The sequence below is a fragment of the Electrona antarctica genome (genome assembly GCF_951216825.1).
Source record: "Electrona antarctica genome assembly, chromosome: 3".
Classification (NCBI taxonomy): Eukaryota; Metazoa; Chordata; class Actinopteri; order Myctophiformes; family Myctophidae; genus Electrona; species Electrona antarctica.
This window is the reverse complement of record NC_136808.1, coordinates 17,506,155-17,794,512: the sequence shown is the minus strand read 5'-3', so window position 1 is coordinate 17,794,512 and position 288,358 is coordinate 17,506,155. Positions and strand designations below refer to the sequence as shown.

Sequence of the window (288,358 nt, the reverse complement as noted above, 5' to 3'; positions counted from 1 at the left end):
ATCAGGCAAGGGGAAGCCATTTTCTGTGGCTCTATAGGCCTCATCATACTCATCACTGTCAGGTTCCTCTTCAGCCACGGGGAAGACTTTGTCTGGGAACACCTCTTTCAACTTGGAGTTGAAGAAAGCCTCCAGGCTATGACCAGCCTGGGCCACCTCAGAGTCAGGCTAGTGGAGTGAGGAACATAGTACACGCAGATCAGTGTTATTCCACTGGTTCTGGCTCTATGTAATGGGACATGATAATGGTTTTAATTGTAAGCCCAGTTGTTGAAGAGACTTACATAATTGAACTTTGCGCAATTCCGAAACATGAGATATACATCAGCGACATACTCCTCAGTTGAGTAATAACGGCGTGTGCTCCTCTTGTTGAGTTTGGCCCTGATCACTGACAGGTCCATGGGCCTCTTGATGATCTGGTAGTAATGTTGAGCCTGTGTGCAAAAGTGGTATTAACAATTTATGATTTAAAGGGCCATGCTGGATTCAATTTATCCATTTTGTTCATTTTTTACAAAGTCATAAAAATCATGTGGTTGAAGTCATGAAATGTTGAAATATGTTCATAATCCAAACTTTTGTCCAGGGACTATTTTTGGTTAGTCTTTTCAAATCAATCTGCCGTATATTCAAATACGTATTTCAAGCTAGTTTTTATGCACTTTAGGTACTGTACCATAATGGAGTCAAGGGGTGCTGCAGAATAAACATACAGTAGCCCAAAACAAAATCACTGACTTTATTTGTTGGGACCCCCTGGAAAACGAGATGATACATCTCAAGGGGATATCCTTTCATTAAAGGTTCATATATGTAAGTAACCATTTATACACCTTGATGTTGTAATGAAAAATAAATGAGAGTGCAGAAGACTGCAGCTAGCTTTTAGCTGAGCACTAAAGAAAAAGATGTTTAGCCTACTCACAAGTGGACTGACAGGCTCATGGAAGGGGGCACTTAGGATGTTACTGAAGATCAAAAGCGTCAATCGTTCACATTTCTACCAAAAAAGAAAGTTAGACCAAAACACAGACGGCAGCGTCACTGACTATACTAACTGTATATCCAGAAAACAAATACAGTATATTACAATTATTTGTAATATCATTTCAAACCGTTTTGATGTACAGCAAAATTGGAGTGTTAAATTAAACCAGCTGGGATTTTACTGTTACTGTTTTTTCAAAAAGGACTCACTCTCTGGTCACATGTGGACAGTCCACGGGCTGATGATGCGTGGTGCCCAGATGTTCGTTCATTATCACAGTCGTACTCCACCTCTGGCCGCATGGCATCCCTACACAGCGTGCAGATCCAGTCACCCCTGTGCACGGTCAACAGCAGTGTATTCAAAACAACAGGTCAACATGGGTGCTTTAACCACTTTCATTTTGGGCATGCATTATAGGCGAACATTTTAAATAAATGAAAAATAATTAAAATAAATAAATACAAATACGACGTAGATTTACAAGCGTGAGCTTGCCAATTGGCTATTTTCTATGTGTTTTATTTTTATATTATGACAAAGCATTATAAGGATAACGTGGTTAAGAATTAGAAAGAGAATACAATGGAAGCCGTCAGATACGTGTTTTATGATGGTCTGATGAGATGAGGTGCTTACGTGGGGAAGCATCGTAGAGGAGGGATATGGCAGGACAGGTGGAAGACTTTGGGACAGCGGTCACAGCACAGCAGGTCCCCACCAATAAGACACACAGCACAATAGTCCTCACTTTCCATCTCTGTTTTGTCCTGCTGGGGTTGAGCATCCACCGGCCTGTCAGAAACCCTCGGAGGGCAAGAGTTTGCAATTAGAAGGGGTCTCTGACCAGGACCAATGGGGGGCCCCTCCTGCTCGTCACAACGTAGTGGTTGTGGATCATCGGTGTCGCTAGTGGTTGAACGGAGTGGTTGTGGTTCGTCAGTGGTTAACTCTGGCTCTGATTCTATATCCGGCTCAGATCCCACGGAGCCCTGGGAATCTGCGGCCTGATCAAACAGAATATCAGAATCGGCTTCTAAACTAGGATCAGAGTCGGGCTGGATGTCCGACTCTGCTTCCGCATCGCCTGATTCCACGTCAGCGTCCTGTTCATCACCGTCTGAATACATTCCTGTATCTGACTCAGGGTCAGGTTCATATTCTGCCCTTGGCTCCGACAACCGCAAAATGTCAGCTGTCCCACAGAGCCCCATCTCAGCCACAGATTCTCCCTTAGTCATCGACTCGCCTTCAGTCTCGGATGAAGACTCCTGGTGATGGTCGGATTCTGGCGGCGTGTCTGATTCCAGCTGTGGTTCAGAATCCAGATCAGGTTCAGAAAATTCTTCTGAGCCTGACCTGGGTTCTGAGTCGGAGTCAAGCTCAGGTGCTGCAGAGTAGCGCTGCGGCTCATGTTTTGGGTCAGTGGCTGCAGCTGACTGAGCAAGGTCTTTAAGAGAACTGCCGTTTCCTTGGCTGTGCAACTCACAGATGACCGGGGGTGTGGTAGATTGCCTGGGGCTCCGTTGCTCAGATGTATACGGTGGCGTTATGTGCGACAAGATGGGCCTCATGGTATCAGAGCCATCAGCCATTCCCTACACATGCAAGTGCAACACAGAAGAAGACAGTAGAACATACAGCATGTATTATGCATTCATGTCTCCAGACATCTTCAAATGACAGGTCTGACAGTCATAATACACAGTAGAATAATTTCATTCAGAGAGTGTACAGATGGAAAATGCATACGTATTATATGCATACATAGGACCGCTTCCTTAGTCGCTTTGTATACATTCAAAATTCACATGATGGCTGGAGTTCTTCTTGGTCACCTCTGGGAATATAACCTGCTCATGAATGACCAACGCGTGTGTCATTCCGACATTTGTGTTTATCCATCAACAAAATGGACAGAAAGAAACAGGCAGAACTACTTTGTGTATGTCAAACTGTATATTTGGATTACATACTTTGGGGCATGTAAAAACATATCACTATTATTTAGTGTACATGTAAACACATTTCTGATCAGAATTATTGTCCATGTAAACGCAGTGCACCGTGCACTATAGATTGGATGGACAGTTACAATTGAGCAAATAAAAAAAGTGTTTCCTCTGTAAGTGCACACAGAACGTTAAATACCAGTAGTCACACATGCCATGTCACATCCTGTAAGTTTATTTCCCATACATGTAGTGTGATGCTTTTCCTGTGTGACATTTATGTGCTGTTTTTGTGTTCGCACCTTGGTCCGTGAAGAACGACATTTCTCTCATCCATATACCTGTGTTTGGATGAATGACAATAAACTTACTTGAATGTGAAAGTATAGAAATCATTGGGAAGTATCAGAGCTAAGCCTTTCCTACAACTGTATAACCTTTTTTTTGCAATAAATTGGTGTAAAATCCTTTGATGCAAGTGTCTCTGTCTGAAGCTCTCGTCATGCTGTGTTCTGTGACTGCAATTCATTATGTTTACCTCATGGCTCCTAGGGGGCTAGATTAGAAGAGCGTCCATGTGTGTGTCTGTGGTTGTGCCCATCTATCCATGGCTAATCTCTCAACCACTTGACCGATCAGCGCCAAATGTCTTGTGGGCCAAGGAAGTCGATCACATAACATTGTGAATTCTTTTTTGGGATGGATATTTTTCCACATCCTTCTATAAATTCACAAAATCTCTGCAGGTGTAAGTGAATACGTGTCACCAGTGTATCTTGGGGACCGCCCTACCGATCGACTTCAAACTCAGCATAGTGCATCGCCAATACCCGAGATTCATAGTCTCAGAAGCACTTGAATGTTTGCGCCACAATTCGGACGCTAGGTTTAATGTGGTTAAAGGAAACAGGACCAACCTCTGTCATCCCATTTCTCCAGGTTCTGTGCCGTAGGACAGCACCACTCGTCTCCAATCCACTGGCTGGTAGCGGGTCACTCTGTCGCCTTCCGTGTGGAGGGAGGCGAGACACCAGGACTTTGAGCCTCTCTAAGCACACCATTGGAACCCTGGGGCTTCGCGCTTCCTTTTGAACCTCCCTGGTGTTTAAAAGAACAGGAGATGGTTGACATAGGTTTCACTTAGTTCTAATACTTATTTATCGCTCCTTTTCATGGAGCATAGGCCGTAGACTACATTCCACCAGTTATCTATCCTGTCCCTTCTTTTCCAGCTTGTCAGCTTGGTGTCAGTCTCAAGGTCCCTGCGCCAGGTGTTCTTTGGCCTGCCTCTCTTTATGGGCCTTGAGGGTTCCACTAAGGGCTTGTCGCGTGATGCTGGTAATGGTATTGGGCTTTCGGAGCATGTGGCCAATCCATCCCCACCTCCTCCTCTTAACCCTTTCCGTGCTTTTCTCGAGATATCTCGTGGAAAGTTATTAATTCCATCTGAGCCATCCACGAGATACACAAGATTTGATTAAATCTTTTTAACATTTAGCCTCCGTTAGCTTCCAGCACGAGCATTGTAGAAACAGCGTACATGATAATCAGTGGTACACGTGCACGCGCACAGGGTTATTAGTCTTATTTGTGCTCAGAATGCCATGTTTATAGCCTATTAAAACATGAATCCGAGCCGTGCTGATCACCATGGCTGCTCTGGAGGCCTCGTCCCTCCATTTCCTACATCTACACAACATATACAGATTTGTCTGCCACTGGCACCACACTCTGGCCTGGAGGGCTGGGCAGTATTGTGTTAATCTTAGTTCTAATGTGTTATAATAAATTCATGCCAGGCAGTGTACACTGTACCTGTTTTTCTGGATGTTCCTCTGTGCTCTGTACTTCTCTTTAGTGACCTCTTCATTTGTAAAGCCATAAGCATTATCTGGCAATGAAAAAGATTACAAAGATGTATACAGAAAGGTTTGCATTTAGTTTATTTGAGCATTTGAGTAGAAGAGTTAAATCATTTGTCCAGTACCTGATTCAGTTTTATAGGTCAACATGGGTGGGTGAAGGTGCATGGTGGACTGGCCTCTCGTAGGCGGAACAGCAGTGGAGGTTTCCCTGGCAGCACATTGGATCACCCCATCTGAAGCTCTCCTCTGTCTAGCATCCACAACGTCATACTGAGAAGATAAGCACACCATTCAGATCACATGAAAAGAAACATGTCATATTTCAGTTGAAGACACTATGTGAAAAGCATACAGCTGCAAACACACATGTTCCACTAAAATGCACTGTTTTGTTCTGCATGCCACTTGTGGGAAGTAGCCAAATAGACAGTATCATATTGACATCATCCACCACTCATCTAAGCTTAGAAAACTCAGACCCATCCAGATTGTTCCAGTCCCAGTCATTAGACAGGCTCTGTATCCACCATTGGTACAATGTAGGGCTGCATGATATAGGAAAACATGCGATATGTGATAAGGTTCAACGTTCAAGCCATTCAAACAACAATATTGTGCAGCTCTAATGTCCAAGTAGGGACATTGCCCCAGGTGAAGGAGTTTAAGTATCTCGGGGTCTTGTTCACGAGTGAGGGGAGGAGGGAGAAGGAGATCAGCCAGAGAATCGGAGAAGCAGCGGCAGTATTGCAGTCACTGTACTGCTGTCTGTCTATTGAGCAATCTTTGTTCCTACTCTCACCTATGGTCATGAAGTGTGGGCCATGACCGAAAGAATAAGGTTGCGGATACAAGTGGCCGAAATGAGTTTTCTCAGACGGGTGGCTGGCATCTCCCTTAGAGATAGGTGAGAAGTTCAGTCACATGAGAGAGACTCGGAGTAGACCCGCTGCTTCTTCGCTTGGAAAGCGACCAGCTTTGGTGGTTCAGGTATCTAGTAAGGATGCCTCCCGAACGTCTCCCTAGGGAGGTCCTCGATGCACGTCCCACTGGAAGGAGACCTCCGGGCAGACCAAGGATCAGATGGAGGGATTATATCTCCAAAATGGCCTTGGATCGCCTCGGGATCGTCCAGAATGAAGAACACTTATGTTGCTCAGGGATATCTGGAGCTCTCTGCTGGAGCTGTTGCTTCCACGACCCGGCTACGGATAAGCGGTTGAAGATGGATGCAGAGTACAAAGTAAAATCTTGATTGTTAAACTCAGAGACTGTACAAATAAAACCAAATGGAACCGTATTTGGTTCCATTTGTACACTCTCAGTTACAGAACAGTAAGGGTCCATTTGGTTCCGCACTGTATGTACACTCCAAATCCTATGAACACTCAGGAGTTTACAGTTTAACAACAGTTTTGTTTGAGCCAGCTTAGTTGTGAATTTGTGACTGTTCACGGCAGGGACATATATTTGTGCTGCCCCCCCCCCCCCCCCCCCCCCCCCCCCCCCCCCCTCCCGACGAGAGCGATGATGCGTTCCTCATAGCCGGGGAGCCACAGGCCTAAAAGCTCGAGATTAACCTGACATGACATACTTTCTATTTGTGTTTTTTCTATACACTTGGTCATTAAGGTCCACAGAATGACAATGTTTCCGGCAGAGCAAACCTCTCATTCTGTGGACCTTAATGACCAAATGAATAGAAAAAACACAAGCTCCCCGGCTATCATGCAGATCAGCTAGTTTTGCCGTTTGCGAGGACGCTAACACGTTCGTTATTACGCAGCGGAGCCACGGAGACATTTTTTATTATGAGGGTCGGCTTGGCACTTTTTGGCACATTTTGTTGCCCCTCTCGACGTGTTGCCCCACGCGCATAGTTTTAGTCATCATAGCTTAGTTTTCTTCTTTTTTTTTCGTAAGTGAAAAAAGGTAGTCAACGAAATTTTTCGTCATAGTTTCAGTCGACAAAATGAACGTTCATGGTGGTATGGGCACCTGATCCAGGCTGTATGTGTATGCGGACCCAGCGGGCCTCTCAGTGGCGGGGGGGCTGGTGGACGGGGCTGCCAGTTCTGCTGGGATGCTCTGGGAACGGTGCTTCCTCCTCCCACACACTGAGCTGCTGCCACTCTGAACGTCATGGGCTGACACCTCCAACGAAGTGGATCGAGTCTGTCACAAACACACATGTACAGTACAGTATGCCATCGGTACACACAGGTGCTCCTATTCATACCTTAGCCACTTTCAACTTATTTTTGGGCATGCCATTGGGAGACATTTTTCAAATTCTCTCAAAAACTGTCTATTATTATTATCAAAAATCTTCAAAAATATACAAAAATGTATAAACATAACAGATATACAAGCTTACAACGCATCGCCCCATGGACTTGTAGATTCTTCGTCGTATGACAAAATACACAACAGATGATAATTTGGGAATGTGACGAGTGACATGAGTTGTGCATGTGCATGCACGTGCACACACGCACGCACGCACACAGTATATGTGTGCACGTACCATGCAAGTACACGTAGGCTACTGATAAAAACATGTCAAAGTCTACTCTGGGTCTGTTTGACAAACATGAAGCAAAGCTCATACAACTGCAAGGATCACAGTTATTCTCAGGATAATGAAGGGATTAGTTACAACATCAATTATCTTATGTAAATCCACCAGCAGGCTTGCGGTGAGCTCATTTGAATAAGCGGCACTTGCAAAGCACTGATTAATCTCTACCTTTCTTCTTAAATAAAAACTTGAACATGTTTTTCCACACAGATCACAGATCACACAGATATCAAATGTACAATGCCTGCCTGAAAAATAACTTGTTTTTAGGTTGTTTTCATTCTACACGCTCTTCATTCTCTCCACCTCCCTGCTTTTTCTCAAATGTATACAGATTTAGGCCAAGGGAGAATAAGCATGTCCTTATAATTACCATGTGATTAAAACATTTACCTGTTCCATGCCCCGAAGGGGAGATGTGAAGGAGTGTAATGCAGAGGTAGAAAGAGAGGGATTATCCAGCCTCTCCATCATGAAGGGTAGGAATTTATCTTAGCGTGGTAACCAGCGCTTAAATCACACTGTCAGCTTCCACTATTCCCTTAGTGATTTATTAAAGACAGGTTAAGTACACGTATGGCTGCACCCAAGTGTTTTTTGTTTCGTTTTTTCTCATTTTCAGATGCTATGAATTGAATGTGCAAATAATTTGTCTTTGTGTTTGTGATCATGCAACTGCAACATTTTTGACAGGTGATCATGTGGTTGTTCAAGCCCCTGACATAAAGAGAACTAATGATAACAGTGGTATTATTATTTAAAAACAAATTGTGTAGGTTTTTAATTAGTCAGTGAAGCACTTTGTTTACCATCAGTGTTCCTTCCTAAGAGAAGAGGCAGCATTCTGTCATACCATCTGGTTTCAGTATGATGACGGCTCATTCTGTTCATCAAAACAAAGCCTTCCATATCGGCTGTGTGCCAATAGTGAAACAAGATTCACTATTGCTGTCTTGTACGTACTGCTTCCAATTGCCTGTTCAAACGTCACACTGTTAGAATGTGCATTGCAAACTTGAAAAAGTGCCCCTCGGGGCACAGGTCTCCACCATGAGACGGTACGTCCGAAATGGTAGAGAAATGAGTTACCATGTGGGGGTCTCTGGGGGTCCCCGGGTGGGTCCCCGGAACATCCAGACCCCCATAAACGCGCCCAGGGGGCCGGGCCGATTCCGGCGAACCACCCCACGTCCAAAACGGTTGAGAAATGACAGAGTTACCGTGTGGGGGTCCCTCTACTGTACCCTCTACTGTACTGTACTGTATCGTCACTGTACTGTACTGTACTGGCACACCCGAAATCATCATACATACAGTTAATATGTGCGTGTGTGTTTGTGTGTGTGTTAGGTTGCGCACAGGTGGTGAAAAACAACCATAATGTTTTCGTGCTCATACCCAGCCACGCACCCAGGCACCCAGCCAGCCACACACATAGCTCCGTAAGGAAATGTAAGTGTCATTTCGTCCTCGGCCTAGAATGTGCGTGTATAATGACTGAAATCGCATGCTGTGTTCATGATTTGTGGCATTTTGTTCGACAAGCAAGCTTCCAAAGCTTTGGAAGGCAATCTTAGCCAATCAGGATGGAATATGGGAAATGGGACAGATCCGTGTTGATCACATGACTATAGAGATAGTGTATACCGATTTGTGTGATGTATGGTTATAATGTGTACGAGTAATGTAATGAAATGTGTTTAGCAAAAATCGGCCTCATGGTGGCGCTATAACAGGCCGTTCTGAAGAATTTGGGGCAGAGGTTAGTCATTGGCATCCAGGGAGTGTGTGTGCAGTGTTTGGCATCGGTCGGGCCAACGGTGCTGAAGATTAGCTGTACACGGACGGACGGACGGACACACACACGGACACACACACGGACGGACGGAGTGCAAAACAACCTCTCTCCCCATGCCTTCGGCCTGGTGGAGACAATGAAGGGCTTCAGTCCAATCTAATTTCGAGGACATTTTATATTTAAATTTCACCCCAGAATTGATGGATTAACTGGGAGTCTTAATCAGTTCCGACTTTGTCTCTATTTAGCTCATATTACAGGTGAATATTTTCGCACTGTTTATAGTTATTTTATTTTATTGTAATGTGTTTTTTCTTTTCCTTTTTACAGTTGAAATAGCTAAACTAGTTCACAACACATCATGATGCGATTATATATTGTAATGGCAGTTTTAGAATGCCAATTCTACTATTCAATAAGAACTATAATTGTATTCCATTCGGTCAAATAGGATGAGACAATCATTCACTACGCAGTCAAACCAACCAACAGCTGTCAATCTGACAGCTGTCACTATTACCTCTACCTACTTGGGTGTGTTCTCAAATTAGTTTGTTTCCTGCTTACCTCCAACTATCTCCCATTTAGAGCAGTCTTCCTGTCAATCTAACAGCTGACTTGACTCCTCCATACTGTCAGCAAAGGTATACTTATTTGTGTGTCACCCTTATCTTTAGCGCAGATCCTTATATGAACATTTTGTATAGCATCTCTGTTATCCCATTTAGAGTAGTTTCCTGTCTGTCAGCAAACACCATGAACAACACCATGAACGGAGATGTTGTAACACCACCTGTTATTATCTGTCCATGTCCTGTTGTATTTGAATAAAACACCTGTCACTGACTGTCAATTTGGGGGTGTGTGGTTGGGAAATAAAGGGGAGGGAAAGGGACAACTTGGAGAGGGACGGGGTGATGCTTCACTCTTGACTGTACGACGATGAGCAACCATGCTACGATTCTGCTGTACTGAGATGATAGGAACGAATAAAGAACGATGCTGACCATATGCCGGACTCCTTGTGTCGTGCCTTCGCCTCTGCTGGTTGCCAATGATGGGACCTCATAATTTCATTAACAAATGGTGTGTGAGCAGGGTATTGGCCAGACGGGTCATTAACAAATGACGCAGTGACGCAGGGCCGATATTTCGTCTTCACCATAGATGAGTACTTGGAAAAAAACCCGACGATTTTAAAGATGGGGGCAAAGCAGAGCCGAAAGAAACTTCGACAAGAAATGAGCGACGCACAGCAAAGGGAGGCGATACTTCGACTCCAACTAGAAGACCAGAAAAAGCTAATCGACCAGGCAGAATCACGTGTGACACTCCTGGAACAAGAACTTCAAACTGCGGCGTTACTACTACACGCCAAAACAACCAACCACCCGGACCAAGCCAACTACGCCGAAACAACCATTCCTGTCAACGATGAAGATGATAGCTACTACAACGACCAAGGAAGGGACACACAACTCCACGTGTCCCTACCAAACAACAACTATTATGCCGACCGCAACCACAACAGAGACCAGCCAGAACCAGACTTTCAAATGACCAAACACAGAGGAAAATAAATGACCAATCAACTGAGCGGCTTCCAGCTAGACCACATCAGCAAGCCTACCCCAAGACCAAGACAACACCCACCGCCGTGGGAAGCCTGGCGTAACCAGCCTGGCAACCCAGGACCATACCACAGCCGACCAGTGAGAGGACAAGTACAAACCCGAGCCAGGGTTGATGCTGTACTCCAGGAAAGGAAGGACAGAAGAAGACGGCAACTAAACCACGCACGCCACATGGGAGAGGATGAAGCCAGCGCAGCCAACACCATTCCTGTCAACGACTTGTGCTATTACTGCGGCCAGACAGGTCATATGAAACGTTGGTGTCCACTGAACCATGCTGCTGTATTACGGCGCACAGCAACGACGGGCCAGCAAATCAATTTTGGCTAAAAAAAACAAACTACGAAAGGGTAAATACAATTGAAAATAACTAGATCTTTAGTTTGTAATTGGTAAATACAATTGAAAATAACTAGATCTTTAGTTTGTAATTTACCCTATGTGATTCAATCTATTTAGTCTTACATGTGCAAGTAGTGAACTACAAAAGTTTTGATAAACTACTAAAAATCTAATCTAAATTTTAATCTAACTAGACTCCAATCTAAAATTTGTAAAAGTGTAGGCAAAAACAACAATGTTAGAAAATCCTAAAATAGGATGATAAGATATTGGAATTCATTTCCACGCACATATACTGTACTAAAGGGACTCCTCATTTAACACCCCGTCCCTAGAATGGCAAGAGGGGGAGGGGTCATTGGTACAGCCTATGTGTGGGTTAGTTAAAAGGAATACATTTATAGTTTTGCAAATAAATTAATATGGATCTAAGTAATTATTCAAAAGTGAGTGTTTCAAGGTGTTAAATCAATAGTGTGAAATCACTCATTTATGATGGTTTAACAAGGTTAAACGTCTAATATTATTTTATCTCTTGTCAATTATTCTGGTATTTACTAGGTAGCACTAGGCCTTTAGTATAGAAAACAGAGGGAAAGGATTTATTTTCGGGGTGAGATCTGCAAAAAATCGAATCTAGTGAGCTTACGAAAGTTAAATAGTTCCTTTCTCTTCAAGGTTGAACGTCCTTTATCAGTATAGTAATACATGATATAAAGCAGTTTCGGGTTGAACGTCCCTTATCAGAAAGTCACTGGTATAAATATGAAATATTCTTTAGTTGAACGCTAACTTAAGTAATATAATACAGAAAATGTTGAACGAATGGAGATAATATTTAGACAGAGAAAACCTCACCTTGTTCACATTAGCAGTTTAATTTGAATTAATTCGATATTGGAAAAAACAAATGTCTGATTTACAGCTTCCTTTCTCTCTCTTTCTCTGTCCAGCTGGCAGAATGGGGGGGGGGAGGAAAGGTATTTGTGTGTTTGTGGGTAACTGAGTTAAAAGTAGCAGAGAGCCTAAACTACAGGATTTGGTCACGGTCAGTCTATTTATTTATTTATTTTCGGGTGTGAAAACAGCCTGAGAGGTGAACTAAACGTGGCCATATTCAATTATTTTATTGTTGAAGTGTTTACATTCTATCCTAATAGAATCCATTTTAATTCTTTCCATTTGAATGTAGATCCTACCCTAATTGTAAGTTTAATCATTTCAGTTAATTTTGTCTTTAACTAAACTATTATAGGTACGTGTAGTGTGGAATTACACTTTACCAACAAATAGTATTGGAAACGGAGCAAAGAATAACTACCTTTTCGAAAATTAGCAGATCTACAAGATCTTCTAGATGTGCCTATCTTCCTAAATTTAACTAGATGTGTTCACTATCTCCTAATTTAACTATAGATGTGTTTTTTTATTGATTCTAGATGTGTCCAGTAATTTTTAAATTTCTTAATAGCGAAACCTTCTTTATCTGACCACTGTCATCAAACATGAATCTAGCCATACAGTTTTAATCATCAATATTTGTCATTCTAAAAATCTCCTGGGCCATGTAAATTAATAAGGTATCAATTTTCATATATAAAGCGGTGGATTGTAATGGCAGTTTTAGAATGCCAATTCTACTATTCAATAAGAACTATAATTGTATTCCATTCGGTCAAATAGGATGAGACAATCATTCACTACGCAGTCAAACCAACCAACAGCTGTCAATCTGACAGCTGTCACTATTACCTCTACCTACTTGGGTGTGTTCTCAAATTAGTTTGTTTCCTGCTTACCTCCAACTATCTCCCATTTAGAGCAGTCTTCCTGTCAATCTAACAGCTGACTTGACTCCTCCATACTGTCAGCAAAGGTATACTTATTTGTGTGTCACCCTTATCTTTAGCGCAGATCCTTATATGAACATTTTGTATAGCATCTCTGTTATCCCATTTAGAGTAGTTTCCTGTCTGTCAGCAAACACCATGAACAACACCATGAACGGAGATGTTGTAACACCACCTGTTATTATCTGTCCATGTCCTGTTGTATTTGAATAAAACACCTGTCACTGACTGTCAATTTGGGGGTGTGTGGTTGGGAAATAAAGGGGAGGGAAAGGGACAACTTGGAGAGGGACGGGGTGATGCTTCACTCTTGACTGTACGACGATGAGCAACCATGCTACGATTCTGCTGTACTGAGATGATAGGAACGAATAAAGAACGATGCTGACCATATGCCGGACTCCTTGTGTCGTGCCTTCGCCTCTGCTGGTTGCCAATGATGGGACCTCATAATTTCCATAACAATATCGGCTGGTATTAGTGGTTAAAAATATTCCTAACATGAATAATAATGTGATGTGTGATGAGCTTTACCCTTCTATTTCTGTAGTCTGTATGTGGCAGTGAAAGTCTGTTTCCCTGCTGTTCTCTTCTCAGCTCTGCTGCTGGGGAAATGTAGAACATCTGCTGCTGTTCAAGGGAGATGTACTCCCTCCTTCCTTGTTGCGACACCCTACCAACAGCATCTCTGCTCTCAACCAGCGGCATGTGCCCAAGGCTCTGCTCGCCTCTCCATCTCGGCTCCCAGCTATCTTCAGTCGTTATCTCTCGGTCAGTGGCCGTCTGGTCAAGGCGCTGTGCTTGTGACGTTTTGCAGGCCAGCACTTTTCCTTGACACTGACCCTGGCCTGCCCTTTCGCTGTCTGCAGTAGGCTGAGCCTGGCAGTCGGAATACTGTTCCATGCGACATTGGCGATGGTGAGGCTTTGGTTGCGGCTGAGGCGTAGCAGGTCGTGACTGGGATCCGTGACTGGAACCAAGCTGGGTGGGTGCCATGGCTGGGGAGTAGCAAGGTTATTATAGTTAACTGTCTAAAACTAATGAAATAATGAAAACTAGAACTGGCAAAACATTTTCTTTAAACTGTACTAACCTGGGGAAGCGGGACACTGTATGGCCGAGTGCATGAGGGTGGGACTGGCTGGACCACAGCACCTCTGGATCTGCTGGCTCTGGAGCAGAGCAGGTTGAGCACAGCTTGAGCTGTAAGGGACGGCTTCCAGCTGGCTCTGCTCCAGGTTAGCCATGTCGGTCTGAGAGGAAATCAGGGTTACCGACCGTATTATAGAAACGAAAACTAACAAAATAACTCCAGCTAACAAATTTACTAAAACTAGAATTGGAAAGAAAATATTAAATAAAAAAATAAAAACATTTGAGTACAAAAAAAGAACGTAACCAACTTTACAAAACGAACTTAAATGAACTAAAATCATAGAGATTTGAAATGTCGCGACACGTTCTGAGCTGGTAAAACAGCTATTTTAACTATGTCTGTGAACATTTCACCCCTGACAAATATTACAAAAATTATAATAATAAAATAATAAAATAATAAAATAATAAAATAATAAAATAATAAAATAATAAAATAATAAAATAATAAAATAATAAAATAATAAAATAATAAAATAATGTAAATTAGAACAACCTTGGAGGGAATGCAGTGCATGCAGCATATCTGGGGATGACAGCAGGCCTGGTAGCCACAGCCCTGGCCTGATGCTCTGTGACACACGGAGGGCAGGGACAGGCAGGCGATGGGCTGAGGCTTCAGGATGTCTGGACAGGCAAGGCCCTCAGGGTAACTGCAGTCTCCTCCTTCTACAGCCAGCTCACCTACACATAAACATGTAGAGAGATGGGTTAGTACAGCAGTAATCTCTCATGACCGGTTCAGAGCTCCGCAGCCGATGCCGAATCTGTCGGCATCCTCGTTTACAACGTGTAGATTTGTTGTTAGTAGAACTGTAATCAAAGACGCACCACCGGAAGAGGAGGGCTGAGGGCGGACCAAACGGGCCAACATCCTGTCATCCACATTTTATTGGGCGGTGCCCCCATAGTTATAAAAGGATAGAGAGCGGACCGGGAGCGACAGACCCGCCCCCGCTATTCATTTCAATGGAAGTTGCTCAGTGGTGTTTTGAAGCACCCAGAAGAACGCTAATTCCGCATTTGGACACTAAAATTTGATGTCCAAAATGCGGAAGTGCAAACGAGTGCACAAAGCCAGGGTTTCCTCGTGCTATATGCACGGGCCCGCCTGCAGTTCCAGTTTTGACCAGTAGGCTCGGCGGCTTCAACATTGGCCAGCTGTTCTGGGGGCTTGGGTGCCCCCAGAGGCAAATTCAAAGGAAACACAGCAGGGGGCGCTGTTTTCCACCCTTTTGCCGATGGGTTACCGATTGTTTCAGTGGTTCTCAACCTTTTCTGGATCAGGGCCCACTTGGAACTCATTGATTCTGGTGACTCATACTGCCCCCCTAATACGTGAGGGGACGTGGTTTTTTTAATTACTTTTTTCATTTATTTTTAATAATGTTTCATTTCAATTTTTTTCATTTTCCTAAATAAATATTAAAAATAAATTAAAAAAGTAATTGAAAAAACATGCCCCGCTCACATATTAGGAGGGCAGTATGAGTCACCATATAACCATTTCCACTGTATCTATCATGGTTAAAATTTAGTTTTTGTTTTGTATAGGAAGGGGGCGTGTTCGATAAAATAAATATCAAATATCTAAATACTGAAACAAGCAAATTAATAACTGTCCAGGGTAGGGTGTTCACAAAAGCCTGAGTAGACGATAAAATACTGAAATGTCCATTTAACCCCTTATACTTTGTACGACAAATAACAAAAGTCATCACATCACATTGCAATGTGAGCTTGCCTTGTACATCTGCAATTTATTTTTAAATATTTAACGTTTTTTTAAATATTCACCTATAATGACATGCCCAGTGGTCATAAAGGATGAAACTTTAACAGATGTATATTATTATGTTATGGGCGGAAGGATTATTTGCTCATTGTAGATCATTACTCAGACTTTTGGGAAATTGAACTCCTCCCTGATCTAGCCGCAGAGGCTTTCATCAGATGTTGCAAGGTGCAGTTCTAACGTCAGGGCCAGCCAGACAAGGTCTTCACAATTTGCATGTTTCGCCTCTGAATGTGAGTTTAAGCATGTGACCTCCTCCCCGAGGTACCCCAGGGCGAACGGCAAGGCCGAGTCGGCCGTTAAGATACATTGGTTAGACATACCAACAGTCCTACAGTCATTAGTCAGACAAACCCGTGCTGCGTGTTAAAAATCACCCATGGCTCCCGACATGCGTGGCGGGTAACACGAATCTGTGCTGCAAGTTAAAAATCACCCATGGAGTTTAAGCATATGACCTCCTCCCAGTGGTACCCCAGGGCGAACGGCAAGGCCGAGTCGGCCGTTAAGACTGCTGACTAAGAAGTAATAACAACGACCCTTGGAAGGCAATACTACACTGGAGGAATACTATGACTGAGTACATGACATTGTGTACACAGCCCGGCACAAAGGCTCAAGTCTCGCCGACTGAAGACATCCATTCCTGTGACCAAGAGTAAAAGCGGCCATGTCTTTCCGGCACCCCAGAGCTCCTATTTTGGAGGAATCCCGGGAATGATTGTGTTAAACAACATTAAACAATGTTAAACTCACTTTGCATGTTGCTTTGCCGCTCGATTTGCCACTCGATGTGCCATTCACTTTAAGCATGCGCATACCCTCTATACTTCCTTCCACGGTTGTGGAAAGCTGGGAACTGTCTCTGAAAAGTTGCGCCTATAGATCATACCTGGTGCGACGTCGATGGCTCTATCTATTGAGTATTGACGCAACCGGGTGGACCTACAGTATACGTTCAAACAGAACATTAACAACTCATTAAAAATATATATTGTGTTTAATATACAAACCGATGTAAAATCAGCTTGTGTCAAATTAAATTCACCTAATGTGGAAATTTGCTTAGTCCAGTAGCTAGCATCCCAGTTGAACTTGATCTTGACAGGAACCCAAGAGTCTTGGTGGAACGATGATTCAAACAGCTGCTGCATTTGAAGTGAAATCTGACAGGTGAAGCAGAATGGAAAGAATCATATCATAATTCATAATGTTATAGGGTTAGTTATTGGTAAATGGTGCTTTTATACAGTATAGCACCTTATGATCAATCAATTGATTGTGTTCAACAGATCTAGTATACTAGTTCTGTAACATAGTATACCATTGGTATCACTATGAAAACAACATTTTCAAGGTTTTAAAGAAATTATTTATATTAAACATTAATGTTATATTTAACATACAAATCGTAGTGTTTTGCCAAATATTTGGGTGCCCACTTGCAATACCCTCGTGGGCCACAGTGGTATTTTGGTGAGCCCTTCTCTCAGCTTACCAGCTCCTTGCTGAAGAGCACTGGGCTCGTGCCATGCTGGGTTGTTGCCCAAGTGATGAACCTCTGCACATGATCTAGCTGTCCACACGTCTCTATCGCCCCCTGCAACTGGTCCTCTAGACTCTGTTGAAAGTCCTCTGTGATCTTCTAAACACAGAGACAAAACCGCCGCCAATAGTAATTACAGTACTTGCACACCATGTCATGGATGGATTGCGGACTCATCAATGGCTCATTTTTCTTTTGGACAGAATTAGTTCTCAAAATGCTGGTCTAAGCTGGTCCGACTATATCATTATTTGCCCTGTCCTTTGCTCACTTTCAGGACGGATTAGGTCATGTTGGTTACTGATTCCTTGCATGTAGATTCATGGTCAACTGAATCATGGAGGGAATGAGAGAGAGAAAGTAATTACCTCCAGTTGCTCTATTAATAGGTGGGCCCGTTTGTTAAGCTCGTTCATCATAATCATCTTTGCCATTTTAATCTGGTTCTCAGCCTTCCTGTGCATGATCTTTATTCCATGGAGCCTGAGATGGGAGGACAGAAAATGATACTCTGATTGCTGACAAAAATCACAATAACGGCTTGAATGCATTGCTGTTTTGTTTCAACTGATACCTTAAGGAAGTAATTTTGCAATGCCAGAAAAGCTGAACAAGTGTTCAATTATGATTTCGAAGATGAATTTATGTAACAGTTGTCAAGATAACTCTCGCCAAATTCAAATCCTGAATGTGTTTGCTGAGGAAGATTTGGTGATTGTATACAGTATGTGTGGAGTGTAAACGGACCTGTCCTCTATCTGTTTGGCTGTGTTCTCAACAGCAGACCTCCTTTCATCCACCTGGGCCACCAGGCTCTCAAATAGCCACTGCTGGTCCTGTAGGGCCTTCCCAATATGCACTAACCTGGGGGAAACGTACAGTACAGTACACAGAGTACACCACAGGGTTAGCTCCAAAGTAAGTGCATTATTTTACTATACTACTGCTCCAGTCCTCTAGTAAAACTAAGAAAGTGAATCAGTTCTCATAACATTACACCAGCTCGTTGTCTGAAAAATAACTGATTGAAATACTACTGTTGTTTTATGAACTTTTGCTACATTATGATTTATGAACCATCCAGACCTCTCAGGTGGTCTGACACAGGTCAGATTTCTGTCCCTAGAGTCAAAACTAAATGTGGAGAAGTAGCTTTCAGTTTTTATGCACCACATACTGTATCTGGAACAAACTTCTAGAAAACTGCAGGTCTGCTACAACTCTCGTTCTTTTAAATCAAAGCTGAAGACATTTTAATGAGGTTTTACTGAGATTGATTTCTTGTCATATTTCTCTCATATTTATCTGTATAATTTGAGCTTATTCTTATTTTCTATTAATTTAACTATTTAAGAACTAGTGTTAATTGTATACAAAATACCTGTTTTGTGTCTAAAATGCTCTTAATGTTTTGTTGAAAACACTTTTCTTTACACAATAAACAAATAAACTTTCTTTGCTTTGCCTTTGAACATACAAAGTGGCGTAATTAAATTCACTTCTCTAGGGAGAAGATATTATGCAAGTGACCTTAGGAGGCAACAACTGTACTATAACACCATAGAGCACAACATTGCATGAATACTGAATAAGAATTAGACAGGCCAAGGATACTGTATGCAGATCAAGTTGGTACAAGTGACAAGACATTAGGAGAGTGTTGTTGTTCCCTGCAGGAAGTTTTGAACCCATATTTAGCCCCTCTCTGCACTGTCCTTGTGCACCGTGTCTGCGGACTGACCTGTGGTTCTTGTGGGTGGACAGGTGACAGCTGTTACAGCACAGAAGGTCACAGGACTCACAGATCAGCTCCAAGGGCTCCTGTCTGTGTGAGTGGCACGTGAGGACGGAGCGAGGATGCAGCCCTGGACCTGAAAGACGGTGGAGGGGAGGCTGTAAACACGGAAAGACGCTAACGAACCAATTCACAATACAGCTTAACGTGTGACACAAATACATCACTGAAGCATAACATATTTTGACAGAACAGAAGCTTGTACTGATATAATACATTAAAACAAAACAACATGTATAGTATTTAAAACCATGAAATGATCAAGGCTGTTTAGGTCAATAAGTAATAACCACTTAAGCTTAATTTTCCAAGGTTTCCAAAAAGATCCATGTTTACAAAATCTGTATTTCTGAAAATCTGATTGTAATTTAGACTCATTTAAAGAAGTTTAACACCCAAATGTTGACAATGTGTAAACAAATGTACATTTCTTTCCAAACATAAATTCTTAATTAAGGGAAAAAAAAACTATGGAAGAAGAGATGTTTGTTCAGTGACTGAGAAAGCACAAGTGTGTGTGTGTGTGTGTGTGTGTGTGTGTGTGTGTGTGTGTGTGTGTGTGTGTGTGTGTGTGTGTGTGTGTGTGTGTGTGTGTGTGTGTGTGTGTGTGTGTGTGTGTGTCCGTCCTTCCGTCTGTGAACAGCTAATCTCTGGCACTGTTAACCCGGTCGATGCCACATTTTGCACACACACTCCCTGGATGTCAACGATGAACCTCTGCCCCAAAATTTCCAGAACGGCCTGTTATAGCGCCACCAGGAGGCAAGTTCTTGGACCGTACACCTACAGATTTTGTCCAAACATCACGCAAATTGGTACACAGTCTCTCTAGAGCCATTCAACGAAACGGGTCTTTCAGATTTCTCAGACTCCATCCTGATTGGCTAAGATATGCTTCCAAAGTTCGCAGGAGTGCTCAATTTCAAACAAAATGCTGCAAATCATGAACACATTGTGTGATTTCCGTGAAATTGTGCACACACATTCCCACTAGGCCGAGGAAGAAATGCCACATGAACATTTTCAACTCAGCTTCATGGTGGCGCTATAACTAGCTGAAAAGTGTTTTTACCTCTAACTGCACGGATCTGTGGATAACTTTGTATGCCAACTCGCTAGAGGCCAAGGAAAAACCTTTGCCTGGAGTTTTTCACATATGCTCTTTATAGCGCCACCAGGAGGCCGACATATGTAAAACACATTTTCTAATATTACTCCTTCAGATTTTATCCAAATTTCACACAAATCGGTACACATGCTCTCCATAGTCATGTGATCAAGACGGGTTTGTTTGATTTCTCATAATCCACCCTCATTGTATGGCTTCTAAACTTTTCAGGAGTAGCCCGCTTTGTACCCGTTTTGTACAAATCGCCACAACTACTCAACGCAGCGTCCGATTGTGGTGAAACTGTGCATGCATATTCCCACTATAGGCTTTGGAAGAAATGCCACTTGACAGTTTTCAAATCAGCCTCATGGTGGCGCTACAACAGGCCAAGCCGCATCACACACACACACACGTTTATATTGCTCCTAAACATTTTGCCAAACATCACACACACACTCCTATCCTCCTGGTGGAGACCTGTGCCCAGAAGAGCACTTTTTCTAGTTTACCACTGTTTTTCCATGCAAATATATAATATAATTCAGTGGTGTTCTTCTGCATTCAATTAAACGGACGGATATAGAGCACCTGGCCCTTTTATCGTGTTTTATCTTTGGATTCTTTGATACAGTAAGGATGATCTCATTTTGAGAGCAACAAAGGAATCATGCTTTATTCTAATGTTGCTGTGCAGTATCTCTCCGAGATATTAAATAGATGTCCAATTGTCCATAGAGAATATGAAAGCACTTTGATGGACAAATTTCACATTAATAAAAAATGTAAAAGGAAAGAATGTTGAAGTTGTAGTGAGGTAACGCAAAAACCAGATGAACAATCCTCTTCCTCTCTCTTTCTCTCTCCCAAGCACGCACGCACGCATCACATGCACACAGTCCCCAAAATAACTGTCACAAATATCAAAATGGGTCATATGTGCACTCTGAACAATTATATGAAGCCTAATTTAAATAATCTATTTAGCTAAAACAACAGATTTCCGGCGAATAAGCACATAATAAGTTAGGCCGCAGGCGCACACACACACACACACACACACACACACACACACACACACACACACACACACACACACACACACACACACACACACACACACACACACACACACACACACACACACACACAGTCACGCACGTGTGTGTGTGTGTGTGTGTGTGTGTGTGTGTGTGTGTGTGTGTGTGTGTGTGTGTGTGTGTGTGTGTGTGTGTGTGTGTGTGTGTGTGTGTGTGTGTGTGTGTGTGTGTGTGTGTGTGTGCGTGTGTGTGTGTGTGTTTAGAAGCTGATGACTGCGGCAGAGAGCACACAGCATCAGCCTTGGTGCATCAACTTTAGCTGAGTGCCCACATCCTGCCTGTGTAACCTAGAGCTTCATAACCACATGGCCACTTTCACAAGGCTGTTCTCACGGATTTAATCAAAGAAAACATAAATGAAAATACCAGCTTTTTAAATATATACTGAACATCTTGAAAAAGAAAAGACAACATTTTGTGAGATGTTTGAGCACTTGAGAATCTGGGCCACACATTAAGGGGAAGTAAGTCTACTGTATTCACTGTATAAGTAATAATGACTTCTCCAGAGCCATGTTGAAGTCATGCATAATAAATTGCAATGTTCTTAATGAGACGTGATGAACAAATAAAAGGTAAGCATTAAGCAAGGCAAACAATGAAACCCAAATAGGAAAAGTGAAGAAAGCATAAAAGGGCTGCAAAATTAATTGAAAATAATCAGAATTGTGCACAGATAAACATTAAGGTAAAAAAAACATTCACATTCAGTCCTATACATACGGCTTGTACAGTATTAGATAATAATGCTTGCCTGATTCAATTGTGGTCAGGGAGCCGGTGCCTCTCTGGTGCATGTCAGGACATTGGGTGGAGGTGGGCCTTGCCTGTTGATGCAAATCTGTGTACTGGGTGGAGGAGGTGTTGGTGGTGGTTGTGGTGATGGCTTTCTGGTGCTGATGCATATCTGTGCACTGGTAACACAACCACTTGTTGCAGAATGTACAGAGGCTCTGCGCGCCCCTCGGCTCTGAGCACTCGGAGCAGCTCTGAAACACACATGACATAATGCTGCTACGATCTCATGAATGCACGCACGCACGCACGCACGCACGCACGCACGCACGCACGCACGCACGCCAGGGACGGATTAACCCCCATGAAGGCCCCTGGGCCGGTAATATTTGAAGCATAGCATTTCCGTGTTTTTCTGTGTTTTTATCATCTTTTTAACCTAAATTTAACAAAATCAACAACCAATGAAGGGCCCCAGGAGCCCTTTTCAAGGCGTCTTACGGTCTAATTTCCCCGAAGGGCCCCTGAGAGCCAAGGGCCCCTGGGCCACGGCCCCACTGGCCCAATGGCTAATTTGTCCCTGACGCGTGCACGCGCGCACGCACGCACGCACGCACGCACGCACGCACGCACGCACACACACACACAGACAGACATGCCACAGCTCACATGCATAAAGATGGGGTGAGATTGTGGCAAGCAAGTTTAAGTTTCTGTTACATCTTAAGTTTGGGATAAAATCACACACTCCTCCAGTACGTATATTCAACAACCAGATGAATATAAACATCCATATTCAATTGTCGAAAACAATTCATAAATAAATAATTATGAAAATAATTATCACAACATAGCGCTGCATATTTTCAATGCTAGAATAAAGACTTGCATGTTTTAACATCATAATTGGTTAGGGGAAAACTGCCTTTATATGATCAAATAACTAATATTTGTTTTGTCGCAAACCTAGGAAGAGCTACAGTATAAAGGAGCTAAGATTCTCTGCACAGCTACTAGCTAAATGAATCTGATAATAAAATGCACAGACAAAATGACAATATCCACATAATTACCCCAGCCATACTGCTGCATACACACCACATTAACCTCAACATTTTGCACTGTGATTTGTTTGTGTGCAGAAAATCATTTAATGACATTCTGGTGAACTAAGTGACATGCTATTCTTTTCTCTTTTCCTATTTAGAAAGACAGGAACGGTTGGGGGGGGGGGGGGGGGGGGGGGGGGTTATACAGTAAGGAATACTGCAAGAAATGTCTTACCTTCTCCATTTCAATGCCAGCTAGAGTACCGGTACGTCCTCTGGTGAGCACTGGAAGTGGGGGCCAGCAGAGTTGTTGCTCTTTGTGGGAGGGAGAGGACAGCATGCAGCCTGCAGGAGCCTCAGCGACACTAGCAAAACACAGACACTTCTACCTGCAGCAGGAAACAGCTAGTGCACACCGAGAGGTGGCCCCAGAGGAGATGGCTTACATGACAGTCTTGCTCTGATCCCTCCTACCCTGTTCATCCATGTGTAGGACTTCTCATGGCAGGAGAAACGAATGTCACATTCAAATTCATCCTCTGCTGCTCTCTGGTAAAACTGCCACACAAAAAAGAAAGAGAGAGAGGGAGAGAGAGAGAGAGATAGAGAGAGAGAGAACCTAATCCTTTTTTCTTAAATAAGCCTGTGCATAATAATTGGGAATTAGGGAGATAAGATAATTATTATTTTTTTCTAGGGCAAAATATCCCCGGAAGCCCTTCTCAAAATGGAGGGATCGACCATAAATGACCTACAATGTTGAAGGCAAGGAAGTGAGAGTGAGCACTGTTTTGGGCACTGGTCCAGGGCAGGACTGGTCTAAGTTTGGTTGGGCTGTCGCGCTGGGGACATTCTAGGATGGGTTGGGTTGGGCTGGGCTATGATGGGACTGGCTGTGCCCTTTTTCGACATCCCTGTGTCAGCACAAGGAGGGGACAGGTCCCTGTGGAACCACATGCTAACGTAGCACACCGAAACCGGGTCAGGCTCTGATGAGCTGCAGATGGGATTGGATACAGTGCTGATATTCCCTCTAACACTGTGAAATCAATTAAGATCTTATCACAGCACTTCAGAGAGAAGGAATAGCACACACTAAAGGAGAATAAAATGAGCTATCTTAAAAGCTGGAAAAGGAAACTCAAATACAGATGGTATTGTATTACAATACAGTTTAACTAAATTATCAAAAAGTAGAATACACTTATGGGAGATATGGAACATGTAAAATGAACGGTGTGGAGTATAGTCCTTCAATAACAGTCAGAGCAACAGAAACTTGGACCCCCTAGCTGAGGGACAGATGAAGCAGGGACCCCCACATATCTAGAGCTGTGAGCAAGTCTGCCTAACAACAACCCCTGCAGCCTGACCTACAAATCTGACAACTTTCTTATCCTTGGGTGCTTCACAGGGGAGCTCAGAGCCATCCCATTTCCCATTGTGTCCTGAAAGACCCAGTTTAAAACACAATTAGTCAATCACAGTGCATTCTGCCTGCTTCTCTCTGTCACTCCACTCTCTGGCATTTTTAAAACCTTTATTTTTTTCAGTGCACATCATAGCCATTTATCTCTCATATACCACTCCTAGATGTTCTACCCTGCTAAGTGAAGGTTGATAAAACACAGCCTTAGAGCACACCATCTCAGGAGATGTCACAATAATAGAACCCTGCGCAGTGATCTGTCCCTTGAAAGCACACCTTTGTAACACCCATTAACTATGGGGTGAAAATACCCTTTACATCTGTCAAAAGACGGATTATCTTCCATTACAGTGACAAATTAACTTAAGTTATTATACAGCAGAGGATACGTCCTACGGGTGCAGACCTTGACTCCATCCATACTCCATAGTAGGGTGCTTCAGCTAACATCCCCTATATTTCAGAGCAGATTCAAATTGACCATTTTGTTGAAGAAGCAATACAAACAAACAATGCATAATTTAAGGTAGACTTGAGGTTTTCAGCCACTTTGGTTTAATATTGCATTGATTCGGCTATGAAATTGCTTTGGCATACTGGCCCCATAGCCCCATTTTCAAACCAGGGAGTGGCTCCTGACAGTTGATCAGGAAATTACCTCCTGATGTATCCTGTCAAGGGGTAATCAAAATTGTTTCTGTATCACATATTCTAAATTCTTTTAACTGTTTCCTAAAATGAGTAGGCCTAACATTAGCTTCTTGGTGTTTTCCCAGAAAGCCATTATTTTAACTGCTATGATCATCAATGCCAAAACACTTTGTTGAACTTTAATTTGATTGAATATATTTTACATGTTCGTTTGGTACTGTGGTGGTCTGAATTAATACAATGACAATCAGTGACAATTATGCAATGTTGAAAAAGTTGAGGTGTGTCAATCACTAATACCCTGATCAGAGAAATACATTTTTTCTTTACCCCATTCCCAAATCCCCATACATTAAACTTTATGTCTACATTCCATCCAGGTCATATAGATTTTTTTTATTAATCTGCCATTACATTGACACACAGGCCTATGTGGTTGGAAACTGAGAGAATACCATAACATAAGGCAAGACGTCAATGTTTCATGTAAGTGTCAATCAGTATTCAGTATTGTAGGCTACACCCTACCCTGGTACTGCAAGCTACAGCATCTGTTTTCCTCGTAGACTACATTTGATCTGCTTAGCCTATTGGGTATTATGTGATAAGCCAGTCTTTTTTCTATATTTGTGTTTTGTTTTTTTGCTTTTTTTGTTTTAAGACATGACGCCCAAAACAGCATCTGATCATCACAGTAGCCTACAACCCACAAGAGAAACAAATACCACAAATACACCATAACACAATCAATAAACACATCGTTAAACGATCGTTTCAATTCAGAGCAGCATTACGAACACCAATAAACTATCTATTGTGCCATTGAACAAAATTTATTCCCTTCGCACACTCACACAGTCACAACCATGCAAAACATCCAACAAGGGATAAAAGCCTACTATTATGCGCGATTTTCATCATGTTCATTCATATCGAACAATTAAATATAATGAATATTAAACTGTGTTACGCTGTCGGACAGTTGCTGGGCCGGCTATCAGTCACGTCAAGAAGTCTGTCAACAGTAGGCTACGTTCTTTACCTTGACCTGAGCATCACTGGAGGAATCTCCCCATCGGATGTCGCTCTTTGGTCGCTCTTCTTTGGTCCAGAAAGGTTTGTCAAGTAAGCCAGAATGAAAGATAAAGCATCCCGTTACATATTTCAAAATAAAACCCAAATCGGCATATAAAAAAAGAAAACGTGCACTGCTGTGGAAATGATTCGTTTATTCTCCAGCTCTTATTATTAAACACAAAAAGAAATGTCAGGGCTCAAGGATGCCAATTTTATCCAATCAGGAGAAATAACTCACACCCGATATTAATCAAATGAAACTTTACACAAAGAAATGAGCAGACAAAATTGGAATTGGTATACTATCAATTTAAACTGCGTCAAACTCACTTTGCTACTCACTTTGCCATTAACTTTATGCAAGCGCATAGCATACCCTCTATTTCTGGGCACCTTTTAATGTTTATTCGGTTTTATTTTTTGTTTTTTATTTTATAAATGAACAATATGACAATGTTGAGGTGGAAATTTATATGATCTCTTCTATACACTTAAAACGTAATGCCACGACTCGTGAAAAACGCTTTTGTTTTGAAGGTAAAAATATTCTTATTCTGCTTAACTCTAAGTAGGCTAGGCCTAACTTTGCGATGCCCACATTTTTGGAGCTGCGTAGTCTCGCCTTTAATCGTGTGATTTACTCGTCAAGGCTTTATTTTTCAGGGGTGATAATTGAGTATAATAATATCAAGTTATGTGGGCTACTGTCTGTACAACTGGCAAGATCAGTCTGAGACCGTTATAAGCCGGGACGGATCTCTCATTAAGAAGCTGATAGTCACAGTGACACAGTCACACTGTCACACCACCATCCAGACCCATTAGCAGAAACGGGAGTGCCTACGCACTTTGAATTATCTATTTGACTGCCTGGTGCAGTGGTGCTAGGCTACCTGCTGTGATATATTTCCTCCGAGGTGGAAAGCCTGGTGACGCGAGGTTAGCTGTGATCAGTGCTGGAACTTAAGAATTGTATTATTATCCGGTGTCCCTATTTCGTGCATGTCATTCCCCCAATATATTTATATTTTTATTATTATTATTATTATTATTATTATACTGTAATATTATTATTATTATTATTGTTATTGTTATTATTACATATACAACACATATTTTTGAGTATAGTAAAAGTGCAATATTTACCTCTGTGATGCAGTGGGTAGATGCATAAAATGTAAAGAAATGGAACTACTCAAGTAAAGTAAAAGTAGGCTACCTCAAAATTCTTTGATTAAAAATACATTGTGATATAGTACTCATTGCTAGAGTGTTTGTTCAGTAACAGGAGTCTCCATGTCTCTCCAGCTTTTTATTGAACAGAAAATGTATTTTCAGAAAATGTATTTTCAGAAACTGAACGCGAAACTGGGATACCTATTTTATCCCATCGGGATAGAGAACGCAGTCAGGATACAGATTAAACAAGTGGAATTGTAAGTGATGACACAAATAAATGAGCAGATAAAATTGGAACTGGACATTATGAAAATTAAGCTCACTCTACTCTCTCCTGAGTCCTGATTGGCTGAAATGTATTTTCTGACTGTTTATTAAAGAGCTTGAGAGCCAGGGAAACTCCTGTTACTGAACAAACACTCTCTAGCAATGACTATCACAATATAGTGATTTAACCTTTTAACAAAAAACGTTTTAACCAAAGAATATCATCTTTAAGTAGGCTACAGTACATGAGTTAATGTACTTGTTTCCTTTCCACCACTGCCTGTGATGTTATGAATGACGGGTACATTAAGAAACTGACATGGTGTCAGTTTGGTGCAGTTCAACACGGTGAGCCTCCCAGTTGAGTGTTATAACAGCATGACAATGACAACCACTAGACTGGAGTGATATGCAAGGACATAATTAGGTTACCCGCAGCATGTAGTAACGTCTGCTAGACTGCCTCATGGGACCGTCCCAGCTTCACACAAGCTGCCATAAAGATGTCATAGCCCACTGATTCTCAACGTTGGGTACAGGGACCACCAGGGGCCCAAACGGACCCTTACGGATCTGTAACACTTGAATGTAGATTGGGGTCCCATCGTCGAATAGGGGTCCTCGTGGCCTAATGAATATAAAACTGAGGGTCCTTGAAATTAAAAAGGTTGAGAATCACCTAACTTGTTAGTTAACTAAACTCAACTTAGAGTGTACAAATGGAACCTTTTGGACACTCAAGAGTAAAACAAAACGCCTGCGGTCTCTAAGGCTACTCTCAGAGTTACAGTTACATTTAAGGGTCAATTTGGAACCCGAGTCCTCCCAGATTCAATGTGGCAAAGCTACTGTAATAACAGACATACTGTAGGCTACTGTAAATATTATTACATGAAAAAATCAGATTCCAAAAACATCATAGAAACATTTTGTTGTGAGTCAAATGTATGTGGAGTTGGCAGTGTACTTTATATTTATAAACAAGACTGTGGCATACACCAAGTAAGGCAAGTATTCTTGTCCATAAGACAGTGGCCTTGTGGTTAGAGTGTCCGCCCTGAAACTGGGAGGTCGGGGTTCGATCCCCGGCTGGGTCATACCAAAGACGGGGACCCAGATGCCTCCCTGCTTGGCACTCAGCATCAAAGGGTTGGATTGGGGGTCAAATCTACTAATCAAATGATTCCCGAGCGAGGCGCACGCTGCAGCTCACCGCTCCTTGGCTGTGGCTCAACCGCTCCAAGAGATGGGTCAAATGCGGAGAACAAATTTCACTGCGGTAACGTGTGTGACAAATCGTATGACTTTGACTTTGAGTAGGAGAAGTAGCCTATTTAAACATTATGTTCTAGTTATCACAAAGTGCTGCATCAATGCATTCTGTCCACAATGACACTGGTAGCAAAGAGCACACTCCTTTACAAGAGGCGGAGAAGAAACTAGACAGGTATAGGCTATGCTGGCTGTTGAGGTTGATTATGAAGGACAACACATTTAGTCATTTTGAGTATTTTGTGTCTTTAATTATTGCTTTGTATTGAGTTTTTTTGTTTGTTTGTTTTGTTTTGTTTGTTTTTTTACAAAAGGAAGTATGTTTAAACTTTTAATACATTTACAATCATTTTCTTCATTCTGTTAATGCATGTACAAATAACGCCAAACAGACAAATTTGCAGCTCATAAACAACGCTGTTGTGAAAATAATACAAAACCAAAATATTATATCAACTGTACATTTACCCCCCATGTTAACTCATTCACTCAGAAGTTCTGATCCCATTCTTCACAAGCACACTTGGTCAATCAGTGGTTACTCTTTGTACCGTCCCTAATCGTTAGCCTCATACGGTACCATACAACTAACAATACATCTACACTGGAGAGTATCACAGCCAGTTTACAGTAAAGTATGTACATACATTTCAACTACGACTTCTAACAGGCAGACACATTAGAATCATGGTGATACAGGGACTTGTTGCCATCATCTATTCAGTTTCTAATAATGTTGCACATGTGAAACTCTGGTATATTAATGGTTAAGCACATAGTAGCAAGTTTCCTTCAGTTCTTTTTATGAAGAAACTTCATTTTGTTTCCTGAAAGAAAAGATTAAAAACAAAAATGTAACATTAGAAAACAAACCCGATCCAAAGATTACATTTGTGGCATGTTACCCACACAGTTAAATCCTCACTGTAAATCTAACTCTTGAGTGTACAAATGGAGCCAAGTGGACCCATTTGGCTCCATGGATCCATTTGGCTCCATTTGTACACTCTCTGTGTTAATGAACACTCATTTTACAATGCAGTATGGAGTAATATTGCACTGTATGTGGGATGATTTGTGTGGTGACAAAACATACCGAGGCCTTTGAGGAATTTGTTAACACCACTCTGCTCTGTGTCTGGTAGCTCCTCCAGATACTGCTCCACCCTCTGCTCAAACAGTCCTGTCAAACACAAGATGTAAAAACATCAAATGTTTGATCAAAACATCAAACGTTTACGTGATATTCTGGAAAAATTACAGTCACTGCTGTGAATATGTCAAGGACAAACAGTCTTCAGCTAATTAATACAGAAAAGAAACATGCAGTACAACTGCCACCCACTAGAGGCCAGTACTAGTAAGGGTTTTCCTGTCCTGTGTGGACAGCAAAGGGGAGGGAGAGCATTTAAAATAAGTTAGTTTAATAACCAACAAGTAGGACACAGAGACAACAGCCTACCTTTTGCCCTACACTTCCGAAGCTCTCGATCTTGGATGAACCCTGTAAACATCTGAGACTCCATAAAGACACCCAGAAAGCGCCGGATGCTTTTAGATGCGACAGACTTCCGGAAGGCTTCCCTCTGGAAAATACGTTCTCCTCTCTCATTCTGAGTTAAGAACAGGGTATAATGGCCGATGGTCTCCAGGAAGAAGCGGATAAAGGCCTCTGACACAAGGCTGTTTAATGTATTGCATTCTGAGGACACAAAGGAGGAGAGATTATTTCACGTTATTATTCAAATTGTAATTGAAAATATTCATCTTACTAGATGTACACAGTATGTCCCACCGTTTCAACGCCTGATATAAGGTTATTTTGGTTTGACATTATTCAAATAATCTGTACATAAATAAATAAAAGTACACCAATAACAAGAAATGTACAGAATATTCTTGGTTGACCTACCCTGGATCAGCTTATGTTACCAATAAAACTTTAACTTTCCATTTGAAATGTGTTATTGTGCTCTATCACGACATCCATTCATTTCATATTTGGCTAAGTTTGTTTGATTTTTTTTAATGGTTATAATTATGCCTGAAACCACTGTGGACTTAAATTACTCTTGGAACTAGGAACCATAGGTGTAGGTCCAGGATAAAACTAGTACTAGAGAAAAAGATTGGATATCTGCAAGATTGGATATCTGTATGTGTTCATCATCATACATCATTAATACATACAGATATGTTTTACGTGTAACCTCTATTAATCTAACTCTAATATATTAAAGTCTAACTCCTGTTCTGCCATTCATTGTCAATGGCATTCAATGTTTGTGTTTACACACACCCTCAAAGCTGGACATAGGAGGGGCTAAAATGCCTATACTGACAGACAGTGATGCCAGGTTGAAAGTGGTTAAAGTAGCTTCAACACTGTGTGCATGCTTTATCACAGGCACTGTGTCCAGACTAAGACCCCCTTTACATGAGAACACTGCCCATAGAAAGTATAACTTGCTGGGGTCCCTTACTCCCTTTAGACGAGAACGCCGTCTTCGGGGGTTGAAAACGCAACAAAGTGAAAACACCTTCCAGGGTGGAAATCTTTGAAAACGCTGTTTCCTCCCGTCTCACGTGGGCTAACAACGCATGTGTTTATTTCATTGATGCACAGTGGTAGCCTAGGTGATATTTGGAGTTCCTAGAACGAGCAAGCACTCCCTCGCCCCGCTCATCCTATACAAATACAAATATACCGACTAGCGATGGTGAATGTAAACGAGGCAGTGTTCTTTTGGCAGATATTAGCTAGCAGATATAAGACTTACGGTGGACGATCTCTTCAAAATAAGTGTACCCTCTAGAGTAAACCGAATCCATTGAGAAACACATTTGCACATTAACACCTGGTCTATCTAGCAGTCTGTCACCACCATCTAGTGACCTGGCATGGCATGGCATGGCATGGCATACACACTACAGAGTATTCAGTAATTGTGCGTCTCGTGTAAAAGCTGAATAAAAAATTAGAACGCAACGGGACTTTGCCATTTTATCTGGAGACCGTTGCCGTCTAAAAGTGGCCTAAATCTCTGTTGATCTAATTAGTAGGAATAACATCTGCTTTGGTAGGAAGGTGATCTTATTCACCTTCATCTGACTCGCTGTCAGAGTCCTGATTGATGATGTCACTCCTCTGTTCCAGCGCTTGCTCAAGAGCTGACTGAAGTTTCCGGGGTAACAGCGAGGCCTCATCGTCCATCTATGAACACACAAAAAAAACATTGTGGTTAGCAGCCATAAACAACAATGTTTGTAAAAGAAATTGTCAAAGGCATCCAGACATATACACAGAGAACAGAGAAACTTGGTTTACAATAGGTTTGATGAATATTTTTGACAAACCTGTCTGATGAAACGGTCAGTTCCCAGGTCTACCATTAAAGCCTGAGAGAAATGAAGACAGAGTGTTACATTAAGTTAGTGCAAACACGTACCTGTTCTCATAGTGTGTAGAACACAAGAGCCACACTAGAAGAAATGAAGTCACTTAAAAGGATTGTTTAGGAATGTTATGTGAGTCAATCAGTACATAAAGAAAGATGTAAACAGACAACAGATGTTGGTGACAGTCCATTAACAGCACTGTGTTAAGCATGATCTGACACGCTGAGATGGTCTTTTCACACGCACGCACGCACGCACGCACACACGCACACACGCACACACACACACACACTCAATGATGTGCCTAGAGAGGCCTGCTGCACTTCCCCAGCCAACACTGTTGAGAGTGGGCCAAAACCCAGTGTGGACAGAACCCTGGAGCAGTGGCCGTCCTGGCACCAGCTTTACACCAGCTGCCCAAACCAGAATGACTTGGAACCGGTGTGTGCGTGTGCGTGTGTGTGTGCGCGCGCACGTGCGTGCGTGCGTGCGTGCGTGCGTGCGTGCGTGCGTGCGTGCGTGCGTGCGTGTGTGCGTGCGTGCGTGCGTGCGTGCGTGCGTGCGTGTGTGTGTGTGTGTGTGTGACTGTGTGTGTTCCAGCAGCACGGATGGACAACAGTAGAGACCAGGTGCAAGACCAAGGTCAACCCTGAGAGGATCATGTCATGGATTATATAGTGGATATCCAGAGAGTTAAGTTAGCAAACATACCAATTTGCACTTTCACACAGGATGTAGGTTTCAGTCAGCCATTCATAGAGCAAAAGCCAAAAATGTCGAAAATTGTAAGGATTTTCAAGAATGGAGCTACGCTACCCAATGGAACAGCATGGAAACTTCAGTCAAATTGACATAGAATTTGAGGACATTTTAGTGTTTAACAAGGACCTGGTTACTGGAAAAGGTTCCAGTATAATATAGGTACGTAGTATATTTTATTTAGAGTGGGCTATTTTGAGTTTCTGTATTAAGTGTATTGTCTTGAAAATGTGTTTCTTTATTGTACATGACTGTCACTCATCAGGACCACAATGGAAATAAGTCCCACTGTATTGTGCAATTCTCTGTTGAGAACTAACTGAACTAAACCAAGTTAAATTTATACCGTGACCTATTGTTAGAAGGAACTGCACCACTTATAACTACTTCCTCTCTATCCGTCTTCCTGTGCTTTGATGATGTTGAATTCACAATTACATTGTTACAATGAGAGTCAACGGGAGTGTCATTACTCTCTTTTATACTACTCTGGTCCAAACCACAAAAGGTTTGATGAGAATAAGGAAAGTGAATTGTCACTGTCAACCTGGCATCACTATTTTTGGTCATGTCAGACAAAGGCAAAGATAAATCTATCTTTGCCTTCAAATCTGCAAAGCTCAAAACATGGAATGCGTTTTTGCTGAGTTGTTATATAAATATTACACTGGAAAAGTGTAGAGCATGATATACGCTTTGGCAACAAAGTGCTGAGAATACAAGAAACAAACTGAATTGGTGTGATTCTGAATTACAGCAAAACACACACATTAAATCCATTAAAACATAGAGACACACCAGACAAAGAAAGATAAGCAGAGTACCCACCTCCTCCACAGGCAACTCTTTGAGTTTGGGCATTGAGCTGGACAAGAGACCCACCAGGAAGGGTGTGGGGCAGCAGACAATGTCTACCATGGAGGCTGGCAGCACGGGGATGAAGGTATGCTGCCAGGAGAATGGGTAGAGTAGTGCCACTACTGCATGGATGCAGTTCGACAGGGTGCTGAGGGGACAGAAGGACAAACATATACACCATCAGTCACCATCACACTCACGCAACTCAGGCCTGCCACTGAGGCCACACCAGATCAAACCTAACAGAGTCATGGAACAAACTGTTTTGCAGATGTTTCACAAAGATAATGGGAAAAACATTTTTATCCGGGCTGGAAGGGGAGTGGTGGGTGAAGTGAAGCAACATCCTCCAAAAACAGCAGCCCAAAGCAATTATAGAACTGAAGTAAACAAAAAATAATCTGTTAATGTGTTCAAAATGCTAAAATATTTGATCATTTACGGGGCTTCCTGTGATCGAGAGGGGAGCAGAGCATTGCTTTTGCAAAGAATATTCCATTTCACCGGGATCTTCCAAACCAAATAACGACATGATCCTCTTTGCCTTGAAACCATTCCTTTTGTTATGAGGTGAAACCTTACTGCACTGTACCCTAACTCAGACACCCTTCTCTCCCTGCAGCTTGTGTGAGGAACAGGCTCAACCTGCATCAGACTATTGCCTGACAAAAGACGCTAAAGCACAGGAAGGGAATATAAATCACTCTTGACACTCCTTGCCTTGGAGATTTCTATCCAGAACTCAACCCAAGAGCAGTGAACTGACGGTGAGCCTCACCCATGAAAGCATGGATTAAAATCTTAAAGGACCACTTCACCACTTTTCAACATCTCTTCATATAATTGGTCCTCACTAATGTTCATGATAAAACACCACCATTTTTTCCTACTCAGTCTGTGTCTCATAGGAGGGCTTTGGGCAGTTCGGACACCCGTCCACCAGTGACATCATCATTAGGCAGTTTTTTTAAAAAAAACAAGATTTGTTGTAAAATATATTTAGATTTTTACTATCGTGAGAACGATGGCTTCAACTTTTGCATTGCAACTTTTCAGGAAAAGAAAGCCTGCCGTTTCTATTAGCTTGGATTCACCATCGATGATGTCACTGGTGGACGGGTTTCTGAACTGCCCACAGCCCTCCTATGAGACACAGAGTAGGAAAAAATTGTGGTATTTTATCATGAACATTAGTTAGGACCAATTATAGGAAGAGAAGTTGAAAAGTGGTGAAGTGGTCCTTTAACTATCTATTCCTTCCAACTCTCTCATTTACACAGTTAACACCATTCTCTCCAAAGTGCTTATAGCAGTGGGCTGACTCTAGGGAACATACAGTATGCTAATACAAAGTAGGTTGATATGACATTTGAAATGTGATATGATGACACAGTATGAGCCTCCAGTCATGTATGGTTGGCCTGACAATGACGTGCTGCTATGGTTGAGCTCGAGCCTTGTTGATGCAATACAAAAAGTACCAATACCGTTTGACTTCAACAGCTGTGGCATTACACAAAGATCACAAATAGCAAGCCGTCTTTCTCACGGTCTCTAGATTGTTGACAGTGACTGACCCTTCTGTCCCCTACATACTGTACAGTCCATGCACTGTACACAGAGAGAGTGAAAATAAACCATGGGGCCAATCAGAATTACAGATAGTGGAGCACTAACCAATATGGAAGAGCGAGACTAAAGATCAAACATGGCATGCAAACACACTCTCCCACTTGAGACGTACTGTATGCACTTTTAACAAGGAATGTTGTACTAAACTACTCAACAACAGCACAGCCATCAGAACCTACACCCTTGTGTTTGTCTGTACTAAAACACTGTCACTTTGAACCTTGCATCCCTATTTTGGGCATGTCATTATGAACACATTGAAAGACAAAAGAGAAAGTCACACATTTTAAAAGAAAATAAATGTAATAATGATAAATGCAATGCATTGAAGATCGTCTATTTTCCCTATTCATCGACCATCATATGACAAAGTATATAGGCGCTAGAGCTTAGTGGTTAAAGCGAGAGTAAAGAGTGGATCTAAGAAGAAGAACCACTATCAATACCATTTATTTAAGGCTGTGTATGTTTTACCCATTTGCATGTAACTTCATGCACATCAGGAGGATTCACTGTGTTAACTTGACAGAGTGAAATTGCCCTGAGTCAGCAAAAAACCCACAAGCCATAATAATCACAACCCCTTGCTCTCTTTAGGGCCAATTCCTAATCGCTCATAACATAAAGCAGGGGCGAGTCTCCCTGCCTGTCTGATTTCCATTTGCCAGTGCAGCACTAGATAATTCCTAAAAGATCCTGTCTCCTGGGCATGACATGTTCCAACAGTATGTGATGGGACACAGTTTTCAAAAACCCTCGCCACAGGCTACGTATGGTGCTGCACAGCACTGTTAACAGGAGATCACTTACACCCTTTCCCCAGGATACATACTCCTGGGAAAGACAATCTGCAATAAAAATACTACGCTCTAAAGTCTACACAGAGTTGCCAGTCAGCCCTAGAAAGACAGAGGATTTTACAGCATGCAGTAAAATCCAAAGCTCCCTCTTTTCTCATTACTACAACACTGTTTTGAATTATTTTCTTTCAGAAACATTTCTATAAATCAAAATAAATCAATTGACCCATAAAAGGGTTAATTAACATTTTATTAGACCTTGCTTCAGATCTGAAGTCACTCCAAACTAAGCTACAGTAGATTCTCGCATACCTGTGAGCTAATGGATGGAGATCCTTAATTAAAGCAAAACTATGAAAGTACACGTACAGGGATAAGGTTTGAGAATGCCTAATACTGTACATGCTGAGGCTGTGGAGCTAAGTGACTGTACTATTTTGAATTGATGGCCCAGCCTGGGTGAGTGCAGTACATGTGGCTGGGTAACTCCAGGAAACATGGGATTGTAGAGGCTTCAGTCTGTCAAGCCCAGAGGAGACGGGAGAATATAAGTCCCCCAGAGGAGTGAGGGAGACAATAGCATGCATTGCCACATCATCTACTATAATGCTGCAGCCCCAACGCACAGCACATACTTGTATGAGTGAGTGACAAAGACATCCTCTTGAATCTTGCCCACTGCCTAGTCTCCTATGGTCTGTGTTCTGAATCTAAAGGGAGGACAGACTAGAGCTAGACCAAGAGCAAATTGAGAGCAAAGTTTGAACCATAGCTGTCAGAACCAGCTCAGCTAAGAAAAACCTTCACAAAACCATAGTTCACTATATAACATTGTTAAAAGTATGCTTTAATACAGGCTAATAAGATGTATATGAAACGGCATGTTGCATATTTTCAATACCCTGGTACAATGTTCTGTAGCACGCATGCACGTGCACGCGCACACGCACGCGCACACGCACACGCACACACACACACACACACACACACACACACACACACACACACACACACACACACACACACACACACACACACACAATCAGCTGTTCTGGCAATGGCTGTGCTTTCCTCTTCTTTCTTAAGCACTAAACATTTCACGTGTGTTTACAGTGTGTGGGGTTCATCCCAGCTCTGGTCTATATACTGTGGAGAACCTGCCAACATAGTGAAGCCTAGTTTGGCATTCTGCCAGCACTGCAGCACGCCACAGACAGTGCTCAAGAGTATACAGGATGAAATCAATGGAACAGGCTGCTTGTTGATTAGTGCTATACATTGTTAGACACAGTAGTGGCAGAGCAGAGCGGTTATTATCAGCCTGAGGCTTATGAGGCTTATTACTGCTACTGAAGTAAGTGACCGCACCTCAGTCTGCATTGAATTTGGATTGAACTTTATTGGCCATTTAAGAAAGGCCATTTTTTAAATTGTTCTTTTAGAAGTAGGCTCGGCCAAGTTCCCAATTGAACTAGTTTAATAAGAGTGTTGGTGGTGTTACGAGAATTCCTTTTCCTCTCACACAGTGAAAATCAGTAAAAAGGGGGAGATTGTAATATGTAGCTATTTGAGGCCATATTCAATCAATTAATAATCCAATTCATTAATACTGCCTTACAAAGCCAAAGTGCAGTAACTACGCATTTGGACACACCGACTTATTTGTGTATCCCAAAACTCAAATTAGCCTTCGTGTTTTGGGGGATAAACAATTAACTCACGAACAGATATACAATTTGTGTAATATTACTTGCATGTTGATATTGTATTTGGCTGACCAGTTGAAACATAACAGACACAACAGACATTTTTGTTTGTAGTTAGTCTAGTTATGGCACTTATTTGTCTTTGTAGGGCAGAATATAGCCCAGAAGTGCAAAATCCATTATTGTTACTTTGTTGCACTTCCTGTTGATATTGTCATGATCTGGCCCTCTGCCTGTCTATTCCCCTCTTTCTGTATCTCTCCCTCTGCCCAGTTGTCTGTCTTTCCACCTCGGCCACTCCCACTTCCCTTTGCAGCCCTCAGTCCTACACACCTGGTTCCACTCTAATCAACCCACCACCTTTAAATACTGGACTCATTGCACTAACAAACTGTCAGAACATAAACCTTTGTCCGGTGGTCTACTTTGCTGTCCCTGAGCTCTGCCTTGAAGATCCTGGTTCCTTGTGTTGCTCTTCAGTTTTTGGGACTTCACTACTTTATGCCTTGTGTAAGGTTTGCCTTTTTGGTCTGTTTATGGCATTCTACTTTTGTAATGTTTTGCATTTTGCATTCCAAGTTGTTTTTTTTTACATGACAAATTGCTTTATTACAAAACACGTTTAAAACCAACAATTTACAATTACAATTTAGGCATTTAGCAGACGCTCTTAATCCAGAGCGACTTACATTAGGCAAGAACAAAAGTATGGGAATACATCACATATATAAAATGCATTTATCAAGAAACATGCGTAAGCTAAGAACGTAACTAGAACATATCTATATAATGACACTATACATATTAACTATACATATATACTATACTATGCTATACATATGTTCTATGATGTGCTATGACTACATACAATGCAATTATTGTGCTGTCTACATGACATGCTATAAGTCTGTTTCAAATGCTATCTAAGTCTAAAAAGTGCTATCTAAGGGGGTAGGATAAGTGCTATGGGCCATGATGGAGTCTGAAAAGGTGGGTCTTCAGACTACGGCGGAACTTAAAACGGAATGAACATTTAAATCAATAACAGTACAGGCGTTCTCCAGGGCTGCTCAGCGGCGGGAGCCTGATGCTTTAGGCAGACGTGACGCTCGCTCCTCCTCCACAGCAGCCTGCAGAGCCTCCACAGCAGCTTGCAGACTGCTGGAATATTCCTGCACACATCTCGAGTAGTCCAGCAGATCAGGGAGGGCAACCGCCACGTCATACGAGATGTGCCTCATTGGTTCAAGAACCTCACTGGCTCTCTGAGACACTTCACTGAATCTCTGTATCTCGCCCTGGACCTTGTCCTCTAGCTCAGTCACCAGGGCGTTGAGGGGAGGGTACTGTCATGATCTGGCCCTCTGCCTGTCTATTCCCCTCTTTCTGTATCTCTCCCTCTGCCCAGTTGTCTGTCTTTCCACCTCGGCCACTCCCACTTCCCTTTGCAGCCCTCAGTCCTACACACCTGGTTCCACTCTAATCAACCCACCACCTTTAAATACTGGACTCATTGCACTAACAAACTGTCAGAACATAAACCTTTGTCCGGTGGTCTACTTTGCTGTCCCTGAGCTCTGCCTTGAAGATCCTGGTTCCTTGTGTTGCTCTTCAGTTTTTGGGACTTCACTACTTTATGCCTTGTGTAAGGTTTGCCTTTTTGGTCTGTTTATGGCATTCTACTTTTGTAATGTTTTGCATTCCAAGTTTTTGCTGTAAGCAGCTACGGCTAACATTTTGTAAGCTGGTTCCTCGTTTGCTTTAATAAATCACTATTTGAACGTTCCTCTGCATTTGGGTTCAGTCATTCTGCAAACCGTGACAGTATGTTCTGACCCCAAAATGAACCCAGCAGAGCGAAAACTTTTTCACCAAAAGGTGGAGGACTTTGAAAATGTGGTTGCTCGTTTTATGGCCTCACCCCCTATATTGCATGCTGCACTCCAAGAGGAGATTTCTATCCAGCAGCAGTGGTTTAAGGAGAGGCCGTGGGTAAGCCATTTTGTCCCCCACCTGAATGTGGTCCGTGAAAGGCTTAAGGATTTTGAAACCACCCATGCTTCCCAGTCTACTACCCAATTGATTAGAGTTGGAGTAGTGAGCCTTTCATCTGCCTGTCCTGTCCCAGACCAACAGAAGAAACGGCCTTTGGATTTATTTTCTTATTTTTGCAAAAATGCTGAAATTCCAGTGTACTATGAGCCAGTACAAGCCCAGGACCCTTATGAAGGGTCTCGCTTGGCCCTCTGTGTGGGGAACCGTGGGCCTGCCAGGAGAAGGCATGGTCGCCATGGCTCCTTACACCCCCAGCGGTCTTCACTACCCAGCACCCCGCTGCCTGGTGTCCAGACCGCCCTACGGCCCAGCTCTCTGCCGCCCAGCCTGCCTGGCTCTCCGCTGCCCGGCTCTCCGCCGCCCAGCCTGCCTGGCCTTCCGCTGCCCGGCTCTCCGCCGCCCAGCCTGCCTGGCCTTCCGCTGCCCGGCTCTCCGCCGCCCAGCCTGCCTGGCTCTCCGCTGCCCGGCTCTCCGCCGCCCAGCCTGCCTGGCCTTCCGCTGCCCGGCTCTCCGCCGCCCAGCCTGCCTGGCTCTCCGCTGCCCGGCTCTACGCCCCCCTCGCCTCTTGGGTGTGCAGTTGCAGCGCCCTCCTCGCCTCCTGGGTGTGCAGTTGCAGCACCCTACTCGTCTCCTGGGTGTGCAGTTGCAGCACCCTACTCTCCTCCCGAGCCTGCAGCACCTCCGGCGTCGCCTCCCGAGCCTGCAGCACCTCCGGTGTCGCCTGCAGCACCTCCAGAGTCTCCAGCGTCTGCAGCTTCCTCGTCTCCTGCAGCCTCCTCGTCTCCTGCAGCATCCTCGTCTTCTGCAGCCCCGTCTCCTGAGCCACCAGATGACACCACCGCTCCTTCGTCTCAGCCTCCAGGATGTCCGCCGGATGACATCGCTCCTTCGTCTCAGCCTCCAGGATGTCCGCCGGATGACATCGCTCCTTCGTCGCAGCCTCCAGGCCGTCCGCCGGATGACATCACTCCTTCATCTCAGCCTCCAGGCCGTCCGCCGGATGACATCACTCCTTCATCTCAGCCTCCAGGCCGTCCGCCGGATGACATCGCTCCTTCGTCTCAGCCTCCAGGCTGTCCGCCGGATGACATCGCTCCTTCGTCGCAGCCTCCAGGCCGTCCGCCGGATGACATCACTCTTTCTTCTCAGCCTCCAGGCCGTCCGCCGGATGACATCACTCTTTCTTCTCAGCCTCCAGGCCGTCCGCCGGATGACATCACTCTTTCGTCGCAGCCTCCAGGCCGTCCGCCGGATGACATCGCTCCTTCGTCGCGGCCTCCAGGTCGGCCACCCGATGACGTCTTGTCTGCCTCGTCTCGGCCCCCAGGCCGTCCTCCTGTTGGCGCCTGTTCTGCCACCTCCCAGCCTCCTGGACGTTCCCCGGAAGTCACCAGCATTGCCTCTGGCCATCGTCCAGGCCGTCCGCCTGAGGGTCCCCTTAGCCCTTGTCCTTTGCCTCAGGTTCCCTCCTCCGGGCCCCCTCCACCCTCCCTGCTCGTTCCTGGTCAGAGTTGTTGGTCGTCTGGTATCCGCCCCTTGAGGGGAGGGTACTGTCATGATCTGGCCCTCTGCCTGTCTATTCCCCTCTTTCTGTATCTCTCCCTCTGCCCAGTTGTCTGTCTTTCCACCTCGGCCACTCCCACTTCCCTTTGCAGCCCTCAGTCCTACACACCTGGTTCCACTCTAATCAACCCACCACCTTTAAATACTGGACTCATTGCACTAACAAACTGTCAGAACATAAACCTTTGTCCGGTGGTCTACTTTGCTGTCCCTGAGCTCTGCCTTGAAGATCCTGGTTCCTTGTGTTGCTCTTCAGTTTTTGGGACTTCACTACTTTATGCCTTGTGTAAGGTTTGCCTTTTTGGTCTGTTTATGGCAGTCTACTTTTGTAATGTTTTGCATTTTGCATTCCAAGTTTTTGCTGTAAGCAGCTACGGCTAACATTTTGTAAGCTGGTTCCTCGTTTGCTTTAATAAATCACTATTTGAACGTTCCTCTGCATTTGGGTTCAGTCATTCTGCAAACCGTGACAGATATCTTCAATTTACAACTCGACAGACCAATCAGTATATGTTGGAGGGACATTCAGAAGAGACGAGGGACGTAGAGAATGAATGGACTGTATTTGGAGAAAACAGGTACTGTCTATGCAGAGGCCCAAGCAGGCCTTTGCCCCACAGAATAGTGAGCTTGATGAATTCACCATGGCCGTAAGAAAGGCTTTCAGAGGCCTTTGTTTAGTTTCCCCCTCCATAGTCCCCTCACATTCTCTCCCTCTCTCTTTTTTTTTTCTCAAGCAGTTTTTTCTTTTTCCATTCAAAGTCAAACATGCATTTCTATTATCTTTCATCATAGCACTTTACTGCTCTACATATCCTTTACTTATTTACTTTTTCAAACCAACTAAACAAAATCACTTCACTTCAGCTATGCATCTCTGTGATCAAATGCGTATTTTATTTTTGCAGATTGAGCAAACACGAGAACAGTGTTTGAAGTAGGGGATGAGTTGATCAAGGGGTTAACCACTTAACTATACTTAGTAAAACAGATTTGAGATGCAACTGTGCTTGGTGCATTACACTCTACAGTCTACACCAAATCGCTTTCAATACAATTCTAGATCTACAAGCTCACAATGCATTACGTTGTGACGTGTTGTAAGCTAGTAGATCGGCTATTTTTGGCCAACATTCCTCCCAGAATAGGGATGCTGGGGGTTAAGCATGAATACCCTTGACAATGGAGCCACATGATGGAAAGTCATTGAGAGCCAAACGCTTGTCAGACCCCTATTTTGCATGCACACACACTCGCACACGCATGCACACTTCCATGCACCCACACACGTACATGCACACACACTCGCACAAATGCACTCGCACAAATGCACTCACGCACACGCACACACGCACACACGCACACACGCACACGCACACGCACACGCGCGCACACACACACACATGCGCACACACTCTCTCTATGGAATCCTTACTCAGCTCCAGTCTGTGGGCAGACAAAGTTTATTTACATAAGACTATACGCTGGTGAAAAAAACATGTTTAGGTCTAATAGGTAAATTATGTTGAGCAAAAGACATGGTCCATGATTAATCTGTCAAATTAGGCATCAACGTTATTACAATCCAGTGAATCATCATTTAACTAATTGTCGAGCAGGCAAGAATATGGTCGATAAACCAAGTGTTTTGGTATGGCAGTCCCAGATAAAAGGTGAACAAGCAATCCACCAAATCACACAAACATGTCAAACTAAATAAAATCAACATAGTAAAATCCTCAGTAGCATTCAGGATCTTACAGTGCATTATGTTACGTAGTACTAGAAGCTCAACCGGCCTTTGCCTTCTAGACGCTAGCGCCCTCCCTTTAGAGCTTCTAGCGCCGCGCCGCGCCGCGCCGCGCCAGGCCACGCCACACCACACCACACATCTGTTCAAAAACAGTCGATCTGTACGTGCAAAAACATAGGAGGAAATAGCAGGAAATTTGGAGCATGGCTCCACTTCAGCGAACTTTGTTGTAAGATAGGATAGCTTAACAAACCCACAAACACACATGCCCTAACATGGCTATTTGATATGGTCTTTCTTTACATCTACACTCAGTCAGCAGCATATCGTTGCATAATTGTCTATTTCACTATTTTAAAGTGTTTTGAAAAGGTTTACATAAAAAGGGAATGGTTTTGGACATACAAGGTTTTCACCAGACCGACAACAATATTATAGTACTGGATCATGTTCTGCTGTCCAGATATTTTAGGATTGGACTCCCATGGGACCCGTCTTTTTATCAGAGAAATAACAAATACTGGCCAGAGAGCGAGGCCCTATCAATGTCAACCCAAAGCCGTGTGTGTGTGTGTGTGTGTGTGTGTGTGTGTGTGTGTGTGTGTGTGTGTGTGTGTGTGTGTGTGTGTGTGTGTGTGTGTGTGTGTGTGTGTGTGTGAGAGAGAGAGAGAGAGAGAGCGAGTGGTGTGTGTGTGTGTGTGTGTGTGTGCACGCGTGCACGCATTGTGGTTCTGGGTGGGGTAACTTTAGAGTTTGTTTATTTAAACACACAAAGGCTATGACAGAACCCTCCTTTGTAAGTCTAATACAGAAGCAAACAGTTTATGCAAAATGCAAAAATATGTCTTTGTCCAGTGGGAGTTTTGTACAACAACAATAAAGCCATAAAAACACTGAAATGGCACGATAAAGATGACCAACTAAAGACAAAGAAGATAACTAGATGTGCAAGCCTGTAAATTCCTTCTGTGACTAGCGTTCAGAGAACAATGACACATCCACAGCAACTCTTTGAAATGAGACACTGGTCAACACTCTGTGGGTTGCCATGTCTTAGCCAGAAGTTATCACCTTAGGATCACTTTAGACCTATTCTCTCCAGGAACAGAGAAGAGGCAGTTGTAAACAAGGAGTTAACGTGGTGCCAATAAGTCAAATGGTGACAGTCCAACCACAGATCACAGAGGGCAGAGCCGCACACACAGGAAGTGCATTCCTTCCCCTCACAGTCACTGCCCCCAGTGATGTTTGTTTAAACTGTCCTCCGATATGTGGAGAGATTAGCGCTGCGCTCAAATCTTCTCTCTCCCTCCACCCTGGCTTCCAGTACTCCAAAAAGTACCTCTCTCCATCCATCGGGTGTTCTGTAGATCTACTGTACAAGAACACTCAGTCCTTAGCCTCCATTTCCTGGTAGTGACATCCCAACAGATTTATGATCCCATCAGGAACTGGCTGGTGGGCTCGCTACCTGACTGACTGTCTGTCTGTCTGTCTGTCTGTCTGTCTGTCTGTCTGTCTGACTGACTGACTGCCAGATGATGTGAGACTGATACTGTACTGTAGAATGTGTTTTGCAATAGCTTTGCTAAAGTGCAACTTTTTATATAGTTTATTTGCACTATTTTGTACCTTTTGGCAATATCAAGCTTCAGTATTGCAGCTATTTAATTTAGTTAACGTATTTTCCAATCTATTTTGTACCTTTTGGCAATATCAAGCTTCAGTATTGCAGCTATTTAATTTAGTTAACGTATTTTCCAATCAACCGCAATATATGATGGCAGGTCGAGGAAAATACAACACTTTGTACAAGGCCGCAACCAGCCCCAGCTGTCTCCTGGGCCAGAACCCCAACGGCAGCTAGATGCTAACCAGACCCTGCTGCAGAACCTGAGGCATGATGGATGAAATGTGCTCTGATATTATCAGCCTATTTGCTTCCATCATCTCGGAGGATGTCGAAAGCGAGATGACAGCGGCTATAAAGTCTTTTGATGTCCTGAGTCCTGAGACAGCAGCATCATTATGCTGGGTGTGATCCTAAATGGCTCTACCAATTCATATAACAGCTCCCCACATGCTAAATCTGTTGAGCGCCATTCAACAAAACCACAGTGTAAGGCTGCCATTTGGTCTGTGTGTGTGTGTCTGTGCTCACGTCGGTGTCTGGTGACTGGCAAGCAACTCCAGGCACTAATTAAATTCCACCACCGTCAATTATGGTGAGCCTAAGCGCACGGGCTGAGTGGTGGCGGAACTACCACGCTGTAACTCGTCCATTTTTACACTTTCAGAGTTAAATTAGCACTCAGGACTCAGAAGATGTTAGCTACAGAGATAGAAATATCACTCACTTCACAGTAAATCCTCAGGCCTCATTCACACGTACCAAACACCAATCAAACAAATGTTTGGTCGTTTTTTTGGGCCACCACAATGCACCACAATGCACAATGTCACATGGTTTGACCAAACATTTTTGTTTGATGAGGGGGGGGGGGGGCAGAACACCACCAGCAATCAGCAATCAAACACAAATGTTTGATCAAACCATGTGACTCCCATTGGAAAAGCATTGTGGTGGCCCAAAAAAACGACCAAACATTTGCTTGATTGGTGTTTGGTATGTGTGAATTTATCCATTTCTAACTCAGAGAGTCACTCTCAGAGTTGAATTAGCGCTGTGGATTTTGCTGTCTACTCATTTGAAAAGTAACTACAGCTGATTCTTTCCTTTGCCTCTTTATTCCAGTCTCAGACAATGAGTAATGATTAACCACTTAAACCCTATATGTGGTTGACCTCACAGCTCTATACTAGTTTTCTGTTTTCGCTCTACATTAAATACCTTCGCTGAAAATAGCCTACAAGCTCACAATGCGGTGCAATCAGTTATCTAATGCGGGTTAATCAGTTAACATCCCCCACAATACTGATGCCGTGGCTTTAAGTGGTTAACTGATGTGGGACTGTTTAAAGACTCACCTGAGTTTGTCAGCCACAAAGATGACCCTGCGCTCCAGTAATAGGGAGGCGAAAACTCGTACGACCTGCCGCACGCTCAGGCAACTGAATAGACTGTCAAAGTCCACATGTTCCAGTCTGGAATCCATGGGTCGCCTCAGCTCTATGACCTAGTCAGAGAAGGGGCATTCAAAACAAATGAAATGACTGATATGAAATGCTGCACCGTATTCGTACAGTGACATCCCCATTGAATGAAGGCCAGTAAAACTCAAAGTATAGCTTTATAGATATATAGCTATACTGTATAGAAACTTTACCAAGTACATTTTAATATCAATGAATTGCTGTATTGATATTTATATTTAAAAAAAAAAAAAGGCAAAACAAGCTTAACAAATATTCAAAAACAGTGAAAATAGCAGATCTAGTTTCTAGTTGTTCAAAAGATGTAACATGAGGTCATCAAAGTGGAGTATGTCAGCAGCTCCTCTGACCTCATTTCCTGCTCCAGGCAGGAAGGTCTTCACTTTGATGATCTTCCCTGGTGCAGGGAAGGGTGACTCCATTAGACTGCGCATGAACGGGTAGACCAGGGCAGCAGAGACTCCTCTCCTCCTCTCCACCTCGTCCAAGATCTGAGCACACAAGGACATAAAACATGAACGGGTAGACCAGGGCAGCGGAGACTCCTCTTCTCCTCTCCACCTCGTCCAAGATCTGAGCACACAAGGACATAAAACATGAACGGGTAGACCAGGGCAGCGGAGACTCCTCTTCTCCTCTCCACCTCGTCCAAGATCTGAGCACACAAGGACATAAAACATGAACGGGTAGACCAGGGCAGCGGAGACTCCTCTTCTCCTCTCCACCTCATCCAAGATCTGAGCACACAAGGACCTCAGACTTAGACCAGCTTCTTTCACGTGACGATTTTTTAACAGTGAACTAGACCAGACCATCACAGGAGAATGTCTACTGAATTTGTTTAATGGTTCTCAAACATTTTCATGGCACGGACCCCCAAATCGATATTTTGTATTTGGCCACGGACCCCCTGAAAAGATTTTGTGCCAGAATTTAAAAATTCTTCAATATAAAAAAAAAAAAAGCTGTAGATTGGCTATTTTCAGAACTATACCATAGTGTGAAATATATAAAGTGGTTAAACTGTTCTTTTCCTTTTGCTGGGGACCCCTGCTACCCTTTCAAGCACTCCTGGGTTCTTTCTTTCTTTCTTTCTTTCAAATGAATGAACCAGCAAAGGAAAACTGTACAGAGCTTTAAATCCTTGCTATGTCTATCCTTGCTCTAAAGTGAATGGAAATGTAATATATTTTCATGCATCCGAGCACTGGAAATTGTCTGAAACACTGTGTACTTTTTGTATTTTGGAAATGTCTTTCCATGTGTGTGTGTGTGTGTGTGTGTGTGTGTGTGTGTGTGTGTGTGTGTGTGTGTGTGTGTGTGTGTGTGTGTGTGTGTGTGTGTGTGTGTGTGTGTGTGTGTGTGTGTGTGTGTGTGTGTGTGTGTGTGTGTGTGTGTGTGTGTGTGTGTGTGTGTGTGTGTGTGTGTGTGTGTGTGTGTGAATCTCAGCCAATCTGCCTGTTTTGGTCCAAGCAGCCTCCAGTCTGCAAAGCTGATTGGAGAATCGCTCACTTTCAAGGTCATATGATATCACCTCACTCTCCTGCACTCTTATGCATACACACCACTCATGCACACACGCTCACACAGACGCACGCACTTCCCTGTGAAATTGAACACTGCCGTGCTCTTACATTTACTAAGGAGAACATTTTTCTTTGCAGTTACAGAGCTTAGTGGTCCACCAAATGGAGGCTGTTGAAGTGTACTGTATACAAGGACTATCTAGTCCTTTGTGTTGAAGGTCCTCACATAACAGATATGGTCCAAAACTGTGCAAACTCCTGTAGTTGTAAAGAATTTCTTTCATCAATAAAATGTTGAAAGAGAAGGCCATTGATATAATCAGTCTTTAGATGTTTAATTAGGGAGCAGTTAACATTTTTTCCTTATCTCTGTCAAATAACACCATAATATTTCACTGTCTGAAACAACGTTTTATTGCACACTGTCCTTGAAACAAACTATTTAAATAAATCCACTGTCATGTCACATAGCATACAGCAACATCTCTGTTTCAACAGTCTGGACTTGCTCACTTTGAGTAAACGTTCTATAGGGAAAATAGATTAATGAATAATTAGATAAGGCCAGAGAAGTCAAACACAGTGACTGTTCTGTTTAGTGTTACCACAACTGAGGCAGAAGTGCCGTGAGGCGATTTAAATCAGGCTTTGGTTTACTGGTGAACAGACAAAATGCTGGCAGGCCTTCAACAGAAAGTCTAACTGAGACTCATCAATGCCTTCAAGGCTTCAACTGAGACACAGGTTTGCTCATCTCAACCATAGTAGTCACGCAACTATGATGTATTTTCTGAGGTGTGTGCAAAGGATGTGTGAAGGGTGTGTGTGTGTGTGTGTGCGTGCGTGCGTGCGTGCGTGCGTGCGTGCGTGCGTGCGTGCGTGCGTGCGTGCGTGCGTTCTAGATTCTTGTATGTCAAAGGGACAAAGCTGAACTCACCTTAGAGAACAAGTCAAAACAGCCTAGCCGACTAATGACACAGTACACCTCTGGAAGGCGAGGTCCTTTCCCACTTGGCTGGAAGAGTGTAACAGAACATCATTAGACACTGACAACCAGTGGCTCATCACGTCATAAACATATACTGTAACACTGAGTGTACAAATGTAAACAAAAAGCTTTGGTTACATTTGTACACTCTCAGAGTTACGAATGGATAAACCGACACTGATGATTTCACGGTGTACATATGGAAAACCATAGTCCAGAGTAGTTCATTGAGACACTTCAGCTCAGATTGACCATTAAACCATTTATTGCAAAGCTATTGCATGTTAGTATGGCGGTGTGGCTCTGCTCATGTGATATCAGATAATCTGCGTACCGAGACACAGGTCTGATATCACATTTGATATCTCCGATTATCTGTGCACCAAGACACAGCTCTGATATCAACGACCCCCCAGAGCAGAGCCAAAGATACAAAAATCCATGAACAACAATACACAGTGATAACACAACAATACATGATTCAACACAATTAATCTACGCAATCGCAAACAATACAATAATATCCCATAACCCCTGGACTAAGAACTACATGGGGAGGAGGCCGGGGAGGTGGGGGAACTTTTCACGCAGACACTGCACGAGCTGCTTTGACAGCTCAGCATGAAGAATGAGTAGTGAGCTGAGGCTGCTTAAGAAGGCCGCCTGAATTGCAAAGGGGTAATGAGGGCGTGGATGAGATAGCTCGTAGCGAATTAGTGAGAAGGTAGATGACCTGGAGAGGCAGCTGATTTAAAGAAGCAGAATGAATTTGACTCATAATCTGAGGACCAGGTGGAGCTATTTGAAAAACTTTGGGAAAAATGGCATTTATACAAAAATGTATACATTTTTTGTTTTGCTTTTTGTCCTTGTTTTTTGTACTTGTTTGTCTTGTTTTTCTTGAATGTATCTATGTTTCGATTGTTGTTTGGAAAATAAAAACAAAGTTTCCAAAGAAATAAGCATGAATTACTAGGGGGAATGAATGAGGTGAACACATATATACACATATACACATATATAATAACCTTCTGCCTTCCGTGCATCAATGAACTATCGCTTACGCTTGATTTCTGTGACAAATCGTGCTTCAAGTGAAACAAAACGATGGCATGCAGGAGCACAACAATAAATGTTTATAAGATGTGGCGGTAATTACATGTATTTAAACAAATCAAAAGCATACTAAAAATAACAACATACAGATAAATCATATAACTACTGTGACCTTTAAATGCTGGTTACCATTCTGAGCTGAAAATGTTTCGTGTGATCATGAGCTTCCTACAGGTGTTTAGCTAATTAGCTAATTATCATCTCTATAACAATTTCCACTTTCTAACGCGCGCGCACGCACGCACGCACGCACGCACGCACGCACACACACACACACACACACACACACACACAATGCACGATCACACACAAAATGCACGATCACACACTCATGCACACACACAAACACTCTAAAATGCCAATCCATTTGTCCATATTAGGTATGCAATTTTCTCTTCTACTTTGCTCCAAATGGATGATTAAATCAAGTATTCAGATCTTGATTCAAGTCTTCAGGAATGCTTGGTGATTGCCAGCCACTGGACAGGCACCAGGAAAGGAGCAAAAAGTTGCAGAAGGAAAGGAAGCTCACCATTCAGTCTCGAGTCTCATCACATAACCAAGCATATCAGGGGTCTTCAACATTTTCCAGGCTAAAGACCCCTTAGCTGAGAGAGAGATGAAGCAGGGACCCCCCCACTACATATTGTAATTAATTGTGTCACAGATTAAACTTTTTCATAGATTTCATAGATATTTCACAGATATCTACTTTTGGTGAAATGCATAGATTTCACTTGACGTAGCCTTAACGACCTTGCAGGCTTATGCAAAGGTTAAAATGTAATTTAGATAGCATGTTGCCGGTTCAATTTGTTGACCTGGCATCCTATAGTTTGTATATATTCAATGTGCAGATGATTTATTTGGGGATATTATACTGTTTCCTACAAGTTCACAAGCAGCGTAATGCATTGTTTGTGAGCTTGTAGATTGGCTATTTTCGCTGAATGCTCCCCCCAGAATAGGGATGCTAGGGTTGAAGTGGTTAACGTTAACGTTCCTATCACACAGAGATTTGGCACCCCCCCTGTAGTAACTCTGAGGACCCCCCAGGGGTCCCGGACCCCCTGCTGAAGAAGTAGATGACGAGCTACTTCTCTCAGCAAGTACTCTGCTCAACAAAAGAGAGTCAAGAATAACCCCCACAACAGTGCAATTTAGAAATGCTCCTTACATGGCCTGCGCAGCGGATGCAAACATCTGTGAATAACGATCATATAGAACATACAAATACAGCGTTAAAACACACGCACACGCCAAACCTCTGAGAACATACACACTGCAGTAGTGTAAACATCCTTCGGCATTCCAATGGCAAACAGAACTCACCGCCACATACACACAAATTCACATACAACCATGCTTTCTGACCACAAGCCAAATATGGGGCCCGGCATAAAACTTCAAAGGGCGCCCAAGCGTCACTGTGGGGGAGACACTCTGCAATGACAAAGTAAAGACTTTTCATGGTTTTCTCTACTTGTCTTTCCTTTCCTGAGAAACTCTCATTAAATGCGAGCGAGTCCATTTTAACTGTGGTTCATCCAGTTGGCTGTGAGAGACGAGACAGGCTCAGCTTTATCACATCTAGCCATTAACCACTTAAGCCCTATATACTTACGTCGCACGCCGAATAGCAAAGATAGCCGATCTAAAAGCTCACGACACGACACGTTGTGAGCTTGCAGATCAGCTATATAATGTTTGAACAAATAATAATAATAATAATAATAATGTTTTTAAATTAAAAGTTTTGCCTGTAACCACATCCACATCCCCAACAATTGGGATGGCAGAAATCCTATTTTGTACACTTCACTTGTCTACTTCCATTCTGGGGTTGTTAACGCAACATGTCAGCAGTCCATCCCACCGGGAAAACCCACGTCACGTGTTCAAACAGAGAGCCTGTCATAACAAACAGGGCTCAGCGGGGTGCCAACAGGGAGCTGTGAACCCATGAACAAGTGAATGAATAGAGGCTCACCAGCAGGCGCCTGCAGTAACCAAACCTCCTGCTGCCGTCCTCTCCTGTCAGCATGAACGAGAAGGTCTCGCTGCAGTGAAGAGCAAAAGCATACACATGAGGATCAGCCCAAATACACACGTAGTACATACGTACGCACACAGCACGCACACAGCACGCACACAGTACGCACGCACGCACGCACGCACGCACGCACGCACGCACGCACGCACGCACGCACGCACGCACGCACGCACGCACGCACGCACGCACGCACGCACGCACGCACGCACGCACGCACGCACGCACGCACGCACGCACGCACACACACACACACACACACGCCCCCACACCCTCAAAATACAAAAGCCTACATACACCCATAAACACACAGAAAGAGATTTAAAAGGCAGGGACTCTTTTGCTTTGAAAACCAGTATATATGTGACAAAAGACAGCCTTTATTCCGGTCTTAACTATTCCAGTAGAGAAAGAGTCACAGAGGTCTCTGCGGTACAGATTTACACAGTACACAGTAAGATTTAATCGTGGTCCCGGGTACGGGCATCACAGGTGGGAAGTGCTCACAAGATTAGATAACAGATCCTATTGTTATAGCAACTCCTCACATTACTTCTTTTGGGACAGTGAATATATTGTAACAACAGTCTATTAATTAATGAATGATGACGTGGACACAATGGACGCGATGTACCTGTTGTACTCAGATACAGGGCTCCAGTCCTTTGCATCCGGGAAACAGAACTGAGGGATGGCTTTGAGTCGCTGCTCTGCCTCCCTCATCTGCTTTGTGGGCCTTTCTAGCTGTGAGAGGAGAGGAGAGGAGAGGAGAGGAGAGGAGAGGAGAGGAGAGGAGAGGAGAGGAGAGGAGGGGAGGGGAGGGGAGGGGAGAGGAGAGGAGAGGAGAGGAGAGGAGAGGAGAGGAGAGGAGAGGAGAGGAGAGGAGAGGAGAGGAGAGGAGAGGAGAGGAGTTTCAGTCAGGGCATTTTCATTCAAATGACATTCTTTTAAAATGACCACAGCCAGATTTCTCCCATACAGAGTTATCCCACTCCACCCCTTCTAGGCCTCAACAATGCTAACCCTGCCCCCCTTTCTTCCTTCAACAAGGCCCTGGCGTCACTGACGTTACACTTTTCCCCTGGCTGAGACATACCTCCATCTCCGGAGGAGTACGACTGCTGAGCCAAATCTAAAAGAACTTCTTGAAATATTGTTGAATAACTATAAACACTTGGCTGCCATAGAAACGGATCCCTCATTATACTAGTTGTAGTCAAAAGGCTCCCAAGGGTCCTCTGAGCTCGATACTGTATAATAAATGGTAAAGGCCCCTTTTTTCTACCCTTACACTCCTCCTCCGCAGCAATCCCTGAATATCTGCTGTGGATAAAGGCAGCCCCAATGGCCACAAGAAAAGTAAAACATAAAAAGTAAAACAAACGTAAAAAGAACATATTTCACCTCACAAATAAGCATGGTTCTGAATGAAAACGTGATATGATACGTACTGTAGCTTGCAGAGTTAGTTCAGTCAGATATACTCGAGGGGTTTCATGCTGTGCTCAAGGGCGCATACATATACTCAAGGGGTTAATATGCTGCATTACTATGTGGGTGTATAAGTGTGTGCAAGACCCACATGTCATTCGCTGATGTGGCAGTCAGCTGACCAATTGGGCGGGGTATTTAAGCCCAAGAGGAAAATTAGCAAGAGAGGCCAACTTTGCTTTACTTCCCGTATCTGCGTGAGGTGGGCGGTAACATTATTAGGAGACGGGAAGAATGTTGGAGTCTATTCATTTCCAATGGGAGAATGAACGTGACCACAGCTTCTGAACCATTCCTTAACTCCATGGTCACTGAACTAAATACTGGACCCAATCATCACAAGGCACACAATATTTACAAGATATTCATAGTAAAATGGCTTCTTTTAGCGAGACAAATCAGGAGAAAATCTACTTTGTTAATAACATTTCTTTATCCCAGCAACAAACTCTCGCGAGATTTGAGATGAGTCCGGAAGCCTCTCTCTGTCCATCTGCAATTTGACGGACAACACATAGGGGGCTCTGGCCCCATATTTAAGATGACAATATGTGAATATTATAACGTGAAATGAATGGACATATTAAAAGTGAAATAAAATGTGTGTTCCAATGCTTAATAATATAATTTTCCATAATTGTCTTAGATGGGGGCTGATTTTGACATTTGCCATATAATGCTCTCAATGCTCATCCACATGACGTTGTAGGCCTGGGAGAGGGGAGGGGGGTGGGGAGGTCGGGGAGAAGCAAACCACGCCTACTATATTTAGGAGACAATTTGTAGGCTTTGTGTACCATTTCGCCTATAGTGGCTCCAATGAAGTTGGCCCATCTTCATAAATAGACCATCTTTGTTTAAGCTCACTAGACTGTTTGCTTCTTCCTGCCTTCCTTCTAGGTGCTGCCAGACTTACTAAAGAGCCGCGGACGTTCTCGGCTGTCCGCAGCTTCTTTTTCCGGGTTTTTAGACAGCTGGTGGATGGAAATTAAGCTCCACCTCCGCGGACGACTTGCGCGACGGCCAGATTCCCGGAAACGCTCTCCTCCACGGCAGTCGTCCGTGGAGGTGGAGCTTCTTTTCCATCCACCAGCTGTCTAAAAACCCGGAAAAAGAAGCTGTGGACAGCTTCTTCTGTCCGCAGCTGTCGGCCGTTTTGGTGTGGAAACACTGTCTGCATATGGTTCCTGGTTGTTATGTGATTTTTGCTGCACCACCACCCCAGCAGCACCGTTGGGCTCTGTTATTTCTGTTCCCCATGGGGGGTTGTTATTGTATATCTATCTCCCCAGCTGCTCTTAATGTTTAATGATGGTGTTTAATTGTGCCGAGCAGGGAGAAAAATGTAGCAGAGCCGAACGCCAAGATAAAATATTATATGCACACTTGTATTCTCATTCTATAATAAATATTGGTTAAATCTATCCGTGAGTTATCTGACTGAAATGTAATTAAAAGTTAAAATATGGGCATGAGATGGGCTCCATATGTCATAGTTATTTTCTTCAGCATACACAGCATTTCTATATCCATTGTAAAATCTTGAATATTAATCCCCAGTATCCATATTCTGGGGGGAACATTAGCTAAAAATAGCCAATCAACAAGCTCAGTTGTGATGCATTGTGAGCCTGAGGATCAGCAATTTCTAGTGAAGAGCCAACTCGGGTCCAGTTTACCAAGTCTAGAGGGTAGATAATTTAACACTGGGAGGGAGTGTGCAACGGGTCCATTTGGTACCTATACTTTAAACAAAGTCTCACAGGGGACAGCAGTATAGGAACCCCCTTATATAATTTCGTTCTTTCTGTAAAACAATATTATTGAATGAAAGAAATGGCCTGCTGGATCCCGTTAGTATTGCGCCTTTACCTTGGGAAATTGATAGGTGACTTCTGGGGAGTAGGAGTTTTTGCTGGGTTTCTTCTTTAAGGCGACCACCACAAAGTACTCGAAGAGCTCCCTCTCTTGCCACTCAATGAGCTGCAGCTCCAGTGTTCGGTAGCTAGGGGCCCGTCGCAGAATAGACTGTAGCTTCTGCAACCTCTGGGTGTGGGCTGGGACACACACACACACACACCAGTATTAATGCAAGACAGACACTGTCCACAAACCAGCGGTGGACTATTTTCTTTACTTAAGTAAAAGTAGTAGCAATACCACACTGTAGAAAGACTTGTTACGAGTAAAAGTCATATATTCAAAATGTTACTTGAGTAAAAGTACAATGTAGTTACTTTCCACAAACTATTCACACTAAAACCTAATGCACAAACAGGAAATGCATACCCAAACCCAAATTTAAAGTGCAACTAAGGTTAGGGAATACATGTAAAAATGTGTTTGTTTCTGAAAAATAAAGAAATATGCTGTTTACGCACAGTCAATACACACCATATAATTTACTTTTAATGACTACGCCGATTGATGTGTTTCAAACAGAGAAAAACAACTAGCAAATGTCACCAGTATACACGATATATCCACTAAAGACTAGATGAATGCTAGACAGATGTTTGTGTAGTCTACTGCTAATCCATCCATATTGCAATCCTTTCAGTTACAATCTGTGGTGAGCAGTGACAAAAGTACATTTACTTGGGTACTGTAGTTAAGTGATCTGTACTTTACTTGAGTAGTTGTATTTTTTGGATACTCACAAATATTGTAATTTTGACTCCACTACATTTCTAGGATATATTTTAATACAGAAATGCATATATATATATATATATATATATATATATATATATATATATATATTAAAAAATATATACTTAAAGTATTTATAAAAACTACTTTGAATACTTTGAATACAAAGTACAAATTTGACAAACTTTCGCTTGTAGTTGAGTAATAATTGACCAGGTGTATATTTTACTCAACTAACTGAGGTTAAGTACTTTGTCCACCACTGTTTACAATCCTGCGGTCTCTTTGGTCAAACGGGGTCACTTTTACCGGTACTTATCAAAACCAAAAGAGGCTTGAGTAGCTGTTGCAAGAGTGGTGAGAAAAAATACTATGCACGAGGAAAGACAGAGAGCTATTAGTCCAATACACATCACCACTGCAGGAAATGGGGTTCAAACGCATGCTGTCACCTCTCACCTTTGAACCTGTCATCTGAATCACTCTCACTCTCGCTGTTGTCATCTGGGGATGGGCAGAACAAAAAAATCATTGGGTGAAAGGGCAATATGGCATACGTTTGTTTATGTCAGGAAAAGGACACTGCCATAGCTCTATGTGGGTGGCAGCTGAGACACAAATATTTACTAGCAAAAGCTTAATTTATAATCTTTCGTATGACAGTGTTGGTAGCTTAAAATAGCCCATTTAGAAGCTCACAATGTGTCGCAATGCGACGCGCTGTGAGCTTGTAGATCGGCTATTTTCGACAAGCGAAGATGAGGCCGAATATAGTCCTTCCTTACCTCTGAGAGATGTCGTCTCAAGATTGGACATGGACAACTTCTTCAGCCGCTTCTTCCCTCGTTTAGTGCAGTAGATGGCATTGATTCTCTGGACCATCTGTAAACATTAAGAGGAAACTGTGTTTTGGTTATCTCAAGTGATTTCACAGTAATGAGGGGATGAGTCAGAGACTTCTCTTTAGAAAGAGTAGGTTACATTTCCTTCTTTCCTTTGACGGACTGTTTTTCCTATGTTGGATTACTACCTTCCGTGTGGATTGTTCGGCTATCAGACCTGCTTTTCCTTTGTGGATGATGTGGATTGATACCTTTTGCCTTATATGTGATCATTATACGTGGACCTGGCGTTGTGAAGCTACCTTTTGCACATTATGTCTAACCATGTACATACTTTACATGTTGTTTATTATACTATAGGTTATATGTAGATGTCATTAAATGTCATAAAAAAATTCTCCTTTCTCTCTCTCTTTGCCCAAACCCCCCACTCCTTTGCTTTCCTGGAAAACAACAAAATAATGGAGTTTGCACAAATCAAATTTCACCTACTGATTTACTGCTGTAAACCTGTGATGTAACAAGTAAATCTGAAGTAACTGTGCAACCGATCATGTGCAAAACATGTACTGTACAACTAAAGGGCCCCCTCTCCAGAATACATAAGAACTGAGACTTACTGTAACTACTGTAAGCAGTAGTTACATTACCCTACTAGAGTATTGTGTTCGAGAAAGGTTGACATGTGAAAAGAATAAGACCCTCCCCGGCCCCCCCAGATGGAGTGCTGTGATTTTTCTACCTTTTCTGTTTCGTATGTTTCTATGGAGTAACTTTACTCTAATAGACCCCCAGGTGTTGCTAGAATATTGAAATATGTCTTCCCTGTGTATTTTTGAGGGGCGCTAGCCCCTCCTATATACAGCTTTAATGTGTGTCTTTGAACGATGCTTGTTTAAGAAAACACCATAGACAATAAAGAGAAATGTAATGTTTGTTTTGAGGACTAAAACAAACATTAGCACCCGTTGGTTAAACGTTCAATGTTGTAATTGATGTTGATAATGATAAGAGCGCCCCTCACTTCACACGGGTGTGATTTTTGGTTTCTCAAAAGACCCAATCGAGGCCCAGGTCAAAATGACAGAGATAATGTGACATCACAATCTCATCCCCTCCCCTAACCCCTCTCCCTTTATCATACAACAACAGCTGTGGGTGCAGCTTCAGTTCAGGTGGATCACTGCCCATCACCACCCACCAGGCAAACCATGCAGGCATACTTCATGAACTGGTGGGTGTGGCCACATAAAAACATAATTTTAACACTTTCTGTACTCTTTTTTTGAAAAAATATTTCTCCTAGTATAATCATAGTACCTGATGATCATGTTTTAGGGGCGACAACATCACGGCAATCTTTAATACAGGAACAACCAGCATTTACCTTTGGAATCCTACAGTGCCGATGGGAGGCCAAGGTGTCACTGGTGCTACAAAGGCGGTCTTCCAGCAGGCCACAAGAAGAGGGGGAGAGACCCAACTGGGGTAGCAGCAGCATGTTGTCATGGCTGTGGCGCTTGGAAAGCTGCAATGACCGATGGCTCTTCCTGTCACTGGGACCGGAGAGGCACAAGGACTGGCTACTGGGTTTGGAGGGCAGCTAGTGACGGGAAAAGATACAAATAATGGAAAGTGTGAATCACAAAAGTAGTATAAGAACAACAAAACACTATTTATCCCAATCCCATTTTAAAGGTAATTTTCCTATTGGATTAGGTGAAAAGGGCTCTCTTTTTTCAAAGAAAGTTGATTCCTCTTTCCTACAGTGAGATAGTGTGTCTGCACTAAAGCAAAAGAAGCCAAGTTTCCAGACTAACCTTTCTTTGGACTCTCCCCAAGTATAAACACATCAAACAGCTTCCTGCAGTGCACCAAATGAGAAATCTTGCTGTGCAACAAGACTTTTCCAAGATTCAAAACCACACCCCAATTTCAGAGGTTAATTTGACCACAGGAAAACACACCAGAGTTCAGTTCAGTCCCTACAGCTGGTATTACCTGAGGAGGGGAACTCAGCTTCCTGTCCATGGAGGTCCAGGACCTGTTGCTTTCTGGTAACAGACAAGACTTCCGACCCAAACCCAAACTCCTGCGCTTCAGGTCCACATCCTCATATGGGTTCTCCTTCTCTGTGGGGGAGCAAATAAGCATTCAATTAAACTTGCATGCCAGCTATGAAACTATTCACAAACACAAGCTGTTTTATCCCCTTTTATTCGTCCAGAAAACAGGGGGTGGCTGCAGGGCAACAGAGGCCAATTAGGGGTCAGTAAGGGGTGTCGGGGGCATGAGAGATGCTCCCTGCGGTTAAGTAGGGCAAGCCAAAGGTCACTCTCAGCTGGCTGAAGTGAGCTGCTTCTTTTCAAAACAGTTACTGTTGGCTGCAGGCCCTGCAGCCCCCTTTAGGCCTTCTGGCTGGGCTCATGCTAAAACTCCTGGACACTGGGCTGCTGGTGAGTCACCGTCCAAGCATGCAAACTGTCTGCTCTGAGAGATGGACGAGACAGCAGAAGAGGGTCATCTGTTCGTCTCTGGTTCTCAACCAGGAAATCACATGATGGATTTTTGAGTGGTGCAGCCATGTGTGTCACTGGCTGGCTGGGTCCCTGGCTGGGTCCGTCCGAGCACGGAAATAGCGTTTTTTCAAGACCAAGTGTCACTGTTGCACAGTCTCACAAGTGCTTGAAATGTAAACAATAAACATGCTTGCCTAGAATGAATGTGATGTGGAATCAGATGCCTTTTAGAGCTAATGGATATCCTAATCTTTGAGAGAAAGAGAAAAAATAATTTGCTGATTTTGGTCTTCCTGTTCTACAAAATATCGCAATCTTTATTGGCTTTGAAAAATCCATATCAGCAACCTTTACTCCAGTTCCACTATAGGTCTCATTCTTGCCTCACAACAAGAAGATGTAACATGTGAACTACAACATTTTACAACGTTGTGTGGATTTTCCCACTGCGTTGAAGATGTATTTTCAGTCAATAACTGATAACAGAGATGAGAAGTGCAAGAATGTTACAGACCAGTGCACAACTCATACTGATGTCACTTGGAAGAGCGCCAACTTCAATACCAAAAAGGCTTGTGTAACACCATAGTCCATGTCCATTCAGACAGACTGAGAATAGCTTCTTGGCAAGGTCCAAAAAGGTTGTGAGAAAGTGAAGGAACCACACTGGAGAATAAAAACAGAGCCAGATGGCGTTGAGACTGAAGCAGAGGGGAACTTTTTAAAAGAAAGAAAAGTATTATCTGTCAAAGGAAACCAAGAAACCAAGAAACTACATGCTAGCTAGTGCCTTATATCCTCCTGAACATTTTAGGGGAAAACCCAGTGAACTTGAGAAATACGAACAATGACAGTCTGTGTTAAAAGACGCCGTAAAGCACATGCAGGTAGCGGTTTGTTGTTCAAAGAACTGTTTAAGGTTAATTTTACAACCTGTTTGAGGTTGAAAGACACACACACACACACACACGCACATGTGCAAATGCACATGCCCACGCAAATGCACACACACACACGCACATGCATGCGTGTTAACAAGGATCTTTAAAACATTGTGTTGTGTCACATGAAATGAGATTCCTGGGTGATTGTCTGTGTCATTAAAGTTAGAGAGCAGAAATAGTTTGTGACCCCTTGGTGATTCCATTTAACTAAAGCAATTCTGTAATGAAAGCCTGCTGGGAAAATGATACGTCTCTGCGGCTGCTTGATGTACTAGAGGGTACTAATCAACTCCTCTGATTACAAACATCCAAATCTCACACACACACATTAGTTGGAGGGAAGGGACACACCTCAGCAACACACTGTGATTGTACCTCTCCGTTTACACAATAGATGCTCTGGGCAGAGCGAGACAGAGGACAAACTATACTATTCCCTATAAAAATGACCTTGGACAAAACATCCCCCTCAATGGACTAGCTCCAGTGGCACCGCTCACCCATTCATGTGGTAAACAAGAATGTGCAATGGACGAAAAAATGAGCTCCAGTTCTGTATAAACATTTGGCGGCACCACAAACCATAGAGTGCATCCACCCTGAAGACGGTCTGCTCGTGACCACATGGGAGAAATTATGCCGGGGGATGCACAGTATTTTTGGAGTTTAAATTCTTTAGCACTAGAAATAACAAAAACATGGGACCATATTTTCAACTATGACTGCAACAGTGTGCGCTTGGAAGAAAATTCACATTTTTGAGGGGCGATAGATGTCCAGCTTTTGTTGGACACAAACATTAAATGCCATTGACAATGAATGGACAATTTTGAGTGTTTGTGTAAACACAAACATTGCGAAACACAAACATTGAAGACGAAGGTGAGGACGCAAATTCTGATTGGCCGGAATGAAATGATGTTTGATGATGTACAATGATAAGAGCGCCCCTCACTTCACACAGGTGTGATTTTTAATTAGAAACAGGAGCTGGGCCTGGGCCATGGCTCAGTGGTCCAGGCACCTTGGCTGGTAATCCAGTCTGGCAGTGTGCCGCGGATTCGACTCCCGATCCCAACGGCCTTTACTGCATGTCTTCCCCCCCATCTCTCTCCCCATTTCCTGTCAGCCTACTGTCTGTCCCTCCATAAAATATATAAAATAAAGGCGAAAGCCACAAAAAAAAAAACATTAAAAAAAGAAAAAAGAAACAGGAGCTGATTACTACATCATGTGATAATCACCTTTCTCACATACCCAGCCTTGGCTGATTGATCAGCTGTTGTATTTCCCCTATAGGGAAAATATGGAAGCTGACCCATTAGACAAGGCGAGAGCATTCTAGAGTGCCACCACACACTGAGCTGTCACGGCAAGTGACCTCACTACTGAAGAAACTCTAAGTTCATTGCTGAGAAGGCACTGAAGTTTCTAGGCTCATGAACCAAAACACAGAGTGAAAAACGCAATGACCATGTTGGCTGTATTTTTGCCAGCTCCCTCCATGTGCTCTTGGGAAATCCCAGCAGGACTGCCTACCATTTTGTGTGCCAGGACAGTAATGTCTAATCTATGCATTAAATCAAATAGTTGATAAAATGCAATTTTATCGTTGTCTTTGTGTGTATAAATAAGGCTGTGGATGTAAGATAAACAAAATATGCCTGGGTATATTTATTCTCTCTCAACAGCTCTGTCTGGCAACAATGCTAGTTATGGTCACGTACAGACCCCTAGCATTACAATCTATCATTGCAAAAAACATTTTTGAGCACAGGTAAGAGAATATTATCGTTATCATGGAAAACATGTTGCTCTATGTTGAAAAACATCCAGAGTACAACCACTGAGACATCTTTTCATAAAGAATGATGTACAGTATGTACCTGGAAATAATCAGCCATCACAAACATTCTTGACTGAATTGTGGATACCCCACTCAAGGTGGTTTTTAGGGAACAATAGAGGCTATGTTAGAGCGTACATCAAAGACAACCAGGTCCCCTGCATATGAATTCCTGCTCTGGCTGAGTTGACTGTCGGAATACAAAGCCAGGTCAGAAATAAAGTCTGTATCATAATATGAATTCCATTGATTGATTGGCAGTATTTGCAAAAACAGGAAGACATGGGCTGCTCATTGCTGTGCCTACATTCTGATATAAAATATAAATACTTTTCAATGCTGACTTTCTACTGTATCTCACGTCCAAGCCTCATTAGCAAAGACAGGATTTATGATGGTCAGGCCAGACTATTCTCATACTGACACACATTTCTACCATGTGAAATATGCACTGGGAGAACTGGCACTTTCACTGGGCAGCAGGCCTCGGGTCATTTCCTAGCGGAAAGGAATTTGGCTCTTGAGCGTATCCAGCCCTTCAAACAAGCACTTTTGCTGTAAAATCCTGAGTGTACATTTAACACACAGAGTTTACGAATGCGACCGAATGGACCCGTGAGTGACCATTTAGTTTCATTCGTACATTCTCAGATCTAAATGAATACTCAGGAATTTACTGTGTTGTCTCTCTTTGTGCACTGAAATCTGTGCAACTCACGGTTACACACACCATGTCCCTTAAGCAATTGAAATGTGAGGAGCTGCTGCTAGAGAGAACACATCTAAAAGAAAATATAGAGTATAAAGTATTCCAACATTGTCAGTTTCATTGTCACATTGTTCAATCTTGTTCCATACTAAATTAATTGGGTGTAAAATGAGGACATCTATTATTAAGATAAAAGTAAAGTAAATAGGTTAATATACTGTAAGCGTGTTTACAGTGCCTTTGTACACGGTCTCTGGCTGCAGTTGAAGTATTACAAATTTAAGAAACAATATAAATGAAGCCCTCAGGCCTAGTGTGGCTAGAGGATTCAATTACATGACAACACACAGAGAAAAACACATCTCTGTGGACTGTTTCTATACCTCACACTGCTATACAAGAGATAAGGAGAGGAATCTGCCCTGATAATGTCACTGCCCATTTGTGTGCCCTTATCATTAAAACACAGCTAAATCATTTTCAAACACCCTTTAAACTAAGGTTACTGTTATAATGAGCATAACTTAGATTTACAGCACAACCGAAACCTGAGTCACCTCTGAGTGACCCTCATTGTTGTAGTGTATAAAGTAACATTTACATTCACGTACATTTACTCAATTACACTTTTACTTTACTCTTTTACTTTACTCTATATGGTTCTACTTTGTAGATTTAGATTATGAATACAAAACATACATTAACCCTATTTTATTCTTTGTCTATTAAAGAAAAATCACACCCGTGTGAACTGAGTGGTGTAAGGTCTGTCTGATGTAATGAAATCATGTCTGACGTAATGAAATCACACCCGGGTGTGATTTCATTACCTGGCTTTGTTTGTGCAGAAAAAATGAGCATGGTTGCTATGTTCACCCTGTTCACCCGGGTGTGATTTCATTACGTCATTACAACAGGGTGAACATAGCAACCATGCTCATTTTTTCTGCACAAAAAAGCCAGTTGTAGGAGTGGTTTACACCACTCAAAAATAGGCGATCGCGATGCAACAAGATGTGAGCTTGTAAGTGTAGCCTTAGGAACAAACAGGGACCATGCGGGCCATAGGTCAGGTGTCTATCTCCTGTTTCTGTAGCATAAGTACACCCCCTAGACATGATATTAGTTTGTCACAGGGACTTACCCACAATCCAACCATTAATGCTTAGTGCCAAGCAGGAAGGCACTGGGTACCATTTTTACAGTCTTTGGTAAGCCAGGGATTGAACCATGACCTCCCAGTCTCAGGTTGGACACTCTACAACCCATGGCTGAGTAGACTACCAGCTCAGTGGCCATGGGTTAGATCAGCTATTTTTGAAAGATTTTGACCATTTTTAAATCTTTTGAAAAAATGTTTTAATTTTGGTACTTTTTTTTGTGTGGCTTTTGCCTTTATTTTGTATATTTTATGGAGGGACAGACAGTAGGCTGATAGGAAATGGGGAGAGAGATGGGGGGAAGATATGCAGTAAAGGCCGTCGGGATCGGGAGTCGAACCCGCGGAACACTGCCAGACTGGATTACCAGCCAAGGTGCCTGGACCGCTGAGCCACGGCCCAGGCCTAATTTTGGTACTTTAAGTTACCAATTTGATACCAATACTCAAGTAAAATGTTGAAAACCTGCGCAAAAAAATTATACAGGGTTTAAGTGGTTATAGGCCAGATTGTGGTCATGTCTACTGGATCCAAGAGTGCTGTGATGCTGTGCTTACCTACTATGTCCTCATAGGCATTCTCCTCTTTTAAAGTGCTTTTGCCACTGGGCCGACTGCGGGTCTCTGTGCTTCCAGTGCCATTCTCTGAAGGTGAGGATGGGTGGGAGGAAGGTAGGCTTGCAGCATCTTCTGACTCACATGACTCCCTGGAAAGGAATGAAAATTAATGTCAAAGGACACAAAAGACACATTCGAATTTCACAGAGTACCGGGAAAGACAGAAAGGTTAAGAGTAAGACAGACAACGAAATAGAAAGAGTCATGGTGTTGAGATAATAGTAAAGAAGGTCTGGCTCTCTCCTGACATCCTCCACTGGCCAATTACTGTAGAACCAAGACAAGGCCACGAGTGATTTGAATGAGTTTAGCTGTCTCTCAAAAGTGTTAAACCCGTAGCTGACATTTTTCAGAGACAGAGGGGAAAATGCTAATGAGCACAGGCTATTAAGGGAAATTGAGGCCAATGCATTACAATGGTGGCAGTGCTGCGCATCGCGCGCATTCCTTCTCCGCTCGGTTGTTGGGATCACCACTTTGGAATATTTTAACACTACGACAAGCGATTACACCGTTTTAAAGTGGATTTTCATGACAAGCAACTCGGCGATCGGCGCAGTGGCTCTTAGTGAAAACACGGCAGGGAGATCTGGAAAACGATTGTTTAATCACGGCATTAAAACTGTTAAAAAAGCAGACAGCATTATGCACTCTATACCGTGCACAACCTAGCACATGATCTCTCAACGCTGAAGTGGTGCAGTTGTACAGCTTATACAGTATTAGTGCAGAAATGTCCGCCCTGTCGCTCCAATGATGGCTTGTGGTTTTAAAGGATGGTCAGAACTTCCTCGGCCACAGGAATGTTAAACACAGCCTAAGTCAGCCTTAGTCAGGGATGTTAAAGGATTTCCTCTTAATCGCACAACAGGAAGACGTAGTAAGGCGCTGTCCACGCTCATTGGACTGAAGGCATCATATCTGAGGATTGCTGGAGGAACATACAGAGTGAGGACTCCTAGCTACACCTACACCTATATATACAGTACATATATGTTTTAGTCTTTGTGGAAATTCCTATTGTGCCTGCATGTTGTTTGAACCTGCTGTTTAATTTTAACCGTGTCTTTTTTTAGCACCGCTACCAACGCCTCTCCCTCAAGAGGCCATGACTTTGTATTGTATTAGTAGTATTTGTTCTTAATGACATGCCTGTTTACATGAAAGTTAAAAAGCAGTGCACTATAGTAATAAGAATAAGTATGTTTATATTGTTAGACAAGAAGGGTCATTAGTCCATTTTAAGTACACAATAACATCTTCATTGTCAGTGGTCTTTTATTCACGTGTTGAGAGTGTACAAATGTAACCAAATAGACCCATTAAGGGTTAGAAATTTATAAAATACCACTGAGGATTTGACTTTACCGTACTTTTACTACTGGAAAAGAATACGTTATCTAGTTTAATCTTGATTGGCTATTTGAACCCTTAAAACTACAAAGCTTTAATATTAAAATATAGCGTTAAAATGAACAGGAATCAATAGTAGGCTAGCTATCACCAATCAATCTCAATGTAACATATTAATAACAATATTACCATTCATAGAAAGAACAAATAACTCATACATATATACAGTTAGCCTGGCTAATAAGCCAGACTCAACGGCTGATTCGGTCTGGCTTATTAGCCAGGCTAATATACAGTAGCCTACATGCTCACAGGGAGCATAATGTTCTGTGCACTGGCTGAGACACTATACTGTTTATTATTATTTATTACAAATGCAGATGTTTTTATTGTTTGAGAATGTAGGACCAGAGGACCAGAGGTAGACAACCATACTGGGACTGATTTGAGACAGACAATTCTAAAGCATTCAAACCGTGAAATACTGTAACTGTATGATTCATTTTTCATGAATAACCAAAGACATACTGTAAGCACACTGATTCTCTTGTCTCACCTCTTGGGGGAGCATCCCTTGGCCTTCTGCATCTGTGTTACGCTGGGCGCAGGCGTTGAAGGCAGTGGTGGGGGGGACTCAGAAGGCCTGCTAGGAGGTAGTCCATTGGCTGACAACGTGCTCTTCTGGCTTCGGTTGGCATCATACTCAAAAGTGCGTTTAGGTTTCGGCAGGGGGTTGACTGGTGCACCCCCAGTGGTCTGAGGGCCGGCTGGCTCAGGACTCTCAGACCTTACTGAGCTCACACTGAACCTCTGTCTGAGTTTAGAGAGCTTATCGCATACCAGTAGAGTGTCCGGTTCCGTGGTCACAGAGCAAATACTACTGCGCTTACTAGTGCATGTACTGTCTAAGTCCTCTGGCCCGCCTATCGTGAAGGACTTTTGTCTTGTCTTGTCTGGAGCATAGCAGTTGTTCAGATACTGTGGAGGGGCCAGGCTGGGGCTCTCCTTCAGGGCCTGCTCTATCTTCTGTATCCTGTTGAGGACTGCCGATGTCTCCTTCCGAGCAGACAGGGAACGCAGGAATGTTCCTGAGGCCTCTGTCTTGCCAAGCCTTTTCTGGAAGCGGCCCAGAACCTCTTTGTCTGCAACAGCCTTCTCTTCCTCCGTCTCTGTGTAGGAGCACTCCGAGAAGGCCGTGCTCATTCTCCGCACCCCCTTGAAGTCAAACGTCTTCTCACTGCAGGGAGAAGAGAGAAGGCTAGGGCAGCCCTCACTGCCCCCCACGCGTTCTGCTCCTGGTCTTTTATCCAGACACAAGCTCATCCTAGGCAGAGCCACCCTCTTGCACTCCCATTCTGAGATCTTCTTACGGATAGTAGTGGAAGCAACACCCTGAGACAGGGTCCGCTTGTGGCCTTGGTTATAGGACGGCCCCAGTGAGAATGTGCTCCAGCTCAGGGGTCCACCTTTAAGTCCATCTCCCCCTGGGAGTTCCCCTAGTGCCTGGGTCTGCTTCTGCTCCTGTGTACTCTGGCTTTCCTGACACACCTGGCCTGCAGCTGGGGGCTTGTATATAGAGAGCCTGTTGTCCAGGCACCCGATGCTCTGAGACTTGGTGAGTCGGTTATGGGAGTCAAAGTCGGCAGAAAGCGAGGAACCACCGCGTAGGCTAGCAGTCTTGCTACTCCAGCCGGCACGCCCCAGGAGCCTGCCGTCAGTTTTCACGTACTTGCTCTGCTTGGCGGAGCTCTCACCGTCGTCAAGGACAGTCTGCTGGCACCGCGCCTGGTTTGCAGAGAGGATGGGTGGTGGGGATGTACTAGACTGGCACCTGAAACAACAGAGGTGTGTGTTTAAAGGGGTGCCAGATCTCATTCAAAAGCATTTCCTTTCTTAGAACATCCACGTTTTAAATTGTATAGCAAACTTTAAAACAACAACAACAACAAAAAACTTTAAATATTAACTTGAGAAAGTTATAATTGCTCTATGTAGAATTAGAGTCTTAAATACATGAGAAACGTCATTAGTCACCTCAGGTGAGTTGCAGCATTGGATGAACATTTTGTCAAATCTACAACCTCAAATGTAAAAAAAAAAAGAATCACACCCGTGTGAACTGAGTGGTGCAAGGTCTTATATAGCCTGATCAGCTGTGGTCTGACGTAATGTCAGTGACCATAGTAACCATGCTCATTTTTTTGGGTCCCACGTACAGGTACACACACGTACAGGTACACACATACATAGACACATACAGACAAAGCTGGTTGTTGGAGTGGTTTGCACCACTCAAAAAACCATTCTTGAGGAAATAGAAGAAGAAAACTTACAGTATGTATGACCATAAACCTTTAAATATTTCTGACGTACTGTAATAGAAAGTATGAACTTTCCGCACTCATTCAATAACTAATGGAAAGTACTGTGTATTTTGACATAACTTTGGCAGTATGAGATCCAAATTAAAGCCAAATCAAATACAGATCTAGAATGAAAAAGGCCTCTATAGATTTTTCCACGTAATTAAAATGATTTAGGGAAAATTAAAGCGGACCCCACACACAAAGAATTATCATACCACAAACCAAGACATGACATACGACAGCCTTACCTCTAAAAAGCCTTTCTGCTCTTCTCCTAATCCTTGTGTTACGAACCCAAAGGCTAACTGATATGTGCAGGCAGGCTGATAGTCCCATGGCCAATGCTGACTACATCATTGTTCACCACCACTAGACACACACTCTTACGTAGTTTGCTACAGAGGTTCCCAGAGAGAGAACACAGCTTTCCTCATAATCCTCGCAGGTCCCTGACACCTAAAACACTCATCGACTTTCAGGAACTCTGTCACAACTTGGCAACAAGCTGACTCTTGCGAAAGTGAGGCGTTGGGAGATCTGATGTCACAGCCTTGGTTAAAATAACAAGCATTGAACTGGAAGGATGAAGCTGAGGGCTGTGGACTATGATCCAGGCAGGGATGCAGGTTGGGACAGATCTGGCTTCACACCTCTCCACCCTGCCCTTCTTGCTTCTCACATGCTCTAGGGTGGGGATATTGTTAATAACACCTGGGAACCTGTAGGCACTACCCAGGAGTTTCCGTGTATGTCACTTGACTCACTTCCCATAAATTCAACCCCTATGGGTAACAGGTCATAATGGACTTTGATCAGTAGCCTAATATTTACTTTTCAGTTACTACTGATAATTACATATTTGTGTATGACGATTATTCAGATTACGATCATAGCTTAAGCATTCAAATCGATAGTTTAGTCAGTAGTGTGGATTTAAAGAACAACTTTGTTTTCATGGAATCATTTTATATTGGGGATGGTTAATATAACCGAGATGTGATTCAAATAAAAAATGACAAACATTGGAAATCCTCATTCTACTACTCTGCCACCACAATGTGGAATTAAGGATGTTAATCACTTGTTTCTTTAAAATAAGCCCTGAAAAAAACATATATCAGAAAGCTACAAGAGGAGTTACATATGAATTCCCATTGAAATGAGGGGTCATACACTGCTGCTGTCTTCCCTCTTTCTCATCTGTAAATATAGCTATTTTTATTTATTGATGACATGTATTCATGTGTTAATTGCGACGGTAGGTCGCAGTTTACTATGAAAACATGCATCTCGCGTCCGTCACACACTCCATATATGGCCAATACAGAATTCTTTCCATGTTGATCTGACCTCATCAAACCCTGTACACTCACTCAAGACACGCTCCATATATGGCAATATATGGAGCGTGTCTTGCTTCTCGCCCTCAGGGCGTCTTACTGGTATTCTATGCTCTGAATTGAATACATAGGAGGACCACAATGGTCCCCAGGATTTGTTTTTTGTGTTATCCTTTTAGCCTAAATGTTTTATTGTACCCAATGTACTATAATTCAGTTGAGATGTGAAACAAATAGGTCAAATAAAATGTTATATACAAAAATGTATTTTAATTCAAATATTCAGGTCCATTTATTATCTAGCTGCTCTCTTCCCTTGCCTCGTTGATGGGCTGGCAAAGCCACCGCTGAGTAAGTGTAAACACCTACCATTGTCTCAATCAGGCCGAATCAGGGATCTTGCAGGATATTTTTTACAGTCAACTACAAGAAGTGAAGTCATTCATTCAGAGAGAATAATACCTTGGTCACTACCCAAATATAATACTGGACAAACAGTCATTCATTGCCTTCTCTATAATCACTGAAATGACTCAGACTCAGACTTTATTTGAGTGCTGATTCATCTGCATCGAATTAGACGTTTTATTAGGTTATTGCGACCGCAGGTCACATTTACTATGTAATCGTGCATTTCCCGTCAGTCAGTTAGTCAGTTGTTTGGTTGGTGACCCCCTCGTGACATCACGTGACATCATCAGGGATGATGATCCATCCATCCTGCCTCTTCGATGTCTCCCTTTTGACTGATACCTGTCCATTTAAACTCTAGACGGGCCTGCCCCAAAGTTATTAGTGCAGCCGCGCCCGGCAGCCGGTGAAAACTAGAGTTCTCAACAGGCCAGAAAATTAAGGCCCAGCCCTACCTGGGCCCTCATCAAACCCTGTACACTCAAGACACTGCCCCCGCTGCCACCCTTAGATCTCCATATATGGAGCTGACCTGTTCTGACATTCCATATGTTGATCTGACCTCATCAAACCCTGTATAGTGTACACTCAAGACATGCTCCATATATGGCCAGTACAGAATTCATTCCATATGTTGATCTGACCCCCCATGCCAAAGCGCCAGCGCTCGCCCAGCAGTCTGCTGTCACCCATGTGGATGCGTGCAGTGCCGTGCACGCATCTCGCCCTCAGGTCTCGCTTCTCGCCCTCGGGCGTCTTACTGGTTATTAATCCAGAATCGCCAGTCTTATATTTACCAGTTCTTGGCGTCTCTGTCGCCTGGCAACGCTTTGCTTCTGCGTTGTGACATCGTTGAAAGAATAATAATTACTGAAGAGCTTGGCGTGACAGACCTAACCTTGAATTTAACCTGGGCAGAGGTTGAAATATGTGTGTTTGTGTGGGAATTAATTAAGCTGACGTCGCTTAATGAGCGTCACGCCTGTCACAGACATGTGCAGAGCAAGTTCAGTCAGGAAACTCAGTGCAGTTGCTGGCGGCCGTCCATTGGGCCTCAACTCCACGTCCACATCTTAGAGTATATATGAATAGAGACGGCACCCGAGTTCTCCTTCCATCCACTTGCATTAAGTTGCTCAGAAGCGCATGAGGCGATTTCACTCCTCCGGTTAGGAACAGAGTGCATTCTGGGATTGATTGGGCCAAAGACATGAACGCGCTGCCATTGCACTGAAACCGCGTTCACGTGTCATCATGAACGTGCGCAATGATAGTCAACGGACCAGCGCGTTCATGTTCTTGGCCCAGCGTTGCAATACCAAATTCGGCCACTATGTCCATTGCGCCTCAGGGTTTCCTCCGGGTGCCGTCTCTATTCATATATACTCTAAGGTCCACATCCATTCATCCAATCACACACTCATTTCATTCTCAGACCGCTCTATTTAATCTGGAAGTTTGCACTGCTCATTCCTGCTTGCTTTGCTGCTGTCATGCTGCTGCTGCAGTGCTGCTGCACTCACCACTGCCGTGTTGCTCAAACACTGCTGCACACCCACCACCACCCCAGCTACCACCTGTTGTTTTGGATCTGCTGTTATGTACGGGGGATTCAGAGTCCCTATGGTTGGGACTGATGCACATTATCAGAGTACATAAAAGATGATCCAATTCATTGCCAAACCATAATAAATATATTGCTCATTTTATAAAATTAAGGTTTCATGACATTTTAGGTTTTATGACCTCAATTACACCCAAACAACTTGAACTTTGAACATTCAGTGGATTTTCTGTGGTCTGGGATTTTCTCTATGTCTGTGAAGCCTTTTGAGCTGCAATGAAAACCGCAAAACAGTGAAAACAGTGACATCTGCTGGCAAATCCCATTGTCATATATGGGATTTGCTGGCTCTTACATCACACTCCACAGGAAAATCAGAGCACTTGAATGTTCAGGTTTTTTGGGTGCAATTGAGCTCAGAAAACCTAAAAGAAATATATAGCCTATATATACAAAAACTTTTTTTTATGTCACCATCCCTTTAAATAAAAATATATTCTATCCATTCATGAGTTGTCCTTACTGAACTGTGGTGTAAATGGTAAATGGTGCATTTATATAGCGCCTTTATCCAAGGCGCTTTACATAGATTGTGCATTACATTCACCCATTCACACACACATTCATACACTGATGGCGGCGGAAACCATGCAAGGTACCAACCAGCACATCAGGAGCAATTAGGGGTTCAGTGTCTTGCTCAAGGACACTTCGACACTAACTCTGGGGGAGCCCGGGTTCGAACTGGCGACCTTGCGGTTACCATCTGGAAACTCTACCACTGAGCCACCGCCGCCTCTAGTCACCATCCCTTTAAATAAAAATATATTCTATCCATTCATGAGTTGTCCTGACTGAACTGTGGTGTTGTTATGACAACTGGATTTCCCTCGTGGGATGAATCTATCAATCTATCTACCGAGTGCCAAGACTCATATTAACAACAAAATGATTATTATAACCATATTAACACACTGCTATGCAGACACCCGTTTCGTCATAGAAAAAGAACAGTGTGTACCATCATGCACAATAAAGTCTGTTGGATGCTTGGACACTGCTGGAGAAAAGCTGCTTTATACCTGACAGTATGAAAGTATGAAATGCTAAAATATGTAGCATAAGAATGATAATCCATTATGTTTTGTGTTGTGTTAACTGTCTTGTGTATGACAGCATCCATGCATTTTAGCATAACCCAATGTAACAAATGTAACCAAATAGACCAATAATGGTTGGATACATTTGTACATTTTCAAAGTTAGGATTTTACAGTAGAATCTGATTCTGTTGGTCTGGATCTGACAAGCATTTTTAAGTCCAGTTTTGGCAGTGGACAGAGAGCTTCAGCTGGGTCGACCACACATATACAGAGCTTCAGCTGGGTCGACCACACATATACAGAGCTTCAGCTGGGTCGACCACACATATACAGAGCTTCAGCTGGGTCGACCACACATATACAGAGCTTCAGCTGGGTCGACCACACATATACAGAGCTTCAGCTGGGTCGACCACACATATACAGAGCTTCAGCTGGGTCGACCACACATATACAGAGCTTCAGCTGGGTCGACCACACATATAGAGAGCTTCAGCTGGGTCGACCACACATATACAGAGCTTCAGCTGGGTCGACCACACATATACAGAGCTTCAGCTGGGTCGACCACACATATACAGAGCTTCAGCTGGGTCGACCACACATATACAGAGCTTCAGTGCCAGTGACAACTTGGCTGCTGGCTCCTCCCACTAAGGCTTCCAGGGCATACCGGCCACAAACCACTTCCTGTTTGCTGACCAGGATGGAGAGAGCCGGTCACGCACTATTACTTTTCATCACTGATTGATGACATCTGCAAGTCTATCATCCCTTACTGAGAATCCACGCACGCACGCACACGCACGCACGCACGCACGCACGCACGCGAACGCACGCACGCGAACGCACGCACGCACGCACACACACACACACACACACACACACACACACACACACACACACACACACACACACACACACACACACACACACACACACACACACACACACACACACACACACCTAACAAGGTTTTGTTATGTGCTCTGCTGCTGAAACACTGCATACATTTCTTTTGGGGATTTTGTATTAGCATTAACATACGGTAACATAACACTACCAACACTACCCACGAGTTCACATACTTGGATAACTACAAGTCTATTCATTAACTACAACCACCTCATCTATTTTGTAAGTGAGTATTTCAACTAAGCTTACATTGAAACTACATAGAGAACAGCTTATATCCTCATTCAGACAGGTAGTTATATGAACATAGAGTAAGTACAGTAGAAGTGCAATAGTTAACTAAGCGATTTAACCAATATTCTTTCTGCAACAGGGGTTTCAATATTTTTCAGCCCAAGGACTCCTTAGCTGAGAGAGAGATGAAGCAGGGACCCCCACTACATAATTGGATACACGTTTGACAGCACTATCAGTGTTGGATTCATGTATTTTCAGACATGGAACCTCTTAAACCGTCAATACTTAGTAAACCTGATCTTTCACTCTGTAATAGGGATGCTAGGGAAGTGATTAATGTTTAAAAATATATCCTATCACACAAACGTTTTGGCGGCCCGGGTCCGGGACCTGTTGAAGACCCCTGTTCCGCAACACTGTTTTACAATGAAGTATAGGTATAATACGTATAATAGGAATGAATTGGCAAAACATGGAAATTGATTTGTGTGGATTTGTTATGTAAAAAAAGGGTTATTATGATGTCACTCAAGTGGTGTATTTGGATTGGGCCTTTTGGCTCAAAGGCTTTCAGCTTTCAAGAATAAACCAAAAATACACAGGGAAGACACATTGGTATATGCACACCTAGGTGTCTATTAGAGTAATGTTAACTCCATAGACACATACTGTATGTCTACAATACTATATGTGACCTTCTTTACAATTAAAAACATGATGACTTGAATGATGTGCACTTTTGTGAAAAGGAGATGCTTTATAATAGCTATATAATAGCTTTATAATACAGAAAATATTCAAATGACAAATCAAGTGTCACCGAGTGTGAGATAGAATAGGTAGTTGTGAAGGTGCGCTCACTGCGCTGTATAGCCAAGTTTACCATAATTATCCATGTTGGAGTTGCTTTCTATAATTCAATGGTGAGCGCTGTTTACTAAGTGAGCAGCTTGTTACCATTTAAACCATTCCTTACTACCCTGTTAACATATTGTAAGCATCACAACTATATTACTCATCCATTCCAAATCAGATGACAAATGATCTACAAATTATGAAATCCATAAAATACAGAATCTTGTTTTCCTATATATCAATCATTCAGCAAGGAATTGATTTGAGTAAGGTCACTGATGATAATAATGTTATTAAGGTTTGTTTGTTTCTTCTCTTCTATAGCAGAAGGACTTTGCCTCTCAATATGTTAACAAAAACATGCTTCAGCTCATTATTAACAGTTCAGATTCGTCAATGGGGCCATATTCCAGAATATCAAATCCTCCTTACAGGATCAGGGAAAGTCCTATCACAGAATTGTTGAAGAATCAAACAGCTGTACTTTCCCATGAATGGAGAAAAAAAGAAAGGGGAAAACAGCTGTGAATTGATCCCTCTCGGAAAGAAATTCTTCAACGTTGGCATATTTCTCAAATGTCTCACTTCACTTCTCTTCTCAGAACAAAAGCACACACAAAAAGGATCTAATTTGGGACTATGACAGACATAGAACATCTGATGACATGTCATGTGGCATCAATCATCAACCTCACCAACAACCAACCTTCCCCATCCTAGATGTAGGCCTGTCACAATTAAATAGCAGATCTACAAGCTCACAATGCATCACAAGCTAGTGAGCTTGTATATTGCCTACTTTCACAATTCTTTTAATAATTTGTACGAAATGTTTAAAGTGTCAAATTATTCAACATATTATGGCCTTTTTTGGCCATGGTACATTATTTATTGGGGTTATTGGTACTGGTCATTGTCAGCAATTTCTTTGTATTTTTAAGGTATTCGTCATGTGCAACCTAAAAGCCTACTTTTTGAGTGGTGTAAACCACTCCTACGACTGGCTTTGTTAGTTTACGTGTCTGTCTGTCTGTCTGTCTGTCTGTTCGTACCAAATGAGCATGGTTGCTACGGTCACCCAGTTCACACGGGTGTGATTTCATTACGTCAGACATTACGTCAGACCACAGCTGATCAGGCTATATAAGACCTTACACCACTCAGTTCACACGGGTGTGATTTTTTTTATATACGTTGAATGTTCAATCCCCAAAATACAATTAACCCATTTAGGCCTGACCTCGAAATTTAAAAAAAAATCTTCTAAATCCTCCAGTTTTCTGAAATAAATATTTTCACGATTTTTTAAAAATAGCAGACCTACAAGCTCGTAGCGCGCCACTCGGTGGCGCGCTATGAGCTTGTAGATCTGCTATTTTTCAATAGCTAAATTATAACATAATGTTTAAAACACCAAAAGGGTTCCCACCCAAAATGGGTTAAATCATTAATCACAATGATCTGTATGCCAATGAATCATCAACTAAAATGCCATGATTGTGACAGCACTACCTAGATGCTGATCAGTCACTGACCTGTCTGGGGTGTCTCGTTGAGGTTTAGCCTCCCCTGCACGAGGCGCAGCCTTGGAACTCTTGTTGGCAGTCATGGTTTCCTGCAAACCGCCCACTCATCTGATGAAGGGACACAATGGCATAAGGGATGGTGTTTAACACTGGTACACATAACCAGACATACATACATGGCCATTGTTTAACTTAACCTTGAGCTGACTTGAGCAAACCATAGCTCCTCTGAGGTTGTTTTGACTCAATCAGAAGATTAAGTTGTGGTGGGAATTAAGTGTGACTGAAAATATCCTTGAAATAGGAAAGTATAGACAATGAAAGAAATCTGTAGCTAATAGAATATTAGGCCATAACCATGACAAATACAGTATGACCCCTAATCCAGAGCCATATCAAATATCAATTGAGTGACTTCACTAAATTCCTAACAGTTTGAGTAAACACAGTACAGCACACAGCAGAGGGGCAAAGTACTGTCATACAATCACTGTTGCCCAGAATTTTTAGTCCGATCTCAATTTTGGACAGTCCTAGACCAAAAGTGCAACATTTTCTAATCAATGTATACAACAAAATAGACAAAGAGTTTCTACTTCAGAACAATGAACTTGAATACATTTAATTTAAACGCAAGTGAGCCCTATTCAAAAGATTTAGCCAATCAGGATGGAGTCTGAAAGACCCGTTTCATTGAATGGCTCTAGAGAGACTGTGTACCAATTTGTGTGATGTTTGGACAAAATCTGCAGGTGCACTGACAGTGGCGCTATAAGAGGCCAATGTGAAAACCTTGGGGCAGAGGTTCAGCTGTGGCATTCAGGGGGTGTGTGTGCAGAGTATGGCTGCGATCAAGCCAACGGTGCCGGAGATTAGCTGTCCACAGACACACAGACACACGGACGGACACACACACACACACACACACACACGGACGGACGGACGGAGTGCAAAACATACTCTCTCCCCGCATGCCTCCGGCCTGGTGGAGACAATAATCAATCAAATAATGACTGATATATCAACCAGACCGATATCGGTAGTGCTCAGCTCTGGACACAACTAATCCTCAACCTAGCTTCTGTCCATTCTGATGGGCATACTGTCATCAAAGAAAAAATCACACCCGTGTGAACTGAGTGGTGCAACTCCCCTCTCCCATCTCCATCCATCCCATCTCTCTCTCTCTCTCTCTCTCTCTCACTCTCTCTCATTAGTAGGCAACAGTGCAGCACTATCTCTCTCTCTCTGTTTCTGGCACAACAGCGCCCCTACTGGTACTCATTGGTACTCGTGCTCATAGTCACATAGTCACATAGTCACACACAAACATAGGTTAACACGGACATTGCTGTTCCTTGGAGTGGTTGCACCACTCAAAAATCACTCAGGAGCAGGTTCCACAGGTATACTGGAAGTGTACTTAAAATTGAGAATGATGCAAAGGGAAGAACACCTCTGCCAATATGAGGCCGAAGATGCGTGCGTGCGTGCGTGCGTGCGTGCGTGCGTGCGTGCGTGCGTGCGTGCGTGCGTGCGTGCGTGCGTGACTATGTGTGCATGCACGGGTGCGTGACTATGTGTGCATGCACGGGTGCGTGTGTGTGCATGTTTTTAATAAGGCAGCCAACATTAACAGACTAGACTCCTCTACTGGCTCATGACATGTTGTCTGTCTTTTCCCATGAATGTGTTGAGCTAGAGAACCGCTGGAACTAAAACAGTGTTTCTATTACAGACATGAGTTTTATCATCTGTATAGGAAAGTTGTGGTTTCGGTACAACAGACTCTCGTGGACACACAGTCTCTCTGCACAGGAAAACCCTAGGTGTTCATTTAACTCAGAGAGTGTACGAATGTTACCTTTGCACAATCTTTAAGTTACAAATGGATACATGAACACTCAGGATTTTACTGTCTGTCTAATGTTAAGCAAATGCTTTTCTTTTGCTGTATAAGATTTACAATACTGTACCTACCTACATACGTACACAAATTATATTGTAGATCAGCTGCATGTCAGTTAAACACCATGAAAAGGAAACCCCAAGACAGCGGAGCGGCATTACTATGTTATAACACTTTCCTGGACAATTACAAAGACCTGCAATCAACAATTCCCTCTCCCTTCAATCCAAAGGCCATTGGCCTAGAAAGAAAATCACTTCTATCTCAATTCTCCATCTCTAAAAGGTTATGGCTTAGAAGGAGGTCAAATGAGATCTGTCTCTAGAGACCAGAGGTGATGGATGGGACAGTCCTTGTCCGAGCTTTGCTCAGGAGCAACTTGTTTACAGGAAGTTGTTGTATGGACTATGGAGAAGGCAGCCAACCAGCAGTGGGTCTGTGTCCTATAGAGACAGATGAGAAGCCAATGCATGCAGCCAACCAGCAGTGGGACTGTGTCCTATAGAGACAGATGAGAAGGCAGCCAACCAGCAGTGGGACTGTGTCCTATAGAGACAGATGAGAAGCCAATGCATGCAGCCAACCAGCAGTGGGACTGTGTCCTATAGAGACAGATGAGAAGGCAGCCAACCAGCAGTGGGACTGTGTCCTATAGAGACAGATGAGAAGGCATGCAGCCAACCAGCAGTGGGACTGTGTCCTATAGAGACAGATGAGAAGGCAGCCAACCAGCAGTGGGTCTGTGTCCTATAGAGACAGATGAGAAGGCAGCCAACCAGCAGTGGGTCTGTGTCCTATAGAGACAGATGAGAAGGCAGCCAACCAGCAGTGGGTCTGTGTCCTATAGAGACAGATGAGAAGGCAGCCAACCAGCAGTGGGTCTGTGTCCTATAGAGACAGATGAGAAGGCAGCCAACCAGCAGTGTGTCTGTGTCCTATAGAGACAGATGAGAAGGCAGCCAACCAGCAGTGGGACTGTGTCCTATAGACAGATGAGAAGGCATGCAGCCAACCAGCAGTGGGACTGTGTCCTATAGAGACAGATGAGAAGGCATGCAGCCAACCAGCAGTGGGACTGTGTCCTATAGAGACAGATGAGAAGGCATGCAGCCAACCAGCAGTGGGACTGTGTCCTATAGAGACAGATGAGAAGGCAGCCAACCAGCAGTGGGTCTGTGTCCTATAGAGACAGATGGGAAGGCAGCCAACCAGCAGTGGGTCTGTGTCCTATAGACAGATGAGAAGGCATGCAGCCAACCAGCAGTGGGACTGTGTCCTATAGAGACAGATGAGAAGGCAGCCAACCAGCAGTGGGCCTGTGTCCTATAGAGACAGATGAGAAGGCATGCAGCCAACCAGCAGTGGGACTGTGTCCTATAGAGACAGATGAGAAGGCATGCAGCCAACCAGCAGTGGGACTGTGTCCTATAGAGACAGATGAGAAGGCAGCCAACCAGCAGTGGGACTGTGTCCTATAGAGACAGATGAAAAGGCATGTAGCCAACCAGCAGTGGGTCTGTGTCCTATAGAGACAGATGAGGAGAGATGCAGCCAACCAGCAGTGGGACTGTGTCCTATAGAGAGAGATGAGGAGAGACACAGCGTTCCTGTAACAGTGACTGTTGCTGAGGGGACAGGGGGGAATGCATCTTAATTATGATCGCAATCAGAAAAGGGTCTGGTCCTGTTCTATGTTCATATTACCTGCTTTGAGCCACTGCGGAAATGGCGCAGTATTAAAAGCACAGTAGCACCTAATCCCACAGAAACGTACTGTACTGTACTGTACTGTACTGTACTGTACTGTACTGTACTGTACTGTACTGTACTGTACTGTACTGTACTGTACTGTACTGTACTGTACTGTAGCCAAATCAGGTGTGCTTTGTCTGGGCTTTTTTCCCTACCTTCACGGCCATATCCTAGTTACTTTGTAGCACTAGCTAAACTTGCACTCTACTTATGTTACCATTCAACCGGGCATTTGTTGAATAGGGTTCATGCCATTTACACTTGGAACGCTTGGAATTGGATTGAAGCAACTTGCTAAATATGCCAAATTTGTAAATTGAAATTGTATTTGTTACCTCTGATATCTACCAGCTGCCGCTTGGTCAAATTGAAAAAGAGAGGGAAAAAAACTATATATACGTATATATGGCTATACATTTTGTATTTACTCATTCAAAAGGTATTGGAAAATAGCAACAAGCTTTTAACAGTTTGGCAGCTCTCACACACTCTTACTACATCACATTTGAGATGAAATCAATTGTTATTTCATGTAGCTTTTAACTGCTTCGCAACAATGTGACAAACAGGCCACAAAGGTCCAAAATGGAGTTTGGTGCATAAACACCAAGGCGTTAGCCAACTAACTTCCTGACGTCTGATAGCATCTCCTTACACTAAATAACAAGCTATAAATACGAATTTTCAAAACAAAATCTAGAGGACCTTTGAAGCACAATCAAAGGTCCTCAACTACGGACATAAGACACATTTTCTCTTGAGATCGGTCAAAACTCAATGCAGTAAAACTCCAGAAGAGTTGTTCAGTATTAATTAAGCATCTGTTGTGTGCAAATCTTCACTGTTACTTTATGTACACTCTCAGAGTTACACTGTGGAGTTTAGTGCCAACGAGGGTGATTGCTCATGTTACTCATGTTGCTCATGCTCATGATGGATGTTGCCATCATTAGTATGTATTAGACATTAGACAGTGATTGATTGGTAATAATAACACTAATACAAGTGAGTTCAAGTCTAAGACACATGCCTAAATGCTTTACCTCCGGCTTACGATGTACTGCTCAATAATAAGAAGAGAGTCTTATGTCTAGTTGTCTACTGTTTCATCCAGTCCGCTGTCTAAATGCACGTAAAGTGTTGGTTGGTGACCAACTTGGTGTACGTTGTTTCACACAGTGTGTTAACAGTGTGTCAACTCTGTATGTACAAATGAAATGCTTGGGGTCCATTTGGTTTCATTTATACAGTCTCAGAGCTACAAATTGATAAATTGACACTGAGGATTTTACTTTGTATGTGGCAATGTCAAGGGATGAATAAAACTGGCTTATAACCAACCATAGAGTTAAAAAGCAGTGAGGGGCACTCTTATCATCATACATCAGCCAATCAAATCATCCCATTCCATGCTACAAACACATTCTGTGCTCCAAACCCATTCCGTGCTCAAACAGACATACTGTACACACAAAGCTGTCCATAGGAGGGGCTAGCGCCCCTTAAAAATAATAGAGAGGGAACCGGAAATCTTCGCCCATTCACCTTTTCACCCATTCTTCCGGGTTGGAAAAGTATGACGGGCATGGACTATTTGGGGCCTCTGCGAGTCGTATTGCATGTGCAGTAGTGTACCTCAGTGCACAACCCTGTGCACAAGCTCTTGCACACAGGACCTATAGAGGGTATGCGCTAGCTCTGGTCCATAGCTCTGGTCCATAGCCCTAATGCCAAAATCCCCTTTTGGCCAAAAAGTACCATTTATACATGTAGGCTTTCTAATGACACAACCCGCCTTTGTTTTGATGACTAGCAAAAACGTTCTTTTTATTTACGCTAAAGACGAGAGGCTGGTCTGCATTCATGCGAGCCCCGGAAGTCGAGAGTAACATAGCTCTAAATGCAACGCATTAGAGCTATGGACCAGAGCTAGGTATGCGCATGCATGAAGTGAATGGCAAATTGAGTGGCAAATTGAGTGGCAACGTGAGTGGCAAAGTGAGTTTAACATTGTTTAATGTCGTTTAATGCAATCAGATAAGGATAAGACATTTCTGTTTGGAAGTTTTTTGCCACTCAGTTGCGTTCCCACATAACAGGGCATGCAAACCTCACACCTTTGGGGGGGGGGGGGGGGGGGGGGGGAGAGTGCCATTTTGAAGGTGATAAGTCACTATACCTGGCCAATGGATAGGCATATATATAGCAGAACAACAACAGTGCATCAAAGGTTAAGCGACGCGTTGTTAGCTTGTAGATCAGCTATTTTCAGCACGGAACACTTTGTACGACGAAGAATAAATCATGCATTACTGCACTTCACTAGTCTGTAGGAGCCGGAGGGAGATGTATTTTGTTGGCCGTTCAAGGCGATATAGACACATACCTCCTCGACGCAAAAATAACAAGCTATTGGAAGCTATTTTTCGTGGCACATTATGTTTAATCAAACAACAAGTTTCATCAGTGTTTGGGTCGGGAGTCGGGATGTTCTGTGTCTGCTGCCTGTCTGCCTGCATGACAGGATCATCATGCAGTTGCATGATGGGGATTTCTTTAGTTTCGCTCTAGACGCAAAGAGAATCGATTCTGTTTTCCCGAGATGTAGTAGACAGGATATTGTCTACTAGCCAGGAACTGATCTTGAGCAGCTCTGAACTCAGTAATCTTTCTACCTCCAATTTGTCTTGGTGTGAGACAAGAAGAGCAGCATCATCAGCAAAAAGATACAGATTGCAGCCACAGGCTGACTGCATATCATTTATGTATACTAAGAAGAAGAGTGGACCTAGAATGCTCCCCTGGGGGACTCCGCTTGTTAGAGGAAGAGGTGAAGATATTGTGCCATTAACCTCCACCACTTGTTCTCTGCTTCCTAAATAAGAGCGCACCCACTGTAGTGACATATTGTCAAACCCTAGAGCCTTAAGCTTCATTAAAAGAATGTTATAATTTACTGTGTCAAAGGCCTTTTGGAGGTCCATCATGACCATGCCACAATACTTTCCCCCATCAATTTCAGTCCTGATCTGATCTGTCAAATATAGCAGACAGGTATCGGTGGAGTGGGATTTTCTGAAACCTGATTGAAACTCAAATATAAGGTTCTGAGATGTTTATTTGATCATAAATGATTCTTTCTATGATCTTCGATATAGAGCTCAATATTGACACTGGTCGGTAGTTCCCAGGATCCAGTTTGGATGGATGGATGGATGGAAATATGGCGGGGTAAGAATGGTGGTTCCTTATTGGCTGTTGATGGTGGTGACGTAACTAAGGTACGTTTCAAGGTTGGTATAAGGTCAATAACGGGTCTAAAGGATTTAGAACAGCAGTTGTAATAGACATTAGTATGTAGCAGTACTTGCGCGCTCTGCTTGCGCACAAGTAGGCCATGTATGGCCTACTTGTGTGCAAGGCACAAGTTGGCACCTCGACAGAGTGCATTTCTAGTGTTACTATTTTGAAAGTAGATCGGCTATTGAACTATTTTTAAAGGTTTTTCAAAATAGTAAAAAAATGCCAAATACGTTTAGGGATAAGGGGTAAGAGGTGGCGCAACATATAGCCCATAATGTCAAATTATTTCTGTTTCTGTTTGGTCTTTTGCACATTTGTCTTGTAACAAAGAGGGTTTTTTTTCATCAGCACATTTTTACTCAAAGCAAATATCACTTGCAATAGTACAATAGTACTTGCAATTACAACCTTGACCAATTACAATGATATTTCAATGAGATGTTTTTGTACTAAATACTGGGACACACACACACACATTTGACAAACCTGGAATGTGGAATCGAAGCCAATGACACTAAGCCTGATTTAGACGATTGACGTTGACGACATTCAACATGACTTTATGAAAGATGGGAGGACACAACCCTTTTACATTTTAGTGCAGTCTCACAGCGTTTACATGTCTGACAACAGGATTTATACACACAAGTCCCTCAACAAGTGGTTTCCAAGCAACAGGATCAAGTGGCCGCATCATGGTTAAATCTGACCCAGCAATACTGAGGCAATGTTTTGCATCACTCCAAGTGATTCCGTCTGTTTAATAAATAAATGCAAAAAGTGCTTTCCATATCGTCACTGTGTGCGTTTACATACGGTTGAGGTGAAACTGAAGTAAGCCCTGGTCCAGTGCGTCACGCTGACGCACTGGACCAGGGCTAGGCATAAGTAGTCCTTTACATACATTAGCCAATTAAAGCCCAATATACCATAATTTTCCCCATCATTCACCAAATATCCAAGCCTATCACCATAAATGCCCCTGTACTGTTTACTGTGTTTACCTTTGATTAGTACTCGAGAGTCGATTATACAGTGTGATGTATATTTGTCTGTCACTAAATGTTTCATTGAATTGAATACACAGGACCCCAATGGAAATAAACAAGATTTAGTGCTTTCTTGGGTTCAATCCTTTTAGCATTGTATTTGTATTAAACTGTACTCTTCTGTGACTTTTTTGCAAACTGTTAATAAAGTATTCAATCAGTCAATCAATCAATAAAAAAAAACATCTAACAGCAATATTGACCAATATCAAATTCATGAAGCTATTATTTAGTACAAAAACATCTCATTGAAATCTCATTGTAATTGGCTTGAATTCAAATACCAATACCAGTGAACAGTGCATTAATTGCCTGAAGAGAGAAGCTAACAGAAGGAGCAAAGACTACAAAATGATGAAAAGAAGAAGAAGAAGAAATATAAACGTGTTAACATGTTAGTTAATAATGGGTGAATTAAAAAGCTATTTACATCTACTTTTGCTAATACAGATTTAAGGGATTTATGACTGTGTCATGTCCATTTCCCAAAGGACTAACAGGTAGTCTTTTCTTAGTTAGAGCAGCATATTCAGCATGTGAGATTGAAAGAGTGTCTCTAGGGAGATTTGGGGTCTGGAATAGAAGGCCTCTTTGTGTACAATGTGTCCTTGAGAGGGAGACATCTAGTTAAAAAGTAAACCTTTTATCAGTTGAGTGAAACTCCCAAATATTATGCAATGCCTTTGTGTGTACGTAACCACCCATAAGCAAAATTTCAACAAAAAGTGAATCTACATGTCCTTGGCCCTATCAGATCAACAGACACAACGATCTATCCTTCACATGCAGGCATGCACTAATATTTGCTCTATCCATCAGAGCTCAGCTGCATTCAACTCATTAAGGAATGCTTTCAAAGAGTGAAAGAAAAGGAGAGGGGTGGGAACACCTGGACATAACAAAGACGTTTCTCATTCAATAAGACTGCACACTTTGCATACTCTCAAAGTCCAGCAGCTGGCACCTCTTTATTTATTTATTTTTTAATAAATGCAAAACTGGATAATGGTGTAGGTAGGCTGTTATTTCATTATGTTAGACTTTGTCACCGCAATGGACAAACGTCCATTAACCTCCTGGGAAAGCTAGCTGGTTCTGCTTCTAATTTGATTTCCATAACACACTTCATCCTGTCTGAAAAGCCAGTAGTGGCAGACACAATGAATGCCTTCCAGAAGTAGAGTCTAATGTTCTAATTCTGGTTCTCCAGTCTGCTACACCTCAGCTCTCCAGGCAGACAGGTCCTCCATCTCTGCTGATCAGCCGGCTGTTACCAAGGTCTTTAAACCACCATGGTACTTGCCTTCAGCCAAGAAGGAGTGAGTAAAGAAAGAGTGGTATATTCTGCAAATTCTCAACTTTTTCCAGTCGTCACTCACAATTCACTGGCGGACATGAGCCTACACACCAGCCCACAGATCTAGGCCATTGTTTCGTTCTCTCCAGAAAGACATTTTTGTGCACTACAGACAAAAAGGGGTTTGAGCTCTCTGAATCCAACATGTTAACCGAGCTTGTGAGTGTGGGAGTTGAGTTACTGCATAAATATCCTGGTGGAGGGACTGAGGTTCAGTTCCAGACACACAACGTTCCCAGCATAATATATGTGGTCCATATAAAAGCATTTACAATAACAGATACATGGGCTGCGCACGTGAGATGTACAGAGTACAGACATAGATTCTTCCATAATGGGATGTTTGTATTGTAGAGAACATACTGTATGATTATTTTTTGTTGACACTGAAAGTTTAATAACACAGGCCGTGTATCTGGATGTATGGCCTAGCAGCCTGTCACAGGCACACAAACTACACATGACACAAGACTGAGCACTTTTCTCCCTTGTACTGCTGTTTCCCTTGTACTGCTGTTTCAGCATGAGGGAAGAGGACGGCTTAACAGAATCCTGCTGGAATATGGCTGTTGTGTGGGGGGACTGGTACACCCAGTAGTCCTTAAAGTATTTTGGGGATAGGGACGCCACAGTGCTTGTGTGATTGAAAGCTGAACGTCATCGCCATATACCTGACTAATTGCTACATAGACAGATAAGTTTGTATTTTTTCAGCCATTTCCTCATGGCCATAGTGGCATATTTTCAGCTTGTGCCTGTGTAGTCTGCCTGGGTATGGGCATGAACAGCTGTGGAGGCCGGCATGTGGAAAACAGGCTTATGTCCATCTGAGCTGCAGCAGGGGGGCTAGGAAGCAGGGGCTAGGCTCTGTGTCACTGCAGCTGACTTCTGACACAGGATTTGACTTTACAAGGAGATAAACTAGACAAGATGTACTCTTGTACCAAACCAAATTTTTTGTAGCTCAGTAAGTGGCTTGGTTATGTCAAATCTCCTGTATTATAAACACATTTTGAAATGTGATTCTAGCACTATAGAATGTACCCATGTGTTTTAAGCCTTTCATTGCTCCGATTAGCATAGCAGATGTTAAGCTGTATTACTCAAGGGAAAAGTTGAGCGATCTCAACCTTCACAATGCTGAAAATGAAAAAGATAAACTATACATCAGTCTCTTTAATGTCTGCTTTTTTAATGTTTGAATAGGGCTTACGTCGTTAAAAAACAAGAAAGGAAAAGGATAATACAGAAAACTGGGGAATAGGTAAGGTTAGACACCTGATTCCCACAATCTAAGAATAGGCTAATTTTAATACAGAAAAAATAGTTAATTTTCTAAGAACTAATTTTGCTATGGCTATAGCCATAGTGATCACAGATTGACTATGGCTATAGCCATAGTCAATCTGAGGATCACAAATCAGCAAGCTAAAAGAAGCACTAAGCTACTTCTGTTGTGGTTCTCTTGAGCAAGGCATTCAACAAATTACTCTAAATATTCTGTGGACCAGTGCTTCTCAAACTTGTTCATGTCAAGGACCCCCAAATTGACATGTATTTGGCCGTGGACCCCCATCTGGAAAAGGTTCTGTGCAAGCTAGGGATCCCCAGAAGTGAATGTATTTATGTTAAAAGCATGTACTGTACAAGCTCGCAGCGCAGCACAAAGTGAGCTTGTCCACCTGCTAGTTTTGAATAGCCAACATATAGTGGATAAAGTAGTTAAATTAAGTGAATATGAAATAATTAAGTACTTTATATTAACTACTTTTGCTGGTGACCAAGTGGCAGAGAGAGAGGGAGGGGAGCGAGAGAGTGAGAAAGAGAGAGAGACAGAGAGAGAGAGAGAGAGAGAGAGAGAGAGAGGGGGGGGGGAGAGGGGAGAGAGAGATGTGAGGGTGCTATGTGATAGCATGGATGTGCAGGCCTAGGTTGCTAGATGTAACCTCTAGTGAACAATATGAGACTTTGATTATGCAAGAAAGAGATGTTTATGAAAATCAAGGTGTTTAACATTACAGTATTATCCAACTTGTTTAAAAAGCATCCACATTGCACTGTAATTTATCCAGTCTCAATATGTGGCCTCCAAAATTATCTGATATCACAGAAAGTGGTTCTCAAGCTGCCACAGTTCATATATTTTAAACAACTATCAAAGGAGATGTTTAGGAGCTATAGCCTAGGCCTACATGTAAATATGGAACAGCATAGCTTAGCCATGTAATGTAGCCATTATTCCACCACTGTAAGGACTATATATCATTATTAAAATTAGGCTACCACATGATTTCTCCACAACTCAAATACCAGTGAGCAACTATTTCCTTAAAAAGAACTTCCTCAGAATATATAATAACATAATTATATGTTAATGCCAAAATGTTTTATGCAAGATGAAAAGCTTGTGTGTGCGTGGTTCCATTGAATATGAACAGCTGTTTAGACTCTTTACTGTATAATTCAACCGCTCATTGGGTATTAATCACATTTTCTATTAACATTTTTGAATGGGGAACTATTGAGGGGCCACAAGCTGGGTGCTGTACTGACCAGTGAGACTGTGAGAGGGAAAGGTCATTGTTAGATCTGGACAATGGATAGTCTTTTAGGAAGCACAAAACTGAAGGAAAGAGAAAAGTAAAACTATTAGATAGCCTAAGCCTACTGGTGTGTGGCTGTGTTGATTCATTGTGACTTTGATTTTTACACTTTGTAGAAGTTATAGAGCTGGTACAATTAAATATTCTCTAATATCCTAGATGAGGAGAAAAAAAGGAAAGTGGAATCCAAAAGAATGGTTCTTCTCAATCTCAGCCCGACTGTTCTTTGCACTCTATTCAGCTCACTTCGTTTGTGGCAATTAAGTGCTAAATAGGCTATTAACGCTCTCTTTTGGACATAGGCTAGCTCTGGTCCATAGCTCTAATGCCGTCGCAACGGCAACAAGAGCAGTAAGGCTATGGACCAGAGCTAGACATAGGCTATAGCCTATTTTGTTTATCATTCGAATGAATTGAGTAGGCCTACCTCAATGTAACCCAATGGAAACAAGCCAAATAAATCCTCTTAGCAGAACTGTAGCCTACTTAATTCCCTCTTCTCTGTGCTTCTTTTTGCAAACTCAACTGATAATAAAGTAATTAATCAATCAATCAAAAAGAATCAAACATCGCATACGCCGTAAAAATGTGAATGACCAAATATGGGCACGTTGACCGGGTCTATAGGCTTACGTTACGTTTTACACGATAGACGATACCAACAGATTGCATCGATCTTTCTTTTAGGGCATTACACCGATTGGAATAGGCTGCTACATTCTAAATAAAAGTTGCTGCTGAAGATCTTCTCTTCAACATGTTAAGTGTGTTAAAGGCAAGCAATCGGCTTTTACCTCAAAGCTGCGTCTCACATCCATGGCCATTTTCAGGATTTGATTAATTCCCTGCGATGTACAATCCCGATGGCCTATCAATTTAAAAACTTTGGCAAGTTTGCCGGATACCTGCCTTTGTCAATAAACTGCGAGTCATGTCTTTCCAACAAACAAAAAAAACTGCCTCCTTCCTCGAGCTTGCTGGAGAGCCGAGGGCAGGACTTGTTGCCATGGAAATGGGTTGTTTGCCCCCCACTCTACAGAGGATTTGGCCCCATGCCCCCCCTCTCAACATTCTGGCTCCCTTGTTTATTGTCAGGCTGGTCCAATGTCTGTGAGACACAATTATGCATATGAGGAGTTGAATACTGCTGGATTTAAGATGATGCCATTACCAGCCCAACAATATTCACACACGCTATAAACGTATAAAATCATTTCAAATTATAATGTTGACAGGGACAAGACAAGACAATAATGTGGCCTAATTATACCAGTTGAAAACATTTCTTTGAATTAAAGGTGTTTCTTGTTTTTAACGTTTGCGATGGTTCTGTAACTTCTGTTGCAATTAACGCTTGTAAACCATGTATTTCAATATGTAGCCTACTTTCTTAAAGCCAGATATCAACTCAAGTTTTTTGACAATTCTGTGTCAGTCACTTCAAAAATCATAGGCCTACTGTATAATCTACTCTAGTAGGCCTAGTTCAAAAAGCCAATAGCAAATTACGTATGGTATTTTGTTTTCGGTAACAAATTACGAACCAGTGCCTCTCAAAGTGAAAGCCTCAAAGATAGTTTATCCGTAACCAATTGTAAGGATTGTACTGTGTAGCAAAGGATACAACAACCTTATCTTTCATCAGCTCCAGGATACATGTAATCAAAAACAAACATGGCATCCAGTTGACGCCCCAGCACACTCACTCATGTGTTATCTCTCTGCCTAAATCATAATTAACCCTATTTTAAGTGGGAACTTGTTCAATTTAAAGAGTAGCTCTAGTTGAAATTGGAAGCATTCCCCTGATTCTCTTGATTTACAGCATAATGTAGCATGCAATTACTATGCATACATGGCACAACACACCTAAATGACATCTACACAACACAACGTGCATCAGCCATGACATCTACACTGTCACGACTCACAACACGACACACTCACACATGATAAACATACATATAACATACATAAATTACATTTACACAACACAACACACACATGTCCACAAAATACATCTACACATTCCCTTCCCATAGCTCACATTGTGTCCTGGTTAATTCATTCTCTTGGGACCTCTTATCAATCTACAGACTTGGGAACAGGGGAAGTCACAAAATACAGACATCCGTCATCACAGCCCAGAACATCAAGTCAGGAGGATGTTTCTAGCGTTGCCACTGTATACTTTTGAGCTATCAGCATTTCAAAGTCTTTCATAAGGAATCCCCTTCCCAAGAAGAAAAGATTCCTCACAGAACATGCACAGTAAAATCCAAAGTGTTAAGTTATTAATTAAGAGCTAATAATTTTACTCAGTGTATAAATGAATACTAAGCCTTTTACTGTGAGAAACATAGGTATTAGGTACCATTTCTTTTTTTTACCTAAACTTAACCTGATACTCATGGAATTCATTCTCTTCCAGCAATGCCATCTGGATTTCTCATACAAGTCATTTTGTTTTCTTATATGACATCAGACAGGAAAACAAAGAGCAAGCCAACATAAGCATTAGTACTATATCTATCTACCTAGCACTGATAACATAGAACACACTTACATTCAATACCTAGAATTAATCAAGTAATTTTGACCTCAGAGCTTAGATGTTACAAATCTGTTTGAAAATCACCTGTGGAGGTCTTCACCTGTTCCTCTCATTCACCTGCTGAAGCCATTCTCACAAAACGGGAAGAACATGCCATTTCCTTAGCACACAGTATACTGGACCCAGGAAAATGACTATCACATGTATTGTGTACCGTATTGTTAAAGATATCCATTGATCATCTTCTGTAAAGCCCTGACCTAAGAAACCTGAGAGGATCCCCCGGCAGTGCTATATATTGCTTTCATTGTAGCATTATATTACAAAATACATTCATTTTTCTTTAGCATCTGGATATCTAAAATAGCCAGAGTCTCTGCGGTCAGAGGTCAGGTCAAGTGGGCTGATGGAGCAATGGAAATGAGAATGGCCTGTACTGAAGAATGAAAGCCTTTCAGTAGAGTAGAAACAGCAAAGGATTGAGTTCACTTTCTAGTTATCTGCAGAATTCTATTGATTATGTTCAGTTCAATATACAGCCTATTTATTCTAAAAGTAATCCCGAAGCAACACTTTAAACTCCAGTATTAAATTGTCTCACGTTGTCAGGCCTCATCAACACTCCTCCCTCTGGTAAGCCAATACAGAGAGAGAAGATGCAATTTACCCAATGCAAACTTCCTACCTCTCCTTGGAAGAGTAATATGACACAGATATTTGTGTGTAAGGTTATGGTATCCCAAATATGACCACTGGCTGTTTATCTATTAAGAGTATCTTATAGTACACTATGTTCAATATTTTCCTGATAAGACGTTGCTATTATGCCATTGGGAGACAAAAACAAGGCCTCTGTGAGTTTGGTTATACATAATTCTAATAACGTAAGTGCCATAGCCCCAGGCACCATTAACAACTATTTTTGCTGTGCTTTTCATATGGACTCCATTTGCATGGAGACGCAGTTGGAATATCTATGACTTCTACATCTACCTTGTTATTACTTTGTGTTAAGAATTATTGGTAGTTAGTGAAGATACAGCTGTCTACCCTAGACAGTTGGCCTCGATCTGCAAATGTATGCTGTATGGATGAAAACCTGGTAAGTGATTATATTCAAATTTTAGCTGGCAGCTTTTGAAACATGGGAATTAACAGCCTGAAGATTCATGAGTAGCCTAAGCTATAATTGAACACAAACCTACTGTAAAGTCTGATTTAGCTATCGATTGTTGTATGAGGTCACTCCAATCTACAAGCTCACAACTGCAGTACAACTTTCCATTTCCAGCATTGTAACATTTCAGCAGAAGGTCTTGCCCAGTGCAAGGACACATAGTTCGCATTCCATGAGGCCAACTGGCCAACAATTTCATGGCATTAACTTTTCACCAGACACAGCAGCAGCCATAACATAAGTCCAACTATTGTCACAGACCTTGAGAATCACTGTGGCATAACGCATTTTACTCAACTGTCAGCAAACATCTAAAACTTAAACCAAGTGGAGAGGATAAATAGGGTCCAATGGAGTGGTCAAATATTTTCATGTCAAGGACCCACAAATTGATATAGGACTCACAGAAGTGTTAAAAATCTTTTTTTCTTACAATCTTTGTGATGCTATATTATATTAACTAATTTTGTTGGGAACCTCCAAGGACACTTTGAAAACCACAATGTGTTCCCTTTCTTGGTGACTTATATGGATCTATAGCCTGCCTACTTTGAAGCCTGTAGGCTACTAGTCAACACTGGATGTAGAATTTGAGAATATACTTTAGTCATTACTGGTCTGACGGAGTCTGAAAGCTGAGAACATGTTCCTGTATTTGATATTCCAAAATGCCATAAGGCATGCATCTACCTCAGTGTGGCTTCTTTCAAATGTAAAACGAATCTCGTTCCATGCATTTCTGAAGGTGCAATAGAATACTACATAGACTACACAGAAAAATAATGTTACTCTTAACTCTGTAAATTTAAGGTCATATTTTGTTCAGAGTTAAACTGATGATTACAGTGCGTGATGGGGAAGATCTAAATGGCTGAAGCGCCCCCACTGGGCTGTTACGTTGAACTACATCTGAAGCAGAAAGCCAATTTTTGACTTTAGCTTTCTGTGGGCTAAAAACAGTTCTTACCGATTCAATACAACAATTAGTCTATGTTGATCTAATACAATTAGAGTCATATTTCACAAATTTGAATAACTTTTAATATGGTCATCTTAACTAGCTATGTTTTATCTTTTCCTGAACACTTCATACCACAAAACATGCATAAAGAATAGTTTCTATTTAAATTAAGTTTAGTCGTATTTCTCTGTTATTGTCAGATTATGTATTGAATAAAACCCTACCTGCTTTCCTGTTTTCTAGGCGGGCTCTTCAACAATCCATTCTTGGACAGACGTCCTGCAGCTTTCTGCCTCAGAACCCTGAAATCTGCTTTTTCTGCACCGAAAGTAATCTCTTCTGTATAATGGCTTGCAATGAAAAAAAGAGAAACTGGGACAGCACAGGAAACGATGACGACGTTCTGTGTAAAATATATTTTTAAAAGTGAACAAATCGTTGCTTTCACGATTCTTATACATTTCAGGCAGTTTCAGGCACCACTAAAAAGAATATTCTTATTTTAATCGATGGCGAAGTTTGGAAACAATAGCCTACCGATGTTAAGTTTTCTGTCTGAGCATTCCGCAGGGTTTTAAATGAGACAAAGCCGGGTGAATTAATTAAATGAAGAACACCATACTTGATATATGTAATTTCATTTATTGGCTATTGGCGAGTTTGCGTTAATAGAACACAGAACACACATTTCTAAAGTTTTTTTTATAGGCCTATTATTTTGTAGCCTATGCAAAGTTGCGCTGCGCATCACTCCATTTATTATTTGCAAATTTTCTTACGCAGCAAATTTACAACAGTTTTTTGTTGTTTTTCTAAATCTGTGCAAACTGTAAAGTAGCCTATTCTTCAAAGTAGGCTACCCTAGAATGACGATCGGATTATAGCTAGCTGCAAACCCTAACCGCAAAATAGGCTGTCTGTCTGTCGATGACAAATAGGACATTAATCCTACTGTTTTACTTATAGGCTACTTTGTCATTGTGTATTTGAATGATTTGACCCATTAAATCTATTGTTGTTTTATCCCATTGTTCTGTATACTGGGAGGTAAAGCCATGCTGCCCTCTGGTGGTTGCTTGCGAGTAGGAAACTAGAACTTGCCACTGTTGCCAGAAATGTTATATGCCTACAAAATTATCTTCCTTTGTTACTTAGAATTAATATATTATAATAAACACTGCCATGCAGGTAGTGCATCATTTTCGTTTAAACCACAGGAACTGATAGCCCCCTAAGTGAATTACATGCGCATTTTGATTCGAGTTCTTCCTGGACAGCTCACTGACTACTGGCATCAGCTTAGATTGGACAATGCCGAGTTAGAGCATTTTCTTTTTTTTAAAGGTGCAAAACCTGACAATTCGGCATGTATTCCAGTCCCTGCAAAACATGATTGGACAGCCTCAACTCATGATGCTGGTCTTAGCCTATATGATTTTCATTTTTAACTCATCTGTCAAACCTTGTACACTTCAGCGAATTCTGTTTTTTGGAGATGTTCATGCTATAGACCGTAAAAATGAAGGTTCATGCATATATTGACTGCACTTTCCCAGACAAAATATGACAGTTTAAGCAAGCAGAATTCCAAGGAGCAACTAATTCAAATATGGGTGATAGGTATGTTCAAGCTCATGGGAAAGATTTGAAGACGAAAAAAAAATCAAAGAATCACAAACACACATGTATTTAAAATGTAAAGGTATCACATATACAAGTATTAAGAACACTTTTGTCTCCAAACAGTGGTGGTAATCCACACCAAACCAACCCTTCACACTACCCAATTTACTCAAAATGATAGACCTCAGAATAAGTCAAAAAGAGTCAATATACATTAGTCAGAACCTTCAAAGGGGAGCACTTCATATCAGTGAGTTTAGACCCAACAGAAAAATAAGAAACATAAATTAAATTTATCTAGGTATTTGCATCAGTGCTCCGATTCCAATAAGATTTTTTTTGTAAAGAGAGAAAACAATACACCTACTTTTACAATTACAGCATTTCTGCTATTGTTAAATGCAGGGTTTCAAACGTCAATTTTGACACCAGCAATTCAACATGAAACACCATTACAGAATGGATAAATGGTTTGAAACTGAAAGGAAATGTATTTACAAATGTTTGTTATAAAACATGCATTTTAAAGAGGCAGACACAATTTGGTTTCAAAACATTTTGAAACCATGTCAAAATTATTTGTAACTGGCTGGCAGTTACCACCAGCCAAATGCTCCCAAGTTATGACAGCAGCTAGTGAGACAGTACATTCCAGTAGCCTCTTTGTCAGGTATCAACCACTGTCCAAAGTCTAAAAATGTGGCAGGTAAAATAGTGAAGTCTCAATAGCAATAATGAAAAGAAAAGTGTTTCTCTCGACAATCATTCCAGTTTCTAGTGATAATGTAGGTTGAGGTTTATAGGCTAAATGTATGCTTTTTCTCTCGTACCACTGTTGGCTTATGCAATTTTCAGTCTGGGCAACAGAAGTGCAGAAAAGGATACAGGAGTAAAGCGGATGCTACCCCACTTCTGTTTAATCAATTTAGTCGAAGCTATCGCTTACTACTATTTCAAAAAGCTATTTTACATACCTTCGTGAACGGAAATGACAAACAGATGACGGCTTCAATTGTCTGCATTCAGGAGGCATAGTTAGCAGAGATTGTAGAATAGTTGTCTAGCTTGAGACAAGGTTTCTTGTGATAAATATAGCAAGGAGGAGATTAATTGTTGTTTTTATACATAAAAAATAGCTGGCAATTACCACCAAACAAATGCATCCAAGTTATGACGGCAACTAGTACATTTGTCCATTCTACCACCCACCACATTTTTTTTCCACCCTAAAAATGTGGCTGCAAAAATAGTCAGCATGGTAAACTTTGGAATTCTCCCTGCCTAGTGCACTAAACATCTCCATGGGATATAATGAAAGACTGTGGTGTCTATACCTTAAATGTAAACGCAATTCACTGGCACTTACTAAGTAATTTGATTAGGCAGTGGGTATACGTTTTAATGTACCTGTGCAAATAGGTAAGGACAGTGCCGTTAAGATTGTGAGAATCATGACAATTCATAATGCCTGACAAGGGATTTCATAAATTTTCATTGCTACAAAATTTGAGATCTCTTTACCACAAGCACCTCTGAAACATGTAATGAATCATAGTTTAGGTAATATAGGACAGAGACTGTATGTAGAAAACATAGGAAAAATAATGTGAGAGAAAATAAGGGCTGTCACAGTGTTTTTGCTCGACCTCAGGGCTCTTCTTTCCAGCAGAGTTGCTTAACTGAGAACAACATGACGATCAAATACAGACTTCCTCTGCTCCTGGACCTGCCTCCTCCAGCGCTGCTGGGCATGTTCTACTTTGTTCAACATATTAGGTCGAGACTGTGAACGCGACAGCACGTTGTGAGCATTGGCAAAAGGCTGCTGGTCCTGAAAGCAAAGAATGACAAAATAATGTAGAGTAGAGTAGAATAAGTCCGGCATACGACCATCATTACAACAAATGTCACGAACTGCATTTAAATACTTAAAAAAAGAAAACGTAAACATACCCCAACATCATCGTCGTTTTGTATAAGCTGGGAATGTCCAAACAGACGCCGCTTCAGAATGGGCTCCAGGAGGGTCAAGTACACCATATAGAGGAGCAGCAGGCCCAAAATGGACAGGTACATTATAATAGTAACCTAAACATAAACATAATAGACAGTTAAAACATGATTCTGTAGTAGCATAATCCAAAACTTTAATAGTTTATTAGCAGTGTGTAAGAATGATATTTAAAAGTATGTATTTGTAAATTGCTTGTCTAGGTGGTAAAACTGGCAAAATGCTTCCTTTTAACTTACTTTTATGGTCCCTGAGCTCCTCTCTTCATATTTACACTCACACCGTAAACAGTATGCCTCCACGTCTTTCCCATCAACTGGCATGGGTTCAACAACATGAAGGCAATTGCTGGAAATGGAATAAAACAGTAAGTAGTGTGTTGTTTAAGAACCTGACATGGTGAACTAACCACCTTAGTAACTTAGATGCTATAATTCTGACATCCAAGTTGCAATACCAACCCTTTTTCACCCTGACGCGTGATTATGAATCCCACCAACATTATAGGCCTAACCATGCGTCTGATTGGCTCCCGGGCCGACATGGTTTTACTGGGCTAGGTTAGGGTTAGGTAGGCCTTAGCTAGCCCCTTCCGGCACCCTCGGTTACCTTTTCTGAATTTTGGACGGCGGTACCCTAGGGTCCCTTTTAGGTTTTTTAGGAGACCGCAGAAACGTGTGCGAAAAGGCGCTAATCGTAGTTGCCGTTAAGTATTTTTAATCTTTTTTTGAAGTTTTGCTTCACTGAACTTCTCTCCTCTCTCTTCCTTGACTTCCCATTGTACCGCCTCCCGCAAAAAAAACCTACGAGGGACCCTAGGGTACCGCCGTCCAAAAATCTGAAAAGGTAACCGAGAGTCCCGAAAGGGGCTAGGTAGGCCTATAGTTTGATTGAGGTTAGGTTTAGGCATAGTTTTACTGAGGTTAGGCATAGTTGCGAAGTGAATTGTCAATTACAGCGACTACTGTCCAATCACAGCAGAGTGTGCCTTAAATGAAATTAACATCACCAAGATCGCACCTGTACAGAAAGCTTGGGTATCTCCAAGCGTTCTTTTTTGAGTGGTGCTAACCACACCTATACGCAGCAATGTCTGTCTGTCTCTGTATATGTCTAATCACGGAAATAGCGTTTCTTCACCACCAAGTGTCAGTCACTGTTGCACAGCCTAAGGGCCGATTCATACTCCTATTTTACCGCTGTAGTGCCGAAATGATTTCGGCTCGTCAGAAATTTCCAGTAGCACCGAAGAGCCGACTTTAGGACGGTACCCGCCCCCTCGAACCTCAAATGAAGTTACATTGTAGGCTCTACAGAGCCGAACCGACTTTTATTCGGCTCTAAAAGAGGAGTATGAATCGGCCCTAACACATACACACAAGTACTGTACAGCACCACTCAGTTCAGACAGGTCTGATTTTTGTTTTCAATATCGCAACTCCTGCATTATATGAAATTTCAAAACAGGTGTACCACCTTTGAGTGATTTATATTTCCAATGACTGATTCCAAACTCAAACACTTGGAAAAATAATCACCTGCACAGAATTTGACAGAAAGTATCTCTTAACAGAGGATAAACCAAGCTTTCCCGTACAGCTGCTACCTTGGTGAGTTCTTGGTTTAATACAATACAGATATTATATTACTTTTCGGTTCACGGGTGGGTAATGCAACTTAGATGCCATATTGCATTATATTATAGCATCCAAGTTGCTTGCGGCTAGTGGAGAAGTCATCCAGGAAGAATGTTGTTAATGTTATTGTTGTGGCAGTGTACCAGTCTTTAAGCGAAACATTTTGCTTGTAGATTTGCCCTACAACGTCTTTGTAGGGTGGGCAGATGCATTTACACCGAATGTCCTCAGAATTCTAGAAGGAATCAACGTAAAACATGTCAGCTGCTGTCCTGGCAGGCGTCAGACAATCACATGATTCATTAACGCATTACACCACAGTCAGTTACTTCTTGTGTCTAACGTTAGCTATGTTAACATTTCTGTGGTGTAATTAGTTCACTGTTAATCAAGTTAACCGACGTTAGCTAGTTAACTTTAACTGGCTATGACTGTAGGGAGAATTCAGTTAATTCACAGCGAAAACAGCATAATCTCGTCATAATAAAGCTAACGCTAATGAAGCTAGCCGTAGCCTGCCTTACCTTCGCACCAGTCTGCGTTAATAGTGAAAAGCAAACCAGGGTGAAAAGCTCGTAAACAAATAAGACTTTCATTTTGTACAATGTGTCACTGGCTGTTGTACATTAAGTTGCCAATTGACATGCAGTCAGAAGAGGCGATCTGCTCAAAAACAACGCCAAGTGTACACAATCATTTACACAATGCTAAGCCAGAGCCAGGCGAGCTAAATGCTACTTTCATAAACAATTTGAGCTTCCGGACAGCTGACTTGCCGTTTCCGGAGGAGGAACACCAGGAGGAGGGGCAAGGTATTAAGGCAAGTTGACAACAGCACACTTAACAACATTAACAACAACATTTAAGACAAGTTAAGAGTGGAAGCAACAACTAGCTGTCCGTTCCCTCTCTAAATGCCATTGTATAATAATGCCTGTCTAGGCCTGGGCCATGGCTCAGTGGTCCAGGCAGGCAGGCACCTTGGCTGGTAATCCAGTCTGGCAGTGTGCCGCGGGTTCGACTCCCGATCCCGATACTGCATGTCTTCCCCCCATCTCTGTCCCCATTTCCTGTCAGGCGAAAGCCACAAAAAAAAACATTCAAAAAAATAAAAATAATAATGCCTGGTGTCCCTAATTTCCAGTGACCTCTGCCTGTCCTGCTTCTCAATTCTTCTCCTCAATTTATCCAGGGGTTTTCAACCCGTGGGTCGTGACCCCTCGGGGGGTCGCCAAATTATTTTGAGGGGTCCCCAAATTATTTAAAGAAAAATCTTTATAAAATCTTTACTAAAGTATAAAAGTGCATTCTCTTTTACTACAGAATAAAAACAAAAGTAGCCTTCTAAATATTGCATTAATATTAATATTAATTTCTACCACTGGGTAACTAATTTTTTTTTACTGGAAATCAATTCAAAACCCCAATGGAATCTTCAGCGGGTTTGAGTAAACCTAACCCTAAACCTAACCTCAGTAAAACTATACCTAAATCTAACCTTAACCCTAACCTCAGTAAAACTATAAAACTATAAAACAGTAAAACGCAGTGACTGGGGGCGTCACCATTTACTCAAACCCGCTGAAGATTCCATGTGAGCCACATTAGTAACTTGACTTCATCCTGGAGGATCCGAGGCGTTGCCAGACCATTTTGGAGATATAATCCCTCCATCTCATCCTTTTTTGTTACATCATCATTTTGACACAATGACAATTTCATCCAAATCCCTTCCCCATTGCACTGTGCTTTTTCATACATGCTCACAAGTCCAAAGATCTCCAGGCAGACACCAAGAGGCTGGCAGAGAGAGAAGAATGCCAGTGACCGAGAACTCTAGTCTGGAGGTCCCTTGTCGACAGCCTATACCCCAGTAGGGATGTCAGGCGTAAGTAAGTAAGTAAGTCACAAGTCCAAAATATTGTCATCAAATGCTCCACACAGACAGAAAGATTGAGGGAGGGAGGGAGTGCCTCCGGACAGAGATTTGCGTTCTACTGAGCGCACCTTTAGTTCCCTCCACTTTGCTGATCGTCAGCAAAGCCCTGTTATGTAAAAAGGTGTTTAGACAGCTCAGACTGAGTTCAATGTGTACAGCCATTAATGCACATAAACATCAAAAGGCTTGGCTTGTTTAGTTACTTTGCCTATTTGCCATGAAGTAACTCCAAATATTGATGAGATATCGCAATAGTTGTTCCATAGATAAAAGGGAAAAATATGTTCTCTATTGACTAAATAGTCAATAAAAACACATAGCACACAAACAAACGTGAAAAAGCACATTCTGCCAATGTATACAATTTCAAAACCCACATGAATGGCAGTGAATGGCTTTTAGTAAGGAGCAAATAAAAAGCAAATAAAATGTACAGTCAGATGCATACAATAAATCTACAAAAGACTTAAAGGACCACTTCACCACTTTTCAACTTCTCTTCCTATAATTGGTCCTAACTAATGTTAAAATACCCCAATTTTTTCCTACTAAGTCTGTGTCTCATAGGAGGGCTGTGGGCAGTTCAGAAACCCGTCCACCAGTAACATCATCGATGGTGAATCCAAGCTAATAGAAACTGCAGGCTTTCTTTTCCTGAAAAGTTGCAATGCAAAAGTTGAAGCCATCGTTCTCACGATAATAAAAATCTAAATATATTTTAAAACAAATCTTGTTTTAAAAAAAATCTGCCTAATGATGATGTCACTGGTGGACGGGTGTCCGAACTGCCCAAAGCCCTCCTATGAGACACAGACTGAGTAGGGAAAAAATGGTGGTGTTTTATCATGAACATTAGTGAGGACCAATTATATGAAGAGATGTTGAAAAGTGGTGAAGTGGTCCTTTAACAGAAAAAGAGGCCAAGGATCTAGAACCCCTGATCTAGATCTAGATCAGTGGTTCTCAAACAATTTAGGCTCAGGTCACCCCTGTAAATAACCTTTTCATCCACAGCACCTTTTGTAGCACCTTTTGTCATATTAACAGTGCATAAATATGTAAATCTTTCTTCCAAAGATACAGTATGTCACGAGGAAAACTGGTGAATTTTTGGTGAAGAGACTTGTACTGTATGTACAGTAGGCTGAAAAAGAACACCAAGTACAGTTAACCCGGGTCTGGGTTTCTAAGTATAGAGTGGTGACATTGATGAATTCCAAATGTTATCAAAGAATTCTATGGCACCCCTGGACTTGCACCCACTTTGAGAAGCCCTGGTCTACTCTAGATTCATGTAAAATATACCTGTATGTCTGATGTTGCTACATAACATCATACATACAGGTATATTTTAACTTTCAACACGATTTAAATGATCTTTTAAATCTTTTAAATCTAGAACAATGACATATAAGGGGGGTTATTTTAAAATATACAGTATGCCGTCTGTGTGTATGAGCGTGTGCACACAAGAGCACCTGCACAAATGAACACTTATAAAACGAATCTTAAATAAGTTTACTAGTTTTATTTACAGTATGTTAGATGTACAAACAATAAAAAATATACATACATTTATTTCTAAGACAAGTAAAAAAAGCAATTCTATTTTACAAAAGTTTATTTTTTTCTAATCAGTTCACTCTATAACTAATTTCTCTGCACAAATAGAGAGTGAATAATTCTTTGGTTTCCGCATGGGTCATAATAAAAACGTCTTTATACAACAATTGGTGTTTCATGAAAGCCTAAGAGCTGTATATAGCTATTTGGAATGTAAAATGTGCTTCAATATAGGAGTAAACATTACACTATATTGAAGCAGCAAACATACAGGTATGTAAAGCCTCATTTGTACTCAGTCAGTGTTGCTTGCCATAAAGATCTGTTATTTTCAGCAAGCGACACCTCACACAATGGAGTATAAAGGAAACTTAAGGCAATGTGTCAGTATACAGTATACAGTATGTGTCAGGAACGTATTTTCTACGATACATTAGCGTTTTATCTAAAACTTTTTACATCATATACAAGACATTCAAAAGAATAATTGCTCTTGTGGTGTCACTACATAACCTGTAGTGCTATAGTATTCCAAGAAAAGGTCATATTTGTGCATATTTGTTTGTTTCTCGGATTCGGCAGTATTTCTGCAAGTAATTCTGCTGTATAGGCCTATGTGAGACATACAGCAGCCTATGTTATAACTAGATACACAGTCAGCTATGTCAGCTATATTGCTGGAATTCAGTGTCTCATTAGCTACCATAGTTGAATGTCTCCACAACGTGCCATACGTGCCATAGAAACATTCTCATAATGTGATTTGAATTTAGCAGTATTCACATATTGTAGATACTATGATATGAAAATAAAAACTCCTCAGCGTCCAAATACTAAGAAGTCAGATACAATCAGAGTACCACTATAGATTTTAAAGTCTGTGCAAAATCAAATTTTATATGTGGTCACACAATGCTGTTGCTCTCTAAAAATAACAGATTTCCATGGAAATCTGTTAATTACACTGTTAATTACACCATCGAGTGGCGGAGTATAAATTAGGCTTAGGTCTTACATGTGTAATATGTTGTATACCACATTACAATACATGGAACCAACTGAAAACTATCAGCGGCTGCACATTTGTGTACCATGTTTGAAAACATCATTGTGTCCTTAGTCCTTCTTAAAGTTACTGTTAAACGTTCTCCTGAAAAGTCCACTTCGTTGACTTGACTGCTTTCATCACTCCTTAAGGATCAATGTTATATGTTTACAGTCCACGCTAGTTTTAAATCCAAGTGAAAACAACTTTACTAAAGGCTGCTTACGGGTTGGTCAGTGGATAACATAGATAGTGTGGCCAGTATCTCATATAAACATTATATGAGATATATAAAAATTTGGTTAAAAGTCACCATATTAAGGACGAAGGAATCTCAGTACTTTAGAGCGTAGGAATCGTATGAAGGACTTGGGGAACATTTCTCTTGAGTCTTGTGCTGAATAGTTGAAGAAATTCTGTGGGTGTGCCAGAACATCAAACAATGCCTTCATAAGTTTCTTGTCCTGTAGAGAAATGTTGAATATGTATGAGAACTTTAAAAGTAAAGACTTTGAATCTAATGCAATAATGCATTATTAACTACAGCACACAATTCTATATGTCTCCAGAAGAGGGCAATATATGCACATATCATTTCTGTGATAATGTGACATGCATGTTTTCAAAATATAGGATAATGTCCCAAACTTCGCTCATGAAACATTCGTCAGTGAGTATGTTCTTGTATTACAATAAAGTAAGGGCTTTTCTAATAAGCAATTCTTACACAATAAGCTGGATTTGGTAAACTATTACCCATTGGATATAAAAACACATTGGATATAAAAACACTCATTTACTGGAACAAGGGTGAATTTGATTTCATGGTGTTTTTCTGAAATGCAGTGTACAGTTTTGTTGCCTTTCTTATCATTTGAATGTTTCTTGCTGTTTTAATTTGTGTTGTATGTAAAGCACTTTGAGATCTCTCTGTGAAAAGTGCTATAAATATCACATTTATTTAGTTACTTTCCATGAGAAATGTAATGTATAATGTATAGCAGTAAGAGGACTGGATATAGAATGATATACTCCACAATGTGTACCTTGAGAATTTCCTGGTGATTTTCTGATGCATATAATCTTCCATCTCTGACTATATCTTCTATTAATTCTTGGTAGTCCTCTGGAACAAACAAAAGTACATTAACAGCTTCTTAGTGCAAGCAATGATGTTTTCCTTTTTACACTGGCGTACGCGTACTAAATCATTTATAATAACAAACTGAAATTCTTCTCACCATCATATGTTACATATGGGACTTGGAAGCCTTTCCCACTGTTCCCCTCATTGGATTTGAACTGTATCCAAAGTCTCTTGGAGCGGGAGGTGAAGGCAATGGGGCGTTCATATGTCTGACAAGTTTCATAAGTTGTCACTGAGTTGGGGAGAGCTGTGGAGTCAGGATGTGGATCAGTTAGCCATTGTCACCCTCCATAATGTATTTATGTGAAGGTCTATGATATGCAAGTTTTGCAACCACATAAGCCCGATTTTATACTTGACTCGAAAATACTAAATAGACAATCTACAAGCTCACAATACATTGAATTCTCTATAAAAGAAAGAAAACAGGTCAGATATGTAAAATATTCTCCATCAGGAATATTTTACATATCTCAATGTTTTCTTTCTATATCTGTAGATATTGGATGTAGCCCGCACACCACAGGTACAAGAAAGACGTTCTTTATTGAGAATTCTGACAATTCTTTCTATAACTGTTTCATTCATACTCTCGTCAGGTCCTCTGCGCTACAGAATGGACAGTTCTCGAAATATGCAAAAGGAACTTATGCACACTGACAAGCACCCACCCACACAGAGATTTAGTGCATTTATACAGTAGAACCCTAGGGATGCCAGTTTCAAAGTGGCAAATAACCACCTGATCATGTTGATCATGTTGAAACTCATGTACGCACACACACACACACACACACACACACACACACACACACACACACACACAGAGAGAGCTGAGACTCACAGCTTTTTCTCATGACTAGGTAGTCTCCACACTCATCTTCAATAGGGAGGAAGATTTCTGGGACAACAATAAGGATCCTGCGTTTGGGAGGTGGGTTGATGGTCCAAGTGCATTCCACATTGGCTGGGTAGTTCCCTGGGTAGTTGGGGGACTCAATGTAGCCAGTGAAATCTCCCAGCTCACCTCCACACTGTCGGTCTGTAAAGTAACAGCACCGTGTCAAATACTTTACACCCTCTTGCTGTAGCAATGCTAATTTTATAGAGCAAAAATGCTAAAGTGGGACAAGTATTATTTTAAAAGAGAAATACTAAAGAAAAAAAAACAATACTGTGCAATAACATGGAAAGAAGCACGCATTCATGCATATTAATTGTGTACATACAGACAGAGACAGACAGACAGACAGACAGACAGACAGACACAGACAGACACAGACAGACACAGACAGACAGACAGACAGACAGACAGACAGACAGACAGACAGACAGACAGACAGACAGACAGACAGACAGACAGACAGACAGACAGACAGACAGACAGATAGATAGATAGATACTTTTGCACTGCATGAAGTTGGTGGAGCCATCAAAGTCAGTGGTAGTATTTCCAGGGCAGGCTGTACAGTAATTCTGTCCAAACTCGACTTGATATGTCCCCATGGGACAGCGGATACATCTGTGTGTACTTGTGTTGTAGTAATGTCCAGGTGAACACTGGACTGCAGAGACCAACACAATCAAGCAAGTCATAAAAAACATGTAACAATAAATCAAGAACTTCACATCCCATCACATAGTAACACAAGAGCTGCAGGAGGCAGCAGAGTCTCCGTAAATCAGCAGAATTACAATCACACACAACTAGTTAACCCATTCAGGCCTGACGTCGAAATTTAAAAAAAAAAGTTTTCTAAATCATGACAATTTTCGGAAAGATTTGAGGCACATTTTAACGATTTTTCAAAAATAGCAGACCTACAAGTTCATAGCGCGCCACTCGGTGGCGCGCTATGAGCTTGTAGATCTGCTATTTTTCAATAGCTAAATTATAACAATGTTTAAAACACCAAAACGGGTTCCCGCCCCAAAATGGGTTAATGGTTAATGTGGTTAAACGCTAACGTGACATGGATGCGTTCCAGGTCTCAATGGATTAAGACAGATGATTATAAGAAGTACTCAGATTTTGTGTTTTAAGTAAAAGCAGCAATACCAGAAAGACATACTCTGTTACAAGTAATAGTCCTGTATTCAATTCTTAATTAAGTCAAGTACAAAAGTATTTCAGAGTCATGTATACATCATGTTATTGAACTGTTATTATTGATATGGTGGATGGATGGACGGATAATCTGCAAATTAACTAGTAAGTAATGCTGTCAATGTGGTGTCGATGTGGATTAAAAAGTACATTTGTTGAGATTAGTAGAAGTATAAACTTAAGTATCAAGAAATGGAAATACTAAATACTACTAAAGTAAAAGTATCAAGAAATTGTTCTTAAGTACAGTACTTGAATAAATTTAGTTAATTAACCTTTGCAGATGATGATGATGATGATGATGAAACCTTACCTTTGGTTTCACACTCCTGAAAGGAGTGAGCTCCACTGCGTTTGGTGTCCAGGTTCCCTCCACAAGTGAAACAGGAGGTGCGGCCCACTTCTGGCTGGTACGTTCCCAGCGGACAGGGTAGGCACGGGATGAATCCATCATGAGAGTACTGACCTGGCGAGCACTGACCTAAGCAAACAAACACACACGGTCAGGTCAGAGCTCCATGCAGCTGCTAAAGACTATGATCTTTTTTTTTTTTTTTTTTTTTGTAAAATCACAATAATTATCTGTCACATACAGTATGCACATTTTATTTTGTCTCTGCACATTTTATGTAAACATGACCTAAGTGGTTAACCACTTAAGCCCTTTGTATTTTGTCACCACATGTTATAAGCTTGTGTTACTTGGCTATTTTTGAAAAAATTTAAATGTTTTGAAATTATTAGATTTTTTTTTGCCTAAAATGACATGTACATATGTTAAAAATTCATATTTTGAGCGGTGCCTAACCGCTCCAATGATTGGCCATGTGTATCTGTCTGTCGGTCTGTATGTCTGTCTGCAATACCGCTGGGTGACCTAAAGTGGCACTGTTGAGCAGCCTAAAGGGCCATTCACACTGAGCACTATAACTACAATCTGAGAACCCATCGGCAAATAAAGGAAAAACAGTGCTCTCTTGACGTGACTCAACAGTCTGTTTCAAGAGACTACTATAGCCTGCACCGCAGGTGACATATACAGTATGAGTTCCCAACCTGTATCCCCTTGCTATTGGGTTAACCCATTTTGGGCGGGAACCCCTTTTGGTGTTTTAAACATTATGTTATAATTTAGCTATTGAAAAATAGCAGATCTACAAGCTTGTAGGTCTGCTATTTTTTTTAAATCGTTAAAATGTGCCTCAAATCTTTCAGAAAATTGTCATGATTTAGAAAACATTTTTTTTAAATTTCGACGTCAGGCCTGATTGGGTTAAAAAGCACACGGCAGACTGCCACAGTGATGTAACGCCTGCTATCTTTTACTGAGCCACCTTTCACATCGTCTCCTTGGGGACTTTTACTAGCTGGCTGCCAGATAGCTCTTCTTGTTTAGTCTATCAGTGGGAGAAGCAGTAGATTGGATCTGGGACAGAGCCAAACAAGCGGACAGTGATAACAGTAGTAGAAGAGACCAAAACATGGTGGCTCATTTTCCTTTGATTCAGCACTGTGAAGGGTCTGCGTTAAGCTTTTTGAATTCAAATACATCTTAACCGATCTCAGCTCAGGCATCTTTTAACTTTATATACAAAGCAGAACATCTGCCAGTGAGATCTTTATCAGAGCACTATTGCTTCCTGTGTGGTTCATATAACAGGACATGATTTTGAAAAACACTCAAGATCCCATTTTAGAATATCAAACCATGAAGGAGAACCTTCTATGATCTACCATGATCTCTTTTGTGTACATTTCTATACTGTTGACTGTTGAATAGAGGTTATTGGACATCATGGGCTCCATTTTCGTCACCGCTAAACCCCTTATCCCTAAACTTCTTTGCCTTTTTTTACTATTTAGAAAAACATTTTTGAATAGTTCAACTAGCCAATCTGCATTGACACGTTGTGAGCGTGTAGACTGGCCATTGTAACTATTAAAAAATGTTTTGCAAAATAGTAAAAAAAGGCAAAGAAGTTTAGGGATATGGGGTTTAGCTGTGACGAAAATGGTGCCCCAAAACTACTCAGGATCCTTTCCTAGGAGGTGAAGGGTAGCATACTCTTATTTTCATGGTAGAGAGAGGAATCAAATGGACTAAAATAGAAAACTCAAGTCTGCACACTCCCAAAACGACTTTCAAGCTTGCGAGCTCTTCCTCAGACAAAGTAATACTAAACAGAGGAACTGCACTGGTCACACAGAGAAGGCATCTAAATGGTTAGATTTTCTTAATAACCCATCGTTCCTCTTCATAGACACTGCATGCTATGTCATGAAGCAGGAGTGATGTGGTGCTGCCACTGTAATTATTTCAAAGTCTGCAGCTCTTAACCATAAATTAGAATCACTGATGCGGCCGGCATCTTGTCTAACCTTGCCTTACCTCCACATTCTGCCATTTTTCGAGCTCCAACAGTTTTGGAGCTCTCTCTTCCTTCTGGGCCAGGGCACACCTCACAGGACATCTGTCCCTCCTCGTCCTGATATGTTCCAGCTGGACACAGAACACACCTCCCCTGATCCCCGTCGTAGTGCGTCCCAACACTGCAGCTCACTAGCAGAGAGAGAAGAAATTAAGCAACATTAGATCAAGAACAAAACTCATAGCTAGACATAAATGAAGTAACTAATAGGGTTCCAATAATTAGAGTATCTAGACTGCAGTAGTTTGTGTTTCTCCTTTTATGTCCCGGTTTAAAGATGACATTATGTAGCAAGCAATGCTGCAGAAATATTTCAATTAGCTTTCCTGATCAGCTGATCAGTCAGGTCAGGTACCAAAGAGACAAGATAAACCCTTCTGGCTCCAAAACTATGGAGTGCACTTCCCATTACAATCAGAACTCCCAATATTCCGCCGTAGTCTGAAAACCCCTCTTCAGACTCCATCATGGCTCGTAGCACTTGCCCTAGCCCCGACGACCTTACAGGCATATGCAAAGGCTCAACTTTAGATAGCATTTTATGCAGACTTATAGCATTTTATGTAGACTAGTCCTTACCCGTTCTGAATATACTGTATGAACGGCAAATGATGTTCACCAGATGGGGCAGTAGAGAGTACTCTCTACTGCCCCATCTGGCGGAGTCAGGTTAATATAAGGAAGTGTAGGCTATAGACAGACAGAATGACTGACTGACAGACATTTTTCGTGCATTTATTGCGAACGAAGTGAGCACTAACTATAGAAGATGGCCAAAACTGTCTGTCTGTGTGTGTGTCAGTCTGTGTGTCACGCTGTAACACCACCCGCCCGCCACCAGAGGGCAACTACGAACTGAAATTGGAATGATACAGAGGTCTCTCTCAGTGTGTGTGTGTGTGTGTGTGTGTGTGTGTGTGTGTGTGTGTGTGTGTGTGTGTGTGTGTGTGTGTGTGTGTGTGTGTGTGTGTGTGTGTGTGTGTGTGTGTGTGTGTGTGTGTGTGTGTGTCAGACTGCCACAACAGCTTCGTTCGCTTCCCGCGTTTAGATAGATAGATAGATAGATAGATAGATAGATAGATAGATAGATAGATAGATAGATAGATAGATAGATAGCACTACAATAGCAATTTACGTAGACATAGCACACTAAAGTATACTGTATATATGCATAGTTTCATTATATAGATATATATAATGTCTAGAACATGTGATTATTTCTAAGTTCTGTTCCATTGCAAATGTTTTCCTACATGACGGTTTGTCATTTCATAGCAGGTTATAGTCTATGATTAGAGCTGGTTTGATGATCATTGATGATCATTAGTTGTTGGTTGACATTCGTGGTTTAGATGGGAGTGGGTCCCAAATCAAACGTTCCTTCAGGGCACAGAAACATTTACAGAAACCTGCACATGCAAAGACAAGTGCACGTCTTCTTTCATAGTACACACACACGCGCACGCACGCACGCACGCACGCACGCACACACACACACACACACACACACACACACACAAAGACGTAGATACAGAGACGTAGATACAGAGACCCAGTGTTAAGCTGTTAAAAATCCTTGCAAATCAACCTGATGCAGCTATGCAAAAAATTCAGACAACTAAGAGCACAGAGCCTCTGCACAGCTGCCTTTGTGTCCCACATCAAACAAGCCCTAATACTTCATAAAGCATGGCTGTGCACGGTGGAAGAGCACTTAATACTATCATAAGTACCCTCACCTCCACCAGAAGCAGACACAGAGGCAAATCAAAGGGAGTATTTGCCTCTTATCTCACAAAAGTGCATACACTTGATTAAAGGGATGAGCACCATTTTGCTTTGGTTTCTAACTTCTAGAGTGATGCCTTTAATTAATTTTGGAATTGTTTCTGTCTGACAGTGGTAAGCACTTCATAACTTAAGAGTTGTGGCAGAATAAATCATATAGGCCTTATATGATTTATAAGGCCTCCAGTCTAATAAGTGCCTCAGTGGTAGCCTTTAAGATGTGCCTCTGACTAGAGCACCACCATTTATAAAGGCCTGACACACAAAAGCTTTAACGTACATCCATTATACATGGCTCAGCAAATTGTTAGATTTTCCTTCAAAGAAAGAAAATGTAATTCTCTCAAGAGCAGTTCATTTTTTGCAGCCTATTGTTTACCCTGAATGACCATGAGGAGCCACCACTGCATTGTCTTCAAACAGCTTTTATTTGACGGAGGGAAGGAGTAAGAGAAGAGAGGGAGTGAGAGGGAGAAAAAAAACCTTGAAGCCTTTCAAATGCAAAGAACCAATTCTATAGAGTCCTCGAATTGATGGCCCCAAAGAGGTTTAAAAGACCTTTCACCTCTATTCAACTCCTCAGTCTTTGCCTACTTGATGACATAGGAAAACACTACGCTATCACAGTGGTAAGGAGCTGAACCCAATAAAAGGGGTCAGGTTTCTGAATCCCCGCATTCTGCTTGGACCAATCGCTTCTTGCGCCCATCAAGCAGAAGCCCAAACAGCTGATGCTAATTGATTCCCATGGTGTGGCTGAAGTCAGCTCTCTTCAGCAGTTTAGTGGCTGGGGGTCATGCAGAGTGGCCCTGCCAGGGGGGCGTGTGGGGAGGGGGGCATAGCACTCAAACTGCCAGCTTGAATCAACAGCACTTCCTAAACATCTCCAACATTAAAACAAACATGCAAACAACTTGACTACAACAATCAAAGATGGGAACAAGTAGACATGCTCAGTTCACCATGTACTTTCTATAGGTGACACCAGAGCTTACACTCTACCATTACCACATCAAGAAGAAAAACATCAACATTGGATTATTTTAGACAACGCAAATTACACATTGTAGTTGATTCAAAATGATCTGACATGAAAACAAGTCAATGAAGTGACAATTACATATACCAAGTATTCAAGCAGATTGTGCCTAAGAATATGCATGTATGCAAGATTAATAATATACAGTATGTTTAAAGCAAGACACTTCCAACAGTAACAGGAAAGAGAATAGTGCTTTCAATATAGTAGGCTACAGAAGAATAAGAGAAAAGTACAACTTTTCTCTTTAGTGTGACAGGGGACGTTGTTGTTGGGGGATAACTTTCCTGCTCTCCTGAGGCAATGAGAGCAAGCCCCAGTGGGGTTTACAATGGAGTGGGCAAACTGAAAAGACTAAACTGCACTCAGAGCTAAGCCAGAGGGAGGGGTGGGGGTGGAGGGAAAAATATATCTCCTTTAAAGGGGTTAAGAATGCCTTTCAGTCCCCCCCCCCCCCCCCCCCCCCTCCCAAATTACATGTCTGCACCCCTGCCATGTCCAATAGAGACTGCTTAATGTTGACCTGAAAGTGCGATGCTGGAATCAAGATACAACACACTCTGGGAAATGAAAATAACCTACAGCAACAGCCCTTCAGCTCAGCTCGGCCACTTTTATGTTGTTTCAGTCCCAAATCTGAAGAAAACACACACCACGTACCGGTAAGCCCTGTGTTATAGGTCATCGCACGACGGTGTCACACAAAATAACAAATCTGCAATCTGACAGCGTGCCACAATGCAACACCTCAGCTTGTGGACCGACTGTTTTAGTGAAATATTATGCCTATAATGCCCAAATTAGGGATGCAAGGTTTAAAGTGGTTAAATGAATCTATGTGTGATCAAGTTCAGCAAACTGTGGACACATTTTAATACCTTTCAAATAAGTCAGCAAATTACAGGACTCCTCTCCAGAAGTACAAAGAAGTACAATAACATCAGTAATCAGTGTTAATTTAACTCATCAGGCAATTCATTTACTAATTTAACTGTTTGGGTTGGCTTATGGGTTATGGTTTGATATCTTTACCACAATAATTTACCATAACCATTCCCACCCCTTTTCCCCCTCACTGTATATGTTTCATTTCTCTTTTTACCTCCTTTATGATGAATTCCTCTTCTCTCTCTCTTTTTTTTGGCTATATAGAAGTGTCTAAATGTTTTGATGATTTGAACAATGTGGACCCTCTTGTAAACATGTGTAATGCTTTATTGGGTCGTCCACTCACAGTTAACAGTCTTTGTATTGAGTTGTGCTTGAAATGTACTGTAATTCTGCAAACTGTTAATACATATTTCAATCAATCAATCAATCAGTATTGATCAGCAATTTGACACATGAATAACATGATTTCATCATGTTTCCTAGCGTTCCTATCCTGGGGTGAATATTCAGCAAAAAAGGGATGCGTGGTGAGCTAATATATACCTGTATATAGCTCACAAATATCCAAACCTTCCCTTTGAATTCTCAAACATTCTCCTTAATCAATACTTTATTGCTGGTGTACAGGATTAGCAGTGATGTGTCAATACTGTGGCTGACAAATCCTCAGTGTTAATTTATATAACTCTGAACTCTTAGGGTGTACAAATGTCATATCATAGGTCCATTTGGTCATATTTGTACACTCTCAGATTAACCGAGTCCCCTATGGAGAGGAGGCCCCCCTCATCTTTTCTCTCTACACCAAATGTCTTTGCTGTAAATAGCCAATCTATATGCCATTTCCGTTGAATGTTCAACCTAGAGTTGAGACATTAGATTTCAGGGGGTTAACTTCCTGCGAGGCCCTGAACTGGGGGCACATGTGTATGTTAGCCAGAGAAAACACATACTCAGTTCACTAGCACTGACAGTGTGTCTTACACTTAATGAATGAATATGAGCTCTAAGTAAAAGAGGGCAGAGGTGGGGCCATCACCCTTTATGTTACACTTTATCCCAGGGAGATGCTGGAAGATCTTGTGGCTGGGAGAGCCAACAACAGCCTCTCTGTTCCTCAATGCAAGTTCTCCCTCTCCCCTCTGACCAGCTCATTACAGCATGTCTGCGAACCAAATATGGCAGTCATCTGGCCAACACCTGCTCTAAATCCAATCATTAAACCAACTTGTCTAAATATATCTCACTGGCATGGACTACCTCAATTACTTAAAGACATGACTATGAGACAACCTTGTGTATAAGAACCAGTCAGGGCCACTGCTGCCTTTTGATAGGTGGAACATAAGTGTCTTGAGCTGCTCACTTTGCTTGAGTGAATTTCTTCGGAGACGGAAAAACATCAAAACTGTACATTTTGCTTGTCTGCGTGGTTGATGTTCTGAACTCAACCTTGGTTAGTAAGTACAACACAACATCTGGGGTGTTGATTTAACTGAGAGTGGAGCCTTGCATTTTAGACTCTCAAAATTAAATGAACATGATTTTATTGCATAGAACTACTGTACGAGTCGATTCGAAAATAAGAACAACAGACTCACCACACTTCCTGCCCACAAGCACCTGTCCTGCCGCACAGTGATCGGGCATCTCTAACGGTTGGCCCAGGCTCTTGGACAGCTCGTAGTCAGAGCCAGCAAAATGAAGGTGGAACTGCTCCCTGTTGATGGACTTCCTCAAGGTTCTGATGGTCTTCCTCAGCCTCTTCTCAGAGCGCCGGCGCACACAGCTCAGGTCACAGCTCTCTGCTGAGAGAAGCACTCAATACCACAGCTGCCTTTGGAGAACGATAGCATAGCATAAACCAACACTACAATTCATACGTATACCTACTACGCACACATGCTTTAAAGACAAACTACTACTTTGGCTCAGGAAAGAAATTATTTCAGCCACTGCCCGTAAAGGAATCAGGGGAAACTAAAACACCACGACCCTGCGTCTCGACCCAGAACCCACCGGGCCACCACCACCATCACAGCAGAGTCAAAACAGGAGATACTTTAACAGGTTGGTTGGTTTAGTATGCAGCAGGGAAAGACAGAGAAGAAGCAGAAGGTGACCCCAAGAGGCAGAGGTCCCAGGGAGGGAGGCAGGCAGGCAGGCAGGCAGCGCAGCGCAGAGAGACCAACCTGTTACCTCCTCTAGGTTCACATCCAGCTCAAACTCAGCCGTGATAGAGGAACCTTCGTCCTCGCCGGCCTTCCTGCCGTGTCGGCTCCGAGCGCGCCGGCCCAACGAGGAGCAGTGCAGGCTCACGTAGCTGAACTGCACATTCTCAGTGAAGAGGGACTTTCTATCTGTGGACATGCAGTGATGTAAATTAGTTTTCACTTAATGGGTCCCGGGACCCAGGGGTGGTCTTTTAGATGGGTCCCATGGACATTTTATGAGTCCCGCTTCAACAACATTAGGAGTCAATATTTTGTTTTTGTTTTTTTTTTACAAATTGCAGCATTTAACTACCATTTCATCTAGTATGGTTATAAAATGGTTATATTCATGTATAAAATATATCTGAAAGAAATAAACACAGTACAGTGCTGAGTACAGTAGTGTGTCCATGGGGCCCCCAGAAAGGTCCACAGATGGGTCCATTATCAATAATCTGCGTTTTGGGATGCAAAATGCACCCTATTAGCATCACTGACGTGGGAGACAACCCCAGTACCAATCCACCAACACACACAAATCACACAGATGTTGACAACAAGCTTGATATGCATTATTATATGCATTATATCCAATGCATTTGGAGAAAAGAAACTAATGACACCATCGGAAGTCTTTTTGATTGATGGCTTGGTTGGACCCAAGTGAAAGGCATGGTATGGCTAATTACATTTTCCCCTGTCACTGCCAGACAATGTGCCTTGCTGAGACTTTCAAAACATTTTAAAATTACAACACTCTCCCCACAATGTCTTTCACATTTGGCTATAATTTTGGTTTACATTCAAGCTGCCTTCAGGTCTGATTAATTAAGATTGTTATATGAGATGGCATTTTAGTGACAGAGTTGTAAATTCAGTCCACTTCTAACTGGAATTTCAGCCTCCTGTTTGGAAAAGTTGTTAATGGTGTGATACGGGAACTTCTGTACCTGAATGTGCACTGTTTAGGGTTTCTTTCAGTCTCTCTTGACTACGTTTCAAGTTGCACTTCCCTGTGCCAGACTTGAAGGTGGCTGTGGTCTTAATACGGGGAACACCTGACATTTCTGGTCCTATGAGACAAAAGGCACAAAAAAGCATGATGGAATCCCAAAGAAAATCTCCACAGTTTGACTTATCAATACATCAAATGAAAACAACGGATGCCTGTGTTGTAAGTTATCAAGTTGTTTGTTTGGTTTGTCACTGGGTGGACAAATAGAAGCTGATGTAAATCTGTGATGTTGTCTACTTGCCCAAGCAATACGAGCTGCTGTGGTTCCTTTGTGCTTCAGCCAAGCAGGGCAGAGGCATTCCACAGGTCACAGTATAGGAATCCTCAGTCCCTGAAAAGATACATGGGGCCATGACACAGAGACCAACGCAGACAAAAGTTAGAACCATAGACGTCAGGTCACCAAAGACAAACAGACAGCATGTAGGAACATGAATCGCTGCTCTGGCAGTCCAGAGTTGTGAACGATTCAAACAACTAATGAACTGACTAAAGCAACTCACCACTGCTGATATGAACTTGGGACTGACATGTCAGGAAGCAGCGGTCACCTCCTTCCTGCTTACTGCAGTTCAAGGTGGGTTTAGAGGGGGGGTTCGCAGCGAGTAAACCCTCAGTCTCTAGATAGAAAGCAAAACAAACTCCGAGGTAAAAAGACAACTTTTGATATGTAATGGGGTGGGGTGGGGTGGGGGTTGGCATCAAAGGGCATTAAGAGCAAAGCACAACATTTCAACAACAGCGATAATTCTATAGTGTTTCAGTTCATTTAACAAGCCCAAGGTAGAGAATTAAAGAGAAAAAAAGGCAACAGAACTCAAAGTATCTCCTGTTTTAGTCCCCCAACATGTCCCAGTCCAAAACATGAAATGGCACAAATGTCACACATCACACACTTTCCTCCCAGAGTGGCAGCATGAGAGAGAACAGAACAGATGTAAGATGTAAACTGCCTCTTCTATGGGCAGGGACCCTGGCTTACCAATACAATCCTTTTTGTTCCAATGTAGCTTATAGCCAGGACGGCAGTGGCACTCAAACCCACCCATGGTGTTCTCACAACCGTGCAGACAACCTCCATTATTCACACTGCATTCATTTATGTCTGGGTGGAGAGGCAACAAAAGAATGAGAGACACACACAAAAGAAGAACATGTTATTTCTCTTTTTCCAACATGTACTGTACATAAAATATTGCTGCTGTCAGGCAGAAACCTTGTATTTCCATATTTCTACTTTTAATGTCTTTTAGTAAATGAATGCCCTACTTCATCATACAAGAATGTCACGCTAAAAGTTCACGATGGTTCTTTTTACCATTTCCGGATGAATGATGTTGGACATACAAGGTTTCCACCCGACAACGACGATATGTAGAAAACATTTAGTCTGATTGACAAGGGAATAGAAAAACGTCAGACATCTCTTATATTGTACAATTGGGTTTGATGCCAATGCTGTTTGATGCCCTGTTTTATACAGTCTCGCGAGGGAAAGTTTGCCTATGCCTAAAATACGGAGGCCAAGTTGAAAGTGGTTAATGTTCCCCATCCCCACTCCTCCGTGTCTCACCTCCACAGTGGGCCAGTCCATACATGGTGTAGCCTTTGTTGCAGACGCATTCAAAACTGCCTGGGGAGTTCACACACGTGTGATCGCATGTTCGCGCAAAATAACACTCGTCTATATCTGTAATCAAAGGCAAATGACATGGTGGTACGGCAGTTAGATGCACTCTTCATTAGGAGGGGTTTCCCGCCCCCACAGCACACACGCACGCACGCACGCACGCACGCACGCACGCACGCACGCACGCACGCACGCACGCACGCACGCACGCACGCACGCACACACACACACACACACACACACACACACACACACACACACAGATAGCACTGTTTCTCCATAATATGATAGCTCAAAAGCTAGCTGTTGAGAGAAAATGGATGTTTTGGATGTTTTTCTATTGCTGTTTTTGAAAAAAGCAGTAAAACAAGTAGTATCTCATTAAGAAGTATCTTAGTTGTATTATAGCAGTATGTAGGATACTGGGATATATATTTTTACCTTGGCAAGATCGCTCATCGGTCAGCAGCTTGAAGCCTTTCTTACAGTTACACTCAAAGCTGCCAATGGTGTTTCTGCAGGAGTGCTCACAGCCGCCGTTGTGTAGCTCACACTCATCAATGTCTGTGTAGGAAATGCAAGCAGTTGAAAACTATTTAACCAGCCGTATGGCCTTTACACACCAGGGCCGTGACGATACACAATCTGAAAATGCATATACGTTGATTTTTGGGGAAATTATTTGCACGAAGCCGCGAACATAAAGTCCTGTATTCGTTTATCAAATTATCAATAATCGGAGTTAAATCAGTGTACTGTGGTAGAATGGGAATAGCAACAGATTATGTTTGATTACTACTTTGTTGAGCGCACTAGGGTCTCACACCGAAAATAGCCCATCTACAAGCTCACGGCGTATCACATTGTGAGTTTGTGATCAGCTATTTTTGGCGCGAGACACAATATGTAACCAAGCATAAATCAGACATTACTCCTCTGTGAATATCATTCTGACATAAATCAAGCTTTACTATTGCTTTACTATCTGTGAATATCAGTCTGACCTTTGCATGATTTTGCGTCAGGCTGCAGTGTGAAGCCCACAGGACAGCTGCAGCGTACACCTGTGGAGGTATCTTTACAGGTGCAGTCACACCCCCCATTGTTCACGGCACAGTTCTCTGGAATGACAGGACACAATGTTCAATGTTCAATGTACTCTACTGATTGATCTGTTCCAAAGTGACGTTCTGCATTTATATATATATACATATACACATATACACACATATATATATATATATATATATATATATATATATATAGTGAAATAGGACCTTTGCTGAGACTCAAAGAGGGCCACTGAATTTCCACAAAAAAATCTACTCCATAGATCGAGTATCATTTTTATATCAGTTCCCATATATTTAATTTAGCTGCTATCTTAACTGCCTCATATAATTGCATAATATCTGATCTGCTTGTACTATGTATAATTTATTTCATTAATTTATAAAAGTTGTTGTTTTTGTTTTATTTGTTCTATATTGCACTTATTTTAATTCTTTGACTTTTGTCTAATTTTAATTTTATCATGTTTGGAATAAAGTTTTTCATTCATTTCACTGCACTTTCACTGAAAATCAAAGATCAATTCAGTCCCAGCATCGGGACTTTTAGCTGTAAAGACCTGCCCCAGCATCAGATAACAGATGGTCTCTATTACTATTATTACTACATTACTACACTATTCTAGTGACTATTGCTAGTCACTAGAATATGTGTGTGTATATTATACACATACATAGGACAGCTTTGCAACACTTCTCCTTTCCTGAATGAATGTGAAATGTGCCACACTGACACAAATGCATATCTTTCAGGGAAGAAATGGGGTGTGAGAAAGAGAGGGTCCATAGTCATTTCACAGTTTGGTCTAAAGACTGAGGAATGCATTGGTTTACTAGCCATTACTCATCTCCCCCCTTGAACACTACCAGATACACACTACACAGTGAAATCCTCCGTGTTCCTTTAACTCTGAGAATGTATAAAGGTTCCATTTGTCACTCTCAGAGTGACAAATGGAAAAGAACCCTGAGGATTTTACAGTGTAATATAATCCGAAACCATTTTACTGATTTGATGTAAATTAGTGCATAACTAGCATGCTTGTATGAATAGAATTATTATTACCCATAAGCAGCCTTCTTTTAACTCGTTTGTCAACCTCAGTAAAGGATGTGACGTTGTGATCCGACGACTCCGTACTGGCCTCATCTCTCTCTGAGACACAAACAAAATAACACCAATCATTAAAAAAATCCACTGTCCAACTCAAAAAGGAGATGGAAATGAAATTACATTTCATAATTCATAATTGTTGAAACTGTCATTTTTGGCTTTCTGTTGGGTTAAATGAACATTCAGATACTGTATGATCAGTTTTATCTATAACAACTGAAGAAACTTGCACTTTTACAGTGCAAAAAGTTATGTTAATAAATAATATCAATATAAAGTATGTAACGTAAGCTCCTCTGGGTGAGTGTAACCAACCAAAACACCCAAGGAGATACAGTACAGTATATAACCTGATGTAGTGTCTTGGTGATACATATCAGTGCTGTCGGACAGAAACCTTGTATCTCCATTCCAACATTTTATGTTTTCTTGCGTAGATTAATGACCTACTTCGTCATCATCATACTACAGTGTCACACAAAAATCTATCTACAAGCTCACATTGCATCGCAAAGCGTTGTGAGCTCTCAGCTTCTCAATCGATCTGCTATGTTTGCTATTTTTGCAATAGCGTTGAAGTGAAAGTTAGGTGTGTCTGTGATTATTTAACCAGGGAAAAGTATTAACAAGAGGTCCTTTTTTCCATTTCCTGAAAAGTAACCGTTTCTGACATACAAGGCTTCCACCCGACGATATAGCAGAGTAGATGGAGCAGCTAGATGAGACAGCAGTGATAATCCTGGACCCCACACAGGTTACTGCTGCTGGAGGAAAAGATACCTGCCACTGCATCTGATAGCGCTTCCTTATCACTGCTGCTATTGTGAGTCCAAAGACATAATGTTCACTGACTAATGTGCTATAAGGATTAAGGAGACCTGTGAGAGACATGTTTAGAGAGATATGTCACTTTGGCTTCGTGTTTTGATTCCCACTCCCAGACTCTAATATTAGCGGAGTCTGGAATGTGGATTTATCACAAAAGAAACTGAGGCACGGAAATCATATGGCGATAAAAACCTGCAGTAGTAATTAAACTCAAGTTTAACTAAAATGAACCTTTAACTGACTTAACTTTATAGATCAGTGTCTCTCAAAGTAGGGCCCAGGGACCCCCAGGGGTCTTTGAGGGGGATCCCAGGGGTCCCCAGCTAAATGGGGTAGTTAGTAACCAAATGGACCCTTGCATGACTGTAACTCAGAGTGAAAAATAGAACCAAATTAGCCATTTGATTCCATTTGTACACTCTCAGAGTTATGAGGGTCCGTGGCCTAATGCATGAAAAAACTGGGGGTCCTTAAAATGTAAAAGTTTGAAAACCACTGCTATAATGATTTTGACTGTTGTAGTATGTTACATGTTGATCATTTTCACAGCTTTGTCACCAGGCAGCTAGTGTGGCTAGACACATTAGGGTCAGAACTTACCGACACAGGACCTCCTGTCAGGGTGCAGTTTATACCTGACGTGACACTTGCAAACGGGGCCCTGCTCTGTGTCTTCACAGATGTGCTGACAGCCTCCGTTGCCATGGTTACAGGTTACTGCCGGACAACAACAGAAAAACTTGGGTCAGATAATCAGCTCAATGCCTAAAGTCAACTGTGTTTGTCTAAACAGGTATAATGCATTGCAAACAAAGTCAAGCCTGATTTATACGTACTTAGTTGTGCTCCAGTGTCACGTGCACAAAGACTGCCAGTCTACACACTCGCATCACGTTGGCATTCGACTCGACACTGGCGCGCAGCTAAGTATAAATCACGTTTAAGCTTCATGTGGACAAGATGAACACGTACGTGTGCAGCCTCTCTGGTTCCTGGCCAGCTCAAACCCTGGGCGGCACTCACACGCCACACCCCCTTTGGGGGTCTCTTTGCAGATGTGGGCACAGCCGTGGTCCTTATTCATACAGCTGAGGCCCTCTGCGATGGACAGGGGAGGGTACACAATGAAACTCCACCTACAGCATCTGTATCGTTGCAGTCGGGTGGAAACCTTCTATCTCTATATTTCTTTGTATGTGTTTTGTTGTTTTGTAAATTACTGCCCAAATTCTGAAATGTTTTGAAACTGAGAGTGGTTCACTCTCAGTTGGTTTTATGTAACTAATGAAAAGTATTAACAAGAGCTTGTGACTAAATAATAATAATCGGATCCATTTTTCAATTTCCTGAAAAGTAACCCGACAGCGACGATATACAGATCATATCATAATACACAGTTTGTGATTCTCCAACATAGTGAATGCTTAGTACATACATATATATGTACATACATATTCCGCTAATTTAAAAAGAAGCTTTTAAAAAGAAGCAATTAGAGTTGTCATAGTCCATTGGGAGTTAATTGGGATACAATCTCTCAAGCATATCTGCTACATGCACTTGATAGAAGAACTGTGGCTGTCAATGTTGCATGCACTTCGATGTGTGCGTGCATGCGCGCGTGCGTGCGTGCGTGCCCACGAGCGCCTGTATGCGTGCGTGCATCTGTGCGTATGTATATTACTCTTCTTCACCAGCATTTCACTGAAGAAACAAAATAAAATGTATGAATGAGAAGCTACAGACACAGTAGGAACGTTCTTCTATGACGCAGGTGACCAAGAGCCAAATGTTGCAGTTAGTAACTTGTTTTGTTCTCTCGGACACAGAGCTCCTTTTCCCACAGCATGAGACCTGTAGGACTGGCTGCTGCAGATAAAGCCTCAGAGAGGGGACCCCACTTAAAAGATGTCAGCTCTCATTGTGCTGTCAATCATAGCCTTGTATGTGGGCATTTGAAAATTAGCCACATGATTATGTGTTCTTCCTTGCACAGCTTAATATATTTGAACTTGCATGCGCGTACGCACATACGCGCACACACACACACACACACACACACACACACACACACACACACGCACGCACGCACGCACGCACGCACACGCACACACACACACACACAGGACCTGAAAAACTTGGCTTGAATTCATCAAATAACTTCATAATTTAATAATAAAGCTTAAATAGTAAAGAATGATAATAAATAATGCATCACAATCATCTCGTTTCTCTATTTCAAAATGTCTAAAATTGTTGGGGAATGTCTTCCCACACAACCCAAATAATGACCTAATGCCCAAAGGATGGACGGCAGGTTGAAAGTAATTAATGTCAATGTATCTATCCATGCAAAATTACACATAATCGTTGGCTTGCTATGATTAAGGCTAGATGCTAGTGAACAGGTACCATGGCCAGTTGGCCACTCACCCATACAGAGCAGTGAATGCAGGTGTGCTGGTTACGGTTAGGGATAGGGTTAAGGTTAACCACTTAAACCCTGTTGTGGATGCATGTGTACTGTGAACAGGTATCATGAGCACTCACCCACAGAGCGGTGAATGCATGTGTGCTGGTTGTCACTGAGGAAGAAGCCTTCTTTGCAGTGGCACTCATAACTGCCCATAGTGTTGACACATGTGTGTTGGCACCCGCCATTGTTGAACTTGCATTCATCCACATCTAGAGGAAATTAGCGGCAAAAAGTAGTTCCAACAGTGTCATCATCATACGTCATCATACAGGACTGCAATTCACATAGCCTATTGGCCAAATAATATTTGTAGCTATAAGGCCACTGTTTCAAAGTTTCCTATAAAGTAACAGCAGCTGGAGATAAACAATCTATATCTAGCAGTAATGATGGATGGAAATTGAAGAATATGTCCATTTGTAACTCTGAGAGCCTACAAATGTAACCAAATGGACCCATATTTTGTATAGGCTCTCAGAGTTCGATTAACACTAGTGTATACACTTACCCAGCCCAACTGTAGGCTAAATGTGACCTTTTCACCCTGTCAGTCAAAGCCGTCTTGTCTCACTTAATCAGAGTTTAGTCATTTATATTTTTGCATCTTACCTAAACAATTGTGTCCATCGTGGGCTAAATTGAACCCGTCGTGACAAGTGCAGCGATAATTGCCTGGTATGTTGTTACATTCGTGTACACAGCCACCATTGTACTCCAGATCGCACTCGTCTGTGTCTAAAGAGGAAACAAGGTCAACTCAATACAGGTGAATGTTTAACATTTGATGTTGAAATGTTATATCTAACCACAGGCTACACACAATTCATATAACCCATATTCCTTCAATTATGAGTCTGTAGCCTAATCAAAACTTGTACATGGTAACTTTACTTGTGGAAAGTAACTTGTATATTTACTGAATTACTGTAACTACTTTTACTTTACATTTACGTAGTATAGGCCTACTTCGATTTGTTTTTAACTTAGGCCTACTTCTCTCATTTCAGAGGCAAATATTGTACTTTTTACTCCACTGAAATTGTTTAACAGCTTTAGTTAATTACTTTATTTTGATTATACAAAACATAAATAAATTATCTGATACATAAAGTAATTAAAATCGCCCCAATTACCAACTAAACTATGAAGCCATTATAAACAATATGATTGAACCATTGTGTATAGCCCACTTTTATGTTTGGCACTGCATGCAAATATATTCTGATGCCAATACTTTAGTAATCAAGTACATTTTTGAATGCATAACTTTAATATTTCTGTATTGTGGTGTTGCTATTTTCATGAGTAATTTGAGTAGGCCTACATTGTATATCTAGCCATGGACCGATTAACCCATACACTCAATTACTGTTACTTGGACGGTTGATAACCATCCATGTTGTTGAAAAGACAGACCTCAACAGAAAGATCCAGAAAGGAGACCATTACCTTCACAGTGTTTGCCATCTCCTTTAAACCCAGCTTTACACGTGCACTTGTATGAGCCTTGTGTATTCTGACAAATAGCATCGATGTGACAGCCATCACTTTCCTCTGCACATGGATCTATTGAAATACATCAGACAGAACACCAAAGTATATTAAAATGTAGGTCTGTCGTCTGTGTCCATTTGAACTCTGAGAGTGTATAGATGTAGCCTAAATAGGCCCTATTTGTTACACTCGCGGAGTTTACAGACTAGGGCAGGCTAATTAAGATCATGATGAGGTGTTCAGAACAGATCTCAAAAGATTCCTATCCCAAAAGTAAAAACGTCAACTGGTGCTCAACAATAGCCAGTAGTTTTTGAGGTTCAGAGAAATATTGCTATTCAATCTTATATTAGGCTACATTCGAATGAATTGCATTTTAACAAAAATACTACACAAAATGTGAGTCTAGTCAAGTGCCTATCAAGTTCCACGACAAGGACCGCCAATAAATAGACATTATAGCTAATAATAACGGGCTATTTTAAGTAAACTGGTGGAACAAGCGCGCGCAGTTCTTGCGTGCGTAAAGAAGAGTCTTTGACTCGGGAAAAAAACGTAACCTACCTCGATTCTGTGCGAGCGCTGCGCTTTGGCGAGTATTTAACAAGAGCAAAAACAAACACAAGTCCCTTGAAATCCAAACAGCTCCCATGGTGATATGATCACAGTTTAGAGGTCTCCAAGAAAGGACGCGTTTCTACTGAAGTCGTGACCGAGTGGCCGCCTCATTTTCATTCTAGCCTGTCAATCTGTTCACAAGGGCTTTTAGAAAGAGAAAGGACCGTGTGTGTGTGTGTGTCACAGTGTGAGAGAGACTGTGTGTGAGTGTGTGTGTGTGTGTGTGTGTGCGTGCGCGCGCGCGTACGAGAGGCGCGCCCACATACTGAAAGTAGGCCTAGACAGACATTATATTTGTTTGTAGCTGCACTGAATTGAATTTGGCATAACAGAAGAGAAAATATGTTTTCTACATAAAGGCAAAGGTAATGTAATGCAAATACTTCTTGGTAGTGACTTTCCCTGCAAAATAAAGTAAAATTCGACCTGGTTAATCTATTCTAAGCCTTAAGAATTTTGATTATTAGGCTATAGCCTTCTCTTTCTCAGCATTAGACTTATATGCTGAGAACTGAAAACAAAAAGAAAACACAACAGTGGAAGTCATGATAGTTTATAGGCTATTTTACACGCTAGTGTTAAACACTTTTGTGGAGACTTCAACAATGGTCAGTGTCAGGTTTGGAATCTGCCTGTTGTATAAAACCTAGGCTGTTAATCACTAGGCCCTCGCCTATGTGTGCGTGTGCTGTAATGCATCATATGCATGTTTATTTTTAGCCAACAGTTCTACATGTAGGGATGATGGGGAATACATCAATTCAATTCCTCTTATTTCAACATTGATTCATAGCAGATTCGTGATCTTTTTTTAACAGTTACTGCACTGCACTTTGTTCACTTCTGCACATTTTGTAACACTTGTGCACCACCTAGCGGTGCAAATAAAGGTCTGACAGAACTGATCTTTTGTGATTTTATTACAGTACGGAACTACTGGCTGTGATACAGTATACAAAATAGCATAGAGGAAAAAAAGAAATATTCAAAAGAAGTGCACAATTTCAAAACGAATCGACATGGTCTAATGGTTACTCTTTAGGTTTGCTTTACAAAAGGTTTTGTAATAAATAAATATAAATTACATGAGATTGAAATTCATAATGCAAATGAAAGGCAATTTTTAAGGCACACCTCATATCCCAAAATGTACCTTACAAAAACAGTAATATGGCATTTCCTTAAGGACAAAAACAAGCTTAATTTCAATTTACAAAAGCAGCAGCAATTCTTTTATAATAGAGAATGTTCAGCATACAACTACCCTGCAGAAAGGACATTTTTTAGAGCTCTTTGTTATAGACTTGTTGCCTTCTAACCCAAGAAGTTGAGTAAACCGTTGTCATTTTTGAGACAGTATTATGTGGCTAAAACCGTGCAATCCGAGCATTTCTTAATATATATATATATAATATACAATATTAAACATCTCGAGGGTAAACTGATGAATTGTGGTTAGGAAAATGTTAATTATTGCTGAGGAAATGGATGAGTTAGATTAGAAGCTGATTTGGTTTAGTCAGAATCTAACACCTGAGGGCAAGAAATTAAATACTTCTCACAATCAAAATGTCTGCATAGTCTTAGCTTTCAATAATAAACACAGTGACAGCATATTAGAAAAAAGGATGATGACACTGGTCATGTTTTAAGTTGAATTTGCTTTCAGCCAAACAGGTCCTCCACCTATGCTTTCAATTTGAACTTAATTGATAGACACCACATTGCAAAGCTTTAGCAGTTCCCTGCTGTTCATACTTGCTACACACATGTATATAAATAACATTTCCATGTATAGGCTGGGGCTCACATTCCATAAGATTAACCAGATAAGTGAATTATGAAGACTTGCAGAATATGGACTTGGACATACTGTAAGCTTAACATGAAATTAAACCTGCCATGATCACCCTTTTCTGGAACATTAAATGATGTGGGTAATTAGTGGTGTGTCAACCATGTATTTTAACAGTTCTGATGGACCAAGAGCAAAAACATGGTCTATTTACAAATTACTATAAAAACACCTGATCAACATGCAATGTGAGCAGGTGGCAATCTGAACAAGACAAATAAATAATGCACTTTTGTTATTCCAAAGACAACTGCATGCATGGTCTAACCCCATCTATTATCAATGTGCAGATTGTGCTTATAAGCTAATTAAAATGGAGTGTTTATAATGTATAGCGGGTGTGTGCTAAATTGTGAAAATGTTGGACTATGCATGCATATATACACACATTTAAGTCCATAAGAAATTCATAGGACAGGTGCACTAACGATCCTGGTTTTCACTAATAGCCCTTTATATACTAAAACCCTACATACTCACGCTTGCACATAAAACATACAAGCAATCACACATTGCCACTGCAATAAAAAATTACCTGATATTAGAAAAAGCTGGTGTTTTTCATGAGTAAGCAAACATTGACAAATTAAGGAAAAAAATATAACAGCCTCGATATGTATGAAAAAGTAACAAAATCTTTACAAAACATTGGTCAGTTAATACAAAAAGTTTTCAAAATTACAAAACATTTCATGATCAGACATGGATAGCCTCTCGAGGCCATAGAATTTTACCTACTATAAATAGTATACTAATGCCCGCATAAAAACTTTTTTTTTCTTTTTGTGTTCTGTAAAATAAGGTTAACAAAATAAAATTCTATACAAAAAAACGGAATGAGAAGTTAATGACTTAAACCCGGTAGTCTTCGTGAAACGGACTTGAGGTACTTGGGCCACTTTTTCCAAAAGATATCTTGCCAAAAAAAAAATAGCTGATCTACAAGCCTTGTAGATCAGCTATTTTTGGCAAATATTACAACCAGAATAGGCATGCTGGGGTTCAAATGCTAACAGAAAAACGTCTATATACACATTAATCTAACAAAGGGAATGGACCTGGCAGCCTGACAAGTCTGCCACTGGAGACAAAGCCAGCTGGATGCCATGGATAATAATCCTTAAAAAAAAAAATCACCAAGTTTCATTCAGGTCCTCTGGATGTGGCGGAGGAAGTGTTTCTGGAAGGTGTGTGGCTACTTGTGTGGCCACCAGCGTCTTCGGTTTCTTGGAGCTGCAGCAGGGCTTGAAAATCCGTGGATCAATAATCACCTCACCAAACCGCCCCTTATAGACAATTCCACAGCACACCTTTTGCCTGGAGAAAAGATTTATAAAAAAGTATGCGTGTGGTTAAACAAAGAGACAAAAATGATGGGCAGATGGCAATTAAATTACATTGTTTAGTGGCAGTGACATTACACACCTTTTCCAATAGGAGCGGTCAAGGAATTTGAAGGCAGAAGGAGTGTGGCGTCTCTGTTTGGACTCTATGTCTGAGCCATCATCTGACTGATTGCTGTAACTTGGAGACCTGGACGGAGACATACTGGAGGTGGTGCTGTGGGCATCAGAGTCTGCTTCAAACAAACATGGCAAAATCGTGTTATTAGATCAAGTAATTCTAAAACCATTCCATGTCAAAGACCCTCCTGCAGACCCCATAATTTCAAAAAAAGAAAATATTGTGCCAGGGACTACCATACAAGATTTGACCACCTATGCATGATTGCATGTACATGAACTCTATGCAAGTGGCATACTTCACTGCATCCCTCGTCTAAATGGACATCCACCCGCTACATCCAATAGAGGGCAGGATATGGCAACATTTTTCTTAACCAATGGTAAAAAAAATGGCTACCTACTATGCCATATGTTCTACTACATGGTATACTGATACATACCGTACACATACTCAATGTTAAGTAGTATAAACAAGGCTTATATCATATTAAATACTACATTATCTGTTTAATTGGTTTGAGAGGTGTGAAGTCACAGTTGCTACATATTTTTATGTTTTAGCTACTACGCATTAGTGACAGTGTTATTGAAGTTATCATTTGTTAAAGTCAACCGTTACAACTACAGGTCACCTACTTTGTCTCTTCAACATATGAAGCCTGTTCAGTTTGGCTTTCCTCTTTCCATCACCACTCTTGATCTTCTTGGGTTTGGTCAACTTGAACCCTGGTCCAGCTCTGGCATCCACAACCTGTTTTCATTTACAAACTCACTCATTAGCAATGGTAAATGGTGCATTTATAGATCGCTTTTATCCAAAGCACTTTACATATTGTGCAATCACGCATTTATACACAGATGGTGGAGGAAACCATGCAAGGCACCAACCTGCACATCGGAAGCAATTAGGGGTTCAGAGTCTTGCAGCTGCTCAAGGACACTTCCGACACCAACTCTGGGGAAGCTTAGGATCGAACTGGGAACCTCATGGTTCCCATCCGGCTGCTCTACCGGCCAGTCTACCCCTAAACTACTCCCGCCCTGCCCCATTCTAAGGTGACCTGCCAATCAGACAAAGTGGGTTATGAAAGGATGAAAAACCTTGGCCCAATACTTACATGCTTCCAGTTCTTATTGGAACCATTTGGTAACTTTTTCCATCTCTTCACTAATAGCACACAGGCATTGCAGATGTCTCCCTCTCGGTCTTCTGATAACCTTTATGGATACAATGTACACAATTTAGCAGATGCTCTTAATCCACAATGAGGAAAACATGAGGTAACACATCAAATGCATAGAAATTGTAATCTAAGATCATAGGTAAACAAAGAACCTATCATCAGTCTAAACAGTATAATATCTTGCCTGCCACTCATGCCAGGTCTACAAATGACAAATGTAACTGAATGTGCACACACACACCAAAGCAGGTTAGTATAAAAATCTGAAAGTGTATTCCTTTAAATCCGATTCCTCACCCAAAACACAGCCTGAAGGTCTCCTCATATCGACTGCTGTCTGTGAAACGTGAACTGGAGGACTTGGTCTTACAGATGCAACATCCGTCATTACTTCGGTAGATCTTTGATTTGTGAAAACCAAACATATTGCGTTCTGTAGTTGGAAAAACCTGAGAGTAGAAACCCCACTCATCAATAACAATGTTGCAAAGTCAATCAACTCATGCGATTACAATTAAGGCATTTAGCAGACTCTTAATCCAGAGCGACCTACTATACAGTAAGCAAGAACAACAAAGTGCAGTAAGCAAGAACACCACATGGTACTACATAAAATGCATAGAAAATCAAAGGATCATAAGTAAACTAAGAACCTAAAATATGTCTAACAGTAGAATGTGAACAATGAAACTATAAAAATACACTATATAATGCTAGCTCTACATAATGCCATCTGAAGCACATATTTTAGCCTTTGCATACACTTGCAAGGTCATCATAACAAGGGTATGAGACTGTTAATTTGTAACTCAGATTGTATAAATGTAGGTTGTAACCAAAGCGGACCAGTGAGGATTTTACTGTGTACAAATACATGTTATCCCCGTGACGAAAAGGGGCGGTACCCCCAGATATACCAAGCGTTGGTTTCCAAAAAAATAAATAAATGAATTAAAAAAAAAAAAAAAAGTCACCACACTACACTGGACTCTTGATACAATTTTACAGTGAATACTGAACACAAATGTAGAATACCTTGGGCAGTACGATAAAAGCTAGTTTTATGATTAGTTTGGGGACTGTAATCGCGGGAATGACAGAACAAAAAGCAACAATTACATTATAATTATCATGTCGTCGGTTGTCGGTAAGAACTGGTCTTCAAGCTAAAAACGCGTGTTTTTGTTTTGCCCGTAGATCTGAGTCCTTATGATCGACAAGCGACATTCAATCCAGTCGAAGAGATTCAGCGGCAAGTTCACGGACTTGAATTACAAATATGCGCAGACTGTCTGTTACACATCATGTGTAAAATTCAGTTGATTCCTCAAACGTTTTTTTTAATCATCATCAATAATCTAAAAGGATTTGGTTTAATGACTTCGGGCGGACAATTAAAATATGGTTAATCGGTCAGAGGACGACGGATAGATTGAGTGTCGGTCGGCCAGCCGCTTCTTTTTGAAGTCAACAAACAAAAAGCTACCCGGCGGGGCTAGTCGTTGTTGGAATGTGTTAAACATGATGAATGCACTTTCATCATGCAATTACTAAATTAATACATAAAACGTTCAGCTGAACGCACGCTGTTTTTTTGTGTGTTAACATTTAAATAGGATATTCTTGGTGCGTTGGCCCAACATCCCTTTAAATTCAAACTTTTGCCCGCTAGAGCGCCAAATATGGCTCATTGTTGTTAGCTAACATGCTAACGCGCTAGCTACCCTCCATGCCACGCTCTCTCTGTCCCCATTGTGTTGCGCGCAACAACCCGCGCACGTACACACACATCAACAATACGCACGGACACACTCAAAGTCACACAACGCCGGGCACTTCTGATGATTCAATAAAAGATGCCAATCTACTGTTATGTTTAGAAGAACACAAAAAGCGGACTTACCTACCGAACAAAAACTTTGAATCTTCTCTCGTAGTAGTAGTAGTATTTGTGTTTGACGCACTGCGCATGCCTTACTACTGCATACAGCTGGGGATTAGAATATCATTAGCATAAAAACACGGAATGAAAAGGCTCGCGCGGAGAAAGGCCATATAAGGAGCGCAAAGGTATCTTTTGAACACGCGTTCGACCAATCGCTGACTTCTGTGCGTTGTGTTTGTAAACGTTGCATGTTGGGTAATGTAGTGAAATGAGAGTGAGAGTCCCGTTGCAACCGTACCGTTACACTCGATGTCCCAGAATGCATCTAGTCAATGGGTTTAAAAAATAAATAAACACAACTGCCCACTTGACATGGCGCGAACGAGTTTGTTTACATTTTTACAAGCCGCTATTGTGCAGTGCACAATGATGACGCTAGTAATGAGTGAATCATGTTTTACAGTACGAAGGATTATGTTGGTGTACATCTCATTAAAAGTAGTACAACTGTACAATGTGCATTATTGATGCTTTATTCTTTATATATTTTTTTTTACACTGTACACGGTTGCTCACTTAATAAACACTACATTACACATTTATGTCAATAAATGTACAACAGTATTGGAAAACAAAAATATATATCTCCCAAGATGCTCATAAGGGTCGTACATAGACAAGTACAACACAATCAGCTGAGACATGTCATTGTTGGCACAGGAAAGACATCATTCACATCTTAATATTACCTGCATTTCAGGTTTGTGTTGCCCAGAGAGGAGGGTCCAATCATGTCAATTGATAATGGTATAAACTAGACCTGGGGTTAACCTTTTTCCCATTGATTTTTATCAGAATTTTGCATAGCAGAAACCATGATAATTCAGGAAAGGAAGATACGTGTATTCCACATAATTATGGTCACAATTGTTTTTTTTTTCAAAGATCAGTGTACTTTTAGATCTTAAAGAGCCTGGCAAAGATTGAAGGTTTGTTTTGAAAACAGAGCACTATGATGATTAAAAGGGTAGGAATGGTTAGAGGTATTTAGCCTCCATGAAGGTTATTATGATGAGTCACTTTTCATCAAAATTGCTGAGTCCTGTTTGGAGGACATGTTAAAAATGTAAAGCAATGACATGGCCATATTATTGTCCGACTGAATAAATTGTGCATTTCAGGTAGCCTTAGCTACACCGTCTTGTTGTCATGAGAGGCATATAACCTTATCACTGCTCAAGTAATTGCAAGTACAAGAATTGCATACTTCTTATACTTATCAAAGAATGACCAAACTGTGACACACCATTTCATTTACGTGGTGAATCATCCTCCACCCTTCAAAACACCTACCCCAGCCATATACATACTTATAAAGCATACTTCTACATCATTTGCTTTAAGCTCTGCATTATGACATTGGAATCTGAGTTGACAACAGAGCAAGCAACATGACAGACATAACAAAATAATACTGCTCTTCTTTGAAAATATATTAACATTTTTTGTTCCTCATTTCCCTTAAATATAGCCATTGTCTGCAGTTCATAATAACAATGAAAATATTTAGCTTTCAATAAAACAGTATAAGTGGGTTATTGTTAATGTGAAAATCATGAATCATAATAGAAAACATATTTTTAACGTCTAACAGCAACATTATTGAGGATAAAAACATATCTTGAAAGGCTCATTGCACTTAATATATGGCAAATGTAACAGTAGCTTTAATATAAGCCAGAAAACGTCGTTTGTTCAAGTCTCTTCCTGCATAAAAAAGGTTTAATTGTTCTTTTTAGTGGTCCCCAGTGATCTTCCTTCCTGGTCAGGTCCATCTGTTGCAAAGATGGCTGGCTTCAGATAGCACCAACACCTTTGACAAGTGAAGCTTCTAGGGTAATGTTGAATTCCTGCAGAGTTTGCAGCACTCTGATCAGAGAATTGACCAATGTGTGGTCTTTAATCAGTGCAGCGTCCTCATACATCTGAGCAGTTATTGGACAGTCTGCAAGCAAAGCTATCCAATGGTGCAGCAAATGGTCCCTAGGAGTGGAAACACCGCTTAGTTAACAACGTGACAACAGCCATAACCACAATACATCTAGCAAAACATAAATTGGTTGTGACCTCCAATATTCACATATGACTCATGACCAAACCACACAAGACAGAAATTGTTTTGTGCTATCATGCAGTCAGCCAGTTAGGTGTGGGTGCCGCTGCCCAATGATGCAATTTGTTTTGTGTCAAAATGAGAATGAGAATGCGTTATGTGGAGAGATGGGATAAGAGACTAGGATGCTTGGATCTTGGTCAGGGTGTCATAGGGAAGGGAAGGACACTTATTATGATGGGGTGCCATGCTCTTGATTGCCTTTTAGGTCATCATCATCATATGCAATATGCAACATTATGTCTCACCATTTCTTTTTTGACAATAACATTTCTAAGTTCCTACTCAACTACAAAATCTGTTTGGTAGTATGTTTAGTGAAAGGAGAGATTAGACATCTGTTTTGTGAGGTTAGTGATTATTTCCTACCTTGCTCCTAGACAGACAAGCATCTGGAACTTCCCATCCTTCCCAATGTTTCTTGATGTGCTGCTAATGGCACGCATGAACCGGCAGAAGTGGCGCACCCTGGTTTGCCAGTTCTCATCCAGAGCCGCCTCTCTCTGCTCTGCACTCTCAAAGTATACTTGTGACTTTTCTGTAAACATATGGCATTCACAAGCAAGGTCAGTAGGATAGTGATGCATTGGCATGTATAATGAATAACTGATTAAAGACTGACAGTAACATTTTTAAGCCTTTACCCAAGAAGTCCCAGATGAAGACATTCTTGAAGAGTCGTGGTGATTTGAAACCGTGCTGAAATACTTGCTCCAATGCCCCGACGAGACCATATTCCCCACACAGCAGAAGGGTCAGACTGCCTCTCTGAGAGTGATAAAAGCAACAGAAAAAGATGTGATTAAAATGTTCACATTACATTATCATATAAGAAAATTCAAAACAATATGTTTTCTCATTAAAAGAAAGTGAGGTGAGTGGGTGAGGTGCTGGAGTCACAATGAAGTATATGAAACAATAAAGGGAGACTCTGCACGCTCAAATCTGTGCAAAATCAGATTTTTTTATTTTCAAGCTCGTTCATTGACCAAATGTCTGAAAATCTGATTTTGCACAGATTTGAACAAACATATTTGTAGAAGTTGAAAACTCTACATGAAAGTCCTGGCGGTGCATGGGTGGAAGGCAGAGAAAGTATAGAAGAAATATCAACGGGCATTTCCCTTGCCAGTAAGTAAATTAGGGTAAGTAGGCTATTATGTGTAGTTCTGACAAGGTGTAAGAATGCCAGTAACATTACAAATATAAATCTAAACCTAAATCAGCATTAACGCAGAACATCAATCATTTTTCATATTTCCAATTTCAATTGGAAATTCAATCAATTGGACCCTCTAGTCTAATTGATGGTTATTGTATTTCAAAGATTGTTTTACACAGAATGTTGAACGCGATTTCTATCCCAGTTACACAAGGGCTGACTAAGCAAAAAATAACTTTCAGAGGACCTGCTAGTTAAGAAAATAGTTAAGAAATTCCTACTGAAGATCCAGATCCAGCGGCAGTGGCTCAGGGGTAGAGTGACCGGATGGCAACTGCAAGGTTCCCAGTTCGAACCCGGGCTCCCCCAGAGTTAGTGTCGAAGTGTCCTTGAGCAAGACTCTGAACCCCTAATTGCTCCCGGTGCCTTGCATGGTTTCCTCCGGCATCGGTGTGTGAATGGGTGAATGTAATGCACAATCTCTGTAAAGCGCCTTGGATAAAGGCGCTATATAAATGCACCATTTACATTCATTCACAATCCATTCACAAGCATTTACCAGAGCGGAGGCAGAAAACGAACAACCGTAAATAGCCAATAAAAGAGACCTAAACCTTGTTGCTTATATGTGATGTTCTTGTTGTCAAAATATCATTTTTTATACTTCCATTCTTGTGAGGGAAATTACAAACTAAGCTCCTAAAAATTGGGAGTAGTGGGCAGCCACCTAGGGTCGTTCAGGATGCAGTTAGGGAGGGGATCAGTGTTTTGCTCAAGGACCCTTCGACACAAAGCCAGGAGCAGCCTGGCAATCCTGGGATAGAACCGGGAACCTTTAGGTTTCCAGATGGCATCTGTAAGTACTGAGCCACTGCAGCCCACATTTAAGAAGATAGACTGTTGGTGATGAATAATAGAACTTGAGGCTGCATGGGCCTTGTCTGGTCTGTGTCTCTCACCTCCTTCTCTGGCTTGTGGAAATGCTTCACAATTCCATTAATGGCTTCTCCCACTCCCTCCTGGATCTGACCTGTGTTCAACTCTGCACAACAAGAAAAGGAGACTCAGTCAGTCATGACATACAGGTACAGTATAGGGAAGAAAAATCCATGATGAAATGTCTCCAATCCTATCACATGTGTCATATAGGAGAAGAAATGGAGATTTTAGATTAACAATTCAATGTTGGTATTACCAGTTATCCAAATCTTTCCACAGAACTACATTACAAAAATGTAATTGGGCATTGCTTCAGATAATTGAAGTGCTGTGTGTTTGTTACTCACTTGGTTTGCTGTTTGGGGAGATGGTGACGAACCTCCTCATCATCCCTGGGGACTGCTGCATGGGGGGTGTACGGCACATTCTGTCATCATTCTCTGAACTGGGTGTTATTAGTTCTCCTACCAGGATCCTCTCTAGACTGCCATCATCCACCCCCTTCCCCAGCCACCGACCACATGGGAACCTGCAACCGCACAAATGGACACATCAGTCAAAATGGGAAAGTTTTGTCTAAGAACCATTATGCTAGTTGAAAAATTCTTAAACATATAAGGTGTCCTTACTTGTAAGTGTGTCCTGTGATCTCATTTCTGACCATGACGCACTCGACTAGCCACTTGGCGTAGAGGCCTGTATTATCGTGTCCCATCTGCACTGTGGTAAGCTTGCCAAGATTCTGGCACTGAAACGGTTTGGAAGGCAACATTTAATGCTATGCTTTGGAGAACCTCTCTCTGGGCATAGGTGAGATTAAAGACAATAATGCTTAGTCACATGAAGATTAAACAATTTTCAACTGAAATTTGTATATTCATTGAATTTATAATACATTTACAACAATGTCACATGCCGAAAATCTACGAGCTCACAACTCACAATGGTGTGATGCATTGTGAGTTTGCAGATTGTTTACTTTCTGTATGTGATACTGTGGTAAGTGTTAGCCATAATATGCAAACCTCAAACGTGATCTCCAGGGTGTTTCTGGGGACCTGCAATACCCCAGTCTCGGCCAGTTCTCCAGACACACACACCCAGGGGTTGGCAGTGAACATAGAGCCTCCCAGTTTCTTGCTGGATACAACTACTACATGGTAGGGGATCACTAAGCAAATAGAGAGGACACAGACACATGAGTAACTGGACAGTACTACTCACAAACTGGTCTTTGAAACAGCACCTTAAGAAACATTATACCTGCTGCTGCTTTTCTTTGACTTGCATGCTAATATTTCAAAATAGCATGTACACACCTGCATATGCTAAGTATCATGTACATATCTGCTGTCACATGCAATATCTGTATATATGTAGGTATAGCTTTATTTGTTCTATTAACCTGTTTTTTGTCTCTTTCCCTTTGCTCTCACTCTATCCTCCCTCTTCTCACAGAATACTACAGAACAATGTAGTGATTTCACCCACTGCTTTTAGTTTTATTTGATGTGGCAAATAAAACTGATTCTGATTGTATTAAAATAGTGGTTTATTATTATAATAATGGTCAGTATGACCACCATCTGAATATGGTCAATTGCCAGACTGCACAATATCGCTGAATGTAGTAGTACTCACTGATAGTGGTAAAAACATTGGTGAAACAGAAGTAGTCCACAGCGTTGAAGGACAGGAGGTGGTAGAGGAATTGCTCTTTCTCATCGTCACAGCGCAGGAAAGCATATCGCTTGTACAGTTTTCTATAAGAAAAACAAATATGAAAGATTAACATATATGAGACCAAAGACATTAACGTCTAGACAGTGAGGAGATTACACTGTACATTCTAGTATGTACATACATACATACTTACATGGATCGGATAAACGATCTTCTCCGTGACAGTCGGTACAGAAATAATAGTTAAGTAAATAATCATGGGCACAGAAATAATAGTTAAGTAAGTAAACAGTCATGGTTGCCATTTACTACAGAAACAGAAATACTGACACAAACAGGTCACAGATGGAAACAGAAATCAACCTGAGTGTGACCCAGTTCTCCACTGATATTATCAATTATGAAGAGCCCATATGAATAATTTATCCTCACATGGATTGTAGTATGAAGCTTAGCAGTTTCAAAAGCCAATGCATTATTAATGTATTGCAGATATCAGGTTAACTTAATATGAGGGACAATCCTCCAAAATAATAGAGGAGTCTGCGTAAACAAAGGTCAAAGCAGTCAAATACCCCACAACGTGGTATAGCAGGAGCATAGAATGCTATTGTTTTCAGGGCTGCAATTAAGAATAATTTCCATAATCAAATTATCTGTTTTAGGATTTCTCCATTAATCTGTGATTTATTTATAATGTTATAAGGTACAAATTGATGGTAAATGCTCATCACTCTCTCTAAACCCAAACAGACATCCTGTAATATGTCTATGCAGCAGTAAAAGGCATAATTTTCCATTTTATAATACGCAACTAAGACAAGCATTTACATTTTGGTGACGTCGTAAATTACACATATTACACATTTTTACAAGGTACATCACTATACAGAATTTTCTATTACTAAACTTTGATTAAAAAAAAAAAAAAGATCTACTAATGATTATTAGATTAGACTTCACCCCTAGTAATTTTGCTTACTTTGTAAGCTCATGGTCGGAGAGTAACTGCTTCAGATGTCTGGAAAGCAGTTTTTTCTCCATGGAGAGGCGGACCCAGGCTCTGGCCTTGCCCACATCTGTCTTGATCTCACTAATGTTCTGGATGTGCCTGAATATGAGAGAACACAGAGGTTAGAGGAGGTTAAGTGCTTGTTTGTACATTAAGAGCATGTGCAAACGCACATAAATACATTTCATCGTTTTCATCATTATTACTGAAATCAACCCTGTTATACTTGCAATACAACATAACATTGTCAGACCCAGTGCTATGGCCAAGGACATTGACCTCTCTCTCTATGATTCCATAGCAGAACCTGAAGCAGACTCCCTAGTGCAGTGGGCTCTGGGGACCCCCAGGGGTCATTGAGGTGGTTCCCAGCTGAATTAGTTATGATGGCATCAACCTTAGTTTAACCACTTTAAGCCAATTGATAACAATCTTGAAAAAAATTGAAGATTTTGGAATAATTCTGATATATTCTTTTAATACAAATCATCTCTGATGGGGGTATGTGGAACAACATCTTTTCAGATGGTGGTCCGGGGCCAAATATGTATAAATGTAGGAAAATGTTTGAGAACCACTGCCCTAGTGTGTGAGCCAGACTCCTCTCATGTCCAGACACATTACCTTCCACTTCACCTGTACCATAAGCATGGTCTGCTCTCTAAGAGCTCTTCATCATGTCTTACACGTCTCAGACTTCCAAACCCCTCCCTGGCTGTGGCCATTACACCCTTCTATGCACGCACAAAATAACCCAGTTTCCTTCATTCATTCTCTCCATGGCAACCGAGCAAATCAGTGTCGCTATTGGGTGCCAACCTAGTATGTCCAAAACCCTAACTTGTCAGGAAAAACAAAACCTGCGTTCCAATGGAGCGACAGACTCTTAATACCTTTCATTATTTAATTATTTGTAAAACTCACAAACAGATGACAAACCATTGATTTATGGTGGGGGAGAGGATAAAATGTTACTGCCCAACAATAGATTGTAAAAAACAAACAAACAAACAAACAAACAAAAACACAATCCTTGTGTCATAAGATGAACATTCAATTATTGAAACATACATTTGTGACTTGACTGGAAGATAGTTGTTATTTGTTACATGTATGTGTGTTTAAGAGCAGCGGTACAGCTGCAGACAGTGGTACTACAGCTGCGTGAGCGTGCCCTGAGCTAACCCTGCACCCCCACCCCTGCCCTCCAAACCAGACACACAGGAAGTCTGGGAAATAGGCTGGAAGTAACGTGCTGTTACACAGCTTCACTCTGAGCCTCCGTCACGCTACGCAAAGAATGACTCCACATGACTCCACATCATGGCGAGGACGATAACATCTCCACACTAACAGGGATACACACATAGGCAGCCATAGAGTACAGCAGTGGTTGTCCATTTTTTATGTCAATATAATATATCCATTGCTAGCAAATTGGTGCTTTATGAAGTAGGCAAAACAGGAATAAAGAAAAGCTCTGTCTGACATACGATACTGCCCCTGAATTTGATCAATTATCACATGTCTGTGTTGCAAAAATCTGTGAAGTTGGTGCACATATAGCAAATATTTGATTAATAAATAAAAGTCTCCTTGTGCAAAACAAAGCTGCTGTTGATGTAGGTCAGAATACTTATTATAGTACTAGGAAATAGGAAATGTTATTCAACAGTCTGCCACAAGAAGGCACTATAAGCAAGACAAAATCACTTATAATACGTTTCCAAACCAAGCTGATGTGAAATGTGGAGACTTGCCTCATGTCTTGTATGAGAGAGATTCTGAGAGGGGGCAAGGCAGCGCCACCATCAGATCTGCGTCTCTCAGGATCATGGATGAAACCTGAGGAAACAGGAAAGGAGTTATTTATATTAGTCAAGTGGCTACAACCACACAATTTCACAGATCTGAGCACTCAAAGTCATGTCCTCTGATTTCAATAATTACCTGGGGGACCTAAACACCCTGGAGTTGCATCCTTCTTCTCTTTGCTTTCCTGGTAGTGGAGCAAGTGTGACCACAAGGCAGATTTACCCTGCACAAGCAAACACAAGTTGTTGAATTCTGCACAGACTGTGTTGGTTATCCTGGGCATATTATAAATGCAGCAGTGGTTCTCAAACTTTTTCATGTCAAGGACCCCCAAATTAATATAGATTTAACCGCAGACCGCCATCTGAAAAGGTTATTTGTGCCATGGACCCCCATACAAGATGTGTTAAATGTTTCAAGGATATTCCAAATGTTTCCATTTTTCCCCAAGATTTAGACCTCACTTTGAGAACCGTTGTTATAGGACGTTGAGCTCTTTACCTGTTTGACCTGCAGGCCATGGCTCCAGATCCTTTCCAGCAGGTCACAGAGACTGGCGATGAGAGTGTTTTCCTCCACACCCGTAATGCTCACCTCCCCGTGACCTAGCTCAACCGCCTCCCTACCCATCTTCTCTACCAGCATACGCTTGGTCTACAACGAAAACACACAGACACATGCACAAAACAAACGGACATGCAAACATACAGATAAGACATCTGTTCTGAATGAAGCATTGGACATTATGGATATGTTGTGATACAGACGATTTGGGCAGAAAATCAGTTCAGGCATGAAAGGATTTAAGTTCTTTGATGAGAATAGTCCTGTAACAAATATGATACAAATGTGAGGATAATTATTGCGACCGCAGGTCGCAGTTAACTATGGAATCTAGCATTTTGCGTCAGTGTGTGTTTTGGTTGGTTGGTTGGTCACCCTAGGCAAGCCCCCCAGTTCATCGTGACATCACGTGACATCAGCCCCCTGGTCACCCCAGGCAAGCCCCCAGGTCATCGTGACATCATCAGGGATGGATAGTAAATGCGACCTGCTGTCCATATATGGAGATCCCTGATGTCATCAATATTGGCCAGAAACTCATCTGACCTCAAACACTTAGATCTCCATATATGGATATATGTCAGAACCTGTTCTGACATATGTTCCCCATCCATAATTTCTCTTCGATGTCTCCCTTTTGACTTATATTTATACCTGTCCATTCAAACTCTAGACGGGCCTGCCCCAAAGTTATTAGTGCAGCTGCATCCGGCCATCAACGAGGCCGGATGCGTCTTACTGGTATAGTATATACATTGTGTGTGTGCGCGTGCGTGCGTGCGCACATGTGTGTGTGAATTTGAATATACATTTCTTGGAGTGTTAATTGATCACAACAAGTTAAGTTGGAAATCTCATATCAATCTCATCAGAAGGAAATCTGCTAAAACCATAGCCATATTATACAGATCAGATCAAAAGAAATCTTGAACCAAAACTCATTATATTTACTATATTGTTCCCTCATAGTTCCATATATGACATACTGTGTGGAGGTATGGGGAAACACTTATAAAACCAACATTAAATGGGTTTTTTTGTGGCTTTCGCCTTTATTTTATATTTTTATGGAGGGACAGACAGTAGGCTGACAGGAAATGGGGAGAGAGATGGGGGGGGGGGGGGGGGGGGTGACATGCAGTAAGGGCCGTCAGGATCGGGAGTCGAACCCGCAGCACACTGCCAGACTGGATTACCTGCCAAGGTGCCTGGACCGCTGAGCCACGGCCCAGGCCTATAAAACCAACATTAATCCAATTTTTATTTTACAGAAAATAGTTATACGAATAATTAAGAGAGCTGAGTACCGGGAGCCTACCAACAATATATTCATAAATCTTCGCACACTAAAATTCTTGGATATAGTCATTCTTCAAACCTTATTGATTCTGTTCAAAGCCCAAAACAATCTACTTCCTAACTGTCTTCACAAACTGTTTGAGACCAAAGACACCAAGGGCTCCATCTTGCGCCACCCTTATCCCTTATCCCTAAACTTATTTGCCATTTTTTACTATTTTGAAAATAAATTTAAAATAGTTCAACTAGCCGATCTACATTTACATGTTGTGAGCTTGTAGATCAGCTATTTGAACCATTTTAAAAGGTTTTTTAAAATAGTAAAAAATGGCAAATAAGTTTAGGGATAAGGGTTAAGGGGTGGCGCAAGATATAGCCCCAAATATGAACTAAGAAATTCTGGCATGTTTAAAACAACTTTTGCAAGAACTAATACCAAACAACATTGTGTATCTGTGAAAGTCTGTGGAAATGCTGTGAAAAGGAATTAAGGATGTGTAATTGTGTGAGTGTGTGTGTGTGTGTGTGTGTGTGTGTGTGTGTGTGTGTGTGTGTGTGTGAAAATAAACCCACTTTGTTTCTACACTCCTTCAACAATCCTTCCACAAATTTCCAGTTGGTTTGAGCGATGACAGAAGGTGAGAGGTTGGATAGTTTTGGCTGTCGGTTGATGGTTGTTCCCAGGTTCCTGGCCTCCTGGATGTACTTCTGTTATCAGAGACAAAATACACAGTCAGCAAAGGAACAAATCAAAAAGAACCCACAAAATGAGTAAAATAAATGTTCTCAATGTACATACAGGATTTAAATATGTACAGTACAGACATACAGGATATGTACAGTACACAGGTTCAGATCACTAACAGGAAAGAAATAACATTCAACACATACGTACTTAGCACAATGATTAGCCAACTACAGGGATTGATCATGGTCCAAAGGGAACAGCGAGGAGGGTTTAACTTTAAAGTGTGTTCTATGCTGAGTTGCTGACGAATAATGGAAACTCTCTGTACTGAGGATTTATTTTATCCTATTAAAATAATTACTGAGGTGACCACTGGCTACAACGACTAATAATCCACAATCCTTATCTGGTGTCAATTTTTAAATGTTAAATGTAGAAATGTGTGTTCATCGTTGTGCCTTGTAGGTCAATATGTATAGGGAAATTCTCTCCCAACTATATTGTGAGAGGTATTAATACATCTTCACACCAATGTACCAGACAATTACTGTTTAAATTCAGTCAATATTAAGATTTTGGATCCCAAATGACAGTATGGGCTCCATCTTGCGCCACCCTTATCCCTTATCCCTAAACTTATTTGCCATTTTTTACTGTTTTGAAAATCATTTTAAAATAGTTCAACTAGCCGATCTACATCTTCATATTGTGAGCTTGTAGATCGGCTATTTGAACTATTTTAAAAGGTTTTTTAAAATAGTAAAAAATGGCAAATAAGTTTAAGGATAAGGGTTAAGGGGTGGCGCAAGATATAGCCCTATATGCCCTAGCCTTAACCTGACTCCGCCAGATGGGGCAGCAGAGAGTACACTGGGTTGGGGGGAACCCAGTGTACTCTCTGCTGCCCCATCTGGCGGAGTCAGGTTACCCTAGCCTAGCCCCTAGTTATGAAGTTCCATGGATGATCAACTAACACACTGGTACTGGTGGTAGTGAACGAGGGAGGGAGTGAGGAGCACATGGAGGGAGTTCTCAGGCCTCAGTCACTACCGACACATACCACATCCACAGTCACCGACTTTAGACAGGGCCTGTAGGACTGGGAGAGCCAGTAGTAGTCTAGAAACAGCAGGAGCTGCCGCTCCGGAAACAAACACTCCACATGCTGAGCGTGTGAGTATGTGAGTGAAAGAGACACAGACAGAAAGACAGTGTGACCAACAGCATGCCAGAGTATTTGTGGGAGAGATATAGGCCTAATTATACTCTGTAGTAAGATAGTGTTGCTTGCCAAAAATAACTGACCTACAAGTTAGCAACCTGTAGATCAATTATTACTGGCAAGCAACACGCTTGCATGATGAAGTATAAATTAAGATATAGATAGCATAAGAATGAGATCATAGTATTAAATCACAAAGAAAACAATCACAGTAACAGAAAATAACAATAATATCCCTATTAAAATAGGTATATTATAGTATAATTTCACTTCAGACTCACAGAAGAACCAGTCACACATACGTAAAGTTTAGGAAGAAAGTAAATTACAAATAAAAAGATCTGCAAATAAAAATGTATTCTGTAAATGTAAGTTGCACTGATAGACAACAGCAACATAACAAGAGGAGAAAAACCCTTGTATGAACCTCTCTCTGGTCATTGTCTAAATAAAGGTGCTCAGCGTGCTGCTTCTGTCTGTCTCTCCTTCTCCACTGGGCTGGAGCGCTCCTCTTGGCCCATCTACAAAACAATACGAAACAAAACAAAGAATGTTTTACAGTTGTTTTACAAATATAAGCTTTAGACAAGAAGAACTGACCACAAAATGAAGGGGTCCCCTTCAGCTCCTTTATTTACTGCAAATGGTGATGAACTAGGTTTTAATTGGATCCCCTACAGTAGGGACCCAAAACAACAACAAACAAAACCTCCTTGACGTGGTGAAAGAAAGGTCAGGCCAAAATAATACAAAATGATGTTATACACTCCATAACGTGAGGCTGTTACTTCTCAGAATGCGACCCTCCTTGTGGTTATTCGTTTTGTGGTTTCTCGAGTTGAATTAGGACAACACACCAGGTGGTCTGAGCACGGTGGTAACCTAAACGAGCGTATCGTCTCATCATGTATTGTCTCAATGCTGGCTCTACACCTAACCTTAAGTTTACTGAGTTTAATGAGTATTGCACTGCTCATAATGTGACAGATTGACTCACTTATTGCTGGTAGGCCCAGTGGAGAGCACATCAGACTGCAGTCGGGGGAAGAAGCCTTGTTCATAACGGCCCTGACCAATCTTCATGTCCAGTAGGTGGGGGTGTAGGGCTGTGTGGTCGATCTTTGACACTCTCATCTCTATGGCTTTCTCTGTGGGTGACACATGGCAGGGAGATTCATGGTAGGAGTGCGGGTATGATTTCTTAATAGTTCCTAGAGGTATGACTCACCCGCCTCAGCTGCCAATGCTTCCCTTGGTTTTGTTTATCATCCCTGTACTTGTGTATCTGATGTAGCCTACAGTATACATGTCATGATCAGTGATTGCTATCGCCTGCTGCTTGCTTCTGGACACAGGAAAACCCCACATGTAAATTTAACTCTGAGCATGTAAAAATGTTACCAAATAAAGGTCCATTTGTACACTGATTTTTACTGTCTATAAAACTGAATGCATTCCTATAAGGTTCATTCTCTGTATTATGTGATTTTCAATTAGCAGGTCATTTGAATCTAGAAAATAAATTACTTTTATAAGGTGGCTGGGGCTCTCAACTAAAATTAATATTTGTTAACGCCTCATGGATTGCAATCAGGTCTAATGTAGGTGTTGGTTTCATAAAACCTAATAAAGTAGCATAGTAAATAAGTAAGTAAGTCAGAGATGCTTATTGTCGGTATCAGCGGGAGTCTATCCCTGCTTCAATGCACTAGACCTCTGGGAGATGGATTGCTGAGGTTGAGCGCAACACCTACCATCAGCTCCCAGTATCGCACAACATCAAGCTGTGCTACTCATACACTGAGTTGGCAGTAGTAAATAAGTGAATAAAATATTTCAATGCAACACATATTGTTTAGAAAAGCGGGAAAATGTGTTGTGTAACCTACTATCACATTTGCCCAATCAATGTAACATTGAGAAATCCTTATTTAAACAATCATCATCCTCATGCTGTGAGTCATCATACCAGAGATCAAACCATCACCAACACGACTAAAGACATAAGACACTGTTAAGAGGGTTTAGCTCACCAAGGTTAGTGCTTAGCTGACATACCAGCAATGGATATTGGATCTCACACAGTAATCTTAATTATTCTTTGATGAGACTTATAAAACGTGTACTTAAGTCCTCTGTATGAAAAACTACATGAATCAATTTTTAAGCTACTGTTCAGAAATCCTCTAAGTGTAGATCAAATAATGATGAATCAACACGGCAAAATGAGAACAAATTATTAAGAAGGTGGGTCCAATGCCATGAGGTGCAGGGGCGACAAAATTTACTTTTTCATATCGCTTTTTAAGCAGGATGTCTAGAAAAAACAGCCAGTTAAGGAACAACACATTTGAATTAAAGTAATATCTGTGTATATATCTCCACCCTTATTTTTTTGAGTGGTGTAAACCACTCCTACAACTGGCTTTGTTAGTCTGTGCAGAAAAAATTAGCATGGTTGCTATGTTCACCCTGTTCACCCGGGTGTGATTTCATTACGTCAGACATGATTTTTGAGTGGTGTAAAGCACTCCTACAACTGGCTTTGTTAGTCTGTGCAGAAAAAATGAGCTATGTTCACCCTGTTCACCCGGGTGTGATTTCATTACGTCAGACATGATTTCATTACGTCAGACAGGCTATATAAGAAGACCTTACACCACTCACACAGGTGTGATTTTTTTTTAAATAAATGACCGTTCTGTTCTGTTTTATACGTCATATGACAGTGTCACGCGAAAACAGCTGATCTTCAAGTTCACAATGTGTCACCATTTTTGAAGATTGTGAAAATGTGGAAACATTTTGAATATTAAAATTATAGGGACGCCAGGTTGAGTGAGGGTGGTTACTTCTGTGTCTGGGTTTTATTAATATTTAACTAATGAAAAGTAACAGGACCATTTAGCTAAACAATAAGTACATTGGATCCATGGGAACACACTTTCTTTTTCCTATTTCTGGAAAAGTACAAGACAAGGCAGTTTACTGTACACAGACAGAAATACATTACATTACAAAACATGTCTGCCTACCCGCTTCGTCGATGTTGGTGCATCTCTGGTACATGGAGGTGCGCAGAGTGGGCGTGCGAACGTTCAACATGCGGACCTTGTCGACGCGGGCGTCAAACACCCTCAGAGAGTGGTCCTTGTCCTCGTCATCGTGGCAGAGGATTTTACTGTCGATGAAGGAGGCAAACATTTGCGTCTCCAGAAAACGGGACAGGAAGGGCAGATAGGGCTCTGGCTGGTCAGAGAGGAAGGAGGCCTGGAGAGGACAAAATAAGAAATGAACTGTGTAACATTTAATCAAACTAAATCAATGTAATCTATTATAAAGAAATAAAGATAATTTAATAAAATAATAAATTAATACAATATTTTTGCTATGTCATTATTGGGGAAATGTTTCCTTTTTTTAATGAAAAAATTCAAATGTAGTGAAAATAGCCAACTCACAAGCTCACAACGCGTCACAATACTCAATTGTATATCTTCTATTTTCGATTATCGCTACTAAAATAATAAATATTTGCAGCCATAGAAATTAATAAATAATACAACTACATTTTATAGTACAGTATGTTTAATACACAAGGATACTGCCACCAAGTGATAAATAGCACTATGACAAAAGAGTGTAGAAGCAAAAAACAAGAAAAATCGATCTTGTGTCCATAAAATCTTACTGTAACAGTATCAAATGTATTTTTATTTATTATTATTATTTTAAGTATAAAATAAGGCTTATGTGATTAAAACATAGGAATAGGCAACATACCAATGCACAATATTACGATATCCAATCCCAGACCAAGACGATATCTAGTCTCATATCACGAGATTCACGACATTGATATAATATATAGCCATACAATTCACTATTCTGTCCCACACATGAACCGCCGGTCACACTTAGGCTGATCCTTTACCTTGTCAAAATTCTGCATCTGCTCACGATTGGTGAACCAGTTCTCTTTGTCCTGGCTGGGTTGGATGACAAACACCTCGTAGTCAGCAAACATCTGTGTGAAGCGGTTGGCAAAGACCTCGCGCACCTGGATGTTGAGATGATGCATCTTCAGCTCCTCCTCTGAGCAATGAGCCCGCTGCTCCTTATCGACGCTGGCATCCTCTCTCACGTCCAGCTAATGTGCACAAACATGCAAGTAGCGGAAGAATAACAAACAAGATAAGGAATGAGGTTATTGTTGCCGTCAGGTGGAAACCTTGTATGTCCAAAACTGTTACTTTTCGGGAAATGGAAAAAAGGACCCGTGTGTCTGTTCAAATGGATCCAATTTAGTTACTATTTAGAAACAAACTCTTGTTAATACATTTCATTGGTTCAATATTTATAAACCCAAAGACACACTTTTATTTTTATTTTAATATATATATATTCTGAAAAAGCAAAAATACAGATCTACAAGGCGTCACAATGGCAATTATTGCTACTTTTGCAAAGTACTCTTGTATGAAGTAGCCGGGTATTCATTTCCGAAAAACGTAACAAGATTAAATATGGAGATACAAGGTTTCTGCTTGATAGCAATGAGAACATGTCTGGTGAAGAGAATGACAACAATCAAGCAGATCTTTGCTTTTCTTTCATGTTTTCTTATCTGACTGTTAATCAAAGGTTGGGGGATTTTTGGGAAAAGAGATAAAAAAAAGAAAACAAAAATTAAATTTAAGATGCAATTGAGTCATTTTAGAGACCTGTATAAATAACACAGCAAACAAAATAAAAACAAAGAAAAGACATGAGCCATGGTGTGTTGTGTTGTGTTCAAATCACCACACACCCATAAATCACTGTGTTAATTTCAACTCCGTGACCTCAGGTGAGAGTAACTTTTTGCCAGGCTTAACCGGCTGACTGAGAAGCTATACACTGACGAGCAGATCACCCTGTCAGGGAAAGCTAACACTGACCACTACTTCATAAGCTGATTAGTCCACTAATGCGGAGATCACCCTGAGCTACTGTAGCATCCCAACCAATCATTCATCAACCGTTAGATTCTGATCCCAAGGGGCTAATTCAGTTTCAGCTTCACTGAGCTGATGGCTGCTCAGATGGTCGTGAATGAACACTTTAATTGTCTTGCTCAGTGACTCTTTGACACATATTACTGGATATATATATCTGAATAATCTATGTTGCCAGGCGGTTAAGTGTGTCTGTGTGTTTTATAAATATTCAACCAATTAAATTACTATAGACATAAAAGGTCAAGATCAATCAAGAGCAATGATATAATGCAATGGTGAAAATATGCATTATCTTTTATAATATCTTAACACAATTTGTGCCCAAGACATCCACAGATGTCCTAGGAATTAATGCAGTGGCCAGGACGTACACGTTTTGTTTTTTTTGCGAAATCGGATGGGCACACCCACGTCAATATTTTGAAAGAATGAAAGGGCACATAATGTGTGTTAATAATGCCAAAATAAATGATTGAACTACACATTATATCTGTCCAATTTCATCACAGGGATTATTCTTATCAATTTACAATTTACAATTTAGGCATTTAGCAGACGCTCTTAATCCAGAGCGACTTACAATAAGCAAGAACAAAAAGCATGGGAATACATCACATATGTAAAAATGCATTTATCGCGAAACATGCGTAAGCTAAGAACGTGACTAGAACATATCTATATAATGACACTATACATATAAACTATAACTAGAACATATCTATATAATGACACTATACATATAAACTACACATATATGCTATACTATGCTGTACATATATACTATGAAGTGCTATGACTACATACAATGCACTTATTGTGCTGTCTACATGACATGCTATAAGTCTGTTTCAAATGCTATATAAGTCTAAGAAGTGCTGTCTAAGGGGGGTAGAGATCATGAATCTCCATGTGGTCTTACCTTCTCCAGGCTTACACCTGTCCTCTTGACAATAGCCTGCAGTCTGGCAATGGTTTCATTCTCTCTCAGTAAATAGGAGTTGAGAGGCGAGCTGGCCAGATTGCCATTGCGCTTGTCAGAGACTATGTCGACAGACCGGAACCTGTATTTGGCCTGGCTCTCACTGTAGTGGAGGTTCCCTTCTGGAGAAATACCAAAGGACATCAGTGTCTCTGAGATCTCCTGAATGAACTCCAGCTTGTTGGGAAACTGGGGCAGGTCCTCTGGCAGCTCGATGAAATGGTTGTCTATGTCCACAAAGCACAAGTTGGCCTGAAAAAAGGAAATGGTTAAGAATAAGATCGTTGAGTGTTTCCCACAGGATGTTTTGAGACCAAAGCTTGTGTTCATTGCTTTAAGCTGAACTTAAAGCAAGCTATTAAACACTCAGAGCTTGAAGTGATGTTTGTGTGATTGACTGGCTTTATCTGTACATTACATTACATGCAGGGTGAACTGCGAGAGCGTCCATATAGCGCCCTTTTGCTGTGTTAATAATATCTTGCATGTTCATAACTAGATAATGATTTGATAATGATGAAAAATAAAATCGCCTCATGAAGAGACTAAGAGACAAATTAGACTGTCCGGCGGACAGCCACAGTCTAGTTAATTAGGAAACATGTCACTGCAGCCACAACAGAGTACCAATACAATTAACAAGTTCCTGTTCCCATTCCTGCTGCTGAGTATTGCAACTATTCAAAAAAATGATGTAAGATGCCTTTGACAAAATAAAGAAGAATGAAAAATCCAACATTGGTGGGGAGTCGGGGACAGTTTGCGTTCTATTTTAAACCACTGAATCCTACTATGTTTAACTACTTTGTTAAGTATATCAACCCAAATGGGAAGGTATAGTTGGGAAATGTTCTATCCAAAAATACAAAGCCAATTCCACACAAAGCAATTAATTAATTTTTGAAAAAGTGGAACAATTAAAAGTAATTGTACAGTAATTGTTCTACGACCACAATGGCAGTCTATGTTTATGTTTATGTTTATTTATTTGATATGGACATAACAATTGCATTGCTCATTGCACAGTTGTACAAATTGTAGATGCATCATTTACAGTGTGTTAGCACATGTGCTAATTTTCACCACAGGAGACTTTTCTAAAAAATACAATTTAGTTAAAAAAACAAACACCCAATCAAATACAAAAAAATATACATTCTAATAATATAAGTCGTGCTCAGGAGTATACATAGAAAGTGTGTGTGTGTACCTCCTGCGGCAGTTCTAATTTGGTGCGGTCATCCTGCCCATTGGAGTGGAGGCCCATAAGGTAGGGCACAGGGGCGTCCAGGAAGTGCAGGAGTGAGGCAGGCAGAATGGGGACATAGACATGTTGCCACTGGTATGGGAACATTAAGGCTGTGATGCTCTCTGCCACTGTCATCAGCGTCTGGTAATCTATCAACACAAAAGTCAATATGCAACATTAGGGCTGCAACTCGCCGTCATCTTCTTATCGATTATTCTATCGATAATGTTTTTGATTCAAGGACCACTTCACCACTTTTCAACTTATCTTCATTTAATTGGTCCTCACTATTGTTCATGATAAAATACCACATTTCTTTTCTACTCAGTCTGTGTCTCATAGGAGGGCTGTGGGCAGTTCAGAAACCATCAAACTGGGCCTTTAAGGATTATGTACTGCTGCAGAGGTTTTGTACATATATATATATATATATATATATGGATTGAATGACTTAACCTCTGCTCTGACTGGCATGATGGTCAAGTTCTTAAATTGGTCATGACTTCATTCAGTAGCACTCGTTCTTCATGAGATTCCACACTTAAAGGCATGTGTTTCTTATCCATGTATGCTCTGTCCAGTCCTGTTTATCTGCATTCCTCCTCTATCGCAACAAGACTCAGCCTATATCCAGCCACTGTGCCGGCTGTGTTGCTATGGTGCCAAAATAACTACAAGTCCTTGATTGGGCTTTCCGCTGGTCCACGGGAGCATGGGCCTCTTTCTCACTTCCCTCTTCACCAGGCTACCTTCTGAGAATACTAAACTAGTCTGTTTTCTCTCACACCAGGCCTAAATAATAAGAGGCTGTCATCATAGGAAAAAGGAGAGAATCACACACATTTTGTGTGTGTGTACTAACACTCAATGCAGCAAAATCCTCAGTGTTATTTTAACTCTGCGAGTCTGCAACCAAAGGATGGGTCCATTTGGTTAGGTACAGTGTGAGAGGCAGGAGTGGATAGAATGACTTGAGAAAAGATTAACCAGCGTTTCAATATCACTTATGCAGATTCATTAACAAATCCCGCTCTGACCTCAGCATGCGATACCAATCTCCGAGTGACATGTTAGGATATGTGTTCCATAATCAATTCCGTTTGTGTTTGCAATTTATTTTGACCAACCAACCAAGATACAGTTGCAAATTACACTGTTGCAGGTTGGCTTATCGAGTAGTAAGTGGCAGTATGGTGTCCTAAAGGTTAGTGGAGCAAAAGGTTTCCGGTTTCTGCAACCTTTCTCCGCAACTTTCGACAATGGTTTCATAGTGTCACGAATCATTGATGTGGACTGGGCTTTACTCTTGTTCCCATTCAGAAGGGAAAAACAGAATGGTTAATTCAATTGTATTCTATGTAGGAACGATGCTGGCCTGGGGCTTTTCTATCTGAGATATGAATTACAACTCTATTTTTAGCACAAAACGCAGTCATCCTTATTTGCAGAGCATCCTTTCCTCAGTGAGTATGAGATTGCATGCATTGCATCTTTTCTTCCCTTAGCGATATCCTGTCTCTTCTGGGCGGAAAATCTCTGGGGCTGAAATCTACACAACAGTCTTTGCACATTCTGCGGTGATGGGAGGGATGATGTCACCTCCAACCAATAATAATCATTCTGCATCACTGCCATCCTCCTTGTGGAAGGGTTTCCTAGCAACGCCACAGCTTTGCCCCTTAAGAGCTTCCCCCAAGCCTCTGGCATTTTGTAAACACTTGGCCTTTTCCATGTCAATGTAATGGATCCAATCACTCACTATGCAAGCTCCCACATCCTAATATAATGTCCCTGCTATTCTGCATAGTCATGTTACTGCTACAGTATAGACACAAGTGTCTCAATTTGTTTTAATGTTAGAGTGAAGAATGCAGATCAGAATGGTAGGAAATATTGTCAAAGTTTCTAAATCTTAATCTATTCAGCCATATATGCTTTTGTATCATCTGGCCTGTGTTGTGTAGGTGCTTGTCATGAATATTGATGGTAATCCTGCTTTCTGAGGTACTTAACAATGTATCAATAACTGTATTACGGTATTTTTTTAAATCAAAAGCTCCTTTGAAAGTATTTGACTTCCGGAGTCTCTGGATTGGTTTTTATTTTAGAGTGAAGCACACAGCAAACAAAGAGGGACTGATGGGCGCTAACACAGTTGGCCTTTCACAGCGGGCTGCTGCAAGCTGGCTTGTTTACCCCAGAAGCTCAAACACACATGCATTATCTCACACACACACACACACCCACACACACACACACACACACACACACACACACACACACACACACACACACACACACACACACTCACACTCACACTCACACTCACACTCACACTCACACTCACACTCACACTCACACTCACACAGTAGGAGCTGCCTGGGCTGGGTGAAGGGACTAGCATTTATACAAACTGAGTCACGGTGCACTGCTTCAATGGAACCACTCCATAGGTTACATAATCTGATGGTTATATAGTTTCACTATGCACCCCAAGCATGTATCAGTGACCCTATACTCAGATAATATTATGTTCTGCTCTTATACAACTGTGTACAGTTTCTTATACAACAAACCTTTATTTTTTATTTTTTATAAATGTTTTATCCCACAATTTTGTAACCCATTTTTTCACCCAGTGTCAATTATCTAATGTAATCCTGGGGCTACACTTCCTCTGCCAACCTGGGGGGGCAGCGGACTGACCTCATGCTTCCTTCTATGCATGAGGAGTCCAAGCTGCTTCTGAGAGTTTCCCCGGTCGGACGTAGCGTGTGGAAGGAACACGTTATTCCGTTATTCCTTTCCCCTCCATCAGGCGCCCCAGCTAGCCAGGGGGAGGTAGTTTAGAGACCAGGATAACGGCATGTTTGTGTGAGGGTACCTACCCTAGGGGACACAGGCAGAACATGCAAACTCCACACAGAAAGGCCCTTTCTGTGTGCTCCTTTATGCTACACTGGCAAACAACAACATGCGTGGAGCTAATAGCAGACACCTAATATTTTGTGGCCATGGTATACATACATAAATAAGTGTTATTGTGATATAAAATTAGATATTACATGGGTCCTTTCTCAAAATGTTCTGAAAACACTAACTGTCATCCCCAAAATATTGTCACAATTTGATCAAGGTATTCTGTCAATATTCTCAAGTCAGAATCAGAATGCCAAATTTTATGCCATAATCAATACCCTGGTAATAATTTTAGTTTATGTCAGGCCATGGTGTGAAGAGACATACAGCTCAGATGTTGAAGAAGACCATGCAAATTACTATATATTTGACATTGCTCGTATTATATTCTCCATTATTTACCCCTTTCTTGAAAGTGCAAATGTTGGGAGCTGACCCAGTTTTTACACCTGTAAACCTGTGACGTGACAAAGTTGAATATAAATCTGAGATTGCAGGCAATATTACATTGCATCATGCTGTGTGTGTTTATTTTCATTATGATTAAATAAATAAATGCCTTTTCCTACTACTTAGTGATGATAGATATATCCTTCATAATCATAGTGACAGACAACAATCACTTTAGGTTGTTTTTCTTTTCTTCTGACATGGTAACATGACAACCTTTAAACCTTAGCTTCACCAACATGGTGATAATCACACAGGCCCCGCCCCCGGTGACTTACGCTGAGAGTAGAGCAGGATCTGGATCTCCAGCAAGGCGCAGGTGAACAGCTGCAGGACATTCTCCACCCCAAGCAGGTCGAACATCTCGCCGACGTGGTATTCAAAGAGCGGCAGTTCGGCCGTGCTCGGCCGCTGGCAGACCACCGGCCCGTAGACGCCCGAGAACTTGAGGGAGCGCCCCGACGGCGGCAGGGGCACCTCGTACAAGATGTTGTAGATGTAGCTCTCCAGGGGCAGTGGAGGTGGCTGAGGGGAGCTGACGGCTTGGTAAAGTTGATGCAGCACCTTCCTGCAGGCCTGGGGGAAGGCCATGGGTGCAATGAGACATATGCACTTGGACACGTACAGCGTGTCGCGGCTGATGTCGTAGGAGTTGAAACGCTGCAGGCGGGAGATGGCGGGAGACGCGTGGAGCGTGGGGTGGGGTCGGGGCTGGGACAGGGCGTGGCGTTGGTCCTGGGGAGCTAGCGGCGAGGTGGGGGTGTGCAAGATATCATACTGCTCCGCGTTGTGCATGTGGTAGAGGGTCTGCATCGCGCTGCAGATCTGCTTGCTGGTCACCTCCTCGAAGAAGGTGAGGGCAAAGCCATAGGTCCGAGAGCCGTCCTCTCTGGTGATAATGTAGGAGTGGAACTCAGGCTCCCGAGAGTCAACTTGTGTCCGGAAGGCCAGACCCTTTGGCATACACAGCTGTGGGAGGGAGGCGAAGACAGACTGCACAGTTAGAGAGGTAGGAATGTAAAGACTAAAGACACAGAGTAAGGATGGGGAAATTAACCGAAATTTAGAACCAATAACCGACTTAATCTTACTTATAGGTTCATCGACTATTTTTTCCCCATGTATCAACAAATCTACAGAAAATAGTTCTAATGTTAATTGATTAGAACTTATATAAATCCAAATAGAAATTGTGATATTGATTTGAGGTTATATCACCCAGCCCTAGTACAGCAAGTGTAAGAATTTACCCAAATGGACCCTTACTTAAGTTCTGAGAGTGAAATAAATGTGACTGTGTACTGCAAAAACATATAATTAAGAAGTGTTAATGATGTACTGCATATGTTACCATTCCAACTGCATCCTGGTCAAACGGGCTCCACTCAACATTATCTGGGTAGTGCGCTAGGACTTTGGATTTGAAGGTTCTCCGTAATGGACTCTGCTCAAAATTCTCACCTGAAGAAGAGAATCAGAAGGGGAAGAAAGAAGGAATGGGGACTTCAGACAAATATGCAAGAGCAAAGAAAGTTTAAGACATCCTGTCAGTAGCAGGTTTGAGGTGCAAGACATCTCAAGCGTAAACAGGAAGTCAGCGTATTTGTTGAGAGAGAGAGAGAGAGAGAGAGAGAGAGAGAGAGAGAGAGAGAGAGAGAGAGAGAGAGAGAGAGAGAGAGAGAGAGAGAGAGAGAGAGAGAGAGAGAGAGAGAGAGAGAGAGAGAGAGAGAGAGAGAGAGAATCTGTATTGCATCATATAAAGCTGTCAACTGCATCCTGTTCTGGATAATGATGAAAAACCACAGAAATTAAAACAACCTAACATTTTACTTTATCAGGTGGGATCACAAGACTTTACTTGATCAGGGATCACAAGATCACAAGGGATGCACTTTGTGACAGCTTCAATGGCAATACAGACAAAGCAACCCACAAAATAATCAATACAAAAGCCCAAATCACTTTCATTTGAACCCAGAGTGAAGCAGAAATGGTGATGCACACACCAAGGCATGATTGGAGAGTCATTCAGAGTGTAGGGAAGAGAATACACATTGACCAAGCAACACCGGCCCCAGTAGCACTGGGCGTGCATGTATGAGAAAAAAGAGACAGTGACTGTCAAACATCGGCTTGTTGTTCAGTAACTGCTGAAGGATTTAAGGGAGCAGGGACGGGGGTAGAAGAAGAGGCGATAAGGGGGAGGGCTAAAAGGAGTGCAGCACACACACCTGTGAAAACTCAAGGGGTGCTGTGAAACAAAAGAAGGGTGCTGTGAAAGAAAGGGTGTGTCAGGTCTTTGAAGGTTTAAAGGGCACAAGCTGAGCTGAGGTGGACAGTAGGGGGCAGTGCGTTGGCGGGGGTACGCGGGATAGGATGGGTGGGGTTACCTTCTTCTGCACTCGCCAAGTTTCCTCTGGCCCCATCTCTGAATTTAGTAGCCTCTATATACTGGCATAAAGCTACACAACAAATAAAACAACAGTATTAATGAAAGGCTGGCTCCAGAAGGGTAGCGCATCAATTGAATAGGTGGCATACAGAGCATAATGATTCTTTCAGTGGTTCTGTTCTAGAGATGTATAGAGACAGCCCTTCATGTCTCTGTCAGGTCGGTGGCCTATATTCATTCAGGCCGGCTTGCAGTGTGATAACAAACAGTTGTGTTGCTGTGTGTATATCATTATTCCATCTCTTCTGCAGGCCAAGTTAATCCATTTTGTATTCTCATAAAATAGTCACAACAGAAAAGAACAACAAACCTGTATGCAAATAAAATGATACATAAAGAAATAAACTTACACTCTCACAGTGATAGAATTTGGCATATTTTAGCTTATGAATATGTTTTAGCAAAAGGCATTACATATTTTTGTTAACAATGTACATTTCATTAACAAACAGTTAACCTCTGGAGAATTTAACTTTACCTGGACATAGTATTTCATGCAAGGATCATTTTCCAACATTTACATTTTTGCTAAATTAATTTTATACTAAGAAAACAATCAGTTTAACACAATTCTGAATCTGTGCATCCTTGTGTGAGGACAGAACTGTCTGATTCTCATAGTATGGAAAGACTTTCCCTTGAAATGCCTTTTGCTTTTCTCTTCATTGAATGTGATGTCAGCTATGCAGTATGCACCACAGTAAAACAAGCATGCTATGTTAACTCCCTTTTACTGCATATTCAATCACACAGACACAGGAGGAAAGTAGGAGGGAAAGATAGATGCTTTTTTATCTCTGTTGGCGTGGGTAGGAACTCCTACAGCCCTGCTGTCACAGACATCAGACCCAGCATGTTAATATTAAGCATGAGCTGTCTAGTAGGGTATACTCTCTCAGCGTTTCTAATTTCACCAGATCTGCTGCAAATCAATGTTGTTGTAGTAGCTGTTGTGCCACTGCCAAGATAGCCTCTCAGATGTCAGCAGGCCAGGGCTCCTTTCTCAAGTTCATTTTAGCCTTCGCTGTTTGAGCTGAGAAAAACTAAGCCAGGTCTAGCTTATCGTTCTATTTACATTACATGTAGACTACTATCACTGTGATAATGACACACAGGTGACAGATGATGACAGGTCCTTAAAATGACCTAAAGGCATTGATATACTATGTTGTGCGCAGTGTCACACACCAAAAATAGCAATCTACAAGCTCGCAATGCTTTGTAGATTTGCTATTGTTAGTTCACGCACAACACCAGTATTCATATATTCAGTATTAACTAAAAAATCACACCCGTGTGAACTGAGTGGTGCAAGGTCTTATATAGCCTGATCAGCTGTGGTCTGACGTAATGTCAGTGACCATAGTAACCGTGCTCATTTTTTTGGGTCCCACGTACAGGTACACACACGTACAGGTACACACATACATAGACACATAGATACAGACAAAGCTGGTTGTTAGAGTGGTTTGCACCACTCAAAAAAAACATCGTATGGATGCACCTGGGACGTATCCTCAGTGATGTATCCCAAGGTCATCAGGGTTTCGGGTCTCTCGAACATCATACCCCTCACTCAGGTGACCCAGCCGAGGTGACCAAGTCCCGACGTACGTCCCAGTAGCTACCCTCGATCAGTCCCATTAGGGCAAGACCAAGGCCACACAATCCGTTGCTCTGGAACTACTCTGCCAGGACTGGGAGAACCAGATTCTGGTGCGTGGAAGGACTAGGCTCTGTGTCTTGACTCCTGTCCGGGCCCCTCCTACGTCTCACCAGGTCCACTCCTGCTCTCACCAGGCCCAGGAATTCAGTTCAGTATAAAATCCAGCTTATGCATGTCTGCTGCGCCCTGAAAATTGTAATGACCTGTGCAGTGGTTGTTACAGAGATACTGTCCTGACTCCTAATCTTCATTAATGGAGGAGACAAATTACATTTTAACCAGAAATATCTATCGATGAACACAAAAGCGGAAGCATCCCTGTCTCTCTTTCCCCATTTCCTGTCTGCATACTGTATACTATCAATGAAAAAAATACATGGAGAATTTGAGACAGCAGTCAGATTGTGCACATAGAAATAAAAGTGTGAATGCACCAAAGATGCATTGCGTTTAATCATAATGATAAGCGTGAACAGGGTTATGTCTGTATACCTATGAAACAAATACATGACAAATAAACCCAACCTGAATATACTGTTATATTGGTGATTCTCATCTCATCTCATCTCTCATAAAGCTGCCTAGTAGTGCCTACGTATGAACACAATGCGCCATTGCATTCTAAAGCACTGTCGATCTGTTGATCGGTTGGTGTGTGTGTGTGTGTGTGCACTAAAGTACCCATTACGGGAATGACTCTCCATGGCCTATGCTGGCAATTTGTGTGTTTTTTTAATCCAGCAATGTCATGGTATTCGTGTGGAAAGAGCATTTATTAGAGGTGTTACTATTTTTATACTAAAAACAAAACTACTGTTTCCAAAGATTAATTATACAACTTCTGCTATCCTCAACTCCCTGAATAGTGAATAGACGTTGACACTCTCCTGTGTTAACTCAAACCGCAGTAGTGTCTATCGTTAATGAAGACAAGAAAGTATGGTATATATATACAGTAATACAGCGTTCAATTGTAGTATATGGCACTTAAGTTCAAGATGTCCCAGACAACAAATGACTAGTGGACAGTGGTCACTTCAAAATTCATTACGTTTTTGATTAAAATATTTTTCAATGACGGTTTAATACCTTGTCATGTGACAAAGTGAATGATCAACTATGAGTAAGTGAATATGAGAGCAAGTCAGTCAACTTCCAAACTGCTCTATTCATTAATTTACTGAAAGGGATTACGTATGAGTGCGTGGGAACCTCAAAGGATGTTTAGCATTTGAATAAAGCAGGCCTGTTTGCATGTACTTATGTGCCTCGGCTGCCTGTTGTCCAGTGTAGCCTGCAAGGCGGACTGTGTGTGACAGAAGCATCCAGGGGGCTGTGGATTGGGAGGTCATACATATGCTAATGAGACCCTAGTCTGCACTGAAACTGACTGTGTGCCCCAAATAGGGCTTAGCCATAAAGTTTGGAATGCGTCTCATTCATCACTGCACCCAATCTGCTGTATTACCTTTATGGCGCTTAAGGAATAGAAAGGTATACAAATACAAAGATGAGAATGACCAAGGTTCGCCAGAACCGGCCGTGCCCCCTGGCCGCATTCCTGGGGGTCTGGATGTTCCGGGGACCCCCCGGAGACCCCCACAAGGTAACTCTGTCATTTCTCGACTGTTTCGGACGTGGGGCAGCTCACGGGAACCGGCCCACCACCCTGAGTGCGTTCCTGACCCCCCTGGGAAGGAACCCCCACACAGAGTTGCACCACTCAGTTCACACTGGTGTGATTTTTCCATTATTTTTTGACGAGGTGAAAGCAAACTAGCAAAGCTCAAATCAAATTAATATAAGAAGGTTAAAGCAACCATGACAACTCTCCTGTGTATCCCATTCCCCACTGCACGTGATAAAGAAGAGAGCAAAGGAGGATCTGTTTATAAGTGCATTGAGTGTCGCGCCTTGTAAATATTCCATTCAGCCAAGACCGGTACATGCATCTGCTTCTGCTAAAACTCTGATGATTGTGTGTAAAAAACAAATGATCCGTTTGGTTCATTTTAAATGCACGCACGCTGAGGAGACGAGAAGAGACGAGACTCTTTTTTTCTCTCTCACACTCTAGTCGGACTCGGCGCCGCAATTTGAAAGAAATCTCGGAACGGGTCGGAATCGGACGAAATTGTCACGGATCCATTCGGGTTTGGTTTAAGTATTTGAAAATATTTTCGGAACGGGTCGGAATCGGTAAAATGTCACAGATTAATTTTGGATTTCGGAACAATTGTTTTGGACCTGTGATTGTGAAGAGCTCTACTACAAAGTACAGTACAGTACAGTACAGTACAGTACAGTACAGTACAGTACAGTACAGTACAGTACAGTACAGTACAGTACAGTACAGTACAGCACCAACAGCACCACTCACTTCAGACGGGTCTGATTTTTTTTTATAATCACTGTCATCATCATTAGATTATATTTTCATCAAGGTCGCCTCATCACTGTCCCCAGTTCTTGTTACAGTCACTGACCTAAAGATGACTTAACTGCCTTTAACATTTCTGCTTGTTCATTTGATAATTTCGAGAGATTCAGATGGGCCTCGGCCCTGGAGTACAAAGCAAAATGTTATTTCCTTTAATTATGGAGAACAGAACATTAATTTAACCCATCTACTAAAGAGGCCAAAAATGCCAAATATGCTGATAAATAGGCTCCAAATAAATCCTGTTTTCAGGTGCCTAAATTCAAAAGAAGGAACAATTTTCAGAAGTTTCTTACAGGATTTTAAGTATATAGAAATATTGGTATAGTCCGGGAACCGAAGGGTGATTTTTGGCTGAACGTGGTTTCGTCAGATAAAGTTTTTTTGTCAACTGATTCTTGTAGCTTGGCGTCACCTCTTAATAATTCCAGAGGGTGCCCAGTGATATCCCTTGGGCATTTTTTGTTATTAGCCCCTTAATGCCCGAAACACAAAATAATCCACCCAAGATAGAGTTTTATGGTATTTCATGCAAAATACTTGGTCTAAATGCATCAACTTTGATTTCTACAGTGTTTATGAATGTGGATATGCAATCCACATTGTATAAATGTCTAAAATGTATGATTAATGCATTATTTATGAATGCATATTATTAACCCCTTCATGCCTGAAAACCCCAACATGCCATAAAATATATCTTTTGAGAATGAGATTGTATGCACAATAATCAAGTCAAATGTATCAAATCTGCTTTCTACCATCTGTATTAGTGAAACTGTATAGCATATTTCTTTTCAGGTTGAAGATGGTGGCAACAACAGCCAAATCCAATTCAAATGATACACTCCAAAGTGTATGACCTAAATTATATCTATTCAATGGTCATCGTACTCCTGTCTAGTGACTGTGATGTTCATGTGGAGGACGCCCTTGCCTATGAGCTGGCACCAGTCTTAACTGCCATGTTCACAGAGGATGGAATGCAAATGTATATACCTTTATTGAAAGGATAAGCCCCTTGAGATGCATCATCTCATTTTAGAGGGGGTCCTCAACACAGATGAACAGTAATAATAAACAGCATCATCGAATAAGCAAGGTATAAATATGAACATGCATATTGGAAAAGAGGCAGCACTTCTGTGCAACTGTTTGTTGTAGAAAGACAAAGTCCAAGAAAGATTAAAAAAAAAAAAAAAGATTAGAAGCATGAGCACGGTGTTAGAAGATGAGTGAAAATCGATTCTTTAAATACATTGAAAAGAAGTGATTGGTCTAAGTAATTCAGAAAGCCAAGTCCACATTGAAGACATCACTTCGGGAGGAATGCTGCTGATGCAGATGTCACTGTCATTGATGATCAGACCTTTGGACCATCCAGCTGATGTCAACCACATACCTGTCTGACAGTCATGTCTACCTAATCTTCGAGATATAGGTCTACTGTGATTACAATATCAGGTCAGTCAGCAGAGATCCAGGGAGAGGGGTGTCAGCTAGAAATACCATGTCCTATCATGATATATCTCCTCCAATCACTGTAGCTACAAACAGCCGCCTTTTGAGGTCTGATTTCCACACTCCTCATTTTGTGCTATAGGCATTCCAGCAAGTGCCATCTGGACCTTCAGGTCCTGTTCCGTTAAGGAAACTATGGAGGAAACTAGACTACTAGTCTGGGAGAAAAGAATGGGAAAGGTCATGCATGTACTTCAAACCAGCTGCACTACCACCAACAGATTAATTGAGAATGTATAGATCCCCCACTTTTAAACATCTTTGTGGCAAAATGTTGATGGGCATCTTACACCAGCATGAGACCGAGAGTAGTTTGGATGGAAAAAGACAGATCTATCAGGCCACTGAGCCCTACCAATCTACCTAAAGACCTGCAGTAATAAGTGTAATAAAGTAATACAAGTAATATGTGTAATAAATATGCATTCATTAATAATGCATTCATCATAAATCTACTACATTGTTCCTATCCACATCCACAAACTCATGTAGAAAGCAAATTTGATGCATTTAGACCAAGTAATTAGCATGAAATACCATAAAACTTTATTTTCAGGGATTTGTTAGTATTTCAGGCATTAAGGGGTTAATAACTAAATTAAAAAGGGATATCACTGGGCACCCTCTTGAATTCGTGAGAAGTGACCCCAAGCTACAAGAATCAGTTGAGAAATAAACGTTATCTGACGAAACCACGTTCAGCCCCACGGCTCCCGGACTAGTATGCTATATGCCTGGAAATGGAATTGAGAGTCAACCCTCGATCCAACCTTTTGTAAAAAAATAAAAATAAAAGCAATAAATTCCTTCTTGAGCCGAAAATGTGTTTTAGGTGACAACCGAGTACATTTTTGAAACCCAATTTTCTGCTCAAGTCAAAGGTACTTTCCATCCACCAGGGAATGCACATCAAGTGATGATTTTTCTATCAGAACTTCTGAAACTCATAACACGCAGAAAGTGTGGCCTATAAAAGGTTATTTTCTCATAAAGTCTATCACTTCTGAGCTTAACATAAAGGAAACTGAGGCAAGCCTGTCCTGTAAACGGTGTGTGATGATAGATAGCATAGGCTACACAGCATGGCTGACCACATAAAAGCTGTTGTTCTTGCAAGAGTTTCCTTCAAAGAACTGAGGGTGGCTTGTCACAGGCTCAGTGCCAGAAGTGTGACACAATGATATCATCATCACCATCATCCGTTTTTACTCCTGGAGACTCCCTTCCAGGACAGGCTTCAGATGCACCTCCTCAGGAGACTTGGCCATAATAACCAAGGCATGTGCTCTAACCGCCGCTACACTAGGGCGGCCCTGACACCATGATGACAGAATTATGAACTATTGTCTGCATCCCATTCACAAAATGGTGAAACAAAGAATTTAAATCATAACCAAACTTTAGAGCTCTCCATTTGAAAATGAAGTATCTAAGTCAACCAATAACACTATCACACTGGCAATGTTAGATAGCCTACTGTCTATTTATTAGTGTTTAACCTTGCATCACCAGGCTTTCTGCAGTACATGCACACACGGACCATTTCTGTATCCACTCCAGAAAAGATATGCGGAATGCAAACTGCAAAGCAAATTGATCCCAGTCTACTGTTTGTTGAGGCAAATAAGACTTAGCCAAGTGCTTGGCGGATTGTCCTGTAATGCCCTTGGTTAAACTTTACTGTGGTTGAAGCTCAGTGAATGTACCTGTATGTGCAAGCCTCAACAACACTCTCACAACAATTTATCTCACAAAATCTTACCATGGAACAATTTAAATCAACAAATACAGATCAGAGCATGCTAAACACAATGGCATGACTCAAGTGCTGCTCAATCTTAAACTGTCATCTTTCTGTATGCATGTGAAGACTGGCATTAGCATTAGACTTTCTTACACAGCCAATATGTCTATGTCATAGTATCGGTATTATGTAACTATAACATCTTCGTCAGGCCTGACGAAGATGTTATAGTTCGATCAAAATGTTGTCCTTTTTTACTTGCACACTTCTAAATAAAGGCTTTAACTGTCTGAGTCTGCTCCAGTGCATATCTGAACAACTCAGTGGCAGGCAACGCACTACATCAAATCCTTGCCGATGCAATGAGTGCGCCAATTTTGAAGTCGGTGGGTCCAAATTTATGCAGTATGCACATGACCATACATGGGCATAGCGGATCTCTCATCTGATATGATATGCCTATATATGGACATATCAGGTTTGTTTATGGTTATGTCTGAGTCACAGTGACATGTCTATATATGGGCATATCAGGTTTGTCCATGGTTATGTCTGAGTCATAGAGACATGGCTGTGGTCCTGCCTATATATGGGCGCATTGGGTTTGTTTATGGTTGTCTGAATCAGAGGCCATGGTCTGCCCACCCTCCCATTAGCCAATTTTAATATAAGATGAAGTTAGTATAAATTGGGATTTAAATATCCAATGGTAATGGGTAGTTATTACAGCTTACAGCGTGGACAGCCATACTGTCAGTAATGTTAGCTCTGCTGACTGACAGCATGCTGAGGCAGCAGGAAGTTTGCTCTACCACATCATGCACTTTCCCACATAGAGCATGTGACTGATACAGCATGTGTTTGCAGACCAATGTGAATGGCATTGCACCAATTAGAGTACGTACAAGCACTTTCGGATGCAGAGGGTAAGTAGAAAAATATGCCATTATAAATCTCTTTGCTTAGTAGGTCACAACTCACAACCTCCCAATGACTTAAGAGAGAGGGTAAAATAGGCAAAATGTTTGCCTATTTTATTTTATTTTAATGACTCGGATAACCAGAAATAACATTTAAAGGTGTGTCCCTATCTGCTGGGTTTCCACATAGCAGCCCAGTACAACATCTCATGGCCTCGCACAGTTTTGCCCGACCTGGCACCCAAAATATCTCGTTTCCATAGCACGGTAGCTAGGGTCCTAGCTCTGGTCCATAGCCTTAATGCTCTTGCTGCCGTTGCATTAAGGCTATGGAACTGATTGGCTTCCTGCCTCGCATGAAATGCAGACCAGCCTCTCCTCTGTAGCGAAAATAAAAAATAATGTTTTACCTACTCACCAATAAAGTCGGGTTGTGTAATTAGAAAGCCTACTTTCCTTAGTGGACGCACTTTGATCCCCCCACCACACGTATAAATGCACTTTTTGGCCAGAAAGGGATTTTGTTTTTTAGTTAAAAAAATAATTTTAGTTACTTCACTGCGCCCTCTACCGATATTGCCAAGAGAAGATTTTACCTTTGGGTGAAAAAAAACAGTTTCTGGCCAAAAAGTGCATTTATACGTGTGGTGGGCTCAAAGTGCGTCCACTAAGGTAGGCTTTCTAATTACACAACCCGTCTTTGTATTGGTGAGTAGGTAAAACATTATTTTTATTTTCCCTACAGAGGAGAGGCTGGTCTGCATTTATGCAAGCCCCAGAAGTCGACAGTAACATAGCTCTAAATGCGACGGCATTAGAGCTATGGACCAGAGCTATTAGGGTCCCCTCTCAAATCCTTGGCCATGTAAGTATATAGGTGGAGGTCATTGCTTCTTGCTTAACAATGTAACAACAATGTAGTGCTATCAGTGCAAAATATCACTATAAATAATAAAACAATAAAACAAAAAAGCACAGGAAACTATATACATGTTCTGAAGTCAGTAGCAAGCAGTATTACACATCACCCTGTTTGGCATAGCTCAGACCACCCCTCTTTACTGATAAGCATGAAGTGATGCAGTGCCAGGCTAATGAAAGCTTAGCCAACCTGACTACCCTAACTTGCAGAGTCAAACCAGTAATCCATGGTGAGAAACATTTAACTACAATAAACTCTGACCGACGTCCACATTTTGGCCACATTTTCAAATTAACTTTTTGGCAGAGCATCATCAAGGTTAGGTTAGGGTTACATGCCTCTTTGATTGAAAAAGAAGAAATATAGACACACATTAAAATACAAATGCAAACGCTCATGTTATAAATCAATCTCAAGACCAAACTCAACATTCTAAATAAAACCCAGTCAATAGACGCTATGCACGCGCGCACACACACACACACACACACACACACACACACACACACACACACACACACACACACACACACACACACACACACACACACACACACACACACACACACACACACACACACACACACACACACACACACACACACACACACACACACACACACACACACACACCTATAGTCGCAGGTGTCATCGGCCTCTGTAATTTAATTCATGAATCTAGGACCATTATCCATCCCATTCTCTTTTGGACTGCTTCAGGACATCTGACAGTAGCCGATGCCTGTCCTACAGACTACAGTAACAGGTCACACATGGACCATTGATATGCACAAGTAGGCAGCTTTTGTAGCTTGTTTAAAGGTGTGATTGGGGCAGCCATCTATTGTTGTCGGAGAGCAGATTATTTTTCTCGCCTCCGTCTTTCAGCAGCTAGCCTGGGGAAGAGCTCCATTGACTGGGTCATCGCCCGAGTTGCACAACAGACACTACACTTCGACTTGGCGCGGCGTGAATCTGAGGAGACGTGTTCTAGTAGTGCACCGTACCATGCTGTACCTGCACGCACGTACGCGTGAAATAATTACTGGGCCCTCGCCGTGGTACCCCATGCTACAACCAAACGCCACTGGTACGTAGGCAGGCAGGCAGGAAGACAGATAGATACAGTAGATACTGTAGATAAACGTATACCAAGCTAATCAGATGTTTCAGTTCAGATTGGCACCAAAACTAATATAATACTATTACAGCAACATCTTGAAATCACAGTCAACTCAAGTTTAAATTCCTGTGTTAAGTTTATCAACTGTATCTCAGTTCTGATACCTTTACGTTTTGGAAACGATACTGCGAAAAGGGTTTTCGCCACTTTTTGTGGACAGCTCAACCCCATTTCAACCTGTGCAGGGATACCCTGCCACGCAACCTCATCTCGCAGTTATTAAAGCGTAGATATAGAGGTTACAAGCGGAGCTAACTCCCACAAGCTCAAATGTACAATGACTTACACAATGATTTTATCCCCCAGTTTAATCTAAACATTGCATTTAATATTGAAAAAGAGAGTAGCCAAGATTAGAAGAGTAATTTTCTACATCTGATTTTCTCATTAATGATGGCCTAAGACAGCGTTAGCCTTAGATGAAAGGCGTTCACAGTTACCTGTGAATGCAGTCGGCGACCCAACACTTACAAAAAGAAGTATGTCACCAAACCTGTTTTCTTGAACAAGACATACTGTAGCTGTGAGGATACCAGTTGCTGTGGTTATTTTCTGAGTAATAGTTATGTCTAGTCTTCGGAGTAAATACAATATTTTTTAGAACATGTAGGCTATTTTTAACATACCGGTAACGGTAACATCCTTCCCATCCTTCAAGGCTGGGCAAGCCATGGGCAATTTCCCCCTGTGAAGTGCACGTTGTATATATCCAGGTGTTTCACATGAAACTGCTCAACTGAAGCAAAAAAAGATCAATGCAGCCTTAAGTTTGGGACCATTTGCTGGTTGTGTGACATTTAGCTATTTTCATGATTGACAACCCATAACACATTGATCTAGAAATATGGTCATGAATCATGTCCTACAGTTCTCTCATTTAATCTTTATTTACCAATTTGAGACCAGAAATCTCTTTTTCTTTTAGCCTTTTTTTTCATTTAAAAAAAAAAAAATTGTTTAGCCTATAACTGGGAAATAACCCAATACCACTCAATGTAATATCTGACACTCTATCTTGTCAAGGTTGACAAGCAACATTGATAAGCAACTTTCATTCCATGCAGTAAAAATTACTCACAAAAACTGACAACCATTTAAATGAAGGCTACATCTGTAGGCCTACACTGCAGATTATTGTTATCAATCTTCAAAAATGATCAATTTTAAATAAAACTGATGAAAGAGAAGGAACTGCAAAATTTCCATCCCAGATTTCCAGCTCTCACAATATGCTACTATTCATATTTCCTATGAACAGTTATGACAGTTTTCTTCCATCTTAATTAGACCTAGTCCCAATGATGAGACACTTTTCTGGCTGCATGCATGACTACATTGTATCAACTATGGCATAGTAGTTACATTCTATCAACCATGGAATGGTAGCTGAGCACTCGCTAGTCGTAGCATCAATCAAAGGCCTAAAGATGAACATTGACAAAAACACATCACAATTTTACCAATATTCTTCCATATCCAAATCAGCAATACAAAACGAGTTGCACATGTCTGCATCACACATATATCTTAATGTTTATAACGGCGCTTTTAAGACGTACTACAACATGCTAACGTTGTAATCCTCTCGACCCATCATCCAGCTTTACACACACAGCAGGCTGAATAAACACATTGATTGTAGGCCTATAGGACAGTGTCCAATATGCCATATGCATATGAAGAAACGATGGTCAAATATATAAAAAGTTAGTTACTGAATAGATATTTTAAATTGAATGTCATCCTAGTGTGTGGACAGTGTGGATAACTGGATAATCGCAAGCAACATCCCCCCTTCGCAGGCAGCTACTTACCGGACAGTTCGTCGGGTTCCAGTCCGCTCTCTGTGTCCAGCCCGCAGATGACAAAATAATCTGCGAACCGACAGGAATTGGAGCTGAATCCGGTGGTCATTTTGAGACTGGTCCGGTGGCAGAACCCTTCGTATCCTCGGTCTTTCAATCGGGCGCATATTAAAGAATGTCGAGGTGTTGTCGCTCAGTAGCCATCATCACGGATGATGCTACGACGATGTGATCGCGGTGAAGAGACTCAAGAGAGCCTAGGAAAAAAAAATCAGAGTATGGCAGTCGAAATGCATTGTGGTCCTTCCAGTAGTCCGTAGTTCTTCACAGCTGTTTTCATCGGGGGCCTCGGATCCGATAGGCTACACAGGAAGAGCGTTCACCTACCTAAACATTGTGGTGGGCACCTCCCTTTTCTCTCTCCAAAAATGTAAATAAAGGATTTGGAAGATAGTAAATGTAAAGTAGCCTTTAGTAGGCCTACACGATTTGAACAGGCATTAAGATCATGATCAGATTCAGACTTACATTTACCGAGGGACCTTTCAACTGTATGCCCAGGTTGCAGGTTTTGTTACTTTTGTAGCAATGTAGCAATTAGTAGACCACCTGACCAACATGGGTTCTATGATATACTTACAAGTAAGACGCGTAAACGCGGGAAGCGAACGAAGTGTTGTGGCAGTCTGACACACACATGTACACACACACACACACACAAACACTCTGTATGTTCCAATTTCAGTTCGTATTGGTTTGCTCCCAATCTTTTGCCCTCTGGTGGTGGGCGGGTGGTGTTACAGCGTGACACACACACAGACAGACAGTTTTGGCCAGCTTCTATAGTTAGTGCTCACTTCGTTCGCAATCACTTCGTTCGCAATAATACAGACATGCAACGTAAGGAAGCACCTGGCTGTGTTCAAGTCATTCAGTAGGTTCTGTGATCTGCATAGTGTCAGTCAGCCATTGGACAAATCCAGGATCTCCAAGAAAGGTGTTATATGCGGGCTTAGCAATCATTTTATGAATTTCTGTACCCGTAAAAAAATAAAACTAAAGTCCGGCTGTCACAAAATCAATCATCAAGTCATATCTAGGGACCTCAAAACCTACTCTAGCGAGGCCTTTAACATTGAACTGGAGAATCTGGATTGGTCCGATGAGCTCAGGAGCACACTAGTCGAAGAAGCATGGCTTGGCTTCAAAACCAAATTTACATCAGTAGGCCTACTAAACAACATGGCTCCTTTGAGAACCATCAGGGTCAAAACCCCCTCAGAGCCATTTGGACATACGGACTGCAATGAAAGCCAGAGAAAATGCTCTGAACTTCTTAAATGCAAGTCCAAGCTAGCCAAGCGCTTTGACAGTGATCTCCAAACACAACTGGGCATCCTAAAAACCCAACGAAACAAGCTAAGAAACATTGTAACTACCATGACCAAATCCGCAAAAAGTAACTTTATCAATGATAAAGCAGAGGAAAACAAAAACAATCCTTGGGAGCTCTGGAAGCTACTAAACAACCAAATAGGCTGCGGTCAGAAACTAAAAACTAGGTTTACAAACAAATCAAACGACACCCTCATCACTGACAAGCTTGATGTAGCCAACTACTAAACATCTTCTTTAAAAACATTGCAAGCTGGTTAACAAACTGCCCTCCCACTCTGGGCGTTTTGGTGTAGAGCACATGACATCAAAGCCTTCTACAAAAACCTAGGTGTTTGTTAAAATGATTTTAAACTGACAATGGTAACAACTGAGGAGGTACTTAAAAAACTGAGTGCCGTTCAACCCCACAAGGCCACTGGCCATGACAATATTCCCTCCAAATTTCTCAGAGACTCAGCCATCTGTATAGCTCCAATCATCACCCACATAATAAACCTCTCCATCAAACGGGGACAGGTCCCCCAAGATTTCAAACTGGCCAAAGTAACTCCCCTGCACAAGAAAGGGCGCAAATTAGACCCCGGCAACTACCGCCCTATTTCTATAGAGGGTATGCGCGTGACATCATCATCATACCAGGAAGTTCTGCGGAAATGCCTACTACTGAGTGGAAAAAGACTACTTTCTGGCCTTGACAGCCCATACATCCAAACAGAAAAGTCATTTTTGATTGCATTAAATTACTTTAATCAACATTAAATTCACTTTGTCACTCACTTTGCCACTCGATCTGCCATTCACTTTATGCATGCGCATACCCTCCATTCTAAAATGTCTATGAACAGGTTGAAAAGTATCTTTCCACAAAAAAAATAATGTACAAATTCCAATCTGGCTTCAGAACATCCCACTCCACTGACACATGCCTTCTCTATTTGAGCGACCACATCAAACACGAGGTGGATGCTGGCAAACACTGCGGCATGGTCATGCTGCAGGACCTCAAAGGCTTTTGACACCGTGAACCACTCCATACTGGTTAACAAGCTAAAAGCAATTGGTTTTGATAGCACATCAGTGAGCTGGATGCAATCATACCTGGAGGGGAGAGAACAGATGGTGGAGGTGAACGGAACACTGTCCCCCCCCTCCCAGTGAGCTGTGGCGTTCCACAAGGAAGCATACTAGGGACTTTACTGTTCCTAATGTTTCTGTTCACAGATGACTCTGCACTTATAGGAACAAACACTTATAGGAATGATTGCTATGGGAATATAGAGCTATTCTTAATCTACACGTATTTCAGCATTTGAGTAAACAGCATGTGCTGTATTGACGATATGCACACGGCTGCCATCTTTCCAGCAAGGTGCTAACTAGGTGCAACTTCCCATAGACAGCCCATTCATCAAAACAGAAAAGTCCTATCCACAGGCATACGTACCAGCATGGTGATGGGCCCCGGTGCAAATATTTAGTTTAGGCCCCCAACGCACAGAGACACAAATAGCCTGTATCGTGGGATGGAGGATCGCGTGTCAGCATGTAGATCGTCTACTTTCGCCATTTGATTTGTCCTAATATTAGTGCTAAATAACACTTTAACTCACTGCCAGACCGGGCGCTTCAGCTCTGAGCAGATCCACATGGGCACGCATGCAACTTAAGGACTCACACAGGTTTTTGGCAGAGAAAATTGGATTTCTCCTTCCTTCATGGGCCCCCATGGCGCCTGGGCCCCGTTGCGCTGCTCTGGTTGCACTGTCGATATTTACGCCACTGGTCCTATCTAATTAAATCACATCAAACTCACCAACATTGCAGCTGTACGAAAAAGTAAGACTATATAGTAATATAGTAAGACTAGCTGTCTTACTATCTGCAAAGCGTTTGTTTCATAAAAATCCACCGTAGACATGTTATGAGCTACGTTCTGTCAAGAAATTCCATGCAGATGATTATTGATTATGATACAAGTGTCAGAGTTTGGACGCACTCGTTATCAATAAAGCAACCTCCTGCTGCCTCCTGCATTATGATCAAATTCAAAACAGGTGGTACACATGGGTTGTTGAGTGAGTCAACGAGCACTTCCAAACTCCAGCACTTAGAAAAAAATCATCTGGATTTTTATTAAACAAACACATTGCAGATAGAGGATAATTCAAGCTTTCCGTACAACTGCAATGTTGGTGAGTTTGTTATTTAATACAATTAGATAGGACTGTTTGGATGAATGGGCTGTCTATGGGAAGTTGCACCTAGTTATCACCTTGCTGGCAAGATGGCAGCCGTGTGCATATCGTCAATAGTAGGCCATAGATGCACAGTTTGCACAGTCACATTGATGGCTGCTGGAAGTCAACCCTTTTACAGAATTGCCACTAGGCGGTGCTAATGCCTAATTTATACTTCGAGACTATGAACATCATTACTGTAATAAACATGACTGCAACACATTTCAATTTGTAAACTTAAAAGTCGAAGTTCAACGCAGAGTTACATCAGTTACAAATAAAATGACAAAGTAGTATGCAACTTAGCAATTCAGTCAACATTAATATTCCACTGATTGATATTCCACAGAAGTCACAAGCAGCTCAACAAAAAGGACTACCCCCTAACCTCACACTGGCTTATCTATTGTCCCACACTTGTAGAATCAAGTTTTGCAAAACCAGTACAAAGTTAAAATTAATTTGGTCTACACACACACACACACACACACACACACAGTATAGTTGACCGGGGAGTTCTAGGGCTCTATACCGTTTTCTCTCTGCACCAAATCTTGTTGAAATGTTTTGAGAAAAACACTGTTCTTCCTGACTGGTAAAATGTGATTTATTTATGAATTAGCCATTTGAAGATAGATTGACAACTGTATTATGTAAGATGTTATGTTTAATGGTTTAATACATATAAAAAATAAAGCAAATTTCAGTACATAGTTCAGAAATTTACATTAAACTGTATTTGTAAACACAGATCATACTGCAGTACATCACTATTCTGTACAACCTAATACTGTGTTTTCACACACACAGTGCCATTACAAAGAATTATCCCACAGCAGTGTGCAGCAAAAACAAAATAGTTAACTTGACAGAGCCCTGTGGTAATACAAATATTTTCATTCAGACTGAAAGTAAACAAGAGATAATGAAAATCCCACAAGATGACCAAGATTAAACATTTACTCTGATGTTTAAGCGGGGTTGCGGGGGGAACTCGTCTTAGCAAATTTTGTGAATGATACATTCTTGAAAGTTGACTGCATTAATAAGTAATCTTTCTAGCTCCCATTCAAACATTGAGAAATACAAGCAGCATGAACAGTAGGCCTAAAATATCAGTCTTGAAATGTATCACCATAAACTGCTGCGTGCTACAATACACATGTACTCTAGCAACTGTTGCATTATCCTTCAACACGAAAAAACATTTGGAAGAAAAGATGGAAACAGTAAATGTGCCTTTTTGTGCGCATAAGAAATCCTTGGGTTATAAAAGCTGTTTTACTGAATATGCAGTGTATGTGCATGCATGTTAAAAAAACAGCCAAGAAATAGACAATGGCAAAATTACTGAAAACTTGGGATATATGAATGTGTATGGGAAATCACAGAATAGACCAATAAAAACAATGATTACAGTAGGACAGTGATTCTGTTCCTGAATGAAGATGTTAAATTGATACTACAAATACAGTAAGACAGAAACAGAACATGTTATACACAAACTGCTTCAAAACAAATGTGCAAGATCTTCAATGATCAGTATTCAGAAAGCCCAAACCGCACCAATGTAACTAGTCGCAACAAACTCATTTGAAGATCAACCGCAAGTTGCATATTGCGAGGAGTTGCATGGCTAATCATTGGTGTGGTTTGACTTTAAGACTTGTCCGTGTGTAACATTCACTGCATCAAACTCTTTTACATTGCATGTCTATTGATCAGCAACAATAAGTTAACCTTGTACACGAAATAAAAATACAAAATAAATTATACATTAAAGCAAATTCAGTAAGCATTTTTCATATGGGACAAAATCAATCAACGGTAAAGCTACAATAGGTCAGTTTTCTGGCATCCAATCTGGTCTGCTTCAAATAACTTATATTACCAATAGGTGTGTCATCACATCAGGGTTGTAATTTCTCACCGGAATGGAAGATCAGACCACTTCCAACCATTGCAATAGTTAAATTTCATCAAAATTGCCCTATTGGTTAAAATAACATGCTATTCATTAAAATAAGTCCCAATTTGTAGCTTTACAAACCCAAGCCAAAGTTATTCCTCCGAATGGTATAGTTAGCACTGTCAGTCTCCAACTCACAATCTCTCTGAGGATTAGTCTTTTAGCTATATACCTCACAATCAGTTGGCAGTCATATAAACTATAAAGGACACTGGTGGATCATCCACTAAATGGAGTTAACTTGCTCTTTCACACTGGCATAGTATACAATAGCATAGGCTGGAGAGGGATTTACAAAACAGACATGCAGTCACACCACAAATACAACTACAAAACCAAGCATACCAGCAGGCTAGTACATTTGTTTGGCTTATCAATGCCCCATCTACATTTCCTTGATTTAGCATCAGGAAAGGCTGGTTTTCATAAAACAAACAATTTTAACATTACTGATTCACGTTACTCCTTTCCTGAATTCATCAGCATGCCTCTCAATGGACAGAAGTTGATGTATTCAGGAAATGGACAATTTTAATTAAATCTTACACACATCCTAGTTCTCCAACCTTTCATGTATCGCTTTATGTAGACACTATTTAAAATTTGTGACAAGGGATGGGGGTGACAGGATACATTTTTTTCAGGACCTATTTGTTCTGTCTCGAAGCCTGCGACAAAAATAATATTTGATACGAGTTCTTCCTTTGTTTCTTCTCTACAATTTGTACAGATTTTACGCATGTCAAATTTGTGGAACTGGCCACACCTGCCCAAGTATCATTAATCATCAGTTAAGACTTGGAAATTATTATATCACTTTTTGTGATATAAATATACTGCAGAGGGGAAATGTGATGGGTTGGATTTTTTTTATTGCATCTCCGATATGCCTAAAAGGCACAAATGTTGTCATAGTATCTCTAGCAAGTTTGGGGGGGGTGGGGGGGTTGGTGAGTCTTGCACAATGTGTTGCAATGGGTTGTTAACTACCGTCCGTTATAATATTTACTGAAGTGCCCAGAACAAAGCAGTAGTGAGATAGCAGCGAGAGATCAACCTGAGAGCGGCTGTCCAACAGATAGATAATGGTCACCTACATTATATATCAAGTAAATAAAACGCCTTTCCATGCAGATGGGCATCGCAGACCACTAGGCAATTGGGCTTGGACCTTCAGTGATCCTCAGACCACAGGTCTGAGGAACCCCCACCTGGGTTACAAATGGCTGTACCAAATCAGAGTGCTCAATATCAGCAACAGCGCAACCCTCTTCCGAGGAAGCCCCTGCCTGCCGAGAGAGGCAGTGGTTCAGGTCTGCAGGTTTAGTTTTCCCTGTCACAATTGCAATTAAGCCACTGTATAAATTTGCCAAGACAGGCATGAGCATCAAACTAAAAACAACTTAAATCCACTTTCAACCTACTACTTTGAGTTATTGCTTTTGAGACACCATAAAAAGGCTAAAATATAACAAGCATGGTAAAATAAATAAATTAAAATTATAAATGTATATTATTTATATTATAAATTAATCTAGGATAAATTGTTTTGATACTGTATGCTGCTTCTAAATCACTTGTGGCAGACAATCTGATTTTAACACTTAGGTCAGGTGACATTTTTAACCACAAGAGGTGAGATATGCGATTCCCAATTAAACGCAGGCAATAGAGCAATTCTTTGCATTAGAGATTCACAATATAATCGGTAGTGTAACCTGAATCGTCCATATCGGCTATAAAAATACCATATCGGTATTGGATTGGTCTCAAAATAATCCAGATTTTCACCAATATTGATGATGCAATAATAATGTGGCCGTCAATGGCTAAATTCTACATTTAATTTGTATACTCATCTCATTCAGGAAAAACAGTATATTTATTGATTGAATACTTTAATAACACTTTGGGCCAAGCTCCTATAGGGCCTAGGCTTGTTTCCATTGTGGTCCTCTGTATAATATCAGAATCGGTATCGGCACGTATGTCCCTGCAAATAATCGGAGATCGGATATCTGTCATAATCATGCACCCCTACTTTGCATTAAAGCAAGTAAAAGAATGTGCTACTTGAAAAATGCAACTAGCAGCATATTTATCTTGGTGACCACCAATATCAAACCCTATAAACAGTGTCTGTTTAATTAATAATTTTAGATATATTTTCTTCTATTTACAAGATGTGCCACAATACTATATAAATATAAAAAACAACAAAAACAAGCAAGGAGAGGCCGGCTTATACTGTACTTGGTGACAGTCATGAGGATCTGACCACATACATTTTGGATGCAGGAGTGCTCAATTTGCCAGTGGTCACAGATTCCGTCTGCTGTATCATCAGCAGCTGTTTGTGATAATAAGGCAAGACAAAGCAATTTGAGTGACAGCTGCATGTACTGTTCCTGAGCCAAGGACAGGGGAGGAGGGATCAGCCGGACAGATGAGGTGCTCAGCGGTCTGATGATTCTACTCTAATTTCTGCTGCAGTTTTCTCTGGAAAAGGACAGGCAGTATGGAGAGCACCGCTAGTACGCCCAACACGAGCAGTGAGTTCCAGGACACTGCCTCCCCAGCAGTGGTCAGTTTGTATAGTGTTGTACCTGCGTTGATTGCCACAAAGGATGGTGGCGCAACTCCTGCAAACAGCCAGTAGGAACACAGTGATGTAATGACACAAACAATACTCCCACAAAGATGAAATTGTAGGAAATGACTTGACTGAGAGAAACGCAGAACCAAATACTGGACTTACCAAAGAAGGTTCCAAGGAAGAAGACCTTGAGAGGCACATTTATCACAGGTGAGGTGATGTTGATGAACCAGTTGGGGAGAAAAGGCGTTATTCTCAGGAAGATTATGTAATTGATTAGATGACCTCTATGCTTCTCAACCTAGAAAAAAGGGGGGAAAAAATTGTAAACATTCGAAAGGAGCAATATCTATAATATCATATTCAGAGGAAATTATGACAAAGGGATCTTAATATTGCAGCAATTGTTCCAGTACTTTCAATTTTCCATCAACGGTTTTACCTGCTGAGACCATTTGTGTGCTCTCTCTGTGAGGTATTTGTAGACCACAGGTCTCCCCACCAGGTATGACAGCAGATAGCAGAAGGAGGCACCTAGTCCAGAGCACTAACAAAACAACACACAATGACTGACTGAAGGACAACATACGATACAACTTTGTCAGCTTGCACTGAAATTTGTTTTGCTTCCATGACGTCACCGTTCAAGATACAGACAAGACATACACAAGACATTACAAAAGATACATTACAGGACACAAATCACAGAAGCAGACAGGAACAAGAATAGAACATATCCTTTGGTTTACCGATTTTGGTTTAAAAGCAGAACAAACTGGTGTACAAAAGAGTTCTTTAGCCTGTTTTTCTTATATTTAGGGACTCTAAACCGCCTCATGGAGGGCAACATGAAGCCTTTTTGTTGCACACTTGATTGATTGAATATTTTATTAAACATATAAATGCAAACGGCACAATGTACAGTCAGGCATTTTGCCCAAAAGGATTTCACCGAAGAAAGACCTTGCGGTCTTGTTTCCATTCGGGTCCCATACACTCACACACACAATCATGACATGAATAATAATTTAAAACAGTAACAATTGATATAATAATTTAAAACATTAATAACATTTCTCTAAACATGAAATATACAGTATGTACAGGTTGGGGCTGAAGTAAATCGGAGGGGGATAATCAGGTTACAGAGGTGGAGGCGATCACCTCTCCCTTTGACCTGCTGACATGTGAATTCTTAGGCCTGTCTTGAAGGAAGCCAGTGATTTGCTTGTTTTGAGGGAAGGGGGAGGGCATTCCACACCTGAGTAGCAGTGCTGTGGAAGGTGAATTTGCCCATATTTGTTTTATAAATGGGTGGCACCAGATCGTTGTTCACGCTCCCTCTAGTATTGTGGCTGTTGCTCACTTTTTTTTTAAAGTAATTAGTCAAGTAAGGTGGGTACTGAGGGCATGGAGGCATGTGTCAGTGGAGTGTGATGTTCTGAAACCAGATTGGAATTCGAACAGCAGATTGCACTCGCTTAGGTAGCTGCTAATTTGTTCGTAAATTAGTCTCTCTATGACGTAACAGGGGGATTACTCGCGCCATTTTAAGTTCCTGGGGAACATGGCTTTGACCGATGAATAGATTTGAAATGTGGGTTATTATAAGAGCTATAGACAGCAGCTCTGAGGAATCTGGTTGGTAGATTGTCATGACCGGTGGCCTTGTTTGGCTGAAGGGCGATTCGTTTTTTAGCACCTCTTCATTTTTTTTGTGTCCAGTGCTGAAAACAGCCGATACCGGAGGCTGAATCTACAAATGACTTTTTCAAAAATGTAAAATTAAACAAAAAAACAGAGCTTGTATATCTGCTATTTTTGAATAACCAATCCAACACTAAAATTTAAGGACACAGATACTTTCCCAGTTTTAATGGGTTAAGGCTCAAAGTCCAATGTGCTTCAGCCAGTTAAAGGTAGAAGGTTCTGTGCTCAACAGGGACAACTTCAATAAGTTGGGCACAAATTACTGGCGCACACGACTGGGTCTACACATTTTATTATTTTGCAGGGGTGACCCACTAGGGCAGGGGTCGGCAACCCAAGATGTTGAAAGAGCCATTTTCGACCAAAAATAAATTCAAAATCCATCTGGAGCCGCAAAAGAAATTACGCATTATCATCTGCCGGGTTGCAATGAAACTAGCAGCAGTGGTGGAGTTTGAAGATGTGATCCACTTTTTAAAAGATTGTTTGCTCTCTTCTACTTTCTTCAGCAGTTCTGCAACAGCACTCTCTCATTCCCAGCTGGATGGAGAGCTGCAAATTTAGAATGCTTTCCCTGGAAATGTCTTTCAACGTTACTTTTGTTGTTGTTCGATAGCTTCTCACTGCAGATTAAACATACAGGCAGTCAATCTGCATTCCCTGTAGAAGCCATAGTAGCATAGCAGGCAGCAGCCTCACACACCCACCAGTTTGTTTATAATAGACACCTGGCTGGCACGGCCTGACCTGACGGTGTGTCGCATGCTATGGCGCAAATTTTAGTTGACATGTGTTGAAACTTTTTTTATTCTACACATTTTTACAAAATTGGAAAACTTAAGAGTGTTTGTCACTTTTGGCCTCCTACAGAAACCATAAATGAAAAATAAAAATGTGAATAAATAACATTATACATTCATCGATTTTTTTTGGAATGCTACAGGGAGCCACTAGTGACTTAGGCTAGGGCTAGGCTTAACTCTGTTCGGACATTGGCGTTATGTGATGTCCACAAGGTGGTCACATATTTCTGGAGGTCACAAATTTCACCACCATGCTGGAGGACGGAGGAGGCAGAAATTTGGAACCTTGACTTCTGGCTGTTAGCTTGTGCTTAGTCTCTCAAGATAGACTGTTGACTCAAATTCAAAGGAAAAGAGGGCTCCGATAATTTTTTGACGATGGGTTCTCAGATTGGCTTGTGCTAGACAAAGGATATTGAAATAATATATATAGGTGACAGTCAGTGTTTTTCTTTTCATGTGAACTTATATATATATATATATATTTTTTTTAAAGATATTTTTTTTGCGGCTTACGCCTTTTATTGGTTTTTGAAGGGACAGACAGTAGGCTGACAGGAAACGGGAGAGAGATGGGGGAAGACATGCAGTAAAGGCCGTGTCGGGCTCGGGAGTCGAACCCGCGGCACACTGCGACTGGATTACCAGTCGGGTGCCCAGACGGTTACGCCACCGCCTGGGCCTGAACTTATATTTTTAATTGAAAAATATGAGGGCTATATTTATATTAGAATTAAATTATTTGTGTTATGAGCCATTGCGGATCACAATTATACACGATACAAGTAACAACTGCAACGCACCAAAAAGAGTATGCTTTGCCATTCTAGGCGGGAAACCCCTTTGATGTTTTAAGCATTATGTTATACTTTAGCTGTTGAAAAATAGCAGATGTACAAGCTCATAGCACAGCTCCGGGTGCCGTGCTATGAGCTTGTAGATCTGCTATTTTTTGAAAAATCGTGAAAATGTGGCGCAAATCTTTGAATATATATTCTTTCAGAGCAAACGTTTTTAACTCAAATCTTTGCTTCTGGCGGGCTCCCTGGAACAACATATTTTCAGATGGGAGAGATTACATATCATTTTTGGGGTCCACCTTGACATGAAATAGTTTGGAAACCAGACAGAAAACTGTCATGATTTAGAAGGCATTTGTAGAATCAAGCTCAGGTCTAAAATCACTCATACATACAGTACATATTTTCTCTGCTGTCCATAGTACTCACCAAGCAAACTAAGAAAAGGGCTAGAGGGAAAGGATAGAGATACCCTGACAGGATACTGAGGAAGATAGATCCAGGAATGGCAAATGTCTGAAGACTGACATAGAAATGTTAAGGTGAATAATCAGCATGGTAATCTGTAGAATTATCATTTTCCAGTGTGTTCATGATTTGCGCACCATCTATGGAACAAATATAGAACCACTGGCTGACTAATGAATACTTCCAGGGTGATAATTTAACATTACAGATGTGATATTTCCTAGCTGCCAGCAATGAGGCAAAAGTAGGGTTTTACATTTTATTTCATAATAATTATGTTGAAAAATTAATTTAAAAAGCCTGAAAAAGCCTTTTGTGATGATGAAGGCTGCATATTCCATTAGTGTTTTCTGGAGAAGCTTTCAAAAAGGTCAACAACTTGCATCCCTTTGTTTTGGAATAAAGAGGCATTGCTTTTTCAAATTCAGTGTTTATATGCCTTTGTCAGAATGGACAAAATTAATATATATATTTCTTAATACAGAATGCGGCCATACCAGCAATCAATTATTACAGAAATGTAATATTGTAGCATCCACATTCTGGGGCGCACAAGATCGGTTCTTGAGTTATGGTGTAGAATAGATGGAAATAGTTGGAAAAAGTGGTCCAAGTACACAGCCAACTCAGGTCCAGTTTACTAAGTCTAGAGCGTTTAACTCACTAACATAGATTACCAAGGGGAAACATTGCTAAAGCAAAAAATCCAGTTTACCATTTCTCTGTCCAATGGTCCTTATATTTGCTTTGCTTAAAGGATACAATATATATGTTGTGAAGTAGGCCATCAGCACTTGGGTGTAGTAAGTGTCTTTGTATTTGGAAAGGACTGTTCCCAGTGCTTTGGCATCATCCATGTCTCTGGGGATCTTAATCTTCTCCATTTCATCACTGAAAAATCAAATAATCTTTGATCAATTATTTTGTTCTCAGTTTACCTTCAGTTACAATGGTAAAACCTTTTCAATCGTTTTGCAAAAAACTAAAACAAACATTTCAGTGTCATTGCCATTAGCGTTTACAATAATATGCTGTCTTGCAGTTTAAATTTAGAAATCATTCTCAAAAGTGGAAATAAAAACGGATACAACTTGAAACATCTGTTGATGCTGCATCAAACATTAAGTACTGTATAAAGCTGTGTTATTATTTGGATATAATGGTCAACTGGACCAACAAAAGCACAAAGAACTAACCTTAAGAATGGTATCATGGAAGGGGGGAAAATCCTCAACAGACAATATCTTTATCACACATGCCAAACACCGATCATGAGCTGCTGTCTCTTACGCTACACTTTAATAACGGGAGAACAGAGGCGACTCTGGGCAATACAAATTTCCTAGTGGACGTTCCTGCTGTCATTACCGTATGTCCTCGCTTTGAAGCGCATGTAAAATGAGTACCGTAAATGACGCTGCTCCGGTCCAGTAAACTGTGAAACTAGGAACCAAATTTCTGTGGATGTTCCGCGTGGAGGTTAAACAAAGCAACACATGAATTAATTGGCTATCGCCGGACAATGTCGCCCAAAAGATAAAAAATGTTCATGTTTTTGAACAACATTCCTCCACCCTCAAGCTTGTGCTGTAAACATTCCGGAAAGCCTGGGGCTTTGTTGTTGTTAAGCATTGCATTTACCCATTTTAATTTAAAACAATCAAGATTCCATTAAGTAACTTACTCATTTAGCTCTGGGAAGTTCCTGTAGACCAGAAACATTACTGAGGCAGAGCAGGTAAAGATAGCCAGTAGAATGAGGAGAGCCCGACGTGTTGAACCCGCTACATTATTCTGCGTCCCTGTGGGGAGAATATCATTTAGACATTTTTCCTATCTGGAGTGGACTTAGCGCAGTCACGATTATGACACTTATCATACAAATAATTGTGATTAACGATTTAACCACTTCAATCCGGGACAGCATCTGTGTCATTATCGGCCTCAGATCTAAATTGTGTTTTTGGTAAATGGTAAATTGTGCATTTATATAGCGCCTTTACATAGATTGTGCATTACATTCACCCATTCACACACATTCATACACCGATGCCGGAGGAAACCATGCAAGGTACCATCCTGCACATCAGGAGCAATTAGGGGTTCAGTGTCTTGCTCAAGGACACTTCGACACCAACTCTGGGGGAGCCCAGGTTCGAACTGGCAACCTTGCGGTTGCCATCCAGCCACTCTACCCCTGAGCCACCGCCGCCCCTGGCATTGAACATAGTCAGTCTCATGAAGAGTTTGAGTTTTTACTTTTTACCATTCTTGGTCGATAATGCTACTCCGGGGTGGGAATCTTTGAATCACTGTAAAGTGGTAGGAAAATGAATTGAGCACGGCACTGTTTGGGGTGATTCCCCCTACAATGTTGCTCTCTTCCTTGGAGGCAGCCTTTATAGCCTTCGTTACCCTATTTAATAGCTAGACGTTTGATATTGCTTAGGTGGAAATCTACCACCTAAGCCCATCACAAACTTTGTGGAAAAAGGATATACTTAACTATGTCAAATTGGAAAGAATCAGATGCTTGTTGGGACGCTCCCTAAAATAAAGGGACGCTTTTTTAAATATTTTCTTGAGCTGAACCGCCCTGATATTTCTGACTGATTACCACTCATAATGAACGGTAGCATTTCAGATGGCGGATCGACTAGTAGTAATCGTATAACTTGCGCCCGGTAGAGCGCGACCCTCAATCACCCATTGGAATGTACTTAAATGTACTTAAATGCATGCCTTTCATTCAGCCTTTGTATCCTACTCGTCTACTGGCAGGTATATCTCTTTGAAAACCTTTAGTGCTACGATTGTGCGCGGGGGGACGACAATTAACATATCTTGCCTGCCCAAAATGTAATTCCTGGAAACGCCACTGGCAAGCAGCCAGTTAGTATTGTGTAATGTGTTGTAACTTTTGCATCACTAATTACAAATGTCTAAACGGAACATGATACTTCCCCAAGAGGAGATGGATTTGATGCAGGCCATAATTTATATAGTTTCACACATATCTATGTGTATAGACATGTAATACTATAATTACAAATTAATTTAAATGCACACACCCTTCCTGTAAGGCTGTAACTAATAACAGAACTTCATACTGTAACAACTTCATGCTAGTCTTCTCACTAGTCAGTCCTATAAATACACTATTGAAAATCATGCCAAATAGAAATTAATACTTTTGGCTTCCTGAGCAAAAGAAAAACAGCTGCTATGCACATGCACAGTTGCTTGCGCACACACACACACACACACACACACACACACACACACACACACACACACACACGTAAGGTTAATCGAGCAGCTCTACTCTACAATTCTTTTTGGAGGTGGGCAATGATTTAGCTCGGGAACCGGCCTGGAACCCACCCAAGGGCCCCTGGACCGCACTTTGAGAAGCACTGGTCTCAGCAGCAGCTCACGAGAAGACTCGTCTAGGCTCTAGGGCAGGGTACCTACGACCCGGAAGAAATGTTTTATATTTGACCTATTCTCTAACGTCGTATCGCAACTTTGACATGACGGTTACGGGTAGTGAGAAAGTATTTCCTCCGAGTCTCGCCTTGTATCAAGACTATCATAGTCAGATATATATTTTTAAACTTTTGCTTTCGTATGATACGAAAGTAACAAAAGTCAGACTCGGCTGTGCTGATCGAGACAGGGTCACATATGCAGCTATTTAGTAAAACTTGTACTTCAATGTGTTTTGGCTGAAATTGCCTATCTAGAAGCTCACGTAAAGCTCTGTGACAGTGACACCACACCACCGTAAAATATACAAATCTGGCGATATTATATCAAAGAGTACCCAGGCTCTGGATCTACCTTCCCAACGCTAACCGGCGGCTATGCTACCGTTAGCTCCCGTCGTTCATTTACCTTTCGGTTCTTCATGTGTCTCGTCGGGATTCGCCTCTTCGTGTGGTGAAGACAGCAGGCATTCTCCCTCTCGTTTTTCTCTCCGTTTCTTGGCCATTTTAGAGCTAGAATTTGTTAAAAAATTGCTAAAACCACCGAACCTGTCCCGTGGTTAGTCCTCCTGTTAGCTTTGTGGACTGTGGTGACAGAGAATAACCTTTGACCCGGCAGCAGCATCATCAAGCACAGTTCTTTCCCCTACGTTTTTCCCTACAGCGGCTCCTGGAGTAAACACAATGAATTTCCTCGCACAGGAAATAATTATGACATGGAAAATAAAATTATGTTGTTTTTCAAACTGTTTAAAAATCGTTATTCGTATTAATCTTGTTTAATTAATCTGAGAATAGTATTGATTTGGTTATCACTCATGAAACTATGAGAAAATATTAAATATTGATGCAGAAACATGTGAGACGAGTAAAGATATTCCTATAAAACAATCCCCAATATTGTACAGGATACAGATGCCAAGTTTGCCAACTCAACATTAAATTGGTTGTTTTTTGTAGTTTGTTTCCTTCAAATGCTTTGGAAATCATCTAAAATGCACCACGTCTCCGACCTGTCTGCGTGTGTGTACTGTTGTAATGCACCTCGAGAACCGTTTGCCCCACCGACTTCAAATTCGACACACGCGTTCCACACCCCCACAGGGAGTGCAGTGCCCGGCCTTGAGGCACCGTTGTCCAGAACCACCATAAAAGGTTCTGGTCAGGCTCTGCCAGTGGGCCTAATGAGCCCAACCCCCACCACCAATTTCCAGCTTCTGCCTCAGCCAATTGATGGCCATGGCAACCCCACACCTGCCAATTGATTACTTAACCAGTCCACTTTTCACAGTGAGTTTGCACTCTTCAGGCACAGGCAGACAGACAGATACAGAGATCTTTATATACAGTATTATTATTATTATATGGGCACAAAAGGGACACAGACAGATAGTTAAAACGGGTGCTATGACAAGTTGACAACGGGTATTATCAGATTCCCAAGTTGCATCGTTCTCAAGTAGGCCGGTGGCCGACGGACATGTAAAGTAGGCCTATAGGCTACATGATTTGAACATGCACAGTATCATATAATATCAGATCGAAATGTACCCTCTCTCTTGTTTATCCCCAAAATGACAGGTTTTTAGCAATTTATAGAAATATTGGGTCTTAAATGTAATTTAAAATATATATTATATTGTAATGCAGAGTGAAGTGAATTAAACACAGGGGTTCCCTTGATTTTATTAGTTTAATGAGTTAATTAAACAGTCAGTGTGTAAGTGTTCCTTTGATTTTATTGGAGGGATCAGGTGTTTGCAACCGAGGTGTGCAAAGCTAAACTGTCCTTCAGACAAAAGCTGTCTCTCCAGCAAAAGCAGCCCCTCTCTTCCTGCTTATTCTTCTTCTCCCTCACCTTTTCCACCCCTTTAAACTCTCTAACCAAAGTACGTTAAAGGTATATTCAGTGATTTCACTTAATTCAAATATCACTTATTTTTTTGTGATAATCCTCCGTACTATAGTGTGCTGACCATATAAGGAGTTTCTCCCTGTCCCCAGTTAACCCCTGGGGTCAAAAAACCTTAGGTTTCGTTTTTGGCTAGGTGGCCCAGCCTTCATCCAATCAGGATAGAGGGGCCTTCCACCAATCATGATCGAGTGGGGGCGGGCCTGGTTGTGTGTGATGTTGGCCTGTCGTGTGTCCCCCCACTGTAGTGCATGCATGTGCACATCTTGTTACCGGGGCGGACCAGGGTTTTTCCCAAATCACCCAAATCACTGAATGCTCCTTTAACCCAAAACTATTCCTGCACACCTCCCTCCAATAAAATCAAGGGAACGCACTGTTTAATTAACTCTCTGCATTACTGGTACTGTACAGTATGTAGGCTATTTGGCCCCTCAATTGGACGGTGTCGCATGCCACAAAGAAGGTAGCCTCGGTCCCAGCTTTTTTGGCAGCTTTTTTGGCAAGCAACGCCAAGCAGTCACGTAACCTTGGTGGCGCAGCAGACTCGAGTCATTAATGTAACAGACACTGTGTGCATACTAATACAGTATCATCCTTTTTGCATAACTGATTGATTATTGGATATTTATTTCACTCTGAGGTACAAATAACTTTTCCTATGGTAGAAAACCTTAAATAGTATAAGATAAGCTTTTTGGAATTAGTGTTTTTGCTTATTTTACACAGATATGCTGTATTATGACCTGGGGACACAAATGGCACTGAATACTTGGAATGGCCCAAAATGTAGAAATGTACCGATAGTGGCGTAAAACAGATTTCCCATGAAATGTAGCATTTAAAGTAAAATTGTACTCAAATACAGACAGTAATGCACTTTCAAGGCACCATAGTGACAATAGAGCCAGTAGGCCTACTGCCAGTACCATGTCATTGTCGAGTCACTCATAAGTTAGTACGAGCAGCTAAATGCCAAAATTGTAATTGTAAAGTATAATATAATCACATTTTTTAATTACTGGATGTATCTATTAGTGAATAGTTAATTTTCCAAATGAAGGCTACTCTGACTAATTTGTGGGTGCCATCAAAGTTATAAACTTTCTTTATACGATTTCCTGTATTTTCTTTTTATAGAAGTGTATATTTGAACGTCTTAATGTTCTGATTTGAAAATGGTGGACCCTGATTTAAACAAGTCATGTGCTTTTCATGGTTTCGTCCACAATGCAACAGTTTTTGTATGGACTTGTGCTTTCGTTTGAAATGTACACATTTTACATACTGTGAAATACAAAAATCACTCAATACCGTTCTTCACACCACAACACCATCGTATGACTGAGCATAACATGAGCTTCAATGTACTGGTCAGTCTAAGTTATATTTTAAGTATGACTTGGAAGCTGAAGGTTCATGCGAAAATTCATGTTTCTAAGCGCCCATAGATCCCCAAGCCAAACGATTCTGTGCTAGTAGGGACCCAAATGTCATGTATAGTGGTGATATTCAAACAATGCCTTATAACAATTTTACTTATTTAAAATTTTAATTACTCCGTCTCCTGGGGACCCCCACTTTGGAAACCACTGGGCTATGTACAAGTACAACTTATCATTAATTATGAACTAATACTACAGGGTAAAAAATATTTATATCCAGGTTAGACACTACACTGAGAGAAAAAAGAAAAGAAAATCTGGAGGTTTTCAACAAGTTAAATAACTAGAAGACTTTTTTATGAATGCAAAATAAGACCCATTTCACAATCATACTGGAAAAATAAGTCTGAAAGAGAAATGTCCCAGAATCACTGCCAAGTAAATTAATTTAGGCAATCCAGGTTGAGTTTTTAGTCGTTATCGATTCAATGTTGGTTTCATTTCGCAGCGTGATCAATACACGCAAGACTGAAGTTAATGCAACTTTATAAAAGTATTTTTAAACAGCAACTTCATTAAGTTATATTTTTAAGACCTATCAGTCATATTTAAGACCTTTAAGACAATTTCTCCTCTGGAGTCGGCCATATTTTGCCTTTTTAAACAAAATGTCAGATGGTTTTAAAGACCTGTGTCATGACATCTGTATACTGTATATTCGCTGTACAACACATCCAGGATATGATTAGGTTGCAGATGTGAGTGCACCACTACGGAAGACAATCCCTTAACAAATGACACAAGACGGGGACAAAATCCATAAATCATAAAATAGGAAGTCCTATAAATTTAAATCATGCATTTGCTATGATTCATAAACCATAACAAAACATGTCTGTACAAGGAAACACTCAAGGGCATAATTCCCTTAGCTTTTTTAATACGTTGTTGTATATATAGATGGTTCATCCATACCCCAACCAAAAGCTTGAGACTTTCACGATAAGTCCAATTGTACATGCTTCAATGAAGTATCCAATTGTACTTTCAGTGCTCACAATCAAAATGTCCTCCTGTACCCAAAATGAACACCAAGAGCATTCTCTTTTTCCAATCTAGAATGTTTCCGAGGTTGGCAAAGTTATCTTGCATATTTTATCCTAATCCACACCGTAACCAAATACATGTGACAACCAGTCATTACAGGAGAAATTGCTTGCAAAGTAACATTACAGCCATTTTGTTTTTAAATAGTCTTAATTGATTTAAAAAATTTGCAGTCTGATACAGAAGGCTAGGAGACCTGAACAATATGAAAGTGCTAGTCATTAATTTACAGAGATCAGGCATCACATAGTGCTATGAAGTATCCAATATGCTACATATGAATACAGTTGTTGACACCTTACAAATGCCTCTAGCTGTTTTGCAAGGCTACTCGAAAATCAATAACCTTGGCTTGTATGTACATAACGTAATTTGTCAATGCAGGAAAAAAAACGTAGATAACACTACTGCCGGAGGTACAATCCTACCACGGCCGTTTGGCCTAAACGGTTATAACGATGAAATATTTAGTCCTCATATCAATTTCAAATTGTTAAGCCCCTAATTTTGTTTTGAGTGAGAAAAAAAAAAGAGTTGCCGCCATGGTATCCCGTCCACACAGACTCTAGAGGACGTTGTTCAGAGCTTTTTTTCCTCTCTTGCGTCGTGCTCAAGTTCTTGGTTTGTTTTCCCCAGCCATTGGTTGCATTTGGTTGCTTTCCCGCATCTTCTGAAGCTAGTATATCCAATTTGACAGATTGAAGAATGACTGAGAAGAACCAGTTCTGGAGCCACTACTTAAGGGAACAACACAAGCTTTTTTCACTTCACTACAATCAGTCACAGAGTAATAAAAGGGAGAAGGGATCACTCAATTCATTCCTGGAGCACTGCCTCCAAAATTGAAATTAGTTGGCACCACTGGCACTGTGAACTTGTAGCCACCATGTTTCTCGATCATCTTGGATTCTGCAAGCAGACAACAAGTAAATAGCCCAGGATTCCAAATACGCCATATTGGAATTCTTTATTTATTTTCTTTACATGCGTCATATTGGAATTCTTTATTTCTTCATATAATGGAGACGACAGACTTTCTTGGACATACCATGTGCTGCCCGTCTCTGATCTGCAAGTGTGCCAATGTCGTGAAGATGTTTGCCCTGTTCCTCATCAAGGGCTTGTGTGAGTGCCTGGTACCATGCTGGGTCACGGGTCTGGATATCTGCATCAGAAGGGGAAAATGTGATCAGCTCTTTCATACATACATTTGATTATAGAACGGTACGGATAAATGAGCCCATCTCCAATTAAATCTCACACACATTATGACGAGTACTTAAGTCTTCCCAGTTCCCAGGTGATTTAACCTGGGAAGGTTAAATCCATAAAGGGACACTATCCAAATATTGATTGAGTTTATTCTTGAAGATTTTAATAATCAACCATATTTATATAACAAAAAAAAAGTCTGTTTTGGCCTTTCTGTGTTCATTGATGCATTTAGCAGGCAGTCGAGGTGGACAGGTGGGAAATTTGGTATATAGTCTTTTTTATTGGCCTAAAATATTGTCTATATACACAATATAGACAATATTTGTCCAGTTTGTGTGCGCCCAGCAATTACACCCCGTAGGTCCGTAGTTTTTAATTAAAAAAGACTTTAGTTTTAATTCACTGTCTCGGAATCTTGCATCCATCTTGGATTTCCCTCCATTGTACGTAAATGTGCAACAGCGCCCCTAGCGGCCAGGGTTCTTTTGCACATTTACAATGGAGGAAAATGCCAGATTCCGAGACAGAGTGGATCAAAACTCTTTTGAAGAGTTTTTTTTTTTTTAAACTACGGGTGTAATTGCTGGACGCACACAAACCGGACAAGTGGGGCAGCAGGGAAAGCAGCTTAGATTTTGCATTTGTACAAGTTAAGAGTTACTTTGAGGCAGGGATATTCCAAAAATAAGCCATATTCACAGACTCTCGTAGAGTGACGACGTCAGAATCGATAAATACGTCTACAGTCTAAATCTTGGGCTAGGCTTTACTAGTGTTTAATGAAGCTTTTCATTGTTCAAAGTGACTTACTCTGTAGTATGGCTTTGAAGATCTGATACTCATCGACCAAGTTGTCTTCATCATCTACAGCTGTAGTGTAACCCTCTAATGCCGTCTCCTCTGCATCATCTTCCTCCCAGTCCTCGTCATCTCCATCCTCTCCCGCCTGCTTCGCCAGCATTTCCAGGTACTCCTGGCCCTCCTCATCAATGTCATCCTCATCGCTACCCAGCTCAGCTAGGGGTAGTGAAAAAACAGATTTCATTGTAACAGCATTGTATCTGCAGGTCTCCGCAATTAACCTTAAGTAAGCAAGCCTTGCCGAGCCATGAGGCAACAGGATCTCCTGTTTCTGTAGTGTGATTTTTATAAATAATCATTAATCAAAGCAAATCATTTAAGAACCGAAAATTCATATTTCAGACTTGCTAATAATTTTTAAGGTCTTAAGTAAAATTACACCTGAAAGTAGATGAACGTATTGCAGACATTTGCAAAATAAAATGACGTGCTCGACGTATGATAGAATGAGAGGCAATGAGAACAATTTAACACCTACACCTGCAAGATTAACTTTACCAATATCCACTACTTCTATTGCTGTGGATTTGAATGTATATGCTTAGTCCACACCTATTTTAGTAAGAACACAGCGTGCTTTTTTTCTTCTTTTGTTTTAGATATTTTTTAGGGCTTTTTGTTTTGCCTTTATGGCTAGATGTACAGTAGGTTGACAGGAAACGGGGGGAGAGTGTCTCTGGGGGGAGAGTGTCTCTGGGGGGAGGGAGTCTCTGGGGGGAGAGACACGCAGCAAAGATCGCAAAATGCTGTCAGGCTGGATTGCCAGCCTAGGTGCCCGGACCACTAGGCCATCCCGGTCCCACAGCATGCTTCTGGTTGGTTGCTGATGTTACCTAACCTGACTCCGCCAGATGGGGCAGCAGAGAGCACACTGGGTTCCCCCTCCTGCTCCCATCTGGGAACTCTCAGGCAGACTTGATGCTCCGGCCACCAAACGGCCTGGCCAATCAGCGGCAGCTAGAGGCGGGATCAAGGCAGCACTGTGTATGCCTTGATCCCGCCTCTCTGCTGCCCCATCTGGCGGAGTCAGGTTAGATGTTACCGATTGTCTTGCTACAATGAGACATTGTTAAAGTTGAACTTAAAGGGATAGTTCAGATTTTTTTAACTTAAGTTGTATAAAATACTTGCCATTTATATAGTGGTTGCAACTGTATTAATTGATTGCCCGAGTCCCGTGGTGGGAGTTCTGCTCTGGTTTTGGTCAATATCAAGTAGTTCCGGTCATTTTGTGGGGGGCACTGGGGCCACACAGTAAAAGTAAATTAATCCACAAAACGAACGTAATTTGTATTGTTGACCTATTTCTAAAATATTAGCGTGACTTTTGTTCAACTTTGACCCCTCTATCACATGGAACTATTTTGTGGGCGTAGTGATATGGACACAAAAAACATAGTTCTGTGTGATAGAGGGGTAAAAAAAGAACGAAAGTTGCACTAATATTTTAGAATTAGGTCAACAATACAAATGACGTTAGTTTTGTGGATTAATTAACTTTTACTGCGTGGCCCCCAGTGCCCCCCACAAAATGACCGGAACTACTTGATATTTCACCAAAACCAGAGCAGAACTCCCACCATGGGACTCTGGCAATCAATTAATACAGTTGCAACCACTATATTAATGGCAAGTATTTCATACAACTTAAGTTCAAAAAATCTGAACTATCCCTTTAACTAGGATTTATTGCTTTTTGCTGGCTCCACCTCCTGCCGTAGTGGGGAAAACGTCAGGCTCTACTCTCCATAGACAATGCATTGAACCTTGCCTTTCATAACACAGTAGCGAAATACAGCTGCTGGTGTCAATTAGGCATTAATGTGGGAAAAACTGATTTTAATACGTTTTAATATCCTGCATAAACACTGAACAGCACCACCCCTCCCTCAACTGTTCTTGAACGCCGAGAACACACTTTCTAGCATTTTACCAGTCTCATCCTCTTCATCTCCATCTCCATCATCGTCATCGTCATCATTCTCATGTTCGGCTCGACATGCATATGCCCTCTTCAGACCATTAAAGAGCAGGATAGCTGCAGGTAGCAGCTGGCCGGCCACCTGGTTGATAGCCTGGGGTCTTTGTTCCAGGTCAATTAGAGCACAGAGGCCGAGAACGCACATCTTCCTGTCATGGAGGCTGTTTGAGGGGAAATTAAATGCTTTCAATATTTCCATAATGCATAAACTAGGAAAGCATGGTCAATGTGATGTTTACACTGGGACAGACAGTGGGAGGAGATGAGTTGCAGACTATACAGTAGCTGAGACAGATCTTGCATCCTTACATTATCCTGTACACAAGTTAGACATTTTGAACATGAATTAAAATGATGCGTACTAAGGTAAAATTAGTTGATTTACAGCAGAGAAAGTGGTCGAGTGTCCTTTTGCCATGTTCACACTAGCGAGGACAAAGCAACAGCCTATTAGTCATTTTCAATGGAAGCTAGCTACATGAAGCTACAAACGCCCAACACAATTTGCCGTGTGGTGGGTGTGATGTGGCACAAATCAAAGTTGAGATGGCTTAAAAAAAAGAAATCAGTGCTCTAATGGTGTAGTAAAGCATCGATCAACCATGAGAGTAACCCTACCCTTTCCATTTACATGTTGTAAACAAACATTAAAGTCCATGAACTCTTGAGGCAACACTGACTCGACACGTCGACAGCAATATAGCAGGACACTCTTGACCGTTTTTAAACTTTTGTCACCACTAGGGTTAGGGTGACAAAATGAATGCAGCATTAGGTTGTGTCCACCAATGCATTTTTTCCCACCCAGCTGAAAACGCAAGACGCTCTTCTAAAACACTCACCCAGCTGGAAGAGTTGGAAATATTTTAACTCCATCCAGGACCACATAAAAACACCAGGTGTGAATGAGTAGTGCAAAGTAGACGCTCAGTGCTCATCACTTTTGTGCTGCAGTTTAACATAGCGTAAATATGTGGCACTGACATGGCATTGTAAACAACTCAAAATATACACTGCATTCAGGAAAACATACCTCGGTGGACAAAGACCTTTAGTCTAAAAGTAATCAAAAACACTTTTCAAATCAAGGGATTATATTTGAAACAGGACTTACCCAAGGAAGCAATCAACATCTTTGAGCCACTGGGTAATAAAGTGGTTAGTGATGGGCTCTGTGTTGTTGGGAAAGCGTAGATTCTCCAGGGTGTTGAGGAGCAGAGGGGGGCTATAATAAAGACCAGCGATGGCAACTTGCAAGCACATAGTCCTCAACTCACTGGTTTTCACTTCCTTTGTCAGCCGCTCCAATGCAGCAGCCACAAACAAGGGCACAACCTGCAAGGTGTGAGTTGTTAAAGGGGCATTCCACTCATTTTCAACATTTTACTATGTCATTAATATACCTTAGAGCTGTTGTGAAGAAATAATAAAAAAGTCCCCCTATTCTGTGTTTCCTAGAACTGGAGGTCTGACAAAAATCATTAAGATGGTGAATCACATCTTGATGATGTTAATGATTTTTTTGTTAATGATTTTTCTAGGAAACACAGAATGGGGGGGGACTTTTTTTATTGTTTCCACACAACACCTAAGGTATATTAATGACATGGTAAAATGTTGAAAATTAGTGGTATTCCCCTTTAAGTTAATCAAATTTGAGTGTGAGATTTCATGCCTGCCTAACAAGACTGTTATACTGCATGGGTTTTGCGCCAACAGAGGATTATTTGTGTTCTTGTGGAATGTGCTGACCTGATCGATGCCACGGCCTTTGCACTGCAGAATGATCACCTCCAACAGTTTAGCTGCATGACACTCTGGGTCCTCACCTGGATCCCCTGTCAGGACCTGTGTTCAATTAAACAGGTCAACTTCCTAGTTCAGCACAGAACAGCAGTCATTTAATAATTTGCAACCACAGAAACTACTGTTTTGTGTTGAACCCAAATAGTATTATTTTACCTTCTTGCACATGCTGTAGATAATCTCAAGGTACTTGGTGTCAGACAGGAGAGTATCTGTATCCACTGTGACATAGTTGTGAAGGAGAGGCATCATATCTGAAACAGACATCCATGTATCAAACAAAATAAATAAAGAACGAAGGAAAAAAGGGGGGAGAGAGAGAGAGAAGAAACCCATTTAACATTATAGTTCCAAGTGTTTAGGATATACTAGTTCATTATTAAGTAGGCAGATGTTTTTTTCACATTTGCATACCTGTAAAGTAGTCAAAACCATCCGCCTGGAAGACTTCAAATACAAGGGGAAGGAGCTGCCACATCTGTGGAGACACCTGCTGGCATGTCAGGCTGTGGGCCAGGGACAGGATCTCCTCATAGAACTCTGAAATATATCCAGTAGAAAGAAATTGGTCCCTGGCATGTGTTGACTAGACTAGAAGTTAAACACCACCCAGGTGGAATGTGGCGGTACAAGAGTAACCAGACCTGCTTACCCAATACATGTTGCTGCAGCACTGTACCGATCACCTGTAGACAGATGCCTTCCAGCTGCTGTGTGATCTGACAAAACACAGCAAAAGATTGGGAGTGAGTCTGCAGTTCTGATTGCAATGGGCTGTTCATTCCATAGTTTTAGAGCCAGAAGGGAGAAGAGTCCTTTCTTCACATGCTGCCGTGTAAAGATTAGTGACTAATGATAGCTCATTTTCATTCCATGTCCCAATCATGCACTGTGGAATAAACTACCTTACAACTAAATTACAAGCTCTAAACAGTTACTAAAACGGTTTAAATTCTTGTAAATTTTTGAGGGGCACTAGCCCCTCCTATATACAGGTTTAATGTTTGTTTTTAGTTCAATGTTTGAACACCATTGACAATGAAGAGAAATTAATGTTTGATTTTAGTTCAATGTTTGTTTTAAAAACGCCATTGACAATGAAGGGAACATCATCTTGTCCCTAACAAACATTAAATGCCATTAACAATAAAGAGAATTTAATGTTTGTTTTGTCACCGTTTGTTTTACATCACCTAATCATAGCAACATGAGTTAGACTTTAATATAGTAGCGCCCCTCACTTCACACAGGTGTGATCTTTTGAAATTACACCTAAAATTCCACTGACTGCCTTTCTCCAAGCAGCAGCAGACCCATGTTGCCACAGGACTATTTCTGGAAGCCTCCTCAACCCCTGAGGTATTTTGAAGGGGGTAAAAGAACAGAACGTGTGTTCCTAAGAGTTGGTGGGTGGCTGACATGTGCTGGCATTAGCATTACAGAGCCGCCTTTCCAGTGGAAGTGACGTCCTAACAGTGTGTGCATGTGGGTTGTGCTGACCTCTTTGTGGTCCTCCACCACACTCAGCAACGTATCGATGGTGTTGAGGATTCCCATCGCCGTTACTGCTTTGTCATCACCGCCCTCCTCATCAGGCCCCGTTTGAATCACCTGGTTGAATGTCATAGCCTATTGTGGGAACACAAAGAGATGTCAGCTGCTGCTAAGTGTGCATTCATAGATGCTATTAAATTGTAGTAGTGCTGGGCAATCTGACTTGGAAATGATTTGTCGAATAGGTACCGTCTACCTCAATGCTTTTAATAAGCAAATTACTTTGGTAGACTATATCCCCACATACATACATACATACATACATACATACATACATACATACATACATACATACATAAAATGTTAATGTCATTCAAATACTCCCATCGTACAGGAGAATTTGATGAATTGTCCAATCCTACATTACGAACAAAGCAGACATTTCCTTTAGTGTATTGTGTGATAATCAGTGCACTTACCAAGTGCTGTGTCATCTCCACAGCAATGGGAGTGACCTCCTCACTGTATTCACAGATCATCTTCTGTATGACGTTGGTGAGATCATCATTCTCAGTTTCCCTGACAATGTGCAGGAGTGCCTGCATCACTGGCCGGATGAAGGGGACGATGTACTCTTTGGCTGAGGAATACGGTGCAATGGTATTGTTAGCAAGAAAGCAAAATCTACTGATGGAAAATCAAGAACAATGCCTTTCGAGTTTCTAAAGTGAATTCATGTATGGTCATTTCCTGGCTCAGCCCCGATATTCAAAGGCCCCAGAAGACTCGTTAAGAACTGGGACAGGGTCTGGGAGATTTACCATTGTATTACTCTATTATCAGAGTTGCCCTTACTGCTGCACAATGTAACACAATATTGAATGGTACAACATCCATATTACAAGAGTTGTTTCAGCCTGCTTGCTGACTAAAGGTTTCTGGAGCTGTACATAATTTCAGTTCGACAATTCAATTTCCATGTCAAAGGAAAGCTTTAATTTTATTCAAAATACATATTGTAACATGCCAGCCCTATTTAGTTTTCTTTGTACACAGAAAAATACATAAAAGTAAATCATTATTTCAAAAACACTCCATATTCTATCAATTTTGTCAGCCCGTTGCAGTGATCAGTTTAAACAGGCAAAATAGTCAAACACATTCTTAGATTAATTTATCTGTTTAGTTAAGGCAGCGGTTCCTAAACCTTTTTGGCCAAGCACCTCCCGTTACCTCCCGATCTAGCTGACACACCCCCCCCACATGGAACTATACATTGCATAAGCTATATAAAGACATACATTTCTATTTTTATCCATATATATGCACATATATGAACCTGAATATGGCATATATATGCAGCATATAGGCTATACTCTGCATATACTTGCCATATATTGGCATAATGTTAATATATTTAAAATAAAACCATAGCACCACCTTTAGCCTTTTCATGTCGCGCACCCCCTAGAAGGCACCCACGCACCACAAGGGGTGCATGCACCACAGTTTGGGAACCACTGAGTTAAGGTAATAAAAAAAAATCATGTCATGAAACAGTGTATGCGAGCAGTTAGTTGAAGGTTTCAATTAGCTCACCTTTCTCCTGATTGCTGATGAGGACCTGTAGGGCGATGGCAGCCTCTACCTTAACAGGCATTTCATTGTCGTTGATGAGACAGAGACGTGTCAATTCAAGGGCCGTCTGCAGATTCTGGTCACTCTTGAACTTCACCTCACAGAAGTAATGCAAAACCCAGCAGGCCTGTGAGGAAAAGTCAAAGAGTTGAGAAACTCTACAGGGACAACTAAAAGGTCCCAATATAAGAATATAAAGCATATAAAGTATCGCGGACTGAGCTTGTGGTCCCACCACTGTGGAATATCACTTACTCTGGCTCTCATGTAGCCCAGTTCACTGCGGAACAGGGGGAAGACGTGATTCTGTAGCATGAACTCCATCTGGTCCTTATAAATCTTTTTCTGTTTAGCAGGAGAAAGAACAGTCAGCTACACAGTACACAAGGCATCATCTACCAAATGACCAAATAATGTGGCACCACAGTGCCATCTGGTTTATCTCCCATTTGGATGGAATGGCAAAATTAACCAACTAGCCAATAATCACCTACAATAATCCTAAAAGCCTAAAAAAAGAAAGAAAGGACACAAATCTGTTCAAGACTAAGCTCTACTACTACAGTTTCACTAAGAATAAACAACAGTAGAATATAAAAATAAGTTACCATAAAAAAAAGTACCGGTAATAAAAACAAACAAAATTTCAAGGGGTTGTCAAAGAAGCAGTCAAGGCCTCACCTTGAGCAGAATTTCAGCTAGTGAACCTATCATATGGAGGGCACCATCCTTTTTCCTGGGGTCAGAAGCAGGCTCAGTGAGGATCTGGTAGCAGAAGCCCATTGTCTTTTGAAGGACCTGAAACAGAAAATAACATACCGTATATTTGAATGTACTCCATCTAAAAGGTATCTTTGATCCATAGTACACTTAAATAGCACATTTTCCTTGCATCACATCACAGCACCAGATCCATGCTGATGATGGACGTTTCCCTCCGAACCAACCCACTTGAAATTGAGGGCAAGTTCAAAAGGTTTACCTAGGGAGTTGACCAAGAATGCCATCAGCTCACCTCTTTCCTCTTGTTGCAGGAGGTAAAGAGGAGTGTCTGTGCTGCTGTGGTGGGGGAGATGAAGTCCTCAAACACATCTGAAGGGATGATTAGATAGATTTAGTACACTAACCCAGCATCAACTCTCCTTGATGCTCTCCAGTCCTGCATCTCCAAATAGCATTCAGTTTAGTTGAGAGACTGACTCTTTCAGCTTACCAAACTTCATGCGGATGTACTCGTATGGGTCTTCCTGCCACAGTTCCTCATCACTGTCCGTGTAACACATCAGTGGGAAAACCACATCCTGAATGATGCCCTGAAATAAAAACAAGCAAAGCCAGAAACGTTTCACTGAAAGGAAAAAGGCACAACGATAGCATTTTCTAGTATATGCTTAAAAACTACTACTGACCTAAGTTATTGACCAATAACAGTAATTGACTGATAATTATTTCAAGCAAAGATAAAAAGCGTAGAATGACATTCTCTTATACATTTTTGTTTGGCTTCATAGACACCAATTATGTGTACAATCAAGTTCTCAGCTTGATATCAATGTCAGCGACACCCATATCACTGTAGATACTGAAGACAACCAGTTTATCCATAAAACATAAGGGCACCCTGATTACAACATGATCACAACATTATACAAAATACAATATCATTTTAAATAAAGTGTAATAGATCCAACACATCCATCTTATATTTTGTATCTACACACACAGCATTTATACCTGGATATGAGGCTTCAGGTTTTTCCAGGTAATGGCATGTGCAATGCCCTGGTTGATATAATTAAGTGTCTGTTGGAGTACTCTGGGGGCCACGTATTGCTTCTCCTTGTACTCATATAAAACTTTCAGTAGAACCTAAAAAGATAGAAGATCAAAAACAAGCATGTTTGAGAATTACAACAGACAGCTTTCAGAGACAATCCAGTCAGTTACTGTGGGGAGAAGAGTCGTATTGCTTCATGCATCACCTGTCCTAGTTCTTACCTGTTGTGCAGCCACTGCATATCCTTTGAGGAAAAGTTCTGCAAATTCGACATATTCTTTGGTTGTGTTACCTGGGCTGCCATATCTGTGGACAGAATTAGATTTTGTTATTTGCACCAAAAACATAGCAGCCGCATTGGTACAAGTGCAAAGAACACTAACTGATATGGCTGGATTAGATACCTCTCAAACAGCCTGGCCAAGATGTGAAGGGCCCACTTCTTACACTTCCACCAGGGCAGCTCAGGCCTCTCTTCCTCATCCACCTGCATGGTCTCCTGTAGATAATATTGAAAAGAGAGGAGCAGCCAGGCTGTGTAAAACCCCTGAGCAATTTGTAAACGGCTATTTTAGTAGTATTAGTATAGAATATTATGTATGCATGCATTTTCTGTCCTCACCGGAGGCACAGCTCTGTCCACTACAGTCTTCAGGATCTCCATCCATTCGGTCAGGTTCTGTCTGTTGATGAGCTCCAATGGGAGGTTGTACTGTGGACACACAACCAGACCATGGTCTCTTCAAAACACAGGTCGGAGGGGGATTTAATTTGATGATAATGCATTCTGCTGAGGAAATGGCACAGACATGACCAGCAGATGCCTTAAGCTGTGCTATTATTGTACACAGGGCTGCCCCTGTGAAGTAAACGGCTTGGTTTACCACCAAAAAAGTTACACCAATTTACAACCCTGCACAGCAGAGCAGCAGAATCCATTTCATACCATTGTGTTTTCTCCTGCTGACTGGTAGAGCATAATACTGTCAAAAGAAACTTATGGAAAAGATGGGATATGTTTCCTGCAAATACCTGGAACAAGGCATAAAGTATCTTGAAGATCTGTTTCTGCACCAGAACAGAGTCACTGGAAGGATCAGGCAGTAACTGGATGAAGCGTTCCTTCAGCATAGGCATAAAGATGTGCATGGCAGCCACCAAGGGTTGGCGCTCATCCGGTTTCTTATATCTGTTTCACACACACAGAAAAAACACAAAACATACATCTTAACTCATAGGCCTGCTGTAGTGGTGTGTTTTTAAGATGTTCAGTTTAGGGATGTTGGTAACGGTTAATTTCCCAGCCGGGTAACCGATCGCATTATCCGGTTAATTAACAGATACATTTATCCTCCTTTTAAAAGACAAACAAAAAAGCAACATTTAACAACACATAAATTGCTGTAAGCTTAAATAAACAATCAAATAATCAAATAAACATCAATAAACAAAGCATCAATCTGCACGCATGAATCTGCGGGTCTACCTAGTACAGCTATATGGGGTCCACTGAGTCCAAAGAATAAATAAATACAACGCTGTCGTGTCCAGTCCAGATCTGAGCAACCTACCTATAAAGCCACTGGCCACTTGGGCTAAGCCTTTTTTTTTTTATTAAGGAAGATCAACATGCACTTCAACTAGAGTTCTCATTTTCTGCCCGAACCCGGCCCGGCCCGGCCCGACATTTTCGGGCCGGGCCGGGCCCAAAACATTATGTTAATTAGTCGGGCCGGGCCGAGCCTCGGGCTCTGTGATTTTCCGTGATTTTTTATTTTTTCTTTCTCTTTCTCTCCTTTTTTCAAGAATGTTGTTATAATAAAAATAGCAATTCTGTTATTTGTGTAATGTGTAGGCTACAAGTATGTATTTTATTATAAAGAGGGCTGCGCTATTCACTTAATTGTGACAGGAGGAAGACGGAGGAGTGGAGGCGGGGGGCTTGTATTACTGACTGCGCGCAGGCATGAGCAGAGAGAAGTGAACGGTGGGGTGGTTGTTTATACCGCTGGCTGGCCTCTGGTTTGCGGCGCACCAAATGAGTTTCACTTCATATGCTAAATGTTTTATAAATCAATCGGATTATCACACGCTATCGTGTGACTGCAACATGACAAACAGTTGCACTGAGCCATCTCGTTAAACCCAGCTGGCTGCGATGAATAACCTAATCAGATTCATTATGCCTAATCAACGTCATATAGTCACCAACCGATCCATACAATTCTGTAGTGTATGATGACCACGCAATGTTACAGTCCACTGCTGGCTACAGGCTATTTGATTTCCAAAATGATTAGTATTATAACTGCCGTCCCTCGGTGCGGCGGCGCTCCTCGTTATATGTGCCCGATTTTAAAATAACAGATCTCTAAGCTGTCGAGACACGCCATGAGCGGGTGCGTGGATGGTTTGTAAACTTTGTAGGCTATGTTTGTTCTTTTGGACACCGAACGGGGACGATACTTGGGGTCTTGGACATATGCTTCACTTCAGAGGAAACTAAGGGGAGCTACTCACCACCACTGGAAATGGAATCCATTAGAATGTTATGGAAATTGTACATCTAAGTCTAACGTGAGCTACATAAATCCTTTATTTCGTCGATAAGTCCATTGAACTCCGTTCTCACTCTCACACAGACACACACTGAACCACTGACGGCGCGCGCCGCTGCGCTGGCCATGCATTAAAGTGGCGTTCTTTTTTTTCCTTTTTTTTTGTCGGGCTTTATAGGGCTTCGGGTCTAACATTATGGTAATCTTTAGGGTCGGGCCGAGCTTCGGGCTGACCCAGTTAGGGCCGGGCCGTGCCGGGCTTCACATTTCGGGCCCGATGAGAACTCTAACTTCAACGTGTTCGGTTTGTTGACTTTTCGCTGACGAGAAAACCCTCTGTCCCCATCTGGTAAACACAGATCTATATTAGCACATGGCTAACTTGATAGCCGTGCCACTGCGGGAAGACGGAGAAGGCTGTAAACGTTCTCCAGGCCAATAATGGATTTAATAATGGATTTTAAGTATGTCTCTCCACTTCATTGATACGGTCGACATGTGTTAATCTCGTCTCGCTGTCACTTGCTTTTAGTTAGCTCGAGCGCTGTTCATGCAGCCCTGGAGTGTGACAAGCTGAAGTTTGAAATACATCGATTTAAACGAGCGGTGCAAATAACAGCAATTTTAGGCATGTGTGCAACATGGTAACTGTTTTAAAGTATTGTACAGTGACTACAGTCTCTGTAATGTTTATGTTGTACTATTACTAAAAAACAATCTAAAATAAAGGGATTTAAGATCAGAACACACATTTATTGTTATGCAAATTATCCATGAAGCTGATAAGAATATTCAGATATTTCTTAACGGTCGGCTAACCGGCTACCCGTTGACATCCCTAGTTCAGTTAATATCTCAAGGGCAATTTGTTTAACGGATCAATCAATGGATTAATATGTTTTATTTTAACAAACAGAAGTGAAATAAGGCTTGAACGAAATCCCAAACGTGTTCTTCGAAACTGAAGACTTACTCATAGTTCTTGACCAGCTGATAGAGGCAGAGCAAGATGCCCAGCCATCCTGCACTGTTGTCCGACTGTAGATAGAAGCCTATCTTGTCCACAATGGTTGTCCACTTGCCAGGGTAGTCATGCTTGATCATGTGGTGGATGCATGTTGTCAGCTGGACCCTGAGAAGGAAACGAGGACAGTTTTAGGCTGGGGGTGGGAGTGGGAAGGAACAAGCATGACTGATAGATGATGAATTGGAAGACAATCCTGCTCAGTTCTCTCCACCTCCACTGCGTTACCTGATGCGCTCGGGCGAGTGTATGATGGCCTCCACAATATTGTCTCGAATGAACACCCTGTCCTCCTCTGGTATGTTGTTGGTGACCGGTGTCTCTGTGCCTGCATTCTCTCCTTCACTCCAGTGCTGAGTTATCATGTTCTTAAGGTAAATCACACCTAGATATAGACAGAAACATTTGTATGTTCATATGCATTTATATTTCCCTTGTAGAGGAAATCTGCTTTTCGTAATTGTAGATTTCCTGAACGCTTATTCATATAAAAATTGGCCAAACCAATTTCAAATAAATTGATTGTTTTGTTCATAGCATATTTTATTCCACCCTTTCTCTTAGCACCTTAGCTTGCAGAACTTCATACCAGCGAGTTGAAACTATAAAAGCAGTCATTAGTTGCGGAAAGGACTGAGTCGAAGACACTAGCCGTGGTTAGTCAGAGGTCTAGGTATGAGGGAAACCATCATAAGATGACAGGATAAAGTCATATGATAAGATGGCACTTTCAGAATACTCACTCATATTTAAACTAAGGAATTACTGAGAACTCAATGTGGCAACAGCAAGGTAGTGCATTAATATGTAGCCAATGAGTTGGTCGGTGTGAGCTTGCCACCATTGGTGTCTGAATGTGGGAAGTGAGGACGCTGGCGTCGACTGTTCGCCGTTTCACCTACCAATGTATGAATGAATGAACCATTGTAAAGCGCTTTGAGCACTTGGAAAAGCGCTATACAAATGCAATTCATAGGGTCCATTCACAGTGCACGTTTCCCAACTATCTGTTCCAACTTGTTCATTAGTGCTCTCTGCTCCTACTCCAAGAAAACAAGCTGAAAACTGATGAAGAAACTTGAGGTCCTACAGTAAAGGATTATGAAACAGCAAGCTCTTTATCTCCATGGAATACAAATGTACCCCTCAGGATGTAGTTCAGATGCTCTGAATGTAGCATTCAGGTGTCAACTGGGATTAATAGCCACTGTAGGCCTTCTCTCTGGCTTGTGGAGAGCGACATCTGAGGGAGTGGGAGGGGGGCGAGTGGGGTGGACGCTGACATCAGACTGCTGACACATGTGTCTATGCCCCTGGCTGGGCAGTCATAATCTTGCCTATCAATGCTGACAGAGCATGCCCCCAATCCCATAACCCAGCACTACCCCTGCCCCAGTGACCACACCACTCCCATAGCCAAGGCCATTATCAAAAAGCTGGCGGCTCGTTTTATTTTTAAACAGGAGAAGACAATATCCTCCACATTTTCCAAAACACATGACTAACTTTAAGTCAACGTGACTTATACTTGGGAATAAACAAAACATCCATTTGCATATTAGTATTATGGTGATGTCGTTCCTGCAGTCACTGAAACACAGCTCTGAGTCGGTCAACTTTCAGCAAATGGGCTTCAGTACTGAACCATAACCACATGGGAGGATCCCGTAGCTAGCAACACAGCAGGAACTTCCTCTGTGTGCTTCGAAGAGGTGTTGAGTTAGTCTCCAAGCACATTACCCCAAGGTATGCCAGTTATTCCGAGAGCCTCCCCATGCAAACCACTGCCACCAAATTGTGATGGAATACTTATTACTTGTCATCGCAGACCGAGGTAGGCAATGCCCGATGACTTAAAAATGTCTTCATGTCTAATTACATATTATTAATAGACAGTGCTACAGTGTATATCTCTAATTATTATTACTGCACACAACTAAACCCTTCAGTCTCATAAGAAAACAAGAAAGTCTAATAACAAGTAGCCTCCCTGTCCAATGCTATTGATAAAGTGTATGCTATCGATCAGTGCCACTCATGATGTCTCTTCTCTGCTGTAGGGAGTCAAGCGGTGTTGACATAAGCCAGGGATGCAATAAATTGTTATCTCCAGAACCATTCTGTGGCATGTATTGTCCATCCCGTTACAACCAGTTACACCAGGCAGCATGCACACCTTATGACATAATGCACGTAATGGACACAGTGGGAGCTGTGATTGGTCAGTCAGACACACTTAAGTGAAGTTAAACAATTTATTGCAATGATATTTCATTGTATTTGGTGGTGTGGCTCTGCTCCAATGTCACTACAGATAAGTGTGACAGAACGAGATGACAAAACTCCCAAAGTAGAGCCTAAAGCCTAAACACAGCATTATTACATGACGACATTTTAGCCCTTCATGGTGAGTAACTTAAAGTTCCAGAGATATTAAACATGATAAACCACATGAATCCACACAATTAACCTGCTGACATAGTTAACTAAATGCTGCAAGTAGAGGTGAAAGTGAGCTATGCTGTTCATGTTCAAAAGACAGCCTAGAGATCGAACCATTAGGAATGAGGGTGCATGTGTTGGCAGGTGTAACTGGAGGGTCAATGAGCATGGGACCACCTTGATTTCCGTGCCTGCCTGAACTACCACGACGAGGCATACAGACTAACCCTGTTTGAGGTTGCTTGGAGTTCAGTTGTGCCATAAAGACTACTGTATCTACGCTAGTTGGATAATCAAATTGACATTTTTGCAACTTTCTAAAATGATATGGTGAAAAAAATTATTTAGATGTCTTTCAATTTGCTTTCAGTTTGTTCATATCCATCTGTGAGGGGGGAAATCTATTAACTGTCGAGTTAACAGGGGATCATTGAGGAAATACAGCCAGTTACTCATCACTAATCTAATGCAGTCTGGCTGCATTGGAGTCAGATGCACAGGAGATCATTGGAAAATCGTGTTCCTGGGAACAGCTACTAGGAAAGTAGCTTCATAAGAAGGTAAATAACGTCAAACAATGCTACAGACTAAACATGATGAAATATTACATTTTTGTTCAAATACATTGTTGACATTATAAAAGGAAGTGTTGATGATTTCACAAGTCCAATAATAAAAAAAGACGAGAAGACTGCTATTGCAACTAGTTGCCTCTTCCATCATTCAAATTTAAACAATAATGAACTCATAAACCAGAGGTCCCTGTCACAAAATTGTCCATACAGAGCTATGGCTCTGCTCGGGTTGCATCAATGAGCAAATATAAATAATTTAATTAATCTTAACCACCCCTACACCCACTATTCTGTGGGGAACATTCACTAGAAATAGCCGATCTTGTAGATTTGGTGTAGATGGAAAGAAGAGCAAACCAAGTATAGGGTGTAAGTGGTTAAACACTCAATGTGCTCAGAACATAATGAATAGGAAGATATACAACTGTACTTGTCTTGTACACATGACAATGGATGAAACCCCCTGATATGTAGCAGACCAGACATCTGTAGAATTCATGATCATTTCTCAAGGGAGCAGTCAACTTAAAATGCAATGGCAAGCTCTCTGCTTGGGTGTCTTAAGACATCTATAAATAATATTGGCTGTGAGCAGATCAGAGTTACAAGCACATGAATCACAAGATTAATGCATTAATTATGCAGTCATTACAAAACTTCTGATGGATTATGTTTATGAAACCCAATTTAAAGCGTATGACTCTTCAGCAGCCTTTATAAAGCCGTTTTAATTGTCAAGTGCAAATTTAAGGTTCACTTATTATCTTGTACAGATTGTCAAAATAAATAATTTCAACATTTCATCTGGTTTATTTGGACTCACCTGCTTGCCTGACAGGCAAATCCAGCTGGTCAGACATGGTCACTCGCAGTAGTGTGGACACAAAGTTTACCTGGGTGTGACCCTGTTGATTTGAAGAATTATACAAATTGATCAATGCAAGTCAGAAAACATTAGTATACAGTTATCTACCTCCCAAAGTGACTGATTGGCATGACAAACAACTATCCTAAAAATACCTTATCAGCCACACGATTATGCAATTATTATAATCAAGAGGATTTTGTCTTGATTCATTCGTTTGTGTAAAACAGCCAATTATGAAGCAATAATGACTGAAAGACGGCTGTGTTATTGTCTTTTCACCAGGCTGAAAGGCGAAGACTAGGTTTTCGCCCATGTCCGTGTGTCCATCCGCCCGTCCACATGCAGCTCATTCTAAAGACTTTTTGCAAAAAATTCTATTCCAAATGTGGGGACTGGGGAAGGGCCCATTTTCCCCAAAAAATGTCAAATGGTCTAGTCTAGTGAAACAGGGTTTTGATATTTCAAAACGAATTTGTGGGCGGGACTGCCACAGCCCTTTAAGGCATTTAAGGCTTTAAGCCACCCAGCATGGCAAAGACCTGCCCCTTTTCTAGTTTACAATAACATCATGGCTGGGAGATGTTTACCATACATATACATAGAGCTGAATTAATTCTTCATCAGTCACATGAAATCAGATGTGTGTAAAACTGTATAACAGTAATATAAATTATGATCTACGCGTTGAGTTTCATACATAATGCACTCATGTTCCATTACTTTTACTACTAATGTTCTCGATGCATTGTACTGTGAGCTTCATTTGAGCAGTGTTTGTTATAAACTTGTTATAAAGTACAAAAACAGAGCAGGCAATGGGTAAAGGTACACCTTGTTGCCATCTGTGACTGTGGTACACATTTATCTTTTCTAGTACCAATGAACAATCAAGATCCCAAGGATAGCTACAATGTCCCATGGAGTATAGACACCAAATTAACATAATATATCCTTTGTTTAAAAGACAGTTTCGCCTTCTGGCGCATTCTTTAATAATTTCAATTTATTTTCAGCCCTACCACTGGTATTATGACATTGAAGCTAACCTAGCTAACGTTAACATACGTCAACTACTTTTCACGTCAACATGAAGACTGACCATTTATTTATTTATATGACATGACCTGTGTGTTCATTAAAAACACGCCTGGTTGTCTAATGTTAATGTTTTTCGGTGAAGAAAATGAATGTCATCACTGCTGGATTTGTCACAATGACACGTGAGCAGAGGCGATGTAGCAGGGTTGTGCCAAGCGAGAAGAAAAAAAGACCACGGTATCGTCAGTGATGTCACAACTAAGCGTCCTCGAAAGGAAGTGCTTCCGACTCATGGCCTGCCTTGAACTCATGGCTTTATTTGCTTCAACCGCAAAGTTGCGCCGTTATAGCCTTTATATTTCATCACACGCATATTTTGCAACAAAATAAATGTAGTCAAGCCGAAGCGACACTTGGACAGGATCATAAAATCAAGTATAAACCTTCTGTTCGGGGCTTCATGAAATTACAAGCTACGCACACCATTAACGCTGTTGGTGACATCACTGACCAATCCCTTTGGTATCCATTCTAGGTGGCTGGTTTTCCAACAAGTAGCCACAGCTAGCTTGCTACCATTTAAATTCTCTTGCAGCGGCTCATTACTTAACCCCACCATCAACACAATCACCGTACCCCTCTCAGATAATAAAGTACAATCACAATCCAATCTTTTAGATAGACGAATCACGTTTTCAGTACCAGGAAGCAACACTGACAACCTGTGTGACAAGCTAGCAATTGGCTAGTTAGCATCAGCATTAGCGAGATTTCGACATAATGCTAACATATGACGTGAGGCACTGGCAAGCAAAACAAGCTTGTCATCAAAATAAATAGTTCGATCGCGTCCACGTTGATGATGTGTGCTTTAATCCGTGATTCGGGTGTCAGTAAATGTTACAAGGAGACTGTTAACTGATTCAAGTTAACGACAAGCGGATCCTGTCTGCGCGATGATGATCACAACCATCTTGATGTTGTGAGAGAAACGGACGAGGCCTACATTTACCATCATGATCAAACCAGACTAAACTTTACCTCGTTCAGCTGTCTCTCTGCAGCCTCACGCAGGTTTGGGTCCATGGTGCCCCGAAGGGCCTCGACCAGAACCTCGGGATCCATCGCGAAAACTCTGTTGTGGCTCGGATTTGAGTATTTCAGTGGTCTTATCAGCTCCCAGTCACTGCGCACATGGACGCACGGCTCTCCAGTTACCGGCGCGAAAGGAAGAAGTGAATGGAAGTACCCGGATAGATCAGCGCCAAATCTGTAGAACACGAATATCCGCTGTTCATTGGTGCATTATGGGACTTGTTGTTCACTTGGGTGTTGTTTTGTTTTTTAATCTATTTCAGATGGCACACACACAGAAATGTGGCAAAAACCCCCCTTCGTTTGGTTTCTATATTGATCAATGAAAAAAATCAAAATGAAAAAGGGTACTCAATGCTCATTGCTCACCAATCACCATCCCTCACTGGAACGCCCTACCAACAGTCATTTAAGACATGTGAATCCCTTGACTCCCTCAAAACCACTCTCAAAGGGCACAAGTATAAGGACGGCTGCAATTCGAAACTGGCCACCGTTAAAAAGTCTAGCCCCCCCCTTTTCCCTTCACTGTATATTATCTTTTACCTCCTTTGATTAATTGAAAACGGTGGGCCCTATTGTAAACAAGTGTAATGCTTTATGGTGTCATCCACAGTTAACAGTTTTTATATTGAGTTGTGCTTGAAATGTACCTATTCTGCTGCTGCATACTGTTAATAAATCTTTCAATCAATCAATCAATCAATCAATCAATCAATCACTCTGAGAAAGGTTTGAACATGGTGGACCCTATTGGAAACAAGTGTAATGCTTAATTGGGTCGTCCACTCACAGTTAACAGCCTTTGTATTGAGTTTGTGCTTGAAATGTACTGTAATTCTGCAAACTGTTAATAAATTCTTCAATCAATCAATCAATCAGGGAGATTCATCCACATGAACGGGGTCGGGTCACCGCAATCATCTCAGACTCAGAGCATGGGTTAGGCCTCATGCAGTCCCACATGCTTATTTCCTGTTGTGCATGATATATCAGTAGCTAACAGGAATATATACTCGGATCCAAGCTGTTAGCAATGTAATTCCACTGACAAGGTCTGTACTCTGTAGGCTACTCTGTAACAACAGTAAAACAGGATGATTTGCAGATGATTTTGCAGATTTCTAACAACGTTGGGCAACCTGCAGGCTTGGCTCCAGGATGAAATGGGCCATCCCCAAGGATGAGGTGGCTGTTGAAAATGGCGAGGGGGCACACATCATTTTATATAGTTAAACAATATGTACATTAAACTTAAAGGGGGCAGACGGGCACAATTTGCAACACAATTTGCCCCTAAATCCAGGTCGCCTTGAAAAGTTCGGACCCCTGTTTCGTGAAAATGTGAGAGAGAGAGAGGGGGGGGGGGGGGTGTCAGCCTGTCACACCAACTACCAGACACACCAACTACCAGCAAATTAATTAGTAGGACTATGTTTCCCATCTGAGCATAATAATGGTTTAATCCAACATTGAGACATTACCAAAGAGAGCACAAGCATATATATACCATCTGACATTTGTATAACAAAAATACTGTATGTAGCAATAAGTACGATATCCTGATGCTTTAAGTCCTATATCGAAGGGCAGTGAAAGATGACAGATAAGAACCAGAACCAGTCGAACCAAGCTAGATGAAAAGCAGTGGGGGACTCTGTTTCCAGCAAGATAATAACAGCACCAGGTGGAGACCACATCATACTGTACTTGGTGAGTTAAGTGTGGTCAGTGCAACAACACTTTTTCCCAATTTGGATTGATTGAATACACAGGAGCCCAATGGAAACAAGCTAGTGCTTACTGCTTTCTTGGGTTTAATCCTTTAAGCATCCTTTCGAATAGAACTATATTTTCTGTGCTTTATATTCAATCAATCAATCAATGGAAGGCAGAGGCTGTAGCAGCTGTTTATGTCAGACAGTGAGTGTTCTTAAGCACAGAGCATGTTTGTGAAGGACAAACATTGTAAGTGCAGACAGCAAAGAAGATAAGAAGTGGCTGGGTGGTGGTGGTCTTCGCTTTCCAAGACTTCCACATGAAATCACCACCTTCACCTCTCGAAATGTAATTGAAATTCAAGATTCAAGATTTATTTTTCACTCTTTCATATGAGTGAAATGTGGTGTGACATGGTACTCAGACTGTGCTATATAAAACAAGATTCAATAAACAAGTATTCCACCTGCCTGTAAAATGTGAACATGAAAACATACTGTACAAACAATCCACACTACCCCCAAAGCAGTATTTGTGTGTTTGCATAGTTGTTATAAATTAAACTTGACCTGATATTGTTTGTTAAGTAGTTGTAATTGGTACTAGTTATTGCCATTGTATAAAGGTTTTGTTTTAGATTTGTTTTAAATATGTATTTATTTTATATTTACATTTATTTTACAAATTGAGATGCCAAAGACATACAGTAAAGTAATGCAGAGAGTTAATTAAACATAGTGGGTTCCCTTGATTTTATTGGAGGGGGGTGTGCAGGAATAGTTTGAGGCCAAGCTTAGTTAGAGAGTTCAAAGGGGTGGAAAAAGGGCTGCTTGGTTTATGCTGGAGAGACAGGCAGACAGCTTTTGTTGTTTGTCTGAAGGACAGCACACCTTTTTAAACTCTCTAACAAACTATTCCTCCAATAAAATCAAGGAAACCCCCTGTGTTTATACTCTCGGCATTACAATATAATATATCTGCTGTCGGAAAAAATATTTTTTTTTTCAGGAAATGAAGAACACCGTATATTTTGAAAACAAAGCAATATACTTTATATATTATCAATTACTTCCATGAGAGGGGGAGAGGTGGTGGAGTTAGCTGTTTTAGCAGACATTTTGAGAGTCCAATGGAAGTTAAGAGGTTTTGTCCCAAGAGTTTTTACTACTTTTCATCGGTTCAATATTTTCGAAACAGTTAGGTGGTTTTCTCCCAGCAGCAACGATATATTTTTATAAGGCCCAATATTTCTATAAATGCTACAAATTACAACAACAAAAAAGAAAAAGTGATAGCCAGTCATTTTGGGGATAAACAAGAAGTTGATTTGAAGGGTAAATTTCGATCCGATATTAAATGATTATGTGGTTTGTGCATGTTCAAATTCAAATCATGTATACTTTACATGATTTCCGACCATTTTCTAAATCATAATGAATTCATATTTTTACATTTTGAAGAAGAAAAAAGACAAACAGACAATTGAATGTTATTACTCTTTTGTGCGCGCACAAGTTTGTGCGCAGTTCGGGGTGGGTGGTCCTACTGGTCAAGTCATCTACTGTGACCTACGCGGAGTACTGTTACTGTATATGCGAAAGTGCCATTTACGCCTGTGATTTGTCGCCGCGAAACGTCACTGTCTTTACCTATGCATTTTCAACCACGCACAGCTTTGTTGCTGTTTACAGTTTCCCTTTCCTGCATGATGCGATCATGGATGCGATCGAGCGATTGCTTAACGTTGGTGAGGGATGCGTTAAAACGACCGGATTAAGGTTGGTGAGGGTCGGATGCGTTGCTCCCGTGGCCGTGCTTGCGGTTGTTTAGGTTAGAGTAAAATAGAGTTAGGTAATAGGCACTTGTGTGCGGTCCAAATGAACACAGCACAGGCACAGCGCTTCCTACCCCACGGACAACCAATCACAAGCAGAGTTTTGAAATGGTCGCCTATGAATACAATATTCGCATGCGCAAGCTTCTACTAGTCCTGATCGGGGATTGTTTCCAATAGTTAGAAGTATCTCTGTATAGTTAGGTAAAGTTAGCTTAAGTATGGCAAATCTGCAAAAAAAATGCTTACCACTAGCTTTCTTCACAGATGTGTTCATAAAGGTGTCTACTATCACAGAAAAACTTGTTCCAACCCAACTCCCATGGGAAACTTTGTGGCTACCATTATCAACCAATATAAGGCAAAGAATTCCAAATTTCATTATACTTTATGTAGCATGTGACATGTCAAACTAGGGTTTTCATGATGCTGAATCCATTCCAAGCATGAGTTTTGCACAAATACTCCTTGGGCTAAATTCGGCCATAGCCACTTGCCCAAATGTGCTGACCTCATCACATTTGTGATGACGTCTATGGGTATTTTTAAGCAAAGGAGTGTTTTTTGTGCACAACTAATTCTTGCAATGGATTCAGAATCATGAAAACCCCCTAGTTTGATATGTCACATGCTACTTAAAGTATAATGAAATTTGGAATTCTTTGCCTTATATTGATTGATAATGGTACCCCAACTTTCAGCAGCTGTCACAAAATTTCCCAAGGGAGTTGGGTTGGAACACATTTTTCTGTGATAGTAGACACCTTTATGAACACATCTGTGAAGAAAGCTAGTGGTAAGCATTTTTTTGGAAGATTTGCTAACTTAAGCTAACTTTACCTAACTAGTAGGCCTACTCTCTCACAAAATGTTTCGGCATGAATATTTAATATTCTCATGAGTTGCATTACCAAATCTCTACTATGCCCAGATAAGTAAAACAAGATTGATATGTGTCACATCTGGGTTAAGAAAGTACTATGACTGAAGATACAAAATTGTCTAGTTGGTTTTGCTTTATTCCATAACAGGCAGGGCAGTGAGGGGTAAGGGGTTAAATACATTCTCATTCTGGGGCAGGAAAGGAAGGATAGCAAACCAGATAAACATGGACAAGACATAGTTGAATTATTCCTCTTTCAATACAGACCAATTTCTATATCTGTTAAACCAAATTCTGACAATGGTTTATAATCTGCCATAGAGCTTTCATAAGAAATAGATTTGCTTATTTTTTTTCATTCATTTTTCTACATGTCGATATTTATATAGATTATAATATATATTCATGACCTCATTATTGTGATACATCTGTTTTCTACATAATTCTATGGAATTGTATTTTACTTTTTCTTTAGACATCTGCATAAATAATTAATTACACATAGATGGTGCTGTACACATCGTGGTGAAAACGTGCTGTAGTGTCTTCCTTCGACAGTGCTTCGTTTTGGACACACCTTAACTCAGCGCTGTCTTTAGAGCAGTTTTTCCCAAACCATGGGTCAGGACCACTTTTTGCGTCACAAAACCATTTTGATTGGTTACAAGTAAATATATTTTTTTACATTTCCTATATTTTACAAATATATATATACACATAGCCTATTATTTCAGAATCTTTTCTGAACTTTTCAAAAATATAAAAATCTAAATTTTCAAAGGAATTTAAGAAATGTTAAAAAAGAAATCGAAACAATTTCACAAATTAAAAAATAACTTTTAAGAAATAGAGAAAATAGCAGATCTACAAGCTCGCATCACAACCCTTGTGAGCTTCGGCTATTTTCATAATTAAATAGGGCCATGGTCGTATGGTCCCGGGCACTGCCAAGTGCCAACTCAGCATAGCACGGCTTGGATGCGGCAAGTCATGTGGTAAATGTCAGCAATCCATCCCCCAGGGGTCATAGCGCATTGTGATTGTGAAACAGGGATAGACCATAGGGATAGACTCCCGCTCTCAGGCCGATACTGACAAATAAGCCTCTCTGGCTTACTTAAGTGGTTAATTCATTTTTTTGTAAGTTTTGGTCCTGGACTCCTGGGGAGACAGCAAATGTATATTTTGGATCTTGAGCTGAAAGGTTTGGGAACTGCTGCTTTAGAGACAGCTGGGTGCCAGCATTATTTTACTCCTAATGGCCGTTTACGCTTGAGCTATACTATGCTGTAAGGTGTCGTGTGCGGAATATAGCAGATCCACATCACATCTTCAACATGTTTTTGACACGCGACACCATCGTACAAAGACTAGCAAGAAGAACTACCACTTATCTCTATGGTCACCCATTTCTAAACACCCCATTCGACTAATGGCTGTAGCCTATTGTGCCAGAGGTCAATGCCTTTCCTTTTTAGAGAGCATGTCTCACCACAATGGCATTTTTTGAGAACAGAGCATTTTGTAGCCATGCAATGACACAAGTTCCAGTATTTCTTCACTGGGATAGAAAAAAGTCCACAGATATTAAATTCTAAAAAAGAAAGAAAGAAGAAAAACAATCTCCCAACAGAAAAAAGCCCATTAAGATCAAACCAATCTTTTTCAAGAGTAATAAGGACACCATCAAATATAGCAATAATTGTGATAACAACATTAATGGTAATAAATAATTAAAATTTGGAGCCAACTATTAAACCCCAACAGATGCAGAAAACTGTATATGCCACTTACAGTACTTAAAATGGGTACACTTAGTATGCAATCCCATGTATTAATTGAGTCCAACCCCAAGTGTGATTGAGATTAAAGGGAAGCAAGGACTTGGATGTCCAAAATGACATTTAAGAGAGAGCACCTTGGCAACAGAAACGATCTCCTACTTCATTACATTGGGTTTGGTCCAGCCCAGTGTCTTGGGCCTATGTTGTATTTATCAAGGTTCTCAAATGATTATGTAGGTCTTCTTTACAGCTTATTCATAACCTGATATGACCTGATGGAAAATAAAATGACTTGATTCATTCTAGTTCAGCTGCCCTACTCTTAAGATGCATAATACAAGCAGGCCTTGACCCGCAACAGCCTGGGCACATTGCTAAGAGATACAGTAGTTAATAGAGCAGGACAGCTGTTAGAATGTACTTACTGCACAGCAAAATCTCCAGTGTTAACCACTTTCACCTTGGCATCCCTATATTGGGTATGAAATTATAGAAGTTTTTCAAATAATTTCAGACATTTTCAGAAAAGTTCAGATATTTTCAGAAAATCTCAACCGTTTAAAAAGAAAACAGTATAGGGCTTAAGTGGTATGAAAGTGTATACATTACACTTCCAATGTTAACACTGAGGATATTACTGTATGTGGATTCAGTCTCAAGCATAGGACAGGTGCAAACCCTTTGAGAGGAGCCAGTGTTGGAGATGAGAGCCATGGCAGTGTTGGAAGGTCAGGATATGTGGTGTCCTCTTGTGGTGATGCTTTAGAATGCAGTCTCACACTGGAATCAGTCTAGTATGGCTGAGGAAACTCCCCTCTGTGAGTTTAGCTTGGCATTTGTATCTAAATTTAGCAATATTCACATACATACACAATATTACATCTCATCAATACATTTGGCAATACATTAAAGGATTTTCTTTTCTTTTTTGGCAAAAGGGGGCGAATTAAGCATTTGGATATGTGCGAGATTATCCAAATGTAAATGCAGGTGGTGGAGTGACAGTTCCTATTTAAAATAAAATATAACCTTGTTCATGCACTAAAAATGGACTGAAAAACCTCCAGAGGCATCCATAATAACTTTGCCACAATCACAATTTTAAGACACATGAATTCTCACAGATAAAGACCACACAGTAACATCTTTAATGTTAATTTAACCCAGAGAGTGAACAAAATGTAACCAAGTGGCCCATGTAAAATATTACTGGGAAAGCAAATGATTTGGCTAGGATCAGGACTCGCCGGAGTGGGTGCCCGGTCAGAACCTAACCAGTGACATAACTGTTGATGACTCACAGGATGGCTTTAGGTGACTAGCAGCAAAATTATGGAGTAATATGAGCCTGGATCCCGGTTCAGTCCACTTGGTTACATTTTTGTACACTCTCTGGCTTAAATTAACACAAAGGGATTTTTTTTTACAGTGTAGCTTTCTTTCCACACAGTCAATTCCTGATAGACCTGAGGAACCCTCCTCGCTCTGACTGACCGACACTTCACTATCTGTCTTCACATTCCTGATATAAAAGCTGGACATAAATCTGAAGCTTCTGAGGGTGCAAAGAAAAGTGTACACGTACATATACTAAGATGATGTGCCTATATGCTAACCTCTTCTACAGTAGTTTGTTTTCAAATCCCTGCTCAGTTAATCTATTCCCCGCTTTAAATTAGTCTATGTCAGTGAAGGCGTGTAATGCTGATGTGTCACTCTTAGGAGTGATATAGCGTTTGTTCTGGAATGACACCATGAAGCTACAGTAAGTTATAATTCACCCCAAAAGCAGCACAGCCCCCTGGCATGCAGACAGAGGTATATTTTACAGTCATTACAATAGTTTGTGAAATTGCTATTCACAGCATTGAATTGGGACGACCGAGAGATGGAAAAAAAGTTTCCCAATCTCGGTCACACGTTCAGGTCAGTGCTGTCTCTGATGAGTGTTACTGCATGGCAGACTGCATTCCTTCGCATGCATGTTCTGTGATATGTTTTAGAATATTGGATGGATGCATATGGAGTGTAATGGCAGAGGAGAGGTACTGGGATAGCTGGGTGGGTGTTATTTAGAGCCCGACCGATGCCATATATTTGGTACAGTCTACGATTACCGATGTGTTGATCAATGTTGTTTTCATCAATTTGAAAAACTTGGTTAGATTAAATTTCTATTTGACAAACTACGAGCTCTGATGCGTTGACTAGGGATGGGTATCGTATAGGACTTTTGTGTCCGATTCCGGTTCTGCTTATCGATTCTGGTTCCTAAAGACTCCCTATTTTGATTCCAAAATGGTATAAAATAACTCAAGTGTATATTTAACAAAAAGCTTTATTCTTTTAAGCCTTAGTCAATTTAACACATGTAACAAATAGAATAACATCCTCTCCTTTATTCAACAGTTGAGCCATGTGGATAATACAGTGAGCTGGACATTATTGTTTTTATATATCTATTCTGTATTTACCTAGGGCAGTAGTGTTGTACTTCTCTTACTACTACTGACAATAACAAATATAAAAGCCTGTCTGAGCCCTTTATGCATTTTGCTGTTAAATAAATAAATACTGTGTGACTGTTCGTTTAGGAACCGATATGCAGAAACGAAATGGAATTATTTGTATGGGTACCCGGTACTCACCATTTGTTATTCGGTTCCTACTTGGAACCACATTTTGGTACCCATCCCTAGTTGTGACCTTGCAGATGTGCTATTTTTGAAAAAATAAAAAACAAAAAAATAATGGCCGATATATGGGCCAGACCGATACATCGGTCGGGCTCTAGTGTTATTACACCATAGATGATAGTGTGTTTTCTTCAGGACAGTGACAGGGGCTACATGTTCGTAGCGGGTGTGCGGCCGGAGGACCACCGTCGGCAGGGGACAGGTCGTTGATCTCCCCAGAGGATGACAGAGGGTAGGAGGGTGACAAGGAGATGCCGGAGGAGGGGTCTGCAGATCCAGCAAAAGTACGTGGGGGCTTAGGGACCAGGTTAGGCTCCAGTGTTGCTCTGGCCAGAAGCTGTTTGTCATCAATCTGCTGTCCCTCCCCTAAACCCTCACCCTGACCGAAGGACCCTCGCCCTGACTCGGACTCCCCGTCGGACAGGTCCAGTGGTGGCGAGCTGCTGCTGTCCAGCCTAAATAGAGAGTCCAGGTACTGGGCAAACTCCAGTACCGCCTGGCTGGGGTTGCCGTTGGACAGCTGGGGCGGAGGCACAGAGGCTGCTGACTCCGTTTCCACCCTTGACCGTTTCCCTGCTGTCTCTGTCGCTTCTCCCCACTCCTCCGTTCCCTCCGCCAGCCTAGCACCAGTTTGCGGGCTGAGAGGTGCATTAGGGGTGGTCCCTGGGCTATAAACAGCAGGCATCTGCTGAAGCTCATCATCGGGAAGAATTTTCAGATCAGTGTGAGGCTGTGCAGGCCGAGTCAAGACGCTCTGGCTCAACGGAGTTGGAGAATGGTTTCCACTGTGGCTAGGCGGGGTGGGAGAGAGACACATGGGATAATCAGGGGATTCGCATTCCAGTGGTGAGAAGTAGGCCCCGGGTTCTCTCAGGTGCTCTGGAGTGGCCTGGCACAGGCAGTCAGCAGCCAGCAGTTCAGTGCGAGAGCTGAGAGACGGGTTCTCCTCGGGAATGGGTGCGTCCAAAGAGAAGTGAAGGCAACCCAGCATGGGTGAACCCTTTAGTGCAGCGGAGGAGCGTCGAGACTCCAGACTGTAGAGGGATTCAGCATCGGAGAGATTCTCCATGACAGCTAATGGAGCTTTGCGGTCCCCCAGCTCCACGGTCAGACGCTCCCGTGCCCCCCGCAGCAGCACGGGCACTGGGGGAGGAGGGCACTCAAGGAAACCTTCTAGAGATAACTCTGAATGTGTAGAACTAGTGGAAAGGAGAGGAAAGAACACAATGGGAGAGGGGTAGAGGAGAAAGGGAGAGGTGTAGTTTAGAGTAAAATAGCTCATCTACAAGCTCCCGTGTTGCATTGCGATGCGTTGAGTTTGTAGATCTGCTATTTTCACCAAACGTTTGCCCCATATTAGGGACGCTAGGGTTCACGTGTGGTTGATCAAGGAGCACATTCACAGGGAATAGAGCATTGGATATTGGAACCACGGGGAAGTGTAATAATAGGTAGAAGTAAGGAAAGAGATAAGTGAGGAAGGGCCAGGATCATACATACTAGTGCTTATACTTGCTTAGTGTTTAATACAGGAGCGGTTACATTCTGAAGGCTACGCTGGTGTTCGACAGGGGCTAAACCAGAGAGGACGAGGAGGGAACTGGATACTACCATACGATGAAACTGCTCTGTAGCCAGACGTGCATGTGTGCGTGCATGAAAGAGGGACAGAGATAAAGTGTTAATGATCTCATGCTATGCTTACTGTGATGCTATCGGGCTTTTATGTTTTCAGATAATGAAAATATGGCTTTAAAAATGCTACAGTATATTCTTTTTGCTTTTCCATGCTTTTTACTTTACTCAATAACTAATGGAAGATTTGTCTCGTCTCCCAAATTATGCGGAGGGGTAAATTAATGTGTGTGTATGTTCTGATTTGATCTGTTTGACTTCAAGCTGCCTGCAGGGTTCGGCAACCACTCACGTGTTGTTGTGTGTACTAACCGAACGCTGCTGTTCCTGCGATGGTGGGTGGTAGGCGTGGGCTGCTGAGAGTTTGTTGTTGCACCAATAAAGATGGTCTCTGGATTCAAGTCCACCTCAGTGGGGCTCACCATGATCTTGGCTGCCGAAAGCAAAGCAGTTTTCCCTTTGTTGAAGTTCTCTAGCACCTATAACATTCAAAGACACACAGTGGAAAATAGTACTGTCAGTAGCAGCATACATGCTTGCCTGGTGAACTCATTGCTTTCAAAAAGGAGTGAAGAAAAAAATGCTAATTAAGAGAGAAAAGTGAATAGTGGGAGATATAGTGAGAATATTGAAGAAATAAATGTTTAATGTGGAGATCAGCAAGGAGTAGAAGGCAAATTCTGAAAGAAAAATCACAGCGCTCACCCAATTCTTGAAGATTAGAATTCTATATTTGTGTGCGGTCATAACTATGCTTAATCGCATGTAATCAAAATGGTGATTTAATATGCAATTGTGAAAAACAGCAATAAATTCAAACACCTTAATTGGTCAGCTGTTTCACCATCAACTTGTACAACCCATCTTCTCACCCATCATGGTAGCCAAGACAATAAAAGGCCATTACATAACATAATATGGCAACAAGGCCATGAAGAAAACTATCAAATATGTTCTCACAAAAAAGGAAATCACCCATAATCTTGACCAATAATCCTTATTGCAATATTAAGCAAAGAATAATCAGGATGATCATTTGGGGTGCATACTTAGTAGACTAGTTTAGACTAGTCATTGGTTAGACATGCGTTAAGGTTAGGTTTAGGTGTGCTGCCCCGTGGGAGGTTAGGTTTAGGGTGAGTGTTTGAGATAGGTTGTAGTTGTAGGACTAATGACTGGTCTTACCAATGACTAGTCTAAACCAAAAACTGTCTAAACTAAGTACTGCTAATAAAAACAAAATGCCAATTTCAAATAACCTTTAATGCATTCAATCAGCAATGTGCGTGTATATCTAAAATTGATTAAATCTCTTTTTTGTGTGTACGTGTGTTTACGGGTGGGAAGCCGGCAGGGGATTGTCTCCTTGTTGCTGCACAAGCGACTCCTACTGTATGGCCAGGGTACCATTACAGTATATTGTACTCTCCCTGTGAAACTCCTCACAATAAGGTGAAAGGAAGGAGCAGGTATGTGGTTGATGTGACGAGACCACCAATAAGGTGAAAGGAAGGAGCAGGTGTATGTGGTTGATGTGACGAGGTAACCCTCCTCAGGTTAACAGTGGGATGAAAAACACAGGGAATGGAGTACACATACAGGAAGTGGCACCGACTTGGGAGAGAAAAAAAAAGTATAACCCTCCCAATATTAGTTGAGAATGCTTGAACATCAACACACAGTGATGATTGTGAAACTTCAATCGTGTCATGTATGGGTTAAGTAACAATAAAACGCAAGACAGACAGATGGACAAAATCCACCAACGGCTGGTTATACTGCATGTTAATACAATTTGCCAGGCCCAGGACATACTACATTGAAACCTAAATCTGGAATGATCATTTGATCATTATATTTTACTGTACAGAAGCACTACTGCGAGTACCAAGATCAAGATGTAGCTTGAATATATTAAAGTACAATAAAGTAAAATAACTACTCTGACATTCAACACCCACAAAGGAGTCATAGATGTTCCAGTGGGATTCATGCAAGCAAGACCTTTGATAAAGAACGGTGAGTGAAAACATGTTATGTAACTTCAAAATGATCACTAAAATCCTAACCCAAGAGAAATATGAACTCTGTTGTCTATTATGTTAAATAAATTGAACACTGCAAACACAGATAGCAAACCACATCAACACACAGTTACATACAGTTGCTCATCTTTAATGAGTTAATACATGCTGGAAATACAATGATATAAATAGAAATGCAAAAAAAAAACATTGTTATTACAATGGAACAGAAATAACTGCAAAATGGCATATTCTATGATGGTAATAAAAAAAAAGAGCAATGTTGTTTAAAAGGATAACATGGGTACAATTAACAGTGTTATGTGTTTGAGATGGAAAAGACTGAAAAGGATGAGAAAGAAAACATGGTGATCACACCACAACATGCAGAATCAGATGAAACGGTAGAGAAGGCCTGGTCAATATCAAACCACATTCCCAATAAGATGAGGGGCCAATAACAGCCATGCAATTAAAATGGGGGGGAATGAGACGACATACTGTGACCCCACATCCCACCCAGAAATGGCTGCTGTCAAATAGACAGTAAAAGGTTACGTCCTTTATCAGCTGATATACTGTACCATCGTTGTTCTCAGCAAACACAATGCCATGGAACCTCTTCACCTCCCTTACTGAAGGCCTATATACTTCGTTGTATGACGAAAAGCATAAATAGCCACCTAGCTGATACATTAGTTTATCCATTTTCTTTTAAAAATTGCCTAGGCTCTGTATCATTTGATAAATTGTCTATACATAATGAGGATACGACAGACTGGCTAATCTGCAAAGACAGACAATACTGAAAAAACATACGATTTATATTTGTATATTTGAAGACCCCTAAAAGACAAGTTTTATAGTAACATGCGTGTTGCTCGCTGGAGCATAAATGAAGCATTAGTGTGCCTCTATCTGCTGCCGAGTTAGGAATGAATACAACTTTTCTGGCTTCTTTAAGGGCAAAAAAAATCATGCTGATAAAAAGTGGAGAGAAAGAGCAAAGATTTTTTTTAGGAGTAGCACAAAGAGAGTTGGTCAATAGGAACCCAGAGACAACCCAGCCAGGAATGAAGAGGGAAGAGTTAGTGTGGAAGAAATGCAGTTGTCATGGAAACCTCAAAAATAAAGAAAAGAAGATAGCGTTAGCTCCAGTAACACGTGTAGCGAGTGCATGCATGCTGGAGTGCTTGACCTTAATCTGCATTTGGAGGGAAACAGACGGAAGCCAGGGTTTCAAAGACTGGTTAATCAAAAGATTTTTGTTTTTAACGCTGAAAAGAAATAACATGTAGACTATATCAGGACGTAAAGAAACAACATGTAGACTATATCAGGACGTAAAGAAATAACATGTAGACTATATCAGGACGTAAAGAAATAACATGTAGACTATATCAGGACGTGTTAAAGCTATTGAAGGTTCACTGTCACGTGTGTGTACAAACAAATGACTAAGAGCGACTAAAATGAGTGAGTTGAGTTCAGTGTGTTCAAAGTACAAGGCATGGAATATATCTGTATTATATTATTCCCAGGAGGGTGTGGTAATGGTATGTATAACCCTAAACACTGTCGTAAACAATTCATCTCTTCAGAGACAAGGAAGGGTCCAGGTGTGTCTGGACTGATAGGGACTAGTGGGTTATGTATCTCAGAGTAGAAAAGAGGGCCACTGGTGTCATGTGTTACTAATCGGTGTCATAAAAACAAGTCAATTTAAACTTGAAAGAGTAAAATGATTTGCCAGTTATTTTGACAGTATGATTGTCAACCACATGCAACGGTTGAGGCAAGGGAACCGTTGGTTCTCTTTATCTTTCTACTCTGTGGAGTTACTTGTCTATCAGACATGGGGAAGTGCTAAATGAAGGGGTAGACAGTAAAATCCTTAGCGTTAATTTAACTCTGGGAGTGAACAAATAGAACCAAATGGACCTGTAAGGGTCCATTTGGTTCCATTTGTACACACACAGAGTTACAAATGGATCAATTAACACTGAGGACTTGGCTGTGTAGTGCACGGGGGATAGAAGCATCACGAGGAGCTACGGGGCCGGGCAGCCTGAGAACAGGAGGTAACGTCTACAGCAAAATTCAAACTTTGTCGCACGTCGGTGTCGCAGGTCTTAAATAGCCAGTCTATAAGCTCACAACGATACTTCTAGGTCTGTCATTCCAGCACGAAACACTGTCGAGCAACTAAGCATAAATTACGCTTAACGGCCATGAGGTATTGTGCCACAGACGGGAATACATGGCAGAGCAGATCTCTCTGGAGAGGAGGAGAGGTGCTTCACAGAGAGGTAGACTCCTTAGATATGCCGTCAGACCGAGAATAGCCAGCCACAATCTCTACACAAGGAGGACAGCTGGTGTTGTCTAACTGGACATGGAGTGGACTATCTGAATCAGGCTCAACTGAGATGGCTCCTGAGGGATTAGACGGAATGTTAGAAAGAGACGCGGTAGACTCCAAGCCGTGCTCAGAGACAGAGGTGTCCCCTGACAGAGGAGGAACAGACCCAACACCTGCAGGAAGAGGAGAGCAAGCGGCGGCGGTTAAAGGGACAGCGGGGATCTCTGAAAGAGATGATGGAGGTGTGGAAGAGTCTTTGTGTGGGACAGAGAGGACAGTGCTAGAGGGTAAATCTGGGGTTAGGAGCATGGTGACGGTGCGTGTTGGCTGCTCGACCTCCATGTCCACCGTCTCCACCGAGTATGCTTGCTCAGACAAGAGGCAAAATGGTTCCAGCACCTGTAAAGACACCAGAGTTGTCACACGACAGCCAACACCACACACACACACACACACACACACACACCGTCTCTCTCTCTCACACACACACACACACACACCACACACCACAGACATGTTTACATAGTAATCCTTCTCTACACAAACCATGGTGCAAGACCCTGGCTTGTAGTGACACACAGAACATACACAGAAACCTTGGCACATTAATAGAGAAACCTTGGTGCAACCTGGACAGAGCATCACATGCATACACACATCTATACTGCCTGGTCTTGTTCATGGTGAACAGTATGTGTTTATGTAGACTTGGCCGTGACTCATACGCTCATAGATGAGAGAATCCCACGACTCCCACCAGGAGTGAACATCCCCCATGCTTAGCCACTGGACCAACATGAAGAGAAACACGAGTGGTTAGTTGGAAGATAGGCTCCAATGACTGGGCCACATGCATGAACACAACATCAAAAGTGTAGATTAATATGACAGCTTGCAGGAAAGAAATCATTTTTGAAAGGACATACCATTTGTTTAATTCAAATAGGTTTCCCATGTACTAAATAAGGTTAAATTTGCATCTCTGGGGTGATTTTCCTCACAACAGTGCCATCAGCTGGACATTTATTCTATGTGTATGTAGTGTTGAATGTGGCTTTGTGAAAAGAAAATATAATACAATGGCTTTAAACTACTGAGGGTCACTGCTGGGTACTGTTGCAAATTACAGAACAATGTCTTGACTATGCACAACATCTTATCAGAACCAAATATGAACCACAGCATGGAGTGAAGTGGTGCATTTTGGTACCCAATGACACTAAATTGTTGGCTTCTACCCTTAGCAGAGAGTAATGTTTCTTTAAAAAAAACATAATATCAGTATCAAAGGAATAACAGTTGTGAATTCTTAAATTGTGGTATTTCCCTTTAAGAACAAGTTAATAAAGGCATAAGAAATATTAGTGTCAGAGACCAATTTATTACTGACAAATATACAGTAAATAAAGTTTAGACCCACCAACCTGAACACGTATACGACTATACGTCCAAACAATTATGCATTATTTTAATTTAACAAGACACAGAATTTATTTCACTCATTTCTTCAGTGTATTAATATGTTTTATAGTAGAAACAACCATGTCTTTGCTCATGCATAAAGATATATCCACATACCTTGTTAAGACCCTCCAACACCATGTGAGGCATATGTTCATTGAGCATGGCAGGTGATATGATGACCTCGTCAAAGGCCTTGTTGTCCCCCCATAGAGCCGAGTAGTTGGGCTCCTCCTGGCCACAGCTAGAGAGAGATCAAAACATTTATATTTGTAATGTGTCACTTTCACATATTTTTTAAACCACAAGGGCCTGTAACACCATCACTGTAGCATTAAGAAAGCCAAGCCACTTCCAAAATACGATATTTGGCCACCAGATAGCGGCGTGGGTTTGAAAATTACAAGCCAGCTTGGCTCTTTTCAGTGATTATTAGATCATAAGCATTGGTTTACTACCCAAACAACTAATGACATGTGATCAACCTCACATAGCTGGAGAGAGGCCAGAATGCCTGGGTGGGTTTACAAAAGTGTTTGTGGCCAGAGGTTTAGTTTGACGTCTTACATCCATTTTTCTTAATTACATTCATATCACCTGAACACAAGGTACACATATGCTGGTATACACCTCATAATGACAGCAACTTGTCCCTCTCACCATGTCTCTTCTGGGTGGTTGTGCACCACATGGATGATCTTGCCTGGGGGGAAGAGAGGGGTTGAAGCTGACAGGGCAATGCTGAGGTCACTGGGGTGGAGCCACAGTCGGGTGCTGGGGGGTGCCGTCGGCTGGGTCTGGGGATCATCCTCGACAGGAAGCTCTGACTTTGGAATGCACTTGGTGCCCCCAGCAATGATCCTCCACTGTTACAGAGGAAGTCATGTCTTTGTGTGTTTTATACATTGCATTGCATGATGACACAAGTACATGGCCTATATGGCAGCTTGTTACTAGAACTGCACTTGAAAGCAAAGTCACCTTTGGCTTGTTACTCTTCTGCAGGACTTCCAGCAGGTGGCGTCGAAAACCCTCCAGTTGTGAGAGGCCAATCCTATGAGAGATCAGGAGAAATGATAGTTTGTCGCTGTTAGTTTGTCGACAACAATGAAACATACCGTAGAGAGGTTGAGAAGACACAACTGAACCGTACCTTGGGACCAGGTCTTTCCCCAACACCACAGAGCTGACAAAGTCTTTGGAATACTCCATAGCATCCTCACTGGTGAAAAGGATAGGAAACGTGATGTCATTTTTAGGCAGAGGGTGGTGATAAACAGTGGGAATATATCAAATCTTGAAACATATATTTCTTCAATGAAATCAAAACTAAATTAATACAGATTTCATAAAGTCACTAGCAAATAGTGATGAACAACAAAGTCCATCAGACTTGTTTTCATTCATTTTTATCCCAAATTTAGTTATGCCAATTCCCTACATGTATATAATTCGTATCACTGCCAACAGCTACTGTTGGTCTTGGGGAGGGTGTATTGAACCACATGTCACCTCCGATACAAATGGAGTCCACCAGCTGCTTCTTTTCACCTGATAGTAAGGAGTTTCACGAGAGGACATATCGTGTGTGGAGGAACACGCTATCCCTCCCAGTTCCATTCCCTACAGACCAATCAGTTGTGATTGATTCCTTCTGATGGCTTCCCACCCGCCTGAGAAACGATTCTACTAAAAGTGCAATTCTGGATAATTGAAGAATTAGCAAGGATTAAGGAAAGCAAATGGAAAATATTTGGTATTTTGGGACTAATGTACCCAATTATGTAAAGACAAAGTCAACAAAAGTACCTGTTGGAGTGCTAGAGGGGAATGATATATTTTCCTGAGAGAGACAGCGAATGGTTTCAATTTGTTTTTTTGTTTTTAATTCTTGGCTTCTTTCTGGCATTAAACATCAAGGACTCTGGTGAGATCCCTTGTTGTTGAATTAAAGGTCAGTTTCCTTTCCTTCACTCTGCAGTTTTGAGTCACCCATGCTAATGAATGAAGTGCATTGCGTAATTAGATTTTTAAAAACTCTGCAGATGGACATGCTGGTATTAGAAGCCGTTTCATTGAGGAAATTATTGATTATATTACTGAACGTCTTACGGCCACGCTACACCAGGCTTTTCGCGCACAAAACATGCGCGTTTACTCTAAACGCGTGCGTAGAATTTAGGTCCAGTCCTATTTAAAAAAACACACGCGCGGGCCGCGCGTTTACCCTAAACGCGCGGCCCGCGTGACCGTTAACCGGTGCTGACGGTATACCAAAATTATTCCCTGCATGACATGCGCACGTACAGGCTATACGCTCACACATGGTCAATAGACGAAATGATTAGCAGACGATATATAGCAGACGATATATTAAAAAAAACCTTCAATAACAATATTGAAGTTAATAACGGTAGACTACACCACAGGTCTTAACTCATAATCTGGTGTTATCCTTTGTGAATTAAATGAAGAAAAAAGTGGAATGTCCGCACACGATATAATTATGCTCCCCGTCCTTTTTATTTCAACCTATAACAAGTTACAACAATGTTTCGCCCCGCCAGGTGTTCTCAAGTGTTGAGAAAGCCTGGAGGGGCGAAACGTTGTTGTTGTAGAAAAGAAAATATATTGAACATTTATGCAAGAGGTCACCCTGTTCAGGCTTATGTGGCATTTTCCCAATGCAATGATGTTCCTTTTTCCATTGCATAGAACACACACAGATATAGATGCAGTATGCACTCACCTGAGCAGGCCACCAGGTGGGGAGTAGGAGTAGCAATGAAGTGTTGGGTACTGAGGTCTCAGCAGAAAGGAGAGGATAGCAGCAGTGCCTGCACCAAGGGAATGCCCTACTATCACCAGCCCATAGTGCATGGTGCCCTTACCCTGAGAGAGAGAGAGAGAGAGAGAGAGAGAGAGAGAGAGAGAGAGAGAGAGAGAGAGAGAGAGAGAGAGAGAGACACACAGACACACAGACAGACAGACAGACAGACAGACAGACAGACAGACAGACATTAAATCCATGCACAATTGTACTAAACCCTAACTAACCCCCTAATTGTTATAACAATGATAAAAAGGTACCAGGCTAGGTTCCTACTAGCCTGATAATTGCTGGTTAAAATATAACATAACAGGACATATTAGATCCATAGCTACCAATACATCCAATACCAGACATTGTTCATTATTCAGATCAGTGAATTGATGTACCAAATCTCTTCCAAAGGCTTGTGACAATATCATTTCCTGTTCCAGTCTCTTCTTAATGTATTCTGCTGATTTAACCATCCCCTGAGAGTGGAAGAAGGGTAGTGGGGAGAAGGAGAAAGAATGGGACAGGAAGACAGTCAAATTAATCTCCTCATGAAGTCCTCATGAAGTAAAAATGCTGGTGTTTCAGAACTTTAAGTGTATTCATGTGTCATGGGATAATAGGAACGTATAGGCCAGTTACTAGGGATGCACAGACTTGGAAATTCTGGACAGATCCAACACCAATGTTGGCAAATGCTTTCGCTTTTGTCCGTCATGCGCCGGTCCAAGAATTTCAACTCTAGCAGCGCAATACGAATGCCCCCGGCCGTCCCTCTTAATCATGGCCCCAGTTCAGATAATAAAACCCACAAAATAGAACCGGGGTCCTATTCCATTATTTCTAGCTGCGGTATTCAGGCGACTCGGGCCTGCTTTGAACACTATTTTTTTCAAAGTAAACGCTCCGGACCCCAAGCAGGACACTCAGCTAAGAGCATCGGGGCACAGGTGGTGTAAGTGATATCGTTAAAATAAAATAGCTCTATATTCTGATAGTGATCATTGCTATAGACTAAAAAGTCAGTGACCGATGGCAGTCAACAAGGCGAGTATTGGCTGATAAATCGGTACATCCCTACATCCCTACCAGTTAACTGTAAAAAAAAATTACCTTTCTGTATATTCTCCATCATTTTACAGTTTTCCAAGTAAATGGCGCAGGAAACTCAGATTGCCCTTAGAAGAGTACCAATACAATTCCAGGCAATTAAATATGTTTTACAGTAATCCCACAGCACCTCCTGCCTCCTGGGTTGGCAGTCCCAAGAAACCTTATTTTCCTTTCCAAAAATGACTTGGTTAATGTCCAGGTTCCTGGAATTGATACATTCTGAAGAGGATGGTAATATGTGCCAACTCCAAACCTTGCAAAATAAATGGTTTGTCGATTGATAATGATATATGTAATGGAATATGTGCCGTTTGTCTCCTTGACAGAATACCATTTTGTATAATCAAATTCCTTTCCAAGGGTAAGAAAGTTGATTGAATCGTTTGTTTTATTAAGTGTTTGTGCTACTGTATGTCATAAGTCTGTTATAAGTACTGCATATCAATCAAATCAAGTCCATCTCTGCGTCAAGTTCCAACCACACCCACAAGGAAGACAAAATTGCCCATAATGCCGACTTTCATGCAGACTTTGAATAAGCTCATTCATTATTCTACTTTTAAGAGGTGAAACGACCTCTCAGGCCCTTGGATGCCATTAGTTATGAAGGGAGAGCAGAAAGCACACGGTCAAGTACGTCCAGATGAACGTATACGGTTTAGTAAAGCAGACTGAATCTAACCTTGTGGCCCAACCAGTTCCCATGTTGCTCCTCCACTGGCAGACGCTCAGAGTCCCCTGTCAGATCAGTCAGGGCATCCTGACACATAGAGGACAGGTTAAACGTGCCATTCTGTCATGTCATACAACTGGCATAATGGCCACTGTGTGATATTTGTCAATACATGGGCATGTAGAAAGAACACAAATGAAAACACAAACCAAAAAGATCAACTGTTTTCTGAAACATGTGATGAGCATGTGGGAGTTTATGGACCGGATTTCGTGTCAAACCTTGAGGCCTTTGATTACTCTCACAAAAGGCACTAGAATGAGACTACAAATAAGTGACTACTACACTTACTATGAGAAGAACACGAACAGCTGCATCTCACCTTAGGTGACAGGGTTCCTCTGATACTGAGAACGACTTTCTTTTTGCCATGGTCAACTGCCACAAAAAATGGTGTCTCGTAAACCTTAAGAAGTACACAGACAGGCAGAAAGATATGGGGAAGAAGTCAGAGAATGACAGTAGAAACTTATATTCTAGATTGAGCTGTAACAAGGGATTCAAACACCTCGCACCCAGACTTGACAAAGAAGGACTTTGTCTACACACTTTTCTCTGTTGGGCACAGTCCACATTCACTAGAACTCTGGCACACTGTATGCTCTGGGTTTATGGATGGAAACTGACTAAGAAACATCTGATTTACAAATTATAGTCATTGTGTGGCACAAGTGTTAGCTGCTATGGAAATTCAAAAATAGAAATAGTACATGTGATTCGGAAACTATTCGAGTGACTTCAGCAACGCTTGATTATGGATCCTGCCGCAAAAGAACAAGGAGGCGCAGCCTTTGCACTTAGAGGCAGGCCCACGGCCGTCTTGAGTGACGGGCTGTCAGCCAGCAGGCAGGCACCGCTGTTAAAGCCACAAGCGTGATGCGTTTAACAGAATAGCGTTGTTACTTCGTATTTGAATGCGTTTTTAACAGAATATAGTTGTTACTTTGTAAGTTTGTATTTTAACGCGAGGCCCTCGTATGAATGACATTACACAAGCGATCCATTTTTAACATAACAGTAGAGTTGTTCGGGCATTAACGCGAATGGAAACGCCAAAGTGATTTCTAGTAGGCACATTAGCATGACGATGATTGACCCAAGGCCATTATAGTGACCCAGCTCTATGCATTCCATTGAATAACAAATAGCTGCAAAAAAGATGATCTTATCTATCTATCTATCTATCTATCTATCTATCTATCTATGTACTTCAGCATGTTATCTATCCATCCATCCATCCATAAATCGGATCCATCCATGAAAATATGAAGTACACCTTAGCACGTTAATTCATTACAAAGATTGTTTCATTCTATCTATCCATCCATACCAGTGGTTTTCAACCAGTGGTCCTTGGGTTTCAGGTGGTCCCCAGCTAAATGATGGAGAGTTGGTAACCAAATGGACCCTTATCTTTCACTCAAGAGTGTTATTATTGATCAAGGTTTGTCTCTCTCCTATGGTATAGTAGGCTACCACATCAATACAGCATGGAATTGTGGTCAAAATTGTACATTTGGGGTCTGAGAGGCTAAATCCCATCAAATGGTGGTCCGTGGCTCAAATTCTGAATAAACATATGAGGTAGGCTACCTTAGCATGTTATTGAAATATTCCAAGAGTTAAATCGCGTTAAAATACAAACTAATATAACTATTAAAACGAATGCACGTTAAAAACTGAAGCTTGTGTAATGTCATTTCCAAGTTCCAAAGTAACAACGCTATTCTGTTAAAGCCTGTCACTCAAGACCGTTCTTTTGCGGCAGGATCCATAATCAAGCTTCAGCAACAGCTAATTGGATGTTTTGTGGACTGTGCAAACAGTAATGCTAAATGTGAATTGTGAATAAAAGTAGTTCTTATAAATTGATCATGTGTGGCATCATTCTGGGTTTTACACTCTGATGTGTATAATGTAATAGCTGGCAAGGCTAGGCTTGGCAAGGCTACTTACTACAAGGCACAGACTGACACTACTGTAGAAGAACAGCATGAGGTTATGATGAGACCGTATTTCAGAAAAGCATTTTGTAAAACATTACCCAATGAAACCAATGTTAGAAGAAGGTTATGCATCATTTAACACGATCATATTGCTGCTATCCGTTTAAAAAAGATTGGTATGTATAATTGTATATTACTTTCTAGCAGCAAATGAACATTAGTGGTTTGGTAATTTGAAATGTGAGATAGCTTTGTTTACCCCCTTCAACTCTACATGCTTCCCCATTTATTTATTTTAAATTGTTTTGTTATGCTTCTGACACTTGCCAAAGCAAGCAAGTTTAGCTATGATCTGAATCAAATAATTTAAAAACAAAAAGCACTGAATTTAAATATGAGTGTAAAAAGTGTTTGAATAATGTAATAATGAATAACATTCACAATGGAACATTAATGAACTATTCACAGTGGTGGCAATGGCATCATCAATCCAGAGTTCATTCTAGATTTGTGGTTTTCCAGTAGACTGCTAAAACTCTGGGATGCACCCAATACATAGCAATGACAAAAATAGCTATTTCGTGTCACAACCAGCATCCGTTCCAATTTAAGGTGAAAATTACTATCCCCGACATCGTGTCATGGGCCCAACACCCTGCTTCCCGCCTTGTTATTCCTTGTTATGAGCTGCGACTGCTGGGTTACTTACGGCATCGTGGCAGGAAGTGTAGACAATGTGAACCTGCTTGAGATCCCTGTCCAGGAAGTGCCTGCGGATAGCCAGGACATTACAACCACAACAGTTGTCTTCCTCTACTGTCACGGTCTGAGACAAGCGAGAACCAGACACCGACGTGCAGCTAGGTGAGGGAAATGCAGAGACATGGCAGAGGTTATTTGAGGAAAGTAGGACACTCGAGATGGAAGTGTAGACTAAAAAAAGGACGCAGAAGGTCAGTAAGAGGGAATGAGTAGGGCAGAAAGACACAAGATGACAATGTATGCTCCGTCGTGCACCGAAAATAGCAGGACTACAAGCTCACAACGCTGTGAGACTACAAGCTAACAACGCTGTGAGCATGCAGGTTGGCCATTTGAATCTGGCCTAATGCAGTCCCATTAAGCTGGCAATCTGCCCAACAAGAGTGTTTCATTCTGTGGGTGTGGGTAAAGTGGTATTGTCTCAGTGGATTCCCACTTAGCGGTCAGTTAGAGCTCAAAAGATGGTAAGTGAGTGTGTGTGTGTGTGTGTGTGTGTGTGTGTGTGTGTGTGTGTGTGTGTGTGTGTGTGTGTGTGTGTGTGTGTGTGTGTGTGTGTGTGTGTGTGTGTGTGTGTGTGTGTGTGTGTGTGTGTGTGTGTGTGTGTGTGTGTGTGTGTGTGTGTGTGCTCTCACGGGCAGGAACTGGCCAGGCGACATAGCCCACAGGCAGGCTTCCTCATTAGGTACATGGGCCAACCATATGCAGCCAAGGCAAAAAGCATGAAATAACACACATCCTTGTACATGTTCATCTCAGTCTGGGAGAAGAAAAGACACAAAGAGTACTGTATATGAGAGTTCTGTCAATTAACAACCAATGAAGAAGAGTAACAACACATTCTAAGGGCCGATTCATACTCCTATTTTAGAGCCGAATAAAAGTCGGTTCGGCTTGTAGAGCCTACAATGTGACGTCATTTGAGGTTCGGGGGGGCGGGTACCGTCCTAAAGTCGGCTCTTCGGTGCTACTGAAAATTTCTGACGAGCCGGCTCTACAGCGTCGAAACAGCGGTAAAATAGGAGTATGAATCGGCCCTAACTCCCACTAATGCAACATCATCATCTTATCGTGAGATGATGCAACGCACACACGCGCGCGCACACACACACACACACACACACACACACACACACACACACACACACACACACACACACACACACACACACACACACACACACACACACACACACACACACACACACACACACACACACACACACACACACACACACACACACACACACACACACACACACACACACTTTCAATTAGGCCATTTCGATCTAAGGCCTAATGTTCTGTATGAAACACCATATGGAAGATAAAAATGGGTAGATTCAGATTAGGTGTATTACATGAATGTAGCACAAAGACAAATGAAGAAAAAAGTGAAATGTCCGCACACAATATAGTTCTGCTCTCCGTCCTTTTTATTTCAACCTATATACAACAACGTTTCGCCCCTCCGGGATTTCTCAAGTAGCACAAAGACAAGCAGAATTTTGTTCCTTTTAAGTGGGTAAACCAAAGTATTTTGATATTCTATTCAGAAGCAGAGACACAGATACTCACTGAAGTCTTAAGGTCCAGGTATTTGGTTTTGCGAGTGACAGGCATCCCAGATAAGAAGGCTAAAATATCATTGTTGGCCTGAGGGGAGTAAAGGTTATAATCATACATTATTCCTGTAACAACAACAACACTCCTGTATGCTTCCCCGTTTTACTACCCCGTTTCGCACCAGTAAGGAGAGGGAGGGGGGCGGGGCAAGGCGACGGCTCTAGTTACAGTTAGTTGAATCTTCAAAACTCCTGCATTTGATCATCCATTTATTCCATTAGATTAGACCATAGACCATTTTATGGTTTTATCCAGAATTAAAACATTCTCTGAGATACTCCTATGGAAAGGCAGCAGCTATATTATTTTACTTAAATTGACCAATTAGTATAATTTAGTATAGCAGTTGCATACATTTTATTTGTAGGCTATTGTCGTGAAAATAGTTAGAGAAAGTCGAAGTTTCAACACCAAAGTAGTAGTAGTAGTTGTGAATTAGCAAACTGGACATTTGGACTGAATGTTTCCTTTATCCTCGTGTTGGGCTTCTGTTTTTGCCGAAGTTTTTTTTGTGTTGTTTCTTTCAGTCATAAGCGCAGGTCCGTTGTGCTTCACGCTCCACAGCCAGCCGTCTGCCTTGACTTCTGTGTGTGCTGAGTGACTGTGGGCTAGCCCCTCCCTCCCCTTACTGGTGCAAAACGAGGTAGTAAAAATGGGGAAGCCTCCTGCATACACTCACTCACACATGCATGTGAACACTTGCACACATGCACAGAAATGGTTGGAAGTGATACCTGGTCCAGGATGGCAGATCTCTTTGACCTCTGTCTCTGGCGGAGCAGAACCAGACCAGCAATAATGTCACTAGGCACAATGTCCAAGTCTCTGAAGAACTCTGCAAACAGGCTGGCCACCTCCGAATAGGCATCCTAAGAAAGACAACTTCTGACATCAGGACAAAGTTCTATGGTAGATGATTGGTGACGGAAGCATGCAACGTATGGTCTGGTTCTTGTGTAATACTTCAGATATCAGGTATTAAGTATTAACACAATCACTGACTGCCAGGTATTAATTCATTCATTCTTTCAACCCTGCCGAGGTCTATTCAGTCTGTGCCTTAGCTTAAGGCGAAAAATTACCCCAGGTCCGTGAACCGAAGTGAAAAAGACCTACCGTATGTTACTGTAAATCTTTCATCTTTTTTTAATTCACCCGAAACATAAATGTTGTAACCGTGATCAGCGACACTGTAGTTATCGGTTAAAAACAAACAAAAACAAACAAACAAACAAAACAACTGTAAGTCAATGGGTGCGGCCATCTTGGATCCCGGGTCATTGCCCGTTTACTGACCACATAGCAACCCAGGGCTTATCATATGTAGCATACGATTGGGACAAAAGTAAATGTGGCAAAATGTGTTAAAGGTCGATAATAGTGGTCATTGACCACCCATTGACTAATGACTATGACTCATTGTATACTTGACTCATTTTGGTGTGTCAGGGACTTTAAAAGGTCCATACCGGCAGGCTGGCATCTTTAACCCACTGAGCACGACTTAACAATTTTCCAAAGCATAGCCTACAGTACATCTTTTGGGGGGAGAGGATTGTATCCCATTCATTTTAGTACTGTATGAAAATCTACATGACAAGAAACTAGCTTGAGATAGCTAATCCAATACAATACATTTCGATGCACTATTGATTTGGAAAGTGTAGCTGAAAATAGTACCTGGAGAAAAGATTGATTTATGAACAAATTTCACATTGGTGACTTAGTCATGACGTCGTGAGGTGTACCTATTCAGCTAAGTTTGCTGAAAATGTAGACATTCACAAAATATAAAATATACAAAAAATAAAGCCATTAACAGAAAATAATTGCTGTTGAGTATGTAGTACTGCCCATTCACCAGAAACGGCCATTTCTTTTTTTTACGGTTTATTTATTGCAAGGGAGGTTCACAGAGCTCGAAGTAAAACCTGGAAATTGCCCAGTACAGCCACAGCCAGGGGCGAGGGGACTCAGGGGAGGCTGAGTGTTAGTCATTTACTTCCTCGCCCAGGTTTCCTTTACCCAGTGAATTGAACAGAGAACCTTTTGGTCACAAGCATGCTCCTCTAACCTTTAGGCCACTGCTGCCCCCGAAAACCTCTAATAATAATACTAACTGGAACGGTTAACAGGAAGTGTCATAATTCCCTGTTCTCTATATTTTCCACTTAACAACAGAAAGAAAATCAGTGTGAGGGAGCATGTGACTCACTGATTGCGTATCCTGGGCTCTGGTACAACACATGAAGAATTTAAGTCTCCTGCTCCAGCTGCTGGCCTGGCCTTCCTCTAGTCTGTGTCTGAGAGAGAGACACAGAGCTATGTTAAGATTCAACTGGTGCGATAGTGCAAGTGATGTGTGACTGGTATGTTGGGTGTTCTGTGCTTCTGTGTTCTGATACTGTCATAGTGAGAGAGAGAGCCAGATAGATATAGAGAGAGAGAGAGAGAGAGAGAGAGAGAGAGAGAGAGAGACAGAAACTACTACTAAATGCTAGAAATGTATACAAAATCCACTATGTAACTTTTGAATAACTATATAGTCAAATGTGTCCCATTCAAATATATGGTGGAATGTGTTGCTTATAAATGCAACTATTTATTTGTATGGGACATAATGTGTTAATTATACTGTAGTTATTAGCAAATTACATAATGGAGCTTTAAAAACTAATGAAGCTATTTCAATTGTTTGAGGGGACAGGGAAAGACAGACAGAGAGAGTGAGAGAGAGTAAGTACCCGTTAGTACCTGAGTGTGTATGTGGTGAGGTTGCGTTGGCGTCGACGGGTAGCTTTGAGCTTCACAAAGGTCCTTCCCGTGGGATCAAAGGTGCACATGAGGGTAAAGAACACCATGAAGATGACCAGCCAGTTACATGCAACAATCCCTGAGGGAGGAGTCATATAATCAATATTGGTCATCCTAGATTTGAAATAAATACATAAATAGTGATCAAATTCAAGCCTGCAATTTAATACTCGGAATTCCTTTACTTACCCAAAGCCAGGTTTTTGGCAGTGACATCAGAGCATGGTATGTAATATTGGACAAGCCAGGCAATCCCCACCACAGCATACACTAGCTCAACCAACAGAATGGCTGGACAGGAACAGAAAGAGGGAGAATATCAATCAATATAATCTCAAACAGTAAAAAATAAAATAATGCTGGCGTCAATAAGTGGAGTCAATGCCTACATGTAATCCTCACATACAATCTGTGAAATATTACTACCAACGGGCAGGCTCCGTTGGTAGTAGTGTAGGGCCTGCCCCCTGACTTACCCAAGCATACAGTATAGTAGCTCTGGTCCATAGCCTTCTACTGCTTCTACGATTCTGCCCTGCAGTATAAGGCTATGGGACTTTCAGTTTTAAATCTCAAATCGAAATCAGACCAGCCTCTCCTCTTTAGCGTATTTTAAAAGAACGTTTTTGCTACTCACCAAAACAAAGGCGGGTTGTGTCATTAGAAAGCCTACTTTCATTAGTGGGCCCCCCACTTGGCCAGAAAGGGATTTTTATTAGGAAAAATATTCTCTATGAGGCAGTTCTCTGGGCAATATCGGTAGAGGGCGCATTGGAGTAACTAAAAGTATTTCAAAATCCCTTTTTGGCCAAAAAGTACCGTTTATACGTGTGGTGGGGGGCTCAGAGTGCGTCCACTAAGGAAAGTAGGCTTTCTATTGACACAACCCGTCTTTGTATTGGTGAGTAGGTCAAACGTTTGTGAGATTTCCACTAAAGAGGAGAGGCTGGTCTGATTTCGATTTGAGATTTAAAACCGAAAGTCCCATAGCCTTATACTGCAGGGCAGAATCGTAGAAGCAGTAGAAGGCTATGGACCAGAGCTAACAGTATAGAGGACATCATGTGTGTGCCCACTGACTTACCCAAGCATACAGTATACAGTAGAGAGGACATCATGTGTGTGCCCAGTGACTTACCCAGGCGTATATAGATCACATACTGCACAGCTTCCCTGGGCTGTGTGTAAAGGATGCTGCCTCTCATGCTCAGCCACATAATGGCACTCTCACTGATGAGGCAGCTGACCAGTATGCCCAGATAGCCTCTGCCATGATCCACCAGGGTGATGGAACAGGACTGAGTGAAACCATGCGGCAGGCCGAACAGGACCACAGACAGGACCACCAACCTGAGGACAAATGACACAGAATACATTAGAGGAAATGACATACATAGACAAATAATAGATACAAACAGACAAACCAATAGGAAAATACAAATAAAACGGATGCATTTGCTCACCAAATGCAGTGCAATATAAAGAGGAAGCAAGCGGGTAGCACCAGGTCATCACTGCCAACTGACCAGCGCCGCCGAAACATCACCATGCCCGGCATCACTGCCCTGTGTGGACAAAGATTTTAATGTTTGTTAAATAATTCCGGAAGACATACAATATAGAAACATAAAATAATAATAGTGAGAATGTAAACGTGGACACATTTACCATTTATCTAGCTGAGCCAAAAGGACACCCACCCAAGATGTTGCAACAATTTACAACTTCCTAATCTTTAGACCAAGACCTTGCTCCTCTCCACTGTCTCCATTCTCTTTGCCCAGTCACGATGCCCTTAAGGCTAAAGCTGAACTCTTTAAAAGACAGCAGGCAGTAGGAGGGGCCAATACAGGCTTCATCTGTAACTGCAATCTGTAACTGTACTACCGAAACAAATTCCTAACATGTTTACATGTCATGTATGGCACATAAAGGCTTCCGATTCTGATTCATAGTTATGTTACTAATGTATATTTTGACAGCTCTGCGGCAAGACACCCACAGATGAGGCAATTATTAGTGTAAAATTCAAGGCTTTTGCACACCTACAGGCGACAGGTGCGTAGGAGAGGGACAACTAAGTGCCCGACGTCATGAAAAAGAAAAAAAACACCTGCACACCGTCTTCAAATGCAGTGAAAAACTTTAATAAAGAGAAACAGCAACGTTTCGGCCGAAACGTTTTAGTGTTCAAAACTTGCCTTCCCAGACTGAGGGATGTGATGGTCAAATACAATATCACAGAGACTATTTCAAACCTTTGCCATTACGCACCGATACTCCAATCCACACCAAACTCGGCAGGTATATGTGAATAGTCACACCAGGAAAAAATAAACTAAATTGCAAACATAAGGGTCACTACAGGCAGCAGTGTTTATCATTTCAAGTGGCCAATAATAACTGTGTGAGATTTGTTCTGATCAGTGTAATATAGGACTAGATCTGAAGGCCATGTAGTGGCCTGAAAATCTAGCATAGTGAAAGATTAAGTTTAAGATTAAGTCATGGAAACAGCTGGAGAGGATGGCGCAAGACAGACGAGGGTGGAAACGACTCATCAATGGCCTATGTTCCGAAAGGAATACAAAGGCCTAAGTAAGTAAAGTAAGAAAGATTAAGTCAGTTATTGGTTCTACATATCGTTTATTTGCCCATGCAGCCACTGAATAAAGTGGTCTGAAAAGACCTTTCAATGTGACAGTGCCAAAATCTAAGTATAGAGGGGAAGTATGCCTAGAAATAAATAAAGTAAAGTAGGTCAGAATTAGAAGGTGGGTACAATACTTCAGGGCTATTCTATTGGTCATCTGCTGCTGTACCACACAGCTCTTCAACAAACACATGCCTAAAGTGTTCATTTTCCCCCTGTTAGTCATGAGCATTGTGCCGCATCCATGCCCTCCACCTTGCTACACCCTTCAGAACTACAGTCACTGTAAAAGTCACATCACACTGCATTTGTGAACTGCATTTAATTAACATGCTTAACACACTATTCCCATTTGAGATAGAGATAGACAATCATGACATTTTACTTGATGTTCAATGTTTGTCCTGATGAAACGTTGTTTGGTAAAACAAGGCCTACAGTTTAGAGTAGACAGTATCTTTCATTGTTTTAATTTGTCCCTTCTTTTTGTCCTATGCACCTGTCCTTAAAGGACAACTTTCGTTTTTTTCAACCAAGGTTCATGTTTTAGGTTGTTGGTAGAGAAAGTAAAAGATGAGTGTTATTTTTTTTAGCTATTTTTGACAGGGCGGCGGGGGCATTTGAACTAAATATGTATTTTTTTTACAAAATGTTATAGCGATTTCTTTTTTATTATTTACTAAAGTCCTACTAGACCCCAATAAATTACATCTGGTCACAAAAGATAACGGGATCTATTGAATGTGAAGGGGGAGGTGACAAACTAACATATTGAGCCTACGACACACAGTATGGTATCCCCCCCAGTACTCTACATTCACATATAGATCCCGTGATCTTTTGTGGCTAGTTGTAATTTCCTTATGTGGATTATGCATTCCTTATGAATTATGTGCATTTAATTATAAAAAAGCTGAAGTAGTAAATCGATTAGATATATTAGGTCTGCACGATTTAGCCTAAATCGCTGAAACCTCGATTTCAATATTTATTTTCAGTAAAAGGCACAAAGACCCGCACACTGTCTGCACTTGCAATACGAACTTTATTTATAGGCAATGTTTCGATCAAACACCTTCTTCAGGCATCTGCTGATAATAGGTAGCCACATAGCTATATACATACATACACATAGATCCACAATGACCAATCACAGTCGCCCTCGTTAATATGGATGAGACCCATAGCAGGTGGTGAGCTCATTTGATTGAGTGATCACATGTCTATACGTTTATTACAATGAATACACATTCTTCAATCAACTATACAACAAAAACAGTGGATCATCATATATGAAAACTATTAACTGTGGTCATGAACTGTTCTTCAGAACCGGTCCGCTTTGAACAGCCACTCGTTCCAAAGGGCAGCCATGCCCTGAATGTGCATTAGTCTGTCAACAGCCAAAATAGCACATTGAATGCCCCATGGCATGTGGCCATAAAAAACTATAAAAATTAAAGCTGCAAGCTATGTAACCTTCCTCTTCTACCCCGGATTTGAACCCAGTTTCCTGCGTAAGAACTGTCATTTTTACCACTGAGCAAATAGAGCTTATATTAGGCTTGGCTTAGGCAGCGTTTCAGAGTATGAGGTCAGACTCCCATTGGCTTAGGGGCAGCCAATCATGACTAGGTCGCTGTTAAAAAAAGCCCATCTCATTTAGGCCTAATCAATCAGGCTAATGAAGTGTAGCAGATTTCACAGTGGCAGGAGAGTCTGACTGGACCACTAGGGACAGTGTTATCAGTGCCTCCCTCTAGGCCTATTGTTACAATATGACATGAACTCCCTACAGGGACTCCACATGTGGAAATTACATTCTAACTTTAATTGGGTATAATTAGAAATTATCAACCCAATCTGTAAACTAGCATGCCGCTCCCTGCCCTTGGAGCGATATCCCACTTTGGTAGAACTCTTATTTTTCCTACTACATTACATTGACATGAATGAACACCAAAAATAACTTCTCTGGGTACCTACAGTACAAAATAGTCCCCAGTAAGACGCCCTAAAGGGCAAGGTCGCGCTGAAACAACAGAGCTTCTAGATTTATTACTAGAATTACTAAAAAAGGAACTACAAGACAGAGCAAAAAAGACCAACGATTGACAGAATGGCTGCGTAATGTTTTCTGAAAACTGCCCACTGTTTATAATTCCAGTGCAGCTACTATTTTGTTAACTGGGGCAGTTTCTAGTTTACAGTTAATTAAGTTAATTGACCAAATCCTATTTCTATTTTTTTTTTTAGAGAATAAATAACGGTAATGGGTAATTTATGAGCAAACTAGATAAAGTCCCCTCTGGGCACAGGTCTCCACCAGGGCAGGTCAGGTTGTGGCCTCCTGGTGGCGCTATAATAGGCCAATGTGAAAAGGTTGCCATTTCTTCTTAAGCCTTGGATGGCAATTGGATGATTCGTTCCAAAAATGTGTTTTGCAAAAATCCACCAGTCCGTGAAAGATTTCACGTAAATTGCACACTGCGTTCATGATTTGAGGCTTTTTGTTGAAAACGGGCCAATCCTGCAAACTTTGAAAGCCAATGTTAGCCAATTGGGATGGAATATGAAATATCGGACAGATCCGGCTTGAACACATGACTATAGAGATAGTGTGTATTTTTGGACAGAATCTGGAGGAGTAATATAAAAAAAATGTTTTTCAAAAGTTGGCCTCCTGGTGTCGCTATAACAGGCCGTTCCAGAAAATTTGGGGCAGAGGTTCATCATTGGCCTCCAAGGAGTTTGTGTGCAAAATTTGGCATTGGCCGGGTTAACGGTGCCAGAGATTAACTGGTAACAGACGGACGGACGCACGGACTCAAACACACACGGACGGAGTGCAAAACATACTCTCTAGCTATACCCATGCCTTTGGCCTGGTGGAGACAACTATGACCCAGCATTTGTGACTACAGGTCCTGTGAACAGTAAATACTAGTGGTTTAATGCTGTGATATACTGTATATGGCCACGCCTCTTTTAAACGTTGTACAGATATACTGTATACTATAGCATATATTACAGTGTGTAATGTATATGTAAACTGACATACTTGTACATCACATTTAGCAAATTCACCACAGCCAGATCTGTGTCAACATTCAGTTGGCCTCACTCACTTCAGGGAGTCATCATCAACCCTACAAACCTCTCAATAGAACTGTCCTCCTCAAGGGCATTCCATCCATCACTCTGGCCTGGGAAAACAGCGTATTAGTAGTACTGTTCATCTACAGTATTACTGAGGACATTAGCAGATGCACTTAGGCACAGCAGGTTTCATTTGCAGATGCCCTCCCTTTGGAATGCACTCTCTGACTCCAACCACATAAAAGTCGCCCCTCCTTCTCTTCCTTCCTTAATACAAACCGCCCTCAAAACCCACCTCTTCAATACTGCTTTCTCCAGCTAAGTTCTCAACTCCTTGTTTTATGGTTTACTCTTAGACATTTATTGCGATGGTAGGTCGCAGATTACTATGAAAAATGCAAAACCTGTCAGCCGATCCATCCGTCACGCCTACATATATGGTTGTCAGTCCATCACGCCTCGTGTCACGCTCCATAAGCCATAATATATGGAGCGTGACACGGTGACACACCATATTATGGATGTTACTTGTAGAACTACTGCTCTTCTGGTGACAGTGAACCATTGTCACAGAAAGGCTTTGGGCTGAACAGAGCTACTGTTAATTGTTATCATGTTTTTGGAGGGCTGAAGGTGTTTGTGTGTATGGGGGGATTGGGAAATGTTGAATGAAAAAACATATTGTTTTACATTTAGGTTTTGGGGGAAAAAGCACTCTGTTTTATTTATCAACAACTAAGGATCTAAATATTTATCATCACAATAAAACAAATCAATGATGCTTTGCTATGTAATGATAATGTTAGATGTAGTTCACTTCAAGGGAAAAGGCCCGCTCTACTCAGACAGTTTCATATAGTTTCAGGCGTGTGCTGGGTGCAGATTCAAAATGAACATATAGAAAATGAATAAAATCCGCACATCCAGTCGAGTAAGAGTCTTTGTTTAATGATCAAAGTGCTCCGCAGCAGCAGTCATACCAGACAGACAAACGCGTTTCGGCGCGCAGGCCTTCGTCAGTGGATGTGCGGATTTTATTCATTTTCTAAATGTTAGATGTAGCTCAGGAGCAACAACAAATCTTGTCATATTGATCAAAAAGAATTACACCATGATGTACTGGTGGTATAGTAGAATAGATGAAAATATTGAGATAATGAAATGTCTAGAAATCAGTTCAGGGCACATTAATCACGTACACAATCCAAGGACATCTAAAACGTATCCTCAAACAACATTAACATATTGAGCTCAAGGCAAGCTCAAATGCATCAAGCTGCTTCACAAGCACAAACCAGATCCTATCTGCTTTATTAACCTCGATTTAAAACTCTCCACATACAGTAGGATAGACTACTAGGCTAATGTGTGTTCTCCCCGTTTTATCCTCTTCATGAGTCATAAACTACAATCTCACTACCCACAAAGCCTGCCGTTTTATCTCTGCATCTGACATGTGTTTTATGGAATGCCTGTGACAAGTCACTGCATGTGAGAAAACGCTTTTGTGCTCGAGTCGACACAGTGTGCTGCTGTGTGGCAGGACCGTACCCATGTGATGTAACAACAACAATGATGCAACAATGACAGGGCTTCCATTCTGCCATCATTGCCTTGTCTTTGGACAGACCCACTGAACTGCATCAGACCAGGGCACGCGAGACACCCTCTGACACAAGTCATTTAATGATGACGAAATATAGCTAAGCAAATTATGCTGCTCTGTCCCCTACAGCAGTGCTGCTGAGATATTAGTCCTGTAGCAGGTTGTCTGCAGCAACAGCATTATCAAGTCAGACTGTGATAATCTCAATTCTGCTAAACAGCTGTCAGCAGGATCAGGAGTATGTTAGCCTTCTTTCATCGTATTCTTTTATCTCATATTCTCATCTCATATTCTGCAATCTGTCACTTTATTGTTACCTTATTTTTGTGTAGTGGTTCTTGTTGCACTTTTGATTTGTCCAAATGGAGCACAATGGAACTGGAAACAAGACCATGGCTTTATGTCATCCACTTGGCGTGTTTTTAACCCAGTTGTAGGCTACTGTCTAAAAAGTATTCAGTCAATGAAAAAGGTACACCTACACCTTTTTGGTCAGCATGACAATTTGGCTAGTTGTTTAACTTTGTTAATTCTGCAAATTATTATTAAGAATGTGTTACACCTGAATTATAACCGTTATATCCTTTGCTCAGTATGAAGTTAGAAAGGAACTAATTACACAAGAATAGTAAGTACTGCAATTTCTATCATAGTCTGTGCAAGACTCTTCAACTGTCATGTTGTCACCCCAGGCAGTGGTCATAGCATCAGCATCTTTATTACTTAACTTGTTCTATACAAATAACCTAGGTAGGCCCTACTTTATCTGCCTTAGTCAAATACAGCAGATTATTACAGCAGACCAGTTTGAAGACACACACTAGCAGCAGGAAAGCAAAAATGCAATTTAACGCATTGAACAGCAATGCTATGCATTATTGTGACCAGCTCAGTGACCTTGTGGTTATTAGAGAGTCCGCCCTGAAACTTGGAGGTCAGGGTTCAATCCAAGCCCCCAGGATGCCTGGGCAACGTTGAGGCCGTCTCCCTACTGGTCAAAACCTGGTACTGCAGGCGGGCTGGGCCCAGGTAAAATTTATGATGTAGGACGTGGCGTAGATGTACCACAAGAACAGCGCGAGGGGTACTATGATAGGAACCAACCAATCATATCAACGCTGGAGGGGTACTACCCGGAAGACTTCCGGGTCCTTCAAAACGCCACTGAGCAACTTCCATTGAAGTGAATAGCTGCTCCTCGATCCGTTCTCTAGATATATATTATAACTCTATGGTTCAATCCCAGGCCAAGTTTTACCAAAGACTATAGAAATTGTACTAATCCTCTCTGATTGGCACTCATGGTTGGATTGGGGATAAGTAACTGCGACATACTGGCATTATGTTCGGTGGGTTTACAAGGCAAGCTGCCTCATGCTACGGAAACAAGACGTCCTGACCTAAGGGCCACATGGCCCAAGAACCGTTGGTTCCCAAGGCTACTTGCTACTTATGCATTATTGTAATTGGTAATGTGAACATGACTGTTGCTTAATGATATTCATTACAATGAGCTATGCCAACATAAATTCTAGAGGAAGAAAACATTTTGTAATGAAGCTGTTTGTAATGAAGCGACCATATGTTTTTCAAAACGGTCGTTTTTTCAGCACAAATAAAATCACCAACCTGTATGAATGAGGCATCACCAAAATAAAAGTTTGATGTGAGATAATCGTGTCTGAACTAATTTCAAGATAGACAATCTTGTTGCACCTGCATGTTTACATTCTTGCATTGTACTCAATGGCAGATTCAGTATGCTGCCTAAATGGATGACTGGTGGCATTTCCCAGCTGCACCTGTCATTAAATATCTTTGCAGGCACTAGTCTAATGCATGCAAGGATGCTTTGGAATATTTGCTAGTATGATTAGGTACAAAGAGCAAAAGTTATTTCCTGCAAAGTGAACGGTGCATGACCAGACTTTCCCTTACACCACATGGAGGAAATTACTCAACATGTACTGACCTTAAACTGACTGTACTGACCTTAATACCAGACAGTGACCTTGTGGTCCACCCTGAAACTGGGAGGTTGGGGTTCGATCCCCAGCCCGGGTCATACCAAAGACTGTAAAAATGGGACCCAATGCCTCCCTGCTTGGCACTCAGCATCAAAGGGTTGTATTGGGGGGTCAAATCAACTAATCAAATGATTCCCGAGCGCGGCACGGCTGCAGCTCACCGCTCCTTGGCTGCGGCTCACCGCTCCAAGAGATGGGTCAAATGCGGAGAACAAATTTCACTGCGGTAACGTATGACAAATCGTACGACTTTGAAACCATTAACTGCAAATCAATCCCTCCTGCCTCCTTAAATCATTCATGCCTGTGGGCAAGCACACATTTTACATCATGCCCTAGAGATCATAGCATTTTATAGACATTCAGGAATCAGCCCAAATGACATTTCTTCAGTCATGAATCAGAACGTGCAACTTGCAAGGCTTGTGACTGTGGGTCAGTGTTACTGTACATTGAGAGGTCTATCTTCATGGCATGTTGGACTAAAATGGGTCTAGGCAGTCATTTGGCTGAAATCAGCTGAATTATTTATTTATATACTCCGGCAGTCAATGAGTTTTAACAACAAAAGGTGCGAATATTGATTAAAGAGAGTCCTAACATATTGCTGTCCTAAGGCACATCGTTGTGAAATGTTAAATGCACAATACAATGTCAGGGGAGAAAGGGACAGCGCCAACAGATTGCCTAGAAAAATGGCAAGGATGGCTGAGGAGTGCCGAGTCCAAGCGTGTCACAGTGGGATTATAATTTATAGGCATATTGTGTATTGACAATTTGTTGGGACAGTGATGTGGCTGCAGTATGGGTCAGTGATGTGGCTGCAGTCTGGGCCTGTCTCTCTCTGTCTCCTCTTCCCTCGGCCATGCATCACCCCCAGCTTCAGCCTTATCCTCTGCCTGGGTCAGTGTCAATTCTCACCTCAGACCAGATTGTGCCTCTCTTCCTCCCTTCTCCTGCCTGACACCTCTCTCTCTCTCTCTCTCTCTCTCTCTCCATCCATACTACTATCTAACTATTCTACACTGTCTGAATTCTCTCCCGCTTAATCTCATTTCTTGGTTTCTTTCGGTACATACTCTCGTCTCCTCCCTTGCTCTACCCACACGCTCATTCAGTATTCATATTTTCGGGGAACACTTATGAGCATGAAACGAGCAGCATACAGTACATGCTACTGCACCATTTCAAGGCTGAGGAAACCTATGCTGTATGTTCTCTTCCATCCTCCGCTCTCCTCCTCTCTCTTCTTATCTAGCTAATCCAGATTCTCGTTTTGGCTTCATGTTGCTCTTCCATTTTTAGACTGAAAGCCATGTGCCACTCACTCCCACTCTCCCTCTGGCACTTTCTCCAGCTTTTCCTCCCATTGCCACCCACTCAATCCCTTTTACCTCTTCCCACTCCATTCTCTATCCTGGCAGTTGGAGTGATATTTAAGCAGAGCACTGTAGCAAATATTGTGTGGATTCACATAATAAACAATATTTTATCATTTAATTGCCAATAACAAATCACAGCTGATATGGAATACCAGTATTTGTTTTGGTGTGTTTGTGTTCAAAGATAAAAACCAAACCAAACCAATCTTTTCCCCTGGATTCCTTGTATGATGATGCTCATTTCCAACTAACTAGATTTTCTACTAGAGATTCAGTGTATCCTCTTCGCCGGACAGATATTCATGGTTTTTTGGTTCTCAGAAGAATTTGGTTCGACCAAATTCCCACTAGGCAGTGGACTGAGGGCACCCCTGACTGAGTCATCTGGGACAGTGGGACACACACTCCGAGAGAGAGAGAGAGAGAGAGAGAGAGAGAGACACACACACACACAGAATCACAATGCTCTTTTTAAGTGTGTAATAGAGCACCGAAGTCTGACGTCAATATCGGTAGAGGGCGCAAATCCACGGGTTCATGTACTTCTTATTTGCATTGTAATCCCCATAGGGGGTTTTAGATCGCCTCATATAATAACTGTGTTTGAAAAATAAACAAATCATCCAGGCCGCTTCACTCATATGGATATGAAGAATCAACTAACTGAGAGAAAACGCTATTGTTACTGCTACTGAATTAATGAATTAGTTACATTTTCGCTAGAAACAGACTATCATATACGCAGAGACAGCTTGTTTATTTTTGGACCATAACACTTATATGAAACGATTTTAAGATGACCCCATGTTATTCTCCATACAGAAATTATTTCCGTGAACCAGGGGAATCGAGCGGATGAGCGAGTGACGTCAGGACTTCGGCGCTCTATTGTCTCCGCCGAGACTATGTTTTGCACCCTGTTCGTCTGCCTGTCCATGTCTGTCATTCTGTGAACAGATAATCCATGTCACCATTGACTTGATTGCAGTGAAACTGTGTACACACACTCCCTGGATACCAGGTAGGTGTTAGGTAATTGGGGGGGGGGGGGGGGCTTGCGCGGTAGTCGTGCATCAATCTTAGTTGACTGGCTGGCTGCTATTTATACATTATTATATCACTACAATGACTACATAATGTTATATAATTGACCTTATGGTGTTATATTAACAAGGATACTAGGATAGGGTGATTAAAAAAGGTTATGCCAACTCGTGTTCTGACTTCTGAGCCGGTTGTAACGTTGTCGCATTGTCATGCTTTCAACTACATTGTTGTGGTTTGAATAGATCCCGGGGTGTGAAGGGATCGTATCTAAGAAACACTGAAAGTGCCAACTCCCATTGGTCATGGCATGAGTAAATGAGCTGCTGAGCATTCTCAGACACCAGGTTCACACAGCTCAGGCAGTACATTCTTAGCAACAACAAGGAAGGGGACTAACCAGACCAGTTAACTGACACGATGGAGGAAAACACCACGGTCGGTCGCTGGCCAAAAATAAAGAGCTGGATCAAGACACTCTGGTGGTTCTAGCAACATGATAATTTGGCTAAATGCTTCAGTTTACTTCCATAGCTTTCATTTATATTGTGATATCATCAAGCTGTTCGTCATTTCCATTCACAAAATATATCTTAAAATATCTTTACATCTTTTTTTATTTCCATTTCTGCCAATTCAGCAAGCAATAAAAATGTTAGAGCTTTCGTGCTCCACATTGTATGATGGAAGCATTTAAAGATTGTGGGAGGCAACAGTCTGGCTCACGAGACTAGGGTTCAAGGGATATTTCACTTGACTTGGGTCATTTCGACGTCCACTCAGGAGTTTGAGTGCACCCCAGACAGTTTAGATTGTATTCCCCTCCCCTTATAACACAACGTTCATTCAACATTTGCGATTGTGAAAAACGCATGTACACACTATGGACATGATATCCAAAGCGCTCCCCCGCTCATAAAGCTTTTCCGAGGACAAAGCTCCTAAATCAAAGTTCTTATATAACTTTAGCACTGTCTGGTACTGCTGCTGTTCTTCTCTATGTGGCATTGTGTGTGAGTGTGTATAGTATACTGTACTGTATATACTATACTGTAGCCCCGAGAGGTAAGTCCACCCACCGGCTGGTACAGTAACCGTGACAACCGAGCAAATCCCATAGCCTGCAGGGTTCGTAACCGTGACAACAGAGCCGTTGTGGAGTACCATACTCACCCTAACCCAAAAATCGAGTTTAACATTTGGAAAAGTGAAAAACGGGCATCATATGGCAATTGTCAGTGGTCAATAATGTCTGATCAGTGAAACCACTGAGAGACGCTCGCTCTAGCAGACAGAGATTCCCCTCATTTAATATATATACATACACGTCAATGATGCTTGAAGATCTCTTCTTTTTACTCATGGTTTCAGCAGCACCTCCCCTCTTTTCACTGCAGTGCACATGTCTATGCTGCACACATACATATTTTGTATTAATATCGGTATTGGTTAAAACATAAATAATAATAATTAATTAATGTTTTTTTTATTTTGAATCGGCTCTTAATATCGGCTATCGGTCTCTTTGATCACCACTAATCGGTATCGGTATCTGACAGGAAAATCGGTCGATCCCTAGTGCAAAGTTACTGTAGTGTGTGTGTGTGTGTGTCTGCGCGAGCCTGTGTCTGCATGTGCGTAGTTTACTTCAGCCAACAACCGTCTGGTCATGCAGTCACATTACTCATACCAATATGAAATATCTCCATTATGCAACTATAAAGTACAATGTTGTATATGTACATTGTTGGTTAATAATGGGTAAATGTTTCTTCTTTACTTCAACATTCAACACACAATTTGACATACATTGTGGGTGGTTGGTAATGATGAATATATGCTATTGAATATATTGGAAGACCACCTCGTGGCCAAAATGGTTTGGGACCATTGCTGTACAGCACGTAACCCAATGTCTGTTAATACTGTGCACATCTCCGGGCAAAGCCGAAGCTCCACTGCAGCCATCGGGCGCCACGTCAGCGTCAATGCAGAGAATGTTCCCTTTTGAATCAATGAAGGGTGCTCCACTGCCGACATTGCGTTGCATTGCGCAGCATTCGCCCCGGTTCATTTTTTACGCTGTCCCAACGCAACGCAACACAGTATGTGGAGCTTTGGCGTAATGCAGCATTTGCTGGGGGTCAACCTGCCTCAAAACAATAACAATCATTCACCTGAATGGTGCTAATAGTTGCTACTACTACTTTGGGGTGTTCAGCAATGCATGTACACACACACACACACACACAGCACACAACACAAACTCTGAACATACTTTGGGTATGGCTTTCACAGGGCAGTATGAGTCACCAGAACCAAGGACCGGTGTTTTTGATAAAGTTACAATGGGTTTGTATAGGAAGGGGGCATGTCTGATAAAATTAATATCAGATATCTTAACACTGAATCGTACGGAGCCCCTGAATGGCCATGCATTCAAAATATATTTTATCTTGTCCGTACAAGATAATATCTCGTTGGGACAAGATAATTATTATCTCGTCCGGACAAGATATTATCTCGTCCGTACAAGATATTATCTCGTCAGGACAAGATATTATCTCGTCAGGACAAGATAATTATTATCTCGTCCGTACAAGATATTATCTCGTCCGGACAAGATATTATCTTGTTTAAACAAGATAATATCTTGTTTAAACAAGATCATTATTATCTTGGACAAGATAATAATTATCTTGTCCGGACGAGATAATATCTTGTACGGACGAGATATTATCTTGTACGGACAAGATAAAATATATTTTGAATGCAAGGCCATTCAGGGGCTCCGTAGAATCGAGCCACTGTGGTGTGTTCACAAAAGTTTGAGTAGATGATAAAATGGCCCACTTTTTTTCTGGCATCCCCATTTTGGATTAATTTCGAAACAATTTTATATTTGTCAACATCTTTCAGATTTTTGCGCAATATATTTTTCACAAAATGTCATTCGCACCATCGCAACTGGTGCACAAATTTTGACCTGATGGTCAAGATTCAAAATGTATCCCTTGAGGAAGCAAGCAGGCTCTATTAGTTCAATGGTACAAATGTCAAGGTTCAAATCAGGGGTAGAAGAAGTAAGTTACACAGTGCAGCTTAAGTGAAATATCCCTTCAAGTATAAAATAGGGATAAAGTGGTTAATCATACTAATCATCACTTTATTTTTTTAAAATCTATAAAATGTTCACGTCAAATTGTTCATATATAAACATTTCATAAAAGAGCTTCTCAATTATTCGATTAATAGAACAAGTAATCAATAGAATAATTGCTAACAAATAATCTATAGCTGTAGGCAGCTCTATAATAAAAAATGTCCAACTGACACCTAACTTTATTTCGGCTTCATACGGGATGGCAGATCCAAGCATGTTTGGGGCGGATGAAAGCATTTTAAAATACCACCGAACACTTCTAAGTTCTGAACACCAAACCTCCTACTCAGTAATACTGTATGCCCATACAGTTCAATGAATCTGCCTAGCAACACCATGGCAACACAGTCAGTTTGCAGTTTACAGACATAAGCGGTGGTTTTAATACCAGTACAAATTTATTTCATGTCTGACCAACTTCTGACCAATGAATCAATCACAGTAGCTGAACTATTATCGGCTAGTCTTGGAGGTACAAGATTAGCTCAAATAAGTTAGGAGAGGCCCCACCGAAGTTCTGAATGATGTCATTTTGTACTTTGGCTGTTCAGATGGACTTATTATAGTCGGTCACTGTCACAAAAACCACCGTGGGAGGATAAATCATTGGCATGAGCAGAACCATGCTGAAGACAGTAGCACAGTGGAAACAACACAACTGATATTTCCCTCAGCCTAAATTACCCCTTAAGCCCTAACCATACCAAAGGGTCACCATGCAACTCCTTGGGTCCAAACGGTTGCAACGCTAAAACCGTCTCGACCCTTTGGTGTGGTTTGGGCCATTGAATTCCATGCGTTGAATCACTAGGGTCAACATGCAACAAGACATATCACACCACAGGGACAACGCTAAAACCGTCTTGACCCTTTGGTGTGGTTCAAAGTGAACATTTTCGAACAGAATCAAGCGTATTTCATCTGATGAAAGGAAAGCTAGAAGGTTTTTATCATGTGACAACCTCAAGCACAATACTTTAAAATCAGACATGTCTGAAGTGAGTGGTGCAACAAGGAAGGCAATTATGTTTCTGCACTAGGTCTACATCTATTCTAAGATAGCATGATTCTTAACCCAATTTGTGCCCAAGACCGTTTCGGACGCGGGGCGGCTCGCCGGAACCGGGCCGGCACACTGGGCACGTTCCTGTGGGTCTGGAAGTTCGGGGGACCCCCCGGGAACCCCCACACGGAGTTGCACTTCCACTCAGTTCACACGGGTGTGATTTTTATTCATACCTGGCTTCATGACCTTGATTTTGGATCAAGACGACAAGAGAAAAAGTATTATCTAAATGATCAAATATCTAGGGCCCATATAGGAATTAATTTTCCTGTTCATAGCTCAATACGATATGTTAGGTGTACGCCCTAGGTGTACGCTACTCAGCTACTGTATTTTAACATCAGTCAAAAAATCTGAAAATATTTGGCACACCAAGTACTACCAGAGCAAAATATTTTCTGTGATGGTATTTGCTGGAAAAAGGTTGAGAAGCACTGATCTAGGTTCATTCCCTCCAGGGTTCATTATTGGGGCACAGATGGCAGGTGCTTCAATCACAAAGTCTGCTCAACTGGCTGCTAGGGTTTCAATGGGAAGGACAGATATCAGTAAATTGGATCAAAGAATTCAAGACTGCTGGAAGACTCACATTCGATGACTGTGCATATACTGTGCATTCATACGATATGTAAGGAAAAACAGAGTAGAGGAGCAACTCTTCCTCTGGTGACTGAGAATGTCAATACAGGACGATGTGATCAGACTGTGTCAGCAAGAACAGTTCGTCAAGCTACATTATAGGATGTTATAACAGGGTTGCAGTGGATAAACCCCTCATTACAGAATAACGCAGTTTGAGAGTTCAGTGATAGAAAAACCATAGGCAGGTGTGTGTGTGTGCTCGTGTGCTTGTGCGTGTGTGTGTGTATGTGTGTGTGTGTGTATGTGTGTGTGTGTGTGTGTGTGTGAGGGGGGTTGGAAGGGTCACTGCAATCAATACAAAGTTACTCTGAGTGATCATCACCTTTATCCTATGACCAAACATTTCTGTCCTCATGGGAGTGGTCACTTCCAGGATGACATTGCACCACACCACCACCCATCCACGGCATTTCTGAATGGGTAAAGAGGCCACCTGGGAAACAGAGGGTCCCAGGTTCAATTCTGTGCCTCAGCAATGTGTCCCTGAGCAAGACACTTAACCTTAACTGCCCTCTACAACTCCCGCTCACTCAGTCTGAGTACTTATAGGCAGTTGAAGCCGAAAATTGAATTTCCCCCACAGGATAAAAAAGATCTAATTTTTATGACTGAATGATTTGACGAGTATGCAAATGATGAATCGTATGCTATAAGCTATATGGCCTTCAGTTTCCAGATATCAACCCAATAATACACCTATAGGAGATTTTGGACATTGCTCCTCACCACCATGGTCAAAACAACAAATTAGGGAATATTTCATTGGTGTTCCAGCCCTCACATAGAATTCCAATCCAGATATGTGTACAATGCGGTTCTGGCAGCTTGTGGTGGCCCAACACATTAATAAAACATGTTATGTTGATTTACACTTTAATTCATCACCTGTCTGTATCTTAATTGCTTCTCTCTCAATCCTTACCTTGTGAGTCGTGTCTTTTGGCACTCACAGGTGATTGATTTTTATTTTTAAGTAATAGGTAGTACACTTATTACATAGGCACTGCCAGTGTAAATTAGGTCAGTCTGTGACTTTTTTTTTTCAAAATCACTTTTTGCATTTTGTGTTTCTATGCAGAAGATAAGTTGCAAAAAAATAATAATAATAAAATAAAATAAAGATTATCAGATAATAGACAGACAACTGAGGTGATCAGGGGCAGACTGGGTCTTCTTTCTGCATAAAATATATAATTTGGTTGGACACTATACATCCTGACCCTGTGCTCATACATAGTATTATGATACATTCCACCCAATTGCCATCTCTTTCAAATGATATCATGAAATATACATGAATAGGTGAACAAGCCAAATTACATTCTCTGTGGACAAAATGAGAAATGGGTGTGACATTTCGTTTCGTGGAATCTCATTAGCAGTCCTGTCCAGTCTGCATGACCCTAAGTGGACTACTCATGTCTGGGACTGTGTACAATAATACAAATAGTTTAAGTTCAAGCAATAATACTGGTTGACGGATGCAGTTCAGAAGGAATTGGTCTTAAATATTGTCAAGACGTTAATTGACAACAATTCGAATGCCCCGTGGGCTGTGGGTTGAATGAAAATCAAATCCATTTAACAGTTGCTTTAGTGACCTGTAAAGTTAGGCCTTGTGGAAATGTGGCCCTCATCTATGAAAATGAATTTAACAGGTGAAAAGCCATTCACGTTTAAAATAAACACAACAAAATCCTCATTGTAAATGTATACATTTGTAACTGCGAGAGTACAAATGGAAACAAATGGGCCCTTCCATTTCATTCCATTTGTATAATGTCGGAGTTTAATTAATTAATTGGGCTATAGTGCAGAGCACCACTGTTTCCCTCTCTCTCATCCTGCTGCTGCTACTCACCTGTATTTTGACGATGCCTTGCCAAGACCCACTGCATCGGTTCCGTTCGCTGTCCCATATCCTTCTTCTCAACCTCGTTTATCCCTCCTGACACCAACACGGCAACCAACCCGCTTCGGAAATGTTATGCTGCCGATGATGACACGATTTGACTTATACAGACGTCATGTCGGACGGCAGAGCACACAGGAGGACCTGTATAGATCCGTCAAGTACCGAGCATGAAAGAAATCAGGGTTCCACACACACAGACAAACAGTGTGATGTGCCACCGGGCGGGTGTCAGTCAGCACCGCACCGACAAACCACGGCACAATCACTGCTAGTCTTTTAACGAGGCATTCGGTTCCCGTAGTAAAAATTGCAACACGTCGTCGGTTGTTGCAGGTTTTATTTCCCGTGTGTCTTTTTAGCATCTGTGTCCGAGGAGTTCTTCATGGTGTGTGTGTATGTGTGTCAAAAGGAAAGAAGAAGAAAAAAAGACAAGTCCGTCGCGGTGAATGATTGAACCTTCCGATACTGATCGTGATACACCCGGTAGAAACAATCCGACACTACAACAACCCGGGACAACTCCCGAACCTCCTCAGCAGCGGCGGCAGGCAGACGGGCAGGTCCCGAGCAACTGGCCCACCTCCTCTCCCCGGACTAAACCTCTCTCTCCAACGATACGTCGTTTCTATTCCCATTCCCACTGACTCCGCCGCTGCGGCTCAAACATTTTTTTTTGCTCAAACATAGAAAGGCTCACCACTGCGCAATATGCGTAGAAAATGTACGTCATTGGAATTTGCGTTGTTTACGTAGACCTGTGGCTGTGTCCTGTTGTTTAGTACTGTTGATAAAAGGGCTGGGATTCTGCGTTGGAGGCGGTTAAATGGCTTTGTGAATACCGCGGAATGTCCGGGTCTCAGGGGAGAAGACCCTATCCTTTATAACTATGCTATGGAGAAGACCGGACCTCGGCCATACTCGGCGCCGATTTCTAAAAGGGGATCCGTATGTAAATTAAAATGGCCTCGTTTTATGACATGTCGCTCCTCATTTTGTCAGGCTTTTTAGTGGGTTTGCGTGAAATGTGGGCTCGCCTGGTTATTCTGACAAGCTTTGGAATCTTATGAACTAAAGAAATAATATTGCTCCAGTTGTACAACCGTCCATCACGTAACGCATGCGCATCATCGCATGTAAAATTCAGAAGTTTGTTACCATGGTGACACACCACCAGATTTACAGCGAAAGACAACAATTTCGTCTCGTGAAACAAACATTATTGAATCTTGCTCAATACATTATAATAGTTTATTTTGTGCCTATCAGTGACACTGACACTTAAACTATGTTTAATATTGTAAAAAATATAGGCATATAAGCAATATAGGCCTATGTTGGCTACATTTATTAAAAATAGATTTACAATTAAGACAAACTGTGACCTACAACAGATGCCTATAGCCTTCAATAGTAAATTCTGTTATTTAAGGGCTGAAAGCAGATATTGAATGATATACCGGTAGTTGATTTGCAGTCACATGCAGGGACAAGGCCACTTCAGCTAGTCTAGTGATGAGGATATGTTTTCCTTGGAGAAAGATGACATAGATTAATGTATGTATGCTGTACAAGACAGATTGACCCACTATTATACTCCTATTATACTCTAAGCGCAACTGTAATCAAACATTGAGCAGCAGATAGGTACACAGGAACAGGCAGGAGCTGAGCCGAGAGAAGAATAGGCCTACTCCAAAAAATACCCCTGACATAATGTGGTAAATGGTAAATGGTGCATTTATATAGCGCCTTTATCCAAGGCGCTTTACATAGATTGTGCATTCCATTCACACACATACATTCATACACCGATTGCTGCGGAAGCCATGCAAGGTACCAACGAGCACATCGGGAGCAATTTGGGGTTCAGTGTCTTGCCCAAGGACACTTCGACATGTAGCCAGGAGGAGCCGGGATTCGAACCGCCGACCCATGGATCATTGGACGACCTGCTCTACCTCTTGAGCCACAGTCGCCCCGTGTGGTGAACCTCAACCTACAGAATTAAATGGACGTAAAGCACAAAATAGACACCCCTCTCTTTTGAGGATACGATGGTACAACCCAGGCTCTCCTCCTCCCTCAATCCTTCCACCCTGTTTCTGTGTCTGTCCTCCATCTCTCTGCCTCCTCTCTCCTCTCATCTGCTGAACGTAAGGACATTCTGAATCTGAGCTCCAGCTGCTAGCTTTGCAGTAGCACCTTATTCATCCTTTCTTCTTGCAATCTCTACCGGGCTGAGGGATAAGTGAAAATTAAAGGTATGTTGTAGCCATAATTCATCCTATAACATTTACATTATTTGGCATTAATTTATTTATGGCCTCTGTAGCCAAGTATTCTGTCATCCAACCTGATGTGATGTGACATCCTTGCATTATATCTGTAATTTTCTCCACATTTTCCTTCTTCACCTTGTCTGACTTTATTACCTCTATTGCAGTCACCTTCTCTCCTCCATCTTGTCCTCCTTTTATAGTTCATGCAAATCATACCTCATACTGTTTAAGTGAGATACAGAGGACGAAATGTAAATACAGATTGAAAGTCATAACGTCTCTGTCGGGTGAAAACATATCTAAAACTGTTACTTTTCAGGATTCAAATTAAAAAAATAGCAAAAGTAGCAGATATACAAGCTCAAAACGTGTAGCTTTGTGCCATATTTCCACCTTGCAGATCTATTACTTTTGGTGCTTTTGTGTGATGCTGTAGTGTGATCAAGTAGGGCATTCATTTACAGCAACAATATACTGTACAGTCATTTTCAACTCAAGTATGACACTATATGGCCATTTGCAGATGCAGTGTACTATAGTCCGTTCCTCCATTACAAAACTAGCCCCCACCCATGAGAACGCTCTACATGGGACACTGTTGTAACAGCATTTTCTTCCAAGAAAGTTTATTTCACAGGTACTCAATATGAACTAGTCTTTTGTACCTAAGCATATCAGGAAATGTCCAATGTCATCTTTTTCCAAGGTCACATAAGGCCTTGCAAGCTCAAGACTGCTCTGTGCCCATATGGTCATTATGTGCATTTGTAAGGCTCTTTTGTATATCAGTACAACATAAAACAGATAACATTCATTTCTGAGCCTAAGGTCATTATGTGCATTTGTAAGGCTCTTTTGTATATCAGTATAACATAAAACAGATAACATTAATTTCTGAGCCTAATCCAGATAATCTCTCTATAATCTATGTAATCTGTCTGTCTGTTTGGTGCACCCTCAAGTGAAGCAGTACGCATCCTACCTTAGAGGGGCTGCTCCTGACCACACCACACCTCTGTTCCTGGTTCCATTATGGAATCCAAAGCCAAGAGCGGGGCACCAGTGCCCAAGCCAACATCTAAAGCAGAGAAGAAGGAGCCAGCAACCCCTCGTAAGGCTGACCCTGCCCCAGTGGCCCCCGAGCCTGAGAATCCTCCTCCACAGGATGGAGCAGCTGAGGCCGAGGCTGCATCAGAGGGTGAGGAGGCTGCTGCCTCCAGTACAGACTCTCTGGAACATCTGAAACCCTTCCTCATCGGCGGTGCTGTAATCGCTGCAGGGGCCATCTTGCTGGGGGTTTTGCTACTGGCGAGGAGAAACTAAAGCAACTCATTATCCAGAGATATTTATTGGCTGATGTTAATGGTTGGATCCTAGACTATCATGGTAGAGATGGGCACTGTACATTGTGTGTCTTGCAGCTTGACTGCTTAAAGTAAATTCATTTACAGAAAATTTGTGTAAGGTTCATATGGGACATAAGTATACATAGAATATGCATGAGTTTCCTTCACCACTAAGATTGCAAGAACATTCACAATATGGAACTGAGCTTATATCCTTAAACAATCTAGAGCAAGTATGATTACTAACTTTAAATTGTTTATCCCAATTTGCACAAATCCACTCAATATTTGTGCACTATTGGTTTCTTGGTTGAGTTTACCTGCAGTTATTTAAAACTGAATTCATAATTCTGAGAGACAGATATTGAAACTATAGTTAAGAGGTGAAGGAAGTCCATATGATGTAGTCATAAAACATGGAAAAGCTAGGCCTGCGCATAGTTGAAACTGTGCTTTATGATGTAAAGATTTTGGCTAAATCAATACCAATTCCTCTTCTTGAGTTCAGTGCAGGAGCCATGTAGGCCCGAAATATCAAATTAGAGACCTGTACATTTGCACAAATGGCTGATGGTTCAGGAAGTGGCATTTTGAGTGTTTGAGGACAAGTGTACGTATGTATGTATTGCAATTTTTGTGTCAGCACTGACTGTGGAGTGATAGCTTTTCATGTAACAGCAACATTTTGTCACATATCAATCACACAGAATATTATAGAGTAATGGCTGGTTTAAACTGTTGACATCTTAGTTATATATCTTTGTTTCAGCCTGACCAGTCAGTCAGTAGTAAAGTAGTTAGATTCTTAAGCTATTGCCAAATATGTGGTTCAGAATAAGCCTGGTTATTTTGTGTTTATATTGCAGTATGGTGTATAACTAAACAAAGATGTATTTTAAAGATACTAAGTGGAGATTTGATAAGTATTTCAAATGTTGGAAATCCACAAATCCTAATACAACAATTAGAAGGGATATCCCATCCACAATAATTTCTCTGATTGGTTTGAAAGGCAATTTGGGATGGTTTATTATTTTTTCCAGAGTGGTTGGAACTACTACTCATTCACACTTATATTGTAACAACAAATGAAAACCTTCAATCCATGGTACTACACACACACTATAATATAAGCAGGAGATTGTTGACAGTTGTATAGTCATCAAGAAATCATACCCATAATGTACGTAGCCTATAACTACTGTACATATATCCTATAGCTAGCAAAAATAAGCATGCCATACTTCTGCATTGAATCCAAACCATCAAGAGCTTTAGTATAAAGAGAAATGTTTTCATTTTATGAATGGTAGTATGTTTATTGGTCGGTGAATAATGGTAGATGAGAGAACGAAAAGTTAAAATTATTTTTATATTCAATACAGGCTACCAAAAGATAACCCCTAAGTTGTTATCTAATATATCTATGGGATTTATGTTATATTATTTTGTCATTGCATAAATATTGCTTGCACTTAAATAGCTCAATGTAATATCTCAGAATATAGATTAGAAAGTGAACAAGCAATAATTTAGGATGAATACAATTGCTTGGTTCTTGAAATAGTTGTCAGGCGACAACTATTTCAACTATTAGAAGATTTTCAACACATCAGTAATTGGAAATGTTACTTCAGACTAGCACCACAATAGACCCCCCCCAGTAATTATGTCAAATATTTTACCAACAAGTGACAAAATAATATTCACCTTACATGTACAACAGTGTACTGAACAGAAATCTCCTATTTATTTTTGTTATTTCAACAGCGTATAAATGCAATAATTCAGATAGGACTCCTCATTTTAGCACGTGCTGTAGCAATTGAATTGACATTAATGATGACGATGTTGATGATGGTGACTGATGATATATTCTTATATATATCCCTGCAACATTTTCCCTCATGCACAATCTCTCCTCTGCCCCTCCTCTGCCCCCCAAAGCTCCTAAATGTAAAAAAAAAAACCCCAATGGTTCCAAAAAAGAAAATAAATTGTTCCAATGTAACCTGATCTATATTAAACACAATGAAACAGCCCAAGTCAGTGTTGTATTGGTCTTTACTCGAAATGTAGGGGAAACATCCACCAATGAGGAAAAAGTATGATTTTGCTGTAGAGAATGTGTGGCATTTTTTCTGTCAAATGAGTGTTTTATACAACAGGCAAGGATACATACAGTATCATGCCCATGCTTTGTTGCTGATGGCTTCTATACCTGAAACATTTTTATAGCGCTTTTCCAAGTGCTCAAAGCGCTTTACAATGGTTCATTCATTCATACATTGGGAGGTGAAGCGGCGAACAGTCGACACCAGCGTCCTCACTTCCCACACCAATGGTGGCAAGCTCACACCGACTAACTCATTGGAGGCAATGTAGGGTTCAGTGTCTTGCCCAAGGACACGTCGACATGTGGACAGGAGGAGCCGGGATTCGAACCGCCGACGCAGGGATCATTGGACGACCTGCTCTACCTCCTGAGTCACAGCCGCCCTGCCTATACTGTAAGCTCCTGCTGCATAAAAAGGCTTACCACTCCAAATTCATAGCAATTCATAGCAATTATGAACTACAACTTTATACCAGACATTCCTGTAATATTTGTATGTCAACCAATTTTTTATTTTGTTACCAGAAGTTGTTTTCTAATATAGATGACACTTTCCTCATCCACATTGTTGAAATTTCACTAAGAAATCCATCAAAACATATTATGAATTTTATAAGAAGAACGAACCTCCAGGAGATCAGGTATACTTTCTATACTAGGTGCTAGCACATGTAGGGTTAAGGGGGAATGATAGGGTGGATGAGTTGGGCTTGGTTGGTCTTTACATAAAGGGAATATTGAAATTGAATATTGCTTTATTTTAAGGTTAGTGCACATACCCTGAAGAAGGCAACTTGTTTGTCGAAACGTTGGTAACAATAAAAAGTATTTTTGGCATCAGGACTATACGAGCTGTGCGACCTCTCCTTTCTATTTTAAAGGTTGGTGCACTGAGCATAAAACAAAACACTGAACATAATAGGGAAACGCCAAACCGGCTTGTGTCAGAGGAGGAGTAGAAGGTATGGGAGGGAGTAGCCTAAGCCCTAAACCACAGAGAGACGGTGAGGAATAAGGTGGTGGTGGTGGTAAAATCACGTGTTGCAAGCTATTTTTGGCATGCAACACTATCGTACGATTACATATAAATATTCTGCACTTAAAGGACGACTTAAACTATTTTCAAACCCATCTTCATATAAATGGTCCTCACTAATGCTCATGATAATATAGTTGGCATTTGTTTCTACTCAGTCTGTCTCATAAGAAACGCATATAGCAGTGACATCATAGTTGGGCTTTTTTAAAGATTTTTTTTATTTTTATCGCAAGAACAATGGCTTCATTCTTTTCTTGGATTCCCAATTGATGATGTCACTGGTAGGCAGGTTTCTGAACTGTCCAGTGTCCACATCTCACCTCTGACACAGAGTAGACAAAAATGGTGCATTATAAAGTCCTTTAAGCTGGTTGAAGATGTAGGTATCATGACAGTTGGCAGATGGCAGAAGAGGTGGGAGGAGGAGAGATAGTTAGGAAGATAGTTTTATAGAATTCAGAGGAAAGTAGGAGAGGTGAGGGGAGGGCAGGAAGGTTCAGAAGAGAGGAGACAATAATATCACAGCTAAGATATGTGCACTAAATGGGTCAGATCAGAAACAGTGGAACATGTGATGATGAACTGTAGATAATATATGAATTTGAAAGAAGACAACTATTAGAATTTATATAAATTAAAGCAGTTGTTTGTAGTGACTCATAGGAATAGACTATGTGACAACCAGGTATAGTCTGGTGACCACCGGAGACGGGTGACAGCCGGAATGTAGACGGCACCCCGGGAGCAGTATGGGTTAGCGCCCCAGCCTGCATCCTCCGTGAGGAGGAAGCCCAAAAACCTTCGATGAGGCCTTTAGGAGGGCCATTCGAGCCGCAAGTGGAGTCTGCAGTACTACCGTTGCCCAGCGGTGGAGCCTGCAGAACCATTGCAGCTCAAGAATCCACCACTCCTGAATGAAGTGTCTGGTGCTGGGAGTCTGGTGCAACGCACAGGTCCTGGCGGTACTCCAGGTGAGACGTAGGAGGGGCCCGGACAGGAGGCAACCCACAGAGCCTAGTCCCTCCACAAACCAGAATTGTACCTCTCAGTCCCGGCACAGTATAGTTCTGGAGTGGTTCCAACGGATTGTGCGGCCCTGTCTTTCCCTAGTGGGTCTGATCGAGGGTAGCTACTGGGACATAAGTCGGGACTTGATCACCCCGGCTGGGTCACCCGAGTGAGGTATGATGTTCGAGAGACCCGAAACCCCAATGGCCTTGGGATACATCACTGAGGATACGTCCCAGTTGCATTGCGTTCAAAGCATGGTATGATTTAGTAAATACACGAAGGCTTTCACTTAGAACTCCATATATGGGGATAACCTATAGTCATATTAGTCCCATTAATATGAAGACAACGGCGATATCCAGCACTGACTCAGATTAATGTAGAAACCCCAAAGATGGATATACACAGTGGTGACATCATCGTGACACTAGACTTGCACATTATAAAAGGCAGATCCCAGCCTCTAAACCTCAGATACCAAGCCACGCAAATGTTTCTCCACCCAAATCCTCAGAATCTGAAAAAAAAAGCAAGACACAGGATACAGCACAAAGGGCAAGACTCAAGACACCACACTCAAGACACAAGATCCAAGATCAAGAACACCTCAACACATTAGAACCAAGGTGTATGGCTTTACAACCCAGATATCTTGCATATCTTTATCAAGAGAAGAGTAAGACCACCATTCCAATTAGCTCCATTAAACATCCCAGTTTAAGTTCGAATCGTTCGAATCGTCCTAGCCGAGACAGCCAGCACTATAGTTCGAGCTATCTAATCTTATATGCACTGCCACTGTCTAAAGACATTTTCAAAGGCACAATAGATATATACATTTCAGTATCTTAGAGTGACCAATTTGATAGACAAAATGTTGAATTATGTATTTAATAGTTAAAGTTATGGGTCCCTACTTATTATTGAAAGCCTGACTAGTAATAGGGACTATTTGCGTTGAATATGAGACAAGTAGGTGGCGGTAATGCACGAATGTGTGTGCCAAACCCAATAATAAACCCTAATAGAAGAAGAAGCTGGATGGCAACCGCTAAAACAAGATTGTCCAGGCTTGCCCCTCTATGGTCTTGCCCCATGAGTCTTGCAGATATTTCGTACTAAAATTACTTACACCAAGTGCCTAGTTCTGTGTTGACGGTGAGTAAGACATTCATTTGATAGTAGTTGATATTCAAAGTTATGCCTGCCTCCAAGTTACTGCTCCTAGCTGCCGTTGCATTAGAGCTATGGCCCAGAGCTAGCTGTTAGCTAACCTTAATTATTTTTTTTAACCTTATTTTTTATATATTATGTAATGTTAATTTACACTTGCTTTTTAATATCTTGAATAATAGTACATATTTGCTAACGATGGTACAGCTAGATAAGCTAAAACATAACGCGTTAAATCGGTGACTTAACATTATTGTTATGGGACATCATACACGTGAATTAGCGTTAGCCTGTTAGACACCATGGCGTTTGGTTAATAACCATATTTGTGGATTAGCCTATTTTATATTTAGGCTATTCGAAAAAGGCATATGAGGTGATATTCTCCAAAAAGGGACGTCACGTTAAAATGGTCATCATACCGTTAGAGAAATAAATAGTTTAATGACTGAGAAAGAAGTACGAAGCCGAAACCACAAGCGATATTGCAATATTGCAACAACAAAACAGACTAGGCTACAGGCTATAGCAGCAGAGCCTTGATGTGGGCACACGCAACAAAACGTTTTTTGTAGTAAACTAAATATTGATTGAATACTTTTTATACTATGTTATAATTTGTTAGTACACTACAGGTAGTACAGTCAAAGGTTGTGCTAAAAGGATAACACAAAATGCCCCTGGGTGCTCCATTGTGGTCAATACTAATTAATTGCATTGGTTGTGGTAATAGTTATGTTGGGCCGACAGATGTCATGGGAGCTCAGCGTCAAGGATACAGGAAAAGTGGACACCGGCTTTTCCACACAAATGCAAAAAAATAAAAACTTAAGATGATTTGAACATGCACAGTAGGCATATGCCATTATCCCTGACCTAAATGTAACCAGCGCCGCTCTGAATTTAACTACCCTTAAACTTCTTGTTTATGCCCACAATGACTGGCTAGCCACAGGTTTTGTAGCAATTGTGAAATGTTTAAGCACATACACGATACATCATATACAAGCCCACATTATCATAGCTAACTCTAACCCTGATTGAATCATGCTAATGTTATATAGAGCCATATTATGCAACATTATGCCTAATTATACTTTTGACACATGCCGAAGTATAAATCGGGCATTACACAACAGACAACCACAAGTGATACTTATTAATATCTGCTATTGTTACAGGAGATTTCACAATGATCATCCCAATTAGATGCTTCACCTGTGGGAAGATCGTGGGAAACAAGTGGGAGGCATACCTTGGATTACTTCAAGCGGAGTACACTGAGGGGTGAGGTGTTTATGCACAGATGTATAGTACCTGCCTGCTTTGTTGGTCCATGTCATGTGCTAGTCCATCACTTATTTTCTTTTTTAAATCAAATGTCTCCCTCCCCCATTGCAGTGATGCCCTTGATGCACTGGGTTTGAAGCGGTACTGCTGTCGGAGAATGCTCCTTGCTCACGTGGATCTTATTGAGAAGCTGTTGAATTATGCTCCCTTGGAGAAGTAATCATTGATGAAGCCATTTCCGAGAACTGTCAAGGATGGACTCAAATGCAATGGACTTGTGCAGACTGACGAGAAAGAGAATATGGAGTTACAAAGTTGAACACAGTGAATACATTTGACATGCTTTAGTGGATCTTACTACACTTTTCTTTTTTATAAATAAAGCTTTCAAATTATATCCTTGCTTATGATCCATGATGTATTTTTTTCACCCACTAGTAGCATGAAGGTCTCAAGAAGAGCCTGACAATATTTTTGGGGCCGATGTTGAGGAATAAAAGTTAACATTCCGGTAAATATTAAAATCACACACATTAAAGATATTTAATGGAGCCAGGATATTTTTGTACTATAGTCCAAAATGAGCAATCAGTAAAATGCAGATGATGAATGGAGCCCGCACACCACAGGTACAAAAAAGACGTTCTTTATTTAATTCTGACGTTTTGATCTATTTGATCATCAGGTCAAATGAATCAAAACCTCACTGGGTGGGAATTTAAATCGTCTAAAGCATCTTTCTGCATTGTTTTGAAAAGAAACTGTATACATTTTCACCCTCTGTGGTGAATATGCATGAGCAGCAGGTACAAGCTGCCCTAATTTGTTCTGGAGGAGTTGGCCATGACAGCCACCTCCAAGCTCCTCTATCATCTAATGTACTCACCTCTGGCACCAATCCTGCTTTCTCCAAGAGCTAGTTGAGTATGTGATGTAAGCCCCCCCAGCTCAGCCAACATCTGCAGCACACAAGACCTGAGCCGCCTCAGGAACAGTTTGCTGTGGCTCATCCTGTAGTTCAGGTGTACGCCCAGGAACTTGGTGTCCACGACTCCCCATGGATGGGGCTAGGCATCTCTTTTTGCTGTAGCAGTGATCCACAACAGCTTCTTGGTGTTTCTTGTGTTGAGAATTTCTGGAGGTGACAGTGGCAGTAGTAAGGGGTTTGACATTTTGTCCCAATTCTGAGCTTTTCTAAAATCAAAATTTATATTATTTGTATTTTACTTTAAATTAGTCTATTTCAAAATTTCATTTTGAAATATTGGAGAAATCATGACCAATAAAATGATGGTCATGATTATTGATTAGAATGAAAATATGGTCTGGTCCCATAATTTAATGCACAGAATGTATATGACGGTTTGTTTCAGGAAAAACTATTACTAATTTGTTGAAACATGAAATTTGGGTCCAATGCAAAACTAAATACAGTAAGTGTGTTCCATGTGGTAGTGACTTTGAAGTTTCAGCCAGTCACAGGTTACTTATTTAAGTTGCATATTAGACAACATATATGGAGAGTAAGGCACTAAACAAGACCCAGTCCCAAATTATCAAAGTAAAATATCTAGCAAGAATGTCCATTATTGTAGAGAAATGCTCTTGAATTTTTGGCAGGGGAAATTGAACCTGGTACACTAGCACCCCAAAATACCTTAAGAGAACTACTCCATCCGAGAACACATCTTGCTAATTTTTATTTTAGCCTCAAGAGTGGAGGATACTATCCCATTAAATGATATAAAAGGTCCACAGGATTGTAAACAAAGTCATACACAAATATCTAGCCAATTAGGAATTACTTTCCAATAAGGTAAGCCTTATGGGGATTAGTTATATTGTTAACTCAAAGTCCTCCATAAAGAGCTGACTGAATATCAGCTGTACCTACCGGGATAACCATTAATTAGTTGAGTTGTAGCAGGTTCCAGTTTGTTATGTTTTGCCATTTTGGTGGTTTAGTACAGGGGTCTTCAACGTATTTTCAGGCCAAAGACGTGTTCTATAGACGAATAACAGTTTAAGTCCACACTAATTATCCATAATGTATAAATGATGGATAAGGGGTCAGGACAACTAGGCCTTTTCGTGGAGGGGTCAGAATACAATTTGGACTTAAACTGTTATTCGTCTATAGCACTCAAAGTAAAGTTTCAGTCCAGTCTTAACAACCCAGTGTCTTCTTTACACCAACACTTCAGGACCCTTTAGCAGAGATGAAGCAGGGACCACCACTACATATTATACAACTGTGTTGCAGATTAAACTTTAGTAGATTCCATAGATCACTTCATAGACTTGTTCGACAGCACTGTGATCAGTGTTCACGTTAATGTATCTTCAGACATTTAACCACTTAAACTGTCAATACTTGACCTTTCACTCTGTACTTGGTCTGCTCGTTTCCCCTCTACACCAAACCTCTTTGCCAAAATAGCCAATCTACAAGCTCACAACTGCTGAGCTTCTAGATCTGCTATTTTTCGTTAAAGTTCTCAGGACAGGGATGCTAGGGTTCAATTGTAAAAAAATGTATAAGTTCCTATAATAAAAATATTTGGCAGCCCCCCTGTAGTAATTCTGAGGACGCCTAGGGGTTCCGGACCCACTGTTGAAGACCCCTGGTCTAATACCGGTAATACTGGTAAGTGTATGAATGCATTTGACATTATTATGTGCTACCACACAAAACACTCAGCATATACACATTTACACTCAAGGACCACAATGGAAATAAGCTCTAGAGCTTTTAAAAACATGTTTATTTATATAGCACTTGACATGCTGCACAAAAAAATGGGACAATATACATGTTAAAATAGCAAAAGAACTCCACAATTGTAGAAAGATGTTAAAAGAAAAGTTAAAACACAATTTAAACAATGAATGAGGAAAATAACAAATAATAAAAAATGCTTTTCGGAACATATATGGTATGTTTTTAGAAGTGATTTGAAAGATAGTCATCTCGTCGAATAGCCTCAAATAGGGCATTCCAAAGTCTAGGAGCTTGGACAGCGAAAGCCTGATGACCATTAGGTTTTGACGTTTATATGTAACACTGTATGTTCATGTCAAGAAAGACATCAATCATTCAAAGAACAAATTAGGCAACAATTATGTTTTCAGATAACATGTTTATTGATCAAATATATTTACATTATACAAAAAGAATGAAAACATCTACATGTATAGATGTACATGATCTGCTGTCCATGCAGGTATGGAAAACAAAAACAAAATTTCATTAAATCACAAAAGTGTTTGTGGGCCAGTTGTCCTTAGAGATGGCTATGGAACAAGGGTGTGGGAGATTCCAGATACCTGCACAGAATGGTGTGGAAATCAAATCCTGCTTTCTCTGCTTCTTTCCTAAAGAGACCATGACCAGGGGGCGTGGAGGGGCTTTTAAAAGGTTAATTTATACCAGGCAAAAAGTAAACAAAAAACAGTAATTACATTAAGGAAAAGGTTTACTGAAATATCTGGAAAGATTAATCTCTCTTTTGGTGTTAGCATTATGTTATGCTTTAGCTATTGAAAAATAGCAGATCTACAAGCTCATAGCGCGCCACTGGTCTGCTATTTTAGAAAAATCGTGAAAATGTGCATCAAATCTTTTGAGCACCACTGATACAGAAACATAAGGACATTTTTTAAATTTCGACATCAGGCCTAAATGGGTTAATACATTTTTATCCATAAGTCAAAAACATGACTTTTACTTTTATAATATGGAACAAAAAGCATTTTTATTGTGGTGAAGTTGCAAATACAACATATCATACATATTGACATTATACATCACTAAAATGATTAAAAAAAAAAAAAAAGGTTTAAGTAACTGTGTCATCACCTTTATGCGCTAGTGATTAATATACAAACAGATGTACATAAAAATGAAATTGCAATGTCAATGCTGTAGAAATAGAATAGTACAAAACACTTAAGAGTCTAAAAGCCCCGTTAGCGCCCCCTAGAGGCTGTGCTGCTTCTGGGGGTCACCACAATCCGTAGCGTTTATTCTGCAGTTGGCCCATTTAGATTATATCAGATATCTTGTGTGCAAAGTTGACTTTTTAGGTTGAAGTTGGTGCTGGAGGCAAGGCCATGGGGTCACTCAAATGCATAAGTGTGCTCAGCAAGTTTCATGGCAATCCGATCATTACATTGTGAGATATCTTTGTATGCAATTGCACAATTTGGCTTGGTAGTAACTACTAGAGAAAAGGCAATGGGGTCACCAAATCACTATGATCACCTGGGGTCCACAGCAAATTCCATGGCAATTCAGCCAGTACTTTTCGAGAGATCATTTTTGAGACTATGCCATCTTTAAGAGCCTTGCCACTAACGGGGCTAAAAGTCAGGAGCAAGTAAGACAGAAATGCCTTCATATTGATTGTTCGGATTAGAAGTAATCAGGACTAGAAGGCATTAATGTTAACAATGCTCTTCATTTAAAAAAAGGGATAACGAGTAGGATGTTTCCTAAAAAACAATGTAGACTCATACAAAAACACTCCCTTTCAATCATTTCTATGACCCACTGGAAGTGTGTTGCGTGTCTGTATCTACAGAGACCTTTCCCTCTACCTGTATTTTCTTTTTGGTTACGGTAACACTAGACTAGAGCAATGTAAAGAGAGTAGCGACAACGGCAGTCTAAAATGGTTGATCACATAGACCTCTGATCGTTCCAGATACATGTTAGGGGGCATTCACACTGAGTCTGTTTGATTCAAACTGTTCCCGAATACTGTTGCCTGGTCCCCATTGGCCATGATTCACATTGGCCTTGATTCTTCCACAGCGCACCCGAGTACACTTCATTCAACTGTATTCAATGCTTTCACATTGCATCGATCCATATCCGAGTACACTGCAATCGGTCCCGGGAACACTGCAATCGGTCCCGGGAACTGTATATGAGCCCCAGGCATGAAATAAATCATAATGAGTTGATTCCAATGGGGTGCCCGCACATTTCGCCTTGTGCCTGGAGGGACATAGCAACCTGCCTAGCAACCTGGGCGCAGTAGAGGTATGTGTTTGGCTTCTGCCGGTGAATTTTGATATAAAGCGATTAACCGTGGCGCCGCGGGTTCGGCTGTGATAACCCGCGGTCATGGCGACAAGGGGGTTAAATATCTTTACCGTTTAAAAGTACCACAAGCGGTCTAGCCTTCCATAGCTCTACTACACTACTAGGGTAAATTTTGATATAAAGCGATTAACCGCGGCGCCGCGGGTTCGGCTATGATAACCCGCGGTGCTGCGGGTCATGGCGACAAGGGTGTTAAATATCTTTACCGTTTAAAAGTACCACAAGCGGTCTAGCCTTCCATAGCTCTACTACGCTACTAGGGTTTAAGCAACTATTGAGAGGCTCCAGAATCTGGAAATTGCTGTAAAATATTTGTTCCATTGGAATGAAGAGTTGCTGCCACTCTTGCTTTACACTGCTCTGGTGTGCTATTGGTGTCGTTTAGACAACTTTTAACGATGTGTTTACAAACCACACTCAACACATCCTGCTACTTGTTATAAATCATTTTGAATTTATGTTTAAGAATGTATATATATATATATGTATATATACTTTTGCTGCTGAACTTTTACAACTTTTTAAAGTTTTTACCAAGGGTGCAAACAATTCTAAAGGTTATTGTCTAAGTTCTTATAGACATAGGGTTTACTTGGGATTACCATAATAAAATGTATAGATGATGATTTGGATTTAAATAGAAGGTTTTTTATATAACAATGTGGAGAAAGCTTACCTAGCTAGCGGTATCGGTCTCTGTGATCTCTACTTGTATGCCTCTCCCGATCTCGCATACGGTCTCTGTCCTCCTCACTCCAGGAAGGTTCTCTGCGTCTATGAGATTCAGAGGAATCTCTGTGGCGTTCTCGCCCTCTGTCCCGGTCTCTCTCCCTGTCCCAATCTCTCTCTCTTTCCCGGTTTCTGTCCAAAAAATCCATCTCTCTGTCGCACTCTCTGTCCGGATCTCTCTCTCTCTCCTGAGAATGTTGGCTGTTACTACAGAAAAAAATATATAATAGTAATTAATTATAGCCTGGCATGGCAAGACTGATATCACTGCGTAGACATAACTAACTTTAGTGTGGAAGATGTATTTCCAAGGGACGGTTACAAACAGATTCCAATGTCACAGCAAAAAAGTGTCACTTTGAATAGTGGGCTCTGATTGGTCACCCACATCTCTGGGGTGAGCGAAATGTAATGTAATTCAAACTTTTTTCCTGTGGCAGATTCATCAGGTTTCCAGGCTATCTTAATTACACACTGGGATGAAATAGACTTGAATATTTATACCATTTGTATGTTCTACTTGGTTTCTGGTGTGTTCACAGGCATAGAAGCAATACATAGGTGTTAAAATAAGTACTCTAAGCAGTCATAGCAATACAAATTAGAATGGACAACAAAATGCATGAGTATGGGAGTCCAGAAATAAAGTTATTCAAAAACCTGTTGTTGTTGTAGTTGCCCTGGATGGAAACTAGGCAATCTTTGAGAGAGGTAAGCAAGGTCTGGCAGCGTTCATCACTGTACACTCTGGACTGCTTAATAACTGAAATGGCAGTTAGAAGTGTCTCCATGGCCAACCGCAAGTCTCCTGCATTAACAGACGCATTAAATCATTTCTTCAATTGTGACAAAATACATGGTTTTCTTTAAAGGAGTAGTTTACCCAAAAAAATTACTTATTTTCTATCAATTACACACCCCATGAAGCCTTGGATTCATGGAGATTTTTTTGTTTTTGTTGCATTTCTAAAGGTCGCTTCAGAAGGGGAGCAAGTGATGCAGGCGTTCTCATTTGGATCAGCAGGGATCACGCAGTTTCATGTGCAGACGCAGTGTGAAAAATCAGACCTGTCTGAACTGAGTGGTACTGTACTGTACTGTACTGTACTGTACTGTACTGTACTGTACTGTACTGTACTGTACTGTACTGTACTGTACCGTACCGTACCGTACCGTACTGTACAAGCCCTCCTCCCTGGCCTCTCTATGTGTGTGTGACGCTGCTCAACAGTGCCAGAACCCCAGGAACAGTCTTGTGGACATATAACTTACATGGAGGTCTTTAAATACGTGGCCTAAATACCCCTAGGTTGAACTCTGCTAATAACCACCATGCTGCTGCGAGTGAACGAGTGGCAGAGTTTGGGCTATAAACAAATTCAGAAACGGGTCTCATGGTCGCAGCGAACGTATTTCCTGTAGGCGGAAACAACATATCTGCGGTGTAAACAGCCAGGTCTTCTACTACATTGAATGGTAGAGTGACTGATGTTAGTCAGCTCAAAACGTTACTCTTTTACCTGCTTTTTACTAACACTAACTTTACAAAGATGCCCAGAACATCGGGATGAACTGTGTAGTTTATGGCTGCTCCAACAGTGGTGGCAACATTCAACTTTGGAGAGAAACGGAATGTCAAACAATACACTGCGGTGGCTGAGACCAGAGCATAGAGCAATGGTTGAGACGAAGCAGTGAAAGGTCCTGAAAGATACATAACGTCAGTCTTACCCAATACCCAATCTTTCTGTTGTATGAACACAAGGCTGCTGTACTTTATACCTCATACTAAGCATTTAACGACACAGGTTCATCCCGATATTCTGTACTGTACTGTACTGTACTGTACTGTACTGTACTGTACTGTACTGTGATGAGCATGTAGATCTGCTAATTTCTAAAGGTTTGAGTACTTATGCTGAACTAACACTGAATGATTTTCCAGTTAACAATGGAGTAACTGATTGTCTCCGTGTAGCTCAGTCAGTAGAGCTCTTGCCCTTGGACCGCAAGGTTGTTGTTTTCTGTTTTCTGTTGTCTTCTACCTTGGTCCCGCTTTATCGCTGCTTGCAGCTATATTTTGGAATTGCTTTTAGTTTTTATGCTCCATGGTCCTGGAATCAGCTCTAGAATATCATTAAACTATTTATTTTGTGTCTTGCTTCGTGTTTTTATTGTATTTTGTGTTCTAAGCCCTGCCTGACTTCGTTCTTGGCGAGGGCTCCCTTCACAGAGATGTAAAACGCAATGAGGTACCTAGGTAATGATAAATAAATAAAAGTTAAAGAAGAAGAAATGGAGGTAGGTTTGGTAAAAACGATCAAGGATTCAAATCTAAACATGTTCCTGATAAAGAAACCAAATCAAGCACTTTGTATAATTTGTGATCATTCTTACTTAAAAAAATATTAAATAACACCAACAGAGTTTTTTCTAAAAGAATGCTCAAATTGCCAGGATAGTACACTATCTAGAACAGAAAAATCACACCCGTGTGAGGGTCCCCGGAACCGTTACCTCCAGACCCCCAAGAACACTCCCAGGGGGCCGGCCCGGTTCCGGCGAGCCGCCCCGCGTCCGAAATGGTTGAGGTGGTTGCACACCGGCCGCGTTTTTCGGAAAACCGATGGAGAAAAGCCGCTTAAAAATCCGAATTCACGCCCGGTGTGTGGAGACCTTTACCGTGTGGGGGTCCACAGGGGGTCTCTCTACTTACTGTACTGTCACACCAGAAATCATCATATATACAGTTAATATGTGTGTGTGTTAGGCTGCGCAACAGTGACACAAACACTATTTTCGTGCTCAGACACAGCCAGCCAGCCAGGGACACAGCCAGCGTGTCCCTGGCTGGCTGGCTGTGTGTTTGCACCACTGAAAAACATAATATGGGTTTCCTCTGCTCTTTTGTTCCATCTATTATTATGGCAAGATATTGGGGTTATTGATAAATACATATTGGAGTTGGCTATGTGATTACATAATGTAGCAGTAATTAGGACATATTTTAAGGGATCCTGATAAAAATGTTGTGCCAGCATGGCTGTTGTCTTACCAGTCATTGCTCCAGTTACAGCCTTGGTGATGGCACTACTGGCAATGGTCCGATTTCTGTTCATTTGCTCCTCAAAACTTCCATCTTGAGATGGAGCTGTGTCTCTGTAAAACAGTGAAGAACTGTTGTCAGTTGATTTAATTAGACATCCCCACTGCTGTAAATATAAACTATAGATTAAACATGGTTGTAATTATCTGTTAAAGGTATTTATTTATTTGAGATGTGAAATACCAGTGAAGAACAAAGCAAGTTAACAATCTCACGTTTGCTGGCTGCTGCTGTGGCTGCCATGACCAGGGGGAAAGAATGCAGGATTGATATGAAGACTGGGTGGTGGCTGGCTGGCAACCGGGGGAGGCTGACGGGGGGGCATGTACTGTGGTGGTGGTGGGGGAGGCATCATGTACTGTGGTGGTAATGGAGGAGGCAGCACATTCGGTGGAGGAGCCATATGCCTGAAGTAAGGGTTGGGCAACGGATGGAGCTGGCTAGCAAGGTGTTGTGGATACGTGGGGGGCACAGGCTGAGGATGAGGATTATACTGAGACAACAATACAGGGACTTTATCTGTAGAAACGGATTCCTTAATATCATCCTTTTCAACACGAAGGGGCATACCTGTAAAGAATACATTATTGTACATCAAATGGAGCACAATAATCATTGGAAATGGAATACATAAATAATTCTGCATCATTAAATCTATAAATGATATGGTGATTTGTTCTTACATTTGTTGGCTACGGCTTCAAACCTCTTCATGTTTTGGGAAGTGGCAATGCGGCAATCTACAGTCACCCCATTTAGTGTACATTTAGGTACTTTCTCCACCAATCTCCACAATGAGTCTTCTGTTGACAGTATGATTTCGGCATAGCTATATTTCAGAGTGAAAGGAAGAAAACATTCATTGCTGTCAACACCATTTCATAGAAATTCAATACCATTTTTTTTTTTAAATATCCACAATCTAAATGTCAGGCCTTGGGAAGCCCATTACCCCCAGGTCCCCCACCCTATATCTGGTTATTCATTTTGCATAGAAATGAAAGGAAATATTTTTTAGAGATAGCTTTTAAAGTTCTATGATCTTCTAATACATATAAAGACTGCAGTGAGGTTCTGAAGTCCATTTGCAAGGATTCATTAAACATTTAGCTCGGATCAACTGTTGGAAACTCTCACCCTCTCGACTGGCCATTACTTCGGTTCTCAGCAAATTTGATTTCTTTGATGTCCTTCACTCCCAGAGTGTGAGCCATGTTAGTGATGTCTTTATCAGATGTCCACTGGAGGTAAATGATAAAAGTGAGAGCATGAGAAAAATGTGTGGAAGGAAAATCACCAATAAGAATTATTGGGTAACAAGGCTTCATATGTATGACTCACCCAGGAGAAGTTTCCAATATACACAGAATGTTTCTTATTGTCTTTTGCCATAGTGCCACTTGTTATCGCTGGCGCTGGTTTAGCCTCTCCTTTAGCTTTTGTCTCCTTAATGGTAGGGGTGACCACTTTTTTACAGACTGAACCGGTAAGAACTGCATCATAAAGATCACTTGCCTCAACTGTCTGGTCAAAATCACAAACCTATAGGGGATAAATTTGCAACAGTCATTAGTATTACTTAAATAAGGTCCTGCTCATTTTGTGAGCACATCAGTAACATTGTCAGAGCAAGGAGAATGATTTCTACTGTTACCATCAGACACTAAGGGTTGCCCACCTGCCCCTAGCAGGTAAATACAACTTTCTGGCAGGTGCAGTTGCCCGACCGGGCAAGTGCACGTTTGAGAGTGGATGCAACAGTCTATAAAACACAACACAAGATATATATGTCTAAACACCTGAACGTGACCGCAGCGCTTTCTTCTGGTCTGTGGAATGTAAAGCACTGTTTACCTATAATGTCCTGTTTTCACTTGCTACACTTAAAAATATAAAATAATAAGTGTGAACGCATAGTCATATGACATTTTTTTTTATTCGCACAGCCCCAGAACGTTTTTAAAAGTGTTACATTGAACTGTAAATAATACATTTTTTACATACATTTTCTTTGCCCGACAGGCAAGTGCATCTGAGACCTTAGTGTCAACCCCTGTACCATGGTAGATTCCACTGTTACTAAAGTAGTGTTTCATATAACGGTATCATTTGGCACATCCTTTGTATGCACAGGTGTCCCCTGGTGGTGCAAGACTGCAAGTTGACTCATGTGAGCACAATTTATTTTTATATAGTATATTTATTTCTCTTGCCCAAATAATAAACATAATTTCTTGATAGCTCATTGCAACTCCAACTTCTATACAAGGTTTTTGAAACATCCCAATTACATGAATCACACAATTGTAAATAACAAGGGATAGTGCCACCAAGTGTGTATGTACCTTGTGCTACCTTGATCTATTGAAGATTCTGACGTTCAAATGTACATCTTTTTTGTTTTGATTGTATTGCTGTATTGTTGTATTGTGCTTTCTGCTTTGGCAATGTAAACGTATGTTTTCTCATGCCAATAAAGCCCTTTGAATTGAATTGCTTCCATTCTAAGCTTCTAACTTTTAAAGCATCACTTCAATTTACATTGCTGTGATTTCGCTCCGCAGTCTCACCAAATCAATCGCCAAACACATCGGAAATGCGTTTTTTCTTTAAAAAAATAATAGTAATCATCGGTACAGATTTATATATCGTGTATTTACATTTGTATCCAATACAATCTATTGTTTCAGACCACAGACTAACCTCGCCATAGAGATCCACGAAAGTCTTATCAATGGCTGCAGATCCTGTGGTAGCCATCCTGTAGGCTTTAATGATGCTGGATGATGTTTAATTACCGTAGCTATATTTCCTGGTTTCCAATGTTATGATAAATGACGTTAACTGCTCAGTGAATCCTCTCCAGCCCTGCCACTGCTAGGCTCCCGTGCTAATTTAATGGAGGATGCGAGATGCAAATATGGTGGCCAAACTAAACAAATACCATAACGAATAATGTCCAAGTATTTTCTTCGGATGAAAATAAACGAGATGCATTAAAGTTTTAATGTATATATTTGCTTTTAATTTAGGTTGATAGTATGATACGGACTGGTAACTGGTCTGCTGCTGCAGTGCTAACCAAGCGCCATTGTGGTTGTGCACTAACAACACTATCCGCAGCAACAGGAAGAAGCCAAAGCCGTAGGGTCCATGTGTGTTATTTTACCGACTAGCAACAACCGTATCCCGAATATAAGGGTTCCTTGCCAGTTGCCATTGGTACGGCTAATATCTTGTTCTGCGCGCGACCTTCATACGACGAACTAAGTAATCGTTGGGCTTCCTGTAGAGGAGGTGCGTTTGTACTTGTGTGTACATTCAGTGTACATGACATTCTCTGCCACCTTGGTACATGCCGTGTACAGAAAGATACACACAAACATCAGTGTATAGCTGCATTTACAAGAATGACGTTTAACATGTTATCGTCTGTCTTAACGAAAAGGGTAAGTAAAGTCTTGTTGGTTTAGTCAGCGTTAAAGTCGTGTTGTCATTGTCAACAACGCTATAAAGCTACGTAAGATTTGTCAGTGCTGTGGTAATTTGTAGTAGTGAATCTGACTGTGTAATTAGCTTTATATGCTTGTTTACAAGCACATTACAACTGATCTATCACAGTCTACTATAGCCCCAATATGTTCCCTAGAGAACATGTTGGGGGCTAAGTCTATTACAGTCTTCCTTATCAGGCTACTACTACTTGGCCTCACTCCCCGAACCCACCTCACCCCTGGTCCCCTCCCCACTTTGACAGGCTGGAATGGCTGACCAGAGCCATCAAATAGAAGAGTCCCCACCCACCTCTTTTCCCCTCACTGTAGCCTATATGTTTTCTTCCCCTTTTTACCTCCTATGATGATTTCCTGTTTTTGGCTATATAGAAGTGTATATTTGTATTTGTACGTCTCTAAATGTTATGATGAATTGAACATAATGGACCCTAATGTAAACAAGTGTAATGCTTTATGGTGTCGCCCACAGTTAACAGTTTTGTATTGAGTTGTGCTTGAAATGTACTGTAATTCTCCAATCTGTTAAATACTTCAATCAATCAATCTCAGATAGACATGGTGTGTGTTTATTTTTGTGTTTATTGCAGTGGTGTAAGTATGTTTGCTCAAGTACCGTACAGTTTTAAGGTGTTTATTTACTTTACTGGAATTCTTCCAGATTTCTGTATTTTTTATAATTTTTCGTCTTATTATTATACCATTACTCAACTATTTGAAAACATTACTAGTTACTTTGTAGATTTTGAGCATTTATTACTAAACATACATTAACCACTTCAGCCCTATATATAGTTCGGCCATTTTAATATAGCTGATCTAAGCTTGTAAGAGCTGCTATTCAAAAGATTTGTATACATTTTACTTATGAAATGGGACATTCTGCAGAATGAGTACATTTTGATACCAATACAATACGTTTGTACTTTTTGAGTGGTGCAAACCACTCCAATAACCAGCTTTGTCTGTATCTATGTATCTATGTATGTGTGTACCTGTACGTGGGGCCACGTACAGATGAGCATGGTTGCTATGGTTAGTGCATGGTTGCTATGGTTAGTGTGTGACGTAGTGTGTGAACAGTTGCACCACTCAGTTCACACGGGTGTGATTTTTTTTTACTTGTAACTGAGTATTTCTACGTTGCAGTGTTGATACTTTTACTTACTTTAAGTACTTTTTCCCTATCTGTTTTTTCGCTGGTCAGCTCCTGAACGTGGCATGCCAGGCACGACCATGGAGACCAACAGTGACGGGGATTATGTCCGCTCGTGGTTACCGTGGTGAAGCACCTGAGGACAGCAAGGCTGACCTAATAGAGATCGCTTTGCCCCCATGGGAAGAAAAGATAGGAGAATCCATAGACATCAAGAGACGACGGTTGCTCTATGAGAGTCGAAAGAGGGGCATGTTGGAGAACTGCATAATCCTCAGGTTTATTTTTATTTTTATTAATAATTAAGTCATTACCGCTAAATGTATGTTTTTATTGCAAACAAATGCCAGTCGTGTTGTAAAAACAAAAAACATTTAAAAGCCCAATCAGGTCAAAACAAATACCAATTTTGAAAGTTTTGACTTGGAATTTGGAACATTAAACATTTAGCATTTGACTACGTTTTTACTAATTCATGTGAACAATCATTGTGCTATTGGCGTGTATACAATCAGTATACACAGAATTGCAGATAGCAGTTACAGTAGCTTGGTAGCTTTCAACTTGTATCTGCTATTTTCTGTCTCCCCTGACACTCTTTGCAGCCTTTTTGCAAAGCGCTACTTGAACACAATGACAGAGACCCAGCTGCTGCAATATGACAGGTTGATTAATGAGCCGAGCAATGATTGGGACATATACTACTGGGCAACAGGTGAGAGGAACACTTATATTATGGTCAATATTTTGGTCAATATTATTTGGACCTGTAGTCCTGTACAGTGCTTAACAACCTGGGGCTTTGCACACACAATGGGCCTGATTCACTAAGCTGGACATACCATAAATAACGTGTATACTAAAGGAGGCCGTATTTTCTCTAAGCGAAAACTGCTGTGTGATTCCCCATCACCTGTGTAAATCCCTGAAATGTGTGCATCACATGTGTTCCGCATTTCTTTTCACGTGGAGAAGCATTTGCCTTGCACCACACCCCATTTAAGACCATAAAAGTCAACCAGGAACGTCCTATGTCAGAAGTGACAACGCCACCACTCGAACAATCGAACATTAATAAAGTGATAGCCCGCTCTCACATGTAATGAGAATAAGAAGTCAGTTTACAAAGTTAAACCTCATGACATAAAACTGCATATAAGCCCTTTCTACTGAACAATTGCTAACTGACCTTTGCCAAGGTAAAAAAAGATGATTCTGGAATCTGCCAATATTCGATCATTTTTATCAGAGCTAAGGGGAATTTGTCCTTTGGAGAACGAACCCTCCACTGTCCGACTCCTACATCGGAATTGGAAATTCCACAGGCAGCTAAGGCTAGATTTAATTTATACTGTATTCTCATCAAGGTAAGACTGCATTCATGTGATGTGATCAATATTATAAATTAACACCTAATAATTCAGCTCTAAATGCATCAACTGAAAAGTAATACAAATGATTTCTTAAAATTTAATTTGTAATTTTCATTATATCTATAATGTGCATACAAAGATCGTTTTACATGTTTTCTTTCTTTTTTTATATGTGTTGACAAAATTATGGGCACATAAATATTTAATTTGAGGTTTGGAACTATTGTAATTGATTTTGTATGAAGAATAATGCATTCTAATGACATATGCAAGCGTTTGTTCCATAAGTCATGCCTTCGAGCAGACGTGAGCACAAGCAGCCCTCCCGCAAAATTCACTGGCAGAAATACCTAACTGACCTAACGTAGGAATTTTCGTAAATGAATGTACATTCAAAATATGGGCGTAAACAGCTTAGTGAATCATGCAGAATCATTCTAGAGATTGCGTCCTCAAAATGTGCGGATGGAACGTGTCCTCAGATATTGCGAGCTGTGATTGGCTAGAAGGTGTGTCATTCTGAGCTGTGATTGGCTGAGCATCGCATAGGTGTGCCACATTAACCAATATAAGTGGGGGAGGTAGGGATTGGGTATGTCAGATCGACAAACGGGTATGGACTAGTTATAATTACCCAAATCTAACATGTGTTTTGTTTTGCCATTCCTTTTATGTTGATATGAATTCTATTCATTGTCTCTAGATGCCCATCATTAGTTTGGTCTCTAATATGTGTACTACCATGTTTTTAGGTCAGTAATGGTCCCTTGTTTATATAAATTCATGAATTAAATGGCCTGGGCCGGCCAAGTGGTCCAGGCACCTAGGCTGGTAATACAGCCTAGGTAATCCAGCGGTGTCGTAGGTTCGAGTCCCGGTCCCGACGACCTTTGCTACGTGTCCTCCCCCCATCTCTCTCCCCCTTTCCTGTCAAACTACTGTAAAAATCTATCAATAAATGAATGATTGATTGATTGATTGATCGAACAAATAAACACTTTATTGAAAATGAATTAAAGAGGATAAAAACCCAATAAAGCCCGGAGGCTTGTGTCCAGTCTGACTAAATGATCTCAACTGTTCTCTTGTCTTTGCTGGCAGAGGCCTATCCCACTCCTGATGTTTACAAAGGAGAGGTCATGGAAATGTTGAAGGAGTTCACAAAGAATCGGAACCAGGAACAGAGGTTGGCTGCCCCCAATTTGGAGTACCTGGACAAGGAGAGCCAGTGAACTGGAGGCCTTTTCAACCCGCTGAATAACCGATTATACTGTAGGTGGTGCATAGAAAGCAATGTCAATATCATCCACCTTTAGACCTTTAAAAAAGGCTATTAACTTAGCCAACTGCTCTATGTACTGATTGTACACAATATTAAGAATACGTTTCCATGAAATAGACTTGCCAGGTGAATCCATGTGAAAGTTATAATCCTTCATTTATTTCACCTATTAAATTATCTTTGGTCTTGGAGGACAGTTTTAGAATGAATACTCAAGTCAAAAATGGAATCATCTTACATTTTTAGATGTCTAGCTTAAGCCAAATTCCAATACCCCAAATCTCGGCCACTCGCTCACTCCCACTCGGTCACTCCATCATGGCAAATTATGGTGAAATTGGTGACCTGCCGAAATATGTTACCATCTTGTGGACTTCACACAACTACATGGAGGTCTTTAAATATGTGGCCTAAATGCTGCTAGGTTGAACTCTGCTAATGAACAAACTGCAACAATTTTCATTCGGACACTGACATTATGTGATGTCTGCAAGATTTTCACATAATTCAGCAGGTCACCAATTTCACCGTAACACCACCATGCTAGTGTGAGTGAGCGAGTGGCCGAGATTTGGGGTATTGGAATTTGGCTTTAGTCTAGCTTCAGACCATAAGGGAAATCCCGAGGTTGAGTTCACAGACAGACACACACATTAGCTGACCAGTACAACCACAGTCTAATACTGTTGGCCACTAAGCAGCTCCACTGGAGCAGTTGGGGGTTCAGTGCCTTGCTCAAGGGCACTTCAGCGCTGTTGGGTGAGTGATGACAATCACTTCCCGACCCAGATTTGTCCTGCCCGTCCGGGGAATCGAACCGGCAACCTTTCGGCAACAAGCCCGTCCCGATCCAGATTTTTCCCGCCCATCCGGGGAATCAAACTGGCAACCTTTCGGCAACAAGGGCGCTCCTCTAACCCTTAGGCCACCGCTGCCCTCGTCAAATTTCCTTGAGCAAAACATTGAGCCCCTGCCTTCTCCTTAGTCGTAAGCCTGTCTGTAAGCAATATTTAGATTTAGGGAAAAAAATGATGTAACTCAGTATCAGCAAAGTATTCTTAATATTCTGTACGCCTTATGTAGAAGGTTTTCATCTACTTCTGTATATACTGTAAACAATGTAAATGTTATCGCTGTACTCTCAGAGTCTATATGACAATTGCATGTACTGTAGACAAATATCTACACACGCTCAGGCATGGAAAGTTGCATCTTGTTTATAGTTTTTTGTGGGTTATTATTTAATAAATTCTGATGCCATTTACTGTGCTTTTCCACTTATTGTCTCACTTTCTTAAACTATTTTACCATATGCCCTGTTGCTTCATCCTATTATACATTTGCCTAAGGATCACCGCGTTCCGTCCCGTCCCGCACAGACTATAATTTCCCATGCATTGGGATGTTTCCACTGCAGATCATTCAGCCACCAGATGTCGCACTACACCTCCTGCCTCTTCAAATTTCATGGAGTGGAGTGAGAGCAGTCACACAGGCTGTTAGACTCACTGCAGGGACATCCGTGTTGTCATCATGCTTTCACGTTCAAGTTCCCTACTACATTTTAATTCCAAGCAATGTTGCTCTTCCATGGGCAGACCCAAAACACACCTGGTACTTGGTTGATTTCACATAAACAAGCAATCAGGTCTATGAAACGAGATACTTTGGCCTGGGTTGCCACTTGCCAGATTCTTTACTTGGAGCAAGCACAAGCAATCAGGTTAACATATATGGGCATGACTGTCAACCATTATTGTCCAATGTTATAATGATCACACTTGCCAACACCTGCAGTGCAGCTTCGACAGATCCACAAGCTCACACTATTACATCTAAGGTCTTTAAAAAGTTAAATCTGACTTGCCCAAACATGCTGATACTCTGTTACATAAACTACAGTACAGTATGCACTACACATACTAATTACGCTGGGTGTGCGTGTGTCTACGTACGATGTGCGGCCATCCTCTACTACATGTGCAGCGCAGAATAAAGGGTTTTAAAAGGGAGTTGAAACAGGAAGTGGAGGCTGTGAAATCCCGCAATTTCCTTCTTCCCATTTGTGACGTGTGGCGCTAGAAGTGAGCAGGCCGTAGTGTAATACATTTGTATTTGTGTTATTTTATTGACATCCCATTGACTGTAGTGTAGTATCAACAAATTTGCACCAGGTGGAAGCACAGTTTTTTTGTTTTGCCATCAACTGCACCACACCTGCTGATCACTAATCCCTCATGAACAGATGGATTGCCCCCATGTAATTAATTCAGTATGCTATGTTTGGCCGCTATGGATGGTCAAGATGTTTATCTGATCAAAATATTTGTAATGTTACTAATGTAATATTGACGAATATGGTAATCTGAATAGATCATACTCAATATTATATATTTTGTTGTATACTGTGTTTTAACAACCCCAGCACATTGCTTAGGAGTAATAGTTTTATGGCTTAGGTACAATATAAATTGGCTCTGAAGTTGGTAACACCACAACCACCTGTAGTGTGAAGGACAAAAAACAACCTTGTTATTCACGATTGTATGGGTCCATGCACCTCAATGGGATATTTTGGGCACGAATCGATGTTTACAATTCTCCGGAAATATTTCCATCAATATCTTTGAAACGTTTCAAAATATATATTAAAAGATATAAGTTCACGAAACATGTCTCCATGTGATGCTTTGTGCGCCTGTAGATCAGCATAGGTAGTTAAATTCTAGATATTCTTGCCCTAAGGTAGGCCTGCAGGCTGCAGCATGATATTAGTAAAACATGCAATATACGAATATTAGTATTTATACATAGTTGAATATTGCGATGATGCATGCATAGTTTGAATGTCTCTCTGCCTTTGGTTGGTTCAACAACCTAGATTGTTGAAATGTAATATGTACTGTATATTGCTTTTGTGATGTGTATATTGTGAATGTTCATATTGCAATCATTGAAATTACTATTTGTTTTACATAATTGTGCAGCCCTACCCTAAGCCATATAAATAATTTCCTATTACAGATCAGAACATCATGTGACAATAGGGAAAATAGAAAATACCTTGACTATGTGTTGCCAATTCAGTTGAACCTTGACCTTAGGATGTGCACAGAATTTCAACGGAAGGAGACAAACCCACCCTCTGGCTGATGAATATGACCAATGAATTGGAATGTAGCCAGTATCCAATCAACATTAAACATGTGTTGTGAACAATGTGGGCCAAATACAAACGTCATTGTCATTTAAATAAGAAAATCTGCAATATTCAGAAAAGGGCTGTGTCAGCCGTATAATTTCAATGTATCTGAAAATAGCACACAGTGATGTCAGTTGGGTTCCCCTCTGTGTGCTCTTTGCTCTATTGCCATCTGTCTCAGATAAAATACATTCTTCTCTGTAAATTGTGCCCCTTATTTGTTTTCTGTCTGACTGGATCCCTATGGCAATATATTGGAGTGTGCCAACTATTAGGAACATCACCATGTTTCATGAGACTGAACTGAATGTGTGAATATGCAAAGGCTATTCAATGCATCAAATAAATAACTTTCAGAATTTACACTTACCTTTTGTATCTGTGCAAAAATAAATTACAGTACCTGTGGATGCATGCTCTCATGAGCACCACGATTCAATCAATCTCTGAAGTTTGTTTCAAGCATCTATTCATCAGTTGCCCATGAATACCCACTTTATCTATGTCTACATTACCTGATCTATCTTCTCCCCCTGGAATTTCAACTTCTCTCATCTCCATCTCTCCTATCATGTTTCTGTATCGGTGCTGAGTTGAGCAGAGTATGGCCTAAAGGGAAAATAGAGAATTGCAGAGATTCTCTTGCTTCTGTTCTGTAGCAGTATAGCCAATTTCCTCCATCACTTTCAACCTGGTGTCTCTATTTTGAGTTTTTAAACTCTCACAATTTATAACAATAGTCAGAAATAGCAGATAGGGAGTGTGCATACAAAGTTTTACAGAAATCGGTGCAGTTCTAGGTAAAAACACGAATAGGCCAGTTATAGCGCCACCATGAGGCTGATTAGAGAATTTTCAAGTGGCATTTCTTCCTCTGCCTAGTGGGAATGTGCATTACGGAAATCGCACACGATGTGTTCATCATTTGCGACATTTTGTTCACTCCTGCACTCCTGCACTCCTGGGAACTTTGGAAGGCAATCTTAGCCAGTAAGGATGGAGTATGAAAAAATTTAAAGACCCATTTTGTTCAATGGCTATAGAGAGACTGTGTATCAATTTGCGTGATGTTTGGACAAAATCTGTAGGTGTACAGTAAAAAAAAGTGGCCTCCTGGTGGCGCTATAACAGGCCCATGTGAAAGATTTGGGGCAGAGGTTCAGCTCTGGCAGCCAGGGAGTGTGTGTACAGTCTGGCTGCGATCAAGTCAACAGTGCCAGAGATTAGCTATCCACAGACGGACAGACACACGGACGGACGGAGTGAAAAACATACTCTCCCCATGCCTTCGGCCTGTTGTAGACAAAAAGGACAATATCAGACATGATCCCTACCAAACCTCTTTCACTTCTGCCCATAGGGGGCGTCACAAATGTGAGCAGTTGCACGTCTGGAGATCTGAGGAGCGCACCTTTCTAGTTCTGACTGATTGATTTGAAAGTCAGTTACATCTTAATGTAGAACACCCCGTGCCCTACTATGACATACATATTTGTTGCAGATCATTTACAAATATAAGGGGAATAAGACAAACACACTTTAGAAATATTAATCTCAGAAGTGTCTTTTATATACACATTTATGCATCTATATACACTGTACAGATTTCAAAAAGTAATATCTAACAAACATTGTGCACCCCAGTGATGTGTGACAAAGAGAAATTAGGCTGAGAGATACCAAGGATAGACAGATACTGACACCTCCAGCTAATACTGGTGAGTTTTCACATACAGTACAATTCACTATCACTATGTTAATTAATCATCGTTTGCATGTAGATCCGCCTCTATCAATCATCCAAGAGAATCCCTTTATCAGAAAAGAGTGTGTTTTACACTTTTAATTGTGTAAAATAAAACAAAACATTTAAGTGAAGAGTGTCTTGGACGTTTCTTGCTCAGTTCTTCAAAAGGCAAAAAGTGACAAACCCTGACTATAATAATAATTATTCAACCAATAGTACGTTAAAGTACGTATACATCGCATGTGTCGTATACAACTTATGCGTTGTCTTGTCACTGAAGCGCCACAGCGAGTTTTAAGTGACCCAGTGGAATTGAATTGAATTGGAATGTAATGTTTTGTCTGTGTTCAGAAAGCCATG

The 288,358-nt window shown here is 41.3% G+C and overlaps 12 protein-coding genes and 1 long non-coding RNA gene across 28 annotated transcripts in view; 3 read left to right on the top strand and 10 right to left on the bottom strand.

Moving 5' to 3' along the window:
* Nucleotides 1-28,364, bottom strand: part of trim66 (tripartite motif containing 66) — a gene marked incomplete at its 5' end in the record, with an annotated part of 28,848 nt that extends 484 nt beyond the window's left edge. The window contains 24 exons of the mRNA XM_079496226.1: nt 1-168; nt 285-437; nt 929-1,003; nt 1,201-1,327; nt 1,631-2,589; nt 3,861-4,041; nt 4,759-4,834; nt 4,931-5,078; nt 6,804-6,980; nt 13,545-14,008; nt 14,104-14,263; nt 14,662-14,849; nt 17,009-17,126; nt 17,459-17,605; nt 17,875-17,989; nt 18,254-18,370; nt 19,248-19,377; nt 22,264-22,498; nt 23,529-23,638; nt 23,740-23,851; nt 24,671-24,741; nt 25,381-25,393; nt 27,165-27,221; nt 28,329-28,364. The exon at nt 1-168 is cut by the window's left edge and continues 484 nt beyond it. Coding sequence (XP_079352352.1) covers nt 1-168; nt 285-437; nt 929-1,003; nt 1,201-1,327; nt 1,631-2,589; nt 3,861-4,041; nt 4,759-4,834; nt 4,931-5,078; nt 6,804-6,980; nt 13,545-14,008; nt 14,104-14,263; nt 14,662-14,849; nt 17,009-17,126; nt 17,459-17,605; nt 17,875-17,989; nt 18,254-18,370; nt 19,248-19,377; nt 22,264-22,498; nt 23,529-23,638; nt 23,740-23,851; nt 24,671-24,741; nt 25,381-25,393; nt 27,165-27,221; nt 28,329-28,364 — 4,137 coding nt within the window. The remainder of the gene's footprint in view (nt 169-284; nt 438-928; nt 1,004-1,200; nt 1,328-1,630; nt 2,590-3,860; nt 4,042-4,758; nt 4,835-4,930; nt 5,079-6,803; nt 6,981-13,544; nt 14,009-14,103; nt 14,264-14,661; nt 14,850-17,008; nt 17,127-17,458; nt 17,606-17,874; nt 17,990-18,253; nt 18,371-19,247; nt 19,378-22,263; nt 22,499-23,528; nt 23,639-23,739; nt 23,852-24,670; nt 24,742-25,380; nt 25,394-27,164; nt 27,222-28,328) is intronic.
* Nucleotides 28,365-29,397: 1,033 nt separating this feature from the next.
* Nucleotides 29,398-93,914, bottom strand: dennd2b (DENN domain containing 2B). 6 transcript variants are annotated; one of them, XM_079498052.1, is made up of 21 exons: nt 89,704-89,856; nt 76,946-77,044; nt 67,177-68,451; nt 65,208-65,356; nt 59,474-59,604; nt 58,860-59,075; nt 57,416-57,512; nt 57,090-57,134; nt 55,851-56,035; nt 53,122-53,231; nt 52,428-52,497; nt 49,271-49,348; nt 47,533-47,544; nt 47,158-47,286; nt 46,682-46,830; nt 34,155-34,332; nt 32,526-32,567; nt 32,271-32,382; nt 30,631-30,870; nt 30,265-30,351; nt 29,398-29,995 (listed from the first exon to the last, which is right to left on the bottom strand). In XM_079498052.1, exons 2-21 carry the CDS (start codon nt 77,017-77,019, stop codon nt 29,961-29,963), a joined length of 3,414 nt encoding a protein of 1,137 aa, XP_079354178.1. In that variant the 5' UTR covers nt 77,020-77,044; nt 89,704-89,856; the 3' UTR covers nt 29,398-29,960. The 6 variants fall into 6 exon arrangements, with proteins under 6 accessions (XP_079354178.1, XP_079354177.1, XP_079354176.1 ...); XM_079498051.1 differs by lacking the exons at nt 47,533-47,544; nt 89,704-89,856 and adding an exon at nt 93,826-93,914 and having other exon boundaries at nt 47,158-47,298; XM_079498050.1 differs by lacking the exon at nt 47,533-47,544 and having other exon boundaries at nt 47,158-47,298.
* Nucleotides 93,915-95,272: 1,358 nt separating this feature from the next.
* tmem9b (TMEM9 domain family, member B) lies at nt 95,273-99,633 on the bottom strand. 2 transcript variants are annotated; one of them, XR_013789722.1, is made up of 6 exons: nt 99,397-99,633; nt 99,016-99,107; nt 97,475-97,583; nt 97,178-97,312; nt 96,090-97,055; nt 95,273-96,039 (listed from the first exon to the last, which is right to left on the bottom strand). XR_013789722.1 is itself a non-coding variant. In XM_079498071.1 (5 exons), exons 1-5 carry the CDS (start codon nt 99,466-99,468, stop codon nt 96,900-96,902), a joined length of 564 nt encoding a protein of 187 aa, XP_079354197.1. In that variant the 5' UTR covers nt 99,469-99,633; the 3' UTR covers nt 95,273-96,899. The 2 variants fall into 2 exon arrangements, 1 of the variants encoding a protein (XP_079354197.1); XM_079498071.1 differs by having other exon boundaries at nt 95,273-97,055.
* A 2,691-nt stretch (nt 99,634-102,324) lies between these two features.
* On the bottom strand, nt 102,325-125,316 carry scube2 (signal peptide, CUB domain, EGF-like 2). The gene is made up of 23 exons (XM_079498076.1): nt 125,225-125,316; nt 124,616-124,732; nt 123,776-123,901; nt 123,241-123,375; nt 121,663-121,788; nt 121,291-121,407; nt 119,815-119,904; nt 118,683-118,799; nt 118,120-118,242; nt 117,622-117,738; nt 117,031-117,153; nt 116,552-116,668; nt 116,290-116,379; nt 115,984-116,106; nt 115,013-115,180; nt 114,422-114,628; nt 109,063-109,233; nt 106,987-107,154; nt 105,970-106,131; nt 105,411-105,608; nt 104,661-104,813; nt 104,466-104,545; nt 102,325-103,883 (listed from the first exon to the last, which is right to left on the bottom strand). Exons 1-23 carry the CDS (start codon nt 125,310-125,312, stop codon nt 103,737-103,739), a joined length of 3,063 nt encoding a protein of 1,020 aa, XP_079354202.1. The 5' UTR covers nt 125,313-125,316; the 3' UTR covers nt 102,325-103,736.
* Nucleotides 125,317-126,185: 869 nt separating this feature from the next.
* Nucleotides 126,186-131,846, bottom strand: sinhcafl (SIN3-HDAC complex associated factor, like). Of its 3 annotated transcripts, none has more exons than XM_079498068.1 (6): nt 131,691-131,846; nt 130,081-130,232; nt 129,718-129,817; nt 129,236-129,350; nt 128,559-128,712; nt 126,186-128,450 (listed from the first exon to the last, which is right to left on the bottom strand). In XM_079498068.1, exons 2-6 carry the CDS (start codon nt 130,206-130,208, stop codon nt 128,267-128,269), a joined length of 681 nt encoding a protein of 226 aa, XP_079354194.1. In that variant the 5' UTR covers nt 130,209-130,232; nt 131,691-131,846; the 3' UTR covers nt 126,186-128,266. The 3 variants fall into 3 exon arrangements, with proteins under 3 accessions (XP_079354194.1, XP_079354196.1, XP_079354195.1); XM_079498070.1 differs by having other exon boundaries at nt 128,559-128,709; XM_079498069.1 differs by having other exon boundaries at nt 131,687-131,841.
* A 334-nt stretch (nt 131,847-132,180) lies between these two features.
* dennd5a (DENN/MADD domain containing 5A) lies at nt 132,181-172,628 on the bottom strand. Of its 3 annotated transcripts, none has more exons than XM_079498048.1 (23): nt 172,549-172,628; nt 157,213-157,284; nt 156,174-156,283; nt 155,101-155,791; nt 151,415-151,602; nt 150,145-150,456; nt 148,160-148,375; nt 147,261-147,495; nt 145,223-145,373; nt 144,653-144,746; nt 142,889-143,023; nt 140,954-141,106; nt 140,588-140,675; nt 140,398-140,482; nt 138,608-138,736; nt 137,584-137,705; nt 136,968-137,113; nt 136,572-136,690; nt 136,290-136,471; nt 135,963-136,045; nt 134,486-134,609; nt 134,211-134,379; nt 132,181-133,711 (listed from the first exon to the last, which is right to left on the bottom strand). In XM_079498048.1, exons 1-23 carry the CDS (start codon nt 172,598-172,600, stop codon nt 133,525-133,527), a joined length of 3,843 nt encoding a protein of 1,280 aa, XP_079354174.1. In that variant the 5' UTR covers nt 172,601-172,628; the 3' UTR covers nt 132,181-133,524. The 3 variants fall into 3 exon arrangements, with proteins under 3 accessions (XP_079354174.1, XP_079354173.1, XP_079354175.1); XM_079498047.1 differs by lacking the exon at nt 172,549-172,628 and adding an exon at nt 169,485-169,713; XM_079498049.1 differs by lacking the exons at nt 157,213-157,284; nt 172,549-172,628 and adding an exon at nt 169,485-169,713.
* Nucleotides 172,629-173,699: 1,071 nt separating this feature from the next.
* tmem41b (transmembrane protein 41B) lies at nt 173,700-186,015 on the bottom strand. Its single transcript, XM_079498067.1, has 8 exons — nt 185,858-186,015; nt 185,354-185,520; nt 183,141-183,258; nt 182,219-182,347; nt 181,418-181,511; nt 178,118-178,222; nt 177,838-177,976; nt 173,700-177,721 (listed from the first exon to the last, which is right to left on the bottom strand). The coding sequence occupies exons 2-8, from the start codon at nt 185,448-185,450 to the stop codon at nt 177,552-177,554; spliced, it is 852 nt and encodes a 283-aa protein (XP_079354193.1). The 5' UTR covers nt 185,451-185,520; nt 185,858-186,015; the 3' UTR covers nt 173,700-177,551.
* A 3,149-nt stretch (nt 186,016-189,164) lies between these two features.
* ipo7 (importin 7) lies at nt 189,165-209,906 on the bottom strand. Of its 2 annotated transcripts, none has more exons than XM_079498058.1 (25): nt 209,667-209,906; nt 207,543-207,624; nt 203,931-204,087; nt 203,652-203,810; nt 201,153-201,309; nt 200,743-200,832; nt 200,525-200,619; nt 200,342-200,426; nt 200,078-200,212; nt 199,557-199,656; nt 199,359-199,435; nt 199,025-199,141; nt 198,599-198,688; nt 198,305-198,470; nt 197,185-197,345; nt 196,712-196,840; nt 195,864-195,930; nt 195,626-195,751; nt 195,368-195,465; nt 195,158-195,253; nt 194,520-194,740; nt 193,358-193,566; nt 191,374-191,580; nt 190,397-190,513; nt 189,165-190,257 (listed from the first exon to the last, which is right to left on the bottom strand). In XM_079498058.1, the coding sequence occupies exons 1-25, from the start codon at nt 209,748-209,750 to the stop codon at nt 190,160-190,162; spliced, it is 3,123 nt and encodes a 1,040-aa protein (XP_079354184.1). In that variant the 5' UTR covers nt 209,751-209,906; the 3' UTR covers nt 189,165-190,159. The 2 variants fall into 2 exon arrangements, with proteins under 2 accessions (XP_079354184.1, XP_079354185.1); XM_079498059.1 differs by having other exon boundaries at nt 193,343-193,566; nt 209,667-209,890.
* Nucleotides 209,907-214,272: 4,366 nt separating this feature from the next.
* On the bottom strand, nt 214,273-257,668 carry dagla (diacylglycerol lipase, alpha). Its single transcript, XM_079498057.1, has 20 exons — nt 256,474-257,668; nt 239,394-239,495; nt 239,069-239,280; nt 238,120-238,221; nt 237,871-238,009; nt 237,332-237,419; nt 235,851-235,985; nt 235,069-235,146; nt 234,126-234,250; nt 233,441-233,591; nt 231,108-231,191; nt 230,735-230,812; nt 229,338-229,418; nt 228,868-229,010; nt 227,272-227,340; nt 227,100-227,172; nt 226,779-226,984; nt 226,236-226,362; nt 220,584-220,750; nt 214,273-219,835 (listed from the first exon to the last, which is right to left on the bottom strand). The coding sequence occupies exons 2-20, from the start codon at nt 239,486-239,488 to the stop codon at nt 218,740-218,742; spliced, it is 3,249 nt and encodes a 1,082-aa protein (XP_079354183.1). The 5' UTR covers nt 239,489-239,495; nt 256,474-257,668; the 3' UTR covers nt 214,273-218,739.
* On the top strand, nt 222,432-223,704 carry LOC306921024. The gene is made up of 2 exons (XR_013789723.1): nt 222,432-223,562; nt 223,658-223,704. It is a non-coding gene; the product is annotated as an uncharacterized lncRNA (long non-coding RNA).
* A 7,633-nt stretch (nt 257,669-265,301) lies between the features above and the next one.
* On the top strand, nt 265,302-267,183 carry polr2l (RNA polymerase II, I and III subunit L). The gene is made up of 3 exons (XM_079498074.1): nt 265,302-265,476; nt 266,673-266,778; nt 266,893-267,183. Exons 2-3 carry the CDS (start codon nt 266,684-266,686, stop codon nt 266,999-267,001), a joined length of 204 nt encoding a protein of 67 aa, XP_079354200.1. The 5' UTR covers nt 265,302-265,476; nt 266,673-266,683; the 3' UTR covers nt 267,002-267,183.
* A 575-nt stretch (nt 267,184-267,758) lies between these two features.
* Nucleotides 267,759-278,851, bottom strand: LOC306921014 (cleavage and polyadenylation specificity factor subunit 7-like). 5 transcript variants are annotated; one of them, XM_079498064.1, is made up of 9 exons: nt 278,430-278,849; nt 277,068-277,268; nt 276,864-276,967; nt 276,410-276,555; nt 275,942-276,296; nt 275,676-275,779; nt 273,281-273,428; nt 272,568-272,827; nt 267,759-267,916 (listed from the first exon to the last, which is right to left on the bottom strand). In XM_079498064.1, the coding sequence occupies exons 1-8, from the start codon at nt 278,484-278,486 to the stop codon at nt 272,572-272,574; spliced, it is 1,371 nt and encodes a 456-aa protein (XP_079354190.1). In that variant the 5' UTR covers nt 278,487-278,849; the 3' UTR covers nt 267,759-267,916; nt 272,568-272,571. The 5 variants fall into 5 exon arrangements, with proteins under 5 accessions (XP_079354190.1, XP_079354191.1, XP_079354188.1 ...); XM_079498065.1 differs by lacking the exon at nt 267,759-267,916 and adding an exon at nt 269,902-270,156 and having other exon boundaries at nt 272,568-272,829; nt 273,286-273,428; nt 278,430-278,851; XM_079498062.1 differs by lacking the exon at nt 267,759-267,916 and adding an exon at nt 269,902-270,189.
* A 139-nt stretch (nt 278,852-278,990) lies between these two features.
* sdhaf2 (succinate dehydrogenase complex assembly factor 2) lies at nt 278,991-284,313 on the top strand. Its single transcript, XM_079498072.1, has 4 exons — nt 278,991-279,175; nt 280,446-280,672; nt 281,000-281,109; nt 282,869-284,313. The coding sequence occupies exons 1-4, from the start codon at nt 279,137-279,139 to the stop codon at nt 282,997-282,999; spliced, it is 507 nt and encodes a 168-aa protein (XP_079354198.1). The 5' UTR covers nt 278,991-279,136; the 3' UTR covers nt 283,000-284,313.
* Nucleotides 284,314-288,358: the final 4,045 nt, after the last annotated feature.

What these genes read in the sequence shown, in the direction of transcription:
- LOC306921014 (XM_079498064.1), bottom strand. Translation starts at nt 278,486, where the DNA reads ATGGCTACCACAGGATCTGCAGCCATTGATAAGACTTTCGTGGATCTC. An exon ending in TCGTGGATCTCTATGGCGAG is followed by an intron (nt 277,269 to 278,429) that starts GTTAGTCTGTGG and finishes TATCCCCTATAG; the next exon opens with GTTTGTGATTTTGACCAGAC. An exon ending in ATATTGGAAACTTCTCCTGG is followed by an intron (nt 276,968 to 277,067) that starts GTGAGTCATACA and finishes ATTTACCTCCAG; the next exon opens with TGGACATCTGATAAAGACAT.
- scube2 (XM_079498076.1), bottom strand. Translation starts at nt 125,312, where the DNA reads ATGGGAGCTGTTTGGATTTCAAGGGACTTGTGTTTGTTTTTGCTCTTG. An exon ending in CCCATATGTAACATATGATG is followed by an intron (nt 104,546 to 104,660) that starts GTGAGAAGAATT and finishes TGTTTGTTCCAG; the next exon opens with AGGACTACCAAGAATTAATA. An exon ending in ATCACCAGGAAATTCTCAAG is followed by an intron (nt 103,884 to 104,465) that starts GTACACATTGTG and finishes ATTTCTCTACAG; the next exon opens with GACAAGAAACTTATGAAGGC.
- tmem41b (XM_079498067.1), bottom strand. Translation starts at nt 185,450, where the DNA reads ATGGCCAAGAAACGGAGAGAAAAACGAGAGGGAGAATGCCTGCTGTCT. An exon ending in TACTTCACAACATATATATT is followed by an intron (nt 181,512 to 182,218) that starts GTATCCTTTAAG and finishes TTTCTATGTCAG; the next exon opens with TCTTCAGACATTTGCCATTC. An exon ending in CACACAAATGGTCTCAGCAG is followed by an intron (nt 177,977 to 178,117) that starts GTAAAACCGTTG and finishes CCTTTTTTCTAG; the next exon opens with GTTGAGAAGCATAGAGGTCA.
- sinhcafl (XM_079498068.1), bottom strand. Translation starts at nt 130,208, where the DNA reads ATGTTTGGTTTTCACAAATCAAAGATCTACCGAAGTAATGACGGATGT. An exon ending in ACCTTCAGGCTGTGTTTTGG is followed by an intron (nt 129,818 to 130,080) that starts GTGAGGAATCGG and finishes GTATCCATAAAG; the next exon opens with GTTATCAGAAGACCGAGAGG. An exon ending in CCAATAAGAACTGGAAGCAT is followed by an intron (nt 129,351 to 129,717) that starts GTAAGTATTGGG and finishes AAATGAAAACAG; the next exon opens with GTTGTGGATGCCAGAGCTGG.
- dagla (XM_079498057.1), bottom strand. Translation starts at nt 239,488, where the DNA reads ATGCCGGGCATGGTGATGTTTCGGCGGCGCTGGTCAGTTGGCAGTGAT. An exon ending in AAGCCTTTGGAAGAGATTTG is followed by an intron (nt 229,011 to 229,337) that starts GTACATCAATTC and finishes TCTCTCTCTCAG; the next exon opens with GGTAAGGGCACCATGCACTA. An exon ending in GGGAAAGACCTGGTCCCAAG is followed by an intron (nt 227,173 to 227,271) that starts GTACGGTTCAGT and finishes GATCTCTCATAG; the next exon opens with GATTGGCCTCTCACAACTGG.
- tmem9b (XM_079498071.1), bottom strand. Translation starts at nt 99,468, where the DNA reads ATGAAAGTCTTATTTGTTTACGAGCTTTTCACCCTGGTTTGCTTTTCA. An exon ending in TAACGCAGACTGGTGCGAAG is followed by an intron (nt 99,108 to 99,396) that starts GTAAGGCAGGCT and finishes GATTCCTTCTAG; the next exon opens with AATTCTGAGGACATTCGGTG. An exon ending in GGAGCTCAGGGACCATAAAA is followed by an intron (nt 97,313 to 97,474) that starts GTAAGTTAAAAG and finishes GTTTATGTTTAG; the next exon opens with GTTACTATTATAATGTACCT.
- dennd2b (XM_079498051.1), bottom strand. Translation starts at nt 77,019, where the DNA reads ATGACTGCCAACAAGAGTTCCAAGGCTGCGCCTCGTGCAGGGGAGGCT. An exon ending in GGCACTGTAGGATTCCAAAG is followed by an intron (nt 57,513 to 58,859) that starts GTAAATGCTGGT and finishes TAATGTTTACAG; the next exon opens with ATGGTCCAGAGAATCAATGC. An exon ending in TTCAGATGACAGGTTCAAAG is followed by an intron (nt 56,036 to 57,089) that starts GTGAGAGGTGAC and finishes TGTGTGTCCCAG; the next exon opens with CCCACACCCAGAGGTTGCAG.
- dennd5a (XM_079498047.1), bottom strand. Translation starts at nt 169,584, where the DNA reads ATGACCACCGGATTCAGCTCCAATTCCTGTCGGTTCGCAGATTATTTT. An exon ending in ATGGCCTGCAGGTCAAACAG is followed by an intron (nt 140,676 to 140,953) that starts GTAAAGAGCTCA and finishes TTGCTTGTGCAG; the next exon opens with GGTAAATCTGCCTTGTGGTC. An exon ending in TCCACAAGCCAGAGAAGGAG is followed by an intron (nt 134,610 to 135,962) that starts GTGAGAGACACA and finishes TATCACTCTCAG; the next exon opens with AGAGGCAGTCTGACCCTTCT.
- ipo7 (XM_079498059.1), bottom strand. Translation starts at nt 209,750, where the DNA reads ATGGATCCCGAGGTTCTGGTCGAGGCCCTTCGGGGCACCATGGACCCA. An exon ending in TTTGCCTGTCAGGCAAGCAG is followed by an intron (nt 204,088 to 207,542) that starts GTGAGTCCAAAT and finishes GTCTATATCTAG; the next exon opens with GTGTGATTTACCTTAAGAAC. An exon ending in CACTCGCCCGAGCGCATCAG is followed by an intron (nt 203,811 to 203,930) that starts GTAACGCAGTGG and finishes TTTCCTTCTCAG; the next exon opens with GGTCCAGCTGACAACATGCA.
- polr2l (XM_079498074.1), top strand. Translation starts at nt 266,684, where the DNA reads ATGATCATCCCAATTAGATGCTTCACCTGTGGGAAGATCGTGGGAAAC. An exon ending in CAAGCGGAGTACACTGAGGG is followed by an intron (nt 266,779 to 266,892) that starts GTGAGGTGTTTA and finishes CCCCCATTGCAG; the next exon opens with TGATGCCCTTGATGCACTGG.
- sdhaf2 (XM_079498072.1), top strand. Translation starts at nt 279,137, where the DNA reads ATGACGTTTAACATGTTATCGTCTGTCTTAACGAAAAGG. An exon ending in CGTCTGTCTTAACGAAAAGG is followed by an intron (nt 279,176 to 280,445) that starts GTAAGTAAAGTC and finishes TTCGCTGGTCAG; the next exon opens with CTCCTGAACGTGGCATGCCA. An exon ending in CATATACTACTGGGCAACAG is followed by an intron (nt 281,110 to 282,868) that starts GTGAGAGGAACA and finishes CTTTGCTGGCAG; the next exon opens with AGGCCTATCCCACTCCTGAT.